At 43.7% G+C, this 288,358-nt stretch overlaps 3 protein-coding genes and 4 non-coding genes across 11 annotated transcripts; all 7 read left to right on the top strand.

Annotated features, from left to right (window-relative positions):
- The first annotated feature begins 9,861 nt into the window (after positions 1 to 9,861).
- On the top strand, positions 9,862 to 20,777 carry LOC144490863 (uncharacterized). Its single transcript, XM_078208557.1, has 10 exons — positions 9,862 to 9,953; positions 11,021 to 11,085; positions 11,923 to 11,954; positions 12,551 to 12,602; positions 12,821 to 12,952; positions 13,389 to 13,444; positions 13,721 to 13,763; positions 18,068 to 18,912; positions 19,172 to 19,331; positions 19,423 to 20,777. The coding sequence occupies exons 8-10, from the start codon at positions 18,664 to 18,666 to the stop codon at positions 20,463 to 20,465; spliced, it is 1,452 nt and encodes a 483-aa protein (XP_078064683.1). The 5' UTR covers positions 9,862 to 9,953; positions 11,021 to 11,085; positions 11,923 to 11,954; positions 12,551 to 12,602; positions 12,821 to 12,952; positions 13,389 to 13,444; positions 13,721 to 13,763; positions 18,068 to 18,663; the 3' UTR covers positions 20,466 to 20,777.
- Positions 11,773 to 11,841, top strand: LOC144491970 (small nucleolar RNA SNORD49). The gene has a single exon (XR_013497538.1). It is a non-coding gene; the product is annotated as a small nucleolar RNA SNORD49 (small nucleolar RNA).
- On the top strand, positions 12,675 to 12,748 carry LOC144491977 (small nucleolar RNA SNORD65). Its single transcript, XR_013497544.1, has one exon. It is a non-coding gene; the product is annotated as a small nucleolar RNA SNORD65 (small nucleolar RNA).
- LOC144491978 (small nucleolar RNA SNORD65) lies at positions 13,248 to 13,319 on the top strand. The gene has a single exon (XR_013497545.1). It is a non-coding gene; the product is annotated as a small nucleolar RNA SNORD65 (small nucleolar RNA).
- LOC144491969 (small nucleolar RNA SNORD49) lies at positions 13,574 to 13,647 on the top strand. The gene has a single exon (XR_013497537.1). It is a non-coding gene; the product is annotated as a small nucleolar RNA SNORD49 (small nucleolar RNA).
- Positions 20,778 to 30,260: 9,483 nt separating the features above from the next.
- On the top strand, positions 30,261 to 112,781 carry LOC144490830 (ephexin-1-like). 4 transcript variants are annotated; one of them, XM_078208542.1, is made up of 18 exons: positions 30,261 to 30,396; positions 30,535 to 30,677; positions 40,071 to 40,354; positions 58,659 to 58,812; positions 67,025 to 67,369; positions 70,372 to 70,400; positions 78,541 to 78,821; positions 82,804 to 82,964; positions 83,841 to 83,993; positions 87,760 to 87,889; positions 88,982 to 89,056; positions 91,984 to 92,073; positions 92,540 to 92,703; positions 98,329 to 98,487; positions 99,988 to 100,067; positions 101,464 to 101,514; positions 103,465 to 103,569; positions 110,517 to 112,781. In XM_078208542.1, the coding sequence occupies exons 2-18, from the start codon at positions 30,667 to 30,669 to the stop codon at positions 110,714 to 110,716; spliced, it is 2,472 nt and encodes an 823-aa protein (XP_078064668.1). In that variant the 5' UTR covers positions 30,261 to 30,396; positions 30,535 to 30,666; the 3' UTR covers positions 110,717 to 112,781. The 4 variants fall into 4 exon arrangements, with proteins under 4 accessions (XP_078064668.1, XP_078064655.1, XP_078064674.1 ...); XM_078208529.1 differs by having other exon boundaries at positions 70,372 to 70,466; XM_078208548.1 differs by lacking the exon at positions 30,535 to 30,677 and having other exon boundaries at positions 70,372 to 70,466.
- Positions 112,782 to 142,903: 30,122 nt separating this feature from the next.
- Positions 142,904 to 285,673, top strand: efhd1 (EF-hand domain family, member D1). Of its 2 annotated transcripts, XM_078208512.1 has the most exons (4): positions 142,904 to 143,280; positions 245,927 to 246,074; positions 275,924 to 276,058; positions 282,045 to 285,673. In XM_078208512.1, exons 1-4 carry the CDS (start codon positions 142,982 to 142,984, stop codon positions 282,174 to 282,176), a joined length of 714 nt encoding a protein of 237 aa, XP_078064638.1. In that variant the 5' UTR covers positions 142,904 to 142,981; the 3' UTR covers positions 282,177 to 285,673. The 2 variants fall into 2 exon arrangements, with proteins under 2 accessions (XP_078064638.1, XP_078064645.1); XM_078208519.1 differs by lacking the exon at positions 275,924 to 276,058 and having other exon boundaries at positions 142,931 to 143,280.
- The last annotated feature ends 2,685 nt before the right edge of the window (positions 285,674 to 288,358 follow it).

Here is a 288,358-nt window from a genome sequence, read left to right as displayed (position 1 = left end):
CAATGTCCAAGCTTCTGAGATTCTGCTGAGGTAGTCAAATCAGGCATGGGTAAAGGCCCTCACTGGCCCTCAGATTCTTGGACCTAAGGATGAAAAATAAATAACCCAACCAGATGATGTGTGAATGGTTATGTGGTTGGTTTTGTGGTTGGATGTTGCATGGCTAAAGGGTCAGGTCTAGCTGTAATGTACCTTGTGATCAACATAAGGGCTCACACAAGAAAGGCCAATTGTGCATCGTATCAGAGGGCAGCTAGCACTGTGAAACTGTATCAGAGCACGATTCATATCCTTCAGTCGAGGGCAGGAGGTAATTAGCGACAGGGAAATAAATGGATTTGTGGGATGGAGTCTACACTGTCAATCCACAACATGCCATGGGGGCGGCAGTGGTTAGCACTGCTGCTTCACAGCACCAGGGTCCTGGGTTCGATTCCCTGTCTGTGTGGAGTTTGCATGTTCTCCCCATGTCTGTGTGGGTTTCGTCCAGGTGCTCCGGTTTCCTCCCACATTCTGAAAGATGTGCTGGTTAGGTGCATTGACCTGAACAGGCGCCGGAGTGTGACAACTGGGGGAATTTCACAGTAACTTCATTGCAGTGTTAATGTAAGCCTTACTTGTGACTAATAAATAAACGTTTTACTTTTTTTCTCTAATCACACTGTGCACCATTGAGCAGCACGGAACAGAAATGAAGCATATCCTCAAAAGGATGAAAAATAAACTGAAAGACTGGTTATTTAAAACTGTACTTAGGTAGGTCCTCTAGCAACTGTAAAGCTAAAGAGTAAAGAAAGAAAATAAAATATTAAATCACAGAAACTACTTATTGTTAAATATCTTGAGACTTAAAGAGCCAAATTTCTTTGTGATTGTTCTTGATAATACTTTTGATTCAACAGATACTGAAAATAAACAGACCATGGCTGAGTTAAATCATATACTTTTCACCAAAGCTGTGGTCTCTCAGTTTTAACGTAGTCCACCATATTCATTACATTGTACATAATTCAATTCTATTAGCTTTAGGCTTACAATATACAGTTCTCTATATGTAATCTACAGCAATAGGGCTGACCCTTAACTACCTTCTTAAATGGCCACTCAGTCTAACGGCAATTAGAGACCTTCCCAGTGACTTCCAGATCCTATGACTGAATAAAAAAATACAACTTTTGTTCCCCTATCAAAGGGGTCAACAGAAACATGCGTAATAAAAGCCAATAAGCACACTCCATATCCTCTTGACAAAGTGTTCTAGTACCTGTGGGGCAACACTCAGTGAACTGTGTCATCTGTTTGATGTATTCAATGCTTGATGTCAAACACACTCACAGTAAGGACACTACCAGTTTTATTTTGAATATTTAACTTGATTTTACCTGTTGAACAGAATGTGTAAAAAATTTGATGAAGTCAGCATTGTAACTGAAAATAAATGAGATCATTCAAGTTTATGAGTTAATGCATTTGTAGCAATGTTTTATTTGAAATAATGTATTGGAAAGGCACTAATACTGCTTTATATGTACTAATATGTTGTGTGTTCGTAATGCAGAGCATGTAATACTGCTCCCACTCCACCCAACAGACAATTCTCCATCTACTGAATTCCCAACCTCAGCTTGTTAGCTCTGTTCATTAATAATAACTTGCATTCCTGAAGCACTTTTAATTTAGTAAAATGTCTCAGGGTGCTTCTCAGGAGCATTATCAACAAAAATTTGATACCAAGCCACACAAGGACATATTCGGGCAGATTACCAAATGCTTGGTCAAAGAGGTAGTTTTTTAAGAAGGATCTTGAAGGAGACAGTTTCATCTTTTGATTATTTCAGCATCCAGTGTGTTTGCCAAGATTCAAAATATCCTGCAGTGAATGTTGTAGATGGGGCACATTGCTACCATTATGTGTTGGTGGTGGAGGGAGTGAATGTTTGTGGATGTGGTGCCAAACAAGTAGGCTGCTTTGTCCTGGGCGGTGTCAAACTTCTCAAGTGTTATTGGAGCTAAGAGTATCCCATCACACTCCTGACTGTGCCTTGTGACAGGCTTTAGGGAGTCAGGTGAGTTACTTGCTGCAGAATTCCTAGCCCCTGACCTGCTCTTGTAACCACAGCATTTATATGGCTAGTCCAGTTCTGTTTCTGATCGATGATAACCCCCTCCCCCATGATGTTGATCGTGGGAGATTCAGTGATGGCAATGCCATTGAATGTCAAAGGACAATGGTTAGATTCTCTCTTGTTGGTCATTGGGTCACTGCTTGGCACTTGTTCTACTTCTTTGGAATGGAGGAAGTATCTTTAAAAAGAAAGGGGGATGTTGCACTATGCCTTCAGGAGATAGCTGCATTACATCACTAGAAGGGAAGAGTGTCGTGCAATCTTGACTTGGTTTAATTTTGCTTTCGAGTGGAGCACACACTAGCTTTACTGTCTTCAATCTTTATACCTATGTGAAATTGTTCTCATGTGCCTAGTCTAAATAAATGCACCCACAGCATGTTTACCCAATCCGTTATGAGGAATTGGTGCCTATTATGTTATTATAATAACATGACAATCACAGGCCAACAGATGTTGAAGAGTAGAACAGATCGACAAATGTAACAATGTATGTGGTACTCGGTTGCACACATAGGGGGTGATTCTCCCATCCCAACGCGCATGTTTTTTGGCGTGTCAGGATGGGAGAATCGTGTGTCGGCCATTTTGCGGGATTAGCGCATGCATTCCCGACGCTTGCGCATCTCCCACAATTGGAGAGCAGGCGCAGTCGGGACCGCGCTGAAAACTGGCGGGAAGATAAGTAAGTGATTTAAATGTTTTAAATATATATTTTAAATGTGATTATCGGCCCGGCATGGAATTCTCCGGGACTGATAGCAACTCCCACCCTGCCAGGCGTATTTCACTCTGATGGGGTTTAGAGTAGCTCCCCACTTGCGGAGAACTAGCGGGAGACCCCACCAGAGTAAAGAGGGGGCAATCGGGCCCCCCAGGGGATCGGGCGGGGGGGGGGCGATTGCCCCATGGGCAAGAGCACCCTGGCAATGCCAGCCTGTGCCTAGTGGCACTGCCCAAGGGATAAAGTGCCCATGCCCAGGAGGCACCTTGGCACTGTTCACCGGGCATTGAGCAGTGCCAAGGGGGCGGGGCCTGGTGTGGGTCCTATGTGGGTGGGTCCAAGGGCCGGAGCCTATTGTGGGCATGGCTTATGGGGCAATCAGTGGGGGGGTCCTGCTGCCACTCTGCACTAGGATCAGTTGGGGCTGGAGGGAGGCCAGCAATCGGGACGGGTGGGGGGGGGGAGGTGTGGTCTGCCGATGGGGCGGGGGGGGGGGAGGGGTGAGGGGGGGGGGGGGGATGAAAACGACTGCCTCCTGGGGACTGGTCTGCCAGGGGATCTGCCTCCCGGGGAGGGGGTCAGTGGGTGAGGGGGGGGGTGTCTGCCGGGGTGGGATGATCGCCACTGCTGGGTGGAGGGGGGGGGACTGGACATCGGGACGCTCCGGGACAGGGGGGATAGGTCAGGGCTGGCCCGGGAGTGCTTGTGGGCGGCTGTGATCAGGCTGTGGGGGGGGGGGGGGGGGGGGGGGCAATACTGCGGAGGTCCCAGGCTGGCCAGCGATTAAGCTGGCCAGCAAACGGGAGACTGACATATCGGGGCCACTGCACATGCACCAAGACCCGGAGTTGTCAGACTCAGGCGTGAATAGGCCCCGCACCCTGAGTTTTTAATGAGATCCACGATTGTGACTTCTGCATTGCACAGAGCATGGCGATTCAGGTCTGAAGTTGAACTGAAAAGACAGTCAGGATTTAGACAAGTTTTCTCGCTAATTCAGCACTTTCGGGAGAATCGCCCCCATAATTTCAATAAAAGAATATGCAGCAAAAATAGAGTTAATATTTTAGGCCAGCCATAGGCTAATTGGCCTTGCTACAGGGGTGAAAATTATTTTGAAATTGTAAAGGTCCAGAACTATTGGTACTAATGATCAGATCAATTTTGTCACATGTCTTTTCCAGTGTTGATGTGGGTATGGCGGATCTCACATGGTATAGGGCCAATTTTGTCATTTAGAAACTAGCTCTAACTGTTGGCTGGTACATTTGGAAGTGACAAGTGCTCACTTTTCCAATTTTCCCCCAAACCCACTCATTCCATCAGGTCCCAGTTGTAGCTTCTCATTGCTGCCAGAGGGCAGAGTGGTAAAATTCCTAAGCTGACACTAATGCTTTTTCATCCTACCACTGGAAGTGCTGCTTCCAAATCTGGATGAAGCTTTGTAAAACTGCTGTTTTGGTAATGACAGCATGTAAATATGTGTGACTTCCTGTATGCTATCTATGTTTAGCAGATTTCATTCTATTTCAGAACAAAGAACAGTACAGGAACAGGCACTTTGGTCCACCAAGCCAACATGACGCGTTTCTAAAGACCTTTTGCCTCTACGTGGTCCTGAATGAGCACGCCACTACAGTAACTGACTTCATTAGTAAGTGTGTAGAAGACTGTGTGCCAAAGAAACAAATCCATGTGTTCCCCAACTGGAAACCATGGATGAACAGCGATATCCACTGCTTGCTGAAGTCCAGGTCTGAGGTGTTCAAGTCAGGCGATACTGACCTTTACAAGAAAGCCAAATATGATCTAAGGAGATCCATCAAAGATGCCAAAAGACACTATCGGACCAAGCTAGAGTCCCAGGCTAGCCACACCGACCCCCGCCAACTATGGCAAGGTCTGCAAGACATAACAGGCTACAAAATGAAGGCATGTAAAATCGCCGGCTCCAACGCACCCCTCCCTGATGAGCTCAATGCATTCTATGCCCGTTTTGAGCAAGAAGTCAGCGAGAGCATGCCCTCCACCTTGGAAGCCCTGGATGAACTTGTATCTGGGATCAACATTGCAGATGTCAGAGCAGCTTTCTTGAAGGTCAACCCACGGAAAGCGACTGGCTCGGATGGGCTACCCAGACGTGCACTCAGATCCTGCGCAGATCAGCTGGCGGAGGTATTCACAGAAATCTTCAACCTATCTTTACAACAATCTGAGGTCCCTATCTGCTTCAAGAAGACGACTATCATCCAGGTACCTAAGAAAAGCCAAGCAGCGTGCCTTAATGACTGTCGGCCGGTGGCTCTGACATCCATCATTATGAAGTGCTTCGAAAGGTTAGTCATGGCATGAATCAATTCCAGCTTCTCGGACTACCTGGATCCACTACAGTTTGCCTACCACCGCAACAGGTCCACAGCAGACACCATTTCCCCGGCCCTGCACTCAACCCTGGAACACCTAGGACACCTATGTCAGACTCCTATTTATTGACTACAGCTCAGCCTTCAACACTATTATTCCCACGAAACTGATCTCCAAACTTTGTGATCTGGGCCTCGGACCTCCCTCTGCAACTGGATCCTGACCTTCCTAACTCACAGACCACAATCAGTAAGAATAGGCAACAACACCTCCTCCACGATCATCCTCAACACCGGTGCACCACAAGGCTGTGTTTTCAGCCCCCTACTATATTCCTTATACTTCTATGATTGTGCGGCCAAATTCCCCTCCAATTCGATTTTCAAGTTTGTTGACGACACCACCGTAGTGGGTTGGATCGCAAACAATGACGAGACAGAGAACAGGAGTGAGATAGAGAATCTGGTGAACTGGTACGGCAACAATAATCTCTCTCCCAATGTCAACAGAACGAAAGAGATTGTCATCGACTTCAGGAAGCGTAAAGGATCACATGCCCCTGTCTACATCAATGGGGACGAAGTAGAAAGGGTCGAGAGCTTCAAGTTTTTAGGTGTCGAGATCACCAACAACCTGTCCTGGTCCCCCCATGCTGACACTATAGTTAAGAAAGCCACCAATGCCTCTACTTTCTCAGAAGACTAAGGAAATTTGGCATGTCAGCTACGACTCTCACCAACTTTTACAGATGCATCATAGAAAGCATTCTTTCTGGTTGTATCACAGCTTGGTATGGCTCCTGCTCTGCTCAAGACCATAAGGAACTACAAAAGGACGTGAATGTAGCCCAATCAATCATGCAAACCAGCCTCCCATCCATTGACTCTGTCTACACTTCCCGCTGCCTCGGCAAAGCAGCCAGCATAATTAAGGACCCCATGCACCCCGGACATTCTCTTTTCCACCTTCTTCCTTCGGGAAAAAGATACAAAAGTCTGAGGTCATGTACCAACCGACTCAAGAACCGCTTCTTCCCTGCTGCTGTCAGACTTTTGAATGGACCTATCTTGCATTGAGTTGATCTTTCTCTGCACCCTAGCTATGACTGCAACACTACATTTTGCACTCTCTTGTTTCCTTCCCTATGAACGGTATGTTTTGTCTGCATAGCGCGCAAGAAACAATACTTTTCATTGTATGTTAATATGTGACAATAATAAATCAAATCAAATCAAATCCTTCTCCCTCTATTCCCTGCATATTCATGTAAGAAAGGGAACAGCTTATATTTTCAATAAGAGGATGGATTGATCATTTCAGGTTAGTCATTCATTATTTGGGTGTAGGTCTGGTGTAATGTGATTGCTTTCCTCACAGTATGAAAGCCCAATAGTCATCAAAACTATGGTGTCGCAGAATTAAAGTTTTCTCAGACAAAACCTTAGTGAGATGGAACATCATTTTTAGCTCTGGTTTTAACCTATCTGCAGCATAAAACCGAGCAAGGTAAAATGGTGTCTGATTCAAACATTCTCACTCCACCATTAGGTCAAAATTTGACCCCTTATTGTAAGATACCTTCGAAAGTGCATTGTAGATCATTGGGCGGAAGTCTCTCATTTTGAGACTAAGTGCTATGGTGGGTGCAGGAACATGCAGGAAAATATGACAAACCTTCCAGCCCTAACCTCATTAATTATGTTCCCGGGTGCTTTACACCGTATTCAGTGGCGGGGTAGGCCTGGACGGCATGTAGTTCACCGCATGTTCAGGTACTATATTGAAAAGGCGCCCAACATCACTGACCTATTATTGAAGAAAGATAATGGACCATCTGAAAATGAAGATAAATGTCTTAATAGATCTGAGGCTGGAAGATAACCGCCCCGCCCCCCAACCCACTGCTGTGGCATTCCAGGGCTCAGCATTGCAAGCGAGCTCCATCCCAAACTCCGGATGCAGCCCCAGTTCAGATGTGTCCGACATCTGTGCGCCACATTGTACAAACATGTTTCACGCTGGCACGTTTTTCTGCTGGCATCGTGGAGAACCTGCTGGGCGGATGGTTGGGCCTTCATTTGCTTTCCATTAATTTTTGAGAAAATTCCACCCCCTTATTTGGAATGATTGGGTTCAAGCACTTTGTATCCACACGGTGTTAGGGGACAGCTTAATGTTTAGAGATCAATATCATTAAAAGGGACAAGGTGAGGAAAACTCAGAATAAAGTTGATGTTAAATTTAAAATCAGGATAAAGAGGGTCACTCAGATCCTGCTCCCTCTGACTGGGATCCTGCTCACCCCTTCCTTCATAAACCAGCATTTGTTGATACAAGTGTCCAAAGGCTGGTCTGGGAACTGCTGGGATTCCTGACACTGGCACTGTGCCACCAGCATCTTCTCCTTCTTTAATTTCTTGGCCACTCTGGGGATCAATAGCAGCGCGGCTTCAGGGGGAGCTGCCGCTACTGACATGAGGGAGATGGTGGCAGTGGCGGCGGACAGGCGTGGGTCCAGAACCAGAGTGAGGGCATAGGCCTCAGTTGACACCACAGCTTTGGGCAGCCTGGCAGGAGGTACCACCTTGGCCACTTTGGTTTTGTCTTTCTTCTTCTTCTCGTCTCTTTTGGCAAACAAATCATCAAGGCTCTTGTCATCCCACTCGGCTATGCTGGGCTGGGCTGAAGCCGGACACTCATGGTTTGGTGACTCAGGGACACAGGGCAGCACAGAGGGCACCGAGAGCCGGCCAGAGCCGCCTGAAGTAAGCTGGACAGGGGTATGGAAACCAGGGACAGCATGGGCAATGGATGGTCCATACCATTTTGCCACCTGGGTTGCTGGAATTGCCCATCTGAAAAATCTCACTGGGAGGTTGCGACATCCACACCTACCCATTTGTTGCCAGTACACACCGTGAATTGATTGGGGATTGAGTAAAACGCAACTCTAATCGAGTTCTGCACTCTAAGGGGACACGACCAATCAGAATCCGATATTGTTCAGCATTACCTGCTGGTAGGCTCATTTGTATTTCTTGAGCCTATTAGCAAATGCAGATCTATTAGGCTCTGATTGGTGCCCCCACATCCACTGGCCAGCACAGGGCCCTTCCTATTGGTGGGGCCTCTGCCTACCATGTGTTTCATTGTACGTTCATCCCTGTTCCAATGTACACTTGACTGGTTGCTCACATTCTACCTTCAGTAAATTTGAGATAATCCAAATCTCTGTTGCCTGTGTCTTAACCAACAGCAAGTTCCTTTCACCTATTACACCTTTGCCGGCTGACCTACATTGATTCCTAGTCAAGCAATATCTTGCCTTAAACATTCTCACCTAAATCCACTGTTGGAGCTTGTGGGACATCATGAAGTATTTATTATTTTGTTGGAAACGTTTTTTTGTTCTTAAAAGTAAATTGGCAAGTGTGTAGGCAACGTTTCCACAAAATCTTTGCATTCAAAAAGTTCAAGCAATGTCTTGATTTAGACATTTATCATCGGTTTTCAGATTCCTGACCTCCCCCCTCCCTATTTCTGTAACCTCCTCCAACTTAACAACTCTGCTAGTACCCAGAGGAAACCCACACCAACATGGGGAGATAAAGGCAAAATACTGCTGATGCTGGAATCTGAAACTAAAACAGAAAATGCAGGTCTGACAGCATCTATGGAGAATTCAACCAACATTTCAAGTCTGGATGACCCTTCATCAGAGCTGAAGGCAAAGATCAGATAAGATTTATAGACATGGAAACTCCAGTCACCCAAGGCCAGAATCAAACCCAGGTTCCCGGCACTGTGAGGCTGCAGTGCCAACCACTGCATTCCTACTTGTAAAAGGGTCAAGAAGGAAAGGACACAGATTTAAAGTGGTTTGCAAAAGAAGTAAATATGATGCAAGAAAAAAATAGTGGTTGGGTCTGGAATGGACTGCCTGGAATTGTGATGATGTGGAGATGACAGTGTTGGACTGAGGTGAGCACAGTAAGAAGTCTCTCAACACCAGGTTAAAATCCAACAGGTTTATTTGGAATCACGAGCCTTCAGAGTACTGCTCCTTCATCAGGTGAGTCCCTGATGAAGCAGTGCTCCAAAAGCTCATGACACCAAATAAACCTCTTGGACTTTAACCTGCTGTTGGGACACTTCTTACTGTGGAATTGTGATGGAAGCAAGTTCAATTCAAGCATTGCAGAGGGCATTAGATGATTACTTGTGCAGGGATACAGAAGAAAGGCAGGGTCACTAGGTCTTGATGGGCATTTGGTGCAAAAACAGAAAATGCTGGAAAATCTCAGCAATTTGGCTCTATTCTCTCTCCACCGTCGCATCTTTCTGTTCCCGGTTGCAACACCCGCTTGTTGCTACTTATTTGCTGCGCCGCCTATTCCCTGTTTTTGCCCCCAGGACAATACCGCGCGCGCCCAATTTAAACAAGACGGAAGTGACGTTTTTGACAGGCTCATTCATAAATCGACACTGAAAATCGAAGCGCAGGACAATATTCCCCATTTTATTGTGTTTTAAATTAAATCTTCATCGCCGGCATGTTCTCCGTTGCTGATTTTCGAGTCAATTTAAGGATTTGATGTGACGTCACGGAGCCGGCCTGGCCCGGCTATAAAAGGGGGAGCGGCCGGAGCTCGCGCTCTCTCTGAAGGCGGCGCTGGCAGCGAGCGGGCATTTGGCGTTCGCTGCTCGCACCGATGGCAGTTCCGGCTGTCTCCACGATGGTAATTCAGCGCAAGATGGCTGGTTTTGCAGGCTATTTGTCAGCGTGCAGATCGAGCGTTTTCTATTTAAATACTGTTACAGAGCCGATTCCGAGCTGTGGGGAGCCAGGGGTGGGGGAGGGGGTGACGGTTTCTCCGGGTGTTAAGAGCTTGCGTGTCACCCGTCGGTGCTGAAACCCGCGCCTGAGTATCATTCCCCCCCATCCCCATGGTACGGCGCCTGCGTGTTACCGTCCGTGCCGGTACCTGCGCCTGTGTGTCGAACTCAGGCGCAGGTACCTCTTTTCCACCCCCGCCCCGTGTTGGCACCTGCGTCTGTGCGTCTCCCCACCTCCATGTGCCCGTACCCGCGCCTGTGTGTCCAGTGAACCCCCGCCCCCCCATGTGCCGATAAGCGCGCCGTTCCGTCGGTGGAAGCTGACCTCCCTCCCAACCCACTGCGTCTTGTTCCGAGTTGCTGTAATCGTTCCTTTACTACCCGGGCCGTCGAGAGCCAATTCGGTGCCTGCGACGCCTGAACTTGGGGTTCCCGCAGCTGCACGTGTTTCAGCGCCGATAAAATGGCGGCCGATGGGGGGAGGGGGGGCTTATGTTCATGTTGAGTGTGCGGCTTTACCTCCCCACCCAGCCCATCGGCAGTACTCGCCGCCCATTATGCTAACAAACTGTGGGAACATCCCAGTGTATATCTGGGCAAAGTGTGGGATATGATGATGTAGCTGCAGCGCTTAACATGCTCCTTCTTTTACATTAAGGGTGGAGAGTTTAAAGTAGGTGCCCCAGTGATTTACTTAATATAAAATATGCTTCCTCAGATTATTTTGAGAACTGACGGAGCGCCTGAATTTATATTCGAGTTCCTGGGGCCTTTGCTTAACTTCAGATGTGAATGGTAATATTTGTCTGGAGTTAACTATTTTACAGTGATCTGTGGAAATTATTCACCAAGATTATGTTGTGAATGGTGCGAATAGTTGGAAGTATCTGAATTGATGAATATTGTAGTGATGCTTTCTGATCACTTGTCCTTTTTTAATGTGAAAACTAAACACATTTTTTAAATGCAGGTATGGATTTTCGCATCTGAAGTGGGATTGAGGTTGAATCTGCGCTACACTATTTGCTTTAACAGGTCAGTTTGGATGTCTTGTGGGGTTTACAGTTGAGTAAATTGAATGTGCTTAATGCATAGCCTCTTCCCTTCCTATCACAGCTTATTTTTAAACATATATTTAACAATTGGGCATTTGGCTATTGTACAGAGAAAAAGCTGTTTTAGCTGTGCGCCTGGTTTTTTGGCATGCATTAAATTTTTGCAGGAGAGCCTTGCCTTTCCTGGGGCAGCATGGTGGAACAGCGGTTAGCACTGCTGCATCACCGCGTCAGGGACTTGAATTCGATTCCCGTCTTGGGTCCCTGTCTGTGGAGTTTGTGTTCTCCCCATGTGCATGGGTTTCCTCCGGGTGCTCTGGTTTTCCTCCCATGGTCAAAAGATGTGTGGGTTAGGTGGATTGGCCGTGCTAAATTGCCCCTTAATATCAGGGGCACTAGCTAGGGTAAATGCATGGGGTTGTGGGGATAGGGTCTAGGTGGGATTGTGTTCAGTGCAGATTCGATGGGTTGAATGGCCTCTTTCACTGTAGGGATTCTATGCTCTGGTGATTGGAGGGGGCTATGTCTTAATATTATGTGGCACTCAATAAAATTTGGGTACCAAAGCATAATATAGTACTTAATTTTGTTTGGCCCTTTTAACAGATTTGTCACTTGTCGCCATTTTGAATTTGAATTTTAAGTGTAGATATTGTATTTACCCATTTTGAATGATGAAACTGAATAGGAAGTGCCGTCTGATTCGAGAACTGATGATCCTGTTCTAATTCTGATTAAATGACGCTGGGTTTCTTTTGAATTTCTTTAAAAATGTGAGTTGGGTTGGGAACTTATTTAATATTGTTTTCTTTTTCAGTAATTGATATTTCTGATGGAACATATTAATTGGTGAGTTTAATCAAACACTACCAACTTATACTAACATCTAGACTAAGCATCCAAAAAATTGACCGTGGTTATTTGTCTTTACCATCCAATTGGCAATGTTCAGCACGATGGTGTGGTTCAAACTGCACAGCCATTTGGGCATTTGCTTCAGGTCACCATGGACTATGGCATGTTGCCCTTGAGTTTAGATGCTGTTTACCTATTTTGGTTCAAAAGATTCTCTTAGAAGATTGAAATTGTTTAGCACTTCCTGTGTTGCAACACTGGGTCCTTGTTCTATTGGCTTGGCAAAATGCCTGCTTGCAGGTTTTCCCATACCGCCATATCTGAACCACGTGTTGTGTATCTAACACTGAAGCTTGCAACTAGTTTGGTCATGTACCCTGCAACAAATTTGTTTGAGTAATTTAGAAATTATAAATAGCCATTTACATTTGAAGCTACATGTCTAATCGGTGGCAAATATTTTGTGAAAGGACTGTAGATTGTAATGTAAATTGTCATGGTTGAAGAAACCAGATTGGAAAGTGTTGAGCAGCAGTTGGTTTTTTTTGTGCAAATACTGATGTCTTTTTAATTGTTCTCTTTCAATATAGGTGCCATTGTCACATCTGAGGAATGGGACCTGGTTAGATTCTACGCAGACAGGTCAGTTTGAGTCCTTGTTCATAAGATCCAGGATACAGTCTCAGAGCTTTTGTTGAGCATCTGATATGACATGCATGATGAAACCAAACTCAAAATAGCTGGAATTACCGTCAGATTGGAAAGTGTTGAGAAATGGTTTTCTGATCATGTCATGATCTTTTGTAAAATTCATAAATGTGGTGTCTTTGTGCTAACTTTTGTTTTCCCTTTGAAAACAGCAGAGATTTTCACGAAGCCTATAGTGCTATCGTTAGGATGCAAGCGCCCATTGTAATTTAAGATGGCTAAGGAGTTCTAGCATTGAACTAACCCAGAAATGGTGTAACTGCCTCATCTTGTCACTGCTGAAGGTAGGTCTTTGTGTGCGAATTGACTTGAGTTAGATACATGACATGTGATTTAGATATGGTGGTATGGGAAAACCTGAGAGCAGTACTTTGCATTTTTGAGTCAGTTAATAACACTGCTAAAATCATGGTTCTTTGAAAGCTTTGGTCACCTGTCCCAATAGCTCCTTGTGGGATTTGGTACCAGATTTTTTTGATCACTCCTGCAACAGCTTTGGAGCATTTTACTATGTTAGACATGCCATATAATTGCAAGCTCTGAAGTAAATTTTTATTACTTGTAGCAATTTTAGACTGTGGATGATGAAACTTACTCAAATAGCTGGAATTACCGTCAGATTGAACAGTGCTGAGTAATGATTCTCTGATCACAGTACTAGACTCCTGCAGTAAATACACTAAAATGTATGGTTTTTAAACTCACTTCTCTTGTCTTTAGATGGCGATGTTTACCACACTGGGTGCTTAGCTGTATCCTTGAAGGATCTTTGGCAGGTGAGCTTTAACAAGTCAAATTCCAGAGGAGACCAACTTGGTCTAAGTTTAGCTAACAATTGAATTGTTGTAAGTTGTTTGCAATTTTTCATAGCCAGATTGGTGTTCAAAATTTCACTAGATCCATCTCTGAATGATGATAAATACAAATAGGAAGTGCCGTCGGATGCGAGAACTGATGATACACTATTTCAATTCTGACTCGGATGGAAATGAGTGCTGCCTTTTATTTTCAAAATGATTATGCCTTCTGAATACTGCTTTGCTCTCTTTCAGCAATTAGCTTTGATGAATTCTTGGAATATTGCTCATTAAAAGGGTGAGTATAATGAATATATTGGGGTGGGTGTAACATTGGCTATCAGTAATGACGGGAGCATCATAGTTCCTCCCTTATATTCATAGAATCCTTCAGTGCCAAAGGTGGCCATTCAGCCCATTGAGTCTGCACTGATCAATCCCACCCAGGCCCTATCCCCATAACCCCATACATTTACCCTAGCTAGTCCCCCTGACACTTGGAGGCAATTAGCATGACCAATCCACCCAACCTGCACCTCTTTGAACTGTGGGAGGAAACCTGTGCACACATGGGGAGAATGTGCAAACTCGACAGTGACCTGACCTAGGAATCAAAGCAGGGTCCCTGGTGCGGCTGCTGTTAATGACTTCTGGAATAGCCTAGCACGTCTCAGTTGTACTTAACTGCTGCAAAAGTGTTATTGGACAGGCTTGATAAAGGTTTATTGGTATTGTTAAATGGGTGATGGATTTTTGTACACCTATTGATAGCTAGGACACTATTAATAGTGTTGAATGTAAACTAAGTCAATAAACCTTCGAAGAAAGCTGCTGTGTCTTAGTTTTAACTTCAACTGTCATGGATTCAATTAATACATACCTGGCATCAACCACAGCACCAGAAATGAATGGAGCAATGTGAGCACTGTCAATTCGGGTGAACTATATCAGACTAGTCAAGCAACAGTGACTTGCTCCAGATCATACTTTATAGACATCTCAGATACCACCATCCCCAGATATGCCCTGTCCCAGCAGCAGGGTGATACCAGAAGAGTGTACAGTCAGAAGGGTGTTGACTCGGGGCTCCATGACGTTTCATGGCATTAGGTCAAACATGGGGCATGTGAAACTTGCGGTGACAAAGTCCTGCCTTCCATCACATTGTGCAGCACTAATCTGTAACCTTGGTTTGGCATTGCCCCAATCTATTTGCCATCAAACCATGGTCAACCCAAGCTCAATGAGAATTTCAGTGGCATTGCCAAGTATAGCTAGACATAAGGTGTCAAAGTTACAACACAAGACTATCCATGCCAAATAGTGAAAGTGGAATGGTTTGAAAAGAGCTAAGCCAACCAGCAGATCAGACCGTATCATGTTGTGAATGGTGGTGGGCAATTAAAACCACTAACTGGAGAAAATGATTCCATAAGTATTCTCATCCTCAATGATGGGGAGCCCAGCACATGAGGGCAGAGATAGAACAGTACAGCACAGAACAGGCCCTTCGGCCCATGATGTTGTGCCGAGCTTTATCTGAAATGAGGTTCAGATGAGGCTGAAAAGTACAGCCATCTTCAGACAAGTACTGGGAGGATAATCCTTCAGTCTCTTGCTAAGCTCCTGGCATGTGATGTCGTCTTCAGTGAATTTGGCTTTCTCCATGTACTATCGAGGAATGGCTGAAAACGCTATTGCAAAAGGTGATGGGTCCTGTTAATATGCCAGCAATCAGACAGACTTCTGAACTAGACATAACCTTAACCAAGTTCCAGGGCAGCAACAACACTGGCATCTACACGGCAATGTGGAAAATTGCCCTGTTCACTAAAAACAAATCCAACCTGATGAAGGATCAATGCTCCGAAAGCTCGTGCTACCAAATAAATGTGTTGGACTTTAACCTGGTGTTGAGACTTACTGAGACTACCCTAGTCCAACGCCAGGATCTCCACATCAAATCCAACCTAGCCATAGTATACTCTCAATCATCAGCAAAGTGATGGAAGGTGTCATTGGCACTAATGACTGTAACCTGCTCACTGATCGGTTTAGGTACTTAAGGGGCCTATTCAACTCCTGTCTGTTAAAGCTTTGATCCAAATGTGAACAAAAGGACTGAATTCTAGAAGTGAGGTGATTGACTGCTCTTGGCATTGAGGCAGAATTTGAGCAACTGGGATCTAGGAGACCTTGCCAAACTGGTGTCAATAGGAAATGGAGAAAACCCTGCACTAATTGGGAATTGTACCTAGCACAAAGCAGGATGGTGTGGTTGATGCCTGTCCAATCATCTGCCCTGCAATATTGCTCCTACAAGAGTTCCTCTCTCGACCCATGCTGCACAATGTTTAACTATGGAATGTCAAACAGGCAGACTTGAAGGTCCTTTATCTGATGGCATACAGCATTAGCAACAAGGTAGATTGGCACACGTGATCTGTTTACCAGTGTAGACATGTGGCATTGGGGTGACCAAGACTGGGGGCTGAATATTTGAATATTCAACATTTGGGAAAGGACAAAAAGTTAATGGATGAAGTAGTGCTGATGAGGGATGAGTTGGTACATGAGGATCTTGGATTGGAAGGCGATGTAGAATATGGGCAGAGCTAAAATCATTCAGGTGGGGCTTGTTTATCGGCCATTAAAGTGGTGCCATGATGTAGAAGGAAATTTGAGGTGTATCAAGGGTGTCGCAAAATAAAGGACTTCAATCTGTATGGAGATTGGATTTACCCAATGTGTCTTAATGCTATGGAAGTTAAAGCATATAAGGTGGTTTCCTAGAGTATTATGGTGAATAGCTAACTAGGGAACAGGCATTGGGGGGGGAAATGACTAATTAATCTTTGAACATTCTTTGGGACAATGTAGTCCCAGTGCACAGTGGTTAGCACTGTTGCATCACAGCACCCGTTCAATTCCTAGCTTGGGTCACTGAAATCTGCACGTTCTTCCCATGTCTGTGTGGGTTTCCTCCAAGTGCTCTGGTTTCCTCCCACAATCCAAAAGACGTGCTGGTTAGGTGAATTGACCATGCTAAATTCTCCCTCAGTGTACCTGAATAGGCACAAGTGTGACTCAGGGATTTTCAGTGACTCCATTGCAGTGTTAATGTAAGCCTAATTGTGACTAATAACAATTTACTTTTGTCTGAAGTAGAGTTTTAAACTGAAATGTGTGGGGCAAGTTGGCTGAAAGTAAACAGTATGACAGGCAATGGCTAATATTTAAAAGAATTGATAATGACTTGCACCAATTTGCATTTTGAGGCCTAAAAACCCAACAGTAATGATTGTAGAAGGCAGAGGCATATATAGTTAGCAAAACCAAGCCTGAGGAGTGGGAGGTTTTTGGAATGTGGCAACAGGGTCAAGAAGATGAAATAGATTGTTTCTTGCTGGTTGACTGTGGGGTCCATTTGAGGTAGAGAAGGAACATTTGAGAAGAACATTGCAGAGCAGCTAACCAGGTTCATCTTCAGAGGATAATATGGAACTGGGACTGAAATTGGTATAACATACCAATTTGTTTAACTAGGTCCTTCCTTTACACCCATTCTACCAAGAGTATCTTGCCCATGCTGTCTTTCCTCTCCTATCTCTGTAGAGCACACTTTTACCATGGCTAATCCACACACTGGGTGCAAACTTCAGACATTCACCTAAGGCTAGAATTGAACCTGGTTCCGCAGTGCTGCCTCACGTAGGAAACCATACCATCAATTCTTCCTTGGCTGCAATTTTTGAGTCCAAACAACCTCTTGTAAATACCTGCAAAGGCCAAGCCATGTAGGACTGATGAGGAATTGTTTTAATCATGTGGGAGTGAATCTTAAGAATTCTCTACATCAGAGGACTGGAAGCATAGTCATTGAGTGTTCAAGTCGAGCATTGATAGATTTCTAAATGCTAATGACATCGAAGGGGTAGGGGATATATGGCACTTAACTTATCAGCCATGATCTACAATGGTGAGCATGACTCACCTGAAGAAGGGGCTTAGAGCTTCGAAAGCTTGTGTGGCTTTTGCTACCAAATAAACCTGTTGGACTTTAACCTGGTGTTGTTAAACTTCTTACTACAATGGTGATGCAGACATGAATGGCCTACCCCATGATCCTCTTCTAAACTGGCTAAGTGCTGCACCAACACAAGTTTTAGTCAGGCCATAGTTGGCATCACATCCACTACTTTAAACATTCACTTTGCTTGTGCCATGCACTGCATTGGCTGTAGAATGTGTACCATCTACAGAATACACAACTCAACAAAAAACTGCCCCATTTCACCCAAGGCCAGGGACAGCAGTCCTTCCCCTTCAAGCAACATGCCATCTGGCTGTTGCTGGGTCAGAATCCTCAAATTCCCCCTCTATAATAGCACAATGGGTGTTCAGGTAAGTGGCCTAACCAGTGATGCACACATCCTGTGTGAACATATAAAAAATGATGCGATGGTTAACCTACCCAAAGCACTGTGATTTGGTTCAAAAGTGGGAGTAGTCTTGTTTCCTTGGAACAAGCCAAAATAAGTGTTACTAATGGAATGCATTGAAGGGTGTGGTTTTCTTAACAATCTTCTGCTTTCTTTACAGTGCAAACCAAGAGCTGGTGAAAATACAATCATTGCTGATGGATATAAATAACTTGGCCTTTTTCTTGCGGAGTTTCTGACAAACATTAAATCCACTGTTCTCGTCCAATGAGGTTTCTTTATAACGTTGACTTTGTCTCCCTTGTTTATAAAGTGTTGTTAGCTAGCAGCAAGCTCGACTTGTAATGTTTTGTGTCCATTTGCCATGTATTAGAATACTTTATGCTATTGCCTACTGTAATGTTTCTGCATTGTAATTCTATACCTGTATGATGGAAGAACAGTTTACTGAAGACTTGTGAACAAATTAATAAAAGCATTTTGTGAACTATTTTGATGCACACAGACCACACCTGTAAATGAAACTTGTATCTTTATTCCAACAATCCTTTATCCTGTTCCCCGTGTTAGTGTTCTGCTGCTATCCATACCTATCCCTTTCATTGCTCTCATTACCGTACTCCCCAATACAACACCATTTCCCCCCTCTGCTGGCTCCTCTCCTATAAATGGGCAAGTGCATGGACAGATTTTAAAAGACCAGCTAATTAATAAATAGTCTGAAAAACACTTATTTACTTGCTTACAGAGGAGAAGATGGCAGTCCAAAAAGCAGATGAGAGGAAGAAATGTCATAACTTTAGTGATGAAGACCTCGACACACTTCTCAATGAGGTGGAGGCAAAGCGTCACAGGCTTCTTGGTTATGATAGGCGCAGGGCACCAAGAAAAGTTAGCATCTTGGCATGGAAGGAGGTTGCAGAGACTGTGACTGCTAACAGTATCATTCCACGGACTGCAGAGCAATGTCGCAAGAAATTGAATGATTTAACGCGATCTGCCAGGGTTTGTAAAGCTCATGGATTTTATTTTTCATTTGGGATTTACAGTTATGAAGTGACAGCCTTGTGGTTTTGTGGGTGGGTTTAGGGTGATAAGTGGTTGTAAAATTTAGTTGCTATTAGGACAGGGCTTGTAAAAGATCCATTATCTGCAACCACAGTGAAAAGGTGACATTACTTGGTGAATGTTAACTGCAAAAGTTAAATCAAAGGTAACAAAATAGAACTGAAGTAAAATTTATTTTGCATGTCTGTTTAAACAGATTAAGATGGCTCATAATGCCCGGGAGCGTTTGTTGACCAGGGATGGTGGTGTGGCGTTTCTGAAGGATCTTAATGAATATGAAGAGAGGGCCAGGCAGCTGGTGGGAGTCAGTAATAGTTCAGTGTCTGGTAGTCAAGCAGACATTGGAATGGGGCGAGGTGAGTGTTGCCAGCTGAATGTTTAAACCACATATGTACATTTGGGCTTCTGTGATATGACATGAACCTGCATGAATGTTTTCTTTGACAGGAGCACAGCCACCTTTGGATGTACCGTCTGGAGATGGCAGTGAGTGGGTAGCTGCAGCCAACATTGTTGAAAGGTCTGTGGATGATACTGAGCCACGGGTCAAAGAGGAGGAAAGTGTGACAGTAATTGAACTAAAAGAGGAGGTGGAGTGGCATTCAGATGAACAGGAAGCTGTGCATCCTGGCTGGGAGGGCAAGCCAAGTGGTACTGTTACTCCTGTCTCCACATTACACCTACAGGATGCTGATGTTGGAGGGTTGCAATCCTGGGACAATATTCAGATCGCCACCTCTCCATCTGGTCCCTCCTGCTCGGAGCGAGGCACAGATAGAGGTCATCCTGGCATCCATGAAGCTGATGCCGTGGGGATATTGGGGGGATGTGTGATAGACAGATCCGAAATGTCGAGTAGTGAGGGACCTCCAACAGTTCAAGCAGATCCATCATCTTCAGTGACACGTGGACCACATCAGCCCCATATTGAGACTTCAGTAGAAGAGGTGGAAGAGGTCTTTGCTGCAGGACTGCGGGATATATTAGTGGCACAACATGACAGACAGCTAGATGCTCTGGACTTGATCAGACAGGAGATGACAGGTCTTTGTCAGGAGGTGAGGGAGTTGAAGACAGGTCTTTGTCAGGAGGTGAGAGATTTGAAGACAAGTCTTTGCCATGAGGTGAGGGAGTTGAAGACAAGTCTTTGTCAGCAGCTGGCACTTTCTATTCAAAAACTTACTGATGCATTGACGGCTACAAAACAAATCCAGCATTATCAGGATGCTGCAAGTGAGCTTAACCAGATGCCAATACAAACACCAGAGATGTGTGCAGGTGGTATAGCAGTAACACAAATGGCTACAGTAGAACCATTCCTGATGGGTCCAAGTACAGAAGCTGTGCAGGCCCATGAGCCAGCAGCTACACCTCTAATGGATGCAACGTCTGGGCAGCAGCATCCCAACAATGAGCTATCTGTTGCTGGACATGTCATTGGAACAAGAGGGGTCCGGTCACGGGTACGGGGGAGGCGCCGGAGGCATTAGAGTTTCAGCTCTTACTGAGAGGACTTTCTGATTTGTGACAGTGATCATCAGCCACAGATGACTGCAAATTTTGTTTTGAGAAAATGTTTCTTATTTATTGAATTGTATTTATAATTTACTGTGTTCTATTTATATTTTTATGCATTAATTAAGTCATTCTAAACTATACAGTTTTAACAGGAAGCATTTTAATAACCAATCAACACAAGTCTTGCACTAAGCAGCTGAAGTTGACATTGTGCAGCCATAACTACCTCAGATGTTCAGCAATGAGTCTTCGCTGCAAAAATAAAATATCACTTGATTTACTTTACATCTGCACTGTTCTTTTGCCTAATATCCTGGGATGATGTTGACAGAGGAATTTTGCCACTTGATATCTAGATGCATTATTTCTTTTGAGTTTCCTTGGGCAGCAGTTAGGGCTTCCTCCAGGACATACAGGTATGGTTTCAACATCTCTTGTTTGGATGCTGTCAGCAATTTCTGGCACAATCTTGTCTGCAGGGTGGAGGCTCAGATTTTCCTGCAGGGAAAGTTGTGCAATAGGAATCAAAACATAACATTTTAAAGGTTACTTCAATCTTGCTGAAGTGTAATGTCTGAAATATTCTATGATGTGGAGATGCCGGCATTGGACTGGGATAAGCACAGTAAGAAGTCTCACAACACCAGGTTAAAGTCCAACAGGTTTATTTGGCAGCACAAGCTTTCGGAGCGCTGCTCCTTGAGCAGGTGAGTGAGGACTTGTGTTCACCAACAGGGCATACACAGCCACAAACTCAATTTACAAGATAATGGTTGGAATGCGAGTCTTTACAGATAATCAAGTCTTAAAGATACAAACAATGTGAGTGGAGAGAGGGCCAAGCACAAGTTAAAGTGTGTATTGTCTCCAACCCAAGTCAGTTAGTGAGATTTTGCAAGCCCAGGCAAGTCGTGGGGATTACAGATAGTGTGACATGAACCCAAGATCCCATTTGAGGCCGTCCTCATGTGCGGAACTTGTCTATCAGTCTCTGCGCAGCAACTCTGCGTTGTGTGTCGTGAAGGCCGCCTTGGTGAACGCTTACCTGAAGATCAGAGGCTGAATGCCCATGACTGCTGAAATGTTCCCTGACTGGAAGGGAACACTCCTGCCTGGTGATTGTCAAGTGGTGTTCATTAATCCATTGTTGTAACATCTGCATGGTCTCCCCAAAGTACCATGCCTCGGGACATCCTTTCCTGTAGCGTATCAGGTAGACAATGTTGGCCGAGTCGCAAGAGTATGTACTGTGTACCTGGTGGATGGTGTTCTCATATGAGATGATGGCATCCGTGTCGCTGATCCGGCACATCTTGCAGAGGTTGCTGTGGCAGGGTCGTGTGGTCTCGTGGTCACTGTTCTCCTGAAGGCTGGGTAGTTTGCTGCAGACAATGGTCTGTTTGAGGTTGTGCGGCTGTTTGAAGGCAAGAAGTGGGGGCGTGGGGATGGCCTTGGCAAGATGTCTGTCTTCATCGATGACATGTTGAAGGCTCCGGAGAAGATGTCGTTGCTTGTCAGCTCCGGGGAAGTACTGGAAGATGAAGAGTACTCTGTCCGCCGTGTCCCGTGTTTGTCTTCTGAGGAGGTCGGTGCGGTTTTTCGTTGTGGCACGTCGAAACTGTCGATCGATGTGTCGAGCACCATATCCTGTTCTTATGAGGGCGTCTTTCAGTATCTGTAGGTGTCTGTTGCGAACCTCCTCATCTCAGCACATCCTTGTATACGGAGGGCTTGTCCATAGGGGGTGGCTTCTTTAATGTGTTTAGGGTGGAAGCTGAAGAAGTGGAGCATTGTGAGATTATCCGTTGGCTTGCGGTACAGTGAAGTGCTGAGGTGACCGTCCTTGAAGGAGATGCGTGTGTCCAAGAATGCAACCGATTCCGGAGAGTAGTCCATGGTGAGTCTGATGGTGGGATGGAACTTGTTGATGTCAACATATAGTTGTTTCAATGATTGTTCGACTTGAGTCCAAAGGAAGAAAATGTCATCAATGTATCTAGTGTATAACGTCGGTTGAAGGTCCTGTGCGGTGAAGAGGTCTTGTTCAAACCTGTGCATTAAGATGTTGGCATATTGAGGTGCGAATTTGGTCCCCATGGCTGTTCCGTGCGTAGCCTTCATTGAGGGCATCCTGAAACCCATTGTACGAAGAACCCCCAGCTTCTGGCGCGACACTACAGACTTCCTACAAAAACTCAGCACACATGGAGCAGTTGAACCAGGAACACTCCTCGTCACAATGGATGTCTCGGCACTCTACACCAGCATCCCCCATGACGACAGCATTGCTGCAACTGCCTCAGTACTCAATGCTGACAACTGCCAATCTCCGGATGCAATTCTACAACTCATCCGCTTCATCCTGGACCACAACATCTTCACCTTCAACAGCCAGTTCTTCATCCAGACACACGGAACAGCCATGGGGACCAAATTCGCACCTCAATATGCCAACATCTTAATGCACAGGTTTGAACAAGACCTCTTCGCCGCACCGGACCTTCAACCGACGCTATACACTGGATACGTTGATGATATTTTCTTCCTTTGGACTCATGGCGAACAATAACAATCATTGAAACAACTCTATGATGACATCAACAAGTTCCATCCCACCATCAGACTCACCATGGACTATTCTCCGGAAACGGTTGCATTCTTGGACACACGCATCTCCATCAAGGATGGTCACCTCAGCACTTCACTGTACCGCAAGCCCACAGATAACCTCATGATGCTCCACTTTTCCAGCTTCCACCCTAAACACGTTAAAGGAGCCATCCTCTACGGACAAGCCCTCCGTATACACAGGATCTGCTCAGATGAGGAGGATCGCAACAGACGCTGGAAGACGCCCTCATAAGAACAGGATATGGCGCTCGACTCATCGATTGACAGTTCCGATGTGCCACAGCGAAAAACCACACCGACCTCCTCAGAAGACTAACACAGGACACGGTGGACAGAGTACCCTTCGTCGTCCAGTACTTCCCCGGAGCAGAGAAGCTACGACATCTTCTCCGGAGCCTTCAACATGTCATCGATGAAGACAGACATCTTGCCAAGGTCATCCCCACACCCCCACTTCTTGCCTTCAAACAACCGCACAACCTCAAACAGACCATTGTCTGCAGCAAACTACTCAGCCTTCAGAAGAACAGTGACCACGAGACCACACAACCCTGTCACAGCAACCTCTGCAAGATGTGCCGGATCAGCGACACGGATGCCGTCATCTCACGTGAGAACCCATCTACCAGGTACACGGTACACACTCTTGCAACTCGGCCAACGTTGTCTACATGATACGCTGTAGGAAAGGATGTCCTGAGGCATGGTACATTGGGGAGACCATGCAGACGCTACGACGACGGATGAATGAACACCGCTCGACAATCACCAGGCAGGAATGTTCCCTTCCAGTCGGGGAACACTTCAGCAGTCACGGGTATTCAGCCTCTAATCTTCGGGTAAGCGTTCTCCAAGGCGGCCTTCACGACACACGACAACGCAGAATCGCTGAGCGGAAACTGATAGCCAAGTTCCGCACACATGAGGACGCCCTCAACTGGGATCTTGGGTTCACGTCACACTATCTGTAACCCCCACGACTTGCCTGGGCTTGCAAAATCTCACTAACTGTCCTGGCTAGAGACAATACACATCTCTTTAACTTGTGCTTGGCCCTCTCTCTCCACTCACATTGTCTGTACCTTTAAGACTTGATTATCTGTAAAGACTCGCATTCCAACCATTATCTTGTAAATTGAGTTTGTGTCTGTATATGCCCTGTTTGTGAACACAGTCTTTACTCACCTGATGAAGGAGCAGCACTCCGAAAGCTTGTGCTGCCAAATAAACCTGTTGGACTTTAACCTGGTGTTGTGAGATTTCTTATTGAAATATTCTATACAGACACTTCGCCCAGATTATCACATTTACTCAAGTGCCTTTACTTTGAGACAGATCAAGGACTATGGTTCAAACTTAGCTTTATTAAAAACACTTACAGGTTAAAGAAACAATCTTGCACAATAGATTAAGTTAACTTTCCCCAAAGCAGGCTAATTGCCTGAGAAATGGATACTACCCGATTGGGCTGTTTGGATGTAATTTACTGAGCTCACGATGACAGATGAACTCTGGGTCCTCTTGGTGGATCTCACATGCTGTCTTGTATTGTCCCGAGTCATAGTAGGTTTGGTGGACTCTTCACTAGAGTTTGTCTTGAAAATGGATGTTTTCATCCTTCCCTTTCCTTCTTCGAATGTTCCCTGGCTTTCGGGCAATGGGGTGATAAGGAAGTCTGGTGGAAACTAGGAAATACACAATCACAATGTCTTCTGGTTGAATACCTCCTGATGGGTTTCAGGCCATAATGACTTTTCCATTGTAAAGTTGAGCCTCTCTATTCAACATGTAAGAGGTCTGGATTCTGGTTTTGAGTCATGATGACTTCCCTATTGTTAAAGTGAAGTACCCTGTTGGATATGCGAGACAGTTCAGGTATGTGTCCCTGTTGGCTTTTGACTTGTGATAACCTTGTCGAAGCAGTTTTTAGTTATATATATGTAAATTGGTCAATTTTATGTTGGGCCTAATTTCGTAGACTGTTGTCCATTTGACCACACAAAAGAAACAAAAAAGTTATCAACTTATAAGCTGTATTCATTTAAGATATTTCAAAGGGGATTTCGATCTTGTTTTTAAAAGGTTACGAGAACCAAAATTTTAAGATGTCTGAGCCATTCTAAAAAGTCACGCTGAACAAATAAAATTCAATGTTTAATTCCTGTTCCTTCCCGTTTCAATTCTGGTGCTTTTCTGGAATGATATATCTGTTACTGAGCAGGCTGTGTGCCTGTTAAACCAGCTTTCAAAAAAACTGAAGTCAGCTGTTGCTTGTGGGGAATCTGTGTCCTTGCCGCTTTAAAGAGCAGGTTGATGGGAACATCAACTCTGGTTCAGCCAGAGCGTGTTGGTGCACAGCATTTTTGGTGCAAGAATGTTGGCATGTTAGAAGTTGGTGTTCTGATCAATGCAAATGTCTCTGCAGAATCCTGCCCTGTAAGCCAACTTAATTATTCAACCAAACAATGTCTCCTAGCCTATTGGCCACAGTGTTTTCCTCTACATGTATCACCAGCTATTCCTACTCTTTACCTGCTCAGCTGGTGCTGGCGAAAGAAGAAAAAGAACAAGGTTTTACTGTCACTTGACTCTGCCCAGACTTGTCAGGCACCTACCCACTCAAGGCAAATATTGTGATAAGAATTGCCATTTCCGCTGAAGTAAGTTACAATGGTTTATGGCACATTAGGCATGCCAGGGAGGCAGTGGAACAGTGATATTGTTGCTTGACTAATAACCCAGAGACCCAGGGTACTGTTGTGGGGCCCTGGGTTCGAATGGTGCAATTTTAAAAACCATGATGATTATGAAACCATTGTCAGTTATCATAAAAACCCAGCTGGTTCACTGCTAATGTCCTTTAAGGAAAGAAACCTGCCATCCTTACCTTATCTGGCTACATGTGATTCCAGACCCACAGCTGGTTGGCTCATAAATGCCCTCTGAAATGGCCTAGCCAGCTCAGTTGTATTCAACCTCTACAAGTGGAACAAAAAGGAATGAAACCAGATGGATCACCCAGCATCGACTTAGGCACAGGAAATGACAGTGGCAAAGTCAGCCCTGTCGACCCTACGAAGTCTTCATTAACTTGCACAGACAAGTCAGGTCGCAGTCTGATGTAGTCATATGGAATCATGCCCTACAGATAATGTTCCAGACATCACTATTCCTGGGTATGCCCTGTGTCACCAGCAGAGCAGACCCAATAGAGGTGGTGGTGCAGTGGTATCCTGTCGAGAGGGAGCTGTCATGGGAGTCCTCAACATCGAGTCTGGACCCCCATGGAGTCTCGTAGCACCAGATCAAACATGGGCAAGAAAACCTGTTGATTACCATGTACCATCCCACTTCAGCTGACATCTATGTTGATCGCCACTTAGAGGAAGCACTGAGGATGGTAAGAGTGCAGAATGTAATGTGGGTGGGTGAACTTCAATGTACATGACCAAGAGTGGCTCAGTAACACCACCGTAGACAGCTGGCCAGGCCCTAAGGGACATAGCTGCTAGACTGGGATTGTGGCAGGTGGTGAGGGAACCAACAAGAGGGAAAAACAAACTTGACCTGATCTGCTGGTTGCAGATGCATCTGTCCCACGGTATTAGGAGTGACCACCACACAGTCCTGGAGATGGAAGTCCTGTCTTCACATTGAGGATACCCTCCATCTTGTTTTGCGGCACTACCACTGTGCTAAATGGAATAGACTGAACAAATTTAGCAGCTCCAAATTGGGCATCCATGTGATACTGTGGGCCATCAGCAAAATTGTATTCAACCACAATCTGTAACCTCGTGACTCAGCATATCCCCCCACTCTACCATCAGCACCAAGTCAGGGGATTAACACTAGTTCAATGAAGAGTGCAGGGGTGCATGCCAGGAGCAACACCAGGCATAGCTTAAAATGAGGCGGCAACCTGCCAAAGCTACAACACAGGACCATTCAAAATCCTGGAACTCCCTCCCGAATGACATTGTGGGTATATCTACACCTCAGGGACTGCATCATTCAAGAAGGTAGCTCACCACCACCTTCTGAAGGGCAGGTAGGGATGGGCAATAAATGCTGGTCTAGCCAGCGATGCCCACATCCAATAAATCAATTTTTAAAGTGCATCTTAGAGAAAGAAATTCAATAAACTCTTTGCACCTTAATTTTACTATAACTAATCCTTACTATTTGCTGTTTAAAAAGTTCGGCTGAATTCAGGTATATTGGCAGATTTAATTGTCTTTTGGTTTGCATTGTATTACTTTGTATTTTTAACCATCCACTGCTTATAACGGCCAAATTGCATTAATACCAACAATCCTACTATGATGGGTATGAACTCTATATAACACATTAGCATGTCATAGGATGATTGGACCAAAATTTATACTTGTAAGAGTAATGATACTGTTTTATATAAATTGTAGAACATTATCAGGCTTTGGGAACAGATGTAAAATGTGAATATTGAGATTCTGGGAAAAATTGGGTTTTACTTTGTCTCGTATTCTCTCTTTATTTTTCTTTCTGTGCACAATTTGACATTGAATTATCCATCTTCAGTTCATCCGCTCTCTCTGTTTTCCCTGAGCTTATTTCTCAATTCTTAAATCACAGTATTTAACTAACTAGCCTTTTTAATTGTCCCATCACTCAGGTTCCAGGTGCATTGTTCCTCTCATTGTACTGTTAATCAGCTGACATTTTTGTGAGCAAACTTTTGTTGAAGTATGCAAAGGAACATTTCTAACTAATGACAAACACTGCTCCAGAAAATTTGTGGCCCAATATATTTTGAAGTGTTGACATTGTTTTGTAGATGTATAACTAACAAATCACACATATATCAAGGGCCACAAAACACCTGAAAAATGAATAATCAGATAACTGCTTTTTTTCAAGTACCATTTTATCTTCTAGTCGCCAAATAACTGGTGTGTTGACTATTGCAGCAATGCTCTCAAGGCTCAAGTGACAAAGAGTGAGCTATGCATTCAAGTCTGTGTTTCAGCTCGTATCCACCTCATTTTGCCTCAAATGTGTGAGTTACCAACTGAGACAAGTGAATTGGAGCAATAGTGAGGATGTGTGTTTAAAACAATCTTGACATTAATGGGCCTGTGCACATTAAGAGGAGGAAATTAGATTAAAATCACACTCATGAAATTCAGAAATTTTATCCTCAGGAGATACGAGAAGCAAAATATTCACATGCCCACCCACTTCACTGTCTCTGACGTTCTCAATGGTGTGTGTGCATGATTTACACCTAACAAAAAGTAAAAGGTAGATTCTTTCCCACCTGTTGTCAGTTTCTATCCACTTATGGAATGCTTTTTCAATTAAAGAACTGCAAAATCCCAGCACTTGTATCTATAGGTAAATGGTAATGGTGGAGGAGTGATAATAAAATTGTGAGACATTTCCTGACGAAATTATATTTTTGTTATTTCTTCCATTTGCCATTTTGATCTCATGCAGGTTACACTATTTTCCCCTTGCTTTGATATGCTTGGAATCTTATTAAAATGACTTGAGCTTATTGCTCTCGGTTTAATCTGTGCCGCTGTCATTATTCGTGACGCCAGCCATTCTGGATTTACAGCATTAGATCGACATGTTTAGATGAATGTGGTTGCACCTGCCACATTGTTCTCCTCTGTTTGGAGTTTCATTTTGTATTTCCATTTCTCCAACTCATCATTGCAAATAGCCTATTAGAATAATCTTTTACATTTTCTGTCCTTAATGTTGAAAGCAGACTGAATGTTTTCCATGTTATTATTCCTCAGCTTTGTATGTTTTTAAGCCATTCTTTTCTTTGCAATTTACACTTCCATGATGCTGTTGTGCATGGCTTTGAATTTATGAAGTGTAACATGTAGCTTGAAGGCGATTTTATTTTTTAACTCTACCATTACCACTAACTTACCTGTGAGTGAATTTTCATGGAGAGACATAGCTAGAGTTCTTAGATGGGAGTGATGGTTTTTATTGATTTTAGTTTGAAGGAGGACAGTTCTGATCCTCCAGTCTCCAAACCTGAAGATCCTGACACTTAGATTCAAGTGCAGTCGCACTTTGCCACATGAGTTTTAATGAATTCTATGAGGAAAAAAAACTAATGTTGTGTGAGATCACACTTCAGCAGCCATTGAAATATTTTCATAATAAGTCTTTAATGTGATTTGATAAATAATTCTATGTATGAGCATGGACCTTGGTGTATTGATCAGTGACAAAATGAAAGTGTTTAATTTGTTCGTGTGACATGAAACCAAACATAATCAAACAAACTATATAAATCTGATGACTGATAGCATAGCAAGAACTTTACAATTGGTGCAATGTCCTGGGATATTATGATATCTTAGTTAACGGTTAACAAGGCGGGAAAACATAAAAAGGTTGGGAAAAATAAAACTGAAAGTAAGAAGTTTTGTCTAAAATAAGCCCCTAAAATCAATGTGCATGTTTGCCAATGCTTTGCTCAGGGCTATTTTGAAGCATGTGTAATGTGGAAGATTGAGTTAGACACCTGGTCCACTTTTCCATGACTGAAATGATGCATAAAACTACAGGCGTACAATTAGAGAAAACTGGTGCGGATACCAGTATGCAGCTTTTGGCATTAAGCTTTCCATAACAGTTTCTGATAAGAAAGAGTGTATAATCTAACTGATTATTTTCATATCACACTTTTGATATGTGGACCAGCAAATAGAACAATAGCACGCTGCATTATGGGTATCTACATTTCTTTAAAGGTCAAACTTCCCAGCTGGCATTTACACATTTTGTCGTCATGGAGACAGCTATTTTTGTAGATATTGGCAGTATCAGCACCTAAAATGGAACAGGGCTCAACATGCAGATTGCATGGGAAGATGCCACAGATTTAAACCCTCAAAAACAGATTATTCCTATAATGCTCAAATTTAAATCATTTTGCCCTTTGCATTATTTTTTTTCTTCCACCTGCTGCACGTGGTGCAAGTTAGAATTTTATTGCCTTTGAGTTGCTATTTAAGTAACTCAACGGGTTAATGCGTTAACAGTACAAAGCAAACAAATCATTCTGGACTTTAGTATTCAGAGGAGTGACATCAGTGTACAGAGCAATTGCTGAACCCCGGAAATGCTAAAACAGCAAAGGTCTACCTGGAAATATCTCTATTACAGTCACTACTTAAGTTGAAATAAAACGGTTGTTTGTGCGAATATCTTCCCTATGGAAAGAGTGACTTGATGAGAGTAAGCAGAAGTTCAAAAAATGTAAGTTTCTAAATGGTTTAATATTTTAAAAGGTCAAAATGCCTTTTACCGTCAATTTCGGAGAATAATCTGCTTTACACAATGTTAAGACTGATGAAGTTTTCACTTTTTTCTGAATTTTAATTCAAACTCATGCAGGAGGTCTGCAAACTACTGCATGGCAACTGACTACGGGATGGAAATATAACGATGTTTTAAATATTCTATTTGCTTTGGAAGAACGCAAAACTTAAAAGCAAGTAAATGAAATGGCGGCTAAGCAGTGCTTGAATGTATGACAGGTAGAGATTATAAATTACTACTTTTGCTTGCTCTACTGCGTAGGAACGTATGAATGGGTGTAAACCATTCAAAACCTTGAACTTGTTGAACCATTTAATTAGATCATGGCTGATGTGTATTTTAACTACATCTTAGTTCGGCAACCCTCAATATCCTTGGTTCGGCAACCCTTAATATCCTTTTTCAGCTGGGAACAGACTGACTGAAAAATCCAAGTTGCCAGTCACAGGTTCAGCATGATACTGAGTTTCACAGTCAGGGTAACCAACCATTTCTGGGACTGACCAGTAATTTCTAGATCATGCCTTCTTGGGATGGGTCTTGTCCAGTAATTTATCTGTCACTCTTTCTCTTGTGCTTGCCAGCAAACCCATGACTTGTGCTTGGGACTTATCAGTGGGGTTCTGCAGAGATCTTCAACTGAGCTTGTGCCAGGTCACCTGGCCTAGGCATGGGGTGGGAGGTGGGGGGATTGGAGAAGTCACTCTCCCCTGCCCTTGCCACTCTCTGGGCTCTGGGGCTCACCACTCTCTGGAGTTTGTCTTCCATTTTTGTCAGTTCACTGCAGCAGAGTTTCTATGGTCATCTTCCAGAATTCTCACTGAAACCAATTCCTCCAGCATCACAAACATGATAATCTGAAGTCAGCTCCACTGGTCTGGACACTGAGGGTGATCTTGCAAAAAAAATTCTAAGTCCAGAACTAGCATGTAAACAGGAGAGTTTCTCATTCGTTTTTTTGGGCGAGTCCAAATCTGCTATCTTATGCACCTAGAGCAAAGAAAGTTCTTAAAATCTGTTTCTCACCTGTAGGGGACAGGATGGGGCTTACGTTGCCTGAATGTTGACTGAGAGCAGCAGAGGGTGCCATTGTACATGCGCAGGTTCCTTTGCTCTAAAGAAGGCACCCCCCCGCCGCTCCCCCAGGTACCACTGGGGCCCATGGCCTATCACGACACCCCCCAGCCAGACCAATTGCCCCCCAGACTCCCCACACAGACTGTTTCCCCCCCTCCACCAATCACAACTGCAGAGTGGCAGAGGACCCCTCCCTTTCCCACTGATCACAACTGAGCGGTCCCGCCCCCCCCCCCCCCCCGCCCCCGCCCCAATACCGATCGGCCTGCCCCTGTTCTGGCTTCGCCCCCCAGTAGACCTGTCCTCCTCAGGTCCCACCCCTTGGCACTGCCCAGTGCCCTCTGGTCAGTGCCAGGGTGCCTGATGGGCAGTGCCAGGGTGCCAGGCTGGCATTGCGCAAGGGGCACCACCTCCTTGCCCCAAACCTCCGAGGGGGGCCTCAATGGCCTCCGGTTCGACTGGTGAGACCATCACATCTGGTCCCCATTACCGTGGAGCAGCTGTAATTATCGCTGGAGCGAAACTCTCCCAGCAAGGCCACACAGGCAAGTGAGCCCAGACGATAGCATCCCAGGCTCGCTCATCACATGGAAATTACATTTAAATGAGATTTACACAATGTATTCAGCCTTGAGGCTGGAATTGGGCATGAGGCTGACCTTGCCAGATCTCCGGTGCCAGGAAGAGGCACGAAATTGGGTGCGAACCTGATTTCTCGGCTCTCACTCGATCTTACTGGCTCGCCCCACCCATTGGCCAGCAGGGCACAATCATAAGATCGCCCCCTCTGCATCTGCATGCCAAATAATCAGCTGCAGAAGCAGATCCTCTTTTCCCAATTGATGAATGACACCTGATCTCAAAGAGGATAGAAAAAACATTTTAAGAAGATTCTGAAGGCCTCATTGAAGAAAATAGGGAAACATTAATGTTGGTGGCTGGGAGCAACTTGCCACAAATTGTACCATCTGGTGACACCTGATCCAATAAGCTGCAACACAGTCCAGAGCTTTTGGCACTGGCAACTGAAGATGTGGCTGTCAACATTGGGATATTCAAGAGGCCAGAATTAGAGAAGTGCAAATATCTAGGAAGGTCTAGGAGGAGATTATAGAGATAGAGAGGCATGAGAAGATGAGGATGAGTATTTTAAAATCAAGGCTCTGCTTGACTGGGTGCTAGCGTAGGGCAGTGAGCATAGAATGCTAGGTGAAAGGAGCTTCTTGTGAGTTAAGACATAGGCACCAAGTTCACAGAGGGTAGAATGTGGAAGTGTATTGGAACAATCAAGTCCAGAGGTGAGCAGCTGAGCGAAGGTGGAAAATGCTAGGATTTTCTACGGCAGGCTTTCCAGCAGTGGAGGCAGGTCACTATTCCTCACCAAAGTCAATGGTGCTCGCCAGCTGCCGCACCCGGTGCGTCCTGATGGAACCCGCTGCGCGGGGGGGGCGAGGGGGGATTGCTTCTGCAGGACGGGAAGATCAAGCCAACAAGAAGGGCTGGAAAATTCCCCCCCAATGTCTTCGTAATGGTATGATTATGAAGTAATCTCAGGATCGAACGTGACATCAAGATTGCTGGCCTCCTGGCTTAAAATTAGACTGTTGCCACACAGAGAAATGCAGTCAGTAGCTCAGGAATGGAGTTTGGAGAGGGGTCTGAAAACAACGACTTCAGTCTTCCCTGTATTGAATTGGAAGGAATTTATGTTCATCCAGTACCTAAGCAACCTTGATAGTTTAGCAACAGTGGAGGAGCAGGGTGTTACTAGTGTACATGTGAAAACTGACACTATGCTTTTGAGCGATGTTACTGAGGGCAGGTTGTAGATTTTTTTCTCTCTATTCATTCATGGAATGTGGATTTATTGCCCATCCCTAATTGCTCTCAGATGGCTTTTAAGAGTCAACCACATTGCTGTGGACCTGGAGTCATATGTAGGTCAGACTAGATAAGGACAACTGATTTCTTTCCCTAATCAGTGATGAACAAGATGGGTTTTACAACAATGGTTTCATGGTCACCATTAAACTTTTAATTCAGATTTTTATGGAATTCAAATTTCACCATCTGTCATGGCGGGATTCGAACCTGGGTACTCTGGGTCTCTGGATTACTAGTGCAGTGACAATACACCGCAATCCACCGCCTTCCCTAGATGAGAAATAGGAGGGATACAAAGATTGAACCTCGAGGGACTTCAAAGTTAATGACGCAGGAGCAGTAAGAGAAGCCATTGCAAGTGATGCTCTGGCTACAATTAGATAAGATAAAAATGGAACTAGGATAGAACAGTTACCCCCACCTCCATTTTACCTATCTGGACAATACTGGAGAAGCATTGTGTGGTCAACCATGCCAAAGGCTGAAAACAGGTTGAGAAAGACGAGGAGGAAATATCTACCTCTGTTACAGTCACATAGGATGTAATGTGTGACCTTGATAGCTGCTTCAGTACTGCAACAGGCGTGGAAACCTGATTGGAGGGATTCAAACAGGAAAGATTGGAATGAATTCAGAAGGTGAATATGTGCTCAAGAACTTTGAAGAGGAAAGTGAGGTTTAAAGGATGATGAGGTTAATTTTTTTTTATTTGATTTATTATTGTCACATGTATTAGTATACAGTGAAAAGTATTGTTTCTTGCATGCTATACAGACAAAACATGCCGTTCAAAGAGAAGGAGACGAGAGAGTGCAGAATGTAGCATTACAGTCATAACTAGGGTGCAGAGAAAGATCAACTTAATGCAAGGTAGGTCCATTCAAAAGTCTGATGGCAGCAGGGAAGAAGCTGTTCTTGTGTCGGTTGGTATGTGACCTCAGACTTTTGTATCTTTTTCCCGACGGAAGAAGGTGGAAGAGAGAATGTCCAGGCTATGTGGAGTCCTTAATTATGCTGGCTACTTTGCCGAGGCAATGGGAAGTGTAGGCAGAGTCAATGGATGGGAGGCTAGTTTGCAAGATGAATTGGGCTACATTCATGATCTTTTGTAGTTTCTTGCAGTCTTGGGCAGCACAGGAGTCATACCAAGCTGTAGTACAACCAGAAAGAATGCTTTCTATGGTGCATCTGTAAAAGTTGGTGAGAGTCATGACTGACATGCCAAATTTTTGAGAGGAATGAGGATTGATGACTTAAAGGAGAGATGGACAACACCTGAAGAGAGAGAACCATTAACAATGTCAGCTAACACGTGTAATGGAGGGGAAGTAGAGTGATCAGCAGTTTAGCAAGACTCAATAGTGTGTTAAGTGGTCCAGCCAAATCTGGTGGTGGATGACTAAACTGGTTGTCCGCCATTCCTTTCAAGTGTGCATTCCATGGATTAAGAGAGCAGTGATGAGGGGAGTACAGATGGAATGGACAGGATGAGGGAGAGTAATGGTCTTATTGAGGACGAAGGCATCAAAGTTAGAGGGAAGGTACAGTTGAGCAAATTAGTTGCTGCAGAAATGTCGTAATGAACAGAGGGCCAGAGATTAGACTGCTGAAATTTTGAAAGTGTAGGTGTAAGTGAACTGCGGGATAGTTTCTTACAGAGATGGGTCGAGGAGGTAGGGTTAGGATGTGGCAGGAGAGTTGGTAGTGAGTGATACAAGGAAATGATCAGAGATGGCCTCATTTGATATGATTTCATAAAATCATAGAATCCCCACAGTGCAGTCGAAGGCCTTTCAGCCCCTCGGGCTTACACAACAACAATCCCACCCAGGCCCTACCCCCTAAACTTCACGTATTTACCTGATTCCCCTGACATTAAGGGGCAATTTAACATGGCCAATCCACCTAATTTGCACATCTTTGGACTGTGGGAGGAAACTGAAGCACCTAGAAGAAACCCATGCGGACACGAGGAGAATGTGCAAAGAATGATAAGTTATTCAGTGCAGAGGCAGAGGGAGGAAAGTAGTGAGAACATTTTTATTGTACTTGGGAGGACTGTAGAAGATGATTTTGAAAAAAGGGTGAGATGGATGGGCAAAGGTTAGATGGTCAAAGGAGGAGAAAGTACCACAGGAGTCAACGGTTAGGCCAAGGTGTGATCTTGTGATGAGTGTTACACTGCCATTGTGCCAGTCATGATGCAATGAGTGGGAGAAATAACCAAGGGTGGAGGCTTCCTTAAGTGTCAAGATCCCATCACGCCTTCAGCCAACTTTTCAGTTAAGGCTATGATATCAATGCAATCATCTGCATTAAGTTCATGGGTGGAAAAGGGCTTGTTTACAAGTCCAAAGATGTGTGGGTTAGGTGGATTGGCCATACTAAATTGCCCCTTAGTGTCAGGGAGACTAGCTATGGTAAATGCATGGGGTTATGGAGATAGGGCCTGGGGGGGATTGTGGTCGGTGCAGTGCTCGATGGGCACTTTAGAATTCTATGAATGGAATTCTGGGAGGAGATGGTTCAAGGGGTATCAAAAGCTAATCTTCTGACATTGGTCCATCGGGTTAGCAGTGAGAGGGGTGAAGGCAAGAAGAGAACTGGTAAGGTTAGCCCATGCAAGTGTACTGGATGGCAAGGTTGATGGGAGAATAGGATTGGACAAATGGACTTGCTGCTTATAATGAGCCAGCGCCAAATGTGTCAGTGAGGCCATTGGAGAATGCCAAGTAATACACAAAGTGAAGCTATGGGCTTGTCTTACAGAGAGTCAAGCTTGGGGTGGCAGTAAGAGAGCAGGAAGGAGAGTAGAAAGATACGTAAAAAGTTAGCACAGTGCAAAAAATGTTTTCAGTTTGCCTAGTGGCTCAACTCATTGAAGGAAAGAAAGGCCTGCATTTATTTGACACATTTTATAACCTCAGGATGTCCCACTGTGTTTTACAACCAATTGAATACTTTTGATGTATACTCACTGTCGTAATGTAGGAACCACGACAGGCCCATTTGTGCACAGCAAGCTTCCAAAAACAGTAATATGATAATGATGTTGACTGAGGGGTAAATATTGCCCGGGACAGAGAATATCTCCCCTGCTCTTCTTTGAAATAGTGCCATGGGAATTTTTACATCCACTTGAAAGGGCAGATGTGACTCCAGTTTAACATTTCATCTGGAAGACTGCATCACTCTTAAGTGTCAGTTTTATTATTAGTTTCAGGAGATGTCTGTCACAACGGAGGTGCTGTGACTGTACTAGCAAATTAGCCGAGGTGTCATCCAAAGCCTAAATTAGAGTAAATCCAGAAAAATAGATTTTAATTGACTCAATTCACATTAAGACACATTTGAAACTGAAATATGGTCAGTAGACTGCAACACCATGCATCTATAGGGGTTCTGTAGCTCTGTGCACTCTGCCTATACCCTTCTTCCACTCTACTTCACTCTGCCCTTTAAAAAGATTCTTAAAATTCTTTGACCAAACATTTGGTCTTCTGACCTAATATCTCCTAATGTGGCTCGATGTCATATATTATAACATCCCTGTGAAACACCTTGAAATGTTTTATTACACTAAAGGTTCTATATCAATGTAACTTGTCAGTTAAGCTGGTTAACATGTCAATTTGTTTGAAAAGGAGATGTTAAAAAGCCATGAAAATGAGCAGGAGTTTGGGACTGGGTACGGGGTAGGTGATTTTCAGTACCTTAAAGTTCATATCCTCATCACTAGTTTCATTCCCCTTCACTATACCATCATCCAATGAACTAGATTGTTCGCAACCTTAGTATCATTGGTACCGTATCAGCATTCTGCATGGACTGCTCCCTCCATGCATCCTGTTCCACTTTACCATCATGCCCAACTCCCTATCCCTTTCCCACAGCACCTTCCCTTGTAATTGCAGAAGGTGCAACAGCTGCCCCTTTATCTCCATCTTCCTCACCATTCAAGGCTCCAAATACTTATTTCAGGTTAAGGAGCATTTCACTTGTACTTCCTTCAATTTGGTCTATTGTATTTGCTGTTCCTAATGTGGTCTCTTGGGGAGACTAAATGCAAACTGGGTGACCTCTTTGTGGAACACATTTATTGAGCCCGCAAGCATGACCTTGACCTTCGTGTTGCTTGCCATTTTAATTCAGCACCTTGCTCTCATACCCACCTGTCTATCCTTGGCCTGCTGCAACGCTCCAGGGAAGCCCAAGCAAGCTGGAGGAGCAGCAAGACATCTTCCGGTTGGGCATGTTGCAGCCCTTCGGATTCAACGTTGAATTTAACAACTTTAGATTGTGACCTTTCTCCTCCTTTTAAACTCTTTTAAAAAAATATCCCATATATGTATTACTTCTATGCAACATCCCCACACCCTAAACCAGGCTATCTGTCTTTGTTCTTAAAGTTGCTACTTTTTGTTGCAGTCTCTCACAGCTACACTTTAATCTCTAACATATTTCCCATCCCTTCAATTCTGATGACGAGCCAAAAGGACTCGAAACATTAATTCTGCTTTCTCTCCTTACATATGCTGCCAGACCTGCTGGGTTTTCCCAGTATCCTCTTGTTTCAGATTCCATCATCCACAATATTTTGTTTATTTTACCTCAATATCGCATTGGATTTTGAGTTGAGCTCCTGACCGCCAAATCCTTTTGCTTCCACCTTTGCAATATTCACTACTTCAATAACTGAAATCCTCTTACCTATGCCTTTCTCCACTCCAGACTCAACTGTCCTCATTTCATCTCACAACGCCAGGGATCCTGGTTCAATTCCTGTGCGACTGTGCGAAGTTTGCACCTTCTCTTTGTCTGTGTGGGTTTCCTCTGAGTGCTCCGGTTTTCTCCCACAGTTCTAAAATTTGCAGGTTAGGTTGATTGGCCACGGCAAATTGTCCCTTAGTGTCCCAAGGTGTGTAGGTTAGGAGAATTAGCATGGTATAGATTTGGGGTTACGAGGGTAGGGCCTGGGTGAGAGTAGGTGCAGGCTCGATGGGCCGAATGGTCTCCTCTGCATTGTAGGCATTTTATGATTGCCCCCTGCTCAATGGAAACAAGACTGTTAAAATGAAACCTCTCATTTATTCCCTCTAAACCTGCTTTCTTCCCACTGCTTCTGGATGTTAACCTGTTTTTTTGAGCAGGTGAGCAAGACATCTACAGGAAGAAAGCAGAGTCCCACTTCAGAATGTACCTGATATTAAATTTTAGTTAGTGGCATAAGCGATTGAGCCGTAATGGCTTCCATATCAGGTGGGGATCAGAGCCAGACGAGGTAAATTTGGCAAGTGCAATTTTAAGGAAGTTATCATAAGGGAGTCTTGAACCTCTCACCCCTGGGCGACAACCGTCCACCACAATTGTGGCCAAAGCACCAGTGTCCCCAGCTACTTTGGCTTATGGACACTGGAGAGACTCCCCATTAATACTGGGGTCTATTACTCCAATGTAATCCTGACCATCCTTCAGATCTTCTGTAAATTGCAGCTGATCCAAAATCTGCTGCCTGTATTCTGTCCACCGTCAAGATGCATTTTCCCAATATTCCTGGCCTCATTGACCCACATTTCACTCTTCAAATATGAAAAGCTTCATCCCATTTTGTAACTTCTTCTATTTTGTAACTTTCTTCCCAAAAATTGACCCTTGCATCCTTAACTTCCAATTTCTTTGAACCTGGCCTCATGAATCCTTCTTCTTTAACCCATCTAAGCCCATACCAAGGCACGTGTTTGCTGTGATTTCTGTCTGCCCATACACAAATGGGAAAATTTGGCCCTCTGTTTTATCTTGGATGATAAATATCATCAAAATCATAAATACAAACCCTGATGTTTCATCTGTCCAGCTTGTGGGGTAGATGCAGGCTTTCAGTGTTTCACATTACTTCTTTCTTGCAACTTTGAATTCTCAGAATGAAAAGAAAGCTTTGGAAATGATGGATGGAACAGTAGGATTGAGGGGGAAACGGAGTTGGTGTGTAAAAAGCAGTAATAGTGCTTCATAGCCTGTAAGGAAACAGATATCCCATTATGCTGAAATTAGGTAAATCAGTTGTACAGCTTCTCTCCATCCCATCATACAGATCTCCATGGAAGTACTGAATTAAAAGATGATCATACTGTAAAATATGTACGTTTGAACTCCCTTTCTGTATCTTTTCATTCATTTATCTGATGATCCATAATGAAGTATGGTGAAGGTGTATTAATTTGTGGTACTTTAGCTGTCCATCTTAAACCCTGAATTGAAATAAATGGAGACTCTGGTATTGCATATATACAGATTGGCAAGTAAAAATGGCATGCACAAAGGGAAGTTTTCTTAAAGGGACAGGCTAACTTACATAATCATCTGTTATTTCAGAATTTTAACTGAATTAGACCAAAACAAATAGAACCGGATTTCTTATTTGGTTTGGAACTCATCCCCACCTACTGTACCCTCCTTTAGTAACAGTGCTATTAGTTGTCATGGTAACGAAGATGAATTCATGCCTGGTTACTGACAATATTTCGATAGCTCTTTCTGAAATCTCTTCATTTATCTGAGATGAACTAACTACGGTACAGCTGTCCTTGGAGTAAAAGATTCAGGGACACTGGATTATAAATATAATCTTACATTTCTTTCCACTTACCAAGAGGTGCCCTGTATGGATTCAACAGGAATAACAGAGCAAACAGGAACCAATGTGAAGGGATGATAACAAGCTGTAAAAGCAGTGTGAAGCAGATTGGTGCAGTGAAAATGGATGATGCTCCCGGTGATAAGAGGGAACTTGATCTCACTCAACATGATGCTGACGATTCCGAGCGAGAAGGAAAGAAACACGTACCCATTCGCAGGAATTCTTTATTTTATCGATCTATGAGGAGGAAGCGACACACCAAGGGTCAGTCTGAACCAGCACCAAGGCAATCAGATGGTAAGTTACTGTGATCTACAATTAAAATCAATAGAATGTGCAGGGTCACAGAACGGTCATGTCACTTCACTTTAGAAAAGTGAATCGTAATGATTTCCATGTTTTTATGGCTGATAACAAAACTGTTTTATTTTAAATCCCCTTGGTTTTCTCCCCTTCTCTCCTGACTAAGGTTGGGATGAAAATTCATGGGGACCAGATTGCCTTCTGCTTTCTTGTTCAATTGCTCATTAGTCACACATAAGTGTGCCAGTGAGTGCCAGCAGGTTATTCAATTATGGAGGGCACCACGTGTGACATTTGAACCTGATCTCACTGGGCACCCACATGCAAACAGATTTCTTTAAATGGCAATGAAGAGTGGGAACCCTGCCAAGCTCAAGGGAGATATGACCAATCAACTATTGCCCCAGCTGGGATTATCCGACCCTACTGACCAAGGATCAAATCCGGGATCCCTTCTTGGTTTATGCTGCACAGAATTGTTTCTTTGCCAGTGGAGCAATTGGTGGAGTCTCAAATACTTGAGGCACCAATGAACATTGTGCAGTCAGGCCACATGTTATGAAACAAATTGTACTGCACTGTTATCCATCAGTCTGTCTTGTTGTTTATATCGTTAAAGAGGCAGTCTCTCGGCAATTGGTGACGGATAATAATAGAGCAATCACCATTATTTTTGTTGTGAAAAATTCCTATGCAAGTTTCATGATGTAAGTATGCATCGTGAAAGTATTTGTAACATTACGTTGCAACATTTAGTAAAAAGAATATTTTTTTTCATAATCACTGTGCCCCCTTAAGAATAATTAATGATCTGAAGAGCTCTTTGCTCACGGTGGAATTCTGCAAGCACATAGAGCTGGCAGTCAGCTTGTCTAGGCAACATCTCCACAGCTTTTCATTCAGAATACAGAGTTCAGGCCCACCGTGTTACTCAGGTAGGAGAATGGTTTTCATTTGCGTTACAAACAAAAATATTTCTGCTTAGAATATTTTAAACAATTCAGCTCTTAGGATGTTTTTTTGTTCAAAGTTATTCTCATGTTAGGAGTCTGATCTCTAATATGAAAAATGCTACAATACAGCAAAAGATATTTTTTTAAAGGTGCAAATAAACACACATTGATAAACACTGGCGTGGTTGAGCCAAATGGCCTATTTCTGTGCCTATGTAATTCAAGGTTATATACAGAATAGTAACTGAAAGGAGGGATTTATACAAATGTGGCCCGGTGAATAGCAATCAAATTTCACTCGAATTATTGGCTGTCTAACACATCCTTACTGAGCTGACTATTCTCCATTTGTGAATGTGAAGGCAGGCAGTTCATCTACGTGATGCATCACAGTCATGTAATCCCAATTGACAAGCAAGCACTTTAAAAAAGGGACAATCGATAACATCATAAGTGTGAACCCAAGCTGGTTTTATTCCTTCTCTAGTTTGGGGTAACTACAGGTGAGGTCAGCTCACAGAGCAAAGATCAGATAACTCAACAGAGACCAAGATCAATTCTGGGACATCCGTGGTCTATAACAAGGTCGCAACATATGGTACAATTACTTACTGAAAAATGTGTAATCCCCTGTGTTATACAGGATTGGATTGCCATTTTCCAAAGGCTTATGTAATGGAGATCATTCTAGAAATAATGGAGGCAATCTTGAACCTGCACTTTCCATCCACGGGATTGGTGGCAGGGGCTCAAAATCCGGCGGAAATCACAAATCTCGCCGGCAAGATAGCGATTTACGATTTTTGTTGTCCCTCGCCGACAACATAATCAGATTCCTGTCCAGAATGGGCGAGAACATTATTTACATTAATTTAAATAAATTTGGATGTAATTAAGCACCCCCCTCTTGCCAGATATTCCCTCTTCACTAAATTTTGGTATGTCGGTGAGGTTTACCCAGACGCGAACCTATCATGGGGATCCCCCTGGGGGGCGTAAGGTTGAGTATAGCCCCTCGGGGAGAGGGTCATGGCCAGGCAGTGCTCTGGCACTGTCCCCTGACATTGCCCTGGCACTGGTTGGCACTGCCAGGTTGGTACAGTGCCAACCTGGCAGTGCCCACCTGTGCCAGGGGGTTAGTGCCAGGGGCGGACCCCAGTGAGAGCCTCATTGCGGGGGTGGGGGGGGAACATGTGTGTGTATTGGGGGAGTGAGAGGGAGATGCTGGTAATGACTGTTGGTTGGGGGGGGGTGGAGGGGAGAGAGATTGGGAGATGTCAGCGGTGACTATTGGGGGGGGGGGGGGGGGGGTGTGATGATCAGGGTGGTAGTGCGTTGGAGAGGACCCTGAGACCTCCATAGTGGGGTTGGGCCGAGGTTATTTCTTGGTCTGATTGGGGCGCTCTTTAAAAAGAGCATTCCGATCTCAGTGCAGCCGGCCTTACCAGTGTGTTTAGGCTCCACCCCTTAAAATGATGGCATGAAACACGTCATCCTTTTTTTTAAACAAGCTGTCGTAAGATCTGGAGAGAAAACCTGCTTTCAGTTAGATCCTGACACTTTGCCATTTTTTGGTAAAATTCTACCCATTTTATTTTAAAATGTAGACATCCACAAATCATTGGAACCCAATGTTGGATTATAGCTTTGAAATCTGTCATAACTTTCCTTTTTAACTTGCATGTCTCCCATGGAATACTATGTGGCTAACCAAGGATGCATTGGATTAATGTTGGTGGTAAAGCGATTGATGAAAAGATAAAGTTTAAAGTTTATTTATTAGTGTCACAAATAGGCCTACATTAACACTGCAATGAAGTTAATGTGAAAATCCTCTCGTTGCCACACTCCGGCACCTGTTTGGGTACACTGAGGGAGAATTTAGCATGGCCAATGCACCTAACCAGCACGTCTTTCGGATTGTGGGAGGAAACTGGAGCACCCAGTGGAAACCCACGCAGACACAGGAAGAACGTGCAAACTCCACACAGATCCAAGCCAGGAATCGAACCCGGGTCCCTGGCGCTGTGAGGCAGCAGTGCTAACCACTGCGCCGCTGTACATCATAGGTAGATTTTTAAAATGTAGTAATTACACATAATGTTTAAATAATAAAATTCTATTTAATATTTAAATAGGAACAACTCAGTCACTTAAATGATAAAAGTAAATAAATAAGTTGTAAAAAATTCAGTAAACTATTATATGTCTGAGAGGATCCCACAATGCCGTAGGTGGGTTCATTTGAAATGGTGAGATACAACGGTGATTATATAAATAAAAAGACTAAATAAAAGGGAAGACCACAGGAAAAGCAACAATTTTTTAAAAAGAAAACAAAAGGACTCTTGATAGACGAAAGGACTATTTTTATTAGGCTATTGCAACTCAATAAAGATTTCTTTTGAACTTCTTGTTGCAATAAATTGAAGAAAGAATGTTTGGAACATTTATCAAAGCATTTTCAACACTTCTTATTGCTGTACATTGTATGTTCAGAAGATCTCATGAGGAGGTTCTGAGCCTTGTTGTTTTTTTATTCTTTCATGGGATGTGTGTTGCTGGCTGGACCAAAGTTCAAGTATTGGTTATGTGTTATTGGTCTGTCATTAATTTCTCTAATATTCTCTGCAATACCCTGGTACACAATTGAAAGCACAAACCCAATGAATTGGTTTTCACTGGGTGAATTGCAAAACTAACAAGCTCAAGAGGAACTCCCATTGTTTCTGTGTTGAATCACTGCTAAGTATGCCTCATTGAAAGGAGTGGCCTTATAAAACAAATCATAAAAGTTTCAGTTTGAACTCCCAACCCCACTCCCATGTACATTATTAGAGGACTGAAACATTTTTATTAGGTTATTGCAACTCAATAAAGATTTGAACTTTTTGTTGCAATAAATTGAAGAAAGAATGTTTGGAACATTTATCAAAGCATTTTCAACACTTCTTATTGTTGTACATTGTATGTTCAGAAGGTCCCATGAGGAGGTTCTGGGCTTGTTTTTTTTTATTCTTTCATGGGATGTGCGTTGCTGGCTGGGCCAGCATTTTTTGCCCATCCCTAATTGCCCTTGAGCTGAGTGGCTTGCATGGTCATTTCAAGGAGCATTTAAGAGTCAACCACATTACTGTGGATCTGGAGTCACATGTAGGCTGGACTAGGTAAGGATGAGATTTTATTTTCTGAAGGGCATTAGTGAACGAGATGGATTTTTATGACGATCAACAATGGTTTCATGGTCATCGCCAGAATTTTTAATTCCTGATTTTGATTTCCTGAATTCAAATTTCACCATCTGGGGATTTGAACCTCAGTCCCCAAAGCCCCCTAGGTCTCTAGATTACTAGTCCAGTGACAATATCACTACGCAACCATCTCCCCATTGATTGAACATTAACTATTTGTTGGTAACGCATATATATGTACATGTATACAAGGAATAATGCAAGCTGTGAACTAACTCTATGCTTGCTAATATACAGGACTCTGTCCAGTGCACACTACCTCTATTTTCAAGTCATGTGTTTCTTTACATCACACTGGTGAGTGATACTGTTTCCCACTCCCACATTAATCCTTGCTATGCCGTGTACCCTCATAGCATACCTTTCCCAAAGTCTTTCCCCAACATATTCACATTACAATCATGTTACCGCATCTCAGCAACAGCTCACCCCAAGTCTCTGAGTTTATAAATTCAGATAATCTGGAGGCTTGACTATTCTTCCAGATCTCATTCTAGTTACATTCAGAGGAGAGGTAGCTCTGTTAATTTGGGTAACCTTTGTTAATTTGGTGTTTGAGTTGGAGTCTATGTTTCTGGCACTTGCTTGTCTTCTTGTGATATGTTTTTCCTTCTATTTGGAGTGGAACTTCTCTTTGTTAACTCCCCAGCTGCTCTGCTTTGGGACCATTGATTTGTCCTGTTATTTCCAGAGGGAGTGTTCAGTCGTTCATTCATGGTAAGAACCCAGTTTTTCTTCTTCCATGCAGTCTGCCATGATTTTTGTGTGAGTCGAAGTTATCCCCTCAGGAACATGTCATTTGAATGTTCCTCATCAGTTGGCTCACCTTGCAGATTGACTTTATCGTGACACTGCATTTTACTGTGTGTCTTTGTGCCCCACTGAGGTGTGCTCTGGTGAGTTGATGGTCACGAATTCCTTGTTCCAGCACCATCTTGCAGCTTTATGCGTTGGCTGGAGGGAGCAGTATTTGTGCCATAGTGTTTACAAATAATGTGACAGCAACCTTTGGAGTCTGGGCTTGGGGCTCCTTCTTTTGTTGCTGGTCATTTTCCTTTGTGTCTTCCACTTGAGATACAGTGGTAATTATCTGTAGGTTTGCTTGGTCTGACTAGGTGGTTGCAGTTGGAACACTGCACTGAAATTGCAGTTGCCTGTGGGGTTGTTTGGATGACCACGTTAGCAGTGTGGAACCAATCTCTTGTAGTCAGTTTGGATATTGCCTTTCTTGATCCGGAGTCATTCTGACCCTTTGTTGCTTACCAGTTGGACAGTGGGATTGCTCTGTACCATGGCTTGCTTTGCCATGTAAAATGGCTCTGTGCTGTGGATAGATTTCAGACTGTCTATTTGGATGGCCTATTCTCGAGTCAGATCTTTCTTGGCCTGTAGTATGTCTGAAAGGGCATCATCAGCCACTCTGACAACAATTCTGGCCCTTATGAGTTCTGGCTTAAGAGTGCAGTAGTCACAATCTTCAGTCAATATGATAATTCATTTATAAAAGAGTCAGCCAGATCTCCAGGCTGTCGGGCACATTTGTTGAATTTCACTGTCTCTACAATTTTAAATGCTGTGTAGGTTTTAAAGATGGTACATAGAACAGTACAGCACAGAACAGGCCCTTCGGCCCACGAGGTTGTGCCGAGCTGTACATCGTTACCACAGTAACCATTTTTTCCAAAGTGTTTTCCAGTGCTTGTCACATTTTGATGAGCTCCTGTAGTGATGGTGGTCTTGGCATTTTTGGGTTCAGTTTTTTGCAACCATTTGCTAAATCTACAATTTGAGGCCTTTCCTGTGATATCAGAGGATTTTCAGAGATTTTGCTGAGGTTTGTAAAGCTTCCACTTCAGTTTTGTTCTTACACCGAGCTCGGCAGTGATGTGGTATTGTGTCGATTCTGAATCCGGGCTAGCTGCGGTGCTTTTGGAAACAGACTGGCCTAATTCTTTAACAGTACTGAAGCTTTTTAAACTCAGCCTGTTTTGGAATTGAATTTTTTTTGTCCACCCCCACTAGGTCCTTTGACTCTGCATTCTGTGAGCATTCACAATAGACTTCCACAAGATCTTATGGAATCCTCAGCTGCAAAATGGAGTATTTTCTTCTGCCTTTCTGCTTTCAATTCTGCAATGGAGCTTCCTTTAAGGAAATATCCCTCTGTTTCTTCACTTTGGCACTTTCAGTCAGGTCAGAATGCGGCTCCTTTAGTTTTCCAGCATTTGAATTTCTGCTCCAGCCTCTCTGAGGTTCTGAGTTTTTCCAAGAGATGCCACCATGTTGTATGTTCAATGGGTTTCACAAAGAGAGTCTCTGAGTCTTGTTTGGCTAAACATCAACTATTTATTGTTAACATATCACAATGTACATATATACAGGGTATATAGCCCCAGCTATGAGCTAACTCCATGCTTACTTCTAGACAGGTCCCTGTGCCATCCACATCTATCTCTAGTCTCAGGCCATATGTTTGTTTACATCACACTGTAGGTGATGCTGTTTCCCAGTCCCACTTTAACCTTTGCTATACCAAACACCTTTATACCACATTTATTTTTCATATAACATCAATTTTGGATGAAAGAATTGGTACGGAAAATACTCTCTATCAATGGTGCAGCACTGAACCTTAGAGCAATAAATTTTAGTCTTAGTTGTGTTCTTTGAGTGTTGATAAATTGAAAGAGATGTTTCAATCTTTTTTTACTTGTACAGGAAGCAAAGAAATTGCATAGATTCATGACTCACTAGAAATAAAATTAACTTTGAGGCTGATTGGTTATTGCTGCAGCAAGCTGGAGGTGGACTTAAATTGTGAGGAATGTGATAATAATAGGAAGGCAGCCTAAGCTCCTGCAAACAAATAATCTTTGGATCAATAAAGAAAAATGCAAATAGGAAATGCATTTCTGCAGCATACATTTGGCAAAAGGCACATATATTTCAAAAAGAGGCACTCTCTCCCAGCAATAAAAGAGATGTTCATTCGAATTAAATCTGAATAATTATTTTCCTTTTTCTCCCATTCTCTCCCATCACTTATTTTCCAACATGCCACAAATGAACGCAATCGTTCCTTGCTGGGATGCATTTCCACCCTCGCAGTCACCATCAGTATTTGATTTGATTCATTATTGTCACATGTATTAGCATACAGTGAAAAGTATTATTTCCTGCGTGCTATACAAACAGACATACTGTTCATCGAGAAGGAAATGAGAGAGTGCAGAATGTGGTGTTACAGTCATAGCTAGGGTTCAGAGAAAGATCAACTTAATGCAAGGTAGGTCCATTGTCTGAAGGCAGCAGGGAAGAAGCTGTTCTTGAGCCAGTTGGTACGTGACCTCAGACTTCGTATCTTTTTCCCGACAGAAGAAGGTGGAAGAGAGAATGTCCGGGGTGCAGGTCCTTAATTATGCTGGCTGCTTTACCAAGGCAGCGGGAAGTGCATACAGAGTCAATGGATGGGAGGCTGGTTTGCGTGATGGATTGGACTACATTCATGACCTTTTGCTTGAATATCCACTTTTAACATATGAATCTTGACAGTGACTGTCAGGAGGCTATTTGACTATGGAGATGCAATCTGTTCAGGCTCAGCCCTGCATTACCTGACCTCTGCACATGTGCAAAAGTGGGATGTTTGCAGCTTTCTATAAATTATGCAGACGCTAAGTAAAGACAGTCTATAGAGAGACTTAGCTGCAGTAGGTCAGAAGATTGCTCAGATTTTAAGAACCAGCAATGAATGACTAAAGAAAAGATAAAGAGGGATAAAGTTGAGAGAAAGTCAGTTAGTAATATCAAAACAGTGAGAGTTTCTACAAGTAATAAATATGAAAAGAGTAACTAAAGCTAGTGTTCCTCCTCCACAGAATGCCATAGGCTGGAATTTTCCAGCCCTTTCTACAGCAGGGTTTCTCTCTGTAGAGGTGGCATGCCATTGACAGGATCTTCCAGTCCTGCCAAAGTCTATGGCATTTTACATGGTTTGCCTATCCCACTGCCAGGGAACCCACAGCAAGGACCGACTTCAGCAGGACCGGAAGATCCGGACAATCCTGCCCTGAGTCTGGGGAATTGATCATGGAAAATAAGGAAATGGCAGAGGTATTGAATAGGTATTCTGTGTCTGTCCTCACTGTAGAAGATTGAGGAAACTGTCCAGAAATATTTGGAAATCAAAAGGTAAATGAGAAGAAACGTAAAACAATCACCATGAACAGACTTTCCCCGCTGAAATTGGTAGGTGGGGGGGATGACTATAATTTTTTAGATGGCCTTCCCACTGTTTTCATGCCCATTCCAACCTCTCTGCAATCTAACACTTAGGCTAGGTTAGCCCACCTGTCCTTGCATCAGTTGAGAGCTGTAAGTGGCCAATTATTGAGCCGTTTCCCAACCTGCCTCAATGTTGAGGAGCAGGGGGATGCCTGAAAATGAATTTTGTTTCAGCCTCAGGTGGGAAGTGGTGGGTGGGGTGGGTTGGAGGTGGGGGAGGGGATTGGGGGTGAGGGTGGGCGATGTCTTGGTGGTGGCCTCCATCAGTAGTCTCCTCTTAACATTGGCTGCCCCCTCAAAAGGTGCAGGCTCCCTCCCCTCCACCACAGCCTTTCTACCAACACCCACGCACCTTCTCCCTGATCCCCTTCCCACCCTAAGATCTCCATACTTAACTTGTCCTGCACTCCCAGGACATAGACTCCAGGGATAGTATGCAGTCCCAGTCTTTCCATTGCTGCTTTTGCCACTGCAGAGACTAGAGAGCTTTCAGAAATCCTGCCTCCAGCCACCTAACACTTGTTGGAGCATTAAGTCAGTGTGAGGCAGGCAGTATTGACGGGAGGTGGGAAGGGAAATTCCGCTATCCTAAAAATCCTGGTCCATCACTCGGGAAAAGGTAGTGAGAAAACTATTAGACCTAAAGGCTGACAAACCCCAAGGATCAAAATGCCTGCATCATATGGTCTGAAAAGAATTTGCTGCATTGATTGTAGATACATTAATTACAATCTTCCAAAATTCCTTAGATTCTGGAAGGTATCTAATGGATTGGAAAATAGGTGATGTAGCATTTTTATTCAAGAAAGGAGGGAGACAGAAAACAGGAAACTACAGGCCAGTGTTCTCCACTGCTCCAGCTGCCTTGCCTAGGTCCTGCACCACTGTCTCAGCTGGGTCCTGCACTGCTGGTCCTGCTGTCTTGCCTGGGCCCCCACCACTGCTCCAGCTGCTTCACCTGGACCCCACACCACTGCTCCAGCAGCCTCACTTGGGCCCCGCACCACTGCTCCAGCAGCCTCACTTGGGCCCTGCAGCACTGCTCCAGCTATCTCACTTGGGCCCCGCACCACTGCTCCAGCAGCCTCACTTGGGCCCTGCAGCACTGCTCCGGCTATCTCACCTGGACCCCACACCACTGCTCCAGCAGCCTCACTTGGGCCCCACACCACTGCTCCAGCAGCCTCACTTGGGCCCCACACCACTGCTCCAGCTATCTCACTTGGGCCCCACACCACTGCTCCAGCTATCTCACACTCTGGGCCCTGAAACCTACCTTCACATACTTTGCTGCTTGTCCAATCACAAGCTGGTTTTTCTCTGATTTGCTGCTGATTGCTCACTAATGAGCTTATCAGCAGCAAATGCAGGAAGGATCAGCCTATGATTGGATCTGAGCAGCTTTGCAGCATTTTCCAATGCCCAGGCTTGGTGGGTCACAATGATTTTACAAATCTACTTGAATTCAAAGGTGCTGGAGTGGCACAGCTGCCAATGACATCAAGATAGGTAAGAAAGTAAGTTGTCAACATGAGGTGAAGAGTCTGCTAAGGGATACAGTCAGGTTAAGTGAGTAGACAAAAAATTTTCAGATTAAGTATAATGTGGGAAAATGTGAGTTTGTCTACTTTAGCAGGAAGAATGGATTAGCATCATTCTATTTAAATAGAGAGACATTGCAGATCTCAGTAGTATCGAGGCATCTAGGTATCCTGAAACATGAATCACAAAAAGTTAGTATGCAGGTACAGCAAGTGATTAGGAAGGTAAATGGAATTGTAAAGGGAATGGAATATAAAAGCAAAGAAGGTTTACTGCAGCTGTCAGGAAAGTGGACTTGACAACCAGATCAGCCATGATCTTATTGAATGGAGAAGGTTGGAAGGGTTTAATGCTTCTAAGTCCTATTTTCCTATGTTCCAATATATATTTTTCATGGCAGGACGGTGTCTATATGAGGGATATAGATTCATGACAGATTTATACAATATCAGAGCCTTTATTCATTATCTATCGATAGAAATTGGATTGAGAAAGTAAATTCAAATGCAAAAGTCAAGTCTTGGAAGACTGAGGTCAGCAGTCTGCCAAATGGAAAAAAAAAATCAATATTACCTTCAATCTAATCAAGATCAACTTATGTCAAGCACCAATTAAATGAAAGACTAAATAAATTTATGCAAATTGAAAGACTCAGCTGCAACTACATACAAAGTATGGAAACATGGGGAAAAGTAATCTATTCAAGTGCCTTGTAGAGCATGAGAAATTTTCTGAAAAGATGGATGAGAAGCAAAAATTCTACTGTAAAGAATCAGAAACAGAAAAAGAAATATTTTTTTTTTACTGACACTGATCTATAATATTGAGAACAAAAAGCAAGATCAAGCTGCCAAGAACTTCCATATCTGATACAGTGCTGAGACCGGAGCTTTGGAAATAAAACAGGAAGCTCATTAAAAGCCACACTTAAGAAGATGAAATTAAATCATGAGGCTGCACTGCTACAGAATTGTGAGTATAGAGCTAAGGTTAAAAGCTTCAATAGAATGGAAATGCACACGTGATATTGAACAGCAGAATGAAGTAAAGGGAGCCAGAATGCGAGGTAGAATCAGGCCTGAGGAAATGACGGAATGGTATAAGAACAGAACTGTTTGGATGTGGCTAAGTAGAAAACATCAGGAGAATTTTCTAAGTTTCTGAAATGGGATTATATTGTGTCCCCCAAGAAGCCTGAGTGGCACTAATTTTGGAATGTAAATGTTAAAGTACTAGTTGTGATACAAATTAAGGTTTGATTCCTTGTTGATCAAATAAGAGTTTTATTGCGTTTCGGAGATTTTTTTCGATATCAATTTTACAATCCAAGCTATCCTTAAGGTGACCTTCAGAAATAATTTAGCAATTGCTGCATTATCAGATGAATATGCTTGATAATATATTACAAGCCTATTTATATAGAGCAGAACATCTAAAGTTAACACCAGTACCTGTATTTATATAGCATACAGTTTCTGTGGTTTGCTCTGGTACATTAGTTCCAGGTTTTAGTACAACATTCAGGAGTCTGAATTTTGAAGTCACTAAATTGAAATTCTCCCATCACGATGCGCACATTTTTTGTCGGGTGGGAGATGCGCATGGTGGCCATTCCACAGATTCCCCGCATGCATCTCCCAATTGGAAAAAAATGGCGCTGCCGGGACTGCGCTGAAAACTGTCGTGCCGCTGATTTGCATCACTTACCATAGTTTAGCATGCCATTATCAGGATCGACACGGCAAGCTCCGCCCATGTTTGTGTCTCCCACCTCTTTGGTGTGATGTCACTTTGGTGCAAATCAATGTAGGTATATAAAAGTCTCAACCTGGCATGGCAGCCTTGAACTGGCGTGAGGAGGTAAGTGCTACTAGCGGAGTGTGGGGGATGTTGCAGGCAGACCCTGGAGCTGCTTAGTGGGCTTCCTCCTGCTGCCTTCAAGTGCTGGCCCGTGGACCAGTGATATCTGGGGTGGGGCCCATGAAGGAGTCCTGCTCAGCCTTCCCCTCCATGACAGCGCTGTAACTCAGTGTGGGAGGCTCCCTCAGAGAATCCTGCTCAGCCTTTCCCCTCCAGGGCACTGTGCAGTGGCATTGTCTTGCTGCGGGGTGTGGCCAGGGACTCCACTGGCTGCTGTGGTTCAGGGGCGGGGAGAGGAGTGCACCTGACCAGATGAAGCAGCTGCTGCTCCAGGCCGGGTACAGAGGTTCAGACATAAGCTGCATGGAATCTGCTGTCACTGGGCACCCACCTGGTGCTGATTTGCAGTCTGTCCCTGCCTTGTGACACAGACCAGCAACACATGCTTGTAACGGATGCTGCAGTTGCACACACAACAGTGGCTCAAGGATGCGCAGTGCCCACGGCTGCACACCGACCTGCATAACCTGTGCCAGCATTTGTCATGATGGGAATCATGCAACCTAATTGGGCCACGCATGGCACCATGGATTATGTGGTGTTGCCAGCACCCACAAGTGGGGGTACTGGCCCAAGTGAGGGCCAGTAATGATAATAATTTGTCATTCTATGCTCTTTCCAAGTCCCACTGTGCAGATGGATCTTGGCCTGATTGATTTGGAGCTGGCCATTATGGTGGAGGAGCAGGCGGCTCAGGAGGTGGCGGGTGTGGAGAGACCACTGCAAGAGCAGCCACCACCAGTCCCTCAGGAAGTAGGGCAGGGGGCTGCCACTGAGAGCCAGGAGGTGGGTGGGCAGCCTCCTGAGAGGGTGCACAGAAGGCGGAGGGTGCCGAGGCCAAGGAGGTACAGGCCCCGCAATTCATTTGAGGCCCTGTCAGAGGAATAAAGAACAAAGAACAATACAGCACAGGAACAGGCCCTTCGGCCCTCCAAGCCCACGCCGCTCCCTGGTCCAAACTAGACCATTCTTTTGTGTCCCTCCATTCCTACTCCGTTCATGTGGCTATCTAGATAAGTCTTAAACGTTCCCAGTGTGTCCGCCTCCACCACCTTGCCCGGCAGCGCATTCCAGGCCCCCACCACCCTCTGTGTAAAATACGTCCTTCTGATATCTGTGTTAAACCTCCCCCCGGCCTCATCTTGAACCTATGATCCCTCGTCAACGTAACCACCAACCTGGGAAAAAGCTTCCCACCGTTCACCCTATCTATGCCTTTCATAATTTTATACACCTCAATTAGGTCACCCCTCATCCTCCGTCTTTCCAGTGAGAACAACCCCAGTTTACCCAATCTCTCCTCATAACAAAGCCCCTCCATACCAGGCAACATCCTGGTAAACCTCCTCTGCACTCTCTCTAAAGCCTCCACGACCTTCTGGTAGTGTGGCGACCAGAACTGGATGCAGTATTCCAAATGCGGCCGAACCACCGTTCTATACAACTGCAACATCAGACCCCAACTTTTATACTCTATGCCCCATCTTATAAAGGCAAGCATGCCATATGCCTTATTCACTACCTTCTCCACCTGTGACGTCACCTTCAAGGATCTGTGGACTTGCACACCCAGGTCCTCTGCGTATCTACACCCTTTATGGTTCTGCCATTTATCGTATAGCTCCCCCCTACATTAGTTCTACCAAAATGCATCACTTCGCATTTATCTGGATTGAACTCCATCTGCCATTTCTTTGCCCAAATTTCCAGCCTATCTATGTCCTTTTGGAGAGGAGATGTGCCGTCGCTGGCTGCGGCTCTCCAAGACCACAGTACGGCACTTTTGTGAGGTGCTCGCACACCTGGCACCTCGGGAGAGGCGGCCACCCGCTCCCTGTGGATGTTAACGTGACAGCTGCCCTGAAGTTTTACGCCTCCGGCTCATTTCAGGCCCCCAGTGGCGACCTAGTTGGGATCTTCCAGGCCTCCGTGCACAGGTGTGTGCGGCAGGTCACAGATGCCCTGTATGCCCGGGCAGGGAGGTACATAAACTTCGATGTGGGCCGTGCACGGCAGGCGGCCTGGGCTCTAGGCTTCGCTGCTACAATGTCCAGGGAGCAGTGGAGGAGACACACATCACCTTGCGGGCCCCACATGCAGGACTTCAGCAATTTGTGAACAGGAAGGGGTTCCACTCCCTGAACGTTCAAATTGTCTGTGACCATCTCAGGCAGGTCTATGCATGCCACCCAGGGAGTGTCCATGACAGCTTTGTCCTCAGGCAGTCGGATATCCCTGGGCTCTTTGAAGACCAGCCCAGGCTCCCGGGATGGCTACTGAGTGACAAAGGTTACCCGCTAAGGTCATGGCTGATGATGCTGCGGGGAGGCCCGAGACCGAGGAGGAGACCCACTGCAACGAGGCCCATGCAGCCACCTGGGCCATCGCAGAGCGATGGGTCGGCCTGTTTAAAATGTGGTTCCGCTGCTTGGACCGCTCTGGGAGGGCCCTCCAGTATGACCCTGTGCATGCTTCACGCGTCATCATAGTTTGCTGCATTCTGCACAACATTGCAGCGGGAAGACCAGCTGGAGCAGGAGGAGGAGGAAGAGCAGCGAGAGGGCGAGGTGGACGTCCTGCCATATGAGGAGCCGGAGGAAAGAGGGTGGGTGGCGATGACAGGTGTCTGGCAGGGAAGGGCAGCGAAGGACGCCTTGATTGCAGCCCGCTTCACCTAGCTGGTGCTGTACAGTGAGGGGGCTGCAACCACCACACCCCAGGAGCAAGTGCACCCCTCTGAACCGACCTGGGCCCTCAAACCACCACATCACCCTTCCCCAGCCTCTCTCATCCCACCATCCTATCCTCCAGAAACGTCCGAACCTATTAATGTGCCTGGGCTGGCAATGATTGCAAGTCTTGGATGAAGGCTGGAGGATGATAACGGCTCACTGTTGTGCACATTGGGATCCTGCCCCTGGTGCCACTCAAGTCTGACTCCTACCTGTACTCCGAATGCACGCTGCCACCCTGACCCACGTAGCTGTAAGGGTTGGAGACACTTTTTTTGACCAATCGGGAGGGGGGTGGGGGCACTTGCACCAAGGAAGGGTCTGGTGGATGTTGGGGAAGGTAGAGCAGGCACTCTGAAACATGTGGCTGAGTCTCCAAGGCACAACGGACAGGGCCTCTATGCATGGGAATGGGGACCACTCAGCTCTGTGGGGGGAGCGGGTGTGGGGGAGTGAACTACAACTTTCTAACTTTGTGCTGTCTACTGTTTCTTCTCGGTGCTACCCCAAGATGCACATTGGAGGTGTCCAGCTATGATGCACGCCCCGTTGCCTGTGATGCCCTTTGCGCACTTCCCCTGGTCGCTGGGACCTGGAGGGCCCCGGCTGACTTGCGGATGGCACTGTTTCGGGGCCCCCTGTTATTCTCGCTGACCCTGAGATGCCTCGGTGTGAGGAAGTGGGAATTGGAAAATCTCAGGACATCCGGGATCTCCTGCGTGGGCTCGAACCCTTCCTCCTCCCTTGAGGAGCCCAGAAGCCCCGGGAATACTCCATGGGATACCAGGGTAGCTGGACTGAACTTCAGAAGCTTCGGCGTCTCCTGGCTCTGCCAGTCCGGAGGCCCAGATGTGATCCCTCAGCCCTAGCCCTCTGAGACTGGGCTACATTGTCAAGGCTCACAACCACGGCCTGCTGTGTCTCCAGAATTCCAGCGAGAGTCCCAGCCATGGCCAGCAGTGTCTCCCATATGCCCCCGACACCCATCGAACACTGTGCCTCCTGGATGCCAGCAACACACTCGCCCATGGCCGGCTGTATCTCCAGGATGGCCTGGACCCTGTCACCCCTGAGCCAGACTTTCCACTAGTCGCCACCCTTGCAGTGTTGGCCTGGTTTGCGCGCTGTGTCGGCACCACCTCCTCCAACAGCACTCTTGGACTCCCCAAATAGTCTTGCAGTCGCAGCATGGTTGTTGACAGCCCTTCCACAACTCCCCGGGTTTCTTGAAGCATCTCCATCTGCGTTGGGGTGAACGAACCCCGGCATCTGGCTTGGAGACAGCTGAATCCTGGCCTCCAGCAGATCTCCGTATGCCCGAGCCCTCGGATGTGCCCGCCTCGTCCTGATGTGCATCAGTGTCTGTGATGTGCTCACCAGTAAGTGACCCAAGAGGTACCCACCGTGGTGATAGTCTCTGTGTTGGTGGGTTGTGTGGTACATGCCGGTGCCACTTCAGTGGTGTTGTCCTTGGAGGATTCTTCAAAGCCTCCCTCTGAGGTGTCATCCAGGGGGGTCGTGGGCAGTTTGCTCCAGAGCAGCAGGGGCGGTGCCAACACCCGAAAGGCTGGGTTCCTCTGGGTCCAGAGCTGCAATAAAGAACACACATTAGAGGAAGTGAGGCAAAACATTCTATGCAGCATCGCACTTACTTCTAGGTTGAGGGCTACGCTTCTACTCACTTGCATGCTGGACGCCAACATGGCTATCCGCCACCATTCGGGATGACCCATCTTCCCCTGCCAGCTCCATGGCACGCATTTCAACGCTGGTCAGCTGCCGCAGTTTCCCGCTGGTTATGTGGGAACAGGAGGTGGATAGCAGGCATTAATATATTGAAGTGCATGGCGTGCAACGCGTGCCTGTATCTCGGCATCGTGCTGGCAGTTTCAGGGAAAACCATCACCACTGAAGGGTGCTCATTGTGGGGTGAGGGGAAGGGATTAGATTCTGTTCCTGGGGGAAGGGTAACTTGTTGCATGCCCTTCAGCTGTCTAAGCATGGTTTGAGATTCGTGCCAACCATGTGCAGGGTTCCAAGTGCGATGCTCACTCACCCTTGCTGATCGAAGAAGGTCGTACAGTTTTTTGCGACACTGCCGGCCAAACTGCGGTGTCAGGCTCTTGGCATTCACCGCTTCTGCCACCTCCTCCCACAATGCCGTGACAGCTGCACCCCTTTGGTTAGGGCCCTGGCCAGGGGAGATCCGGTCACACTTCTCCTCCATGGCATCAAGCAGATGCTCCTGGTCGGCCTCAGCGAATCTGGGTGCTGCTTTCCTCGAAGACATCTTGGTGGTGTGACTGGCTGTGTGTCCGTTCCTGCAGCTTCTATACAGCTCTGGCTTCTGAGGGGAGTGCAGGTGCAGTGACTTTGGTCAGTCAAGGGCCAGTTGGCAACAAATCCTTGTGAGAAATTTTGAAGGCTGCTTTCAATTGAGTGTCATGCATCCCTCAAGGTGCTGATTGGCTGCCATTCAATAGGCTGCTGTGTCCATCGGGGAGCAATACTCAGGGCTCCTAATCGATAAGCTGCTGTATCCAGAGGGAGTGCAATACTCAAGGCTCCCATTCAAGAGACGGAATGCTCGCAAGCTGGGAGTGTGCATGTCAGCACAACGCAAGTTCCCTGCAGGGCAGCAGTGAGGTCAGTGTGTTCAAGGGATGGAGGGGTGGGGTACCCGCATTATCCGGATCCATGGGGGCATGGGGTGAGTGGGCAGCCATGTCTGTGTGTGGGGGGGGGGGGGGGGGGGGTCAGTGATGTCTGTATGGGGAAGGGGGGAAGCGCTGAGGCCAACAATGTCTGTGGTGGTTGGATGGCAGTGATTTGAATGCTGTGAGGTCTTTTCAGCGCCCTCCCAGAGATGTGTGCATGCACGGCTTCCAGCTCATTGCGCCGATTTCATGCTCTTTGGCGTGAATAGGCCCCGCCCCCAAACGTTTAATGATATTCACAATTGTGACCTCTGCATTGCACAGAGAGGGGAGATTTGGGTCTGAAGTTGTATTGAAAAAATAGTCGTGACCTAGACCAGTTGACTCGCCAAGTCAGCACTTTTGGGAGATTTGCCCCTGTAAAGTTTCATTGGTTAGCGTGAAATTGAGTTCATTTTTTCATGTGTGAATACATAAAATGATGGCTTCTCACCATCATTACTACTAACTATAACACAATAATCACATTTTGTCGTGGGTGTGTCTTTCTGCTTTCAGAAAGGGGCACAGGTGAACACATTCAAAAAGTGTTACAACAATTTCAAGCTACATGTTAAACTGCGTCAATAGACTTGGCACCATAATTTAACAAAATCTTTGTTTTCTAATATCCATTGGAAGTATATATTTGTATGTTGATTATTTTCTGGTTGGAGCCTAGCAAACATTACAAAGTTACTAAAATTGTCCAAATCTAACCCATTGTAAATATGAAATAATACTTTTCACTCAAAATTTATTTTGTCATAATACAAAGTATATAAGCTCCTATTGTGGATGCCCTGATTTAAAGTGTATTTATAATATTACAGAAAATTAGTTATAGGTTTAATAGGTTAGTCTTGTGTTGTTGGAACCTGAGTAAGAAGTTATCTATGTTTAACTTTTTTTTTGCTTAGGAGGCTGCAAGACCATGAGAAGTGATGGCCTCCAGGAAAGACCAAATGATCTAGGGCGTGCTCTTAATTCTTCCAATTCATTACCTTACTGGAAAATTCCCACCGTGAACCCACAGTATATGCAGAGATCTCCACTATTCAACAACAACCTGAGGTAAGAACATGAATAGACACCCACCTTGTTGGAACTGTGTATGGTGAAAGTGCAGGCAATTTATGATGTACTTTTGACTTGGTTCATCAAAATGTTGCAACTGATTCTGTTTTTCCAAAAGATCTTCCAACATAAGGGTTCTGATTTTAATTCAAAGGGTATATCAGGCAGGCAGCAGCAAACTGACTTCATCTTGGCAGCATGAAACATGGGCCTTCTCACATACCTCCAGTCAGTTTCCCACCAATACGGAAGCAACATTTGGCTAGTAGGCAGGAGCGAAATTGGCAGAGAATGAAGGAGCTGTTCCCAAGGCAATTTTAAATCGAACACAAGCGCTATACAGAAGAAATTGCAGTAACTTCATGAAACATGTGATGATGCCGTCAGTGTTTTGTATGAAGACTAATTGTCATGAGATCCTGGCCAGGATTCTCCGATGTTGCCACTGCTGCCACAGGAGCTAAGAATTTGACACTCAGCCCAATTTCCATTTACAGCAGCGAGACCGGAGAATCCTAGCTGCGGGCAAGATCGGAGAATTCTGGCCCTGGTCACACATTCATGAGGTGGATACTGTTTTGTGGAGGGTGGATTGATATAAGAAGTAAAGATGATCCTAGCCAGTAGACATGAGGAATAATAATACATTTTGAAAAGTTTTGTGCTCTCTAAGGTGAATGCAACTTGTCCTGTTTTAGATGCCAATGAAAGCATTTAGCACAGCCAGAATAGGTGCAGCTCAGTGGAACACACTGTTATAGACCAGTGGGACAATATTCATTTTCCATTTCTAATATTCTGTGACTCTGCATGCGGTTGCCAAGTTGTAACAAATTAGGGACAGTTTTTGTACCACAGGCCCACACCTATTAGAATTTGGATTCAGACTGTCCAAATTCATTTTACGTGGAATTGCACAGAATTATGCCATTCCATGCAAACAGTCTATGCTGATGTTTAGTCCCACTCACTCATCCCCATTTTTCTTCACCTAACTATATCAACCCTCTAATTGCTCTACTTCGTGTTTATCTAGTTTCCTCTTGTGCATCAGTTCTGGCCTTTACTAATCGCTATGGAGATGAGTTCCATATTTGACCACTTACTGGGTAAAAAAGTTACTTCTGAATTCATTTCTTTATTTCTTGACTATTGATGTCCTCCACTCTTCCTCAGAAGTGAAATTTTTCAACAATTTGAAGACTTCTATAAGGTCATCCCTCAGTCTTCTCTTTTCAGGAAAAGAGAGCCAGCCTGTTCTTCCTTTCTTGATAGTTATAGCCTCACACTTCTGGTATCACCTTAGCAAATCGTATATGCACACACTCTCCAGTGCCTCTATATTATTTTTATAATGAGATCACCAGAACTTTAAACAGTACTCTCAAGTGTAGCCTAACCAAAGCTAAATCAAGTTTAGTATAAGCTCTCTACTTTTCACTTCAATCCCTCTAGAAATAAATCCTAGTGTTTGCTTTGTCTTTATAATAACTCCAGGAGTCGACTGTAAAGGAGCTGTGCTTTATTGCACAAAATAAAATAAAACAAAACCCCAGGCCTCTGGTGAACACAAGTAAGTCCCAATCGGGGCAATGCAATATGGACCCACTTAGGGGTCTGCTTTATACAGGGCTCAGTATACGAGCTCCATTTGTTGAGTTAATTACCAAGCCCCAGGGAGCTCGTATTCAACGAGTCCTACAGGAAGGTCAATCAGTGATTCCCCATGCAAGTCCTGGGGGTTACCACAGTCTTTTTTATGGCTTCATTGATCTATATTGCTATTTTTAGAGATTTGTGTATTTATATTTCTATATCCCTTTGCTCCTCTACCCTATTTAGATCATTATTTTCCAATTATAATGTGACCTCTTTATTTTTCTTACTAAAATGTATAACGTCACATTCAGCTGTGTTGAAATTAATTTGCTAATTATACACCCATTTGCAAGTTTATTAATGTCTTCTTGTAATCTGTTGCAGTCCTCAATATCAACTATTCCCCTCTATTCAATGCCATCTGTAAATTTAGAAATTGTATTTTTGATTTCAAAGTCTACATTATTAATATAAATTAGCAACAACAGTGGTCTGAGTACTGATCCTTGTTGGACCATACTTCCCATCTTTTGCCACACTGAGTTGTTAAGCTCTATTCCTACTCTCTGCTTTCTGCCTTGTAGTCTAGCTATCCGTCCACTGTACTGCTTGCTCCCAACTCCAAATGCTGTGCCCTTATTTGTTGGTCTATTAAATAGTACTTTATTAAAAGCCTTTTGGAAACCCTCAGAAATCACATCTACTCCACTACATTTTGTTCACTGTCTCTTCTACCTCTGATAGCCTTGTCCTTTTGAAATACCTACTGACTGTTCATGTTGCATTTTTCATTGCTATATCTTTTTATATTTCCTCCTCTAGTAGGGATTCAATATCTTTCCTGGGGTTCTACCATCAATGTTCAACAGACTGGTCTGTAATTTCCTCAGCATGTCCTAACTTCCTGCCTAAAGATAGCTTCTACCAGTCCTCTGGCAGTACACCTCTTTATATTAACAGTGGCTCTGCTATCTCCACCCTAGATTCTTCTAAGATGCACAGCTGAAACCTGTCCAATTTTATTCTCTTTACGTTTGGTGAATTTATTTCATGGCCTGGATTATGTGGTGGTATAGAATCCCTACTGAATCTATGTCTTCATCTGTGGGGAAAAAATAGAGCCAATTTTTAAAAATACTTTTCCAATTCAATCAAATCAAGTCCAATTCAGAGTCTCAACAAGTTGAGACATTTCCGATCCAAGCTGACAAGACAGGGTATGCAACCCCTGTCTTGGGCCTGATCTACATGAGCCAAGCTGATTGGAGTAGGCGCAGGTCTTCCTCCTCCAAGGCTTGATCTCATTTGCATCTTAGCCAAAAGGCCGAGATGCCGCTTTAAAAAATTGCTTCATATGAAAATAGAGCCAATGTTTCAAGTCCCAATGACCCTTCATCAGACCAGAGAATCCCGGCAGCCTAACCCTAACCCCCAACCCTAAGTGTTGTTGTATCATTTTAAATGTCACCTTGTAATGTCATGTTCTCTTGCCATTTCCCTGGTTAAAAAATGAAGGAAAATAATTATTTAATATTTTGGTCTTTTCAGTATTGCTGTATGTGATCTTATCCTGGCCGCCTCTTCGTGGCCATATTTTCATTCTGACTTAATCACCTCTTTTCATTCATGTGGTTAATGTTTTACTATTTTGTTCTACGTTCCTTGATTTTATTTATTTAGCAAATGCAAATACCTAAGCCAAGCAGTATTTTTTTGGCTCTGCTGTGTTGAACACAGATAAGCTTCCTCTGAGTTTGTGGATTAACACTCTTCTATGATGTGGCACATAATTTGCTCTCTCCCACAGGCACATGGGGTCTGGCACTAATGCCCCATCTGTGGAGGTTGGCCAAGCAGCAACCATGGCCAGTCCTGAATCTGTTGAAGGTGGACCACTCATTCCTTGGAAGGTTGGAACCAGGCAGCTGTTGGGTTGGATTTGAAACCAGTTACTTGTTTGTCATGTCCAGTGATTCCCAGTCATTTGTCCAGGTGGAATTTGCATTGAAGTCCCATCTGGGAGGGGTTTTTCCAGATTGGCCTTCTTGATGGGAGTTGTACCTTGGGTGGGCTGAATAGATCAGCATGAAGTGGCAGGTGGGCATTATGAACTTTTTCTATCATTTTAGTGGGTTGTTGCAAGTTGGCAGATATGTGGTGGAGTGATATTTGCCAGGACAGGGAGCCAAGGGAGTGGTGTTGAGAGTAGTGTTCCAGTAAAGAAACGCATGGTGATGATCTTTACAAAACAGGGGTGCAGTATTCTGCAACTGAATATGAGAATGCGAGTGCTGAGGTGTGGAGGGTGGTGTTGCAGCACCCCACATTGAACCGGCTTGTTTAGCAATCAAGTTGTTTCTGGGCTTGACCTTGGCTGCAGTTGTTTTTACGTCTTCCCAGAAGGTCATTGGCCCTCTAAGGCCAATCTGAGGTACGTTGGAGTTGGGCGCTGCTTTAACTTGTGACCATTCATTTGAATGTTGAACTCTTTATTAGCTTTTGAATTGTGAAGATGGAATAAGCAGGACACTGTTTTTGCCGGGCTTGGCTTGAATCACCATGTATTGCATTACTGATCAAGTTTTTACAAGTTCTCACCTAGGGTCTGGTCCAAGGTCTCGAAGTCAGGGATTTGAGTTGCGAGGCAGATGTAATCGGAATATATAAATTTTTGGAAGATCATTTGTGTACAGGTTGAACTGGGTTGGAGCCAGTATGGAGCCTTGGGGGAGTCTATTGGTTTGTCTTTTCCATTTACTTTTTGCCTGTCCAAGGTGAACTCTGAACCTTCGATTGTTCAACAGTGTTCCGATACTTTTCGTCATCCAGCGGGAGAGGACTCGCGTCAGATTCAGGGGGATGTCAGTCTGCCAAACGGTAATGTAGGTGGCTGTGAGGTCGAGGGACACAGCACCTGTCTTTAAATTTTTCTGAAAGCCGTTTTCAATGTAAGTGGTTAGGGCCAAAACCTGTGCCCCGGTATTGAGGACCTTGCGGAAACCAACTTTGTCAATGCTAAGGACTTCTTCTACGATTGGGGATATGTGCTGAATAATGAGGCATTCAGGGATTTTGTATGGCCGAGTGAATTGGACAGTAGCTAGCTGCAAGCGTGGGGTCTTTTCTGGGCTTTGGTATCACGATGATTTGCTGTCTGTCATTTCTTTGGTCATAAATTCCAACATCATTCCATTGTGTAAAACCAATGTGTTCCTTGATGATTAAATTTCATGGTTCCGCTTTGATTTCCTGATTTTTTTTTTTTAACTTTGCTCCTAATCTCTTTATCCGGTCAATGGTGTACATGGATAGAAATAATGAGTGGAGGGAATTGTTGGAAAGAACTTCAACCGGGTATCTTTAGGTGTACACCAAATGGAGAACAGAAAACATAGCAAAATACTGGAAATCCAAAATAAAAACAGAAAATGCTGGGAATGTTCAGTAGGTCAAGAAGCATCTGTGCAGAGAGGAACAGAAAAATTAGTGTCATAAGGGCAAGAAAACAGGAGTCATCCACGCCAGTCTTTTCAGCATGATCCGGATCGCAATCTTTCAGGAGTACTTTTCCTGGACAGCTGGGAGCTTTGCAATGGTAAGGGGATGGAGCCTGTTAAAAGCCATCTCGCAGGGCGCCCTGATCTGCCAGTGAACTGGGAGACTTTCTCTCGCCCACCATGGACATCGCACACCCCTCACCCTCTTCATCAGCATCATGTGCTACCCCTACATCGACGTGGTTCGCCAGTGTCTGAGTGTCAGGGCCCTCCCTCTGGGGCCCCTGGCAGACCCACAACATGCCCCCCTCCCCCATCGTCATGACACCCTTCACAATTCACCCTTGCACAATGCCCTGCATCACCACCGCCCCCTCCCCTCCCCCTGTCCCCCCAATGCATAGGCACCCATCATGGTGCACAGGCCCCCCAGTGCATGGGCACCCCTCATAGCCCCCCACCAACTTATCCCCCCCATCATTGCCCCCATGCAATCCCCACCCCCACTCAATCCCCACCCCCACTAGGGACTCGCCTCCTTGGCCCCCTCCCAGGCACACTTATGGTGGAGACAAGAATGATTTTCACTGGTGTGATGTCTTGCTAGTGAGGTGGGAAGCATCCAGGAAGGGGGAAACAGCTGCGCTGAACTCCCTAATTCATTTGCGGGACATGGGTATTGCTGGCTGGCCAGCATTTATTGCCCATCCCTCCTTGCCCTTGAGAAGGTGAGGTGGTCGGGTGAGGTGCCTTCTTGAATCATTGCAGTCCACGCACTAATTGCCACCTCAATGTCGTCCACAATGCCATTAGGGAGGGAATTTTAGGATTTTGACCCAGTGACTATGAAGGAGCAACAATATATTTCCAATCAGGATAGTGAGTGGCTTGGAGAGGAACTTGCAGGTGTGGTGTTTCCATCTATCTGCTGCCCTTGCCTTTCTAGATAGAAGTGGTTATGGGTTTGGAAGGTGCTGTCTAAAGATCTTTGGTGAATTGCTGCAGTGCATCTTGTAGATAGTACACACTGCTGCTACTGAGTGTTGGTGGAGTAGAGAGTGGATGTTTGTGGATGTGGTGCCAATCAAGCGGGCTGCTTTGTTCTGGACGGTGTCAAGCTTCTTGAGAGTTGTTGGAGCTGCACCCATCCAGGCAAGTGGGGAGTATTCCATCACACTCCTGATTTGTGCCTTGTAGATGGTGGACAGGATTTGGGGAGTCAGATAGTGAGTTGCTCGCTGCAGTATTCCTAACCTCTGACCAGCTCTTGTAGCCACTGTTTTTACGTGGTGAGTCCAGTGAGTTTGTGGTCAATGGTAACCCCAAGGATGTTGACAGTGGGGGATTCAGTGATGGTGACACCATTAAATGTCAAGGGGCAGTGGCTAAAGTGTCTCTTATTAGTGATTGTTATTGTCTGGCATTTGTGTGGCACGAATGTTACTTGTCAGCCTAAGCCTGGATATTGCCCAAATCTTGTTGCATTTGAACATGGAGAAATGGAAATCCAGGCAATCTGATGCTTCAAGCTGTTCTTGCCAATAAAAAGGGGCCAGGAAGATAATAATTCTGTGTGCACCTGGCGTGAATCAGATTATTGGGCTCTCGCACTATTTTCCTGCCTTGCCATGCTGATCAACGGGCTTGGTGAGGTGGTAAGATCATGCCCAACATTTCAGGTTGATGACCTTACTTTGGTGATTTTATATTTCAAATTACCTTGCTTCTCTAACCTTTGCAAATTCTTATGAGAGGTTGTTAATTGAAATATTAACTCAAGTTCTTTCTTCATGGTTGCTGCTTGGCTTACTGAGTATCTCCAATATTTCTGTTTTTATTACAAAACATTGAGATGTCAGCAGCAATTGCCATGTCAGAAAAAAGTTTATTTTTACATCAGACACAAACGGGAGGTGGATTCAATTCTTTCTGCCAATTCCAAGAATGATTAAGGCTGTTAAAACTGCTTGTTGTATTATTGAGTCCACTGGTAGTGTCATCAGGTTAATACCAGTTAAATACCCTGGCTATTCTTTGTCCTGCATTTTAGCTCCAGCTGCAGATTCCATGCTTATATATTACAGTCTTCTGGTTCAATCTTGACTTGTTATTCAAGAGTTTATTTTTCCCTGAACTCATCATAGAAACCCTACAGTACAGAAAGAGGCCATTCGGCCCATCGAGTCTGCACCGACCACAATCCCACCCAGGCCCTACTCCCATATCCCGACATATTTACCTACTAATCCCTCTAACCTATGCATCTCAGAACACTAAGGGCAATTTTTAGCATGGCCAATCAACCTAACCCGCACATCTTTGGACTGTGGGAGGAAACCGGAGCACCCGGAGGAAACCCACGCAGACACGAGGAGAATGTGCAAACTCCACACAGACAGTGACCCAAGCTGGGAATCGAACCCAGGTCCCTGGAGCTGTGAAGCAGCAGTGCTAACCACTGTGCTACCGTGCCGCCCTACCACTGTGCTACCGTGCCGCCCTCTCTGAGAGAATAGAAAAGTGGGGTCTCTCACTGCTTCACCTTGAAGGAATTAAGCTGTAAGAACACAATGTTTGTGCTGTATTTTTTCTATGTTCTATTCTAACACCAACCAAATTGGCCGCCACTTCTTCAAACACTCAGAAGATACCACATGAATAGAGTTATCACAGAAATAGATGAGGTTGTTTTATGGTCATTGGGAGATGATAAATTGCTCAATGTCCCCCAATACTTTTAAGCAATGATAAGGATTGGGTGCTCATTAACACACCAGTACATTTATTCATCTCAGTGTTTTCTCTTAAAATCTGTGAAAATTACATTTGTTTCAAAACATTCCACTTAAATTTAACTCGTTCTCATATAGTGAAAGAATAAAAACTGTGATTTAGGCAGTGACGTGCTATTTTTAGCAATAACCTGAATGTTGTGAGACATATTCAGCTGTCTGTTGATGGTTATATGGCAAGGACTCCAAAGATGATAAAATGAACCCCTCTTGGTTTGTTCTAAATTTGAATATGGTAACCAAATATTTTCTGTATTTTACACATTGAATGATTGTTACTATTAAAATAATAATACGCCATTGTGTTGTGAATGGTTGCAGGTCATCAGTACCAAAGAACCTTGGATTTAGCCATTGGATTGCTGGTGATGCGACAATGTTGCCCAGTTACCATGGGTCTTTGCCAGTTTTGGAACTGCATGAGGTACAAAAAGAAAATCATGCACAAAGACCTTATGACAATGAAAATTGTCCATTGACATCGAATCCTGAAAATCTCCTAAAGAAAGCCAACAGCTCCATTCCAACTCAGGGTAAAGTCACTGGTACAGAGACTCTAGCCAATGACCTTGGATGCTGTACTCTCAGAGAAGAAACTCAGACCCTTGAAAACACAGGTCTAAAGCTAATTTCATTAATGAATGCTCCAGAAGACAGCTCAAACAGGTAAGATATAGCTGAGAAACCAATAAATAATGCAGTATTTTGGAAGTATACAACAGAATGAGACTAGCATAATAAAGCATAGTCACTTTTCAGGGGCCTGGAAACAAATCCAGTTAAAGAATGTAAGTTTTATGAGCCCTAAATGAAATTTAGTCAAGCAGGTTCAATTCAATTTCTATTGAACATGAAACGCTGGCACAGAACTGTAAATAATCGTGAAAACTCACCCATTCTAACAATTTTGTCTTGAAAATGACAACCTCACTTATGAAAATGCCATAAGGATGACTGGTAAGGTAAACAGAAATCCCACATTAAGGTGCAGAATTAAACTTTACATCTGATCTGTGATGTGGAATCACATTTTGCTTGTGAACGTTTAAATAGAAATAGATGAAACAATCCTTTCATCTCCAGAAGCTGAGAGTTGACTTTAAAAGGTAGATTCCCTGATTGAGTATTTCTGGCATTGGGAGCAGGTACTGTCAAGAAATCAATAATTTTAATGGATAGAAAGCAGGACTGGCAGGCTCAGGATGTCCTGACCAGGACCCAGTGAATGTCACTCTTTGCTGCCAATGCCCAAGTAGAAATGATCCTTCTAGATGTCTCTGTCTGGTGATGCACATGAGTGAAACAGGTATGAATTGTCCCCATCCAGTTCCCATGTAAACATAGATTTGTAACATCAGGTGGCATAGTGGCCCAGTGGTTAGCACTGTTGCCATACAGCAAGTTTGATTCCAGCCTTGGGTGACTGTCTGTCTGTGTAGAGTTGGTACGTTCTCCCCGTGTCTTGCATGGGTTTCCTCCAGGTGCTCCAGTTTCCGCCCACAGTCCAAAGATGAGTAGGTTAGGTGGATTAGCCATGGTAAGTGCATGAGGTTATGGGGATAGGGTGGAGGGGAAGGCTTGGGTGGGATGCCCTTTCAGAGAGTCCATGCAGACATGCTGAGCCAAATGGCCTTTCTTTGCACTGTAGGGATTCTATTTTATAATAGAAAATAATGATATCAAATTGGAAATCTCACCAAATAGGCTGCAAGAAAAGTTAGTTTAGGAAACTGAAAATTGCATGTTGGTGCTTTAGATGTACCCTTACGAGATCAGGGTTAAAGAATTTCAAAAGGATGATGCAAAATCTGATTTGAAGGGAATTATTGCAAATTCTGGGTCAATTAGTAAAGTTTACTCTGTTAAAACAAGCATAGTGGCACAGTGGTCAGCACTGTTGCCTCACAGCACCAGGGACCTGGGTTCAGTTCCGGCCTTGGGTGATTGTCTATGTGGAGTTTGCACATTCTCCCCGTGTCTTCATCAGTTTCCTCCTACAGTCCAAAGTGCAGGTTAGGTGGATTGGCCACATTAAATGCTCTTTTGGAGAGTTGCTGCAGACTCAATAGGCTGAATGTAGGATTCTATGATTCTTTGATTTGATTAATTATAGTCTCATGTATTAGTATACAGTGAAAAGTATTGTTTCTTGCGTGCTATATATACAAAGCATACCGTACATAGAGAAGGAAAGGGGAGAGTGCAGGATGTAGTGTTACAATCATAGTTAATGTAGTGAAAGATCAACTGAATGAGAGGTAGGTCCATTCAAAAGTCTGATGGCAGCAGGGAAGAAGCTGTTCTTGAGTTGGTTGGTATGTGACCTCAGACTTTTGTATCATTTTCTCAACGGAAGAAGGTGGAAGAGTGTATGTCCGGAGTGCGTGGGGTCCTTAATTATGCTGATGGCTTTTCCAAGGCAGTGGGGAGTGTAGACAGGTTCAATGGATGGGAGGCAGGTTTGAGTGATGGACTGGGCTTTGTTCGTGACCCTTTATAGTTTCTTGCGGTCTTGAATAGAACAGGAGCTATACAAGCTGTGATACAACTAGAAAGAATGTTTTCTATGGTGCATCTGTAAAAATTGATGAGAGTTGTAGCAGTCATGCCAAATTTCCTTAGTCTTCTGAGAAGGTACAGGCGTTGGTGGGTTTTCTTAACTATAGTGTTGGCATGGAAGGAACAGAACAGGTTGTTGGTGATCTGGACACCTAAAAACTTGAAGCTCTCGACCATTTCTACTTTGTCCCCGTTGATGTAGACAGGAGCATGTTCTCCTCTACGCTTCCTGAAGTTGATGACAATCTCCTTCGTTTTGTTGACATTTGAGGGAGAGATTATTGTTGTTGATTCTATGGTAGCTTGGACATTTCATTTCTGTTCCAATGCTACAATGTTGGTTGCAAACAGAAAATAATTGATCCAAGCTACACATGGTGACACAGTCGTTAGCACTGCTGCCTCACAGCGCCGGGGACCTGGTTTTGATTCCCGGCTTGAATCACTGTCTGTGTGGAGTTTGCACATTTTCCCTCGGTTTCCTCCGGGTTCTCCAGTTTCCTCCCACAGTCCAAAGATGTGTGGGTTAGGTGGATTGGCCATGCTAAATTCTCCCTCCCGAACAGGCGCCTGAGTGTGGCGACTAGGGGATTTTCACAGTAACTTCATTGCAGTGTTAATGTAAGCCTACTTGTGACTAATAAATAAACTTTTTAACATGTAAACGCCCAATATATAGAAAATATCAGATGGATGAGTGTAAATTATACACATGAATGCAGGTCCAAATTCATTTGGTTCATGCATACTTTCAGAAAAAGTGAGAAATACCACACAAATCTAATTCATCCCTCAGCATGGTATTTACTTTTTGCCTCTGTTTGTGGGCATTAACCAGTTGGGGGAGGTCTATGCATAATTGAAAAATACATTGATAACAAGCATGAGGGTGATATTAGGAGTGCCATAAAGTCAGTGGAAGAGAATGAAGGACACTAAGTACTAGAGGGGAAAATAAATAGAAAACAAATCTACACGTACAAGCTGGTGATGGGTAAATAATATTTGTTCAATGTAGGGAAGTGAAAGACTTCATAAGTATATTATTTTTATTCCAATGAAAACTATGCTATGTAACTCATTGATTATCTCTTTCTGTACCATTTTAGATTTCTTCTAGCAAGCTCACAGCAAAATGGTAATTCTCCAGCAAATGCTTCCATAACCAGATTTAAGAATGTGTGGCATTTCATTGAAAACATAGGTACTTTCCTATGAATGATCAATGTCTTTGAAAATTTCAAACCATTGCATTTCTAATATGATTTAAAGAGAGTACTTTGTCATTAGTATCCTCTCTAAAATGTAAAGGTTCAAAATTATGATGAACCTGAACATCCCATTTGTTGTTTTTTTTTTGTCTCGTTGCTGTTGATTTTATAATGTGCATGTTTGTGAAACAGTGGGTGCTGGCTTGGGGGAGTTACTGAGCCTGACAACATGTGGGAGGTGAATTAACATTAGTACATAGCTATTAATCCAAGGTGCTTCAGAAATTTGTTTTTGCATGCCACTTCATCCTTTTTTTACATTACTTGGCTTGGTAACTGCATCAAGGCAACATCATAGGCAAAATATTATTTCCATAAATATATCTAGACACGAGGCAGAAAGAAGAGCCACAAAAATGCTAAAATCAGTGGTAATTTTTGATCGTCAAATGTGATCACAAAAAAGCAGATTATTTGATCATTACCTAATTTATGTTTATGGAATCTTGCTGCACAGAAAATGGTAGCTGCATTTCCAAAAGTGACTACATGTCAAAAGCACTTCAATGGGTGCTGAGTATTTTGGGATGACCTGAGATTGGGAAAGATGCTATTTAAATGCCAAGTCTTTTCTTTGTTTTGATAAGCTGGCTGTATCTCCCAGCTCAACTGTTAAACCTGCAGTTTAAGTGCTGTTGCTCTGGTGCAGAATACACAATCTGTTTTGCATGTGGTTTTTTGCTACTCTAGATAAGGAAGGGAAGGATTACTTTTTATATATAGTGGGCCAGATTTTACAGTTGTAGCAATGGCAAAGCTATCAGCATTCGCTCGCATTACTCTGTGAAACTGACAGCAACCTCTCTCGTCTGCTCCTGCACAACTAAATGCTGAAATCTGGAAATTACTGTCAGTGATACCCTGCTCCTCCACAGGTTGTGCTTCACAGGTGCAGCACAGAAATCAGTGACTTGACATAAACTTCAATATTTTATGTACTATTCTTGCTGCAGAATCCTTGTTGAATGAGCGTAACTGCGTTTTAATGGCATACAACGTCATAATTACACCTGAACAACTTTTCTGGGCTTGAAAAACTAATTATATAAGTTTGGAGTGTAATTCCCTCCATTCTGTGATAAAAATTCCATGGGCGTATAAAGTAATATTTAAAAAGCATTCTATGATATTTCCACTTATGTCTTAATCTTATATATCCCAAAGCTATTTCTAAAATCATTTTAAAAAGTGAATATTAATCAGTGCTGTTCACTTCTTGGATTGCTGTCTGTGAGAATTCTTCAATCTGAGGTTTCTTAGGCTGATTGTTGACTTCACTGTTCATGGATGTCAGAGATCTTCTATAGCTGGTGCCAGATTTAAATTGACGTCATGACTGGGCAACTTGCTAGATCTTTGTGATCAACACTTTGAAAGTCAACCTGAGCACTGTCCCTTCACCATTGACTGCAACATGCTGGCAATTGGGCAGTGCAGTATGACAAGCAACAGAGAGGAATCGGGGACAATAGTAACAAAGGAAGTTACCTCTTGGTCTCTGGTGTTTGCTGGAATACAAAGGGTGGAATTTCACGAGAATGATTCTAAGGGGGCAATTTTACCATCGCGTTGCGCCCATTTCTGGGCGTGATGCAGTGATAAAGTCGGGATTAAAGCGTGATTGGCATGGTTTTTGGGGCCACCGCCATTTTACAAGCGCCAGATTTCCAGCGCAATCAGCCTCTTGCCAGAAATGAGGGTAAACTCATTTAAATTTATTGGAATGTTGTTTTACATCTGCTTAGCAAGCCCGGCGCTCAATCGTTCGGGCTCGCACCACCCCCCCCCCCCCCCCCCCCCACCCCTCCCTTTATGACCTCGCCTGGAAAGGTTCACACTGGCGAGGAATAGTCATGTTCACCATGAACGGGGAGCAGTCAACTTGGTCTTGTTGGCGGAACCATTGAGGCCACCCAGGGAGGCTGAGGGCAAGGGGGCTTCCCCTTTGGGCAGTGCCAGACTGGCAGGGCCACCCTGGCACCTGGACAATGCCAGTTTGGCACCTGGACAATGCCCAGTAGGCACCTGGGCATTGCCTGTTGGGGTGGGGCTAATGGAGGGATGGGGCCAGTGGGGGCAGGGCCACTGAGGGAGGGACTAATATGGGAGAGGGGGCCCACTGCCACTCTGCAGGGATCGGTGGGGGGAGGGAGGGAGAGGAGGCCCACAGCCACTCTGCAATGGTCAGTGGAGGGGGAGGAAGGGAGATGGGGCCCGCTGCCACTCTGCAACGCTCGGTGGGGGAAGGGCAGCGGGTCTGTGATCGGTGGGGGAGGGGGATCCGAGATCGGTCTGGGAGGTGGGAGTGTCAGCGGGGGCTATACCTTGAGCCGTGGGCCCCTGTGATTGTGTGGGGGATGGGGGTAGCTGTTTCAGGCCATCTGCATTGGCAGGGGCCTAACAGCTCTCTCTTTTCTGTCAGACCACTGCTCCTGCTAATGCACATGTGCAGCATCAGAGGCCTGCACATGCGCACTACCTCCCTCTGCAGGGTTTTGGGCACATTAAGCCCCGCCTACAGGCTTCTGCAGCGAGCAATAGACTTACTCAAAGTTTTGCAGGCAGAGTGCATATAGGGGGGTGCTGAAAACACGCCCAGAAGATGGATCTGAAACTCTCCCAGTTTAAAGTCCGCCCAGCACTTAGGGGGTGATTTTATCATTTTTTTCGAAGTGTCCAGGTAATGTGAAAACAGGAGAGTTCCTGATCCATTTTTCAGTGAGTTTTCTCGTCGAATCTTATGCACTCAGTCTTTGAAAATAAGGGCTTGACCATTTCTAGTTGCTAGAGGGGCAGGGCCTAATTCACCAGAGAGCCTGCAGCTCCGATCGGAGCGACAAACTGCGCATGGGCAGAAAAAGCTAAAAATAAAGTAGCTCTCCTGACAGAACAGTCCCGGGCCAGATATAGCCTCTCCCGCCACCCACAGAGATCAGAACCCCCCCCACCCCCCCAACATTACTCACCCCATTACCCCACCCCCTGTGACTCACCCAACTGCCTGCAGTTGGTCTGACCTAACAAGGGAGAGCTTCATAAAAAAACCCAATGATGGACAGACAGGCAGGCAGTGCAGGAAGAAATGGCCTCCGGGAAGACAGCTCCCCGTTTTTCTGATGCTGATCTGGCCAGGATTCTGGAGGCGGTGGAGGCAAGGTGGGACACCCTCTTCCCCTGAGCGGGATGCTTTCCTAGGGTGAGGAATGGAAACGCAACCTAGGAGGCAGTGGCAGCATGAGTGAGTGCTAGGGTGCTGGCCAGGAGAACTGGGAAACAGTGCTGAAAGAAACTGAATGACCTCATCCAGACAGCAAGGGTGAGTGTTTAACCTTATCTGGCATCTTCCCCCTAAATCACCCCCAAATCCACCTCCCCCACCCCAGCACGGTACATGCTACCAGCCTGTCCCTGACCCCCAAACACCTCACTCCCCCCCCCCCGCCCCGCCCCCCCCCAAGAGTATCACAACCCTTGCCCTCTGAGGGCCACCCCCTGATCCCTGAAGGACTCGTGCCATCAGATTTTACATGACTCCTTCTGTCCCCACAAGAGAAGGATGTCCATAATCACCGGGAGAGGGCAAAGACAGATTCGGGTCCTCACCTGCTTTGAGGAAAAGGCACTGAAGCTTGCGGGAGAGGAGGGGATGCAGACCATTAGTGACAGCATGGTCAAGCTGGAGCATAGAAGTGAGCATCTGCCAATCCTCCACTCATTGGAGATATCGAAAATAAGTTGCATGCAGCCCAGATTCCTCTCCCTCCCTGCACTTAACCTTGTGTCCTGTGTTGCAGAAAGGGACCTCCAAATGCCTGAGCCATCTGCATTGCGCCCCGCCCTGCCATTCCCCCCGATCCTGCCCCTGACAATTCGGAGGACTCCTTGGAGGAGGCCAATGAATGGATCTCCGAGGCCGGCACCAGTTTTGCATCAGCTCCCACCTCACTGTTCACCATCCCAGGGGACTCTCACATTGTTGGATCAAGTTAGTGGCGAGGCACCTGGGTCACTCTTTGGTGTGCACGACACATCTGCCAATGTACATTGGGTGGAGGAGGGAATGTCCGAGGCCTGTGGCATGCAGGGGCCTGCCGGAGATGAGGACTCGGCTGACCCCAGGCTACATGCTGGGCCTCTGTGATCACTTCTCCCTCAGCTGCTTGAGATGCAGCAACAGAGCCAGGGAATGCAGGAGGGTCTGACAGCAACACTGGACTGACTGCGAGGTTGTTAGGAGGAGTCCCAAAGCTCCAGGCAGGCCAGATATTGCCTGTCTTGCGTGATTCCCAAGCAAACAATGCAATGGTGGCGTCTGAGGTGAAAAGCCTGGGGCAGGAAAACCTCACCATGAGTGGCAGGGTCCAAGCGATGGCCGAGTCCTAACAGGGCACCGCAGAGTCCTAGAGGGCCATGGCTGAGTCACAGCAGGCCACAGCTGAGGGCTTCAACAGGTAGCCCCTGACTCAGAGGGCCATCGCAGAGGGCTCGGCCACCATGGCAAGAATGCAGGTGGTCCTCCAGGACTGGCAGGGCAGCGGGGTGAAGAGGGTGTCATGGATATGTCCCAGACACCTGCAGAGGATGATCACCAAGGGCAGCTGGCCACTTCCACCTCTGAGACACTGAGATATAGTGGTAGGCCACGTAAAGTTAAGATGTTGTAGCAGCACTAAGATGGCTTGGGTGAAGAGCAACCCTAGTTAGATAGAATATTTAGGCACTTTAAAGTCTACATTCACATGTTTTTATATTGTCACTTATTTTGAAGGCACTTTTATTGGCATCAATAAGTATTATTTCACCTCACACCTGTGACTAATTTGTCTCTGATTAGCCTCTAACAGGAATGTACTTACCCTGATGGTCACCGGAGGGACCCTGCACATTGATGTCAGGGGGGAGGCCCCTCAGCACACTGTTACTGTGAAAATCAAGGCGCTCAAATAATTCACTGGCTACAGCATCTGCCATCATATCCCCAGAACACAAGAGAGATTCCCTACCGCCGCACCCCCCCCCCCTCCCCCACACCCCACCCGCCCCAAAGCCCTGCTGATAGGAAAAGTTTAGCTGGTACACTGAGCCTGTTTCCAATGTTGCAATTGAGCATTATTATCCCCAACATCCCCCACAACTATCAGAGGTATGTAAGCTCTTGGAAAAGTCAAACATAGATACAAGAATGAGGGCAGTGCAGTTGATGTTGTCTACATGGACTTTAGCAAGGCCTTTGACAAGGTACCACATGGTAGGTTGTTGCATAAAGTTAAATCTCACGGGATCCAGGGTGAGGTATCTAAATGGATACAAAATTGGCTTCGTGACAGAACCAGAGGGTGGTTGTAGAGAGTTGTTTTTCAAACTGGAGGCCTGTGACCAGTGGTGTGCCTCAGGGATCAGTGCTGGGCTCTCTGTTATTTGTCATTTATATTAATGATTTGGATGAGAATATAGGGGGCATGGTTAGTAAGTTTGCAGATGACACCAAGATTGGTGGCATGGTGGACAGTGAGGACGGTTATCTCCAATTGCAGCGGGATCTTGATCAATTGGGCCAGTGGGCTGACGAATGGCAAATGGACTTTAATTTAGACAAATGCAACGTAATGCATTTTGGTAGATTGAACCAGGGCAGGACTTACTCGGTTAATGGTAGGGTGTTGGGGAGAGTTACAGAACAAAGAGATCTAGGGGTACATGTTCATAGCTCCTTGAAAGTGGAGTCACAGGTGGACAGAGTGGTGAAGAAGGCATTCGGCATGCTTGGTTTCATCGGTCAGAACTTTGAATAAAGAAGTTGGAACGTCTTGTTGATGTTGTACAAGACATTGGTAAGGCCACACTTGGAATATTGTGTGCAATTCTGGTCACCCTATTATAGAAAGGATATTATTAAACTAGAAAGAGTGCAGAAAAGATTTACTAGGATGCTACCGGGATTTGATGGATTGAGTTATAAGGAGAGGCTGAATAGACTGGGATTTTTTTCTCTGGAGCGTAGGAGGCTGAGGGGTGACCTTATAGAAGTCTATAAAATAATGAGGGGTATAGATCAGCTAGATAGTCAATATCTTTTCCCAAAGGTAGGGGAGTCTAAAACTAGAGGGCATAGGTTTAAGGTGAGAAGGGAGAGATACAAAAGTGTCCAGAGGGGCAATTTTTTCACAGAGTGATGAGTGTCTGGAACAAGCTGCCAGAGGTAGTAGTAGAGGCGGGTACAATTTTATCTTTTAAAAAGCATTTAGATAGTTACATGGGTACGATGGGTATAGAGGGATATGGGCCAAATGCGGGCAATTGGGATTAGTTTAGGGGTTTTAAAAAAAAAAGGGCGGCATGGACAAGTTGGGCCGAAGGGCCTGTTTCCATGCTGTAAACCTCTCTGACTCTGTGACTCTATAAGAATAGCGAGGTCAGTTCATAGGGATTAAAAATCTGGGAAATTATTTTCTGATCTCTGGTGATCAAAATATGTACCAAGAAACCAGTGAGACCATGAGACATAACACCCAATACCCCATCTACCTTTTGTATTTTGTGGTTTCAGCCAGAGATAATAAATGGTTCTGCTCACCAAACTAATAACTAGTTACATATTAAGGTTCTTTATATTAGAAATGATGCTGTCCGGGAGAGAATTCCTCAGCTCTTCTTAAACCAAGTCTGAGTTTCCTGTGCAGCTTTTGCATTGAAAGTAATGGTTTCAATGTCTTGAGAACAAATCCACTGCAGCAAAATAACAATAACCATAATGCCATTAACTTACTGAAATGACACAAGATGCATCACTGGATCAAAGAATATCAAATAAAATTTGACACGCAAAACAATTTCAGGGGAAATGGCCAAAATATTGATCAAAGATTTAGGTTTTAAGGAAAGATTTAAAGGACAAATGTGACTTTTGAGAGGTTTGGGAAGGGAATTCATGCCATGCACTTTGTTTTGTTGTTTTAACATACAACTAACTATGCCGTACAACAATTTATACTTCCGACCATTGTCGTTTAATTCTGTCACAACAGCTTAGATTTTCACTTTCCTTCCCAACTAAGAAACCGAAAAATAAAGTTTGAAACTGATAGATTTTAATGTAAGTTCAAATGAGTACATTTTCACTCCCGGCCCAAGAACAGTGTGGGGACATTTCCCAGATCTGCAAACCTGAACCTGATGAAAGTGTTCCAGAAGCTGGGATTTTTATTCCCGGGTGGCAGGATTCTCTGGGAGCTGGACCGGATAACCCCAGAATGAGTAAAGAAGCTGTCAGGTGTGGAGACGAGTTGGCTGGAAGGTCTGAGAATTTTTGGCTTCTCTTTAATTTTGGAAGCTACTTGCTTGGCCTTTCCTTTCTCCTTTGTTGAATAGTTCAGTGAATCTGTGTCATACTCAGCTGAAAGAGTGGATGACCTGCTTCCCAGTGTTTGCTAATGAGTCAATGAAGTTGAGTGCTGGAAATCACAAATAACTGATCTCAGTGACTGTTTGATTTCTCTCCCTTGTGGGAACTATCTGACTAGCCATTGATTCCATTCTTATGCTGTCATAGGTTAATGGATAATTGTTCAATCATATGAAGGTCAGAAGTTTGACACCACATTATGTCCACTACATCATTCTAGATAGGTTTTTAATGTTTAAAAGTAGTCTTCACTGTGCTTTTTGTGGAATTATTTTGCTGTAAGAAAATACAATCTTTGGAAACCATCAGATTTGTATGGCAAGGATATGCTACTAATGAATGCTTCTCTGTGTTTTATGTTGGACTATGGAGCAGGATGTTGATTGTACCACAGGCTAGCTTTATTCCTACTGAAACGTTCATTATAATCATTAGTAGATAAAGCAAAAGGAATCACAGGCTAATAATGTAGGTCTAACAATTCTCCTGCTGTTTCTCCTGATCTGATAAACAGTCATGAACCCCAAGTCACATCACATGCAGTGCTTGCATGGCTTAGCTAATCTGATTCATCAGCTGAAATGTACTAACTTGTATGATTCTAGAACTTCTGTACCAGGAATATCGGGAAAAGAGCACATTTCAAGAAATCGAGACAAGACGGTTGCAGGATTGCACTGAAAAGAACACAGCTGAGTTCACAAATGAAGCCAAGCCTCAGGAAGTAAAGACTGACGCCAACACACCCACTCAAGTGATATCACAGCCAGTCAAACTCAGTCCAAGGACAAATAACCTGGGCATTAAATTATGGCAGAACTTAGAAAAAGTGCAAAACAGCACAGTGTTGAGTACTCTCAGTCGTAAGGAAATTAAACTCCAGGAGGTAAGGCAGGAATAAAGGCAAGGCCTATGTGTAGTTTTACATTCCAATGCATCATTCATTCAAAAAGCATTTGATTGTTCAAAACGGCCATCACTCATTCTACAAACTGTTTCCATCAGTTAGTCACCACTTTTAGTCACACAAAATTGCATGAGTCAATGAATAAAATTAGCCATTTAAAATGTTTCTTTTGGCAATTCAACATTAGGTTTCAGTGAACACACTGAGTCTCATAAATCAAAGAGACTACATTGGAATATGGTGACTGGAGGGTGAGGCTATTGTTATATCTGAGATGATAAAGAGCAAAGTACAGTACAGCACAGGAACGGGCTCTTTGGCCCACCAAGCCTGCGCCGATCACGTTTACCTATCTAAACCAATCGCTTATATCCCTCTATTCCTCATTTGTTCATATGCCTATCAAGATAAGTCTTAAATGTGACTAACATAACTGCCTCAACCACCTCACTTGGCAGCACATTCCAGGTCCCCACCACCCTCTGTGTAAAAAAAAAACTTCCCCCGCACATCTCCACTGAAGCTTTGCCCTCTTATCTTGAACTTGTGCCTCTTTGTAATTGTCATTTCTGCCCTGGGAAAACAGCTTCCATCTGCTCACCCTATCTATACCTCTCATCATTTTATAAACTTCTACCAGGTTGACCCTCAGCCTCCACCTTTCCAGGGAGAACAATCCCAGTTTGTTCAATCTCGCCTCATAGCTAATACCCTCCATACCAGGCAACATCCTGGTAAACCTGTTCTGCACTCTCTCCAAAGCCTCCACGTCCTTCTGGTAGAGTGGTGACCAGAATTGGACACAGTATTCCAAATGTGGTCCAACCAACGATTTATACAACTGTAACATAATTTGCCAACTTTTATACTCTATGCCCCATCCGATGAAGGCAAGCATGCCATATGCTTTCTTCATCACCTTTTCCACCTGTGACGTCACTTTTAAGTATCTGTGGACCTGTACTCCCAGATTTCTGTGTGTCTATGCTCCTAATTGTTCTGCCATTTATTTCATAGCTCCCACCTGAATTAGATCTACCAAAATGCATCACCTCGCATTTGTCCAGATTAAATTCCATCTGCCATTTCTCCATCCAATTTTCCAGTCTATCTATATCCTGCTGTATTCTCTGACAATCTTCATCACTATCCGCAACTCTGCCAATCTTAGTTTCATCCGCAAACTTGCTAATCAGACCAGCTACATTTTCTTCCAAGTCATTTATATATATATATATATATATATATATATTACAAACAGCAGAGGTCCCAGCACTGATCCCTGTGGAACACCACTAGTTACAGACTTCCATTCAGAAAAACACCACTTCCACCGCTACCCTCTGTCTTCTATGGTCAAGCCAGTTCTGAATCCATCTAGCTAGTTCACCCCTGATCCCGTGGGATTTAATCTGAACTGGTTCAAAGATCTAAACTGGAGATCTAAACTGATTAAATTCAGGGACTGGAGTGAACTTGTAATTCAATATGATTCAATTTTGGTCAGAAAAATATCAAGGCAACTTACCTAAATGGAATGACACTTCAGAGTGCTTTGGTACAGAGGGATCTGGGTGTCCTCTTGCATGAAACACATAAAACTAGTGTGCAGGTACAGCAGGTAATAAGGAAGGCAAATTGAATTTTGCTATTTATTGCTAAAGGAATAGGATATAAAAGTAGGGGAGTGTTGCAACCATACAAGGCACGAATGAGACCATACCTAGAGTACTGTACATACATACTCGAGGAAGGATGTAGTTGCATTGGAGTTGCAGTTCAGAGGAGGTTCTCCAGATTGATTCCAGAGCTGAGGGGTTTATCTTATGAAGTAAGATTGAGCAGTTTGGAAGAATGAGAGGAGACCTAATTGAGGAATATAAGGTGCTTAAAGGGGATTGATTGGGTAGACATAGAGAGGATGTTTCCTCTTGTGGGGAAATCTAGAACAAGAAGTCATAGTTTTAGGATAAGGGATAGCAGATTTAAAACAGAGGTGAGGAGAATCTGTGGAATTCACCACCTCAGAACGCGGTGAATGCTGGGACATTGAGGGGGCGATTTTACCACCTCGTCCCGCAGGCCGATGGGCGGGGCGAGCTGGTAAGATCACAAGAGAGCCGAGAAATGATTTCTCACCTCTCGCGATCTTACTGGCACTGGATATCCAGCGAGATCAGCCTCGCGCAGGCTGATTGTAATATTTAAATTCAATTTAAAATATTACAAGTGAGCCCGGATGCTATTGTGCCTTTAGATCTGGAGAGAAAACCAACGCATTTCTTTGGAGAGAAACACGCCATGTTTTTTTTTTGCCGGAACCAACCCTCTGCCATTTTTTGGTAAGATTTCATCCCTTATATTCTTATCTCCTTATATATCAAGATTGTCTGTAAACAGTGGAAATAGGCTGGGTTTAGTTCAATTCCTATTTTGTTTTGTTATATTCGTGGAATTTGCTATGGGGAATTTTAAGTTTATTTATTTAAGTTGTTTTGAAACCCTAACATAACCAGTCATTCACCACTTTAATACTGGTCTTATTTTAAAAATACAAATAAATTATAATTACTGTTATTAAACTAATTTTTAAATTTATTTAAGTATAGTGCATTCTCACTTCAGTTTGTCAGCTAACTGAGGAGAGAAATTTCTGCAGTTTCCTGTTTGCAATGAAATTACATTCTTTTATGTATGAGTTTGTAATCTTGATATAAATAGGCACTGGTGAAAATTATCCTTCATTGTGAAGGCAGAGAAGAATAATCAAAGAATATCGTTCTGTGAAGGTCTTGTCACTCGGTAGGTAGCAGAGAAGAATAATCAAAGAATATTGTTCTGTGAAGGTCTTGTCACTCGGTAGGTAGCACCCCTGCCTCCGACACAGCTCTGGATTTCAATCCCATTCTAGGACATGGAAGGAGTGTTCGTGACACGGTTCAAACGGATTGATAATCAGCTTTCTAACCCTTCCAACATTTTCCCACTGTTGACCAAAGGGGAAAAATGTTTATGCGAAGATACCAAGCCAGTATAGCTCTATAGAGATTTGATTACACTGTCCATTTAAAGGGATTTGTAAAGATTTGACACTTAGTGATGCAGTAAAAAAAATGTAAAATATGTGACAATAATTGAAAGTGGTTTCCTCAAAGGAATGAAATATAAAGTAAGACATGTGTTACATGCCTGTCAACTGTTCACTTTTTACGTAAGTAGTCAATATTTACAGTTGGTATGGACGTGTTCACCTTTGCTGGGGAAATTCAAGAGAAATTTAAACTTTCCATCCTGTACTGAGGTCACCAGATAAATCAACATAAACTCGGGTGTAATGGTTCCACTTCTCTCCCAGTTCATCCCCGCCTTTACCAAGAGCTCTGGATCATTCCTCAGCAGATTGAACTCTTGTTGTTATTATTGTGAGATTGGAAGTTCCCAGCCATAGAGTGCAGTGTATTAGAATCTCCAAACAAAGCTGCAACATTTGGGAGGCGTTAGGAGTGGCAGTGAAGGCAAATTAGGAGAAGATAAGAGTATTTTCACTCACTGAAGGGAGGGGGAAAGACGGGGGTGCTTTTTGAGATCGGGACAGCAGCAGAGAAGAAAATATTTCTTTGTAAACTGAAGGCAGAAGAAAATTACTTCTGTGGAATCTTACTGCTTACAATGTTCCACTATATAAATGATAGAATTTAGTGTACTCTCCGCTCTGACCATTATTGTTCAATAAGATGAATGTTCTTATCCATTACACTACTGAGACTCTACAGGATCCAGACAAACATTAAATGTGGCATCTCATAGTGTTTGCTCAGTGAAAAAATTTAAAAATACATTAATGTGTGCAAGATCTAAGAGTTAAAAGGAAAGTAACATTAAAAATTGATCTTGTATATTAATCCCACATGTCTTAAGGATATAAAGATATGAATTTTATCACTCAACAATTTTTCATCAGGCAATGTTTGAACTCGTCACCTCTGAGGCTTCTTACAACAAGAGTCTGGAGATCCTTGTTTTCCACTTCATGAAATCTGAGCAGCTTAGTGAAGCACTCAGTCCCACAGAGAAACATCATATTTTCTCAAACATCCTTGAGATCAAAGCAGCCAGTGAAAGGTAAGCCAAGGAACATCAAACCTGCTAAATGTACAGCAAGCTACAGATAATTGTAATGTCTTGAAGTGCCATTGATTTCACATTTTGGAAAACTTCCATCATGCTTGGATTGTCTTTTTAAACAGTTGATCCTATTTGACACTTGAGAATTACACCCTGATACTATTTTGAAGAAAAGCAAGGAAATTCTCTCTGTTGTGACCTGATATTAATCCATCAAGCACCGTTACTAAAACAGATGATCTGGCGATGATCAAATTGCTGTTTGTGGGATCTTGCTGTGCATAAATTAGCTGCTGTATTTGCAACATTTCAACATTGATTGCACTTCAAAAACATTTACTTTGGCTGTAGAGCACTTTGGGATGTTCTGAGGTCGTGAAAGGTGCGAAATAAATGCAAATTTTGTGTCACTCCATCTGGCTGCCCAGTGATGTGTTTTCCGTCAACTGAGGCAGCTTGCCATTGGCCGCTGGCAGGATAGTCGAGTCCCGCTGATGTCTATAGCATTTTGCGTGCCTTGTCTATCCCGCTGCTGGGGAACCTGTCGTAGGAGGTCACCTTCAGCGGGACAGAAGATCCCGCCAGAAGGAAGGGCTGGAAAATCCCACCCATAATCTTACTGGTGTACCTCAGTTTCTTTTTGTGCTTTTCATGTAGCGAGTTTGTAGCAGATGCTACTGCCAGAAGAGTTCAACATGAATCTGTCCACAGGCTTCCCCAACCTGCTGTTCTAAAGTATCAAGTGTGAGCATAACCAAAAGGCACCTGTAAAGGTGCAGTTCTCTGCCTATATATCCCTTATCAGTGCACTCTGATGGATCATTTTATTATCAGTTATCAAACTTTACTGAGTACATGACCTTTTACTTTCAGATTCTTTCGGGACCTGGAGCACCGTATAGAAGAAGACATTGTTATTTCCGATGTCTGTGATATTGTGTATGAGCACACTGTCAACCACTTCAATGTCTACATCCCATATGTTACAAACCAGAGCTACCAGGAGGCTGCCTATCGACGAGCAATGTATGCTTCATTGATGTTTCTGAACAGGAGGGTGGAACAATCTTTGTTAGTGTGTGCATGTACGGCTGTGCACGTGTCTGAGTAAATGTGCCACTGAGCTTAATATAGATGCAGTATCTCACTTACATGCATAAATTTTGTTGGTGTTAGTTTTGTGGTGACAGACACTTTTGAGTTTCAAAGAAACATAATTTTTCTAAACACCCAGCAGATCAGGATCTGTGGAGAGAAAAGTGAAGTTACCATTTCAGGTTTTATGAACCTTCAACAGAACTGGTTCTGATAAAAGGATATAAAACCTGAAAGATTAACCTGACCTTTAGAACATAGAACAGTACAGCACAGAACAGGCCCTTCGGCCCACGATGTTGTGCCGAGCTTTATCTGAAACCAAGATCAAGCTATCCCACTCCCTATCATCCTGGTGTGCTCCATGTGCCTATCCAATAACTGCTTAAATGTTCCTAAAGTGTCTGACTCCACTATCACTGCAGGTAGTCCATTCCACACCCCAACCACTCTCTGCGTAAAGATACATCCTACATGGATGTTAGCTATGGCTCAGTTGGTAGCACTCCTGCCTCTAAGTAACAAAGTTCTGGGTTCAGGTCCCACTCCAGGACTTGAGCATAGAAATCAAGGCTGACACTCCAATGTAGTATGGGGAAACCATTAGAAGTGCTGTCTTTTCAATGAGATATTAAATTGAAGCCTCATCTGCCCTCTTCGTTGGGTATAGAAGATCCCATGGCACTATTTCAAAGAACAGTAGGGATGGTACCTCTGGTGTCTTGGCTGATATTTACCCTTCAATCCACATCACAAACAAAAATTAGTTGGTCAGGTCATTATCACATTTGTGGGAGTTTGTTATGTGCAAATTGACAACTGCATTTCCTACATTATAAGAACGATTCCATTACAAAAGTACTTCATTAACTATGAAGCACATTGAAATGGCCAGTAATTGTGAAAAGTACTATATAGCTACAAGTCTTTCTGTTATTTTTACAACCTGACCTGCTGAGTGTTTCTAGCATTTACCGTTTTTTAATTCAAATTTCCAACATCCACAGTGTTTTGCTTCTGATTTTCTTGAATTGCTTGAACTGACATTTCCCATTCCTGTTGCAAACGATGGCATATCTGACAAGTCAAGAATGATGCTTAACATTGGGAGAATATTGCTGATGATGGAGAGTTGTCTGGAATTGGCACTTTGACATTTCCATTTCCCATCAAAGGTTTCAAACCATTTTTTATTCATTCATGCATGTTAATGTCATTGACAACCCCAGCATTTATTGTCAAATGCTAATTGTTCCTGAGAAGGTGTTAGTGAGCTGCCTTCTTGAACTCCTTCACGCCATGTGGTGTAAGTATTCCCGCAGGGTTTCTGAATAGGATGCTTCAGGATTTTGACCCAGTCCAGATGAAGGAACGGTAATACATTGTCAAGTCAGGATGGTGTGTGATTTGGAGGGAACTTGCAAGCAATGGTGTTCCCATATGCTGGCTGCCCATGTCCTTCTAGAGGCCCTGGGTTTGGGAAGTGCTATCAAAGAAGTTTTGGCAAGTTGCTGCAGTGCATCCTGTAGATTACACACACTGCATCCATGATACATCTTTGGTGGAGAGAGTGATTGTTTGAGATAGCGGACGTGGGTGGCTTTGTCATGGGTGGTGGTGTGCTTCACCGAATCTATTGACACTGCACATATCCAGGTTTTGGAAAGTTAGGAGGTGAATCACCTGCCACTGAATTCCCACTCTGACCTGCTTTTGTAGTCACAGGCTGGAATTTTCCAGCCATTCACACCCTACCACCGCTGCAAGCAAGGACGGAGAATTTGGCGCTCAGCCAAATCTCTGTTCACTGCAGCAGGACCAGAGAATCCTGCTGGCATGAGATGCTGCAAAATTTCAGCCACAATATTTAAGTGGCTGGTTCTATTCAGTTTCTGGTCAATGGATACCTCCAAGGTGTGAATAGTGGATGATTCAGTCATAGTAATACCATTGAATGTTACGGGGGAGGTGGTTAGACTCTGTCTTGTTGGAGATGGTTATTGCTTGGCATGATTGTTACTTGTCACTTGAAGACTCAAGCCTGTATATTGTCCAGGTTTTGCTGCATGCAAAATTTTGAGAAATTTTGAATGGAACAGAACACTGTGCAATTATTAATGAACAGCTTTACTTCTGATCTTATGAAGGAAAGAAAGTGAATTAATAAGAAGCTGAATAGATGTGGTTGGGCCCAGGACATTACACTGCGGAACAACTGCAACAATGCCCTGAGGCTGAAACGATTGACCTCCAACAACTATCTTCCTTTTTAGCTAAGCATGACTCCAACTCTCCACTGGAGAGTTTACCCATTGATTCCCATTCACTTCAGTTTTGCTCGGGTTCCTTAAAGCTACATTCAATCAAATGCTGCCTTGATGTCAAGAACAGTCATGCCTACCACATCTCTGGAATTCAGTTATTTTGTCCATATTTGAACATAGGTTGTAATGGGTAGGAGTGGGGTGGTCCTGGCGGAACCTAAGCTAAGTATAAGTGAGCAGGTTATTGATGAGTAGGTGTCATTGAATAGGACAGTTGATAACACCTTCCATTGCTTTGCTGATGATTGACAGTAGACTGATGGATCTATAATTGGGCAAAGTGGATTTGTCCTGCTCTTTGAGAGCAGGACATATCTGTGTAATTTCTCATTTTGTTTGTTAGATACTGTAATGACTTAATTGAGACCGATGAGGTTGGCCTCTTGGAGTATGAGCTCCCTGATTTAGGTAATGATTGCCTATCAGGAAGTTTCACCTGTATATAAATATGGGAGTGTCAGGTCCATTGGCACTTCAGATTCTGACTTTGTACCTAAAGCACTCTAGGAGCGGAATCGAGTTTGTAAATAACGGGAATCTGGAGAAGGGACACTGGCCTCTATGTAGTTATTTCAGATACCAATGTTGTAGCTGCTCTGGGACAGCTTGGCTAGAGGCATGGTTAGTTCTAGAGCACAAGCCTTCAGCACAACAGCCAGGATGTTGTGAAGATCCATATAGCCTTTGTTGTATCCAGAATGTTCAGTGTTTCTTGCCATCAGGTGTAGTGAACTGAACTGGCTGAAGAAGGGTTTTTGTGATGATGGTGAGCTCAGGCAGAGGCCATGATAAATCATCCGCTTGTCACTTGCACTGAAGATCAATGTAAATGCTTCAGCTTCGATTTTTGCACTTACACGCTGCGTTCTGCCATTATTGAGCAGTAAGAAATAATCAAACTCATTCTTTGCTCAATCTGTCCATGGACAATTTAGTTTTGAAAATGTTGTAGGTCATGGAAGTGCCTCTTCTCTTTAAATTGCAAATTGGTTCTTGCAAGTGGTGAGCTCGTCTATCTGAGGTTTTGTCTACAGTACATGACCTGCTCTGGCTCCAGTACCTTCATCAACTCTTAAAACACTGCGATCATTGTTTTTTTTAATGTAAGGATGCTGGTCTGAAGAACTCCAGAATTCTCAGTGATACCTCCTGATTTCTAGCAATTCACACAGGTACAAAAAATATCAGGATGACTGGGGCAATGTCATATTCTGGACAATATTCAGAAATAGTTTTGAGTACATATTAAGGAAAGATCCTGAGATTTTAAGGAATAATGAGAGAAAGAATGTAAATATTATGCTGAATTTCAAATATGAGTTTCTTTAACATTTTGAAGAACTGTTGCCCTAACTTTGAATTCTTCTTCAAAGGGAAAATAACCTCCAGTTCCGTAACGTGATGGCCGAGCTCGAAAAAGATCCCAAGTGTAGAGGACTACCTTTCCCATCTTTTCTTATCCTGCCATTTCAAAGGATAACACGATTAAAACTGCTAGTACAGGTACCAGAGATCATTATGGATATCAGACAGATTACATTTTTCAGGCAAACATTTCAGCGTCTGTTAACATTATGAACATTAGTAATCATTATTTTATACAATGAAGGTGATTGTGTGATGCGGTGGGACATTCCACCAAATTCCTGGACTGACCAAGTCCATCCATGTTTCCATACTAGCCAGTAGAAAGTAGTTCCTTGCTTTAAAGAAAAGACCTATTAAGTGGTACTAAAGTATAAATATTACTCAACAGTTGGTGTAATATTCACTCTGAATTTGGTTAACTTGATCTTTTTTCACAAGGACTCAAATAAATGTAAAATATGAAGATTTTGCAGCTTGGGTTTTTTTTGAGTGCATCACACAAGATGAAAAAAATTCACTGTGCACAAGAACGTGGAAGCTTCAGAACTATACAAAAGTGTTTTTACTTGTTGTGTAATTGAAGTGGTGGCATTGTGGTATTGTCACTGGGCTAGTAATGCAGGGTAATGCTCTGGGCACCTGAGTCCAAATCCCACCATGGCAGATGGTGAAACTTGAATTTAATTTTTAAAAATCTGCAATTAAGAATCTACTGATGATCATGAAACTATTGGCAATTGTTGTAAAAACCCATCTGGTTCACGAATGTTCTTTTAGGGAAGGAAATCTGTCATCCTTACCTTGTCTGGCCTACCTGTGACTCCAGATTCACAGCAGTGTGGTTGACTTTCAAATGCCCTCGGGGATGGGCAATAAATGCAGGGTCAGCTAGGGACACCCACATTCCATGTACAAATAAAAAAGCAGCCCAGAACTTTATTCCCAATTCAGTCCTCAAGGCTGCTGATCACTTTACAATCTCAAATCTTGGTGGAATCAACCTCATCCTTTTATGTCAGATGGAATGCTGTGTCGTGGGCAATCGGCCCCACTGGAAGGGAATGCAAATATGTAGGCTCTCTGTTATTTCATTTCCTCCCAGCTGAGAGCTGATATTTGATGTAGCATAGGATCAAGAAAGGTGCAAGGCTAGCAAACAGATATCTTTTTTGTCCATAATATGAGAGCTAAGTAGCTTATGCCTCTGAATTCAATTTTGTTGGACAGAATATCTTGAAAACAGCAGAAGAAGAGTCAAAGAGGGAAAGCACAGCTGTGAAGGCACATAAAGAACTGGAAAAGGTACAAGAGCAACATTTCCTTTTTCCTTTAGCCTTCCTTTTTCACTCTTTACCAGTCATTTTGGCTTTGGACAAGAGTACAGACATCTGATGGTGGCTTGGTACACAGTGCTCCTGACCAAAGAGGTCAACCTTCACTTTCTCATTTATTGCCTTTTGCATTTTTTTAATGTCTTCCACGCAAGTATTTCTAACTCTTGATTTCTGTATTATGGTATATGCATGTGTGGTATTGCGATACACACTACTAAGCCCTCACAAAGGACTGGGACATTACACATGGGTAGATTTTCAATCAGCCCTCCATCTGTCCATGATATTTTCACTAAAAGAAAAGAGTTTACTTAGCAAATTTAAGACAATGGCCGGCATGTTACGATCGTTCATGCCGGTGGGATTTTCCCATCCCGATACAGTGAACGGAGATTTGGCTGGGCGCCAAATTTTCCAACCTCGCTGCGGCAGGAGCGTGGCATGAACGCCGGTAAGGTTGCACATAGTGACTTTTACAACTTCACGTGGGTGATCAGTCCGTAGAAGCGTAACCCTCTCTGGCTCCTTCTTTGACAGTAATTCTTGTGGAATTCCGCCTTGGGAGTCTGGCTCCTTCTTTGACAATTTCCTTGGAACTCGGCCTCGGGAATCTTCAGTACTTGGCTGGCAAGGAAGACCTTCAGAGCCTCTACTTTTATCCCCAAAGTGACCAATGCCTCACGTCAGATTTGGGCAGATGTTGGAAACAGGAGGAAGTTTTAGTCTGTGTGAATCTCAATCTTCATTCAGAGAGAGAGAGGAGCAGCAACAGCAGCAGCTTTGGTGGGCAGTAAGGAGCAGGTTAAAAAGCCCATTGTCTGACTGGAGAAGTTGGACAATTAGAATCCTGAACATTAATTTGTTGACCCTGTCTGATTTTTCACAGGCAGCTTTAATTACAATTAAATTAAGGGAATCGACTTCCTATCCATGTTTGGACTTGGTGTTGTCAGCTCTTGGGTGGGTGATAGTTGAGGAAGTTGGGAGGAAAGGAGTTGGGGGCACAGAAAATTGCATGCAAACAACCTTCCAAGGGCAATCCATAAATTTAAAAGGCAAACTTTGAATGGAAATGGCCACATAGGAAGATAACACTGATAATGGCTGGAATTCTCTGATGTCTGATGTCCCGCCACCACTGCCAGCAAGCATTTGGCACGCAGCCAAATCTCCATTCGCAGTAGCGGAACCAGAGAATCCCAGCCATGGGCAAGGTTGGGGAATTCCGACCAATATCTTTAATGTGTATTTTAGCATGTGCAGAAGTTGTCTGGGGGTCAGAAATGCCTAGCAATTAATGGCTGCTACATTAAATTGTACAGACAGGTGAAAACATGTCTATTGTCTTAATTTTCTGATCTCCTGCACAAATGGTTCAGATGAACTGAAAATTTACCCTCACAGCACACTGTTGGGATACCTTATTGAGACGCTTATCCCACACAAAAATGGGATTAAGTACACTTAAAGTGGAAACCATTCTGTGCGTTTTCATTCTACACGTAGGGGCGATCTTCCCATTGCGCCCTGTTGGCCGATGGGCAGGGCAAGCCAATAGGATCACAAGAGAGCCAAGAAACCGATTTCCCGCCTCTCGCGATCTTACCGGCACTGGATATCCGGCGTGATCAGCCTCGCACTGAAAAGGACACATGGCTGATTATAATCTATAAATACATTTTAAATTTAATTAGAATGGAATTAGCTAGCCTGAGATGAAATCGTCTGGGTTCACTCGCCTCTGTGGCCTTGCCAAGGAAGGTTTTCTCTGGTGAGGATCATGTATGGTCCCCTACCGACGGGGACCAGATGTGATGGCCTCGCTGGCAGAACCGGTGCGATTGAGGCCCCAAAGGAGGTTGGGGGAATTGGGGGGGTGCTCCTTGGGCAGTGCCAGCCTGACATCCTGGCAGTGCCAGCCTGGCATCCTGGTAGTACCCACTGGGCAGCCTGCCACTGCCAGCCTGGCACCCTGGCAGTGTCCACGGGACACCAAGCAGTGCCAAGGGGGTGAGCCATGAGTGGGACAGGGCTAACTGAGGGAGAAGCGGGGCTAGATGGGAGTGCCATTCGGTAGGACTGCTGCCATTCTGCATTAGCGATCGGTGGGAGGTAGGGGGACAGCTGCTGCGCACTCTGCAACAGTGATTGGTGGGGGAGGCTGGTGGTTTTGGCCAGAAGAGTCCAGGCAGGGGGGGTTGTGATCGGTCCGGTCTGGGTAGGGGGTGATCGCGATCATTCCAGGCGGTGGTGGGGGGGACGCAATTGGCCATGGAGCCCCGCGGATTCCCGCGATAGCGGGGGGAGGTGGGGGTGCTGGTCCATGGAGGCTGGCTATAGCAGCAGTGACAGGTCTCTGTGCTCTCAGAGAGATTTAGGCCCCATCCCGCTCCCCCTGTTGGCGGATTTCAAGTTTTGACAAGTTTTTTTGCCAGAGTCAGATAAGATTTGATTTTTAAGTCACCCATAAAGCAGCGTGAATTTCTCCCATTTTCACACTTGTTCGAGACTTAGTTTGTTTTTGGTAAGGTCACCCCCCTCCCCCCACTAAGTCTATGAAACAGTCACTGATTCATTTTAATTACTTGGAGGTCCAGCCCTTTACTGAGCTTCCAAGAAAAATGCATCTACTGAAACTAAGATGCTGTTAACCTCCATTCTGGTTGTAGTATCCGCCAATTTAAACTCCTCAATTTAATATATGGTTCCTCTATAAAGTAGCCTTACAGAAACATCCTTTTACACACAGTTACAGATTAAATTAATCTTTCAGGGAGATAGAACAAACAAAGAATTAAGTGACACAGGGCATCAGCAGCTTGGTATTGTCCAAATATAATCATGTAAAGATGTACTGATTGTAAGAATCTGTCTAGTAATTTCTTCTTGTTGAAGGTTATCAAAGAATGTAGTGAACGTGTGAAGAAAATGGGTAGAACTGAGCAGCTGATTAACTTTGAGAAGAAACTGGAGTTCAAAGTCAAGGTATGAATGGAAAAATAGATTCTTGTCCATATAAGAATAAATAACTATGTATAAGACAGTGTACATAACCTTCAGAGAACTTTTCAGAACAGAATGTAATGATTGAGATTGAGATAATGAGCTGAGATTTTCCAGCATTTTCTCTTCTTTGGTTTCAGATTCCAGCATCCGCAGTAATTTGTTTGTGTAATGAATGAATTGGAGGAAGAAGATTTTTTTAAAAATAGAATTATATATAAGACAGATTATAAAATTGTTCTTTATGCTGTATGAAAGAAATAATAAAATGTATGTTACTGTATATTTTTTAAGGAATTCCCTCATTGTAACAGCATAGGCTGGTGAGGAACACTCCCTTCCACTTAATCAATATCATTAAGCATTTTCGACCAGTAACCTTGGAGAGATGTACAGACAATCTTCATTTTACTATTACTAAAGAAACCAATACCTGTATTCTCCCCAGGCTGTGCCAATTATCTCCCAGTCTCGCTGGCTGCTGAAAGAAGGTGAACTGGAGCAAATGTCAGGACAGAAAGCAACACGAACCTTTAGGAAGAAGAAACTGTTCAAGCCAGTCTACCTGATTCTGTTCAATGATCTTTTCCTAATAACCAAGAAACATTCCTAGTGAGTCATTGCAAAAAGCATCAAAGCTATTGGTAACGTGGAGCAAACTAAATTCAAGTATTGTGTGGTTTCCTGTAATATAGCTTTTAGGCTTGTACCTGCCATACGAGGTTTATTCCTTGAAGAATTGTAGCTTTTGTCCAGTAGCACTGGTTCATAGTGTGTAAATTTTTAAATCTGATTTTCTGCATTATCAAGAATTTCTAGTTTCTGAAGGGAGATGCATTGGAAAGGTATTGCCACAAAATATATGTGTGAGTGTACAATGATTTGTTTACAAGGTCTATTTTCGGATAGTTTCAAAGGGAGAACCTAGATAGAAAAGCTTTCACTAGGGATTTGGATGTTTGGTGGATTTGAAACTGGCCATTCACCCCTGGGGCATGGATTCAATTTGAGCCTAAATTGATGTCTCTTCTGCCTGTTAGCTACAACAGTCTTATGTCAAATGAATTTTTGATAGTCTCAATTTAATTCCTAGTAGACTTGACCCGACAGCACAAAACAGTCACAAATTCATCACTAACTAACAATCTCATTCAAAGATCAGAGGATGATTGATTTGGGAACTAAATAGATGCAATGCTGATCAGAAGAGAATGTTCTTCTGATGCATTTTCCTGGGACACATTAGAGACAGCTTCACTCTATGGGGGGTGATTCTCCCAAAAAAATTCTAAGTGCTGAATTGGCGGGAAAATTGGTTTAATTCACGATTGTTTTTTCAGTACAACTACAGACCCGAATCTCCCCACTCTGTGCAATGCAGAGGTCACAATCGTGAATCTCATTAAAAGCTCGGGGGGCGGGGCCTATTCACGCCAAAGAGCCTGAAATCGGCGGGATGAGTGGGAACTCGCTCTCTGGAAGATCGCTGAAAAGACCTCCCAGCATCGGGATCACTGCCCTCCAACCCCCATAGACATCACTGGCCTCATCGCTTCCCCCCCCCCCCCCCCAAATACAGTCAATGCTGTCCACATCGCTGCCCCGCTCTCATGCAGATGTCGCTGGACAGCACCCCCCACACACAGACATGGTTGCCCACTCACCCCATGCCCCCACAAATCTTTATAACGCAGGTACCCCATCCCTCCATCCCTTGAACATACTGACCTCACTGCTGCCCTGCAGAGAACTTGCACTGTGCTGCCATACACACCCCCAGCTTGTGATCATTCCCTCTATTGAATGGAAGCCCTAAGTACTGCATCCCCACTGGACACAGCAGCTTATTGATTAGGAGCCCTGAGTATTGCCCCCCGCCCCCCACCTCCCCTGGACACAGCAGATTATTGAGTGGCAACCAATCAACACCTTGAGGGACGCATGACACTCGATTGAAAGCAGCCTTCAAAATTTCTCTCAAGGATTTGTTGCCAACTGGTCCTTGACTAGCCAAAGTCACTGCACCTGCACTCTCCTAATAAGCCAGAGCTGTATATAAGCTACAAGAATGGGCACATGGACACACAGCCAGTCACGCCACGAAGATGTCTTTGAGGAAACCTGCCCCAAAATTCACCAAGGCCAACCAGGACCATCTGCTTGATGCTGAGGAGAAGAGGCACCAGCGGATCTTCCCCAATCAGGGCCCTCACCCAAGGGGTGCATTCGCCACGGCATTGTGGGAGGAGGTGGCAGAAGCGGTGAATGCCAGGAGCCTGACACCTCGGTCTGGCCGGCAGTGCAAAAAGAAACTACGACCTTCTTCGAGCAGCAAGGGTGAGTGAGCATCCAACTTGGAACCCCGCACATGGTTGGCACGGATCTCAAACCTTAGACACCTGAAGGGCTTGCAACAAAGCCCCCTTCCCCCACCCCTTCCCCTCACCCCTCAACAAGCATCCTTTAGTGGTGAACCTTTTACCTGAAACTGCCAGCACAACGTCCAAGACATAGGCACACATTGCACACCACACACTTCAATATATTAATGTTTGCTATCCACCTTATGTTCCCACAGGAGAAAAGCATGCACAACCACCGCAAGAGGCACAAACTGGTGGTGGTGTGCCTGACTTGCAGAGCTGATGAGCTTCAATCAGTGTGCCATGGAGCTGGCAGGGGGTGATGGGTCATCCAGAATGGTGACGGACAGCCAGGTCGGCATTCAGCATGCAAGTGAGCCTCAGTGTAGCCCTCAACCTAGGTTCTCCTCGAAGGAAGTGCGATGCTGCGCAGAATGATTTACCTCCCTCCCCCTAATTTGTGTTTTTTATTGCAGCTCTGGACCCAGACACACCTGGCCCTTTGGGTGTTAGCGTCCCCCCTGCTGCTCTGGAGCAAACTCCCCACAACCCCCTGGAGGACACCTCGGAGGGAGGCTTTGAAGAATCTTCCAAATACAGCACCAGTGAAGCGGCACCGGCATGTACCACACAACCCACCAACACAGAGACTATCACCACAGTGGGTATTTTTAGTGTTGAGGCTTCTGGATCACGAACTGGTGAGCACATCACAGATACTGATGCACATTGGGTGGAGGCGGGCACATCCGAGGGCTCGGGCACACGGAGGTCTGCCGGAGGCAAGGATTCAGCTGTCCGCAAGCCAGATGCTGGGCCTTGGGGTACGTTCATCCCAAGTCTGGTGAAGATTTATCAGCAAACTCGGAGTTGTGGAATTGCTGGCAGCAACCATGCTGTGACTGCAAGGCTGTTGAGGGGAGTCAAACAGAGTGCTGTTGCAGGAGGTGGTGCTGACCCAGCGTGTGAACCAGGCCAGCACTGCAAGGGTGGCGACCGCAGTGGAAAGTCTGGCTCAGGGGTCTGTCCTCATGAGTGACAGGGTCCAGGCCACCCTGGAGACACAGTGGGCCACGGCAAGGGTGTTGCCGGCATCCAGGAGGCACAGCATTCGATGACCATGGGTGTCGGACGCATGTGGGAGACATGCCCATGGCTGGGACTCTCGCTGGCATTCTGGAGACACAGCAGGCCGTGGCTGTGAGCCTCGACAACTTAGCCCAGGCTCAGAAAGCTACTGCTGAGGGGCTCCAGAGCCTGGCTCGCTCACAGAATGTTGCAGCGGAGGGGCTCCAGAGTTTGGTCCAGTCTCAGAAGGCCAGGGCTGAGAGATCACACAACATGAGGCAGATGCATCTAGGCCTCCAGGAATGGCAGAGCCAGGTGACACCGGAGCTTCTGGAGCTCAATCCAGCTACCCTGGCGTCCCATGGAGTGCCCCCGGTGCCTCTGGACACCCCAAGAGAGGAGGAATGGCTCGAGCCCATGCCGGGGCCTTCCACCCAGGAGATCCCGAACATCCCGAGACCTTCCTCACACCGGAGCATCTCAGGGCTAGCTAGATGAACAGAATGGCACTGAAGCAGTGCCATCCGCAAGTTAGCCGAGGCCCTCGCCGACCACCATGGGGACATCCGCCAAAGGCAATGTGGCATGCATCACAGCTGGACACCTCCACCTCCGATGTGCATCCTGGAGTAGCACCTCGAAGAAGCAGTAGGCCACACAAAGTTAGGAAGATGTAGTTCACTAAGAGGGCACGGGTGAAGGTCATCAGTAGTCAGGGTTTATTCATCACTAACGTTAAGAGCACAATAAACTTTTATTTGCACCTCACAATTGTGGCTAATGTATCTCTGTGCCTAATGTGTCTCCCCCCCCGCCACCCCCCCCCCCCCCCCCCCCGCCCCGCACAGAGCTGATTGGTCCCCATTGCCATGCATAGAGGCGCTGTCTGTTGTGCCTTGCGAGACTCAGCCACATGTTTCAGAGAGCCTGCCCTACCTTCCCCAACATCCACCAGACCTTTGGTTCCATTCTCTTCCCCCCCTTCCCCCCCGCCCCCCCCCCCCCCCCCCCACCCCCCATCCCGATTGCCCCACAAACGTGTCCCCAACCCTTACTGCTACACGGTGTGCATTCGGAGTACAGGTCGGAGTCAGACTTGAGTGGCACCAGGGGCAAGATCCCAGTCTGCACAACAGTGAGTCGTCATCATCCTCCAGCCTTCAACCAAGACTCGCAACCATTGCCAGCCCAGGCACATTAGCAGGTTTGGATGTTTCTGGGGGATAGGGTGGTGGGATGAGAGAGGCTGGGGAAGGGTGATGTGGTGGTTTGAGGGCCCAGGTCGGTTTGGAGGGGGAATAGCAGCTGCACTTGCTCCTGGGATGTGGTGGATGTGTGTTGGTTGCAGCCCCCTCACTGCACAGCACCAGCTAGGTGAAGGGGCTGCGATTAAGGTGTTCCTTGCTGCCTTTCCCTGCCAGACACTTGCCATCGCCACCCACCATCTTTCCTCTGGCTCCTCATATGGCAGGACGTCCATCTCGTCCCCTCGCCACTCCTCCTCCTTCTCCTCTTCCTCCTCCTGCTCCAGCTGGTCTCCCCGCTGCTGGGCGATGTTGTGCAGAATGCAGCAAATGATGATTATGCGTGAAGCACGCACAGGGTCATACTGGAGGGCCCCCCCAGAGCGGTCCAAGCAGTGGAACCACATTTTAAGCAGGCTGATGCACCACTCTACTATGGACCGGGTGGCTGCATGAGCCTTGTTGTAGCGGGTCTCTGTCTCTGTCTCGGGCCTCCGCACAGGCTCCCTATACACTTGGCATCCCAGGACTCCTATAGGGTCCCTCCCCCACAGTGTTCTGAGCAAATTGATGCCCCCAACCCAAATATCACTGGTTCAACGCCCAGCACTTGAAGACAACCAGGGGGGAGCCCACCAAGCAATCCCAGAGCCTGCCCGCAACATCCCCCGCACTCCGCTCGCTTCAGGTCCACAGCACTTGCTTCACCACGCCACTTCAAGGCTGCCACGCCAGGTTGAGACCTTTACGTACCTACTCTGATTCGCGCCAAAATGACATCTCGCAAAGAGGTGGGAGGCGCTAACGTGGGCGGAGGTTGCAGTGTCGATCCCAATGCTAAGGTATGGAAAGTAATGCAAATCAGCGGTAGGCCGGTTTTCCGCATAGTCCCGGCGATGCCATTTTTTTTCCGGTTGGGAGATGCGTGCAGGTCGTACACACTCGCGGAGTCCCGTGAAATGGCTGACACGCGCATCTCCCAACCTGACGCGCCAAAAAATTAGCATCTTGTGATGGGAGAATTGGGCCCTATATCTTGTGTTTGATATTTGACCTGTGAGTGGTTGGTGCTATATCTGGCTGCCTGAAAAGGGGAAACCTTCCATTGTCTAATGTTATATCCCTCGTCTTGATGAACACACATTCAAGATATCCCTTAAAAATACTGTTCTTATAATAATCGCAGTGTACACACTTCATTGCCACCACTCACTGAACCTCTACATAGCTCCTGCATAATATCAGCTATGGTAAAAATAAAATTAATTTAATTAAAATGATACATTTTCCATTTCTGTGCTCTAAAGAGTGTAACATTCAACCTAAAGTATCTCTAGTAGTACTAAAGAAAGTTTATTTGTGTTATCAGTGAAATATCTTACAATGGAATATTATTCAGGCCTCTCACACATGTCACTAAGGAATGGAAAATGATTGTCTTGTGCTAATAATTCTAGAATTGTTCTTTAAATCAGAGATGCTTTACAGGACAAGTCCTGCAGAAATTCTTCCCCAGACTATTCAGTATGGTTCTTCACTGTGGTGTTTTTTTTTTCTTCTAGTGGTGACAGATATGAAGTGTTTGACTATGCACTTCGAGGCCTCCTTCGGGTCCAAGAGCTAGAGGACCAGGGTCAGGCACTTGCAAATATATTCATGCTACGACTCTTGGAGAACAACAATGATCGAGAGGTCCAATATATGCTGAAAGCAAAGTCACTGTAAGTATCTCAACAGAGCTGTGCAAGAAATATGAATTGAAATTTTCTGGATATGTAAATCAAGTTTTGCAAATTTCTAGGGAATCCTTCCAATCCTACCTCATAACTTAGGGATAAAATTAATTTCATCTCCCACGCACGCACCCACCCCCCCCCCCCCCCAGCCCCTAAACCAGAGAACCAGGTGAAGTCTGTTAACATCAGGGAGAATAGGCAAGCTAATGTTTTGGACAAGGACTTTAGTCTAAATAGCCCTGACAAAGAATCACCTGTCTGTATTTCCAACATTTTTCACCTGATCTCGAGTTGTTGGCATATATGTAATTTTTCATTTTTTAAAATCTCTGCTACGAGGTACTCTAATTATCGGCCAACTAATAAGGCCTATAAAGCCGTGTATTAATGGTGCTGGGCTGTGGATCATGCTACCTCCGAGGTTGATCATCCCTTCACCATATCAGAATGTGCAGCTAAGATTCTTTAACACTTCTGCCTGTGGGATGCAACAACCATCTGGCAAAATTAATTTCTCCATATAATTTTTCCTCCCTATTTACTTATTTGCGAACGCGATAAATATCTCTGAGAACAGCAGGGCTGGCTTTCATCTCACTTAATCTTGAAAGGAATCATGGCAAAAATAAATCAGCAGACAGTTGTTCAGTAAAAGGTTATGCAAATTATATTCTAATAATACACAAGATGGAAGATCTTTGAAAGCTTTTGCTGTTAAAACCCTTCACAAATCTGTTTGATTTGAAATCCCAGTGGACCCAACATTTCTGCTATCAGAATCAGTCACCTTGTTGAGCAGTGCAATAGTGAATGTACCACGGTTCACCCAATATTTTTAACTATAAGATTTGTGACACTAATGGCTGTGGATTTATGTATCTCTTGTAACTATAACAATTAAATGAACTGCTGTCTGGAGTTAAGTCCAAGAGCATATTATTCAGAATTGAGCCAATTTATCATTAAAAAAAATAGAATAATTATATTTGTTATATTGCGCAATTGATTATTCTCCTATCACAGCGAATATCTTATGTTCCCAATGCTCAAATTAACTTGACAACAATTTACCAAGAAGCAAATGGAAATAATTTTGAGTGAACAGTATTGCTTCTTCTTCACGTTTTCCAACAATTACTAGAAATGGCAGAAATTCGGTTCAAATAATCAAATTCACAGGGTAAATATGCCTACTGTTTGACAATTTGGTTATCGGCTAAAATTTTACCATCACTGAGTGCCACTTTATTATAAAATGATGTTGATACTGAAGTGTCTCTTGGAAATATAATGGGCCAAACAAAGCATGATTCTCAGTCCATTGCTGAAGGGGTTTTATGGATAGAATTGCAAAGCTTCTCTGCAGTTCTGAGATGTATAGAAAAGTATAACAGCTTATATTTCCTCTGAGATCTCCTCTGTGCCTTCCTGTTTTCTTCATGATTTATTTCACTGATTTTAATGGCCCACAAATCTACTTTGCAGGAGTGATAAAAAACGCTGGGTTCACTCACTTGCTCCAAACCGAAGAACAAAGTATGTTTCTCCCAGCTCACTGCATTGGGGTAAGGCTTTATGTTTTCATTTAGTCCTACCCAGGTATCTAACCAACCTTTTGATTTAGATGTGTTTTTTTCTCTCCCATTGCTTATGCAATATTCCATGAGCAGGCAAGAGTGGAATCCTGCTTCTGAGATCCATCTGTAACCAACCAAAAGTAGAAGCGGCTTTACCCTGCACCAGAATTGTATTATATCAAACACAGAGCTAGATGGCAGAAATGGAAACTGTTAATTTCCATTAATGCATAAGAAATAAGGTCAAAGAAAATGACTGTTAGATTAATCATTATTGTTCAGTGTAAATGTTTAATTTTTGACTGCATACCTTGCCCGAAGGTACAAGTAGGGAACACTGGATGTGGGGTTGCAATGCAATGGCATTACTTCTGTTGGGCAGCATGTAGTTTACTTATCTGAATTATTGTAGCATTCAACGTGCTTTGAGAAGCTGCATGCCTGATCCGGGGGAGCACTCTGTTTCTCTCCACAGGTGCTGTCAGACCTGCTGAGTTTATCCAGCATTTTCTGTTTTTATTTTATTCTCGTCAAGGACCTGTTCAATGCCACAAGAATTTAAATGACCTCACAAATTTGGGGTCAGCTAATGCATCTTAAAATGCTGTATCCCATAAACTGCACTAGCTTCACACACTGCTCACTGATCAACAATCTTTACCATTCAGAGCTTCAATTCACCCTAACACACATAGCAATGCTGCAAGCATCACGCTAGCATTTCACAGCTTGCATTCATGATAGTCACATCATCCAAACACTCACTGACTCACTTCCCTCTCTGTAGCAGGGCAAAGTGACTCATGTCCATGTCCTGACCCCTGGCCATTTTTGGGTTGGACATTACTGAAGCTATGACCCGTGGTGGGTCTGAAATCATTGAATGTGACAGTGTCATCATACTTAATCCTCTTTTTCACATCGCCCTCATTGCACAATTTCTTCTGATTTACAAGCTGCAGCTGGTACAAACATGCACCTCATTTTCCCTTACACTCCTCCTCCCCTCTCCACACCCCTGCAGCCCCTCACCAACACTGCACCCTTGTGCCTTTCTCCTTTTTGAAACCCAAGAACTGCAACCTGGCTAGACAGTGGTGGAAGAGCAGGAAGAAAGTGATGACAGTGCTGGCATCAAATCAGTGTTACACACTGACTGGCAACCTGCCTACTCTATTTAATTCCGGTGGATGCTCCCTACACTCATGCTGAAGAGATGCAGTCACACTTGCAGAACCATCTCAAATACTGACACTGTGCCTACCTTAGAAACCTACACATAGTGAGACACTGGGTGCAGGCGAACTGTAGCTGGGGTGGGGAGCAATGGTAGGGCAGTAAACCACTCATAATTGGATAATATTGCATACGAGTTCTGTTGCAGAGGCTTCAGATAAGGACTTCCCAGTGGGGAAAACCCATAGAAAACTGATGGGTATGTACACGGAAATGAGGAGCAAGGAGAAATCCAATACAAACTTGGCACAGGGCTTTCTGTGGAATTTGAAGCCCACCTTCACAGCATGGAAGTAGCACATGAGAGCACTTGTGCATCTATCCAGCATGTAACGACTAGCATTGCAAGTTCCACTGCAGCACTAGCAGAAATTACCCATTGAATGGCTGCCGTAATAGAAGGTCAAACAGAAGTCATGCCAGATGAGCTTGTTGTCCTGCAGGCACAGACTGCTGCCACCATAGCTACGGATATCAGCTTTTGAAAAACTTACAGTATTTCATAGCAGCCCAGTAATTTGTTATCCAACATATTGTTAGGATTGCTGAGGTGAGCCCCCAGGAGAGTGGCAATAGTACTATGGTACATAGCTAGCTGCCCTGTTTGGGATCACAGCATTTCTCCTTTCATAACTGACACTATGCTAGTGCTGTTGCCTGTCAGCCAGCCCAGACTGCTGCCGCCCATGCAAAGGTTATACAGTCTGAAGCCGGGCCTTCAAGGCCCAGAGCTGCTTGGGGTTGTCCTGCAAGACTGTCTGCTGTTTCAATCTCTGAAGATCAGTTTCCTTCCATCAGGCATGCTGCAGTCACTGAGACAGAACTACATAGGAGTACTAGGACAGACATCGGCGCAAAGAAGACCTGCATTGAGGGAATGCACAAGGATGATTAGTTGACTTAAGGCATGGTTTGATTCATAAATTTGGCTTGGAATGTGATTTTGTGGTAGCTTTTCTCTCACTGTTGCGGCCAGGACAACACTGTGATGGTCAGCAACAAAGAGAATGTACCCTGTGGGACTTAACAAATGGGGGATTGAGGTTGCGGTTATTGGAATCGCAGTCAGATGAGTCAATCATGGCCAACCTGGTCAGAAATGGATTTGCTAGTTGCTTCCTTTTTTTCTTCCTCCTTGTTCTACTCTCAGCTGCTGACCATGTAGCTGTGCCCTCATGGTGGCCAGGTTAGATGATGAGCTGTTGCAAATATCACCTCTTCCAGCGTGGAAGGAGCCCATGCATAAACGTTCAAGGTCACAAGTCACCTTCAAAACCACTACCAACATTGTCCTTGCTCTGTTCTAAAACTGCAGCTGTGACTGCAGCAAGATTTCAGTGAGAAATGTTAGCAAAGTGCAAACATTTGAAATGCTGTTCCTCAGTGAGGTTCAGGTAGGGGAATTGCTTTGTTAACTCACTGGGTAGATAATATCCTAACAGTCCTTCTCCCTCTTCCAGCAACTCTCTGCACCCAAGTCTGGGACTAAATGGTTTGTACAGATTTTTTAAAGTCAGGACAATGTCCTAAAACATGAGCTGTATCACCCTGTAGACTCTAGAAGTCTGGAAGTCATCAATTACTTCTAAAATTGCAGCAAAAGCCACAGGAATTTCTGTCAACAACTAACCTGAAAATATTGATAATCTCCCTGAGGGAAATAACAGTTTAAATCAATATTCTTATTTCCCCGTTTTACTGTTTTCCTTGAAATTGTGCTGTTGTAGTTTCCTTTGCACTGTTGAACATATATTCAGCTGTGCAAGTTTAAGAAATAGCTTTATTTAAAGCACTGAGCTCCAAAATGACAGCACTGGCATCAAATCAGCATTACACACTGATTGACAATTTGCCTATCTGCTTATTTCTGGTAGACACTCCCTATGCACATGCTAATGCCCTCAACAAAATGGCATCTAGCACAGCTGGCACCAAAAGTGTGCATATGCCACAGATGCCATTTTGGAAGCAAAACCATATCTATAGCAATGAAAAGCTAGTCACAATGGAATCAAATTTCCAGCCAAATATGTGAATGAAAAGAGGCTTCTGAGGAATGTTCAGAGGCAGGCTATATGTCCAGTTGTAGATAATCAAAGCATTGCCATTGTTCCTTACAATCTCACTTATGTTCTGTGGTCTCTACTAGATTGTCCCCAGGTACAATGTGTCCAGAGATACACTGCACAGGAACCTGATGAACTCTCTTTGGAAGCTGCTGACATCCTCAATGTTGTGGAATGGACAATAGATGGTAAATATCATTTTCTATTACAAAATACAGTTGCAAATTCATAAATTAAATAAGTAACCATCTTGACCTTGTATTGGACTATCAACTCACTAACATTTTTGGTTTTATTCCAGTTCCTATAGTGATAGATTCTCTTTGTTTAATACTGCAGCCCACAAGGGGAGCATAATGAACAATTGGTAGTACACATTAGTTGGATGTTGAGTGAAACACGACAGTGGCAAATAGCAACAAAACACACAGATTGCATGAGAGGAAAGAACTTTTTGTTACCACTTAATTTGCATGGTGCCCAGAGAATATTCTTGTAATGAATAATATTGCACACTGAAACATTGAACTAGAGTAGCAGCTTCCAGCGGTGGTTCAGTTGGTAGCTCTCTGAATCAGAAGGTTGTGGGTTCAAGTCTCCTCCGTGACTTGAATGCTAAAAGCAAGGCTGGCATCCCAGTGTGGTACTGAGGGAGTGATGTACTGTCAATGTCACAGGCACTGCCTATTAGATGAAATGTTAAAATGGGGCCCCAATTGCCCTCTCAGGTGGATATAAAAGGTCCTAAGGTATTATTTCATGGGTGTTGTCCTTGGTGACCTGGCCAATATTTATTTCGCAATCAGCACCACCAGAAATAAAATCAGATTATCTGATTCATCCTATCTTCATCACTTTGGCTCTTGTGGGAGGTTACTATTTGCATATTGGCTCCCACATTCCCCACATTGCAACAGCGACTACACTTCAAATTACTTTATTGGCTGTAAAGCGTTCATTGACTTTGAGACATCCAGTGGTCATGAAACGTGCTTTATAAACACAAGTGTTCCTTTTTGACAATCAGGGAGTAGTTGTCAATCAGTAAATGAGGACACTTGTGCTGAAGAAATGGTGAAGAAAGAGAGGTGTATTATATGACAAGTTCCTGAATCAGATCCTGACGGATGGTGCAAATGGCTGGCAATTGTGTGTCATCACCAGCAACTTCAGCATCAGCCTTCCATTGTCTTCACTCTGAGGGCACACTTTCTCTGAGAGCTCCATGTTTCTTCCATTTTGCACAGCATGTATGTGCAGACTGTAGTGTAAACCATGACAGCTGGCCTCTAATTTAGGAAATCCCGAATGTTTGAAATAATTTTTTATATTCGTTTGGCAGGAGAAGCTGTTATTGTTTGATGGTGAGATCAACAATCCATCCAACCGCTTCAGCTGCCACATCATGAATGGTTGTGTTGATATGGGAATAAGCCAGTGCAGACTCAATGGGCTGAATGGTCTCCTTCTGCACTGTAAAGATTCTCTGATTCAATGATATCAGGAATTAATCTTTCAGGACAGAAGTTCAGTACATGGGTGACAGTCTAACTTGGATGCCCACAGTCACAGTTTGATCTATTCCTCACATTCCATGTGTGAAGCTAATGGCCACATCTTTCCTGGACCAACCTCATTTTATTGCTGTCCATGATTTTCCTTGAAAGATTGACACCTGGGACTTCATTACTTATCAGTTACCAGTTTACAGTTGATGATCTTTGCAGTCAACCGGGGGTGTTCTATTGAGAGTGTTGTCAGTTTGTAGGGTGTGGAGTGTGTACCACTAGGGCCTGCAGGATTTCAGATGAGTGCATTGAGTTGTTTAAGGTCCCGTGTCAATGGGAGTGCTTAGTTAGCTGTCACCTGATGGTGTTCTTTGAGAAGGATGCTTTCTTGCTGACATCAGGAGGTCCAATATGTGTTAACACAGGAAGCTGCTCAACCTGTGTTCGCCTCAACATTCCAGAAATACTTCTCCTGGCTTCCTGGAGGTGGATATCTAGTATGTTTGTGTGGCAGCTCCTGGGCCAGGTTGAGCAATGGTACTTTGCTATTGGGTAGACCACAGTGAATGAAGCAGTGATAGTGTGTTGGCTCTGATGCCCCAGGTAATACCCGTAGGTTTCTGTATGAGATTCACTCTCGTTTTGACCTTGGTTCTGGTGTTCTGGTGGTGTTGCCAGTAGATAATGTCAGTCGTGATTGATATAGGTATTTTGGTGTTGGGTCATGATTGAGTGGTCAGATTCAGAACTAAAGATTAAATTCATCCCTAGTCTTTGAGTTGTTCAGGTGGAAGGCCAAAAAGGAACTCTTGGCAGTATTTGATCAAAGTCAGCTTGCAGAGAACATAGATCTTCAGTGAGTGTTTTCTCATTGTCCTGAAGCTCCTTTTTTCCTGGAAAACCATGGCCAAATCATCAGCATTTGTGAAGAGCTGTGATTTTGTGGGAGAGTGTTCACGGGTTTATACGTTGAAGAGAGCCGGGATGAGGACTGAACCCTGTGGGAGTTTGTTGTTCGTTGTGTGTGGGCAGCTGGTTTGACCTCCCAAGTTGCAGACCAAACTGTCAGTCTCTAATCATGGAGTTGATTAGTTGCAGTATTTTTACAGCAAATAATTTTGGAGAGTGAATTAACTTGCCTATTGGGGGGCATTGCTGCTTCCAGGGTTGGGGTAAAATGAACTCCAAGATACTATATATTGAGAGAAGGTGCTGGGATGGTAGCTGCATGGATTGTTAAGTGACTTTACTTGCTTGGCAATGGCAACTACCTTGGATTGGCATCTGATGTTTGGAATGGTGCCCTTGCTGTGGATGTTGGGAAACAGCTTAGCTAGCCTCTTCCTTTCCTGTAATCTGATGTTCTTTAGGAATTCTGGGATGAATCTGATCGACTCCCACTGCTTTGCCTGACTTGGCTGATGTCAGACTGCTGTCCATTTGTCATAATCCAGGACTGAAGTCAGTCTTATTCATCAAGGGGCCAAGATCTCACTCAAACAATGGACAAATAGTGGATTCTCTTAAAATAATTGTGTTAAGATTGCTGCCAGAAAAGTAGACACAACCCAGTGTAAATGGTCACAGACCAGCCACAATCAAGGAGAAGCCTTTACTTCCTGGGGCTGCAGGTTGGGCAAGATTATTGATGGACATTGCCTGAAGCAGCCGGGAAGGGGGTGCAGCAAATATGAGTTCAGGGTTACACATAATTTTACATTAATGGGCAGTATTCTGCTTACACTGGGAATTGTCCATAAGTGCTATTCCAACATATAACACAGCTATCAATGTCTCCTTGGTAAATATGCAAACACAAGAATGTGTGCCTTTCCATTGTATTGAATTGGCAGGGCAACAACAATGTATATTTATATAGCACGTTTTATACAATAAATGTCCCATGCTGATTCACAGAGGTATTATGAAACAAACTGAGCTTGTACTCACTGGAATTGAGAAGAATGAGAGCGGATCTCATAGAAACATAAAATCCTGATGGGACTGGACAGGCTAGATGCGGGAAGAATGTTCCCGATGTTGGGGAGGTCCTGAACTAGGGGGTCACATTCTAAGAATAAGGGGTAAGCTATTCAGGACTGAGATGAGGAAGAACTTCTTCATTCAGAGTTGTGAACCTGTGGAATTCTCTACCACAGAAAGCTGTTGGGCCAATTCATTAGATACGTTCAAGAGGGAACTGAAAATGGCCCTTGCAGCTAAAGGGATAAAGGGGAATGGAAAGAATGGGAGTGGGATACTGAAAGTGCATGATCGGCCATGATCATATTGAATGGTGGTGCAGACTCAAAGGGCTGAATGGCCTACCCCTGCACCTATTTTCTACATTTTTATGTTTCTGTGCTAATAGAACATTGAGCCATATAAAGGGATAAAAGGAAGATGACCAAAAGCATGGTCAAACAGGTACGATTTAAGGAGTGCCTCAAAGGAGGAAAGCTGTATAGAGAGGCAGATGGGTTTAGAGAGTGAATTCAGGAGCCTCCAGAATTTAGAAGAATGAGAGGTAATCTCAATGAAATGTACAAAATTCTTACTGAGCTCGACACGGTAGATGCAGGAAGGATGTTTCCCCTGGCTGAGGAGGAGGACATGGGGCAGTGGGGTCCATGACCAGGGGACACAGTCTCAGAACAAGAGGCAGGCCATTTAGGACTGAGGTGAGGAAGAATGTCTTCACTCAATGGGTGGTAAATCTTTGGAATTCTATATCCCAGGGGGATGTGGAGGTTCAGTCATTGAGTATGTTCAAGACGGAGATCAATAGATTTCTAGATAATAAAGATATGGTAAAGTGTAGGAAAATGACATTGAGATAGAAGATAAGCCATCGAATGGTAGAGCATGCTCAAGGGGCTGAATGGCCTACTCCTGTTCCTATTTTCTATGTTTCTTCGAGTCAAGGCAGTTGAAAGGACAGCCACCAAATGGTGGAGCGAATAAATTTAAGGATGCCCAAGGAGTCAGAATTAGATGAGCGTAGATATCTTGGAGACTGTTGGGGCTGTGGGGGATTATAGAAGTGACGAGGGGTGAGGTCATGGATTGATTTGAAAACAAGGAAGGGAATTTTAAATTTGTTGTTTGACTGGGAACTAATGTAAGTCAGTGAACACAAGGGTGATGGGGGAACAGAATGATGTGCAAGTTAGGACATGGGCAGCAGATTTTTTTGGATGACCTCAAGTAGACAGAGCATGGGAGGTTGACCAGGATGTGTGCTACAATAGTCTCCAGTGGAATTAATAAAGGCATGAGTGAGGGCCTCAGCAGAAGATAAGCTGAGGCAAGGGAGGATTTGGGCAATATTGTGGAGAGAATAAGAGTAAAGGTGGAAAGAAGTAGGCTCCAAGGCGGTGTTACTTTCTTTTTCTTCCTTACTTTCATGTAAGGAACAATAGGAAAAAAATCCCATAGGCATACCTTTAGCCCAAAAGAATAAGAACCAGATCATTAAAAATCTGACATAAAAAATCCTTTCACACACAGCAGGACTGAATTGGGCCATATAGTACCTGTTTTTCAGCCATTACGTGATGACCTAAGGCCTAAAATGTTGGGCAGAAAGCAAGCGCAGATCAGCTAAGGAGAAACAGTAGTGCCCTTCACTCAAGTCTGAAACAGACATCAAAAAAATGCATATGTAAATAAGGGGCCTAATGCCTGTTTCAGGTAACCACTCCGGTACTACTTTGTACCAATCAGCCCCAATATCCAATGAATCTTGAATTAGTTAATTCCCAGATGGGAAAAGTGTCATGACAATGAAATAAATTAGGTTGGAAAGTTCTGAAAATAGGAAACAACCAAAAGATATTGCAATAGTGAGATTTAATAATATAACTTATGAAGTCTTGGCTTAAAATCAGGTCAAGTGGGGTTTGGCAGCATTCTTAGATTCAAAATCCTCCCCATTTTGTAAAAGAAAAGTTGAAATAAAATGCATCCAATTGTTTCATATTCACAGTCAGTATTTTGAAGGTTTGGCCTGCATTCCTGTGTTTGATGGAAATCATTGGAGACCTCTTTTGTGAAAGACAATTGTACTTCATCCCTGGGTGGGATCAAACCACCATTCTTTCGATTAACAGCCGATTGCACTACATAGTCTATATATCAGAAATCATTGTGGAGTAGTCTCCTATTTGCTGAATGCTGCTTCTACCAATAATTGAAGTGATTTAGCTCTTGCTTAATAAAAGTGGGAATTGTTGCAACATGTGCCATTTCTCATCCAGTGTGGAATCCCTGTTAGTGAGGAATTGATGATAATAAAGGGAAGAATGGTGATCAATACAATGGAGAAGCTTTTGGCTAATGAAGAGGAAAGAACAATGGATAGATGTGATACATGGGGGAAGAGGAATGATGTTGGCTGTGACATTTTCTGGTGGAGGAGGAGGGAGAATGGTGCCGCATAAAGGAAAGTGTCGACATAAACTGGTTTGGGGCAAAGTGGCGGAGGTGGGGTGGAGGAGTAGGGGAAGGCTACCATTGTGAATTTGGAGTGAAGAATATCAGTCATATCTGGTAGGGTGGGAAGGACAGTTGTCGTGTAAAGTGAGGGAGGAAAGGAAGTCGAAATGTGGGATGCAAGGAGTGTAGTGTTGATCTTAATTGGAAACAAAGATACATTTCAAGTTAAAATGAAAGGTGGGGGCAGAATGAATGACTGTATGAAGTAGGATTGGGTTTAGAAAAGAAACCTGTTTCCCCATAGGGTCAGCAGCTGATATGGTGCAATCTCTCTATGAATCAGATATGGTGGTGTTTTGGAAATCTACCCTGTGCTAATCCAAGTTGAAATAGCTTTTTTTATAATACAGTAAATTGGGCCCAAAGTCTTTCTCAGTATATGTAAAGTTGAAATGTTTCCCTGTATTACCATTACCTTCAATGAGTAAATTATTAACAAGTGACGCACTTGGGGACTGTGCGTGTGGAGTTTGCACATTCTCCTCGTGTCTGCGTGGGTTTCCTCCGGGTGCTCCGATTTCCTCCCACAGTCCAAAGATGTGCGGATTAGGTTGATTGGTCATGCTAAAAAAAAAATTGCCCCTTAGAGTCCTGAGATGCGTAGGTTTGAGGGATTGGCGGGTAAATATGTAGGGATATGGGGGTAGGGTCTGGGTGGGATTGTGGTCAGTGCAGACTCGATGGGCCGAATGGCCTCCTTCTGCACTGTAGGGTTTCTATGGTTTCTATGGATACTGTGGTCCAACAGGTCTGGAAATGTTGCTGAATACCTGGATGTACATGCATTTGTCTCAGATTGCTTCCTCCAATATCTTAATAGGTTACTTGTTATTTAGATTTATAAGGGGCAAATTTTATTCAAATATGGTGTACCATAAAGAGATTAGTTTTTAATCTGCTCCTGATTTGAATGGACTATAAGTGATTGATGGTGACAGCAGATACCAGAAGTGAAAAAGACCATATTGTCCAAGAGTTCCGCTTAATAAAAAACACAAACATTTATTAAAATGTCATCTTTTTTAAAAAAAAAGTCTAGTCAAAATGTTTTCGAAAAGTGTGTAATTTATTGGGAGTTGATAAATTGGGTGAGTAGAATTTAATAATTAAGAGTAACTTTTGTCTTTCAGGCTGGATATTAGGAGACCGTTTGCACGACGGAGAGAAAGGTTGGTTTCCCTGCATGATGGTTGAGGAAATCAAAAATCCACAAACGCGAGCTCAGAACAGAAAAGAATGTTACCGGATCTATAAGGCAGAGGAATGCCATGGAAGTAAGAACAAGGAAGGAAGAAAATTTACCAACAGAAATGTGATTCATCAGCGGTGATAGAATCTTGTTATTTTGTCCTGCTTGCACTTTTGACAGATTGTGAAACTCTCATCATTCTGCATGGCCGTGTTAACAGTGAAATTTCACTAGAAAACTGGGAATTGTCAACAGTTTTTATTTAATTCACAGAATGTTGCAACATTTTTAAAGGTTATTTCATCTGCACAGTAAAAGCATGACTGAAGTGAATGTTTTCCATCAGCAGAATGCAGTAACTAAATACATTGGAGGGAGATTATTCAGACTTTTTTTTTAACTAAACAAAAGTTAATTCCAGCTAAAATACATTGGCAGCTATGTAGATAAAAAGTATACTTGAATCAGGGTAAATCCTGCTGCACTTGGATTATGTTTGAATGGGAAAAGTTCAAAGGATGAATTGTAACATGAAAAGCTACAAATAAGATCTCTACCCTTGAAGAATCCATGAAGATTTACATTCCATACTGTAGCTAATTGCTGTAAGTCTCCAGATAAATGATGGGGATCATTTGTGAAGATGCAGTAATGTCTACTGCACCTGTGCTGCAGTTTTCTTGAACAAGCTCACACAACCTCACGTAACTAGTCAAATATTTTTATTACGTGATGATCAAGATGTCCAGAAGGAGTTTAAATAAAAAAAATACAGTTCTGTGGAATTGAACCAGCAATAGTTCAGTTCCTGATCTTAAAACCAGGGATTATTATTTGGCATGTTACCTCCTAAATACTTTTTGCTACGCCCAGTGTACCATTTCTTGGTTACAAGAACACAGAAAAGACGCCGACTACCCACGTGAAGGATGACATCTGAAAACTAAGGGAAATATCTAAAATAAATATGCAAAGGTAGGTAGGGAAGGTAGCTACAAGATAATAAAGATTATTAATTTGGATTCAGAATAAATCCAGTTGCTTGAACACTTTGATAATAGGCTTTTCAAGATGAACAATGAAGGAAACTGATATCAAAGATTTACTTTTATTAACCTGTAATTTGAACTAATGACCCATCTCAGTTGATGAGCTTTGGGAGTTTTTCTATCAAACTATTATATGGGTCACTTAGTTACAATGGAGTTATCCACTTCGAGGAAGAGGAAAGGCATTGTTTTCAGCCCATACCACAATTTCTGTTTCCTCACCGCCAATTCCATTCCACCTCCCTGAGCACTGTCAGGCTAAACCAGATTGTTCACAACCTTCCAAACAGATCCCATAACCTCTCTGTTACAAAGACTGCCTAATTCCATCCCTATAACATTTCCTGCCTCCCCCCAGCCTTAACCCATCAGTTGTTGAAACCCTCATCATACTTTTATCTCCAAACTCAACTATTCCAAAACAAAAATCTTGAGAAATCTCCATCCTAATCCAAAAGTCTGCAGCCCTTTTTTACCCATCCCGAGTCCCACTCACCCATTACCTCGAATGTACAGAAATTCAAACGCCCGAATTTGATCCTCAAACTTACCGACAGTTGATTTGCTTTTCCTTTTTTGTAACAACTGGTTGTATCAGTGAAACAGTCCATTAAGAAAAGGGACAGTTCAATACATTTGTCAGTAAGTTGAAGGTTTATTTGGGATTTAAAATCTTTACAGCATTAACTGTGTCATCTGAATTTTGCTCGCAGTAACTTAGGTTGGAGATGTACTTTAGCTCTTAATTGTGTCAAAGTTATCAGCTGCATGGTAGTGTTATAGATATTTAGGGCAGATTTTCCGCTGGGCTTTAATAATGGCCTGGGCGCATACAGGATTATCCACTCATCGACATTCTGTCTCACAAATGTGGACTTTATATGTAGTGCTATCACTGGCTGAGCTTTGAGAGAGTTTAATTGTGCAATTGACCAGGAGGTTCTGAATTAAGAAAAATTTACATATATAAATATTGTGATTATGAGTTAGTCATCAAGCAGCTATTAAATATTCATGAAGCATATCAAAGAATGCTGAATGAAAGAACAGAAGTTAATGTTTTGCATTGTAAAACAGTTTCAACAATTTGTGAAGAGTGTCATCCACCATGTGTTCCTTCATATTACCCAACGGGGAATTTCTGTAATCTTATAAAGAGAACAATTAAAATCACGTTATAATTGAATCCAGTGTCATTTTTGTGGTTTTATGTCTATCAGATAAGTAATTAAGTGTGTTTATTTGATCTACGGTTCCTGAGGGACTTTATTATGTTTCGCAGGTAACCTGCAGTTGATATGCGGATTCATGAGCTTAATTTGAATGAAGTCACCACTATCAATCGGCAGGATCTTTATTGTAAAGTTGGGCTAGAACACATTCTACTACATCTCATTAATTTTCAAAAGCTAGGATGGGGTGCGAGAATTTTGAAGATGTGAATATTTATAGAGACACCACCCGTGTCTTAGAGGTTCATTTAAAAGTATTGTTTTGAACATTGTGAAAGATAATTAAAACAGATCTGGAAAACTGTCAGGTTCTCAACATTCTCAGTGGCTGAGGGGAGTTCCATCAGACACTGAGAGGTACCGAGAAGCAAAGGATACTGGGAGTTGGCCTGGATGTTGGCATCATACATCAGTGAGGCTCAATCTCAGATGTGACATGAAAATAGCAGCAGCTCCAGATGGGAGATTGGCCAAGAGTGAATATGCTTTCTAAATCTAGTTTTACGCAAGATGTATACTTTTTCATTTTGAATCTAGAACCAACATATAGTATAAGCACAACCCACCAATATAAGTTGTTTAAAATTAATGGGAAACCTGGGGCAGAATTTTATGCTCCTCCTCCAGTAGGTTTTTTTTTGAAGGAAGAGAACAACATGAATTTAAAGAACAGGATTGCTTCTGGCTTCCTGCCCACCCCGACCTCACAATGATTGTACTTTGGGGTGGGCAAGGGTGTTAGATAGGAAGACCGCCTTTGTCCCAGTTGATGTCCTTAAGTGACCAATTATTGACCATTTATGGGTTGTTTCCCACCCAGCCTCAATTTTCAGGCCGCAGGAGGATTGCCCTTGAACGGCGGAAGCCTGAAAATCAACAGTTACATCTCGGATGGGAAGGGTTTGGCCTGGAGTCATGTGCTGGATTAAATAGTTGGAAGGGGAAAGTCAAGGCTCTGTGAACAGCCCCGACACGGGCCTGTAGTCTTGGAGCACTGCAGGAAGGTACAAGGGCAATTTCAGGATCTGTGAATACACAGGAGACTGAGGTCTGGAAATAGGAAGGGGGTTAGAGCTGGGATTTGTGACCACTAGTTTGGAGTTGGGATATATTCCTGATTATGGATCTGTAATCACAGAGCAATCTGGGAAGGCCTGAGCTTGAAGTACTTCAGTGAGTCTGCCACTGAAAGAAATACTCGGGATTTAAAGGGCTCGCAGCAGTGAAAAACCTGGAATTTTGGAGCATTTGCAAGGTCTGGGAAGTCTTCAGGGGGCTGATATTCGGCGTTCTCAGTAGTGTTTGGTTATCTCAGTAATGAAAGCTCTGTGATCTATCACCATGGGAGAGGTGGGATCTGGGCGTAATCAGGAATCCTAAGAACACTGGAGAGGAGGGATTTAAATATCTCAGCTGGAGAGTATGGGTGGGGTTTGGAAGCACTTAGCCCAGAGATTCCCATTCCTTCCTAAGAGCAGGACAGAACTGGTTTGCTGAAAGCAGGCAGTGGCTGTGAGCAGGAGGAAAAGCCTGCATGAGTGTGAAGGAGTGCATTTGCAGAGGCCTGAACTCTGCAGGAAGGCATTGAGATCAAACATTCCCCAAGGCCAAGCTGAAGGATGCAGGGTGTGGGAATGAAGAATAAAAGAGAGACTGAGACCCCTGAGTGTAATCAAACAGCTGTGTGGAGGAAAGGTATCTGAATCATTGGTTATTGGAATAGGTGAGCTTTTTGATAAGATTAGTGAATATTTTTCATAAATTTTATGTATTTGCTTATTTTGACTTTAGGCTTATGTTGTAGCCACATGCAAAGATATGAGAAGTGTGGTGATATACCAAATTAGTCAATCACCCTATTATATTCTAATAGCAGCTTTAGTGTTTAATAGCACTGTATAGTTGGCTACTCCCTTCGTAATGAACTGGTATATGCAGAATATTAAGTTCCCAAATTCTCACAATCAGATCCAACTCTACCTCAACACCAGTGCCTCTGATTTGTCACACTGCCTGCCTCACATCCAGTGGATTAGGATAAATCCCTGCCAGTTAAATATTGGGAAGATCAAAACCATTTATTTCCTCCCTTCCTGACCATTGGCTGAAGTTGAAGCAGATTGTTTACAGCCTTGGTGTCCTATTTAACTCTGAGCTGAGCTTCCAGCCCCATATCCTCTCCATCACCAAGGCCACCTCGATAATCATCACATCTATCTCTCCCACAATTTATCTGATACTGGAACCTTCATCCTCACTTTTGTTACATCCTAATTTGACTATTTAAATGCTCTCCTGACTTGCCTCCTACTTATATGCTGCATAAATTTCAGCACAACCAATATTCAACCCCTTAGAACGATAGAAAATTACAGCTCAGAAACAGGCCTTTTGGCCCCTCTTGTCTGTGCTGAACCATTTTTTGCCTAGTCCCACTGACCTGCACTTGGACCATATCCCTCCACACCCCTCTCATCCATGAACCCGTCCATGTTTTTCTTAAATGTTAAAAGTGACCCCGCATTTACCACTTTATCCGGCAGCTCATTCCACACTCCCACCACTCTCTGCGTGAAGAAGCCCCCCCCCTAATATTTCCTTTAAACTTTTCTCCTTTCACCCTTAACCCATGCCCTCTGGTCTTTTTCTCCCCTAGCCTCAGCGGAAAAAGCCTGCTTGCATTCACTCTATCTATACCCATCAAAATCTTATACACCTCTATCAAATCTCCCCTCAATCTTCTATGCTCCAGGGAATAAAGTCCCAACTTTTTCAATCTCTCTTTGTAACTCAGCTTCTCAAGTCCCGGCAACATCCTTGCGAATCTTCTCTGCACTCTTTCAACCTTATTTACATCCTTCCTGTAACTAGGTGACCAAAACTGTACACAATACTCCAAATTTGGCCTCACCAATGCCTTATACAACCTTACCATAATACTCCAACTTTTATATTCGATACTCCGATTTATAAAGGCCAATGTACCATAGAACATAGAACAGTACAGCACAGAACAGGCCCTTCGGCCCACGATGTTGTGCCGACCTTCATCTGAAACCAAGATCAAGCTATCCCACTCCCTACCATCCTGGTGTGCTCCATGTGCCTATCCAATAACCGCTTAAATGATCCTAAAGTGTCTGACTCCACTATCACTGCAGGCAGTCCATTCCACACCCCAACCACTCTCTGCGTGAAGAACCTACCTCTGATATCCTTCCTATATCTCCCACCATGAACCCTATAGTTATGCCCCCTTGTAATAGCTCCATCCACCCGAGGAAATAGTCTTTGAGCTCCAAGGCACTTGTTGTGGCACATCCCAGTCGGGCTCCGCCTCCTGGGAAAGGCACTCTTTACGACCCTATCCACCTGTGACGTCACTTTTAGGGAATTCTGTATCTGTATTCCCAGATCCCTCTGTTCAACTGCACTCTTCAGAGTCCTACCATTTACCCTGTACGTTCTACTTTGGTTTGTCCTTCCAAAGTGCAATATCTCACACTTGTCTGTGATAAATTCCATTTGCCATTTTTCAGCCCATTTTTCTAGTTGGTCCAAATCCCTCTGCAAGCTTTGAAAACCTTCCTCACTGTCCACTGCACCTCCAATCTTTGTATCGTCAGCAAACTTGCTGATCCAATTGTGGTGAACCATCGTTGGTTCCCACTGGATAGTGCTGAGCCAGGGGCTGGCCAGGACTACAAGGATGTACATATGTTACTGTTGGATTGTGCTATTGTTGCTGTTGGGTTAGGGTGGGGTTGTTACACCTTTGTACTGTAGTATTGTGGCACATCCCAGTCGGGCTCCGCCTCCTGGGAGAGGTATAAGAGTCCCTGCTCTGGCCGGGACCCCTTCAGTCTGGGATAGTGTAAATAAGTTCTGATAGCCTTCATGTCTAATCCAATTTACTACCTCCCCATGTATACCTAGCGACTGAGCCTTCCTAACTAACCTCCCATGAGGGACCTTGTCAAAGGCCTTGCTGAAATTCAAGTAGACAACATCCACCGCCTTCCCTTCATCCACTTTCCTGGTAACCTCCTCGAAAAACTCTAATAGATTGGTCAAACATGACCTAACAAGCACAAAGCCATGTTGACTCTCCCTAATAAGTCCCTGTCTATCCAAATATTTGTAGATTCTATCCCTTATCACACCTTCCAATAACTTGCCCACCACCGACGTCAAACTTACTGGCCTATAATTTCCCGGATTTCTTTTGGAACCTTTTTTAAACAACGGAATAACATGAGCCACCCTCCAATCATCCGGCACCTCCCCCGTGAATACTGACATTTTAAATATGTCTGCCAGGGCCCCTGCAAGTTCAACACTAGCTTCCCTCAAGGTCCGTGGGAATACCCTGTCCGGTCCTGGGGATTTATCCACTCTGATTTGCCTCAAGACAGCGAGCACCTCCTCCCCTTTAATCTGTAATTCTAATTTTTCACCCATCACCCCTGTGGTCATGGATGTAAATCAGCTCCAGTTCAGCAACTCCTTGAATATAAATCTTTTTACCCTGGTATTCAAATTGCTTCATGGTCTCACCCTTGTGATTGCTAACTTCCTGCAGCCATGTAATCCTCCAGGATTATAATATTCCTTTAATTATGGCCATTTGTGCAGCCCTATTATCCTTCATTCCACCACTGATGTGCTTTCCCCCACCCACCCCCATCTGAAGAGTGAGCGGGGAAGGAAGCCTTCCTGTTCACACCAGCCCTGCAGCCATTGAAGTGTTAATTGGCTGGAAACGCACCTTGCCTCTTTACTTACATGGGAGTCCCACCTCAGAGAACAGCTTGCCAATCTGATCACTCAGTAGCTCTGTAGTCTCATCAGCACCAGTGGCAGCAGTGGCCAGGTCTGGGACTACAAGCCCGGATTATAAATTCCGGTGTCCACAGCAAATGTGACAGGTTACATGGCTGGTAGGAGAGGTGAGGCCTGGAGTTGGGGAGAGAGGTGAGGGTCTTTTTGAAGAGGCCAGAGGGGAGGGAGCATCCATGGAGAAATATATGTAAAGGGGCACCTCGAGGGAGACCCCCCCCGGAGGCCAGAGCAGGGTGATCTTCCCGGTTTCCCCCTTTGACCTTGAACTCCTCTTGCCAACCTCAAAATTGAAACTGGGTGGGAAGCAACCCACAAGTGGCTAATCATTGGCTGCTTAAGGATCCCAATTGGGGTAAGGTTGGGGAGTCAGACCACCTCTAGGCTTCACCTGGTTTCATACATCAAATTGTACACAGGTCAGGGGAAGGCCATCTGGAGAATATTATGAACTCCCCTCTTACAAACCCACTGACAGAGAACTATTAAGTTCTGCCTCTAGAATATCCTCCCTCGAACCTTGCTGCTTCTCCACCTCTCTCTGCTCCGTGAGACATTCCTTAAATTCTTCCTTCTTGACCAAACGTTTGGTCATCTGTCCTATATCTCTATGTGGCTTAGTGTCAATATGTACAAACATATGAATTAGGAGCAGGAGAAGGCTGTTCAGCCCCTTGAGCCTGCTCGACCATTCAATAAGATCTGACCTGATTGTAACCTCCACTCCACATTCCCACCTACCCTGATCATATTTCACCCTCTTGCTTATCAGGATTCTATCTAGCTCTGCCTTAAAAATATTCAAAGACTGCTTCCACCATCTTTTGAAGAAGAGTCCCAGAGATTCATAACCCTCAGAGAGAAAAACAATCTCTCCTCATTTCTGTCTTAAATGATCAACTCCTCATTTTTAAACAGTGACCCAAATGTCTGATTTTGCACTTATGAATGGATTTGGAAACTCTTTTTGTCCAACCAAATAGACAAAATCAAATTAACTTAGGGACAACTCAAAAGGGGCGGCTCCCTAATGAATGGACTTGGGACCTTTTACTAAATTAAAGGTGGTATATAAGCGCAGGTTGGTGTTGATCCTGTTCGCAGTCAATGCTGGGTTGTGTGAGTTCAGCTGGGTGGAAGAGGCATTACAGTTGATCCCAGACACTTGGGATGGGAAATAAAGCAGCATTAGTTCCCTCTCTTGATCAGTGAACCATGTAGACATCAGGTAAAGACTATACCATCCACACATCTCATGGGAAGTTATTTATATTGGGAAAATGGTGCTGATCATTTATCAGTACAGTGTAAGCCAATTACACAAACCTAATAATTTCATTGTCTATTTTGGAAAGTTCAGTAATTACTTATCCTGCACTTAACAATTGAGAAAGTTGTGCTGATTCTGAAGCCAGCTCCTGAATTGTTTGCACCTCTTTGACCCCGTGGTATTGCACATGGCTATGATTCCTTCTGTTGTTGAATAGTTTATGATGCTCATTGTTTAAGCTCGCACTTGTGCAATGCCCACCAGGGGGACGGGGTAGGATGGGGGAGGGAATACTGCAAAGGGCAGCTGCCGCTTGTGGAATTAGACCCAGTAGGAATTTGTGCCTTCAGGAAATAAGGGGAGAAAGTTGGAAATAATTTGGATGCGAGGGGATGGGCAAAAAATCTAGATGAATCCTGCCCTTCCAAAAAATTGTTCCCCATTCGGATTGATCACAAAAGAGTAAACATTTATATTCATGTTTTAGGAATGTTCTTGCCTACTGGGAAATCACAATGAAACCATCCTTGTAGCCACCAGTAGAGGGCAACAGAACATCAACACAAATGTCCCTAAGTATTGTTCATGCAGTTGCAGTAAAATCTAACAGTTACATGCATATTCTTTATACAGCTTCCGTGTTTTTAATGGAAATATCACTCTTCTTGCCAAATACAGATGTGACAACTTAATTCAACTAAATTTGTACAACCCCAAAGTAAATTTGCCAGATCATAAATAATTTTTGGTTAAGATCCTTCCTAACACATAAGAAGAATTCATGTCAGGTTTGATGAGGGATGATGGTTAAACACCAATTTCAGAAACTGGTCATTGTTAGACTGAATTTAGCAAAATTAAAACAGAAGCAAAGTTTTCAGAATGTTTTCTTATGTGAGGAGTAAAAGAATGACCAGGGTGAGGTTAGGGCCGGTCAAGGACAGTAGTGGGAACTTGTGTATGGAGTCAGTAGAGATGGGAGAGGTGATGAATGAATACTTTTCTTCAGTGTTCACCAAGGAGAGGGGCCAAGTTTTTGAGGAAGAGGTGTTACAGGCTAATAGGCTGGAAGAAGTAGATGTTCGGAGGGAGGATGTACTAGCAGTTTTGAATAAACTGAAGGTCGATAAGTCCCCTGGGCCTGATGAAATATATCCTAGGATTCTTTGGGAGGCAAGGGATGAGATTGCAGAGCCTTTGGCTTTGATCTTTGGGTCCTCACTGTCCACGGGGATGGTGCCAGAGGACTGGAGAGTGGCGAATGTTGTTCCTCTGTTTAAGAAAGGGAATAGAAATGACCCTGGTAATTATAGACCAGTTAGTCTTACTTCGGTGGTTGGTAAGTTGATGGAAAAGGTCCTTAGGGATGGGATTTACGAACATTTAGAAAGATGCGGATTAATCCGGGATAGTCAGCACGGATTCGTGAAGGGCAAGTCGTGCCTCACAAATTTGATTGAATTTTTTGAGGAGGTAAAAGTGTGTTGATGAAGGTAGGGCAGTTGATGTCATATACATGGATTTTTGTAAGGCGTTTGATAAGGTCCCCCATGGTCAGCTTACGATGAAAGTAAGGAGGTGTGGGATAGAGGGAAAGTTGGCCGATTGGATAGGTAACTGGCTATCTGACTTGCACAATTTCACAAGCTGTACTGTCTGGAGACAATACACATCTCTTTAACCTGTGTTGAATGCTCCCTCCACCCACATTGTCTGTACATTTAAGACCTGACTGGCTGTAGAGATTTGCATTTTAATCAGTATTCTGTAATTTGATTTCTGTGTCTGTGCCCTGTTTGAGAACAGAGACCACTCCATCTGACGAAGGAGCATTGCTCCGAAAGCTTATGGTATTTGCTACCAAATAAACCTGTTGGACTTTAACCTGGTGTTGTGAGACTTCTATCTGATCGAAGACAGAGGGTGGTGGTGGATGGAAAATGTTCGGACTGGAGGCAGGTTGCTAGCGGAGTGCCACAGGGATCAGTGCTTGGCCCTCTGCTCTTTGTGATTTTTATTAATGACTTAGAGGAGGGGGGCTGAAGGGTGGATCAGTAAATTTGCTGATGACACCAAGATTGGTGGAGTAGTGGATGAGGTGGAGGGCTGTTGTAGGCTGCAAAGAGACATAGATAGGATGCAAAGTTGGGCTGAAAAATGGCAGATGGCGTTTAACCCTGATAAATGTGAGGTGATTCATTTTGGTAGGACTAATTTAAATGTGGATTACAGGGTCAAAGGTAGGGTTCTGAAGACTGTGGAGGAACAGAGAGATTTTGGGGTCCATATCCACAGATCTCTGAAGGTTGCCACTCAAGTGGATAGAGCTGTGAAGAAGGCCTAAAGTGTGTTAGCTTTTATTAACAGGGGGTTGGAGTTTAAGAGCCGTGGGGTTATGCTGCAACTGTACAGGACCTTGGTGAGACCACATTTGGAATATTGTGTGAAGTTCTGGTCACCTCACTATAAGAAGGATGTGGAAGCGCTGGAAAGAGTGCAAAGGAGATTTACCAGGATGCTGCCTGGTTTGGAGGGTAGGTCTTATGAGGAAAGGTTGAGGGAGCTAGGGCTGTTCTCTCTGGAATGGAGGAGGTTGAGGGGAGACTTAATAGAGGTTTATAAAATGATGAAGGGGATAGATAGAGTGAACGTTCAAAGACTATTTCCTCGGGTGGATGGAGCTATTACAAGGGGGCATAACTATAGGGTTCATGGTGGGAGATATAGGAACGATGTCAGAGGTAGGTTCTTTACTCAGAGAGTGGTGGAGGTGTGGAATGGACTGCCTGCAGTGATATTGGAGTCAGACACTTTAGGAACATTTAAGCGGTTATTGGATAGGCACATGGAGCACACCAGGATGATAGGGAGTGGGATAGCTTGATCTTGGTTTCAGATAAAGCTCGGCACAACATTGTGGGCCGAAGGGCCTGTTCTGTGCTGTACTGTTCTATGTTCTATGTTTTCCTCTTCAGTATTCAGAGGGCATCAACAATGGCTCCCCTGTAACTTAGCTGATACATCAGTGAGCATTGGAGCAACCAGATCAGGTGTCACAGTTCCCCCTGTAAAGCAATAAAGAGCTGGCATTTATATGATGCCTTTTAATGACACCAGGATATCCCAAAGTGCTACACAGCCACTGAAGTATTTTTGAAGCAGTATTACTGTTGTGGGTGGTATGATGGCACAGTGGTTAGCATTGCTGCCTCACAGCTCCAGGGACCTTGGTTCAATTCCAGCCTCGGGTCACTGTCTGTGTGGAGTTTGATGTGGAGATGCTGGCGTTGGACTGGGGTAAACACAGTCAGGAGTCTAACAACACCAGGTTAAAGTCCAATTCCCACTCACCTGACGAAGGAGCAGCGCTCCGAAAGCTAGTGGCGTTTGCTACCAAATAAACCTGTTGGACTTTAACCTGGTGTTGTTAGACTCCTTACTGTGTGGAGTTTGCACATTCTCCCCATGTCTGCATAGGTTTCCTCTGAGTGCTCCAGCAGGTTAGATGGATTGGCCATGCCAAACTGTCCCTTAATGTCCCAAGATGTGTAGGTTAGATGGATTGGCCATGGAAAATATGTGGGGTTAGGGAGTTAGGATGGGGAGAGTGCCTCAGTACGATACTCTGTCAGAGGGTCTGTACAGACTCGATGGGTTGAATGGCCTCTTCTGCACTGTAGGAATTCTATGATTTAATTTCTATAGCTCGTGGGGCTAAAGCGATCAAGGGATATGGGAGGAGGGCGGAATCAGGATATTGAATTTGATGATCAGCCATGATCTAAATAGAACATAGAACATAGAACATAGAACAGTACAGCACAGAACAGGCCCTTCGGCCCACGATGTTGTGCCGACCTTCATCTGAAACCAAGATCAAGCTATCCCACTCCCTACCATCCTGGTGTGCTCCATGTGCCTATCCAATAACCGCTTAAATGTTCCTAAAGTGTCTGACTCCACTATCACTGCAGGCAGTCCATTCCTCACCCCAACCACTCTCTGCGTGAAGAACCTACCTCTGATATCCTTCCTATATCTCCCACCATGAACCCTATAGTTATGCCCCCTTGTAATAGCTCCATCCACCCGAGGAAATAGTCTTTGAACGTTCACTCGATCTATCCCCTTCATCATTTTATAAACCTCTATTAAGTCTCCCCTCAATCTCCTCCGCTCCAGAGAGAACAGCCCCAGCTCCCTCAACCTTTCCTCATAAGACCGACACTCCAAACCAGGCAGCATCCTGGTAAATCTCCTCTGCACTCTCTCCAGCGCTTCCACATCCTTCTTATAGTGAGGTGACCAGAACTGCACGCAATATTCCAAATGCGGTCTCACCAAGGTCCTGTACAGTTGCAGCATAACCCCACGGCTCTTAAACTCCAACCCCCTGTTAATAAAAGCTAACACACTATATGCCTTCTTCACAGCTCTATCCACTTGAGTGGCAACCTTTAGAGATCTGTGGATATGGACCCCAAGATCTCTCTGTTCCTCCACAGTCTTCAGAACCCTACCTTTGACCCTGTAATCCACATTTAAATTAGTCCGACCAAAATGAATCACCTCACATTTATCAGGGTTAAACTCCATTTGCCATTTTTCAGCCCAGCTTTGCATCCTATCTATGTCTCTTTGCAGCCTACAACACCCCTCCACCTCATCCACTACTCCACCAATCTTGGTGTCATCAGCAAATTTACTGATCCACCCTTCAGCCTCCTCCTCTAAGTCATTAATAAAAATCACAAAGAGCAGAGGACCAAGCACCAATCCCTGCGGCACTCCGCTAGCAACCTGCCTCCAGTCCGAAAATTTTCCATCCACCACCACCCTCTGTCTTCGATCAGATAGCCAGTTACCTATCCAATCGGCCAACTTTCCCTCTATCCCACACCTCCTTACTTTCATCATAAGCCGACCATGGGGGACCTTATCAAACGCCTTACTAAAATCCATGTATATGACATCAACCGCCCTACCATCATCAACACACCTAGTTACCTCCTCAAAAAATTCTATCAAATTTGTGAGGCACGATTTGCCCTTCACAAATCCGTGCTGACTATCCCGGATTAATCCGCATCTTTCTAAATGGTCGTAAATCCCATCCCTAAGGACCTTTTCCATCAATTTACCAACCACCGAAGTCAGACTAACCGGTCTATAATTACCAGGGTCATTTCTATTCCCTTTCTTAAACAGAGGAACAACATTTGCCACTCTCCAGTCCTCTGGCACCATCCCCGTGGACAGCGAGGACCCAAAGATCAAAGCCAAAGGCTCTGCAATCTCATCCCTCGCCTCCCAAAGAATCCTAGGATACATTTCATCAGGCCCAGGGGACTTATCGACCTTCAGTTTATTCAAAACTGCCAATACATCCTCCCTCCGAACATCTATTTCCTCCAGCCTATTAGCCTGTAACACCTTCTCTTCCTCAAAAACATGGCCCCTCTCCTTGGTGAACACTGAAGAAAAGTATTCATTCATCACCTCGCCTATCTCTACTGATTCCATACACAAGTTCCCACCACTGTCCTTGACCGGCCCTAACCTCACCCTGGTCATTCTTTTATTCCTCACATAAGAGTAAAAAGCCTTGGGGTTTTCCTTGATCCGACCCGCCAAGGACTTCTCATGTCCCCTCCTAGCTCTCCTCAGCCTCTTTTTCAGCTCGTTCCTTGCTAACTTGTAACCCTCAGTCGAGCCATTTGAACCTTGATTCCTCATCCCTACATAAGCTTCCCTCTTCCTTTTCACAAGACATTCCACCTCTTTTGTGAACCACGGTTCCCTCACTCGGCCATTTCCTCCCTGCCTGACAGGGACATACCTATCAAGGACACCCAGTATTTGTTCCTTGAAAAAGTTCCACTTTTCATCAGTGCCTTTCCCTGACAGTTTCTGTTCCCATCTTATGCCCCCTAATTCTTGCCTAATCGCATCATAATTACCTCTCCCCCAATTGTAAGCCTTGCCCTGCCGTCCGGCCCTATCCCTCTCCATTGCAATAACAAAAGACACCGAATTGTGGTCACTATCTCCAAATTGCTCTCCCACAACCAAATCTAACACTTGGCCTGGTTCATTTCCCAGTACCAAATCCAATGTGGCCTCACCACTTGTCGGCCTATCCACATATTGTGTCAGGAAACCCTCCTGCACACACTGCACAAAAAGTGCCCCATCCAAACTATTTGACCTACAAAGGTTCCAATCAATATTTGGAAAGTTAAAGTCCCCCATGACAACTACCCTGTGACCCCCACACGTATCCATAATCTGCTTAGCAATTTCTTCCTCCACATCTCTATTACTATTTGGGGGCCTATAGTAAACTCCTAACAACGTGACCGCTCCTTTCCTGTTTCTAACTGCAGCCCATATTACCTCAGTGTGCATATCCCCCTCAAAGTGCTTTTCCGCAGCCGTTAAACTATCCTTGATTAACAATGCTACTCCTCCACCTCTTTTACCAGCTTCCCTACACTTACTGAAACATCTATACCCCGGAACGTCCAACAACCATTCCTGTCCTTGTTCTACCCACGTCTCCGTAATGGCTACAACATCGTAGTCCCAAGTAGCAATCCATGCCCCAAGTTCATCCACCTTGTTCCGGATGCTCCTTGCATTGAAGTAGACACACTTCAACCCACCTTCCTGTCTACCGGTACCCACCCTTGACCTTGATACCTTCCCCAATACCTCACCACCCTCAACACTGACTTCCGGACTACAACTCCTTTTCCCACTCCCCTGACAAATTAGTTTAAATCCCCCTGAAGAGCCGTAGCAAATTTCCCTCCCAGGATATTGGTGCCCCTCTGGTTCAGGTGCACCCCGTCCTGTTTGTAGAGGTCCCACCTTCCCCAGAACGTGTTCCAATCATCCACGTATCTGAAACCCTCCCTCCTGCACCATCCCTGCAACCACATGTTTAAGTGCACTCTCTCCCTGTTCCTCAACTCGCTATCACGTGGCACCGGTAGCGTACCAGAGATGACCACATGTTTTGTCTTTGCTCTCAGCTTCCAGCCCAGCTCCCGAAATTCCTGTTTTAAATCCCCGTCCCCTCTCCTACCTATGTCGTTGGTACCAATGTGTACCACGACTTGTGACTGTTTCCCCTCCCCCTTAAGAATCCGGAAAACACGGTCCGAGACGTCACGGACCCTGGCATCCGGTAGGCAACAAACCATCCTCGAGTCTCTTTTGCTGCCACAGAACCTCCTATCTATCCCTCTAACTAACGAGTCCCCAATAACTATTGCCCTCCCGCTCTCCTCCTTACCCTCCTGAGCCACAGGGACGGACTCAGTGCCGGAGATCCTCTCACTGCGGCTCACCACTGGTATGTCGTCCCCCTCAACCGTATCCAAAGCGGAATACTTATTGCTAAGGGGAACGACCACAGGGGATCCCTGCACCGACTGCTTCTTCCCAGCCCCTCTCACCGTCACCCATCTATTTTCATTTCGCGGAGTAACTGTATCCCTGAAGCTTCTGTCTATGGCCATCTCTGCATCCCTAATGATCCTAAGTTCCTCCAACTCCAGTTCCCTTACACGGTTTTGGAGGAGCTGCAGATGGATGCACTTCTCACAGGTATAATCAGCAGGGACACTGACGTCGTCCCTCACCTCGAACATAGTGCAAGAGGAACATTGCACTGCCTTCACACCCATCCTCTCTAGATACCTTGCCAGTACCAGGTAGAAACAGCAAAAAATGAATTAACTCACCCCTGCTCGCCCAAGCCCTGTGAGCCAAAGCCCTACAGCTTTCACTCTGCCTCCTGCTCACTCTGCTGCCCGCTAACGACGCTGCCCGCTCAAAAGTGCGGCCTACTTTTAAACCCTCCAAAAACCTTCCCAGACTCCTGCTGGGCCCACTTCCTGTTTTTAAAAAAAAAACCTCCGATTTTTTTACACAAATTTAACTTAAAATAAATAAATAAATGTAGTGAACACACCAACTGCCTTCTCCTCAGCCTGGTCCTGTGGAACAATGAATGGTGTTGCAGGCTCAAAGGGCCGAATGGCCTACTCCTGCTTCTATTTCCATGTTTCTATATAATGTATAAAATGAGATAGCAAATTAGCACACAGCGAGATGGCTCAAAGAGCAATTAAATACTTTAATTGACTGAGGAATGAATATTAGCCAGAACACCAGGAGAAGTCTACTGCTTTATTTTGAATAGTGCCATGGGATTTGTTACATCCATCTGAGAGGGCAGAAGTGAGATCAGTTTGATGTTCTTACTTGAAAGACAGGCAGCCTAGATTATGTGCTCAAGTCTCTGGAATGTGTCTTAAGACTCAGAGCCGCAAGTGCTCCTGCTGAGCCAAGGCGCTGACAGTGGTAATCCACTAACACTTACTGTCAATGCTGTCAGTGGAACAATGCCTCAGCACTGACAGGTTTTCAGGAGAGAGATGGATAAAAGTTATGGAGAAATTCTGAGACACAAAATTAGAATACAAACTCGCTTCAAAGTATGGTACGGATTGTGTCTGAACAAAGAAAAATCAGGTTCCATTCTCGAGATTGACTATGTGGTCCTAAGTGCTTAACATGGTAATATTACCATTGAAGAGCAGATCTTGGAGGTGCTCAGGTTACTGACGTGCTGTACAACCAGATTATAACCTGCTTCATGTCTGTAGAGAAAATCAGCTCTATAATAATTAACTTATATGATAGGCCTGATTTTTACCATCGTGTTGTGCCCATTTTCAGGTGCGAAAACTTGGTAAAGTCGAGTGTGAGGCGAGTAACGCAATCCACGCCTGTCTCTGCACCAGTTCCCCCTTTACCAAGACTTGAAAATGGCCACGATCAGGACCGTGTCCGAAACGGGCACGATGGCCATTTAAATGCATTTGTGTGATGACTTCAGTCAGGCAAACAAGGTTGGACTGCTGGAGTATGAACTCCCTGATTGAGTCCTTGATGTCCGAGGGCACTGTTAATACCTTCCATGCCCGCTGGGCACCGCAGGGACTGGGTGTATTGTTGACCCCTATAATCACATTTTAATTTGATGTTTTAAGTTTCCTTTCCGCTTTGCCTTTTGTTTCGGGTGGTTCCCCTCCTTTTAGGGAGCTGCCCTTTTTGAGTTGTCCTTAAGTTAGTTTGATTTCATTTATTTGGTTCAACAGGAAAAGAGTTCCCTAATTGAGTGCTAATTAATGGACCAATCAGAGAGCCTCATGTTCCCTATTTAAAGCAGGTATGTCAGTCTCTCTGCCTGCTGTAGCATGGAGCACACTGGGAGCACTCTGTTGTGTAGTGTATGTTGTAAATAAAGAAACTTTTGGTGATGGGACCTTCGCCTCCATGGAGTTATTACAGTGGTGATGAGGAAAAAAAGAGTGACCTGAAGGAACTTGCTTAACCACCATACATTGAGGGTAAGCCAATGCTGGATAAACATGTTGCTGTTCGGGAAGTTGAACTCTTTTGACCCTGCAGTGGAAGTCTGGGCCCAATATGTGGAACAGATGAAGCACTTCTTCAGGGCTAATGACATAGCCTCAGATGAAAAGCAACAAGTTATTCTGCTGACTGCTTGTGGACCAGCACTTTTGCTGTTATGCGCAGTTTAACTTTCCCGGAGGCACCGGACACAATATCCTTCCAGGAGTTGACGGACTTAGTAAAAGAATATTACGACCCTATGCCATGTCTGATCCTGCGAAGGTATCAGTTTTACTCGGCATTCCGAGAGATGGGGGAGTCAACCACTAATTTCCTGACAAGATTAAGGTGATTGGCAGAGGCTTGTGAATTCGGCGTGATATTAAATGAGATGCTCTGAGACCAATCGGTGTGTGGAATAAATGATATGGCCATACAGAAACGTCTGTAAACAGGCATTACAACTGGCTTTGTCTTTAGAAAAAGTGGCAAGCAGAGCGCATGAGCTGCAGGGTATTCTGATGGAGGTAGATGCCAACACCAGTGCAACTGGGTTAGGGGACGACCACTACAGGGCAGGCTACTACAAAGCTGCCCTCAGGAAGGATTCGGATACAAGGGAGCCCAGGTCCACCTACAGAACTGCACCTAAACAAGGCTGGATTAAGTCTAGAGCGACAGCAGTCCCTGCAAAGCCCCACCCAACACGACAGTGCAATGGTTGCTAGTGTCAGGAGACACTGAAGAAAAGCAAGATTCCAAAACTGACATTTCCAAAAAGAACACATAGGCTGAGGGACAGGAGAATGCACACCCTGGAAGCTACATCTACTTCTGACGAGGAACAGCTACTTTGCGTAGTGATCAGAACCCATCAAATTGTCAGTGAGACTGAACAGACGTCCAATATTAATGGAGGTCAACACAGGTGGAAACAGTGTTTAACAGGATACGCACTGGACTCTAACCCTTAGCCCTGACCAAGATATCGGCAAGGCTGAGTGCATATACGAGGGAGCCACTGAAAGTGATGGGTACAACCCATGTGCCAGTTGCTTATGGAAAACAACTGGTTAGGCTACCTGGTGCTAACAGGGGAATTGGAAAGACCGGTCCAGACATAGCTATTGGAGCAGAAGAAAGATCACTGTGGAAGACGGGATACTAAGGGGAACACAGGTCATAGTCCCAAGTCAGGGCCGTCGGGCCATACTGGCTGAACTACACCATGGGCAGCCCGGAGTGTCCAAAACGAAGATGCTGGCCAGGAGCTACGTCTGGTGGCCAGATCTGGATGCCGACATAGCGCAATTGGTGGGACAGTGCCAGAAGTGCCAACAGGGTCGGAAGGCGCAACGGTCAGCACCACTGCACCCATGAGAATGGTCAGGTAGACCATGGTCGCGGCTCCATGTCGATTTTATGGGGTCCATGTTTTTGGTAATAATAGATGCCCATTCCAAATGGTTGGACGTCTATAAACTAAACTCGGCAAACACAACGGCAACTGTTGAGAAACTGAGCACCTCGTTTGCAATGCATGGGATCCCAGAGGTATTAGTTTCTGACAATGGATCAGTTTTCACCAGCCTAGAGTTCACAAAATTCATGAAATCAAATGGGATTCGGCACATCAGGATGGCACCATACCACCCAGCGTCAAATGGGCTGGCGGAGAGAGCAGTCCAGACCTTAAAAGCCGGGTTGAAAAAGCAGCCAGTGGTGTCATTATAGATTAAACTCTCGCGCTGGCTATTTGACTATAGGACAACTCCACATGCCACCACGGGAATCGCTCCAGCAGAGTTACTGATGGGCAGACGACTCCGCACCAGACTGAGCCTGTTATTTCCAAACTTGGGAGGGAAGGTGGAAAGATGTGAAGAAGCCCAATGTAGGGGCCACGACAACGCTCACCAAGAGAGGCACTTTGATTCCGGTGAGAAAATCTGGGTAAGAAATGACACAAATGGACCTGCATTTGGGCTTCAGCAACGTGCGTCACAATTTAGCTATAATATAACTAATAACAAAATTGCACCTAAAAATGTACTGTACATATTAGAAAAATAAAGATACAGTCGAGTCCAAGACAGGACTGGTATCCTACTGAGTACGCATGGGCGAGACAGTGGTAAAGAAATACCTGGACCAGGTCCGTGCCTCAAACGCACCGCCTGTTCCTGAGCCGAGTTGGCCCTTCAGTCTGAGGGACAAGCAGAGTCCTCCTCGACAGGCCAGCACCGTCTCTCCAGCACCCCTGGTGGGAACCTCAGAGTCCGAGATAGACACGGTACAAAGCTTCAGCAGTCCCCCTACCGCCAGAAGTGGAGGAGGAACCAGCCCTCCGGCATTCGCTGCAGAAGAGACGGGCGCCCAACAAATACACCCCGCCAATGTCAGAGGCCGAGTTGGAGGGTCGAGACCCGGCGCTCAAAAGGAGGAAAAGGCCTTTGAGGAAATCAAACCGAGAGGATTCCTCGGACTTTGGGGAGGAGGAGTGTGATGACTTCAGTCAGGCAAATGAGGTTGGCCTGCGAGAGTATGAACTCCTGATTGATGGACCAATCAGGGAGCCTCATGTTCCCTATTTAAAGCAGGCGTGTCAGTCTCTCTGCCTACTGTAGCAGGAAGAACACAGGGAGCACTCTGTTGTGTAGTATATCTTGTAAATAAAGAAACTTTTGATGACGGGACCTTCGCTTCCGTGGAGCTATTACAATTTGCATGTATTTAAATTGAATTAATGGGCTGCACGCCCAACTTTACCAGCACTTCCCCCTTTACCACCGTGTTCGCCCATTCAGAATCGCTGTGAAACAGGTATGCTCCACAAAAGTCCGATTCGGACGCTCCAGTTAATGAGGAGTTCAGTGCCAAGTGTCGACGGCTCTCCGCTTGAGATCAGTCGGGGGGAGGAAGGGTGGATCACTCTGCCTGAGATTAGTGGGGGGGGAACGGGGGTCACTGCTACTCTGACTGAGCTAGTGTGGGGGGAGAAGGGGTGTCTGCTGCCACTCTGCCTAAGATTGGTGGGGGGAAGGGGGTAGGGGGCCCTGATGGGGTAGGGGGGATAAGGGAATCAGTAATGTTGTGGGGGTGGGACAATGCCTAAGGGGGCCAGGGGGAGGCATTAGCCCCGGCCCGGGAGGGATTTGGCAGGGGAGACGCATTCTATCATTTTTTTTCTGCGCATGCACAGTTGGAGGTGCCAATCGGAGCTGCAGGATTTTGGACACATTAAACCCCGCCCACAGGCTTCTACAGCGCGATTCGGACTTGCTGATATTTTTTCAGGCAGAGTGCGTATGGGGGCGCATGAGAATGGGTCTAAAAGTCGGATCTGAAACACTCCCAGTTTCAAGTCTGCCCAGCACTTAGAATCAAAATGGTAAAATAGGGCCCAGTGTATCAGATATTCAGAAAGATTATAGACTTCTATGCAGTGCCGGATTTAGGCATAAGCTAAACAAACTACAGCTTAGGGCCTCACAATCCGCAGGGGCCTCACAAAATTTCAGAAGGTTTACAATGAAGAGAACATTTAAGAGCGGATACCAGAAAAGAAAAAGAAAGCACCAGCTTGAAGAGCAACTCAAAAAATTACCAAAATTACCAAAATCTATGAGAGATCAAGCCAGCCAAATGATAAATATGTAATCAGTAAATGCATTCATTTGAAAATAATTTGTATTTTTCACTTTAAATACCTTGCTATTAAATAATTAAAAGGCATAATTATGTTTTCAATTTTTTGTGGCGACCCAAGGTCCTGTTTTGGTACGCACCTTTGTGAGACCTTTTGGTGTAACTTTTTAACAAGGGGCCTCCAAGCTTTATATAGCTTAGGGCCTCACCAAGTCTAAATCCGGCACTGCTTCTACGGTTTAAGAATCCTTTGAGTTCAAAGTGTTGTCTGACTCGTGAAATGTCACAGACTAGAAAACACTGTTCTATTTTACCTAAGAAATATTTGGTGACTTTTTAAATTTTGCTTCTATTTCTTTACAGTGGCAGAATGATGAACGTGGATGAGCACATTCTATGAAGTTGATGTGTAATGATGTCCATATTGAAGCTCTAGAATTGCAATGTAATCACGGCAAGCTTATTAACTGATTGCCACACATGAACATATATCAACATAGATAATATATAAAGTGCAGAAAAAATTGCATATGTAGGAGTGAATATGAGAACTCAATATTACCAATGGATTCACAAGAGATTGGACTGTGAACACTTCAATGACAGTTGATCCAGGTGATATTATTTTCAATGTAATAACTCGAATGCATACACATTCTTTTGAAAATGCTTGACACCGTGCTTGAAATTTAATTTGCAGTGGATTATTCAGTGTGATTGCTTCGTGACGTTCAATTTCATTGCATGATTATATCCTTTCACCCAACTAATATTTATTGTTTGTTTAAGCTTGGAATAAAAATCCAATACTCTGATCTTCCAATATAATAATATTCACAAACAAAAGTAAACAGAATATAACATTAAATGGCAGCAGTTCATTAAAAGGGATTTTATGAGCGTAGAAGACTGATATTTTATATTAATTTGATCCCACTGTTATTTTTAGGTTAGAATGGAGTCACTATAGTCAGCAGAATGTAATATCACAGGAGTCAATCTTTTGAATCCTTTGTCATTTATACACTCAGTGCTGGAATGCCTTAGGTAACATGCAGCAGGAAAACTTACACTTCTTAAGATGTTCACCTGCAGTTAAGCCCCACCCTAGTACGTTGGGTAAAATCTATAATGCCTCACTACCAAGATGCCACTTGTCCTTAGAACCATAGACCATAGAAAATTACAGCTCAGAAACAGACCTTTTGGCCCTTCTTGTCTGTGCCGAACCATTTTATGCCTAGTCCCACTGACCTGCACTTGGACCATATCCCTCCACACCCCTCTCATCCATGAACCCGTCCAAGTTTTTCTTAAATGTTAAAAGTGACCCCGCATTTACCACTTTATCCGGCAGCTCATTCCACACTCCCACCACTCTCTGCATGAAGAAGCCCCCCCTAATATTCCCTTTAAACTTTTCTCCTTTCACCCTTAACCCATGCCCTCTGGTTTTTTTCTCCCCTAGCCTCAGCGGAAAAAGCCTGCTTGCATTCACTCTATCTATACCCATCAAAATCTTATACACCTCTATCAAATCTCCCCTCAATCTTCTACGCTCCAGGGAATAAAGTCCCAACCTATTCAATCTCTCTCTGTAACTCAGCTTCTCAAGTCCCAGCAACATCCTTGTGAACCTTCTCTGCACTCTTTCAACCTTATTTACATCCTTCCTGTAACTAGGTGACCAAAACTGTACACAATACTCCAAATTCGGCCTCACCAATGCCTTATATAACCTTACCATAACACTCCAACTTTTATACTCGATACTCCGATTTATAAAGGCCAATGTACCAAAGGCACTCTTTCCGACCCTATCCACCTGCGACGTCACTTTTAGGGAATTCTGTACCTGTATTCCCAGATCCCTCTGTTCAACTGCACTCTTCAGAGTCCTACCATTTACCCTGTATGTTCTTCTTTGGTTTGTCCTTCCAAAGTGCAATATCTCACACTTGTCTGCGTTAAATTCCATTTGCCATTTTTCAGCCCATTTTTCTAGTTGGTCCAAATCCCTCTGCAAGCTTTGAAAACCTTCCTCACTGTCCACTACACCTCCAATCTTTGTATCATCAGCAAACTTGCTGATCCAATTTACCACATTATCATCCAGATCATTGATATAGATGACAAACAACAATGGACCCAACACTGATCCCTGCGGCACACCACTAGTCACAGGCCTCCACTCAGAGAAGCAATCCTCCACAACCACTCTCTGGCTTCTTCCATTGAGCCAGTGTCTTATCCAATTTACTACCTCCCCATGTATACCTAGCGACTGAACCTTCCTAACTAACCTCCCATGAGGGACCTTGTCAAAGGTCCTTGTGTATCATCATAATAGTTTGTGTATTAAATGGCAGACTGTTCATCCACTATTCAATATTTGACAATCTGTACTTTCCTGCAGCTAAACATTGGGCAAAACAGCATAAAATCTATATCCTTACTATTGATTCACTATTCCATCCCAGTCACTGTTTCTGGCTGAGCTACGCTGATAGAACCCTTGATGTCTGTATCAATCACAAATAGAGTTTGAAATACCTGATGGGGCAGCATGGTAGCACAGTGGTTAGCACTGCTGCCTCACAGCGCCAGGGACCTGGGTTCGATTCCCGGCTTGGGTCACTGTCTGTGTGGAGTTTGCATGTTCTCCCCGTGTCTGTGTGGGTTTCCTCCGGTTTCCTCCCACAGTCTGAAAGACATGCTGGTTAGATACATTGACCTGAACAGGTGCCGGAGTGTGGCAACTAGGGGAATTTCACAGTAACTTCATTGCAGTGTTAATGTAAGCCTTACTTGTAACTAATAAATAAACTTTCCTTTATTTTACCTCATCCTGTCTCGCAAAAACACCTTCTACCTGCATCAAATTTTCCACTTTTGTCCCCACTTCAGCCTATCCAAATCTGAAACACCCATCCAGAGTTTCGTCATCTCCAGATTTGATTATTCCAAAGATCTCCCTGCTGTCTCTAATCCTCCATCTTCCATAAACTTTACTTCATTCCAAATTGCTGCTGCCCATTTCTTACCTTACACCAGCTTTTCTATTTCACTTGTCTTCCGAGTCCTTATGTTGGTTCCTGGTTCCCCTGCACTTCAAATTTATAATCCCTTTGGGTCTCAAGTGTGAGAAATCCCAACCTAAATCCCTTGGCCTCTCCAACTTCCAACTATTAAGCTTTGGAATGAAAGTAGTCATATTTAAGAAAGTTGAAAGGACTAAATGGTCAAAAAGTGGTATTTGGTGCTGGAAAGACCACAGGCATTTATCTATCCATATCTTTGTTAACTCTACACTTGATTAAGGCATGCCTCGCCAGTCTTTTTGATTTGATTTGATTTATTATTGTCACATGTATTGGCATACAGTGAAAAGTATTGTTTCTTGTGCGCTATACAGACAAAACATACCGTTCATAGAGAAGGAAACAAGAGAGTGCAGAATGTAGTGTTACAGTCATAGCTAGGGTGTAGAGAAAGATTAACTTAATGCAAGGTAGGTCCATTCAAAAGTCTGATGGCACCAGGGAAGAAGCTGTTCTTGAGTCAGTTGGTACGTGACCTCAGATTTTTGTATCTTTTTCCCGACGGAAAAAGGTGGAAAAGAGAATATCAGGGGTGCGTGGGGTCCTTAATTATGCTGGCTGCTTTGCCGAGGCAGCGGGAAGTGTAGACAGAGTCAATGGATGGGAGGCTGGTTTGCGTGATGTATTGGGCTACATTCACGACTTTTTGTAGTTTCTTGCGGTCTTGGGCAGAGCACGAGCCATACCAAGCTGTGATACAACCAGAAAGAATGCTTTCTATGGTGCATTTGTAAAAGTTGGAGAGACTCGTAGCTGACATGCCAAATTTCCTCAGTCTTCTGAGAAAGTAGAGGCATAGGTGGGCTTTCTTAACTATAGTGTCAGCACTGGGGTTCCAGGACAGGTTGTTGGTGATCTGGACACTTAAAAACTTGATGCTTTTGACCATTTCTACTTTGTCCCATTGATAGGGGCATGCTCTCCACTAGGCTTCCTGAAGTCTATGACAATCTCTTTCATTTTTTTGACATTGAGGGAGAGATTATTGTATTCGCACCAGTTCACCAGATTCTCTATCTCATTCCTGCACTCTGTCTCGTCATTGTTTGAGATCCGATCCATTACGGTGGTGTCATCAGCAAACTTGAAAATCGAATTGGAGAGGAATTTGGCCACACAGTCATAGGTGTATAAGGAGTATAGTAGGGGGCTGAGGACACAGTCTTATGGGGCACTGGTATTGAGGATAAACATGGAGGAGGTGTTGTTGCCTATCCTTACTGATTGTGGTTTGTGAGTTAGGAAGTTCAGGATCCAGTCACAGAGGGAGGAGCCGAGGCCCAGGCCACGGAGTTTGGAGATGAGTTTTGTGGGAATAATGGTGTTGAAGGCTGAGCTGTAGTCAATAAGTAGGAGTCTGACATAGGTGTCTTTGTTATCTAGGTGTTCCAGGGTTCAGTGCAGAGCCAGGGAGATGGCATCTGCTGTGGGCCTGTTGCATTGATAGACAAACTATAGTGGATCCAGGTAGTCCGGGAGGTTGTAATTGATTCGTGCCATGACTAACCTTTCGAAGCACTTCATAATGATGGATGTTAAGGCCTCCGGACGATAGTCATTAAGACACAGTGCTTCGCTTTTCTTTGGTACTGGGATGATGGTCATCATCTTGAAGCAGATAGGGACCTCAGATTGTTGTAAAGATAGGTTGAAGATGTCTGCGAATACCTCCGCCAGTTGATCCTTGCAGGATCTGAGTCCTTGTCCAGGTATCCCATCTGAGCCAGTCGCTTTCTGTAGGTTGTCCTTCGAGATGACTGCTCTGATATCTGCAACGGTGAACTCAGATACAGGTTCATCTGAGGCTTCCAGGCTGGAGGGCATGCTCTCGCTGACCTCTTGCTCACAACGGGCGTAGAATGCATTGAGCTCATCGGGGAGGGGTGCGTTGGAGCCGGCGATTTTACATTCCTTCAAGTAGCCTGTTATATCTTGCAGATCTTGCCATGGTCGGCGGGGGTCCACGTGACTAGCCTGGGACTCTAACTTGGTCCGGTATTGTCTTTTGGCATCTTTGATGGATCTCCTTAGATCATCTCCCATCTTCTGCTCTCCATAAAACTCTGCACATATCCTAATTTTCACTATGTTCGGTCTGCCTATTACTCCTGTGTTCACTGACCTATGTTGGTCCCTGGTTGAGCAATGCCTCAATCATACAATTCTCTTCCTTGATTTCAAATCCCTCCATGGCCTTACTCCACCCTATCTCTGTAACCACTTCTGACATGTTTGTACTCCTTCAATTCTGGCCTTCCAATTATTATTTGTCCATCATTAGCAGCCATTCCTCCAGCTGCCAAGACCCTGGTCTCTTGACTTCCCTCCCTAAACCGATCCATCTGTCTCTCTTTCCTCCATTAAGACATCCATTAAAATCTATTTTACATCTGATCCAATGCCTTCCTGTGCAGCTCTGTGTCAAAGTTTGTTTGATAATGCACCTTTGAAACTCCTGGAGAGGGTTTACAATGATATAACTGCTATATGAATACAAAAAGAGAAAATGCTGGAAAATCTCAGCAGGTCTGACAGCATTTGTGGAGAGAGAATACAGCGAATGGCCAGAATCTTACCACCATTCACGTCGGCAGAATTTTCCCATCCCCCTGCAGTGAACGGAGATTTGGCTGGCTGCCAAATTCTCCAACTTCGCTGCAGTGGGAGCATGACATAAATGGCAGGTAAGATCACGGCCAACGTTGTTTCAGATTCCAGTATCTGCAGTGTTTTGCCTTTATCTATATAAATACAAATTGTTGCTATCATGGCCTGATGTACTTTCACAACTTATCTTAGAAAGATTTTGGGGCAAAAGATAAAAAGATTACTGCAATAGCATATGAGTTAATGCACTTTACAACCAAATGCTAGTGGGACAAGTGACGGGGAAGAGCGGGGACAGGGGGGAGGGGGGATGGAATTATTGCCCCAGTAATTAGCTGTCTTTCCCAAAGGATCTAAATCGAATAATGTATAGGTCAAAAGTTTGGGACACAGTAGTGTCAAAATTAAGGTCAATGTGAAATAGATTCATTATAACGTTTTGTTTTTGCCTTTATCGGTTACTGGAACAAATCTCTTACTATGACCATTCTAACAGATTACCAATTCCTGGAATACTAACTCAAAGCTTTCAATATGCAGCTTCACGCATGCATTAAAATCTGTGAAATAGATTGCAGGGCTAATTCTGCAATGTTGTCCTGACAGCAGAGAATTGTACTCAGGGGCAGCATGGGCTGGAGAATTGGAGTGGAGTTTTTTTTAATTCATTCGTGGGACATGGGCATCGCTGGCTGGCCAGCATTTATTGCCCATCCCTAGTTGCACTTGAGAAGGTGGTGGTAAGCTGCCTTCTTGAATTGCCGATGGTAGTCCTGATGTGGAGATGCCGGCGTTGGACTGGGGTAAACACAGTAAGAGTTTTAACAACACCAGGTTAAAGTCCAACAGGTTTATTTGGTAGCAAATGCCATTAGCTTTCAGAGCGCTGCCCCTTCGTCAGATGGAGTGGATATCTGCTCTCAAACAGGGCATACAGAGACACAAAATCAAGTTACAGAATACTGATTAAAATGTGAATCTCTACAGCCAATCAGGTCTTAAAGATACAGACAATGTGAGTGGAGGGAGCATTAAGCACAGGTTAAAGAGATGTGTATTAACCAAGTTCCGCACACATGAGGACGGCCTAAACCGGGATGTTGGGTTTATGTCACACTATCAGTAACCCCCACAACTTGCCTCCTGGACTTGCAGAATCTCACTGGCTGTCCTGTCTGGAGACAATACACATCTCTTTAACCTGTGCTTAATGCTCCCTCCACTCACATTGCCTGTATCTTTAAGACCTGGTTGGCTGTAGAGATTCACATTTTAATCAGAATTCTGTAACTTGATTTTGTGTCTCTGTATGCCCTGTTTGAGAGCAGATATCCACTGCAGCGCTCCGAAAGCTAATGGCATTTGCTATCAAATAAACCTGTTGGACTTTAACCTGGTGTTGTTAAAACTCTTACTGTGTTCTTGAATCGCTGCAGTCCATGTTCTGTGGGTTGACCCACAATGCCGTTAGGGAGGGAATTCCAGGATTTTGACCCAGCAACTGCGAAGGAACGGCGATATATTTCCAAGTCAGGATGATGAGTGACTTGGAGGGGAACTTGCAGGTGGCGGTGTTCCCAGTTATCTGCTGCCCTTGTCTTTCTAGATGGAAGTGGTTGTGGGTTTGGAAGGTGCTGTCTAAGGATCTTTGGTGAATTGCTGCAGTGCATCTTGTAGATAGTACACATTGCTGCTACTGAGCGTCGGTGGTGGAGGGATTGAATGTTTGTGGATGTGGTGCCAATCAAGTGGGCTGCTTTGTCCTGGATGGGGTCAAGCTTCTTGAGTGTTGTTGCAGCTGCACCCATCCAGGCAAGTGGGGAGTATTCCATCACACTCCTGGCTTGTGCCTTGTAGATGGTGGATAGGTTCTGGGGAGTCAGGAGGTGAGTTACTCGCCGCAGGATTCCTAGCCTCTAACCCAATATCCCAGTCCATGCAACATGTGTGCTCTTGTCTCTCTACTGGGATCATACTGGTTGTCAAGCCTCCAGAACTGGCCAGAAATCTCCAAGAATTGAAGATCAATCTCCAGGAACATGGCTGTGTGCAACACCAGTTGAAAAATCATGGAGGCATTAAAAAAAGATTTTTTTTTGGTCATTTACCTTTGAACATTTCTTCTTTACTAGATAGTACAATATTTAAAATGGAGGAAATGGCTGCCAGCTGACAGTCAAGCATCATCCAATTAGTTAATGAGTTTTTGTTTTGCTTTCCAATTGGTTAAGGAAGGTAACATGTTGTAAGGATGACTGTGTTAGCCAACTAATGGCTGGAGTGTGGGGAAGGTCATGTGAGGAAATCTTAATCACAGTTGGCAACCCTAATCATGAGTGAATGGAAAACAATACTGGCATTTTTATAAAACCGATGACCTTTCATGTTTCATCGCTGCATGTACACTGGAATACTTGAAATGCAATGACTCTTGTTCTGTAATCAACATAGCAGCCATTTTATAAACAGGAATGTCCCACAGGAGGGAGATAAATGGTGGATTGATTCTTTTTATGGGGAAGGTTCAGAAAAGGGTGTCTTTAGACATGCTGTTTGTCTGGTGGTGTAGAAATTTTAATGTCCATCTGAATCCAGCAAGCTAGTCTCAGTTTAATGTTGTATTTAAAGAACATGGCTGTGACAATACAACACTCCCTACATATGACTGATATTATTATTCAAGTTGTTAAATGGGTCTTAATCCCAGAATTGTCTGTTTCAGAGGCAGGAGTACTAACCAATGGTGCCAGATAAATAATCAAAGTAAAGCATGCATGGGGCTTACAATGCAATTTCTTGGAAATGGATGATGAAAACTTGTGGCAAAGGTTGCTTCAGACATAAAGACGTTGAATATTCTTAATGCCATTTTCTAGAATCACGAAACAAGTATTACATGTCAAAAACTATCTCCTACAAATTATCTTCAATTTCAGCTACACCTTACCACATTTATCACTGAGGTCACCGTCAGCTGATGTTAACTACGGCTCAGTTAGTAGCAGGGAAAGTTAAGGTTCTAGTCCCATTCCAGGACTGAGGTGCAGAACGTAGGGCTGACAGTCCAGTGCAGCACTGAGAGAGTTGCTGTCTTTCTGATGAGACGTTGGCCCAGTTTTTGTGGCTACTGAAGCTGCCCATTTTCAGCTGGGACTGGATGAAGTAGAAATGGGCAGTGCACCCTCCAGTGTAAGTTCAGTGAGCACAGAAGAACCCAAGCCCAAGGAAGGAGACACACCATCCTTCCTCCCCCCACCCCACTTTTTTTTTTACAGCTTTCATATTCAGATAAGTTTTTAAAGGTCTCAAGTCTTTTACTGAAGTGTGCGGGTGAGTGAAATGATGAGTGAGCCCATGAGTAAATGAAAGGGTGAGTGGGTAGATGTGTGAATGAGTGGGTGAGTGAGTGGGTGGGTGGATGAGTGAGTGAGTGGGCAGTCTATTGGCTGGGTGGTTGGCTCAGGTGGGTAGTCTGGACTGGATGCGATGTTGGGTCGGGTGGGCAGTAAGGTTGGGTAGAGTAGTCAGGTCTGGAGGGTGGGGAGGAGAGAGAGAGTTGGATCAGGTTGGGCTAGTGGAGTAGTTGGGTCCAGGCTGGAGAGAGGGGTGATTGGAAGGGGCAGGAGTAGAAGGGGGTTCAGTTACACTGACTAATTACTGAGTTCAGCCAAGTATTTATCAGTGTAACATTTCCAGGATTTTTATGCAATGTGTCAGGGCCAAGTCTCTGACACTGAGCTCAGGAACAGAGACATTAGCAGAGGGCCCTGGGCAGCACAAATCAGCCCATCAGAACTTTAAACTTCCCAGGCAATTCCAATGTATGTGTGTGTGTGTACCAGGATTTACGCAGGGTCCCTCGCTGCTCAAATCAGACTTAAGTTCAGGCTTTACTAACCTGAATGTTGGAAGATTTGGGCCATTAAAATGAGGCCCTATTTACCCTGTCAGATAGATGTAAATGATACTTTGACATTATTAGAAAGAGCAGGGACGCTGTCCCTGGTGTCTTGGTCAATAGCTGTCAACATCACCAATACAGATGATCTGCTCATTGTCATTTTACTGTTTGTGGGAACTTGCTGTGTCCAAATTGACTGCAGCGTTTCCTACATTACAACAGTGACTCGCCTTCAGAAGTACTCTATTGGTTGTAAGGTGCTTTGGGGAGGTCTGTGATTGTGAAAGATGCTGTATAAAAGCAAAATGAAGTGGGGCATTCGGAAATTTTGGAGTCAAGCAATAGATTCATCTACCCAAAGATGTGCTCACTCTGAACTACTCATCACCAAGGAAGGCTCTAACAATACTTGAATTATTGGTAGAGGAGAGTTTTACTACTTTATAGATCATTGTAACGTCACTTCTGTTCTACTTCCAGATTCTAGGAGAGGGATAGTCACTTACTGAATCTAACTGATGGGACTGTTCACTCCTGCTGTCTGCCTCTCTTTCCCAGTTGTCTAGGCTCGGGTAGCCCTGTGAAGGAGAACACACGGACTTTCCTTCCGCCTCTCAATGTCCCTGGCACCTCTCCTACCATCTCTTGAAACGGCTCGCTGTCAAGTCTTGTTTGATGACACTCCCATGAAGTGGGCAATTCTGTTACATTGAAGACCCTGTAATGCAAGCTAGTTACTGTTGTTGTTCCCGGGATCTTGCCGTGTGAACATTTTGATTGCGCATTTGCCTACAAATTGCAACAATTATTACACTTGGAAAGTATGTGAAGTTCTTTGGGATGTTTCCGAAACCCAGTAAAATAGAAAATGAACACTTTGCTACTGTGTAATCGTTCTCTGGTTTGGGAACAGAACATTATTAACATTAAAAGTACTCTCCAGTGAGTTTTATGATGTAGGTTCAATGCTTACATTTAAATAAAGTTTATTAGTCACATGTAAGGCTTACATTAACACTGACATGAAGTTACTGTGAAATTCCCCTAGTGTGCCTTTTTCAGCGTCCTGTAATCAGAATGAAATCGCAAAATATTTCATCTCCAATCCCATCTCATAAATTAACATTTTCCTGCTGATTGGTTTGTTGGGGGAGACAGACCAGCCTTTCCATTGGTTTTAGGGAGCTATCAGTCAGACTGGTTCCTCCTTCCTCCAGTTATAAAGCTGGAGGGGGGGAGTGGGCGGCTCGGAGTTTTGTTAAGTAAGTTACACGCTTTGTTGCTGTGGTAAGTCACAGGGCGCCTTGTCAAACTCTCACGTGGAGGCATGGCATCTGAGGAGCTGGCCAAGAAGCTGCAGCGCCGACTGATGCTGGAGATGTCCACAGAGGATGCGAGCGACGAGACGGCAGCAAACAGCAATTATATGGACACGGGGCTGGGAGAGCCAGAGGAGAAACCGGTAACAAGTAACGCGGACACCGAGCTCTCCGCTAAACTCACCCGGAGACTGGGTATCAATGAAGGGACTACGGAGCCCAAGCAGGCGAAAGTGTTTAACCCTTACACAGAGTTTAAAGAGTTCACCAGGAAACAGATCAAGGACATGGAAAAGATGTTCAAGCTGTGAGTATGGGTAGCCGTGCGGATTTACAATTCACTTCCACGCCTTTGAAGGTTCAGGATGGTTTAAAAAAAACTCAATTTTTATTTAATTTCAATTAAAACTCCCGATTGGTCATGGGCAGGAGAGGAGGGGGGGATTACTGATTTATTTATTCCATGGGCTGTTCAAATTCTTGCACCTTTCTTTTTCAATGAATGTCTAGTGTTGCCAGTCTTTGAGATGTTCCCAGTGGTTAATTGAAGGTGTTTAAACGCAAAACTGAATTTCAGAAAATGCAGTGAAATGATAGCGCCGCTAAATTCAGCTCTAACTGGATGCGAAAGCTCCGATAGTAAAGTTTCGATGCGACTGCACTGGGCAACCCAGCCCCCCAGTTAGTTGTGTCTGAATGCCTTCAGAGGGGTCCGGGGAAGTTGGAGGAATAATACGGGTACCAGCCATACAGATTGTGATGAGGAAGCACTGTCCTGCCCTTTCATAAGGGACTGGGACATGAAACACGCAGATTTATTTTTCTCGCCTACATTACTGGGTTCTCCGGCTGAGACTATACTTTTACCAAATGTGTGCTACATGTTCTAGTGATTTTTAACCGAATAAGCTACATTTCTAATCCAGGTTCTGCCAGTTTAGTTACAAGTCGCTCGCTGCAGTGAGAATGGTTTCATGGTGAGTGATGCAGAACTGAAATGTGCCCTGGGCAGTGGACAGGAGCTCAAATTCCCTGTAAATTGCGGGTGGATGGAGGATGGGTTGCCTTCATCCTGTGACATTTTTAATGGCTCTAACTCAGAGGTGTAATATGTGGCGGCGGCTCTCCTCCTCTCATCCACTGATCAAATTAGTCATGATATCCTGGTCTGCTTATTTGCACTTTAGACCTTACGCTGGACACAGCTAGTCTGACCTCCTGTTTGCCATTGTCCATGCAGACTCGGTGTTGGTGTTAATCATCGCAACGTGTACATTCCCCAGGGGGTTTTATTAACGTGCCTATTCACTCAGCCCCTTTATTCCAGTTTGAGCAAGGCACTGGCGGCAAGTACAAAAGGACAAGGTCATTAAAAGTCTCCATTCACCGAGTTTCTTTAAGATCTGGCCTGAGGGGTCTTGACAGGGTGGATGTGGAGAAGATGTTTCCTCTTGTGGAGAACCAAGAACTAGGGGTAACTTTAAAAATAAGGGGTCACTCGCTCAAGACATGAGGGGCACAATCTTTAGTGAGCAAGGTGTGAACTGGTCTCGCAGCAAACTATCTTCCCTGCCTGGTTTTGCCAGCATGCTTAAGAGTGTGATTGTGATTTAAATATTAATGACATTAACGTGTCCGGCATGACTGTTTCTGACATCCTGAACATTTCCCCCTCACTGATGAGATTCACTCATGGTCCCCACCCAATGGAGACCAGACGGTCATGCCTTGGGGGGGGGGGGGGGGGGGGAGAGGGAAAGAGAGAGGGAGACCATTGAAGCTCCTGGGTGGTTGGGGGCATGGCTGGGCAGTGCCCATTAGACATTGCCAACCTGATGCCTACTGGGCACCATGGCAGTGCCAAGGGGATGGCCCTGAGTGGGGGTGGGCCCATGGTGGGTTGATTGGCAATGGGGGGATGTGCGGGGTGAGGTTCAATGGGGGGACATGTGTGGTGGGATTATTGGCAGCCAGAGGTGTGCATGACTGGAATGACAGGGTGATTGGCAAATGGGGTGGCTGCAGAGGGAGTCATGATGAGTGACTCATCAGGAACCCATGTTGCCATGGGGGAGTTACGCTGCTGATGATTTCGGGGGGGAGGGATGACAGGAGATCTCCCAGTACGGTGGGAGATCGGGGAGTCAGTGCAATGGCGCTCTGAGCTGTCGGCAGCCAATAAGCTTGGGCTCTGCTCCCCCCCCCCCCCACCCCAAACCGGCATGAAACTCTTGACTGCCAAAAAAAAATTGACAGTGTGGGAAGATTGCACAGGTAGCTCGCTGAAAAAACCTGAGTATGTTGTGATGTAAATTGTGACATTCTGCCTTAGTATAAACAATATTTCCAACTCTTGCCACAACACACATGTCTCTCTTCATACAAGAATGGGTAAGATCAGATTTAATATGTTTAAAACAAGCAGATGTTTACATAAACAAAACTGACCATTGGATGGCAAGGTTGGTACCTGAGGGAAGAGACTTAAGATCGTTGGCAAATGAACCAGAGGGGACATTAGAGAAAGGAGTGGTTAAGTTTGGGAGGGTAGATACAGATTCACTAGTATCCTTGAAAAGAGAATTGGATGTATGTTTGGAGGAGAAAAAAAATGTGGTAGGGATATAGGGAAAATGTGTAACTAACTAGATCACTGCTGGAAAGAAGCTGTGTCGACCTGATGACCCAAATAAAGCTATACTGTTCCATTTCTATTTCCAAAGTGTTTTGCAGTCAAATGGAAATGATTGTATAGTGGTGATATTACTAAAAGTTAAAGTTTATTTATTAGTCACAAGTAGGCTTACATTACTAGTAATGCTGTGGAATTTAAATGCAATTAATTAAATCTGGAATTAATAAACATGTAACTATTTACTTAACATAAAATGCGACTAGTTCACTAATATCCATTTTTCAAGGAAAGAAAAATGATATTCTGGTGCTGTCTGACCTATATATGACTCCAGACACATAATGATGTGGACTGTCAATGCCCTCCTGAAATGGTCCAGCACGCCACTAATCTTGTATTTTCAAAAAGTTAATATCATCTACTTAATGGCAATAAATGCTGCCCTTGTCAGTGATGTCCACGTCCCAAGAATGAATTTAAACCAAGTGGCTATCTTTGTACTGGGCCAGACGCTCTGACTGAATTTTTCAGAAATGCTTGTCGCAATAACTTTTTTGTGGGTGGGGAAGGGAGGAAAGGCGATTTGATTTGTTTGCTCAAATTTAAACCTCCAGTAATCTTCTTGTCTCTTTTTAATGGAATAGTTGAAATTCCAGTTCAGGAGAAAATCTTTCTAATTTGAATCCAATCGTGCATCCAAGTGGAACAGTCGTACAACTGGCAAATGTGTAGCCAGTAGATAAACTAAAATATACACGCATGTGGGTCGCCTGCATCTAGTCTGCCCTGAAACATTAGCAACCTGTTCATTCTGTATGCTGGTATGGTACTGTTATTATGTATTGACGTTTGGCATTGATGCCAGGAAGTGGTATAGTGAAATTGATTACACATCTTGTGATTCTTGATTAACTATGCATAGGGAATTCACATTATTTCAGTATATTGTACAAATGACTGGTGCTGTATTATTAATTACTGGCAGGAATAAGCAATTTGTGCAGGTCTCATTGTTTTTGTGGCCATTGTCATCAAATCATAGCTTGGTCTGTTCTCCACTACACTGGAACTTTCTTGTCCTGCTTCCCTCTTTCTTCTGGCTCAAAATCTTAATTTCTACCATCCTGCCTTGTAAGTTTATCACCACATTGAGGACACCTCTACTTCTACACTGAACAACTCCACCTTGGATTTTTGTCTTCTTTGAAATATAGGAGCAATAATTTCAGGGAATCCTGGATGTCTAGGACAATTCGGGACTGGATGAGGAAGACGAGAAAGGCTTTTTGCAAGTCCAAAAAGAGCACTTAAGCTGCAGCCCTAGAGGAATATAGGAAGTGCAAGAGGAAACTTAAGAAAGCAATTAGAAGAGGAAAAAGGACTTGTGAACAAGGTTAGGGAGAATCCTAAGATGTATTTTAGAAATACATTAAAGGGAGGTGGTTAACCAGGGAAAGAGTAGAGCCCTTTAGAAACCAAGGGACAATCTGTGTGTGAAGCCGCAGGATATTGGAATGGTGTTAAATGAATACTTCTCTTTGGTCTTCACTCTGGTTTAGGAGAATGTAGGTACAGAATTTGGGAAGAGGGACTGAGGAAGTTGCATGGTTTGACACAGGAAGTCGTAGAGATGAATTCGGAACTTACAAACCGGTGAGTCTCGTGTCCGTGGTAGGGAAACTGTTGGCGAAAATTCTGAAGGAGAGGATTAAGATTCACTTGGAAGGGCATACGTTAATTAGGGATAGTCAGCATAGCTTTGTTAGAGGGAGGTCATACCTAACAAAGTTGTTAGAATTCTTTGAAAATGTGATTGAAGTGTGTGGATGAGGGAAGTTCAGTTGATGTAGTTTATAAGTGGATCATATCAAAGCTTTTGACCAGGTCCCACATGGGAGATTGGGAGATTGAGAAGGTTAAATCACATGGGATTCAGGGAAACTTAGTGAGATGGATCAGAAACTGGTTTAGTAAAAGAACTTGAAGGGCAATAGTAGAAGGCTGTTCGAGTGACTGGATGCCAACGTCCAGTGGTATGTCATAAGAATCAGTACTGGGAGCCTTCCTGTTTGTTTTATACATAACTGATATAGATAAAAAGGTGGGCGGGGGAGGGCGGGGGGGAATGTTGAGCAAATTTGCAGACAACACCAAGATTGGTAGGGTGGTTAATAGTGAAGAAGATGGTTGTAGGTTACAGGATGGGTTGGTCAGATGGGTGGAGCAATGGCAGATGTTATTTAACCCTGATAAGTGCGAGGTGGTGCACTTTGGCAGAAGAAACAAGATGAAGGGATGAATGGCAGGGCACAGGGAAGCTCAAACACAGGTAATTATTCATCGATCCCTGAAGTTGGCAGAGCATATGAATAGGATAGTGAAGAAGGCATATGCATGTAAGAGCAATAAGGTAATGTTGGAGTTGTACAGAGCATTAGTTAGGCCACAGCTGGAGTACTGTGTGCAGCTCTGGTCACCTTGGTATAGGAAGGATGTGATAGCACTAGAGGAGATACAGAGGAGGTTCACCAGGATGTTGCCTGGGTTGAAGCACTTGAGCTATAAGTAGAGACTAGATAAATTTGGATAGTTTTCTTGAGAGCAGTGAATGCTAAGGGGTGGGAGGACATAATTGAGGTGTATATAATTATAAGGGGTATGGACAGGGTGAGTAGGGAGCAGCTATTCCCTTGGTTGAGAGGTCAATCATGAGGGGACATGGTTTTGGGGTGAGAGGCAGGACATTGAGGGAATTTGAGAAAAACTTTCACTGTGATGAGAATCTGGACTGCACTGTCTGGGAAGATGGTCAAGGCTGAAAACCTTACAACCTTTAAAAAATTATTTGGACGAGCACTTGAAATATCCCAACATTCAAGGATGTGGGACAAGTGCAGGAAAATGGGATTAGCACACCTTTTCTGGTAGATATTGTTGGCGCAGACTCAATGGGCCAAAGGCCCTTTTCTGCATTGTATGACTCTATTTCTGTTCTCCATGTCCACCATTCACTCAGTCATGTTTTTCCATGCCATCTCCCATGGCCATTACCACTAAAAGCTAATCAGATCATGCTTCGTATCTCATCATCCACTTCCCTTAACCCTGAAAGAAAAACTCCTAAATCATTTACAAATGCACTTTTAAAATCTCATTTATGGCTTTTTTGCCCACCATTTGTGCAGCCAGTCTTTGCTCCAGCATTGTCACATGTCCACCTTGATGCCTTTTTCGTTGAGAACATACACAATTGTGGCTTTTCTTCAGTACTATCAACAGTCATCCTAAACCCTGCTCTTGCACAAGTAAGAGGAACATACGGCTGGGTCACTTCAGGTTGAGGCAATCCATTCAAGTCTCTGTTTTTCACTTCCACTCATTTCATTGAAATTATTTTTTTTTGTGTGGAGAAGCTGACCATTGTAACTGTTTAATTTCTCTTCAATCGTATCCTTCCCTCCATTTCAAAACTGTTGTGATCATCAAAGAAAAACATATTCCTGTAAGGGCAGTAATTTGCAACTATCTTTTTTTCTTCCATTTTTAAATCTGTTTTAGCTGACTAACTGACGGTATTTATCATTCTTTAGATTCAGTCTTGGACATATGGGAACTAATTAGCTTCTCAATTCGTGGCTTCTTTTGTTCTTACAATCTTTGTTTGAATCTCAATGATCAGGTTATGCCCCCACCTTGGAACTGAGCAGCCTTGGCCAAAGTCACACTGAACATTTTCCATGGTTGTGATTGACTGCATTATCCTTCTGTGACCTCTCTGCAGTCTTTGACATGATCCTTTCCTACATTGTTCAGCTCAGTGGGACTGCCATGTTTGGTTCCACTCTTACTATTTCCATTGTAACCAGAGCAGCATCATCAATGCCTTTCTTCTGCATTGCTCATCCAGTGTTAAGATCTGTTCTTGCCCCTGCCTCTTCCTCATCTACAAGCCACGCCTTGAGGATATCACCTGCTGACATGGCATTGGCTGCCACATGCATGCAGAAGACACTGAGCTGTGTCCCTCTGCTACCTCTTTGACTCCTCAACTGCCCCAACCGGTCTTGTGATTGGTAAGGGGATCGAAGGTTACAGGGAAAAGGCGGGAGAATGGGATTGAGAAACACATCAGCTGTGATAGAATAGTGGAGCAAACTCGATGGGCTGAAAGGCCTAATTCTGCTCCTATATCTTCTAGTCTTGTCTCCAATGAGAACACCACCACAATTTCTTTGAATAATTTCAAGAGTTGATAACATAAATAGCTCTGACGTTATTGCAATTTTGAAAGTTGTCCTGCCTTTAATGTTATTTCATTCATAGAACATAGAACAGTACAGCACAGAACAGGCCCTTCGGCCCATGATGTTGTGCCGAAAACTTGTAAAAGTTAAAGTTTTTAATAAAAAGTTTATTTATTAGTCACAAGTAAGGCTTGCATTAACACTGCAATGAAGTTACTGTGAAATTCCCCTAGTCGCCACAGTCTGGCACCTGTTCGGGTCAATGCACCTAAGCAGCACATCTTTCAGAATGAGAGAGGAAACTGGAGCACCCGGAGGAAACCCACACAGACACTGGGAGAACGCGCAGACTCCAAGCCGGGAATCGAACTCGGGTCCCTGGAGCAGTGCTAACCACTGCTACTGTGCCGCCCCACAGTGTAATGATAGTTGTGAAGCTTTTGTGCAACTTAGTTGTCATTCAAGATGTCGTTTTGCATCATAAAATTTCTTGTCTGAACCTTGTTTGCAGTTGAAATCAGTGGCCTATCTAGATGTACTGTATTGTTTTGAGCTTTACGACATCACAGCTGCTGAATTGCAAGCTTGTCACCAAATTGTAATAGTGAATTGAAAGTGTGTACTTTTGTAACAAGACTTAACATTGCTTATTACTGAAGCAATGGGCATACATAGGTTGGTAAACTTCAAGTACGAAGGAGCAGGGATTCTTTTCCTCAAGAAATTAAAATTTTTCCGATTTTATTTGTCCACAGCTTTCCTATTGGAGGGATAATAACTGCTGCTGAGATTTTCTTTCAAGGAAGACCCCAGCTCTTGTGTTTAGCACATGATGAAACACACTCCTGTATCTAGTTCCCAGCACCCTCTAAGCATTCTTTCTATAGACAAGAAAGTCCAGTTTGAAGGTGAATTGTTTCCATTTATGAGACCTCTTTGTGCCCGTGTCGCAATGTCCTTGTGCTTAAAATGCATTGGGTAAGCTATAAATATCACACAAAGCCCTTCAGTTTTGAAACAAGTTGCACTCACTACTTGCATTCACTCCATCCACTGTAATCTCTGAAACACTCCCAGGATGTATTTAATGTATGTAATGTCCAAATGACTAAAAGGATCAATGTAATTATATACTTTGAAATCTTTATTGTATAGATGAGTAAGCTAGCAAATTAATAATTAAAGATTGAAATGAACTGTTGTGCCGTACAAAACTTTTTGCAATCAATACTGCAACAATATTTTAAAGCCTATTTTCAATTACTGCATAAAATTTTCATCTTATTTCTGCTTGCTTGTTTCACCCAGCATTTGCTGATTAGATCAGCAATTTATTGTCAATGGGATTTTAAAAATGAGCATTTTATTTCTGAAATGAGCCACTCTCCAGCGTTTGTTTTATTTTCCTAATGTGCAATGCAAAAATAGCTGAATCAAAACAAATGAAATAATAAATTTGTAATGTGCTGATCTTTACAAGTTATGGAACTTGAGTTGTACAAATCCCCCAGCTCTCGCGATTTTTGCCTGCGCTAAGTATTCAGCTGATTCCATTGGCCCGCAGCAATTTACTTGTAACCTATATGCAAATGGAGAAAATATTGAAAGTTTACTGCAACCAAAACTGGGATGTCCTTTATTATGCAAATATTTCGCATTTAAAATATGGTAGATTTCTCTGGAAATTACCTAGAAATGTTGTTTTTGCTAAAATGAGAAGTATTAGCTTTGTTTATTGAAGTCAAGACATGTTGCCATATCAGGTGATAGTAAATAATTAAACTTGTGCTTTAAAATTGTCTTTATTGAAAACTACCATTATACAATATGGTTGGTAATGAGACTTGCTTAGAAGGCACAGAAGTTCTGTTCTTGATTATACACATTAATCCTATGTATATCCAAATTGGTTATAAATATGATTTCCAACTTGAGATTCAACAAATCTTCTGCTGCCTATCTTGTGACACCCCAAGCATGTTTGATTGCTTCCTTTAGGATTTTGTATTGAAATTGGAAGCCATGTTGATTCATCTTGTGTTGTACATATTCACTGGGGAAAGGGCTAATGTATAGCAAGATCTTCGGAAAAGAATGAGGAAGGAGAAGTTCAAAATGCAGTTCTGGTTTGTAGGTTGATAGTGTGGACATCCAAGTTGCCAATATTGAACCTCTCACCTTAGATTCACGGTGTTTCCATTTTGTTGTCTCTTCCTTGCTCCCCAAAATCTATCTAAACATCTGTTGGATCTGTAAAGTTGCATCTAAAATACTGTGGGATACAACTACGTACCAAGCCCCATCCAGTGGGGTTTTTAGATCTCTATCCTCCATGAGTGGGGATGTGCTTCTTAGGAATTTAAAATAAAATATTTAGAGTTATCCAAGCAGTGCTCTCCCATTATTTCTGAATGTTTTTTGTGGACAGGGTGCAGCATAACCTGTGAGATTTAAGAGAAGGGAAAACTTTTTTTTGCAAAAAATGCAACTTGAGATCCTCTATTTCATTTGTCAAATTTATTTTATCTAAGTATTTTAATGGTGGTTAGCTCAGCACCATTTCCCCTCCCTTTATCAGGAGCATCTGAAGATCATAGAACATTTCAACCAGACCAAAGTCAAATTTACCGCAGGGAAAGACTATAATTGAAGGAGGATCTAGCTCTCATTTCCAAGTTTATCAATAGTACCTGGAACACTGCCCAGTAAATCCTGAAATAGATTTCTGTATCTGAGCTACAATATTGACCAACTGTAATGAGTACATTCTCCAATATATTAACATCTGGAAGTAACATTTTTACAGACAGCCAATCATTACCATAGTGCTGGGGGGGGAATTCTCCAGTCTAGGAATCCGGATGCCCTGCTGAATGGAGTGTCAACCAAAAATTGGGATTCCTGCATCGGGGCCCTGCTTTAGGGCAAGTTTTTGCCCCCACTTGCATTGGATATAAGCACATAAGAGTAATTTGTCTAAGTCCATGCAAGTATTTATGTTCCACTCAAACCTCTTCCCATCTTTTCTCCACTAAATCTACCATTGTAATCATCTATCCTTTTCTCCTTCATTTGTGACTAGTTTCCCGTTAAATGCTGTTAACTTTAATCACTCCCTGTGATAGTGATTTCCATATTCTTGCCACCCTTTGGCTGTGACTAACTTGTAAGTCTCTACATTTCTCCTGTGCCTCAATTATTTTTATAATATGGAGGCCAGAGCTTCACATAGTACTCTGTAGCATGGTCTACCCTAGGTTTGATTCCCTAGTTATCAATTATTCTAATCCTGTATTGTAAAAGCCTAGTGCATCATTTGTTTTGCTTTCTTTATGGTCTTGCTAATCTGTGGTGCAAATGATTAATGTAATTGAGATCGATATGCTTCTGTATCCTAGACTTGCACCTTGCAAGTAATAAATGACCACCCTGTTCTTCCTACCAAAACATACTATATCACAATTTTGAGTTGGATCTCATTCAATCAGCATGTTAATATTTTGGATCCAAATTACATCATCCAACATTTTTTTTGCATCATAATTTCTAATCTGAGCCTGGGGGTTGGATACTGGATTAGAAAGTGTCCATTGCAGGCTTCTCCATATTTGTGGGGGACAAAACACTCCTTCGCTAAAACCCACTAACCTTGACTCATCACTCCTGGGTCTGGTGCACAGACAGTCAAATTCTCAGCAGTGAAACCTACCTTTGACCACTTGCAGGTCTGAGTTTCGTAGGTGGTGGGCTGGATTAGAAATGGGGCCATTGGAATGAGTAGAGTCTGAGTGTGGATGTGGGCTGGGCAGAAGGGCTGTCTGTGTGCATTAGTACTTCAAATTATTTTAGGAATGAGTAAAACAAAATCAGTCCTTGCCACCTCATGTCCCCATCCCACGTAGCCCTTTATAGCCCCCATGCAGACTCAACCCACCACTCTGTCCATAGCCCTTCCTTGCCAACTCTCCTGGTATCCCTTGACAGATCATTGACTGCTCTGACAGTTCAAATCCATTTATGTACATTTTGAGCGCACGTGTGTTTGTTTTTAACAATCCCAAAGGGTGCTTTACCTCTAAGTGTTGTGGGACCATATGCAATGATGCCTTGTTTCGCCTCATCAAATGGGTACCCTGATTATCCAAGCAAATCCACCAAGTTCAGACTTCCTCTTAACCTGGTATAATCTGCACTGGCCTACCAAAATCCCACTTCAGTGGGTGCAACTGGCTATTTAAATGACCAGGTACCTCCATAAACTGTACATGTGAATCTTAGCCCGACTTAAATCCTGTGACCCTGCAAAAGTAGGAGATGCTGTATTCAGGGATGGAATTTTGAATTTCTAGCAAAGGGTCTTTGTCATGGAAATGTGGACCTATATTTGCATTCGTTAAACTAATTAAAGCCTTATAACAAACATTTCATTCAACTGCAGAATCGCTTGTCACAACAAACTTCTTGTCCCACATTAGAGTCTACAATCACTTGTCAGTTAAACTGGGAGATGACAGAACTACTGTGATAAGATTTTGGTTGTCAAATCAGTCATGCAGCATAAATCCTGAAATGAAAGCCTCTCGGGCTTATGTCAACAGACAGAAGAAATAGCAAGTAATTTTTTTTAAAAATAGTCCAGGCATTTCTTACAAGTATTTAAAGGGCAGAACTTTTAAAATACTTTTTGACAAGTCCTCTTGGCATTTTTGATAGGTCTTTTGATGATTCCAGTAAGCTTGACAGTAGTGGGTTTATGAACTTTTAACAATCTCCATGAAAGGTGTCCTGGGACCAGTCTAATGTCTTGCCTCTCCAAAGGTTACCCTGACTGTCCAAACATCCACCAAATTCAGACATGTTCATGCCAGGTCTCATCTACACAGTTAAGGTTCACACCAAGGCTACCAAACTTCCACTTCACTGGAGGCAGCTGGTGATTTTAAACGGCCAGATGTCTTTGTAAAACATGTGCCAAATGTGTTCCACCCTGCAAAAAGTGGAAGTACTGTGTTCTGGGGCAGGAGTTGCAATTTTTAGGCTGTTCTGCTATTTCCTGAGTGACTGGGAGGCTCTCCATCATGGTAACAATCTGGGTCTGTGTTTTTGATTACAAAGTCCAAATCTTTAATGTAAATTGTGAAAATTAGTAGTCGCAGCACTGATCCTTGTAGAATACAACTTCCCTTCTGCCATTCTGAATAACTTCCCTTTACTCCCACTCTTTGCTTTCTGTTTCAAAGCCAGCTGGCAATCCATTCTGCCACTAACTCCACTTTCTAATTCACTAGTTTATTATGGATTATTTTTTTGAAGGCGCTTTGACAATCCACATAAATAACCTCTATTTATTATCTTATGTTACCACTTCAAATTTTTGTGTTTGAAATTCATGCTGCCCATTTGTTATTATATTTCTTATTTCCAGTTTACTATTTTTTTTATAACCACTTATTTTAAGCTGGATGTAATTCCCTGGACATGTCCTGTCCCCTTTTCTTAAATATAGTAATTACATTCGGAATCTGCCAGTCTTCTGGCACTACATCTTTTTCTGAATGAATTATTAAATGAGTGGTAATGCCATTTCTTTCCTAAATTCCTTTAAAATACATGGATGTAACCATCTGGGTTTGTTTAACTTAATCAATGTATCCAATTTTAAATGCACTTATCCAATTTCTCACCATGTTTCCATGCTCCGTCTTTCTGGTAAATGCTGAAGGGGAAAGAAATGTTTAATATTTGTCACCTGTAGTATTATTCAGTTAGCCCTTTTATAAATTACCATGTCTTTACACTATTTTGCTATTTTGTTTTATATTCTTTGATAACTTAATTTCATTGTTCCTCTTTGCTTTCCTGATTGATACTCGATATTTACACTCTCTCATCCTGCACTCTGCCATCTATGTACTTCATGAATGCTTCTTTTCTAACCCTTAATTGTTCCCTTCTGTTTTGATTCATCTATGGAATCTTTGCCAGTGCGAAGTTTGCTCTTTTCACTGAATATATTTTTTCCTGCATACCATTTTCAATGTTTCCCAGTGTTCCACATTGTTGTTTGGTAATATAATTGCTCTCTTTGCTTTTCCAGTTCATTTCAACCCCTCCAATCCACTTTCTCCAAACTATTTTTTTTTCTCAAACTATATCCTTCTTTATCATGTTACTCTAAGGGGGTGGGGACGGGGGTGAATGAGCATGTAATTCTGTGCTGCCAGTCACAATGCCAATTTATTGTTAAGATCCCACTCCTTTGGCTATTTTGGAAGAAAGCCAGATCTAGGGGAATGGCGATCCCACAATTGATGGGTAGTTGGTTAAGGTCATTAAAAGACCAAAGAACAAAGAACAATACAGCACAGGAACAGGCCCTTCGGCCCTCCAAGCCCGCGCCGCTCCCCGGTCCAGGATTGAATCCTGAATCCAGGATCCCCACCCAATTTTCCAGCCTATCTACATACCAATATCCTATCCACCGAGCTGTCCCTCACAGCTACGATGCTTTGTTCATTACAACCTATTAACTTACCCCCACCCCCCCATTCCAGACCATGTGATCTCCAGGGAGAGGCGAAAACCCAGAGTGAAAAACCCCAGGGCCAATATGGGGAAAAGAAATCTGGGAAATTCCTCTCCGACCCCCTGAGGCGATCGAAACGAGTCCAGGAGATCACAATGGCCCTGATCACAAAATGCTTCCCAACCCTAGTCATTTCCACTTCCACGAACACCATATGAATTCCCTGCCCCCGAGACAGGTTCCCAACTATCCGCAGTCTCACTCTGTACTGGCACCAGCAAGATGATCATAGAATGAAGCCTTGAAACGAGAAACCAGGAACAATTAGCCCGCGCCGCTCCCTGGTCCAAACTAGACCACTCTTTTGTATCCCTCCATTCCCACTCCGTTCATATAGCTGTCTAGATAAGTCTTAAACGTTCCCAGTGTGTCCGCCTCCACCACCTTGCCCGGCAACCCATTCCAGGCCCCCACGACCCTCTGTGTGAAATATGTCCTTCTGATATCTGTGTTAAACCTCCCCCCCTTCACCTTGAACCTATGACCCCTCGTGAACGTCACCACCGACCCGGGGAAAAGCTTCCCACCGTTCACCCTATCTATGCCTTTCATAATTTTATACACCTCTATTAAGTCTCCCCTCATCCTCCGTCTTTCCAAGGAGAACAACCCCAGTTTCCCCAATCTCTCCTCATAACCAAGCCCCTCCATACCAGGCAACATCCTGGTAAACCTCCTCTGTACTCTCTCCAAAGCCTCCACGTCCTTCTGGTAGTGTGGCGACCAGAACTGGACGCAGTATTCCAAATGCGGCCGAACCAACGTTCTATACATCTGCAACATCAGACCCCAACTTTTATACTCTATGCCCCGTCCTATAAAGGCAAGCATGCCATATGCCTTCTTCACCACCTTCTCCACCTGTGACGTCACCTTCAAAGATCTGTGGACTTGCACACCCAGGTCCCTCTGCGTCTCTACACCCTTTATGGTTCTTCCATTTATCGTGTAGCTCCTCCCTACATTATTCCCACCAAAATGCATCACTTCGCATTTATCAGGATTGAACTCCATCTGCCATTTCCTTGCCCAAATTTCCAGCCTATCTATATCCTTCTGTAGCCTCTGACAATGTTCCTCACTATCTGCAAGTCCTGCCAGTTTTGTGTCGTCCGCAAACTTACTGATCACCCCAGTTACTCCTTCTTCCAGATCATTTATATAAATCACAAACAGCAGAGGTCCCAATACAGAGCCCTGCGGTACACCACTAGTCACAGGCCTCCAGCCGGAAAAAGACCCTTCCACTACCACCCTCTGTCTTCTATGACCAAGCCAGTTCTCCACCCATCTAGCCACCTCCCCCTTTATCCCATGGGATCCAACCTTTTTCACTAGCCTACCATGAGGGACTTTGTCAAATGCTTTACTAAAGTCCATATAGACAACATCCACGGCCCTTCCTTCGTCAACCATTTTGGTCACTTCTTCAAAAAACACCACCAGGTTCGTGAGGCATGACCTCCCTCTCACAAAACCATGTTGACTATCGTTAATGAGTTTATTCCTTTCTAAATGCGCATACATCCTATCTTTAAGAATCTTCTCCAACAACTTCCCCACCACGGACGTCAAGCTCACCGGCCTATAATTACCCGGGTTATCCTTCCTACCCTTCTTAACTAACGGGACCACATTGGCTATCCTCCAATCCTCTGGGACCTCACCTGTGTCCAGTGACGAGACAAAGATTTGCGTCAGAGGCCCAACGATTTCACCTCTCGTCTCCCTGAGCAGCCTTGGATAGATTCCATCAGGCCCTGGGGATTTGTCAGTCTTTATATTCTCTAACAAACCTAACACTTCCTCCTTTGTAATGGAGATTTTCTCCAACGGTTCAACACTCCCCTCCGAGACACTCCCAGTCAACACATCCCTCTCCTTAGTGAATACCGACGCAAAGTATTCATTTAGGATCTCCCCAGTTTAAGGCCATAGAATCAGAGGAATTTTTCACTCAGTCTGCGATGCCCTCACCCCCTTCATATCATCGGGAACACAGCAGCTACCTGGAAGCATACCTGGGTGGTGGGTGCGCAAGGCAGTGCTCCTTGATTGAGGCCCCACCCTGCCTTCCTGTGAGAAGTTTCCCCTCCATAATGGTGGCCTGCTAACTTTTTTTGCTTTAGGCAGTACCTCAAGATGGAAACACCCTCTTTCCCTTTTCTGCGACAGCAGACTACAGGTTATTCCAAGCTCATTGGTCTCCTTGGCCCTCCAGCTTTGAGAGCCTGCCAAATATACCCTCCAGCCACTAATTGATTAATCGAATCAAAATCCATGTCAGGTGACTGTCCCCAACCGTATGAGTCACAACCCACATTTGATCCTGATGTCAGGTTCCTGGCCTAAAATGCAAAATTGTAAAATCCTGCTCTTATCTTTCGCCAACAACTGCTACTGACTACTATTGCTCTTTCTTCCTTGAACCTAAAGGTTTGCTAAATTGCTGACAAACTGGTAGCAATGTGATGGAGGAGGATTTCTTGGAATGTATAAGGGATAGTTTTCTTGACCAATATGTCGAAGAACCAACTAGAGAACAGGCCATCCGAGACTCGGTATTGTGTAATGAGAGGAATAATTAGCAACCTTGTAATCTAAGATCCTTTGGGGAAGGATGACCATAATATGGCAGAATTGTTCATTTAAGATGGAGAGTGACAATGTTAAGTCTGAGACTACGGTCCTGAACTTAAGGAAAGCTAATTTTGATGGTATGAGACATGCATTGGCTAGGATAAGCTGGCAAAAGATACTTGAGGAATTGGCAGACATTTTAAAGAGCACATGGATGAACCTTGACGACTGTATATCCCTGTCTGGCATAAGAGTAAAACAGGGAAGGTAACTCGATCATGGTTAACACGGGAAAAGCGTGATCATGTTAAAGCAAAAGAGAAGGCATACAAATTGGCCAGAAAAAGCAGCCAACCTGTGGACTGGGAGAAATTTAATTCAGCAGAGGAGGACAAAGGGTTTAATTCGGTAGGGACAAATAGAATACAAGAGTAAGCTTGCAGAAAACATAAAACTAACTGCAAAAGGTTCTATAGATATATGGAAAAAAAAACATTGGTGAAGACAAATGTAGGTCCCTTACAGTTAGAATCAGGTGAATTCATAATGGGCAACAAAGAGATGGCAGACCAGCTGAACAAATACTTTGGATCTGCCTTCACTAAGAAGGACACAAATAACCTTCCAGAAATACTAGGACAGAGGGCCTGGCATGAAGGCAAAACTGAAGGAAATCCTTATTAGTCAGGAAATTATATTGGGGAAATTGCTGGGATTAAAACTCTAACGTCTCCAGGGCCTGATCCTCTGCATCCCATAGTACTCAAGGAAGTGACCCTAGAATTGTAGGCACATTGGTGGCCAATTTCCAGCCTTCTATAGACTCTGGAAGAGTTCCAGTGGATTGGAGGGTAGCTACTATAACCCCACTTTTTAAAAAAGGAAGGAGAGAGAAAACGGGGAATTATTGATCGGTTAGCCTGACATTGGTGGTGGGGAAAATGCTTGAGTCAATTATTAAGGATGTAATAACTGAGCATTTGGAAAGCAGTGACAGGATCGGTCCAGGTCGGCATGGATTCACTAAAGGGAAATCATGCTTGACAAATCTTCTGGAATTTTGAGGATGCAACCAGTGGATGTTGTGTATCTGGACTTTCAAAAGGCTTTAGACAATGTCCCACACAAGAGATTAGTGAGCAAAATTAAAGCTCATGCTTTTTGGGGGTAATGTATTGACGTGGATAGAGTACTGGTTGGCAGATAGGAAACAAAGAGTGAGAATAAACGGGTCCTTTTCAGAGTGGCAGGCAGTGACTAGTGGGGTACCGCAGGGTTCAGTACTGGGACCCCAGCTATTCACAATATACATTAATGATTTGGACGAAGGAATTGAATGCAAAATCTCAATTTGCAGACGGCACGAAGCTGGATGGCAGTGTATGCTGTGAGGAGGATGCCAAGACACTGCAGGGTGACTTGGACAGGCTGGCTGAGTGGGCAACTACTTGGCAAATGCAATATAATGTGGATAGATGTGAGGTTTTTAACAAAAGCCGGAAGGAAGATTATTATCTGAATGGCGGCAGTTTGGGGAAACGGGAAGTGCAATGTGACCTTGGTGTAATGGTGGAACAGTTGCTGAAGGTTGGCATGCAGGTGGTGAGCAAAGCTAATGGCATGCTGACCTTCATAGCAAGAGGATTTGAGTATAGAAGTCGGGATGTCTTGCTGCAGTTAGAGGGCCTTGGTGAGACCACACCTGGAGTATTGTGTGCAGTTTTTGTTTCCCAGCCTGAGGAATGATATTCTTACCATTTGAGGGAGTCCAGTGAAGGTTCACCAGACTGATTCCCAGAATGGCAGGACTGATATATGAAGAAAGACTGGATCGACTGAGATTGGAGTCACTGGAATTTGGAAGGATGAAATCATCATAGAAATCATTGAAACCCTACAGTGCAGAAGGAGGCCATTCGGCCCATCGAGTCTGCACCGACCACAATCCCACCCAGGCCCTACCCCCACATATTTTACCCACTAATCCCTCTAACCTACGCATCCCAGGACTCTAAGGGGCAATTTTTTAAACCTGGCCAATCAACCTAAGCCGCACATCTTTGGACTGAGAGGTGATCTCATGGAAACATAAAATCCTGATGGGACTGGACAGGCTAGATGCAGGAAGAATGTTGAGGGAGCCCAAAACTAGGGGGTCACAGTCTAAGAATAAGGGGTAAGCCATTCAGGACTGAGATGAGTTGTGAACCTGTAGAATTCTCTACCACAAAACTGTTGGGGCCTTTTTGTTAGAAATGTGCAAGAGAGCTGGACGTGGCTCTTGTGGCTAAAGGGATCAAGGGGTATGGAGATAGAGTGAGATACTGAGTATATGATCATATTCGATGGTGGTACAGGCTCACAGGACCGAATGGCCTACTCCACCTATTTTCTAAGTTTCTAAAAGCACAAATGAAAATTTATTGTAACTGTGCAATTTGCTACAGTTACAATAAATAGTCTCAGCTTGTGAAATTTGAAGTATGATCCATTTTGCTTGTCAGTTTTCACATTGGGCTGGAATCATTAGCATTCCCTGGCCCAGCTGCGCTTTGCCTTTCCTGCACCTCACCCACTCGGCACATCTTGTACTCGAGTTCCTGTTTTTTCACCAAATTGAAATGTAAGCCGCCATTGTCTAATGTAGCATTTTAGTGATACACATTTACCTTGAATTTTAAAATGGTATTGACAGGAAATTCTGATTAAATGGGCTTCATTTAATATTGAGGTAAATTTCTTGCCTCTGGTGGAAGTTTCCTTATTTTTAAATGCCTTGGGCATTTAAAATAATTGGTGTATTTTTTTCCTACCTCTGTTCCTGTGCCAATACAACCCACTCCCTTGGATTTATCTAACCATTTTTAAAAATACAAATTGCACAGCAAATCTGCTTGTTCCAAGTACAATAGGCAGGGTGCCATTTGATTCATTTTTAAAATTTCTGAAGGAATGACGCCAGTGACTTTAATTTAGTTCTACTCTGTTCCTTCTGGTTAGAAATCTAACTAGAAATAAAAAGGCAACACATAACCAGAGGTGCATTTGTCTCTCTTCTTTCACAAAGAAACTGTTTTGGTTTCCTGCTGTGACTGGTTGTGGAACTAATGTGGCGGAACCTTTTTTTTGGGCCTTGGGGATCTGCCATGGCAAATTTCATTTCGGTGAATGCACAAATTGGAACTCCGATTTGTTTCAAAAATCACAGCTTCTGGGCCGGATGGAATTGTGATATGGGCAAAATTCAACCAAAGTTGGAACTCTTCACAATAGTCACCCAGCGTGACCTCATTCGCCACCTGTGATTCAGTTTTTAATACAAGCTTGCAACGCATTGTTCTGTGTGGGTGATAGTCAGGACTAGCTGTAGATCCCCTTGTTAACTATCTGCTAGTATTTCCAGTTCATTCTCCCAAGTTTGTTCACTTAAAATTGTATATTTAGCTCCTTTTGTTTTAATCATCAACAAAATGATGCTTTTTGGGAAAGGAGATAAAAATTGTAATTTTTTTGTTGATGCTCATAAACTGATTTGTTTCACTATTATTGAAGTCCATTATTTCATTGCTTTAGAATTTCATTGTGTTTATAGATGTCCAGCCTGGAATTTGGGTATGGGTAAAAAAAAGTTAGGATTCTGTATAAAGTTAGCAAGCCTATTATAAGAACATACTAATTCACCCATCAAGTCTACCCTGCCATTCAATGAGATCATGACTGATCTGAAATAATAATCCTCAACTCCACTTTCCTGCCTTATCCCCTTTAAACCTTGATTCCCATACTGATTAAAAATCTATCTCGGCCTTGAACATACCTAACGACCCATCCTCCACAGCCGTCTTGTGGTAAAGAATTCCACAGATTCACTACCCTCTGAGAGAATAACTTTCTCCTCATCTGTCTTAAATGGGTGACCCCTTTCTCTGAAATTATGCCCTGTGGTCCTACACACTTCTCACAAGACGAAACAACCTCTCGCATCTATCCCTGAGAATCCTATGTCAAAGCACTATTTAGACCAGGACACAGAATATGCAGGGACAGCAGATAATAGGGAAGGCAAATGGAATGTTGAGCTTCATTTCAAAGGGAATATTGTATAAAAACAGGAAAGTCTTGCTAAAACTATACAAGGCACTAGTTAGACCACACCTAGAATACTTTGAACAGTTTTGGTCCCCTTATACAAAGAAAGATATATTGGCATAGGAGACAGTCCAGAGATGATTCACTCGGTTTATCCTGGGTATGGAGGAATTTTCTTGAGGAGACTTTGAGTAGTTTGGGTCTGTACTCATTCTTTTAGACTCCAGTGAGTACAGACCCAAACTACTCAAAGTCTCCTCCATACCCAGGATTAAACCGACAGTCCATCCCCAATAGTTTCCCTAATACTTTTTTCTAGTGATATTTATTGTATTTATTTCCTACCCATTTTTTCCTGTTTTTATGGAATAAGTTTGTCAGCTTTTATGGAACTTCTTGTAAGTGAATCCTAAGATGGGTAAGTGACTTTGTTTGGTAACCTGCTTTACCATACAATTCTCTGTATGCACTTCTAATTGTAATATTCTTATTGAATTTTACACTATCATACCATCGTTAAAATGATGGATGAGGCACCCAGGCAAGTTTTTCAGATTATAATTAACTTTTAATAAGTTTGACATGCTAAGAATACATTTGCACAAAATATAAAATTTCATAAGTCATATCTGAATTCCTTTCGAACCTTTGTTTTGAAAATCCAAGTCCTGCTTATCGGCAGAATCAACTGAATTTTTCATTCACTACTTTCAATTTAGATGTAATAAAGTCTAGTGCCTTCGCCAATTCACCCTCCCAGCTGTTTTTTGCCAGAAAATGCAAAAATAGCTGAGTTGAAAGAATAATTGTGGGCACCAAGCTGTCAAAGCATAAATTTCAGATTTGTTTTGGCTAGGAAAGGAATGTGTAAAAAAAAAATACAAGTCAAGAGATAAAGGGGGAAATTTTTCAAAATCGGAGACGGGTTGCCGTTCACTGGGAGTGGGATTTTCTAGTCCCGTCACTGTCAATGGGATTTCCCATTGGAGCCACCCCATGCCATCAGGAAACTCACGGGCTGGGATGTGCTACCGACAGGACCAGAGTATCCCACTGGCGTGAATGGCTGGAGAATCCTGCCCAGGGTATTGTATTGCTACTTTGTTTTGAGGTATTTGTCAAATGACAAGAAGCACTCATATTTTTAAGGCATTATAATCCAACATAGGATGCGTAATATGAGTTAGGAGCAGGTGTAGGCCACTCAGCTCTTTGACCCTGCTCCACCATTCAATAAGGTCATGCTCGATCTGACTGTAACCCCAGTCCCATATTCCTGCCTCCCCTGATAACCTTTCACCCATTTGTTAATCAAGAATCTATCTAGCTCTGTATTGTCAGACAATACAGCAGGATATAGATAGGCTGGAAAATTGGGCAGAGAAATGGCAGATGGCATTTAGTCCAGACAAATGCGAAGTGATGCATTTTGGAAGAACTAATGTAGGGGGGAGTTGTACAATAAATGGCAGAGCCATCAAGAGTATAGAAACACAGAGGGACCTAGGTGTGCAAGTGCACAAATCCTTGAAGGTGGCAGCACAGGTGGAGAAGGTGGTGAAGAAGGCATATGGTATGCTTGCCTTTATAGGACGGGGTATAGAGTATAAAAGCTGGAGTCTGATGTTGCAGCTGTATAGAATGCTGGTTAGGCCACATTTGGAGTACTGCGTCCAGTTCTGGTCGCCGCACTACCAGAAGGAAGTGGAGGCTTTAGAGAGTGCAGAGAAGGTTTACCAGGGTGTTGCCTGGGTGTTTGTCTTAGCTATGAGGAGAGATTGGGTAAACTGGGCTTGTTCTCCCTGGAAAGACAGAGAATGAGGGGAGACCTAATAGAGGTGTACAAAATTATGAAGGGTATAGATAGAGTGAACAGTGGGAAGCTTTTTCTCAGGTCGGAAGTGACGATCACGAGGGGTCACGGGCTCAAGGTGAGAGGGGCGAGGTATAACTCGGATATCAGAGCGATGTTTTTTAGAGTGGTGGGGGCCTGGAATGCGCTTTCAAGTAGGGTGGTGGAGGCAGACACACTGGCATCGTTTAAGACTTACCTGGATAGTCACATGAGCATTCTGGGAATGGAGGGATACAAACGAATGGTCTAGTTGGACCAATGAGCGGCACAGGCTTGGAGGGACGAAGGGCCTGTTTCCTGTGCTGTACTGTTCTTTGTTCTTTACCTTAAAACTATTCAAAGATCCTGCTTCCTCCCCCTTGAGGTAGAGTTTGAGATACTTGACCGTCTTGAGAAAGAAATTCAGTCTTAAATGAGTGACTCCTTGTTCTTGATTAGCCCACATTAAATTTTTAAAGCTGAATTGCAAGATTTTCTGTTGTTCAATCTTGCATTGTCCTGCATTGGGTCAACTTGTAGTAATGAGTTTCCTACTCTGCATTTCAACATGATCTATTTATTGCTCCTTGCATGTTAACATAATGTTACCACAGTCTGACCTGAACTCAGCTCACGACATCTAGTTCAGCCATTTATCTTCCATGCTTTTTCTGTAAGTGAAATCTGTCAAGTCCTCATGTGACTGAACGAGATTCAGAGTTTAGCTATTAAAACAAGCCCACCATTGTCCATACTTCCTCAGGAAGGAGAAGAGTGTGGTACGTTGGTGTTGTAACTCAATGCTATCAACAGCCATCACAATTCAAATCCTCTTGAGGTTCTGAAATATCAAGTCGCACAGGTATTTTGATCTGGTAAAATTATTCACCGGGGATAGAGATGTGTCCTAGATTTCTGAGTTACTCAAGTGCTGCAGTCAAAATATTTTGGATACGGTGACCTGATTGAAAACCAATGCTGTGTAATTAATTTAGTACTTAACTAGAACAAGTTGTCCTTGACATGTAACTGAGTTTGTTATCTAATATTCAGTTTTACTCTAGCAAATGGTTAGATTAAATACCAGCATTTGAATACTGTCCTTTCACCTGTGACCTGAATTAGAATGCACCTTTGGGCTGGATGAAGAGGTCAAAGTAACATGGGAGAATCTTAATCTTGTTCCATGTGCTATGTCTGTGTTTCCACATTCCTATTCCGCTTTTAGTTGAAGGTGGAATATCCTATTTGAAGTGGTCATCTTTATTAAAAGGGCTTTTATTGAACTTTGCAACATTTCCATATTTTCTTGACTTGCAATGCCATTTGCTGTTTGCAGACCCTTGCATTGAAAATCTTGAATAATACTGCAACTGAGTTGATGGAATCTTTCCTTTCCCAAACACAGCAGGATTCTGGTGGTGACATGTAGAAAGATGCCATCTGCATAAATGGTTATATGCTGCAGTACCTGACCTCCTTGCCATGAGTGGAGCAGTGAAATGTCTATGGCCTGGATTTTGCAACCATGGAGAGCCCCTTCATCACGAAAGGTTGAAGAGGCCCAAATCCAAAATTCCTGCATCCAGTACCTGCCATTTTTGGGACAGAAATGAACCTGGTTTGGCAACAGTCCATACAAATCACCAGCTGCCTCCATTCTTGTACGATTTTGGTGAGAGGTGTTGAAACCCAACCTGCACAGATTAGACCTGGTATGAGCTGGTCTGACCTATGTTGACAAGTAAGGAATTAATTTGACTATGGCACTAGGACGTCAATGGAGAGAGGTCAATTGCCCTTGGGATTTCTGAAAGTAGGCAGGAATGTACGTTAGAAAACGTATAAATTAATTTGAGCTGCGATGCTCATTGGCGCTGTCAAAATAACTATCAAACATGTCAATATGAATTGTGAAGGCATTTGAAACTTCTGCCCTGTAACTCTTTGAAAAATCTCTCTGGGAATGATTTTTGAAAAGAAAATAATTGTTTGCTATTTCACTCTGACAAGCCTCAGGGCCACTATTACTGAGTGCTGCATGACTGGTTTCACAATCTCCATCACAGTAGGCTGCCTGCCAGTTCACAACTTAATCAACCGCTCAAGCAATGATGGACCCTTTGAAACTATGAATTCCAACACTTGTTATACAAGAGATTAAACACTTGAATTAATTGTTTGTTCTCCGGGATAATGCAGCTGAATATGTACATTTTTTTTGAGTTGTGAAATAAAGTCTGCAATAGACAGTTGGAACATTTATTATTTAATGTCGTCATGGCTACTAGGATCTGTCCATGGTTTCTGGATAAGTTGGCATGGTAAGCATCAGGGCAAAAGATGGTAGGGGCATGGCTTGTCACAAGTTGAGACAAAAATGGCATTGGGCCAAATGTTAACTAGGAGGGTATGAGGTGCTGTGTTGGCATGCATAGAAAGTGAGATTTGGAGGGTAGTTTTGTGTTTTTAATCTTACAAAAACATTCAATACAGTGCTTTCTGCTCAGCCCACATCCACAACCAGCAGCCTCCGCGTATATTCCAGGTTGTCCAACACAACTCCCAGGGAATACTGTTATCTCTGAATGAAAATCTCACCTTCTGGGCCACTTACTCCTGGATTAGGTTTACAGTGCTGGGAATTGTCCCAACTCTGTGCCCTAGCCCTGAAGTGAAAATCCAGACTTGCATTCTGCCTAGTACCTTGTTTGATGGATAAGGCAACCTTTGTAGCTGACCAAATAGTTGCAATTAGAAAGAAGCTCTCTAAGATGAGAATGTTTCATTGTCTTTCTCTTTCTGCATCTTTTCATTCCCCTTCCTTAACAACCTTAAGTAATTTTCAAGCTTTAATAGCTCTGGTTCTAATTGTTTAGTTTTTTTTGCATTTTCAATGGTATTTTTCAAGAAAGCTTGAAGCAATTCTCTTGAAATGCATCTTTAAAATATTTCATCAGCATTTGGAGGAATGTGTAAATTTAGTAACCTTGCCATTATGGAAAAGTTGTGGTTATGTGTTGGGTCAGAGTTTTAAGGGTAAAGATCAAGTGTTGACAAAGTAGAAAGGGACTTTTTGCACGATTAATGAGTCTAGAACAAGTCATAGCCCGAAATTTTAAGATTTAGATAGAGACCAGGAGAAACCTTTTTGAAAACGAGAGTTCTGTGAAATCGGAAACCATGTTCTGGATGTTTGTCAGGTGATGGAGGCTGGAATGGATCAGGAATGACAAACATGGATTTTCTACATTAATTGCAAATTTGCAATGCCTGCCTGACTCCTCGCTATTTTTGTAAGGCCTTGGACTGTGACCCTGCATACCTCTTCTAAGGTAAAAGTTGCCATTGTGATTCTAAGTGAATATTTGAATTTTCTCTTGTCCCTCCTCTGGGCCATACATTATCTGTATGTGAAGGTTTTGGAAGATTTTGTATTAAACAAAATCTTATTAAAGAGTTTGACTTGGGGAAAAGCCTGTTGAGGAGTCATGTTTACACAACAATAAATGTCACTAGGTGCTGTATTGTGATATAGATATATTTTGACTGCATGATTCAGCATAGCATTCTGTCCTGAAAAGATAAATTGACTCTGACCTTGACCAACATTTGTGGTGAGATACATGAGTATTTTTCCATTTGCGAAATGCTCCTATACATTCAACATTGAAGAACGCCACAATTATGATATCTAGAGTAATGATCTGAAGTATTTGAATGCTCAAAGCTATATAAATTAAAAGCAAAAACCTTCACTCGGAGAAGCAGCCAGTTGCTCCTTGGCTGCTTTGATTAACAGGACATCTGTTGTAGCTTAGAAATAAAACAGGCCATTGAGTTTTCAGTTTCACAGGACTCCTTTATTTGTCTTTCCAAGGGTTTGTTGTTACCACTGAGTCCATTATGAATGCTTGGCTGGCTTTCAAAAGCGTGAGAACCACTTGTCTCCACAGGAGCTATGTTCACAAATTGAACAGTTTTCAGGGGTTGTTAAAGGATTATCCATCCTTTGTGGCAAATAAATGTTTGTTTCTACAACAGATTAACCACTTAAGAGCATTTGATTTTTTTTTGAATGGCTTTTATCAATCAGAATCTTTAGCCAGAAGTACATCTGAATGATTTATTAGAGTGCTAGAAGTTTTAAATTTGTTAATTTCAAGGGAATCCACATTGGGCAGGGCTTAGGATATTCAGTGTGTGGCTGGAGATGGGAATGGAGTTGGGAGAAGGCTTAAAGCCTAAGAATGACGTTGGGAGCTGGGACAGTGTTCCCAAGGAGTATGAGGGGGCATGGAGGGGTGAGGTTTAGGGAGCTGTACTGATATTCCAGAGGAGATTAAGTGGGCGAAGGGGTGGTGGTGAGTGAGGTTAATGGAGCATAGGAACTATGTTGGGGATTGGGCTGATGCCTCTGAGAACTGAGGTGGGCTTTCTGACCAGGCTACCTCCAAACCCACACTCCAACCACATTGCATTGTGGCTTGAGCTTTCCCACCCACATCTTCAGAGACAAATGTATGGTGGGAATGGAGTTCGGAGATGGGCTTAGCTTTTGGAAGTAGGGGATTTTTAAGAAAATGAAAATATAGCAAATGACACTGGAACAAGCAGATGGATTAGGTCTGATGGTCAACAAACATCAACATGCGCTAGTTGGGCGAAACAACCTGAATGAGTTGTAATGTATGTAGCTGTGTATGGTGACATATGGTTAGTATTGTAATTGATTTTTGGTTAAGGGCATCATTTAGACCCAAGTGTCAGGGTTTAAGCAGTGGTTTTCTATTGTAACGTATCACTTCAGGACTATATATTGCTTTGCAAAATTTGTGGATTACATGGTGCAGGTTAAACATTGCACCATTGTTTTGTGACCATTAGATTTGGGATCTAATTAATCTCGTTTTAGAGCAGATTGTGATTGTTTACGCCGTAAATCTTGTCACTGTGCTGCTGCCAACATGACCTAGTTACGAGTTTCAAGTGACTTGGCTCTTTGTACTTCAGAGTAGCCAGCTGGGCAGCAGTGGTACGAGATGTTGGTTCACTGGAATGTTTCCACAGTAGTAAAATCAATACAACCCCGCACAAGTTTGACATTGTGCATATCAATATTACAAGTAGCAGCAAGGTCCTGGCACAGCTGGTTCCGCTTGCTGAGCAGTTGAAAGGAAGATTTTTGTTATCTATATAGCTCGGATGTTTTAAATTCATTGATAGCAGAAACATTGCTAGCTTTTAGGCCAATTTGGTTCCAATTCCATTTAAAAGTAATGCCTCTCACCCCCTTTGAACCATAGAAATTTAAAAGCACTTATTTTCACTATTTCAGATGCTATCTGATAGTTTATCTATAAAATTTCTGGAAATGCGCCATCTGAAAAACCTTTAACTGAAATTGTAAACTTCTGTCTCAATTAGCAAATCTTTAGGCACTCCATAACTTGTAAACAGTGCTGACTCTGCCATCATGGTTCGATTAATGTGGTGAATAAAAGATTGCTATCTGAACATCGGTACTTAAATTGTGTTTCCGTTTCGTGATGCTTGCTTTTTGAATCTGAAATGTAAAATTTTAAACCTGACAAAATCATGATTGATTTTAATGAAATCGTGCCTGAAGTCCACACCGGAATCTTAATTGTTTTCTCCCTTAGCTCAAATTCAGGTTTCTAAATGTTTTCTGGAATGGGAATGTAGATGTGCAGAGATAATCCAAGTAGCCAGCTGCCCACAGCTCAGATGCTCTATTACTAATCAGTTGGTAGCAGAATGTAGCTTTCGTTGGCATTCATTCAATCATTTTTGAAGTGGTGGGGATGGAATTATCCAGTCCCACCCACTGGTGAGATCTTCCAATCCTGCTGAAGTCAACCCCTCACGATGGGTTTCTTGCTGGCAGGGCAATTGACTCAAAAACCCATAGATTCAGCAGGACTGGAAGATCTTGCCAGTGGCCAATAGATTTGCTGCATGCGCTGTGTGGTGGTTTGGGGGGGGGGTGGGGGGGGGAATCCTGGCTAAATTGCACATTGGCTCCTAGGATGATTTCTTGAGCTCTATTATTGGATGATAGCCATGCTTGGTAGCCCCAGGAGCTCCGTATTTTTAACCCTTTATCTTCCCTCTGTGCTACATCTTACTCAAGGATGAGTTTGAATTGAATATATCTCAGAAATATGCTCATCTTGCCTGTCTTAACTGTGTTAACAATCATTTTGTAAATGTTATGTGGTCGTAGATTTTGCCCTTGATGTTAGTTGTTGATTAGGTTATCAGAGATTTGATCTAATATGTAGCTGTAATTATCATATTACACATTAGCGGTTGAATACAATAAAAGTTTAAAATAACTTCCTTATAGATTATTGGATGCCTGTGTTATGTTGCATTAATGGATCTGAACCTGTAAACGATCCCTTTGTCCCCACATGAAGCCACATCTCAATTATGATCAGGGGTCCAAATATCCAGTAAATTGCTTCTCTGGCCTGTTATTACTGTGCTTTCCACTATTCTGAAGTTTAATTATAGGAATGGAATTTTGAATCTGCGGGTTGCCTACACTGACTCAGTAGTAAGGTCTCTTGTACAATTTTCTTCTCATTTTGGGCAAAGAGGTCAACATTTTGTTTGTGGATATAAATGCCATTCTCTTCTCTTCCAGCCAGTTGGGATGGCTGCACGTTGCCTGATTAGAATTGCAAGTCTTGCAAGAGATCTCCGCACTTGCAGGCATGGGCAAAACTGCTGTACAAACATCTAGGGTTTTGATTTTTGAAAACCAAAATATTCAAAAAGCAGGTAGAGGACCATTCCACTCTAAAAGATAGTTAAGAAAATCTACTGCCCAGGATGTACAACTGAATTTGTAAATCCACTTTGATCCTGAGTTTCCACTTGGGTGTGAAACCTTGGGGGCGATTCTCCCAGCCCGCTGCGCTGCTTTTGTAGTGCAGCGGGCCTCGAGACTAGTGGAGGCCATTTCGCGGGCTCCCCACTGGGCACCGCGGCCTCCGTGTCTCCAGCAGCCAGGTTTCCATCGTGGAGCTGCATAATTTATTTAAATTAGTATCTCCATGCAATTTGAATATCATTTATTGGCCCGAGACTGAAGCCTCCAGGCCCGTTAGCCTCTTACCCCCCAACTAGGCCAGGGGTATTTCACTCCAGGGGGGTTTACAATAGCTCCCCACCTATGGGCAGCTGGTGGCCTGACCTTGCTGGGGGAGGGGGGGGCATGCCCCCTAGGCATTGCCACTTTGGCCTGGGCACCATGGCACTGGGCATCAGGCAATGCCTTGGCGGGGGGGGGGGGGGGGGGGGGGGGGGAGGGGGGGGGAGGCGGGGGGGGTGCTTCCACTGCCAATCTGCATTTGGGCTGAGTGACAGAGGAGGGACGCCAGTGATGTGGGGAGGGTGGCGATTGGGAGTTGGGGGGGATCATCAAGGCAGGGTGGAGGGGTCAAGGCTGGCTTAGACATGTTTTGGGGAGGGGGGTGGTCAGAGGGCCAGTGTGAGGTTACGGGGATCACTGGCCAGCAATCAGGAGGTTGCCACTGCACATACGCCTATCCTGGCGCTGACAGATCAGCGCATGCGCAGTGGTCCGCTCAGCGCTATGCTGCCGGCCTCTCCAGCGCGTATAGGCCCCACCCACTGAATTTCAGTGTGATTCACACCAGTGCACTCTGCAGTGCAGAATGGGGGAAAAAAACAGTGTGATTTACTCCAGTTTTTACATGAATTCAACACTTAGAATTTTTTGGGGAGAATCGCCCCCTTTATTTGTCCTAAACATCCCCAAGAATTTCACCATTAGCAAAATCTGGCCTTGATTCCAGGTTTATACCACCATGCCAAGCTGTCTGCACAGAGCTTCTGTGTAAGTGGATCTTAAAATTAACTACTGCATAAAGGAAAAGGCTGGGGTTTTCATGGAATCCCAACTGGTGGATGGCCTGTGGATCCAGAAGTTGTGCTCCCATATCTGGCAGAAGTCATTTTTGCTAGGGTGGTGATGAGGGAAATGGGGGCTGGATGTGACTCCCAAATATGGCAAATGTGAACTTGGCAGGACTGGTGCTGAGTTCAAACAAACCCCATTTTTGCTGCAACAAGGGTCTTGCCCCACAACATGCGAGTTACGCATCTTTAGAGTTGTCATAAGTGGACCTGCAGGGCAGATAGGTATGGAGATTGTCAAATTATTTAAATGGTCAGCAATTTAAAAACTGAAAACTAACAGCCTGCCTGTGGCTGAGATTGGAAAAATATGTTCCAACAATTTCAATAGCTGTTAGAACATAGAACATAGAAGAGCAACAGCACAAACAGGCCTTTCGGCCCACAAGTTGCGTCGAACATGTCCTTACCTACTAGGCTTACCTATAACCCTCTATCTTACTAACTTCCATGAACTTATCCAAAAGTCTCAAGACCCTATTGAATCCACCTCCACCACCACTACTGGCAGCCAGTTCCACGCACCCACCACCCTCTGAGTGAAAAACTTACCCCTAACATCTCCTCTGTACCTACTCCCCAGCATCCTAAACCTGTGACCTCTTGTGGCAACCATTTCAGCCCTGGGTAAAAGCCTCTGAGAATCCACTCTATCAATACCTCTCAACATCTTGTACACCAGGTCACCTCTCATCCATCGCTTCTCCAAGGAGAATAGACCTAGCTCTCTCAACCTATCCTCATAAGGCATGCTCACCAACCCAGGCAACATCCTTGTAAATCTCCTCTGCACCCTTTCTATGGCTTCCACATCCTTTCTGTAATGAGGCGACCAGAACTGGGCACAGTACTCCAGGTGGGGTCTGACCAGGGTCCTATACAGCTGCAGCATTATCTCCCGATTTCTAAACTCAGTTCCTCTGTTGATGAAGGCCAGTATTCCATATGCCTTCTTAATCGCAGCCTCTACCTGTGACGCTGCTTTGAGCGTCCTATGAACCCGGACCCCAAGATCCTTCTGATCTCCCACACTGCCAAGTGTCTTACCCTTTAATCTTATATTCTTCCATCCTATTCGACCTGCCAAAATGAACCACCACACACTTATCTGGGTTGAAGTCCATCTGCCACTTCTCCGCCCAGTCTTGCATCTTATCTATGTCTCGTTGCAACTGTTGACATCCCGCTACACTATCCACAACACCACCAACCTTTGTGTCATCAGCAAACTTGCCAACCCATTCTTCCACTTCCTCATCAAGGTAATTTATACAAATCACAAAGAGCAAGGGTCCCAGAACAGATCCCTGGGGCACTCTACTGGTGACTGTCCTCCATGCTGAAAAAGACCCATCTACAACCACTCTTTGCCTTCTGTGAGCAAGCCAGTTCTGAATCCACAAGGCAATGTCCCCTTGTATCCCATGCCCCTTCACTTTCTCAATAAGCCTTGCATGGGGCATCTTATCAAACGCCTTGCTGAAATCCATATAAACTACATCTACCGCTCTTCCCTTGTCTGTGTCTAGTTACATCTTCAAAAAATTCAATTAGGCTCGTAAGGCATGATCTGCCTCGGACAAAGCCGTGCTGGCTATTTCTGATCATACTATTCCTCTCCAGATGTTCATAAATAATGCCTCTCAGGATCTTCTCCATCAACTTACCAAACACTGAGGTTAGACTCGCTGGTCTATAATTTCCCGGGCTATTTCTTCTCCCTTTCTTGAATAACGGAACCACATCCGCAATCCTCTGGAACCTCTCCCTTCTCCATTGATGACGCAAAGATCATCGCCAGAGGCTCAGCAATCTCTTCCCTCGCCTCCCACAGGAACCTGGGGTACATCCCATCTGGTCCTGGCGATTTATCTATCTTGATGCTTTTCAAAAGCTCCAACACATCCTCTTATCTAATGTCCACATGTTCAATCTTCTCAGTCCACTGCAAGTCTGCACTGCAACTACCAAGATCCTTTTCCACTGAATACTGAAGTAAAGTATTCATTGAGTACCTCTGCTATTTCTACCGGTTCTATACAGACTTTCCCACTGTCACATTTGATAGGTCCTACTCCTTCACATCTTATCTTCTTGCTCTTAACATACCTGTAGAATGCCTTGGGGTTTTCCTTTATCCTGTCTGCCAAGGCCTTCTCATGACCCCTTCTTGCTCTTCTAATTTCCCTCAAGTTTCTTCCTACTAGTTGTATACTCTTCTTGATTTCTAACATTACCTAGCTCCCTGAACCTTTTGTAGGCTTTTCTTTTCTTCTTGACTAAATTCATTACAGCTTTCATGCACCATGGTTCCTGTAACCTACCATAACTCCCCTGTCTCATTGGAACGTTGCTGTGCAGAGCTCCAAACAAATTTTCCTTAAATTTGCCATATTTCTTCTGTACATTTCCCTGAGACAACCTCCTTCCAAATTATGCCTCTAATTTCCTGCCTAATAGCCTCATCATTGCCCTTACTCCAGCTGTTGTTGACATAACCCCAAGTGCTTTTATCATAACATTATTAATACTTGACTGCTTTCCCTAGTCTATCAGTATCATAGGGTTGTAAGTTCAGTTTGATAATTTCAAGAGGTTATTAAATGATTAACTGGCTTTGTGGCGTTATGAATACAACTGTTTTGATAAGGCATTAAATACTTGAGGGGATTTAAATCTATTGAATGGGAGTGTTTTTTTGTGTTGGAGTAAGGTGTATTTAGAATTTTATTTCAATTTAGTAAGGCTCCTGAGGTCTGACCATGGTGAATATTGGTTGAGTTGCCATAAATGTGTAAGGGAACTTGGTGGAGAATGGGAGTTGGCATGAACTGGCACTAAGTTGGTATGGGGCTATCAGGATCCATGTGTGTGGAGTTATGGGTTGCTAATGAGGCATGGGGTGGAGGTTAAGGGTGTGAGGTGTAGATTAGAGGGGTTTAAGATAGAAGAAAATAGCTGGGACAAAGTCCTATAGAGCTGAGGTGGGCCTTTTAAACAGCTCTCCTTGGCATTTGGCCACCCCAGCGGCTGCCTCCAACCTGCGTCTGGGGGTAGAAGGCCTAACTCAATCACACCACGTGGGGTCTTTTCTTCCTGAGACGAGGTAGGACACTTCCTAACTCCCACCACCAGACTTGGGAGCAAAAATGACTGACTGTTAGCCTTAGTCATGTGTTTAATCAAACACCATGTTCCAATTTAGTAACTTTATTTATATTGGAGGAACAAATTTTCGGAAATGGCTTAAAATATTTACTGTTATTAAATGTTCAGTTGCTGGTTTCCCAGAATGAGTAATGACCTCATTACACAAGTGGAATGTGAGAGTTGGTATTATGTTTGTGTAACAAAATATAGAGCTGAGTTGTGTGATATTCATGATTTTATAATTGCCTTTTTGTCTGTAGACTGCAATAATTCAGTGTGACAGACCATAAACTTGTAACCAATGGGTAGGTGGATCATCAGACCCAGGAAATCTATCTTCAGACCACTTTAAAAAAAAAATTCTGCAAGAAAGATTGTTATTTATATAGTGCAACAGGCAATCACAGCAGCCAGTTTGCACATAGCAAGGTCCCACAAAGAACCATCTGATATCTGCTTTAATGGTGTTACTCAAGGGGGATGAATGTTGGCCAGGACATCAGGAAACCTTCCTGTTTTTCAAATCATGCCATGGTACCTTTGTTTTTATAGCCACCTCGGAGCTACGCCAGTCTTGGTTTAATATTTCATCTCTCCAAAAAAAGCACTTCTGTATTACATTTGAAGTACCAGCCAAGGTTATATTCTCCAGTTCTTTTGGATGAGACTTGAACAAATGGTCTTCTGATAGGGAAGCATGAGCACTGCCACTGCTCCAAGGCTACTCCTAAATACCTCTGCATATTGACTTCTATAACCTTGATGTAATACTGCAAATGGATAGCTTTCCTCATTTGTCAATATTCTGAATATTATTTGGCAGCATTTTAACACTGTCCTTTTCAATCATACTGCCTTTCCTTTAAAATTTCTTATTTATTGCTGAAATATGAGACAAACATCTCAATATGCTAGTTTAATTTTCTGTTCTATGTCGACATTAGTTACCATAAAAGAATTGGATAAGCACCAGTGAGGTACCCAGATTTAGAAATTAACTTTATTTTTATTTAAAAGTGACCACTTTGGGTCTATCTGGCTAGCTTCCATGGTAGATAAAGTAACAAAAATATTCTAGAGTCATAGTGAGAGTAACTTGATAGCCATAACCTAATGAGAAATGGTTAACACTCGTGTTACTGTGTGAAGTGCATGGCACAACAATTCTTGATTACTTTGCATTTAAAACCGTGGAGTTCTCTAATGTAGGGCTGAATCCTAACTCAAAAAATGGGTGGATTCTCAGGTTAAAGCACAAAATCTGTCACCAAAATGGAACCCGCCCACTTTGCTTTTAATAGAGGAAGAGCCAGGTGCTTGGATGAAGTGGGTCAGTTATTTGAATATTAGGCTGCCTACTTTTATTTGAAATCATTCTATTTTTAACTACAGGTTAACTCCAGTGTTTGTGGGGTTTGGAAAATTATATTAAGGGAAGTAAGGAGCCACCATGAGGTTGTGTATTTTACAGCACTGTTTGTGAGCAAGGAAGAATTGTAGTTGACCTCCAGGCCCAACAAGCTAACCCAGTTGGACACATTCCCCAATAAACCAGGCTGCTCTGATGAACTTCAGCCCTGTGCAGCAAGCTTCCTACCCAAAAGGCCACCAGCATGTCCTGCCTGTGGCAATAACCTCAATTAAAGGAGCCCTGAAGTTAACTTTTATAGGACATGTGAGAAACTCGTTCTTTTGGGTTTCACAGCCTCTCAACAGCATCAGCACACCCCTGCACAGAACTCCCCTCCAGACTAAAATGCAGGCCATACTTTTGAGGCCTGGATTTTTGCAAGAATGAAAAACCCCTCCATTACAAAATGGCTCAGGAGGTCTCTCTACCAGACACTGCACCAACCAGTTTTGTGGGGTTGGGAATGGGACCAGGTCGAGATTTGCACATGTATATTTCACAAGGTCAGCTGCCTCCAGTTATGTCTGAATTCCACTAGGCTAGAGGTGGGAAACTTGGCATGTGCAGATTAGACTTGTTAGGACCAAGCTTAAACTTTGCAGAGTCTTTTGGAGAGGTTGGGTACCCCTTTGGATTTGGTCCTAGGACACCGTGAGGGAGGTAAGCTACCTTTTCGGGGTGGTCAAGAAATCTATGTGGAGGGCTTTTAAGAAAAAAAAAATCATTGCTTGCTATTTCACTTTTGATATAAGCCTGAGGGCTTTCATTATTGGATGACTGCTGCAATTCTGATTTCACAGCCTTCTATTATCAAAGTGGGATGTCTGCCATTTCAGTTTAACAGCTGCAAATGATTAGAGATTCTTTGAAGTGGGACTAAGAATTCCAATATTTGTTTTTATAAGGGAGGAATGTGAATGATCTTTTAAATACTCTGCAGTAGACACTTGGGAGTCATCATGAGGTCTGCCTGTTGTAGATCGCTGGGGGGGCATGAGTTGGCATGATGGGGCCTGGGGAACGGTGTGTGAGAAGGCTGTTTCCCTTACTTAAAAAAAGGCGTCCAGTGCTGAGGCAGGCTTTTCACCCAGTGCCCCTCTGCACTTAGCACCTCCACATTCATCCTGGGGTCACCCACCTTGATTTGCATTTTCACTGGCCCTGCCCCAGACCCCAGAAATCTGCCTTTCTGCAGCACTTCCTATTGGGCCAGGTTTGTAAAGCTGTGAATTATCTTGACTCGACACTCTTGAGCTGGGAGTGAAGATTCTGGCCTGATTCTCTAACTCCAAAATTCAGAAGTATCAGCTCAAAGTCACTAAAATCCGGTGCAGCATTATGGGGCTGAGTGAGAGTTTGATTTCCAAGTTGGGAAACAAGAGCACTGGAGATGTCTTAAAAGATTTAGTAAAATCAAAGGACACAATTTAGAAACTGCAGTAGGATTCAATTGTTTGCGCTAATGAACGAGCTTGCAGATGGTGCTTTACAACTTAATAAATTTAAATTTGTACATGGGGTAAAATATAATTTTATTGGTGTTTCCCCTACAATTACTTTAAAGCTTAAAAATTATGTTGGGTGGAGCAAGAGTAATAATACAACACGGAATCTGAAACTTGATGAAACTTGGGATGGGAGTAACTGTGGACTCCATGTTGAGACATTTTGCAAAATGCTAATATCAATAACTAAAAGTTGCAAGTCCACCACGATGCACAAATTAGACTACACTTGAAGCATTGTGCATTTCTGGTTGCCAGAAATTGCCAGCATTGGATCAAGTGCAAAGAACCAACAGCAAGCATGGGAATGAGCAATAAGTTAAATTCCAAGAGACTGCTGAAGGATGGCTTGTTGAGGTATATAGAATGCTAAATGGGTTAGTTAAATCCAGCACGTTGTTTGAACTAGGGTAGAACATGGGTTTGATGTGCAAACTAAAAGTAAAATTAAATTAATCAAAGTATGATGGGCTCCTGGTATAATCTGCTAGGCAGGATATTTTGAAATGTGGCTGAGTGCCAAATTTTGCGTTCTAGCTGGCAGTGGCCAAGAGGCATGCGAACCTGGAGAATTCTGGCCGTTAGGTTTTAGGGGACATTGAAAATATGGTTGAACTGGGATATTCAAGGGATGATTTTGGTTGGTCAAATGTCTTGATGCTTGCTAAAAGGAATGTTGAGTTTAATCTTGATTCTCTGGAACTTCTCAATGTACTTTTTTCAGTTGCTTAATATGGAGACGGGTAGGTGCAAATCTGATCGTCAGAATTAATGTTCAATATTAAGTGGGGTGAAATGAAGTAAGTCATTATTGTTTCATTTGCTAGATGAGGCATGAACATTTTTCTGTTAATGTTCATTTATTAGTGTCACAAGTAGGCTTACATTAACACTGCAATGAAGTTGCTGTGAAAATCCCCTAGTTGCCACACTCTGGCAGCTGTTTGGGTACTGAGGGAGAACTTGGCATGGCCAATGCACCTAACCAGCATGTGTTTCAGACTGTGGGAGGAAACCCACGCAGACACGGCGAACTTGCAGACTCTGCACAGACAGTGACCCAAGTCGGGAATTGAACCTGAGTTCCTGACGCTGTGAGGCAAAAATGCTAAACCCCACCCCCGGCAAATGGAAATTTATGCAATTTCTGTCCATAACTGTCAATATCAGCTACCAATCCATGCTTTAAGTTGGCCTGCACTCCACTAATTTCAGCGCAGTTTGAGATGTACTATAACAATGACACTTTGATCTCTGTGGAGCTGGCCTTGCCAGCTCTTATCAGACCCTACCCTGCAACCCACAACTCCAAATTCTCTGTGCACTGAGTGTCGGAAAATCAGGAGTGAAAACTTGGCTGTGCATCTGGAGATATGCATGCCAGCTTTCAGCCTGAAACCGACACCCTGACAAATTTTGGGACATTTCCACCCCATGGGTGGGATTTTCCAGTTCCACTGATGATAACTCCCTTGCTGCCATCGGTGCGAACAGTGGGAAACCCTGTTAGCACAGGACCAGAAGATCCTGCTGCTGGCCAATAGCGGACTGCTTGTGTCAGTGCAAAACATATTGTGTGGGGTATGGAAAATCTGGCCTCGTGTTCAGCAGCAGGAAGGATCATCCACCAGTTCTATTGAAAAGGATCATCAACTACTTTCATGTTAATTGGTTGATTTCTGCTGGCTGTTTCTGCAATTGTATAAGTATTTGGTAGTTTCCAGAGTTGTTTATCTTGTTAAAGTCTAGAGAGAATGTTGCGCAGGTGCAGTAGAACATTGGCCCTGACTCCAGGAGTCTACACAAACCAGATGTCCCCAGACATGGATACAGTAATTTGCAACCCTCTTGGATCCAAGCATGAGAGCAGGACAAGCTGCTAGAAGAGGGAGAGGGGCTCTCAGCATGAGGTTATATCCACCAAGATGTCCAGGGAGTAATTCTCCTACCTGAATCTTAACATGGAACAGTATGACAAGAGGCCTGTACTTCAGTAAGGACATTCTCACTGACATCTACAACCTCCAACAGAGGACAGTTTTTATCCAGTGATTGTGAAGGTGAGCATGGTTATGGATATTCTCCTGGCTCCTTCTAGGCTATTGATATTATAATATCTCCCACTTTGGCATCCTTTGCTACATAACTGATGTCGCTGAGATTCTGAATTCCAGGAGACCTGAATATACTTCCATCTATCCGGCTAGAGTGAGCTTTGCAAGAATTGCTGATTTCTGTGGTGCAAGATTCTACTAACTGCATGCATGCCTCTTTTCTGATATGACATTTCAGCTCGATACTGAAATTACAAGGATTTCATGTCCTCGACATCCAGCTAGTGTACAATCAGAATGCAATAAATTGCGCAGATCAATGTCTGGTATCCTAGCAACTGTCATGATGCCTTCAATCTGCAGCACACCATCATTTAAACCACCTCAACCAACCAGAAGGTTATCTGCTGACCCCATGGTTCATGGTTTGCAATACATACACATAGTTAACAATGCATATAATAAAAGCCAAGCTGACACTTGATAAGCCATTGACCAGACCACTGGGTGCTTGGACAATGCTGCTGTCTTCAGGATTGGTCTGGAGTACTGCAGTACTTGATAGTGTATATTAAGGTTTGTCTGGTCTGCTGCATGCTGTGAAATCTGGCCATTATTAGGGCAAAGGTGAGGAGGAAGAAAGGGACAGAGGCCACCAACACTGCCATTAAAGCCAGGTTGTCTATGACCCCTCCAACTGGTGAATCAGTAAAAACAACCACAATTTCCCAATCACCAATGGTCTCACAGCTTGCTTTCTCTCGACACCATCCACTGCTTGTAAATCAGAAGAGCTTGTGGGATGAAGTAGTGAGATGTGAGGCAGAGGAGGATGGATATGAGGATACCATCGTCGTCTATGTCTTAAGCCCTGCTGATGGCCACTTCAGTGATGGTGAGCATGGTCTGCTCTATGGAAGTAAGAATTGCAGCCATGCCTGTCTTCTGTCAGTTATGTGCTGTAGCCTCTGGTTAGGCAGCATCTTCTTCTGCAAGAGAAGTGAGTTTGGTGCAATCTGTTTCACTGTGGCTAACATGGGCTGGTTAGTTGGCAGTGTGAAGTGTACAGCACTGCTCAGTGTGGGAGGTGAAGCTATGAATGTTAGTGACGAGCCATGAGAAATTGATAGATTGTTGGTAGGTGAGTGATGGAGGTGTGGTGCATTCAGCAGTGAGATGCAAATAGTGCAACGCATGGGAAATGAGATTTGGGAATGAATTTGACCACTCAGTCAGCACAGTTTGTCAACGGGGTCTTTTGATAGCATTCCCCTCAGCCAGTACATAAAATAAGTTCATAGTTTTGAACATTCACTAGAAACTAGAAAAATAGTTATTCACACCAAGCAGCAGCATCAGAGAATCTTAAAGTATACTCTCCAGCCTGTTTGTAATAATTCCTGTTCACCAGTTGGATAAACAAGTACAACATTTGTTTACGTGTAACTATAACACAGGCTTGCAGCCTCCATGGCTGCCAGTCAGCTTCCAAGAAGGTTCTAGGTGATTTCCCCACCCTGCTCCTTAATTGTTCTCGACTCTGCAGATGGATCCTTAAAGGGACAGCCACCACACTGTTGAACCATAGTTCTGCTTTCCTTTCCCTCACTTGCTTTTACAATAATTTCCAGCACCTGCTCTAGCCAGAATACACTTCCACTTTAAGAGGTGCAGTCTGGCTTTACGTATGGCAGGCTAACTTCAAATGGGACTACAAACTTGTGCCTTCTGCTGTGGTGAGCAGTAATCAGCAGTATGTTTTACACTGGCCGTAAGTCACTACCCTGTAAATCAGCAGGCAGCACAAAGCCAGCTGACTGCATCAGGAAGTAATGGTTAATTATGCAACACAATACCTGCATCCATTTTTGTGCCCCATCTAATTTTGTAGCTCTTGTCTTCCTGTCAACTGGCTTTTCCTGCCTAGCTTTCTACCCTCAACAAACTTGGATATGTTACACTTGTTTCCTTCATCCAAGTCAGTAATGTGGATTGTAAATTGCTGAGGCCGCAGCCCAGGCCCATTCTTGTTGCATCCCAGTAATATCAGTGCCCAACCTGAAAATTACCCATTTAATTCTACTGTTTTCTACAGTTTAGTCAATCCTTAATCCATGTTAATATGTTATCCCTAACTCTTTGAACATTTATCTTCTGTGACCACCTTTTCACTCGGCATTCCACATGAAAATGTTTTTTTGGAAATGCGAGTATGCTATATCCACTGGTTCCTTTGACTCTGCTAGTTACATCCTGAAGGAACGCCAGTTATTTTTTTGACCAAGACTGGTCGCATTGCCTAAGTGTCTTGTTGTCACTTCTCTATTGGATTTCAGCATTTTCCAGATGACTGTCAGGATAACTGGCCTGGAGCTCTCTGCTTTTTGCACTTCTCTCTCCTTAACTAACACTGTCACCATGTGCAATCACCCCATCCACTGGGACCATCCTGAATCAGGAGAATTTTGGACAATCTCAACCAGTGCATCCACTCTCTCTACAGCTGCCTGTTTTAGAATCTAGGAAGTAAACCACCAAGTCCAGGGGATATATTTGTCCGCTTTATTATCAGTGAATATTTTCCAGGCTTTTCTAAAATGTCAAGTATCCTAGAATATTTCGGTCCCAACCTTGGTAACCATGCATCTGTCTTTAATGATTATTAGATCAACCCCATCAATCTTTGTCCCATTAATTTATTTATCTTGTCAGATACAGCTTGTAATTTTAACTGAACTATTTTTCCTTGATTTGAACTTGCCCACTGTAATATTACCAATAAACTCTGTCCCTTCCTGTCACACGCACACTGCTCTATGACCTTCACTTTTCTGCTTTTAGATTTATAAATTTCCCTTCACCTGAATCATTCCATCCCCATCCTTCTGGTATTTTTCAGATTGATGCTCCACCTCCAGCCCTAGTTGTTTGATTCACCATGACACTGATCTCAGTTTAAGTGGAGCCTGTCCTGATACTCCAGTTCAGCACTGGTACCAGTGCCCCTTGAATCAAAATTTGTCTCTCTCCTCGCTCGTTGAACCACACATTCAAATCTCTGACCTATGTTTCTCTATCCATTTGTGCATGGATCAGGGAGTAATCCAGAAAGTGTTGCCTCTTTTTTTTGCTTATTAATTTGGACACAAGTCCCTCAAACTCTCTATGCAGAACATCAATTCCTATTTTTTTTAGTTCAATGTATACCATGCCAACCTGTGCTACAAGTTTTTTTTCCCCCCCAATCACCAAGGGGGTATTCTTAATGTAGGCACTCTGGAAGCAGCACAGCCATTGGGAATCTGGTAATGGCTGCAGAGAACAATATCTAACTTTTGACCACATAGTCCACTGTCACATTCCTTCTTACTCTGCCAACTTGAATGGACTCCTGTGCCATGGCCAAGCCACCCATCCTCCCTGCAGTCTTTGCTTTTATCCATATAGGTGGCAAGTACTTTGTATCTGGGCAACATCAATATCTGAGGCTCCCCCTTCACTGTATTCTTGGTCCCCTGTATGACTGCCAGTCACATCCAGCTCTCCCAGACCACTGACCAAATCAAAATGATTGCCTAACCTGAGGGGTGTGATTTCCTCTTGGATCAAAGTGAAAAGAAAGAAACTTCCATTTATAGAGTACTTCTCCCAACCACTGGAAGTTTCAAATTGCTTTGTGGAATATTATTTGAAGAGTGCGCACTGTTGTAATGTAGAAAACATGGCAGCCAAACTCCCTCAAATCTATTTAGACCTGAGATTACAACAGCCCCATCCTTGTCAGCAGTTGGATAGTCATTAGACATGAGACCTTAGGCTCTTGGGTCTAACTCTGACGTTATCAAACCTGCTGACAAGGGTGGTGCTATTGTCGTCTGGTGTACTGATGTCTACTGTGCAGAGGCTGAGTGTCAACTCTCAGACACTTTCTCCAACCTGCTATTCGACCATGGACCCACCACTGAACATCAAGCTGATATTTCCAGGACTGTCGCTAATCTCATTGCCTCTGGAGATCTATCCACCTTTATAATCCCCCATCCTGATTCTACCTACTTCCCAAATTCCATGAACAGGACTGTCATGGTAGACCCATCATTTCAGCCTGCTTTTGCTCCACTGAACTTATTTCCTCCTATTGTGACTTTTCCCCTTTCCCCTTATCCAATCTCTTTCCACCAATATTTGATTCTTCTGACATCCTACATTTCAACAATTTCCTAATTGCTTCCTTTTCACCACTGAATGTCTAGTCCCTCTACACCTCCATCCTCCACCAGCTGAGGGTTCTCAGCTTCTTCCTTGAGCAATGGCCTGAACAATCCCCATCCACCCTCCTCATGGCTGAGTTTGTTCTCTCACGGAACAATTTTTCTAACCTGTCTCTCTTGCTCCAAACAAAAGGTGTGGCTATGGATACACACCTGGGCCCTATTTAATCCTGTTTTTTTGGGGGATATATGGAACATTCTTTGTTCCAGTCCTGTTTAGGCCCCTTCCTACAACTCTTTTCCTGTACATTGACTGTATTGGTTTTGTTTCCTGCTCCTGTCTAAAACTTGAAAAAAATTATCCATTTGCTTTTAATTTCAACCATTCTCTCTCTTTCGGCCTATCTCTATCTCCATTTCTGTGGGCAGACAGTTTACTTACATTCATTGATTCATTACATTCATTACAAATCCACTGACTCCCACATTCGCCTTGACTACATCTCCTCACTCCTTGCTTCCTTGAAGAATTCCATTCCATTCTCCCAGTTTCTCTGACTCCATGGCATCTGTTCTGATGCTACCTTTCACAAAGCTGCTTCTAACATTGTTTTCCTCAACAAGAGAGATCTCCCTTCCGACCACTGGTTGTCGGGGCCCTTAACCAAGTCTAACCCATTTTCCACATTTCTGCTGGATCATCCTCCGTCATTTCCACCACCTCACGCATGATGCCATCATTAAATGAATCTTCTCCTTCCATGTCCACATTTTGGAAGAACTGTTTGCTCTGACACGCTGGTCCACTTCTCTATTGCACCCAAAATCGCTTCTCCTTCCTACACAATCATAACAGCTGTCCCATTACCTCCACTCCTCACTGCCCAAAGCCCCAGACACTCCTTCCAGTAGCCTAACTGTACAGTCTGCTCTACACTGGGGAGACCAAATGGGGACTGGATGACTACTTTGTGGAACACTTCACACAGTTCGCAAGCATGACTCTTGATGTTCCAGTCACTTGCCATTTTAGTCCTTGGTCTGCTGCAATGTTCCAATGAAGCCCTATGCAAGCTGGAGGAACAGTACCTCATTTTCCAATTGAGTATTTTACAGTGGTTAGCACGGCTGCCTCACAGCACCAAGGACCCAGGTTCAATTCTGAGCTTGGGTCACTGCTTGTGCGGAGTCTGCATGTTCCCCCCCCATGTCAGCGTGGGTTTGCTCTGGTTTCCTCTCACAGTACGAAAGACAGGCTGGTTAGATGCATTGGCCATGCTAAATTCTTCCACTGTACCTGAACAGGTGCTGGAGTGTGGTGACGAGGGGATTTTCACAGTAACTTTATTGCAGTAAGCCTACTTGTGACACTAATAAACAAAGTCCACACAGATAAAGTTTATTTGTGGAATTTGCATAGTCTCCTCGCATCTGTTTCCTCTGGGCACTTTGGTTTCCTCCCACACTCCAAAGGTATGCAGGTTAGGTAGATTAGCCATGGTAAATGTGTGGGATTGCAGGGAGAGGTGGGGCTGTGGGATGCTCCTTTGCAGACTTGGTGGGCTGAATGGCCTCCTTCTGCACTGTAGGAATTTTATGATAAACAGACCAAGCTCTGTCCTCCATATTGTTTCCTCCCCAGCCCCTCCAGGTACAATCTGTCTTGTTCTTCATGTTTTTACTTTCAGACAGGAGCTGACCTTTATTCTGCTATTAAAACTGATGTGGAGATGCTGGCGTTGGACTGGGGTAAACACAGTAAGATGCCTAACAACACCAGGTTAAAGTCCAACAGGTTTATTTGGTAGCAAAAATTTGCTACCAAATAAACCTGTTGGACTTTAACCTGGTGTTGTTAGACTTCTTACTAGATTAAAATTGACTCCAGACCAATGCTTTGTTTCTTTACAACCACCTTTTATCATTTTTGGTATTTAACCTCCCCTGCCCACTAGCCTATCCTTGACTTTCCCTTTTGTTCCACCTGACCCACCCCAATATCTCCCTTCCACATTTTCCAACAGCATTTATCCACAATTTGGATTTTGCTCAACGGTAAACATAGCATTGCACAAGGGAGAGGAAGAGATATCTGGATTCTTGTCAGCTGTGGTACGTTGAACATTGAGGTTATGAGGAATGGAGAGGAGTACTTCAGTGTATGTGTAATGAGGGAGTGGTAGGGTACATGTGGTGATAAGTATGCACTTGCACAAATTGGGAGTCCAACTGCTCTTTTGGTTACTAACCCATTTATCAGTATGCTTTGAGTGTTCACTTTTGAACTTTGAAACTGCTGAGTAAAACTGTGTAGTTAGCATAATAAATGCTGTGGCACTAGCATTCCAGATTAATGAAACTTGATGGATATGCACAGTGAGGATGTTCCACTTTGACTCTCTCTTTGACAGCAAGCAAGGAATGCATTGTTTTCTCTTTTAATAATCCCTGTTTGCAGTAGGTTTGCCAATTTGTATTTCTAACTGCAAATCCGAATTAGGCTGTGTTTCAAACTGAGAAATGACTATAAATTGTACAGGATTTATTAAAATGGAAGTTGAACTTCTGTGGTGTTGCCATCTAATTTTCTTAAAGCTGCTCTGGCCAACAGACTAATAAAACAAGGGCACTATTCAAAAATCTCTCTCTCCCTCCGGTTTAACCAGAGATATGCATGATCTCCCATGACATGAGCTAAATTAAATTGTTTCCCATTCTTGCAGCTTCTGATATCGAAGTTAATACTTGTGGTCGGACATGTATTCCAGCACACTGGCTGATGTAGAGTTCTACATACCAATTATTTATAGTTGAAATACATCAGAATTTAACATGGAAGCTTTTAATGAGGCATATTCTGAGAAATCCCAAGCTTGGATTGATTTTTAAAGTTTAAAAAAAAATTTGCAGGATGTGGGCATTGCTGGCAAGTTCAGCATTTATTATTCATTCCCAATGGCCTTTGCGAAGATGGTGGCGCACCACCTTGAACGCTGCAGCAGGGACCCACAATAGTTAGGAAGGGAGTTCCAGGATTTTCTCACACTAACAGGTGAAGGGATGGCAATATAGTTCTGAGTCAGGATGGTTTAGAGGAGAACTTGCAGGTGATGGTGTTCTCGAGCGTCTATTGCCATTGTCCTTCAGGTGGTAGAGATTGTGGGGTTGGAAGGTGCTGTTGAAGGAGGCTTGGTGGGTTGCTGCAGTACATCTTGTATATTGTACTTTGTGCATCACCGGTGGAAGGAGTGAATGCTTATTTTGGCGAATGAGGTGTTGACCAAGAAGCTTGTCCTGGATGGTGTTGAATTTTTTCAGTGTTGTTGGAACTGCACTGATCCAGGCAAGTGGAGAGTGTTCCATCACAATCCTGACTTGTGCCTCTGGAGAAGACCAACAGGATTTGGGGAGTCATGAAGTGAGTTACTTGCCACAGCCTCTGACCTGCTTCTCTAGCTACAGTATTTATATTGCTGGTCCAGTTCTAAGTGGGTTAATGGCTGGTCCATTTTATAAGTAGGTTAATAACCCCCTCTTACTTTACCCTATATTCTGTCAGTGGTTAGTGCAGCTGGACCACAAATCTACTGTCATAGTTATCTTTTTAAATAAAGCCTGTAAGTGTGTACATCATACGTAATTCCATAACACAGCAGTTTATTGATTTCTGTTCATGTGATTTAGAACTCTATACTAGCTGACGGTATTTATCGTTCTTTAGATTCAGTCTTGGACATATGGGAACTAAGATCCTAACTTTGCGATATTTAGAGCTGTCAAATTTAACACAATGAGTACTGTGCTCCTAATGATGGAAATAGTCTGAATTATTAAGACCAAGACTGTTCATAGATCCATTGTGGTGGGGGAGGGGGAAGAGTCTCTGGCCTCCCCGTGGCATGTTTCTCATGGTAGGAGATGGCACACTGTTCACGAGTGGCAGGATCTTCTGGTCCTACCACTGTCATCATGGTTTCCCACTGCACCCCAGACTGCTGGGAAACTTGCAGCAAGGGTGCGCTGCCGGCAGGCACAACATCCTGCTGGTGTGAACAATGAAAATTTCAGCCGCAGATTCCAAATTGAGGCCACTGTTTTAGGTCCATCATGTCTTCCGTACCTGAATGTTTTCAGTCTATTGTAGCTGTTCACGTGATATCAGCCAAGATTTAGTCCTTCACATTGAATTATTAAATTAGTTTGCAAACGAACATGTGGTGCCACTGAACATCAATGTAATGTAGTCTACCGTTAAGACCTTCCCTCAACCTTTCGCCATTCTACTAATGTATAGCTTGTGTTTTACTGGATTCTGCACTAGAACTAGATTTACTTCATTAACTAAACATGAGGTGTTGTCCCCTTACTAGTAGGGAGCCTGCTTGATGTACTGTGCAAACTGAACACTGCTGGGGTTATGATATTGAGTGAGAACAGGAGCAGACGTTCAGCCCCATGAGGATGATCCTGCCTTCTCAATTAGACCATGGCTGACCTGTATCCAAACCCTCTACAAAAATCTATGTCTCAGTTTTAAGCAACAGTTCTTGCATTCACAGCCTTTGGGCAATAGTTCCAGATTTCCCCTACTAATTTTGTTTTTGGGGAGGTGGGGCCAATACTTCCTGAATTGACTTCTGAATGCCCTGGTTCTGAGATTAAACCACCAGAGGCTCCTCTGTATCTCCCCTATAAAATACTTTTATCATTTTACTGATCTTTATTGGATTGCCCCTCAACCTTCCAAACTTGGAGTAGAAGCCAAGTGTGTACAATCTGGCCTCACAATCCTTCATCCCATTATTTTGATCTGTGCTGTAACCTCTTCAGGGCTTTTCCTGCAGTACATTGCTCAAAACTGAACCAGGAATGATGGGTCCTCCCTTGAAGTTTTTATTTTCTAATTGAAATGTATCTATTCGGTGCATTCTTAAACCCCTTTTAAATGTCAATCACTGCATTTCTATTGACCAATCCCTTAAACCAGTTTGCCAGTTCACTTTAGCTCGCTGTGCTTTTAAGCCCCCATAATTGCCATTATTTTAATTTAAAACTAGTCGGACCCACCCATAGCTCTCGCGCGCTCTCTCTCTCTCTCTCTCAAATTCACATCATTGGCTTGGCTGTGTTGCCACTGACTTCACTTGCTACTTTGGATACAGGTCAGCCATGGTCTAATTGAGAAGGCAGGATCATCCTCACGGGGTTGAATGTCTGCTCCTGTTCTCACTCAATATCATAACCCCAGCGGGTTTTCAGTTTGCACAGTCCATCAAGCAGGCTCCCTGCTAGTAGGGGGACAGCACCTCGTGTCAAGCAAATCTAGTTCCAGTGTAGAATCCAGTAAAATACAAGCTACACGTTGGTAGAATGGTGAAAGGTTGAAGGAAGACCTTAACAGTGGAGTGCATTACATTGATGTTTTGTGTGGGAGGTTCTCTGTGTATCTGCAAACTCTAAAAATATAGGTCAAAAAATGTTGCTAATTGGTGCAACTGATGCTCTGATTAAAGAAATATTAGCCGGGATTTTATTCGAACCCAACCTATTTTCCTGATGGGTGACAATTAAACATGAGGATTCTCCGCAGCAGCTTCACTCTGTCCCCACTCCTTTCACAATCCAACAGCAGAGCATTCACTGCAAATGGTTAACAAGCTGAGTTAAAGTTTGTGTCAGGTAGGCTTACATTAACACTGCAATAAAGTTACTGTGAAAATTCACTAGTCGCCACACCCCGGCGCCTGTTCGGGTACACTGAGGGAGAATTTAGCATGATCAATGGACCTAACCAGTATGTCTTTCGGACTGTGGGAGGAAACCCATGCAGACTGTGTAAATAGTGACCCAAGCCTGGAATCAAACCTGGGTCCCTGGCGCTGTGAGGTGGTGGTGTTAACCACTGTGCTGCCCATTGTGGGTGGAACTTTGAAGTGAAGAAAATGTACAACTTTATTTTTCAGGTGGCTACCTGGTAGTAGCTTTTCCTGCTGCATTTTGTGCACTAACATTTCTATTGGATAGAATAGTGGAGAGAATTCTAACCTACGACGTACTCAATCTGCTGGCTACCTGTTCTGTCAAAGAAAATTATGGTGATTGCAAATATCTGCATGATTTTTGTGATCTGTATTTAAAAACTGGGCCTGAGAAATCAATCAACAGCTGACTGGAATTTGCTGTATGTGTAAATGATATGGACTTGGTGAATTGAAAAAGAAAAGCAAATTCTTAATGTCTGCTTATCTTTCTGCAAGCAATGGGATTATTCAGCTATGTCACACATTGATCTATGGGCTTGGATAACACTTTTGACAGAAACCTGGAGATACTTGTTCCAGAAATGGGTCACGTGGCAGTGCTCTTGGGTTATTTTCCGACAACAGAATAATTGAAGTGACAACTTAACCTTTATTATAGAGCAGTTTGCAATGCAGCACAGACACCGTTTCACATCAACTACCTTGGTGGCAGAGATTTTTAACTGAACATTCTGGGAGGAAAGTGCTCATCAATATTTAGTTTAATGGTAATTCGGTTAGCTAATTTGAAGTTTAATGTTGAAAAGAGATGCTGAAATTTTATTTTGGAATGATAAAAGCTGACAACTTGCCTATGGATAGAATAAATCATCAGTTGACTGATGTCTGGTGGTCTGGCAAAGTGGGGAGATATCAAGTGGTGATTCTCAGTTTCTCACTGCAAAATGCGAAAGGATTTTAAATTTGAACCAAGTAGATTATTATTTTTGAGAAAAATCGAATGGGCAAGTACTTCCAATGTGGTGTTTCCACCTCTAATATCCTCCAGTTCATTCCATAATTAAAAATCTAAATCTTGGTCATTTTTAGTGAAGGCTTGTTGAACTGGATTAAGCATTGAGTTCCAACAGAGTTGTCACGAACGTGTGCCATATTTTCCAGCCCATCCCATTTCAATTAGCTGGTAAAGCATTCCAAAGTAATATTCTTTAGCTCCTCATTTGTAATACTCATTATCATCACAATGATGACATAGGTTCAGAAACTTGGAAAATACTTGAAGCCTCTCATATCTCTCACACAGGTCAGTAGCTTAGTTATAAACCCTGACTTTCCTACTAAAATGGTTTGAAGTGTAGGAGTGATGATCAAATCTTTTGTGACCATACAGTTTTTAGTTTATTTATTAGTGTCACAAGTAGGATTGCACTGACACTGCAATGAAGTTACTGTGAAAATCATCTAGTCGCCACACTCCGGCACCTGTTCGGGTACACTGAGGGAGAATTTAGCATGGCCAATGCACCTAACCAGCATGCCTTTCAGACTGTGGGAGGAAACCAGAGCACCCGAAGGAAACCCACACAGACATGAATGTGCAAACTCCACAGTGACCCAAGCCGAGAATCAAACCCACATCCCAGGCACTGAGAAAGCAGTGCTAACCACTGTACCACCGTGCCACTAAAGGAAGGCCATCATTGTTGCGCATGTTTATTGTGAACTGTGTGCCAGTATAATTTCATTCCATATCACATGCAATGACCCTTTGAAATATTTCCAGGCACCCACCACTTTACTACTTGAACCTATTCCTTTCTTACCCAGCCCGAGGCCTGGGTGGAAAATAGCACTTTATTTTATTTAGCTATGAAGTGTTCTCATTTCAATAAAACCTTTTTTTTCCCTCACTTTCTTTGTATGTGTTTGCCGGTAAACCGGCGCACACACCCAACCAAATAATCAATAACATTACCCTTTGATTTCCAATCATTAGGCCCCAGTGCCAGTGAAATAGACCAGGCCAAGAAACAGTTTGCTACTTTAAACAACAAAGGTACATTTGCCTTCCTCATTTCCTATCTAAAATAGAGATTAAGTTTTTAAAATATTTTTGCATTTGACTCACTCATAAATTGATGCTGTCTATTATGAACAAAGGTAATTAGTAATCACTAGATCAGAGAATTGAAGATTACTTTTTCTTTTGCATTTACAGGGTCTTGAATGAGGCCATCCAGCTTTAAATGTGTAGCTCAGAGTCCTGTCTGTTTAGTCCTTTGGATTTGGTGACAGAATAGGGTGTCAATTGTTAGTGCTGGCTTCTGTTTCAGTTTGTTGTTTTCTGTTCTGGATATTGGAGCTAAATTCATCAGCCCCCAAAAATGTTGGGGTAATGATGCAGAATTAACCTGCTCCCATTCAGTGTGAAGCAGGAAACATGCCAAATTCACGCTGCCTGCTGATTAACATGATTACAGCTTGCGGCCAGCACTAACAATACTGTTGAGTGGCTGCACGCCTCAGCAGGGGCCCAAAATTGTGAAAGGCGAGAACTACTTAAAGCCAGACTGTATCTCTTAAAGGGGCACATGCATCTTAGCTGCGTATGTGCTGGGAGTCCTTTTTCCTGCTGATTCAGATCTGGGGAACATTGCTAGTGCAACATTGAAGACCACTGATTCCCAAGACCTTTAGACTGTTTTGGAGGCTTTGGTGAAGGGAGTGGGAAGAAGGAGATGCCTTATATCTGCAGGGGGTGGGGTGGATGGCCTAGAAATCTCTTTAAATTTGTGGTTGGAAAGCCATGGGAGCAGATCACCATACAAGTAAATGTCAGGAGTCAAATCCAGCAGCAATGCATCCAAGTTTGCAAGGAGTTTAGCAAGGTTGCATAAAGGTCTGTGAACATTATTTTCAAATGCCATATCCCATCAGCTGTGGCACAATGATTAGTACTGCTGTCTCACAGTGCCAGGGACCTGAGTTCGAGTCCTGGCATGGGTCACTGGCTGTGCAGAGTATGCACGTTCTGTGTCTGCGTGGGTTTCCTCCCACAATCCGAAAGATATGCTGGTTAGATGCATAAACAGGTTCCGGAGTGTGGCGACTAGGAGATTTTCACAGTAACTTCATTGCAGTGTGAATGAAAGCCTACTTGTGACACTAATAAATAAACATTTAATAGACTCCCACACAATATACCAGACTCCCATCACTCATCTGCCAAACATGTCTATTAATCACAAGTCGTACCTGACCTTCATCTCCTCCTCCCACATGCAGAACCTGCAAGCCTCACATTCACCTCTCTCATACCTTGCACACACTGCCAGTTCATCCGCAATGGCAGCCGGACTGGAGAGACACTCTGATATCATACTTGTCACCTTGTCCTGCGAGAGAGGCAACACAAATGGAGGCAGCAGGAGGCCCTGAGGAGGAGATGGGGATGGCCATTGCTGAATCCCTGGCCAGTGGGGGACTGAAACCATCAAATGATTATCCTCTCCCTCATCCCACATTCCCTTCTGGTTTAGAAGCTGCAGATGATGTAAACATGCACTTCCTTTCCCCCCCGACCCTTCCCTGTGCCTTACTCTTTTTTGCCTTTCTCTATTCAGGTACTCACTGTAACATGGCCAGGCAGTGGAGGAGCAACAAGTAGACAATGATGATGAAGACACTCAGTCACAAATTTTAACACCAGCTCTGTGTACTGCAGGGCTTGTTGCAACTGACCCAGACAGCAGAATTGTGATTTCAGCACCAACTGGGAAGAGTCATCTTAAAATAGTTGGAGTTTGGCTATTCTGGTTGAAGTTAATCAGCTTGGATTCTGACCATGTGTATAATTTGGATGTTGATATAGAGACCAGATCGACACATTGAGGTACTGGGCTCCAGCCAGGGCTGGAGCAACAATCGTGCAGGTTCCAGCTCATCAGAGCAGGAGGTCATGCAGTAGTTCTGCTGTAGAGGACTGAGCACTTCAATGGGTAGTCTACAGGAGAACACTGAGCTTGTGTAATGAAATGTGTTGGGAAGCCTGCAGACATGTGAAAGATAATAGAGTTCAGTAACTTGGCACTGGGTTTGTGTAGAGGTCTGTGTCCATCCATTCCAGAATGGAAGTGATGGTCAAGGCCAACAGCACACTTGTGGATCCAGCCATGATGCAGCATCTGATGAGCAATGCTGGTGGAAGCTGAAACAATGAAGTAGCGTGTCAAAGCTCAGGCTGCTTCCACCATAGCTGGGATTTGGTGTTCAAAAAGGGACTTGTGGAGTGTTACACCAATAGAACAGTCAGTCCTACAGACCATTAGGATTGTTAAGATACTGCCAGAGTGGCAGTGGATCCATGTTGCATAGAGCTGCTGTTCCCTCTTGGAGTGTTTTGTCTTCCCACACTGCCATTACCCTTTCAGTTACCCACCAGCCTGTCCAGAATGCTGTCTCAAATGCTGGTGGTGTGGTCCAGAGCCACTGGTGGTGCTGTACAAGATCATCTGCATTCTCCCCTACAAAGTCAGCAGCCTTCCTACAGTATTGCTGCAACCATTGGGGTAGTACTATGTAGGAGCTCTAGGACAGAAAGGCACTAAAGGTATGCACAAGGGTATTTGCTTGATTTTATTGGTACATTATTTAAATTACTAGCATTGCAGTTTTTGAATTCATGAACAACTTGGCCAGAAAGTGTTTGTCTAAGTTGCCTCCTCTTACTTGCTGCTCTTGTTCCCCAGCTGTTCTCCAGTCCAAAGATGTGCGTTAGGTGGATTGGCCATGGTAAATTGTCCCTTAGTGTCAGGGGGATTAGCAGGGTAAATACATGGGCTTATAGGGATAGGGCCTGGGTGGGATCGTTATCAGTGCAGGCTCGATGGGCTGAATGGCCTCTTTGTCCTGTAGGGATTCTGTGTTGGTAAGCACTGTCCCCTCATAATGCCTAAATTATGTAGCATGCAGCAAACCACCACAAATTTTAACACCAGCTCTGTGTACTGCAGGGCTTGTTGCAACTGACCCAGACAGCAGAATTGTGATTTCAGCACCAACTGGGAAGAGTCATCATAAAATAGTTGGAGTTTGGCTATTCTGGTTGAAGTTAAGAGAATTTTGCAGGTTTCTGAAAGCTCTATAGCTCTCAAAATGCCAAGACTGTCTACGCTTGAGTATGTTTGATTGCTAACTATATTTGAAGTGTTTTTTGGAGTCTAAGAAGAATGTTGCTTATTTGGAACTGAAATAGTGATAAGTTAGAAATTGAAGTTGTTTCTTTTTTATATATCAATTGTTAATCGTTTAAACTATTGCCTTTTTTAGTGTTATATTTGAACTGTTATGAATAAAGCTTGCTTTGATAAAAGATCCATAATTTATTAGAGGAACTACTCCTGGAGCAAATCATCCTTTCCTCACATTTATGCCAATATATATTTTAAAAAATATTGGGGTCTAGTCTGTCTTTAAATTATCACAATGTTTGGGTCCAGGGCCACTAACAGTATAAACACAAACAAGTGGAAATGAGTGTATCTAAAACTGGAGTTCATGTAAACATCAACTGAGACACCAATGTCAGTATTTTTGTATTTTTTGTTTCATTTCACTTGAGTGTCAGTCAGGTGGGACTGAGTAATACAGGGTGCCAAGGTCCCCGCACCCTGGCTAAATGGGTGGGAGTCTCCCTGGGGAAGAACAACTGCCCTGTAATCATTTAATGGCAATTTTGTCATGAATAGGCTGGAGCCAGAGTTTCCACTCCTCCAGGATAGGGTGTCACCTCAGCAATCTGAGGTCAGCAGCTCTGTGTACCAGAAGTGCCAGCAGGGGCAGTTGCCTATTTAAGGGCCTTGGTTCACTAGCAGGGAGGGCACCCAACACCACCCTGCAGCTGGTATAATTGATGGGGTCAGGGGTGTTTTGGCAGTGGGCAGGTTATCCCCTGGATTTAATATGCCCCCCGCCCTGCCTTCAGACCCATTGGCAACGGAGTTATAAATCAAGGCTGCTGTGCCAGTAAATATATAGAACAGATTCCAATTTGGAGTCACAGACTGGCTTCAGCATTAACTTACAGATGCTTAATTGGAAGGGCAGGGCAGACCAAGGGCTTTCTTTTAAATGAACTGAACATGGGTTTGCGAACAGAGCTAAATACTGCACCATTTCTGCTAACTGCGTCACCTTCTTTTGGTTTGGATACAGAAGTGTCCAAGGTCATTCTCAATGTATTCTGTTTGTTTTGAACTGGGCATCAGCACATTAAGTTACAGCACAAAGCAGCAACATAGATTCCAATTCTTTTCCGTCAATTCCTCATAATCTGAAGGACGACTTGTCTTTTTTTAAAGAACTTAAAAAGTAGTGAATTCTCTAACTTGAATTGACCAAAGTGGGAATTTAATACTTTAAAAATGTAACTAAGTAGGAATTGCGTGAAGAGCAGATTGAATTTCCCACTTGTTCCAGCTGTCTGGATACGTCTCGTGCTCAAACAGAGAAAGGAACAAATGCCCAGATTTGCTTTGCTTTGCACTGTAGCAGCTGGTTGGAGAGAGAAGCCCTGGAGTAGCTCATTTGTTTGCGCCTCGAGACTGGCGCATGGGGTGTCTTTATGTGGAGGAAAAAATAGTTTGCAAAGTTGCCAACTTCAAGCTTTATCGTGTTATTATGTTGGTTTGAATTAGATTGAAAGGGCTGCTTATGTCTTTGTGATAAAGTTGGCTACTAAATGCAAATGTATGCTGATTGGAGTGCAAACTCATGATCGCACACATTAACATGCAATGTAGAAAGCTGACTATTAATCTTTACTGTGAGAATGAAGAAATGTAATTTCCTTTAACAATGGCATGTAAAGGCTATGACTGTAATTGTTGAACTCTTCCCAGCTATAACAGAGCCAAGGGTCCTGAGTGGTCAATAAGTTTACCAAGAGGACAGATGAGCCATGTGGACTGGTTTTGTGGTTTATGCTAGGAATATATGTGTGGGAGCCTCTGGTCAGAAAAAGACTGATTTTCATTATGTTTGCCTTGCTTTCATCATGATTTTAGTTCACTTGGTGATGCCAAGAGTACACCCAGCTTCTAAAAATCCTTACCTGAACAAGACTTTGATTCCTACGAGAGATAGTCGAAAAAGTGGCAATAGGGAGGGAGTAAAAGAAGGCCTTGGAGCTCTATCAACCAGTTAAATTAAGTTTATTGTGAAATGAAAGTAGTCAGCACTATGAATATCAGGAAAAGGGTGGAAATATTTCTGGTTTCCTGATGCTAGTTGCCATACAAATTAGTCTTGAACAGAAACATGAAAATGGTCTATTGTTAAGATTGCATGATGAATGTTCTGTGAAAGGGTCTCCCATTGAAAATGTGACTAAAATTGTGAAAGGGTTTTAATTGTCCTGTGTGACACTGGCAGTTAGGAAATGAGGCCTAGTCTTTCCTGTTTATTATCAGCAAACAGACTAAATACAGGTGCATCTCAATGATCCCCTTGAACTAAATATTTTGTGCTCACACTTGACAACTTCATAGAAATATGCATATTGCTGGTAGGCTGTGTGAAGTTTGTATGTCAAAATAACAACCTAAGTGTACAGAGCCATGGTGCTAAATTTTAACTTGCTCAAAACCCATTAATTTTATTAGTTACACCTATGGAATTCAAACACAAATCAACTGGAATTTAAAACCTGGCATATTTCTAACTCTAGTTCACCTATTAAGGCTGCATCATAATATAATGTCTTTCTATAAGACTTTGGATCTCCCTACTAGCAATAAGTACTTGTAACTAGGCTAGGCGCTTCTAATTTGGCCGGTGTTCAAGGAGAAGAGGGTGTGACTGTAACCAAGGCAAATATGGGGAGCCAGAAGGCAGCAACTGAAAAGACTCAGCCCCTGCAATTGTCTGACAGGTTTGAGGTTATTGCAGCTAGTGTGGAAAAGAGTAGGGAGTACAGAGTGGACGAGCAAATTGAACAGTGGTTGAGGGAGCCATTCAAATTGGGGCAATAAAAAGGAATATAGTTGAGGATACTGTAGTTAAGCGATGTATACTGTCCTTTGGAGCTAAAAGTATGCTTCCTGAAGGTTGTGTTGCCTGCCCAGTGTCAAGGTTAAGGACGTCTCCTCTAGAGGGGCATAGGAGGGAAAGGATCCAGTTGTTATGTCGCACATGGGTATCAGTGACCTAGGGAGGACTAGGAAAGAGGTTCTTTTGAGGGGGTATGAAGAGCTAAATTTAAAAAGCAGAAGCACAAAAGTTTAGACCTTTGGATTGCTAACTTTACCGTGAGAAAACTGGAAGAGGTTTTTTGATTTGAATGCATGGCTCAAAAATTGCAGTGGGAGAAATGGCCTTCAATTCATGGAGTACTGGCCTCGGCACTGGGGAAAGAGGAAACTACACCTGAACTGGACTTCCAGTATTGTGGCAAGTTGTATATCTAGGGCCTGAGAGGAAATAGTGGGAAGGTTCACATGAAGGGAGATTTGGAAAGTTCGAGGATGGACAAGTTAGGGTACTGATACTGCTAATGGTAACCAAAATGTGACCGCAAGGGGCATGCTATATATGCATATACCAGCAAATGTGGTCGGTGTAGGGATAGATGGCTTTTAACCCAGGGGGAGGAGAGTTCAGGTGTAGGAGATACAGAAACCCAAAGATAAAAGTTGAGGCACTAGGAAAGTGTATTGATGTGGGTAACTGAGTAAGATTGGAAGGGACAGAGTTTAACAGTACTAGTGTATCAGAGTAAGGTCCATGCAGGGCATAGTGATTTTTAAAAAAAATGTTGAAGTCACTTTATCTGAATGTGCAATGCATCCACCATATAACAGATGACTAGTGGCACAAATAGAGATCGGTGGGAGAGATCTTCCCAGCCTGCTGTGCTGCCTGAGTAATGATGTGGAAATGCCAGCGTTGGACTGGGGTAAACACAGTAAGGAGTCTAAGGTCTCTGTGCCCTGTTTGAGAGCAGATTTCCACTCCATCTGACGAAGGAGCAGCGCTCTGAAAGCTAGTGGCGTTTGCTACCAAATAAACCTGTTGGACTTTAACCTGGTGTTGTTAGACTCCTTACTCTGCCTAAGTAGCCCAGTGGGAGGGCTAAAACCAAATTTGCACCAGCATCAAACAGGTTGTGACTTTCCCGGGCCATTTCTTATGGCACAATCCATGTCGCACTGGGAAAAAGCGTGAGGCTGATTTACCAAATTAAAATTCACATTTCCACCTATTTAGAGAGCCCGGAACTCAATTCTCCAGGTTCCACTGCCGCGGGAGGTTCCCATCAACGGGGATTAAAGCTGGGGACCAGGTGTGATGGCCTTGCTGGTGGGGGGGGCAGAGGCCATTGAGGACCCCTCCCGGGAGGTTGGGGGGCAGGGGGATTCCCCTTAGGCAGTGCTGGGGGGTGGGTTGGGCTGATGGGTGAGGGTCTGCTGCGCATTCTGCCAAGCAATTGGTGGGGGAGGCCATCAAGGGGGGGCTCTCGGGCAGGATTAGGCCCCCCTCACTATGGCATGAATTCCCCCAGTGGACACTGATGCACTGGGTGCCGGAAATTCACCTGATTAAGTGCACCCAAAAAAGGGTCGGAAAATTTCAAATTTTCTGGCCCATTGGGCACCTAGTTTTTTGGGAAAATTGCCCCCCAGTGTTTTAGATCTAATCGTCTTCATGCTTACAAGATTAGAAAATAAATATTTTGGAGTACACAACATTTTGGAAAGACAGGTACAATAGAAAAGGTGGTGTAGTCTTGATGAGAACATTTGTGAGAAAGGATCTTGCGTCAGGAAATCAGGAAGTAGAATCACTATACATGGGGATTAAAAATAGCACTGTTCAGGAACTGCTGATTGGATAGTTTACAGTCCCACTAACAGTGGTTATACTGTTGGAAAGCTTGTAACAAAATCAATATAATTTGAGCATTTTAAATACATAAAGGTTTTGTATCTTGATGCACAAAGCATTCAGAATAAGGTAGATGAACTGACAATGCAAATCAAGGTAAATGGATATGATCTCATAGCCATTCCAGAGACATGGTTAAAAGGAGATCAAAACTGGAAACTTGACATTCAGGGTTATTTGATCTTTCGGAAAGACATGAGGGAAAGAAAAGTTGATGGGGTAGCACTGCTAATAAGAGATGAAATGAGGACAGTTGTGAAAAATGGATGTAAAGTCCATTTGGGTGAAGGTTTAAAAAACAGCAAGGGAAAGAAGATATTGGTGGTAGTAGTAGTGTTTAGATCCCCCAAACAGTATCCAAATGTATGAAAGGTTATAAATCAATAAATAGAAGCATCTAAAAAGAATAGAACAATACTATAGTCTTGTTGATTGGTTTAATCAAGTTGGAAAGGGTAGTTATGCAAACAAATTCATAGAACACATTAGTTTCCTGGAGCAATATGTTATGGAACTAACCAGGGAACAGGCTAACTTGGATCTGATAATGGATAATGAAGCAGGTTTAATAAATTACCTCCTAGTAAGATTCCCTGGGAAGTAGTGATCATAACGTGATAACATTTATTATTCATTTTGAGTGAGAAACTTGGATTGGTAATAACTGTTTAACTTGAATAAAGGGAATTACAATAAAATGAGGATAGCTAGCCAAAGTGGACTGGGTGCACGAAACACAGTGAGCACATGGGTGCAGCAGCTAATCAGGAAGACTAATGGAATTTTGGCCCTTATTTCAGGGCGGGTAGGGGTATAAGAGGGCAGTTTTGCTGCAACCGAATAAGCTACTGGAGTACTGTGAGCAATTTTTGTCCCTTATTTATGGAAGGTATTATTTCATTGAAGGCAGTTCAAAGAAGGTTCATTAGGATAATCCCTGGTATGGAGGGAAAGTCTTGAGGAAAGGATTAAACAAGTTAGGATTGAAATTTCGAAGAATGAGATGACCACATTGAAACACAGTCTGCCAAGTCCCTTAAGAATCCTAACTGCTAAGGGGATGTTTCCCCTCATGGGAGAGTCTAGGACCAGAGGGCATAATTTTAGAATTAAGGGGTGCCAATTTAAGACTGAGCTGCCAAGGAATTTCCTTTCTCTTGGAGGATTGAGTTTTTGGAACTCCTTGCCACAGAGCTGTGTGGGTAGAGTCCTTATGTATGTTGAAGGCTGAGATAGATTTTTGACCAGAATGGGAATCGAGTTACAAGGAAATGGCAGGAAAGTGGACGTGAGTAATGTCTGATCATGTGGAGCAGGCTCATGGGACCGGACGTCTTGTCTTCTATACCATATTGGTCCAATTTGAGTGTTTTTTTTTATGACAGTTTCCTGGGGCAATATGTTGTGGAACCAACTAGGGATTAAGCTACTTTAGATCTCATAGAAAGAGGTTTACAGCATGGAAACAGGCCCTTCGGCCCAACTTGTCCACACTGCCTAGTTTTTACCATTAAGCTATTTCCAATTGCCCATGTTTGTCCCATATCCCTCTATACCAATCTCACCCATGTAACTGTCTAAATGCCTTTTAAAAAATAGTTGTACCCACCTCTGATACTACCTCTGGCAGCTCATTCCAGACACCCACCACCTTCTGAAAAAACTGCTCCTCTGGACCCTTTTGTATCTCTGCCCTCTAGTTTTAGAGTCCCCTACCTTTGAGGCCTTGCCAATGTCTTGTACTACTTCAATAAGACATCCCCAACACCTGTATTCAGTGTTCTGACCAATGAAACCAAGCATGCCAAATGCCGCCTTCAACACCCTGTCCACCTGTGACTCCACTTTCGAGGAGCTTTGAACTTGTACCTCGATCTCTCTCTTTAACTCTCCCCAATGCCCTACCATTAACTGAGTAAGTCCTATCCTGGTTCGATCTACCAGATGCTGGTGTTGGACTGGGGTAAACACAGTAAGAAGTCTCACAACACCAGATTAACGTCCAACAGGTTTATTTGGTAGCAAATGCCACTAGCTTTCAGAGCACTGCTCCTTCGTCAGGTAAGTGGGAGTTCTGTTCACAAACAGGGCATTTAAAGACACAAACTCAAACTCAATTTACAAAATGTTTTACAAAATAGTAAAATCATTATTTTGTAAATTGAGTTTGTGTCTTTGTATGCCCTGCTTGTGAACAGAACTCCCACTTACCTGATGAAGGAGCAGCGCCCTGGAAGCTAGTGGCATTTGCTACCAAATAAACCTGTTGGACTTTAATCTGATGTTGTGAGACTTCTTACTGTGCACACCATGGGTTGCAGGCTTCCAGTTTCAAAACAACACTCTACAATCACCCTCTTTTATTCGCCTTCTATCGTCAAGCCAATTTTGTATCCAATTGGTTACCTCACCCTGGATGCTGTGAGATTTAACTTGTGCAACAACCTACCATGCAGTACCTTGTCAAAGGCCATGCTAAAATCCATGTAGACAACATCGACTCCACTGCCCTGATCTACCTTCTTGGTTACCCCTTCAAAAACTCAATCAAATTCGAGAGACATGATTTTCCATGGCTGTCGATGATATCTAGCATTGTTTAATGAGGCTATGTCATAGCAAAAGATCAATGGGAAATAGTGAACATAATACAAACGAATTTCAAAACGACACACTCCAGTCTCAAACCAGAATCTTAAACTGTAGCAAAGGGAATGACATAGCTAAGAGGGAAGAGGTTGATTTGGTAAATAGATTATGTATGGTGGTAAATAAAAAGTGGGAAACCTAAAAAGAAGCAATTCAAAAATATATTCCATTGCTGAGTTTTTATTTTTCAATGAAGACCCTCTGTAACTAAGTAGGCTAAATATAGCATTAGATTAAAAGGAAGAGGCTTGGGTTGATAGAACAAGTCTGAGTATTGGGAGTGTTTTGGAAACCAACAAAGGGCCACCAAAAGGAAGAAAATGAAATGAGATTAAACTAGCCAGGAACATTTAAAAACAGCTTTGGAAGATGTTTACAACGTGTTTAAAGGAGGAGAGTAGCTAAAGTAATGTTTGTTCCTTAGAAGCAGAGACAGGAGAAATTATCATGAAATGACAGCAAAATTGTTTGTCTTAATGGAAGATGAAAGTTACAGATATGAATGGTAATCTTGGAGCTAATTATAAGGAGATTAAAGCAATATATCAGTGGAGAAACTCAGTACTAAAATCTGACATGTCCAGGACTTGTTGGCCTTTGTTGCAGGGTACTCAATGAGAGAGCTTCAGAGATAGTGGGCACACTGAATATAATTTGCCAAAATACTCCATTCTGGAATGGTCCCAGCAAATTAGAAAATGTAACATCACTGTTAGGATTCTTTAAAGATAATTTTTATCTGGACACCTGGAAGCTAAACCTGGATTTTCTTTTTAAGTAATAAGTTCATCTTTGGACTGGGAGCCAGTTCCAAGAAATCACCTGACCACTTGATGGAGGTCTTTTTGCTTCTGTGCACTGCAATTAATTTTGACATTGGCGGAGAGAACTGGTTTAAGGGAAATGGCTGCGGATTTACTGAAATCATGTTAGAGTTGAATTTTTATGTTTTGAACTTGTTTTTTTGAATTTAGTTGGGACTGAACTGCGAAAGTGATAAGGACCTTGTATTCTCCCTGCCGTGCCTGAAATAGTTAACAGTATCCAGCTAGGAATCTTCATCTCAACGCAACTTGCTTGTCTTTGGAAACCTGAGAGGCTGAGGCGAGAAGGATTAATCTGGCACTGGTTTCCATCATTCTGAGTCTCTGGTGGGATGCTCCAGGCCTCTATTGGGAGCAACGATCTGTCTTCACACAAGGGTGTACCAGATCGACAGCATTGAAACCCTTAAACTTTATTCTTGATGGCCATTCTTCAATTATTCATCTCTGCAAAGACCTTATCTGTTTGTCCTTTTTTTGGGTGTTCTGGGATATTGTGAAAGGGATAGTTAAATTTTCAGATTACAGTTGTGTTAACCAGTTCTGGCAAAAAAAAATGCTTTATAATAAATCAATCATTCTGAGCTTGACAGAAAGCTGGTTGAAGTCTTTTATTCCAGACCTCTCAGCAGTGAATGTGAATGATTAGCCATTTTGCTGAGTGAATTAAACTTTTGAACTAATGGTGCAACCTGTGGAATAGTGAGGCAAGGTCAATTATTTACGTGCAACACTATTCAAGCAGGGAAGGAGAGAGAAATCTGGGAACCACGGGTCAGTCTTAACAATATATTGAAAGCATGGTATGATTATAACAAGTCAACATGGCCTTACGCAAGGGAAATCTTGTTTGGCAAATCTTTTTGGAATTGTAACTAGGAAGGTAGATAAAGGGAAACCTGTTGATGTAGTATACTTGGATTTCCAAATAGCATTCAGTTTAAGGTGACAAACAAAATGTCATACACAAAATAACAATGCTGATATATCACCCAACTCCATGAGCTCTTGGAGGATTGGTTAATGGACAGGAAACAAAGTAGGGATAGATGGGGCATTTTCAAGTTGACAGGCTTTGAATTGTGGAGTGCTGCAATGATCAGTGTCGAGTTGCAGCTATTTCAATCTATATTAATGTCTTGAACAAAGAGACACACATCTAATTTTGCTAATGTTACAGAGCTAGGTAGGAATGCAAGCTGTGAAGATGACACTGGCTGTGAAGAGATAAAGATAGATTTAAGTGAGTGGGCAACAAGGTGGAATATAAGTGTCAGGTTATTCACTTTGGTCATAAAAATAGAAAAGCAGAATTTAAGGTGCAAAACTGTAAATGTTAACGCTCAGGGACCCGAGTCTGCTTGTGCAAGGAATACACAGTTAGCATGATGTACAGCAAGCAGGTCTCGAAGGACCAGGCCAGCAGCTGCATGGGAACACAAACTGCAACTACCCATCCAAGCCTGACTTGGATCTGTATTGTCATTCCTTCACTGTCACTGGTACCTAGACCATTATGGACTGCAGTAGTTCAAGGTCAAATAGGGATGGACAGCAAAAACTGTTGGCTTAGCCAGTGACAGCCCACGCCCTTTGAAAGAATAAAAGAAGCAAATGGGAAGTAAGTGGCATCATGACCTTTATTAAAAGGTGATTGGAGTACAAAAATAAAAATTTTGCTACATTTGTAAGGGGCTTTAAGACCACATCTGGAGTTCTGTATGCAATTTAGTACCGACAAGATAGGGAAGGATATAATTGCATTTGAAGCCGCGTAACAGAGGATCATGAGATTGGTCCTTGGAATGAGAGGCTTGTCATACGAGGAGACGCTGGGTAAATTGGGCAAATATTCTTTGGAATTTAGAAGAATGAGGTGATCTCATTGAAATATAAAAGATTCTGAAGGGGCTTGACAGGGTCGATACTGAGTGGAATTCTCTGGTCCTGCCATCAGTTGGTTTTGTGGTGCACAGGAGTGGAATGTTCAGAGACCAAAAATCAGTTCTGGTGGAAAATTAATTTGGAATTTTGCCCTCCTCACTTTCACGACAGGTAGGGTTTCCTGCTGATCCAGGTTGGAAATGTGAAACACTACTCACCAGAATCACAGGGCAGAATTTTCCCTTCACACCCGCCACGGGAATCGTAGCGGGCGGGATGCAGAACATGCAAAGTCTGACCTCGGGTGGGGATTTTCCAGACTTGGGGGCAAGCACGGCCAGAAAATCCCGCCCATAGTGTGCCACACCAGCGGAAAATTAGACTAGTCTAAATCACGATCCGATAAAAGTGGCGCGCTGCTGTCCACTTTCTGCTTTGCTCGTGAGTTTGTGATGAGTGCAACATTCAAAGTCGACCTGCAGCAGTACTGCTCTAGGTTCTCAGCAACACTAGTGTCATGTGACTATGTTGGGGATGAGAGATTGGTCTGCTCATGGTGGGTGCTTCCATACTCGGGACACCACTGGATGCTGGGGCTTTCAGGCAGGACTGCACTCGGAGAACAGCATTGAGCTTCAAGTTTTTAGGTGTCCAGATCATCATCAACCTGTCCTGATCTCTTCCCCACCCCCCCCCCCCCCACCCCCACCTCTCCCCAATCCCAAATGTGGGTGCTATAGTTTAGAAAGCCCATCAATGCCTCTACTTTCTCAGACTAAGGAAAGTTGGCATGTCAGCTACAACTCTCACCAACTTTTACAGATACATTCTTTCTGGTTGTATCACAGCTTGGTATGGCTCCTGCTCTGCCCAAGACCACAAGAAATTACAAAAGGTTGTGAATGTAGCCCAAACCATCACGCAAACCAGCCTCCCATCCATTGACTCTGTCTACACTTCCCACTGCCTCGGCAAAGCAGCCAGAATAATTAAGGACCCCATGCACCCTGGACATTCTCTCTTCCACCTCCTTCCATCGGGAAAAAGATACAAACGTCTGAGGTCATGTACCAACTGACTCAAGAACAGCTTTTTCCATGCTGCCATCAGACTTTTGAATGGACCTACCCTGCATTAAGTTGATCTTTCTCTACACCCTAGCTATGACTGTAACATTACATTCTGCACTGTCATTTCCTTATGGTATGCTTTGTCTGTATCGTGCGCAAGAAAAATACTTTTGACTGTATACTAATACATGTGACAATCAAATCATTGTGACTCGGAGATGGCAGGACATTGGTGGTTGGGAAAGGATGACAGACATGTTATGATGGGGTTGAAGGTGGATGAAGGAGAATTGGGAATGATGGAGTCGAGGACGATGGTAGGCAGAATGGAGACACAGGGTGGGGAAGCAAGAGCCTGACATGGTAAACCTAAATACAGGAGGGAATGGAGCTGCATGAATGGGGAGGGGGTGAGTCCCTCTTCCCTGGGGACTAAACTTTGCACCCCAGAGGCTTCTCCTTCACTCCATGTTTTAAAATACTTGTTGCAAACGTTGCCACAATAAGGCACGTGGATGCATTTGCACAACACTTCCAAATGACAAGTTCGTTCTCATGAACAGCAACTGAATTTACAAAGGTGGATGACGTGTAGTGATCGAACACCCATGAGTATGGGTTGTGAATCTTTGACATTTTATGCCCCAGAGGATTATGAATGCACCATTATTAAATATACTTAAAATCAACTTTTGGTCTTGGGGAATTGAGGGATATTGGGAGTAGATGAGAGTTTGCAATTGATACTCAAGATCAGTCATGTTCCTGTTGAATGACTTGAGTAAGCTCAATGAGCATAATTAAATTTACAGCTACAGCAAATTGCCAAATGGCTTTATGGCATAGAAATCATGATGCAAATGTTTACCAACATCTCATAAATATTACAACATTATTGTAGAGCATGCTGAATGGCATGCTCTCCAAATCCAGTGTACTTGTCTTTAATTATCAGTAGTTAAGAAGCATTTGCTTTATTTCCATTACTTTTGTGCCCCATTATGGAAGGGTGGTGGTTGGGACGGGGGTTTGTGGGAGGGATTCTCTGGCTGCGTATGCCCCAAGACCAGAGTTTCCCACCCGAGCTCAATGGACCTTTGGTCCATCGAATTTTCTGTTTGCTGCAGGCGAGACGGGAGAATTTTGGCCTATATGTGTTCTCATGAAAGTAAGCATCAACCAAATACATAGAAAAAGATTGCTACTTTTAAAAATTCATTCATGGGACATGAGCGTCACTGGCTGGCCAGCATTTATTGCCCAACCCTAGTTGCCTAAAGGCAGGTGAGAGTCAACCACATTGCAGTGGCTCTGGAATCACAAGTGGGCCAGACCAGGCAAGGATGGCAGATTTCCTTCCTAAAGAACCAGATGGGTTTTTCCGACAATTGGCAATGGTTTCATGGTCATCAGCAGATTCTTAATTCCAGATTTTTAAAATTGAATTCAAATTCCACCATCTGCCGTGGTGGGATTCGAACAGCAGAATGAAATGCAGTATTTAGCCAGTAAGAGTAGTTGCATATCTCCTCAGTAGATCGCTACTTCACTATGGAAAAAAATTAGTCGCTGTCGGGTTTGCATGAAGAACCCACAACATAGAAAGTTTTGCTTCTTCAATTCTATTCAAAATGGCCTCTTGTGTTTTAGTTCAGGAAAGATCCTACTCTGCAAGTGCATCATTGAAAACATTATGGTAGATTTCTGTAAACATTACATATTTTAGGATGGCACAGTGGTTAGCACTGCTGCCTCACAGCGCTAGGGTTCGATTCCCGGCTTGGGTCTATGCAGAGTTTGCATGTTCTCCCCGTGCCTGCATGGCTTTCCTCCAGGTACTCCGGTTTCCTCCCACAGTCTAAAAGAGGTGCTGGTTAGGTGCATTGGCCATGTTAAATTCTCCCTCTGTGTACCCGAACAGGTGCTGGAATGTGGCGACTCGGGGAATTTCAGAAACTTCATTGCAATAACAATGAAAGCCTTACTTGTGACTAAAATAAACTTTTTCACCAAAAGGTGATTGAATGCATCACATTAAGGAAGGTTGCTCTAGCAAAGTCCCCCCGGTGTCCTCCATGTTAAAGACCATTTATGTAATATGTTGACTTTTTAAAAATAAAAATCCCACATTGGTTGGTCACAGTTTCTATAGAATTGAGTTAATCACTAGCTCGGACATCCTTGCATTCATGTAAAAAGACGATATGCAAAACTGTACCTACAACTGTAACATCAAAAGGATCTTTAAACAAATTGTCGGCAACAGGAGCAATAACAGCAAGTTGTATGTTATAGTTCAATTTTTTAAAATCAAAGCAACTAAAATAGCACCCACTGGTTTCTATTCTAAGTTGATCTTACTGACAGAGGTTCTGAGAATATATAATTTCTTGTGAATGTTTGCTTCAACTTTTCTAGCACAAGATGTCTGGAATGTGTTTACAGATTCTCGTATTATCTGCTGGTATGTGCAGCTGTATTTCTCATTTTACAGCTGGAATCTTTGGATGTGATTTGTAAGCAGCTCTAAGCGAGTGCTGTCTAACTTTGTCCTTTTTTTGGATTTCACCCTTAAATAGTTTGCCTTGCCAGTGAACATTTCCCTGAATGTGATTGAATGCATCTTGAACGCCTTAAAATTTAGTTCATTAGGCCAAAGAATGCATCAATTGGAGAAGACTGCGACAGGTGACCTAATGTGTTTATGACAAAGATATGGGGCTAGATTCTCTAACCTTGCCCGCGGCTGGGATTGTCCAGTCCTGCTGCAGTGAATGGAGATTTGGCTGAGTACCAAAATCCCCATTCCCGCTGAGTGGGGCGTGAATAGTCAGAGAATTCCAGCCATGTATACAGTTTGCTCGTATTCAGACTTGCATTAAGTTTTTGGTGATGCACATTCTGAAGAAATTTGGCAAAGAACTTCACTGAAGGACTGATGACTTATGGGAAGCTGGATTCAAGACTTGTTTTTCTTTCTCATGCCAATTTGATCTGTACGCTAGATTTCACTTGTGCCAATACTTGTCCAGTTGAGGAATTTGCATCGTGACTACAGGTTGGCCCCTGACCCAAGTCTGAAATCATCTTCTTTTGGCAAAGGACAGCTACTGCAAACCATTTCTTAAAATGTAGATTGATCAGTAGAATAGATCTGTACACTGGTCAGTTGCAAAACCATGCTTTATATTGTGCTTCCTGGCTGATGACTGAATTTACTGTTAAGAGTCTTGATTAATATCCCAACAATTCAGGAAAGTCAGGGGGCAGAGTTGAATATGGTTGCCATCACAAAGGAGAAAGTGCTAGAGAAACTAAAAGGTCTGAAAATTGATAAATCTCCGGGCCCAGATGGGCTACATCCTAGAGTTCTAAAGGAGATAGCTGAAGAAATAGTGGAGGCGTTAGTTATGATCTTTCAAAAGTCACTGGAGTCAGGGAAAGTCCCAGAGGATTGGAAAATCGCTGTTGTAACCCCACTGTTCAAGAAGGGAACAAGAAAAAAGATGGAAAATTATAGGCCAATTAGCCTAACCTCAGTTGTTGGCAAAATTCTAGAATCCATCGTTAAGGATGAGATTTCTAAATTCTTGGAAGTGCAGGGTCGGATTAAGACAAGTCAGCATGGATTTAGTAAGGGGAGGTCGTGCCTGACAAACCTGTTAGAGTTCTTTGAAGAGATAACAAATAGGTTAGACCAAGGAGAGCCAATGGATGTTATCTATCTTGACTTCCAAAAGGCCTTTGACAAGGTGCCTCACGGGAGACTGCTGAGTAAAATAAGGGCCCATGGTATTCGAGGCAAGGTACTAACATGGATTGACGATTGGCTGTCAGACAGAAGGCAGAGAGTTGGGATAAAAGGTTCTTTCTCAGAATGGCAACCGGTGACAAGTGGTGTCCCGCAGGGTTCAGTGTTGGGGCCACAGCTGTTCTCTTTATATATTAACGATCTAGATGACGGGACTGGGAGCATTCTGGCCAAGTTTGCCGATGATACAAAGATAGGTGGAGGGGCAGGTAGTATTGAGGAGGTGGGGAGGCTGCAGAAAGATTTAGACAGTTTAGGAGAGTGGTCCAAGAAGTGGCTGATGAAATTCAACGTGGGCAAGTGCGAGGTTGTACACTTTGGAAAAAAGAATAGAGGCATGGACTATTTTCTAAACGGTGACAAAATTCATAATGCTAAAGTGCAAAGGGACTTGGGAGTCCTAGTCCAGGATTCTCTAAAGGTAAACTTGCAGGTTGAGTCCGTAATTAAGAAAGCAAATGTAATGTCATTTATCTCAAGAGGCTTGGAATACAAAAGCAGGGATGTACTTCTGAGGCTTTATAAAGCACTGGTTAGGCCCCATTTGGAGTACTGTGAGCAATTTTGGGCCCCACACCTCAGGAAGGACATACTGGCACTGGAGCGGGTCCAGCGGAGATTCACACGGATGATCCCAGGAATGGTAGGCCTGACATACGATGAACGTCTGAGGATCGTGGGATTATATTCATTGGAGTTTAGGAGGTTGAGGGGAGATCTGATAGAAACTTACAAGATAATGAACGGCTTAGATAGGATGGACGTAGGGAAGTTGTTTCCATTAACAGGGGAGACTAGGACGCGGGGGCACAGCCTTAGAATAAAAGGGAGTCACTTTAGAACAGAGATGAGGAGAAATTTCTTCAGCCAGAGAGTGGTGGGTCTGTGGAATTCATTGCCACAGAGGGCTGTGGAGGCCGAGACGTTGAGCGTCTTCAAGACAGAAATTGATAAATTCTTGATTTCTCGAGGAATTAAGGGCTATGGGGAGAGAGCGGGTAAATGGAGTTGAAATCAACCATGATTGAATGGTGGAGTGGACTCGATGGGCCGAATGGCCTTACTTCCGCTCCTATGTCTTATGGTCTTATGGTCTTAAATAACTATGACTTGTCTATTCCAGGGATGGAATCCATGCTGAGATGAAACCACTTGTGGAATTTACACATCTTTCCTGTGTGCTTACCAAAACTCAAAATCCGTGGAAATGCCAGATCACTGTTCTGAGCTCGAGAGTTGCTTAGAAATCAGTTTATCATAAGCAGGTGTGAACAGCAATTGTATAGCAATGGCGTAAAACCTTGAATCGTTTGTGTGTGACCTATTGAGGTTTGATCATATAGTCGCATGATTGAAACTGACTTTAGATATCAAATTTTAGTACTCCAAAGAATCCAGGAGAAACAAGCCAGTCTAGTCTGGAAGTGAACGGAAAGATCACCGAATGCTGTCTTTTAATCTCTTTTGTGTTCATGTTGTTTTCCTTCCCTTTCCATCTAGCCCCTCCCTCCTAGGATCAGCTGCATCCAGAAGGGATAAATTAATCATCATCTTTTAATGGCCTCAATACAACAGCCTCCGGGATCACTGAGCCAGCCTGGAACCATCCAAATCATCAATCTACAATACCCATATTTTTTTTTTAGAACAATTATAAGACTTTTAAAAAGCCTGATTAATCTCTCCCTTTACTCTAACCTATTGGTGCATGACCTTTGTGCATGAAACTTGAAGCTTTGTTTTTGTATTTTTATTTTGGCTGGGTTAAGTACTATGAACAAACTCCTCTTTGTAAAAAAAAAGTAAGGAAACCTGTCTGTCTTTTACAGTCACAGTAAGAAGTTTAACAACACCAGGTTAAAGTCTAACAGGTTTATTTGGTAGCAAAAGCCACACAAGCTTTCGGAGCTCCAAGCCCCTTCTTAAACAGTCACAGAATGACTGCAAACCAACAGTTGCAATCAAACAAGGAGTGGGAAAAGAGCCACCTGATTGTAACACTGAATATATATACCAAATATTGATATGCTGAGGATTATGCACTTTTTTTAGATGGACCATTAATCTAGGACTTTTGATGAGTTAAAATTTTTGCTGCACTTTACTGCTTATTTTATTAAGAAAAGCTATACACAATTCATTAGAGTAATAATATTTTCTACAGATCCAAAATGAGCCACACTCACCCTTCTAAAGTTGGCAAACCAGACAGCATTTTGAATAAGTCTTTATCACGGGTGCTGGGAGCATGTGCCAGAAGAATTCAGAGTAGGTTCTGACACAAGTCAGTGTAACAATGATTTGATTCTAGCAGTGCCATTTTGACCTTAACACTCTAACTAATGCCCTCTCAAGCACGCACAGCTGAATGTTCATTCAGTAGCAGGAAGGACACATCACTATATAAAATATTGCCTTTTAAGGCAATTTTTAAAATTTGGGTCATGGGATGTGGGCATCACTGTCTGGACCAGCATTTATTGCCCATCCCTGAGGTAAGGATGGCAGATTTTTCTCCCTAAAGAGCATCAGTGAGTGAGATGGGTTTTTACGACAATCGGCAATCGTTTTTTTAAAATTCCAATTTAGAGTTCAAATTTCACCATCTGCTATGGTAGGATTCGAAACTGGGTCCCCATGAACTATTCCTAGACCAGCGACCAAACCACTACGCCACTGCCTCCCCTTAAATTTCTTATTTTATCAGGTTTGTACCATGTTTAGAAGTGCTTGGAGATTTCTCCTGCTACTGAAAGTTGCTAAGGTCTACAGGGAGTGACATGGCATGTGGTGAAATCCTTAATTTTCAATTCAAGGGCTGTGCTCCGACTGTAAGCAAAATACTGTGGATGCTGGAAATCAGAAATAAATACAGAAAATTAAGTCTGCTAGCATGTGTGGAGAGAGAAAGCTACACGTTTGGTGTCTATAAACATCTAGTCACAGGTTTTGGTATTTCTATTCTCTTTGGCCTGCAGTGTGACTGGGAGTTTGAGCAGAGGATGACGAGTTATTTAAGGTGGGAAGGAAGGGCTGCTAGCAAAAGGCCATATCCTCTTGGTGTTTAATCTCTCAATTTCACTTTCTTTTCCATATCATTTAACATATCTATATCCCTTTTGCAGACTGTGTCCTCCCTTCAACTTGCCTCCGATCCAACTTGCCTTTGTATTGTCAACATATTTGCGAAGGTGAGGTAAAGCTATGAACCTCAAGTTTTAGTGGTGGCTAATAGCATGTTGGTAGGCGAGCTAAGGGGATGATGTGGTGAATTGATCAGTTTGTGAGGCCAGTTGTTCAGCTGCAAAGATGATCATTTAAATACACATTAGTTGACCTTGACTAAGCTTCACATTCGCACCTCCCAGCTACACTTCTGGTGGTGACAATGATGGCTATCTGTTCTCACTGCCTTTGATGTCCACCTGGAAGGAATCCTAGCTAGTCCACAGTGGAGGACCCCTCCTGTGCCAAGGCCTTCAATGCTGTGTGAAAGCCTGGAACATCTTTTCTGCTATGCTCCGCTTTTTTAAAAATCCTTTCCAGGACAAATTTGACCCTAGAATGATTTCTAGTACCTGCTCCAGTAGAAATGCATCTCTACTAGTGCTAGTCTCTTGTTTGTTTTATGCTCCTCTGCTCAGGCATGTAGCAATTCAACAATACATTTAGCACCAGCTGCCTACTGTAATGAGTAGACAACACCAAGTTTGCACGTTACCTGCATTGGAATAACCGCCCTTTATTCCTTATCGTATATTGTGATCTCCATGCCAGTTTGAGGGTTTTGTCCCCAATCTGTTTCAAATTGTTTAAGTATCAGATTTTGCTAACTATTAACATATAATGCAGAAACATATTTCTGGGAAAGAAAGGATTTGACATCAAATCTCTATGGGAGATTTAGATGTCTTGCCCAGTCAAGAAATGTCATTATGAGCTTTCAGACAATACTTCTAAAATTGGGGGGACACAATCTGTTAAAATAGCTGCCACAAATCATGTGGCATTTGGACTACAGACGCTGTCAAATTGCTGGTGAATACCTAATTAAATATGAACAAGGTGAGGGTAGCTCACAGCCATTTGTGGAATTCATATATCTCATTATTTAAGGATGGCAACACCTAAAGACCATGGAATTTCCAGACTATTTGGCTTCATATTTTATCCTGTACAAAGGGAAAAATCAAAACTCAATGACATTATCAACTTTCCATTCTAGCACAATGGCCTTTTCAAACCAGAGTGGGTGGTCTTCATGAGTGTTAGTCAGCGATCATGTGATTGAAACTGGTTTTGGAGATAGCCCCGTTATTACAGCAGGACCCAGTAGATTCATCAGCCAGCCTGAGAACCAGACTCTGAAAATAGCTGCAAGCAACCAAAGCACTTAACCTGTTCCAGTTTAAAAGTTCACTTGAGAACCATCTTCTTAAATATTCAAGTATAAGAAACCTTCCAACCTGCAATGAGCCGTTTGCTTTACAAGACATTCTCTTCAACTTTAAATCATTCAACTCCATTCAAGAAACCTTAGGCTTGCCGTGTGGAGACTGGAAATCATCAATCAGACCAAAATAACTGTGCGCGTGTGTGTGAGCAGGTGACGAGTAGTGTACTGGCTCTTCTCTATTCGGCCGCCTCCATTTGGTCACAAAATAACGTTTAAATTCCTTTTCCAAATGCAAATATTTTGTTTCCCTCTCTATGCAGTGAACAATAAGGTATCAAAAGTTAGAGTCCAAACAAAAAAATTAAAAGAATTTATGATTAGAAGTCAGTTGCTTGTTTTGGAGACATAGATTGTTAAACAGTGGCTGATTGAAGTTATCTAGTTTCTTTAAAACGGGTAGATTTAGAAGATCTTGGGTATGTTGATTTCTAGAACTGGGTGCTGTGAATATTTCCAGGGAGGGAGCTATCTCTTCAGCCCCTCTTTTCTGAAGTCTTTTGCTAAAATCTCTCTGGTGTCTGCCTTGGCTTGGTAACACCCAGTTCTTAAAGTCTTGCTCATTGTATAAGGAATTCGATCACCATGTGATTGTGGGTGGCACAGCGTTAGCATTGCTGCCTCACAGCTCCAGAGACCTAGGTTCAATTCTGGCCTTGGGTGATTGTGTAGAGTTTGGATGTTTTCTCTGTGTCTGCATGAGTTTCCTTTCAGGTGCTGTAGTTTCCTCCCCACAGTCCAAAGGTGTGCAGGTTAGGTGTATTGACCATGCTAAATTGCCTCTTAGTGTCAGGGGGATTAGAGGTTAAATGGGATTACTGAGATAGGGCACGGGTGGGATTGTTGTTGGTGCAGGCTCAATAGGCCAAATGGCCGCCTCCTGCACTGCAGGAATTCTATGATTCATGCCTGCTGCAGCCATTACTGTAGAACAAGTAATCACGTTTTAACTTTTCATCTCCGAATTCTTTGACACATGTCCAGATCGTAGAAACCAACAGGAGATGGGGTTCTTTCATCCTTCATGTCAGTTTGAGCACCTATTCGTTGTATATCCTGGCTGGCTAACAGTCAGGATATAAAACCATTGTCTTAATAGGATTACAGTGATTAAAGTCCAGCACTTTGCATTTTAATAACTTCCTTCGTGTTGGTTTCAATGACTCTTCATACTTGCTTGTTGGGAGTGGGGTGGGATGGATCTTTGCTTTTTTTCTCCTTCACCTTGGAAAATGGATGCAATTTTGAAGCAGTTTGTAATATCTCATTTCAAATTATAATTTTGCTTGAATGCTTTTTAAAAATTTATATTATAAAAGATAAATAGCTATGATTTAATGACTGAGAAGATATAACTCTTATTTTAAACTCGTGACAGCTTGCTGCTGAACTATTTAATTGGAATACACACTCCCGAGAGTAAGAAAAGGCACACTTACTTTCCATACAAAATAGACTGATTATAGGTAATTAAGAGTAAATACATTCTGTTCATGACCAGGAACGGTGACCAACATTTGGAGAAGGTTTCAAAGTGGAGTTCAGGCTGATCGTTATAAAGAATAAAAACTTTGATATCTATTTGTAATATTTTATCAACTCATTTTAGAAGAGGCACTGGTTCTTTGGACTTTCTCCTTTTCCTTTTTTTGCACAGCTCAATATTTTAGGAGTCTAAAATGTCAAAGTAAATCAAATAATCAGTCCTTGGAAGTGACTGGGGATCCGAAGTTTTAAAATGGGTCATTTAAAATCTTTAACTTATTGTGACACAAGCCAGTCTTTTTGGACACGACTTCCATTCTGAAAGCACGCTGATCTCCAAATAATTTGGAGACTATCAAACTTGGAGTGTTGGAATTATTTTCTGTCATAGACTTGGCTTTTCCATCTGGGAGGAGCCATATGAGGACAGAGTTTAAGGGAAGGTTTGTTTTTAATTAACAAAGTGACCCACTTAAACCTTAAAATGCTTCTGTGATGGATCGTCATCATTCAGTTAATAAAATGTAATCTGCATCTCCTATATTTGATACACTTGCACATGTTTTACCATTGATAGCATTATTTAGTTAAAAGTTTTTTGTATGTTGATATTTGTCAATGTAAATGGGAGCCAAAATTAGATCTCAAGTATCTTGTGCCAACATTGATGAACTGCCTATTTGCAGGGATTTAGCAAGAGCTGGAGTGCTGGGTGGTGTTTTAATCTATAAAGATCCCCTGCATTCTATATATTTTTATACCATATGCATGTACAACTACAGCATTTGAGGTCTTTTTGAGTAATACAATGTTTGAGTATTCATTTTTGCCTTGTCCCTGTATTGGAATTTTTTCAACAACTTAATGGGAGTGTCCATTTTTCAAGATAAGACTACACCTATTCCATAAGACATCAGTCTTTACGAAGTGTTTAGGTGATTATATAAGCCTGCTTGAATTTATATTTAGGCACTGAATATAATATGGTTTAAATTTGTATTTGGCTTAAACTAGCATTTTCATACCACTCAGATTCTACATGTCAATTTTTTACCAACTGTTTTTATAGGCATGAAATGTAAGAACACTGAACACATTTACAACTCTTGTTTACTGTGAAGTTGAATGTATTTGTTTGAGTTATTGTTTTTTTTAAATTCAGTAATCAAAATATTCCATCCTGGCATAGTACAAAACACCACAGAAGGAGAATGTACAATCCATTAAATCCACAACACCTTTAAATTGTACCATGTAGTTTCTATTGTCGCTCATTCTTCCGACCAACATTTATCACCTCCCTTTTTTGCATTGAGTTTCATCGCCGTGTGTCTGCACCTTCCCAACAGCCCGTTTGTGTCCTCTAAGTGTTAGAATCTTCCTCACTGATGACATGAGATTTTTAAAGTGGAGTGATCTGCAAATTCTGAAATTGTGCCAAGCCCAAGTCATGGATATCAAAGAGAGCAGTGGTCTGACCATTGAACCATAAGAAACCTCTAACTAATTCTATGCTGAATAATATCCATTTAGCATCACCATTTTTTAATTGCTTAACCAATTTGGTATGAAAAGCCCTTTGAAAATCCACGTTGACGATATCAATTGCACTGCCCTCAATCTTATCTGTTCGTCTATATGGATATCAGTAAGGCATTTGACAAAGTCCTACATGGCAGGTTGGTTAAAAAGGTCAAGGCTCATGGGATACAAGGAGAAGTGGCTAGATGGGTGGAGAACTGGCTTGGCCATAGGAGACAGAGGGTAGTGGTCAAAGGGTCTTTTTCCGGCTGGAGGTCTGTGACCAGTGGTGTTCCGCAGGGCTCTGTACTGGGACCTCTGCTATTTGTGATATATATAAATGATTTTGGAAGAAGGTGTAACTGGTGTCATCAGCAAGTTTGCGGATGACACGAAGATGGCTGGACTTGCGGATAGCGATGAGCATTGTCGGGCAATACAGCAAGATATAGATAGGCTGGAAAATTGGGCAGAAAGGTGGCAGATGGAATTTAATCCAGATAAATGCGAAGTGATGCATTTTGGAAGAACTAATGTAGGGAGGAGTTAGACAATAAATGGCAGAGCCATCAAGAGTATAGAAACACAGAGGTACCTAGGTGTGCAAGTCCACAAATCCTTGAAGGTGGCAACACAGATGGAGAAGGTGGTGAAGAAGGCATATGGTATGCTTGCCTTTATAGGATGGGGTATAGAGTATAAAAGCTGGAGTCTGATGATGCAGCTGTATAGAACGCTGGTTAGGCCACATTTGGAGTACTGCGTCCAGTTCTGGTCGCCGCACTACCAGAAGGACGTGGAGGCGTTGGAGAGTGCAGAGAAAGTTTACCAGGATGTTGCCTGGTATGGAGGGTCTTAGCTATGAGGAGAGATTGGGTAAACTGGGGTTGTTCTCCCTGGAAAGACGGAGAATGAGGGGAGATCTAATAGAGGTGTACAAGATTCTGAAGGGGATAGATAGGGTGAACGGTGGGAAGCTTTTTCCCAGATCAGAAGTGACGATCACGAGGGGTCACGGGCTCAAGGTGAGAAGGGGGGGAAGTATAACTCGGATATTAGAGGGATGTTTTTTACACGGAGGGTGGTGGGGGCCTGGAATGCGCTGCCAAGTAGGTGGAGGCAGACATGCTGACATCGTTTAAGACTTACCTGGATAGTCACATGAGCAGCCTGGGAATGGAGGGATACAAATGATTGGTCTAGTTGGACCAAGGAGCGGCACAGGCTTGGAGGGCTAAAGGGCCTGTTTCCTGTGCTGTACTGTTCTTTGTTCTTTATTCTGTTTGCCCATCAAAAAGCTTACTCCAGTTAGTCAAATGCAATTGTCCTTTTAAAGCTGTGCTAGTTCTTATTTGGTCTTTTAATTTTCTCCCAAATTATTATTTCTAACAGATTTGCCATTGCTTGTGTTAAACTGATTGCTCTCTAATTGCAAGGTTTACCCTTGGCCCCTTTTGATCAAGGGCAAAACATTTGCAAGCCTCTGGCCGCACCCCTCTATCTGAAGAGGATAAATGATTCATAACCACTAATGTTGTGCCTTTGAGGATTCATTTAATCACTCCTTGGCATAAACTGTTGTGGTTACTAAGACTGGGTGGAGTAAGCTGATGGATCTACATCAGTAACAAAATACACCCAAATAATGTCTGCCCACTGGTTGTCGACTTGATGCATTGCATTGAGAGATTTTGGCTATGCATGACCAAGACTATTGTATGATCTGCCAAAGGTTGATATTCTGTTGGAGTTGTTCCATCACATGTTCTGAGCCAAGTGCTCTTTGTTATCTTTCCATAACTTGACCAGTGCTACAATTGCTCAATGGTACCTTTCTTGTATGTTTGTGTTCCACTTCCAAGACTCCAGCATGTTATCTGGACTAATACTTCAGCACTGAAATATCTTTCAGATGAGACATTAAAGCAAATATCCTATCACCTTAGTTTGGACACAAGCTATCCCCATAGTAATTTTTGGAATAGAACCCAGGAGTTCTGTGTCCTGGCCAACATTATTCCTGTAACCACAACAATGGCTTTTTTAAAACAATCATTTACTTCCTTACTGTTTTTGGAATTGCTGTGTGCAAATTGCCAGCAGTGTTTCCTACATTACAAGTGACTCCATCTTTTGCACTGATGTGCTGGGCTCCCCCATTATTGAAGATGGAATTGTGTGGAGCCTCCTCCAGTGAGTTTAATTGTCCACCATCTACAACTGGATGTGAGAGGACTACAGAGCTTAGTTCCCCTCTGGTTATGGCATCGCTTTGCTTTGTCTGTCACTTGCTGCTTGTGCTGTTTGACATGCATGTGGTCCTGTGTTGTAGCTTTATCAGGCTGACATCTCATTTTTAGGTGTGCCTGGAACTGCACCTGGCATGCTCTCCTGCAATCTGCTTTGAACCAGGGTTGATCCCATGGTAATGGTAGAGTGGGGAATGTGCTGAGGCATGAGGTTACAGGTTGGATTGAATACAATTCTGCTGTTACTGATGGCCCACAGTGCCTCATAGTTACCCAGTCTTGAGTTGCTAGACCTGTTCGAAGTCTATGCCACTTAACACAATGGTAGTGTCAAACAATGTAACAAAGGTATCCTCAATGTGAATTCAGGACTTTGTCTCCACAAGAGCTGGTCACTCCTACTGATACTGTCATGTCAGATACATCTGTGGCAGCAGGTTGGTGAGGATAAGGTCAAGTAGGATTTTTCCTTTTGTTGGTTTCATCACTATCAGTTGCAGACCCAGTCTAGCAGCTATGTCCTTCAGGACTCGGTCAGCACAGTCTGTACTGGGCCAATCTTGTGATGGACACTGAAGTCCCCCACCCAGAATTTATTCTGTACCCTTGCCACCTTCAATGCTTTCTCCAATGGTGTTCAACATGGAGGAGTACTGATTCATCAGCTGAGGGGGAACTGTATATGATGATCAACAGGAAGTTTCCTTGTCCATGTTTGACCTGATGCCATTTGGTCTAGAGCCAATGTTGGCGACTGCCATGGCCTACTTTTCTTTTAAGAAAAGTAAGATGGATTATGAGAGTAAACTGGCTCAGAATATGAAAACAGATAGCAAATGTTTCTACAAATATATAAAACAAGAGTGGCTAAAGTAAATATTGATCCTTTACAGGATGAGAAGGAAGATGTAATAACTGGAAAAGTGGAAATGGCTGAGGTATTGAACAGGTATTTTGTCAGTCTTCACAGTGGAAGACATAAATAACATGCCAAAAATTGATGACAGGAAGGCTATGGCAGGTGAGGAACTAGAAACTATCATTATCACTAAAGAGGTAGTGTTGGACAAGTTAATGGGGCTAAAGATAGACAAGTCTCCTGGCCCTGATGGAATGCATCCCAGGGTACTAAAAGAGATGGCGGGGGAAATAGCAAATGCACTAGTGGTAATTTACTAAAATTCACTGGATTCTGGGGTGGTTCCTGCAGATCGGGAAACAGCAAATGTGACGCCACTTTTTTTAAAAAAAAGAGGTAGACAAAAGGTGGGTAACTATAGCCGGTTAGCTTAACTTTTGTAGTAGGGAAAATGCTTGAATCTATCATCAAGGAAGAAATAGTGACATCTGGATATAAATTGTCCCATTGGGAAGATGCAGCACGGGTTCATGAAGGGCTAGTCACATTTGATTAATTTGGTGGAATTCTGAAAACATTACGCGCGCAGTGGACAATGAGGAACCTGTGGATGTGGTGTATCTGGATTTCGAGAAGGCCTTTGACAAGGTGCTGCATCAAAGGCTGCTGCATAAAATAAAGGGGGTAAATGGAATGTTGTCCTTCATTGCTAGAGGGATGGAGTTTAAAAACAGTGAGTTATGTTGCAGTTGTATAAGATAAAGGGTGCATGGTGTTACGAGTAATGTATTAGCATGGATAGAGGATTGGTTAACCAACAAAGCAAAGAGTGGAGGTAAATGGGTGTTTTTCTAGTTGGCGATCAGTAACTAGTGGTGTGCCTCAGATCAGTGTTGGGACCGCAATTGTTTACGATTTACATAGATGATTTGGAGTTGGGGACCAAATGTAGTGTGTCAAAATTCGCAGATGACACTAAGATGAGTGGCAGAGCAAAGTGTGCAGAGGATGCTGAAAGTCTGCAAAGGGATATAGATAGTCTAAGTGAGTGGGCAAGGGTCTGGCAGATGAGTGCAATGTTGGTTATGTTGCAGTGGTCTAAGGTGCTGGTGAGGCCACACCTGGAGTACTGTGTACAGTTTTGGTCTTGCCTGAGAAGACATACTGGCACTGGAGGACGTGCAGAGGAGATTCACAAGGCTGATTCCAGAGTTGAGAGGGTTGGCTTATGAGGAGAGACTGAGTAGACTGGGGCTATACTCATTGGAATTCAGAAGAATGAAGGGAGATCTTATAGAAACATATTATGAAGGGAATAGATAAGATAGAAGCAGCGAAGTTGTTTCCACTGGCAGGTGAAACTAGAACTAGGGGGCATAGCCTCAAAATAAGGGGGAGCAGATTTAGGACTGAGTTGAGGAGGAACTTCTTCACACAAAGGGTTGTGAATCCTGGAATTCCCTGGCCAGTGAAGCAGTTGAGGCTACCTCACTGAATGTTTTTAAGGCAAGGATAGATACATTTTTGAACAGTAAAGGAATTAAAGATTATGGTGAGCGGGTGGATAAGTGGAGCTGAGTCCACAAAGATCAGCCGTGATCTTATTGAATAGCAGAGCAGGCTCGAAGGGCCGGATGGCCTACTCCTCCCAGTTCTTATGTTTAATTAGTGATGGACTTGCAGAGACAAAAAAAAACAGGTAAAATATTGCATGTTTCCAGCATGTAAAGCCTTTTTATGTCCATTTTAAGACAGGTTCACTACATTTATAAACTCAGTGGCCTTAGTTTTAACCCAGCATTCCTGCTCCATTAAATTTAAAATGCAGAAATCAGGCCACAAATGAAGCTCCAGCTGAAGGCGGATGGGAGTCTTCATTAACACATCAAAGCTGTGGCCTGATGGCATCATTGGCAATGTGACTTGCATTTAATAGTAAATAAAGGAGACTCTTGACCTGTGGGATTTCCAACAGCTGGTCTGGATTCGACGCTACCTACTCCAAGGTGTGAACTTTTAACATGTGGATCAGGAGTGCTGCCTGAAAGGCTCCCAGCATGCCTTTGGTGTCTCAATCCAGATGCTGGGAACTGTCCCTAAGAATCCTTGGTAGAAGCCTTTTGCTACTAGTGCTGCCCCAACTTCGGAAATGGGTGTTATGGCACGGAAAGACACCACTTGGCCCATCGTGTCTGCCCCAGCTCTCCAAATGAACATTGTGATTTAGTGCCATTCCCCTGTATCTTCCCTGTACCTTGCACTTTGTTTCTATTCGACTAATCGCCGAATGCCTCGATTGAATTTGCCTCCACCACACTTCCAGACAGTGCATTCCATTAGGTGAAAGATGTTTTTTTCCTCATCTTATAGGAGAATGGGATGAGAAAAATATCAGCCATGATTGAACGGCAGAGCAGACTTGATGGGCCGAATGGCCTGATTCTGTTCCTATGTCTTATGATCACATTTTCTCCTTTTGTAAATCACTTTAAATTGGTGCCGCCTTATTAACAATCCTTTTACAAGCAGGAACAATTTCTCTGTTTACTCTGTCCAGACCCCTTGTGATTTTGAACATCTATCAAGTCTTCTCTTAGTCTTCCTCTCTCCAAGGAGAACAGTCCCAACCTCTCCAATCTATCCTCATAACTGAAGGTTCTCATTTCTGCAACCATTCTTGCAAACCTTTCAGCACTCCAATGTGTTGACATCCTTTCAATGGTGTGGCACCCAGAACTGTACACAATACTCCAGCTGAGGTCTAACTAGTGTCTTGCAATAGTTCAGCATAACTTCCTTGCTCTCATAGTCTATGTCCCAATTAATAAAGCCTAAGGATACCATGTTTTATTAATTGAACCCCACCTTTAGTAATCCATGCATCTTTACACCCTGACCTCTGTTTCTGCACACCCTGAAGAATTTTACCCCTTTATTTTATATTTGTATTTCTCTTGCTTCTCAACTGTATTTTCTGCCTGTGACTTGTCATAAGCACACTCTTTCTTTCTTGTCTTAATTTCTATCCTTTTCAACTTGCTTGCCAAGTTGTCTATTTGGCATGTTGTCCAGGATGGGGAGGCCCTGCTACTGAGATCAGCATGGTCTCCAGTCTTACTGGGATCTTCCATTCTTGTCAACTTCCCGACAATCTCCTTGCCCCCAACCCCTGTTAATAACTGGGCCAATACAGCCAGTTCAGACAGGCGTTCAGAATATTGCTATCAAATTTTACCTCCAACCTGACTTTAACGTCCAGAATGAAATGGCCCGACAGCACTCAACCATTTGTGAATTTTTAAAAATGCATCATCTGCAGGGAATAGTGTAAGAAACGTAGCAACTGCTGAATAAATAAACTACAGCTGGAGTTCATTTCTGTGAATATGGTGAATCTATTGAAGCCAAAGCATTTCTTTGGTTGGATCCAACTTTGCTGATGCTTCTTGGAACAAAAACTCCAGATATCAGAACTCTTGAAGTGATGGGAGCAAAAATAAAGCAAAATACTTTTGAAAAATGCTACATCTGACGTAGGAAAGAAGTAAATTCTTTTTTATCTGTGTGGAATTTATGCTGTTCCAAATGACGGATATCTTTTGGAGCCTGTGGCCTTTTTAATTACTTGATAAATATGGGTGCCACTGGCTAGGCTAGTATTTATTGCCCATCCCTAATTGCCCTTTAGTGATGTGGTGGGGGGGAAGAGAAGGGGGAGAATATGGAGAGACAAAAATGTAACAAAATTGAGGCTCATGGAAGGTCAGTGCCTAACTCGAAAAAATTAGTTTGAGGATAGAAAACAGCAAAATTGTGGTAAATGGTTATTTTTCAGACTACAGGTTGGTAGACAGCAATATTCCCTAAGATCAATGCTAGGACCACTCCTTTATTTTGCTATATGTGAATGACCCGCATCTGGGAATACAAAGTAGAATTTCAAAATTTGCCAATATTGGAGGCGAAGAGTGAGGATTATATGAATGTTCTGCAGCATGACGTCAATGCAGAAATAGAAAGATGCAATCCTCCTTCTTAGGCAGTCCTATGGAATTGAGGATGACTTGCTTCCATCCCAGTTCAGTAGATCGAGATTGCTGATAAGTCTAATTCATGATAGAAACATAGAAAATAGGAGCAGATATAGGCCTTTTGGCCTTTTGAACCTGTTCCACTGTTAATATGATCATGGCTGACCTATCTCGAGGCCACACTCGCATGCTCTCTCCATACCCCTTGACACCTTTTAGAGTCTAGAAATCTATTTCCTCCTCAATTATATTCCATGACTTGGCCTCCACGGCCTTCTGTGGTGGGGAATTAAACAGGTTCACCACCCTCTGAGTGAAGAGGATTCTCTTCTTCAGTCCTAAATGGCCTACTCCATATCCTGATACTATAATCACTTGTTCTCGATGCCCCAGCCAGAGGAAACAACATCCCTGCGTGGATGTCTTTCCACCTCTCAGACCTCTTAATTGGATCTCCCTTTCTAATTTCCAGTGAATACAGCTCAGTTGACCCAATTTCTCCTCATCTGACAATCTTGCCATTCCAGGAATCAGTGTTGTGAACCTTCACTGTATTCCCTCCATGGCTAGTATATCCTTTCTTGATACCAAAACTGTACACAATGCTCCAGGTGCTACCACCAAGGCCCTACACAGCTGCACAAAGACATATTTGTTCCACTGCTCGAGTCATAGAAATCATAGAAACCCTACAGTGCAGAAGGAGGCCATTCGGCCCATCGAGTCTGCACCAACCACAATCACACCCAGGCCCTACCCCCACATAGTTACCCGCTAATGCCTCTAACCTACGCATCTTAGGATTCTAAGGGGCAATTTGTTTTTAACCTGGCGAATCAACCTAACCCACACATCTTTGGACTGTGGGAGGAAACCGGAGCACCCGGAGGAAACCCACGCAGACACGAGGAGAATGTGCAAACTCCACACAGACAGTGACCCGAGCCGGGAATCGAACCTGGGACCCTGGAGCTGTGAAGCAGCAGTGCTAATCACTGTGCTACCATGCCGTCCTCTTGCAATGAAGACTCACATACCATTTGCCTTCCTAACTGTTTGTTTTCAGTTTCTGATGTATGAGGACACCCAGGTCTCTTTGTACATCAACATTTCCCAATTTATCACCATTTAAGTAAAGCGCTGCCATTCTACTTCTCTGTTCAAAGTGGATAATTTCACATTTATCCACATTATCCTGCATTTGCCATGTATTTGTTCATTAACTCCAATTTGTCTATATCACCTTGAAGCCTTTTAACATCCTCCTCACCACTCGCGTTCCCACCAAGTTTGTGTGATTGTGGCAAACTTGGAAATATTAGATTTGGTTCCTTCATCCAAATCATAGCTCGGGCCCAAGCACTGATCCCTGCAGGACCTCACTAGTCCCCGGCTGCCACTTCAAAAGATACCCATTTATTCCTATTTGTTTTCTGTCAGCTAACTGATACTCAATCCATGCCAATCCCACGTGCTTTAATTTTGTACGTGAACCTCTTACATGGGACTTCATCAAAAGCTTTCTGAAAATCCAAACACAACACATCCACTGATTCACCCTCGTCTATTCTACCAGTTATGTTCTCAAAACATTCCAGTAGGTTTTTCCAAAATGATTTCCCTTTCATAAATCTATGTTGGCTTTATCCAATCCCGTTGGTGTTTTCTCGGTTCGCTGTTATTGCACATTTTGCAATAAACTCTTAACATTTTCCCTACCTATGTCAGGTTAACTGGTTTGTAATTCCCTGCTTTCTCTCTCCCTCCTTTTTTAAATAGTGAGGTTACATTTACCACCTCCAATCTGACACTGCTCCAGAATCTATAGAATTTTGGAAGATGACAACCAATGCATCCATTATTTCCATGGCCACCTCCTTCATTACCCTGGGATGTAGATTATCAAGCTCAGGGGACTTATTGGCTCCAAGTCCCATTAATTTCTCCCGCACTTTTTAAAGCAATACTAACTTACCTGCCTCACTGTGCATGCTATCCATAAAGATTTCATGCTTGCGGATGTTCCACGGTGACTCCAGTTGCAGCTCAAATATGGATTTTGAGTAGCTGCAGCTGGAGAGACATCTTGCACATGTGGTCACTGGATGCTGGAAGTGCCCCTGATGTCCCACATCGCACAAGAAGAGCAGACTACATGGCCGAGCTGGTCTGCCATGACTTTATTACGCCCCTCCTAACATTTACGTGTGGTTCCCCCCCACCCCCTACCCAGTGACCAAACTGCTGTCCCTCAACTGAATCTAGCCTCTGGAAACCTCTTTAAGCCAGTTATTAATTAACTAGTTGCAGCTGTAAGCATAGCCTGTATCAGCCCTGTTTTAAAATTGGACAAAAATTCCCCATCTTCAACCCAAAGAGCAACTTTGCTAAATTAAAGAGACTAGACTTCAGATACAAATCAACCCTTAAATTCGCAGTGACCAAACTCCAACTTTAGCACAGTGCTGCAGTCTAAAGGTACACTCTGCCCCATCGTGCGCTTGGATTGTCGGGTAAATGAATTGTCATCATAGAATCCCTACAGTGCAAAAGAGGCCATTTGGCCCATCACGTCTGCACCAACTTTGCGTATCTTACCCAGGCCCCCTTCCCCATTATATCCCTGTAACCTCTCACATTTACCTTGGCTAATCCATCTAACCAATACATATTGGGACACTAAGGGACAATTTAGCATGGCCAAACCACCTAACCTGCACATCTTTGGATTGTGGGAGGAAACTGGAGAACCCAGAGGAAACTTACGCAGACACAGGGAGAACATGCAAACTCCACACAGTCACCGAGGCCGGAATTAAACCCGGGTCCCTGGTGCTGTGAGGCAACAGTGCTAACCACTGTGCCACCATGCGGCACTGGGAGGTTTCACACCTTGATTTCACTATTCATGTTCCTAACTCTGGTATAAAGGTTTCACAGAATGGATATTCTGATCTATGTGGCACTGATGCCAGGCAGTCGTATATTGGGTACTGTGGGGAGCAGATGGGTAGCCCAGAGGGGTGAGTTGCCTCCCTGATGACTCACTATGTACATACTGTAAATATTGTAAATAAACTAATTTGTCAGTAGATCTCCTGATGTTCCTGCGGTTCCTCCTTGCTAGAATCCAGACCCACAACATGGTAGCAGGAGAGATGGCTCTAATTTAGGCTGTTACTGGTGCCACGTGATGAATACCCACCGTTCAAGATGACAACAGTTCAGCTTTGCCAAGATGCTTTGTTGAACATCTCAGCAACAGACTCACTGTACGCCAGCAAAGTCCCTTGATTTGTGCAGCGCTTTGCCAAATGAATCTTCTCAATCCTTGGTCATAAGCCAAGGATTCCCATGAGTCAATGGGGGTGTTTGTACCATTCAGGGATGCATTGAGAACATCACTAAAGCAATATAGGTTTATTAGCACAAGATCTAAAGTGTGCAGGAATTGAGGGGCCTAGAATTGCAAATGATGAGGCCTCGACCTGGTGAAGCTACAACATCAGGCTACTTGTGTGTCAAACAATGGAAGCAGCACGACATTCCAGCAATCATATTGAAAACTTGTGCTCCAGAGCTAACCATGCCACAATTCAAGCTGTTCCAGTCCAGCTACAACATTGGCATCTACCCAACAATGTGGAAATGGCCCAGGTTTGCCCTGTCCACAATAGGCAGAACACATCCAACCCAGCCAATCACTGCCCCATCAGTCTACTCTCTATCATCAGCAAAGTGATGGAAGTGTCATCGACAGTGCTAACAAGCAACAATTACTCAGCAATCAGCAGCTCACTGATGCTCAGTTTGGGCTCCTCCAGGGACACTCAGCTCCTGACCTCATTACAGTTTTGGTTTAAAAATTGGACGAAAGAGCTGAACTCGAGGTGACATCAAGGCAGCATTTGACTGAGTATGGTATCCAGGAACCCTAGAAAACTGAGAATTAAGGGGAAAATCCGCCACTGGTTAGTCATACCTGGCACAAAAAGATGGTTGTGGTGGTTGGAGATCAGTCATCTCGGTTCTGGGATATCACTGCAGGAGTTGAGGTTGTGTCCTAGGTCCAACCACCCTGAGCTGCTTTGTCAATGACCTTCCCTCCAGCAGAAGGGCAGAAGTGGGGAGGTTCACAGGTGACAGCACAATGTTCAATACCATTTTAGCCTCCTGAAGCAGTTCATGTCCTTCTGAAGCAGTTCCGGTCCATATGCAGCAAGACCTGAACAATATTCAGGCTTGGGCTGATAAATGGCAAGCAACATTCATACTACACAAATGCCAGGGAATGGCCGTTTCCATCAAGAGAATCTAACCATCTCCTGACATTCAATGGCATTTCCCTCACTTATCAACATCTTGGGGTTACCATTGTGCAGAAACTGAACTGAACCAGTCATATAAACACTGTGGCTGTAAGAGCAGGTCTGAAACTGGGAGTCCTGTGGCAGGTAACTCATCTCCTGATTCCCAATCTACAAGACACAAGTCAGGAGTGATACCCGCTGCTTGCCTAGATGAGTGCAACTCCATCAACATTCAAGAAGCCTGACGCCATTCGAAACAAAGTAGCCTGCTTGATTGGCACCCCATCACCCACAATAAAGATTTACACTCTGCTATAGACATACAATGACAGCAATGTGTACCAAGGTTCTACAGGATGAACTGTGCAACTCACCAAGAGTCCTTCAACACCACCTTCCAGCTTGTGACCTCTACCACGTAGAAGGATGAGCCGCAGATGCATTGGAGCAGTACCACCTGCGAGTTCCCTTCAAAGTCACTCACTATCCTGACTTAGAACTCTAATGCCATTCCTTCATTGCACGAACCAGTCTGAGCTTCCACGACAGCACTCGGACATTGAGTGGCATCAACATGTGCTGCAGTGGAAACCAAAGATTACATTATGGTTGATCTAGAAGGATTTTTCTTGAGTTTGCCACCACTTTTACAGTGGAACAAATGGCTTTTCACAGATCCCTTGCACCAACAGCATACCAGATCCCCCCCCCCCCCCCATTTTCCTTGATGCCAGGCTTGTCTATACACTAAGCATTGATTGTACATGTCCCTGAGCCTTTCTTTATACATTGCTCCATTGAAGTACTCTTTGTGTGATGTCACCCTTCAGCAAGCTGGCACCCACATTAGCCTTCCTCCCTGCTCTGCCTGCGTACCACTCGTACCCATGTCTCACCATGGATGGATCCCACCTGTAAACTATCCTCCAGAATATGTATAGTGTGGGTATCTGTTCTTGGCTGCTAGTGTGAGATCAAGTGATGGTGTTTATCAATCTCTTGTTCATCTTGCAGTTCAAACTTCTTTCTCACTTCCTGGCCAGGTGGCAGATTTTGGGTATGTGTTAGCAGAAAGGCACACAGTCAGGGTTGCAATCGGGGAATATGGTGTGGGGGGAAGCAAGATGCAGGGAAGTGGGACATGAGAAGGATTGCTTAGGAACAAACCATCAGCTTTGGTGGTTTCAGTGTTGTCACTGCCATGGCCACTCTAATATTGGCTCACTTAATCTCCTCCATCTGGGTGAGGGCACGCAGTCATGCCTGCCCCACTGGTTTGGTGGTCTTTCTGCGGTTGCCTGCCAACCTGTCCCGGACCATGGAAGGAAATGTCTGAGTGTAGTGAAATCTGCTGGATGAAGTGTCTGCCATGGTTAAATAGTTGGCAGTGTGTGCAAGGTCGGAGATGTGGAGTGATGGTGAGGTACAGCTTTGACTGGGATGGATGAACAATGATTGATTAGATTATTGGTGGGTGAGTGAAGGGGTGGTGTGCAGAGTCCGTGGGTGGGATTTTCCATGCAACCTGTCGCATGTTTCATGGTGTCGGAATGGCCAACATTGGCCAGCAGCAGGATCTTCTGGTCCCACCACTGGCAATGGCGTTTCCTTTTGAATACACCCCTCACTGCCATGAAACCCATGGTGGGGGTGTGCTATCGGCAGGACCAGAAGATCACGCTGGCGTGAATGAATGAAGTTCCGGCCAGTGTGTGACTAATGCTTCAATTGTACGATCATGGCATTTGAGGATGCATTCACTGACCTTGACCACTCTTGAGGTCATTGAACCTTTTTTTTTGCACTGCATCCAAGTCCTTGGGCTATACACCTGGCATTAACAGCAACTGCTTTCTGTCTGGAGGGCTTTGGGCAGAGGATGCTCTCCTCCTCTGACACCATGGCCTCCAGTGCTGCAAAAGAGAAGCTCGCAGCACACCCTCTCCATTATTGTGCTATATTTACACATCCTTATCCCAACCACTTTTAGCACTTGCTACATCCAGAATGCACTTGCACTTTAAGTGGTGCAGGCACATCCCCAGACACACAGGCTTACCTTAAGTTGTGGTAGCCTTGCACAAGCTTTGTCCTCTGTTGAGGAGTACAGCCATTCAATTGCACATTTAGTGCTGGGCTACAAATATGTAGCATTATAATTAGCACACAGCATAACACTGTATTGGAAAGAATGGGTGCAATTTAATCACGTCATGATCCCCCATGTCCATTTTCAAACCTTATCCAAATTTTTTTCTAGGTTTGGCACTGAGCGGCACAGTGGTTAGCACTGCTGTCTCACAGCACCAGGGACCCGGTTTCAATTCCCAGCTCGGGTTACTGAATGTGCAGAGTCTGCACCTTCTCTCCGTGTCTGTGTGGGTTTCCTCCGGGTGCTCCGGTTTCCTCCTACAGTCCGAAAGGCATGCTGGTTAGGTGCATTGGCCACACTAAATTCTCCCTCTGTAACCGGACAGGTGCTAGAGTGTGGCGACTAGGGGATTTTCACAGTAACTTCATTGCAGTGTTAATGTAAGCCTACTTGCGATGCTAGTAAATAAACTTTATATATGAAACGTCATGGTGCATGCTGCTGAATGCACACATGGCCTAGGTATCTGTAAAGTGTGCAATGTAATCTTTGTAATCTCGCTCCATGCTGCACTCTCCACTGCCAACATGATGATTCTCCAGTTATATCTGAAGTTAATTCATGTGGATTTCTTTGGTTTAGCACATTTTTGCCTCATGAGTTAACTTATAACAGACTGCACCATTCTCAGGCAAATTCGAAGTTTCTTGCTCTCTTAGTAATTAAAGTAACCTTATTTATAAATTTGGAAAAAAAAACTCATGAGCTTGCAAGAATTTCTTTCTGGTTGCTAAAGTGGTCACATTTTAATTGTCATTTCTCCTTGGAAATGCTTGTGGCTTCTTTCCAAAACAAAACTCTCATCTCTCTCTCATGCAGAAAACTGCTCGGAAATGTAAAAATAAACCCTCATCAGCAAAAGTTTTTTTTTGTGTTACAGCTGAATTAGGAGAGACTGAGGGAGAACATCAGCACCTGTTCCAAAAAGGGAGCAGGAACGAGTTTAAACTTTGGCATCCTTTTTCTGGTCTCTTTATCCAATGGTTTAACCAGAATGACAAAATTCCGTGTACCTTTTACCATCAGACACTTGAATCACCACGGTTAGCACAAATCATTATGCACTGCATCGTTGTAAAGAAATTGGGAGTACAAAGCAATGTCTGTTTTTTTTTGGACCCTTAAACGATCTTTGAAAGCCATGAATCTTGGCGTATTGAAGTAGGTGGGGGAATGTAATAGTAAAGGGCTTAGATGGATAAAACGTTCTTTGATTTTTGTTAGCATTTGCTACCACTTTCTGCTAATGGCAGATAAAGCAGCTGCATTGTTCTAACTGAATTCCACTTAGATTACAGCGAGAAAGCTGACGACAGTATGTGGGAATGGAGGAGCAGAAATGCTGAGCGCAGTTGCGCGCATTACTTTAGATGCAGGTCGTTTTTTGTAGAGGAGCCAGTTGCTTCCCTGCCTGGGCCCCTCGCGAGACATGAAAGAATCTATTTATAAATGTCAGAGCTGGAGTGAAAACCTTGAGTATGAATGAAGAATGTGTAATGTGTGTAATGTTTTAATCCTTTTCTCAGCCTGTGAATAAATCTTTACTTTTATACTTCTGTCCAGCAGCACATATGAATTGATTAACCCCCTCAGCATCTTAGTATTTTCTGCAGGGTTACAAGAATGAAAATATCTGCACAGCAACTTAGGTTGTGTCCCTGAGAATATAGTGCAACAATTCAATCACACAACGTAATAGATTATCTGAATTGAGCACTTTGGCCCCTTACCATTGCACTAAAATAAATAAATTACTCATGCTTTCAATGCATCAAATTAAAAATTGTTATTTTCTGATTTGTTTGGTTTCCAGACTGCCAACTATTATGAGGAAGGACACTAGGCCATAATGAAAGTGCATCTTTTTAAGAAATAGTGATTCACAGAATCCTTTAAATGCAATTGGGGTGCCCCCGTGAGATGAAGAACTCATGGAACTGTTTTGAACAGTGTGTGTACTGGATAAATTACACCCGAGGAACGAAGTATGGATGGGAATTGTCTCACTCCTGTTCTACTTCAAGCGGGGTTGTTGCATCAAACTAGTGTACCAGGAACTTCATTTGGAAACTGGGGACTTCAGTCAGATATTAGTCATTTTGCTGCACTGCTCCCAATCCCTATGTGCTCATTGCATTGGGTGGAATTCTCCCAACGCCCCACCCCCATGATGGGTGTTTGGTGATGGGTGGGCGCGGAGAATCTGGCAAGAAGCTAAAGGTTGGAAACCCACGGTGAAACTACATTACAATTCTCCCAATGATAGGTTAATGGCGGGTCAGTCTTCCTGCTGGCAGGTGGCGCAAACTCTTATTTGCATTCGTTCGCATCTTGTAAATGCTCATTTAAAACAGTTGCCCTCCAGTGTCCCATTACATCTTCAAGTCTTGCATCTTGCCAGTGGGAAATCATGTTGGCATCAAACCTGATTGATAAAGAGTGGGCGTGCGCGAGGCGGTCCTCTGTTCATTCGAGACTTCTGGGTGAGTGCAACAACCTTCTGCCATAGTGCTGCTCTGCTCCTGACGCACTGTTCACTACTCTGCTGGGCAGAGTGGTCCCTGCCCTTCATCTCCATGCCAAGCTGGTCTTCATGGACAGCACTGTGTTGCTGCAGTCCTGGATCCTTTTGTGTCACCACCTCAGTTCAGTGCTGCATCTGCCTTGGTTCAGTACAGCGCTTCGGGTTGGGGAGTACAGGGGTCTTCTCCACCTCCAGTGCTTCATACCAGTGTTGGACAGCACTGTGCCATGGGGCTCATGCAGCCACCACAACAAACGTCTGCAGTTTGAACAGAGGTGGGGAAAGGGAGAGTGACGAGTTGAAGGTGAGAAGGGCTGCAAGGAGAGATGATTTGGGCGAGGGGCAATAAGGTGGATAATGAAGACCAACACTGAAAGACGGAGGGAAACTGGACCCCAACAAGGCTGCATTAAAAGCTCAAGGGTCAGAAAATCACTTACTGGAAGGGGATGGGTGAAGACTCTAAGGGTAAAATTTTAAAGACTTAAAGAATTTTTTTAAAACTGAGGTTGGTTGGGTAGAGGTCCTTAAGTGATCATTAAGTGGCTATTTAAAGGCCTTAATAGAGGGAAGGCAGGGTGGGTTTCCAATCTAAACCCTGCCTGTCCAACTATGAAAGTGCATCTGGGTTTGGGTTCATGGGATCCTGGGAGGAGAAGCCTGTTCATGTAATAACCTTCCCCCCAACCTTAGAACCAACTTTGGGGGGAGCATAACATTCTGTCCCAGAGTCTGAGCAAAGGTCTAAGTGGGATATGGGCATCTCGCCCCACAGGTGATGGGCTTGTTTGGGGGGCAGTGGGGGGGGGAAAGAGGTGGTGGTGGTGTGCTGGACTGGTGTTTAAATACAGCAACAGGGCCCTTGAACCCTGCAGCTGACTGCAAACAAATCAGCTGCCAGCCCGCTAGGAGAGTTGGAGGGGAAATCGTCTATGCATAATTAACAAGATTCCAAGTGCAGAATCTGGCGTGGAATCCTCCCATTCTAGTTGGCAGGAGAGGAGCTGCCGAATCCGCCCACCACTGTTCTTAATCTCAAAATGGGAGAATTCCGACCATTGTGTTTAATTATTTTTAAATTGTGGCAGGAATTCTCCATTGGATGGTATGGGAGCACAACAGTTGTGTAGTTTCTTACCTATGTCACCATTGGAGTGAATTCTCTGCCATTATACACTCTTTACTAGAGATCTGACAACATTTGCCTCTTGGTCCATTAAATAATTTGCTCGCATTATTGTTATGTCCCATCTATGATGCATACTTCAAGTCACTGGGCAATACAGAGTCAGTCTACCTTCAAAACTCTTTGCAAGAATTGTGTTTCCAGATTTGTGCTGTTACTTATGACCACCCTCTGACCCAAAGACTTTGACCTTTAACCGAGGAGAATGAAAGAAGAATGAAAAAGGTCAGCAGCTGAAATTTCAACACATGCCGTGTACACTCAACATACTTAAATTCAGCAGCTTATAAAACAGCTGAGAAAAGGAAGAAAAAGATTGACAAACGCCTACATGCTGGGCAGAAATAATGGCACGTGAGATTTTACAGCTTTACAGATTTTTTTAAGAATTCCACAATAAGGCTAAAAAGGATCCTACTATTTTTGATATGACTGAAGCCCTTTCAAGGACCAGGAAATAACTGGTTTATCACCAGTCCTTGGCCTGTTCTCACTTATGAATAGGCACTGATCAGCATTTAAAAATAACTTGAGAATCTAGGAGACTGGCAAAGTTCCAGGAATAAGCAACAAAGGTTATAAATAACTAAATATTCCTCATTCAAAATGCTAAATGAATAAAAGCAAACAATTATTAGAACTGGTCTGATCAGTCTAATCACGTTTGTTACGAAGATGTATAACACTGGGACCAGTATCCTATTCTGTATATTTTAGTGTACATTTAGTGTATAAAGCTACAATTGACGTGTAAGCTATAAGCTTCAAAGCACTGGTTAACCTTGTAGCACCAAAGCTTCAAATTGAAGTGACTGGGAGAGAGGAGGTTAACTCACAAATAGAGAAAGCCTGTCGAAAATGTGAGAGGGAGGATAGGCAGGTGATAGAGAAGGGAAGTGCTCAGACTGAAGGTTTGAGATGTGTCTATTTTAACGCAAGGAGTGTTGTGAACAAAGTGGATGAACTTAGAGCGTGGATCACTACTTGGAAATATGATGTGGTGGCCATTACAGAGACTTGGATGACTCGGGGACAGGACTAGTTACTTCAAGTGCCGGGTTTCAGAAGGGACAGGGAGGGAGGCAAAAGAGGTGGGGGAGTGGCACTGTTGATCAGAGATAATGTCACGGCTGCAGAAAAGATGGACACCGTGGAGGGATTGTCTACGGAGTCTCTGTGAGTGGAGGTTAGGAACAGGAAGGGGTTAATAACTTTACTGGGTGTTTTCTATAGGCTGTCCAATAGTAACAGGGATATTGAGGAGCAGATAGGGAAACAGATCCTGGAAAGGTGTAATAATAGAGTTGTGATGGGAGATTTTAATTTCCCAAATATTGATTGGAATCTCCCTAGAGTAAGGGGTGTAGATGGGGAGGAGTTTGTTAGGTGTGTTCAGAAGGGTTTCTTGACACAGTATGTAGATAAGTCTACAAGAGGAGAGGCTGTACTTGATTTGGTATTGGGAAATGAACCTGGGCAGGTGTCAGATCTCTGTGGGAGAGCATTTTGGAGATAGTGATCATAATTCTATCTCCTTTACAATAGCATTGGAGAGATCAGGATCAGACAAGTTAGAAAAGTGTTTAATTGGAGTAAGGGGAATTATGAGGCTATCAGGCAGGAAATTGGAGGCTTAAATTGGAAAGAGGTTTTCTCAGGGAAATGTACGGAAGAAATGTGGCAAATTTTCAGGGAATATTTGTCTGGAGTTCTGCATAGCAACGTTCCAATGAGACAGGGAAGTTATGGTAGGTTACAGGAACCGTGGTGTACAAAGGTTGTAATGAATCTAGTCAAGAAGAAAAGAAAAGCTTACAAAAGGTTCAGGGAGCTAGGTAATGTTAGAAATCTTGAAGAGTATACGGCTAATAGGAAGGATCTTAAGAAGGAAATTAGGAGAGCCAGAAGGGGTCATGAGAAGGCCTTGGCAGGCAGGATTAAGGAAAATCCCAAGGCATTCTACAAGTATGTGAAGAGCATCGAGGATAAGACGTGAAAGAATAGGACCTATCAAGTGTGACGGTGGGAAAGTTTGTATGGAACCGGAAGAAATAGCAGAGGTACTTAATTAATATTTTACTTCAGTATTCACTATGGAAAAGGATCTTGGTGGTTGTAGTGCAGTCTTGCAGCGGACTGAAAAGCTTGAGCATGTAGATATTAAGAAAGAGGATGTGTTGGAGCTTTTGAAAAGCATCAAGTTAGATAAGTCGCCGGGACCGGATGAGATGTACCCCAGGCTACTGTGGGAGGCAAGGGAGGAGATTGCTGAGCCTCTGGCGATGATCTTTGCATCATCACTGGAGACGGGAGAGGTTCCGGAGGATTGGAGGATTGTGGATGTTGTTCCTTTATTCAAGAAAGGGAGTAGAGATAGCCCTGGAAATTATAGACCAGTGAGTCTAACCTCCGTGGTTGGTAAGTTGATGGAGAAGATCCTGAGAGGCAGGATTTATGAACATTTGGAGAGGTATAATATGATTAAGAATAGTCAGCATGGCTTTGTCAAAGGCAGATCATGCCTTACGAGCTTGATTGAAGTTTTTGAGGATGTGACTAAACACATTGATGAAGGAAGAGCAGTAGATGTAGTGTATATATGGACTTCAGCAAGGCATTTGATAAGGTGCCCCATGCAAGGCTTATTGAGAAAGGGAGGGGGCATGGGATCCAAGAGGACATTGCTTTGTGGATCCAGAACTGGCTTGCCCACAGAAGGCAAAGAGTGGTTATAGATGGGTCATATTCTGCATGGAGGTTGGTCACCAGTGGAGTGCCCCCGGGATCTGTTCTGGGACCCTTACTCTTTGTGATTTTTATAAATGACCTGGATGAGGAGGTGGAGGGATGGGTTGGTAAGTTTGCTGATGACACAAAAGTTGGAGGTGTTGTGGATAGTGTGGAGGGATGTCAGAAGTTGCAGCAAGACATTGATAGGATGCAAGACTGGGCGGAGAAGTGGCAGATGGAGTTCAACCCAGATAAGTGTGAGGTGGTTCATTTTGGCAGGTCAAATAGGATGGCGGAATATAATAATGGTAGGACTCTTGGCAGAGTGGAAGATCAGAAGGATCTTGGGTTCTGAGTTCATAGGACGCTCAAAGCAGCTGTGCAGGTTGAGGCTGTGGTTAAGAAGGTGTATGGTGTACTGGCCTTCATCAATCGAGGAATTGAGTTTAGGAGTCGTGAGATAATGTTGCAGGTACTAATGTACTATATAAGACCCTGGTCAGACCCCACTTGGAGTACTGTGCTCAGTTCTGGTCGCCTCATTACAGGAAGGATGTGGAAGACATAGAAAGGGTACAGAGGAGATTTACAAGGATGTTGCCTGGGTTGGGGAGCATGCCTTATGAGGATAGGTTGAGTGAGCTAGGTCTTTTCTCCTTGGAGAGACGAAGGATGAGGGGTGACCTGATAGAGGTGTATAAGATGTTGAGAGGTATTGATCGAGTGAATAGTCAGAGGCTTTTTCCGAGGGCTGAAATGGTTGCCACAAGAGGACACAGGTTTAAGGTGCTGGGGAGTAGGTACAGAGGAGATGTCAGGGGTAAGTTTTTCACTCAGAGGGTGGTGGGTGCGTGGAATCGGCTGCCAGCAACGGTGGTGGAGGTGGATTCGATAGAGTCTTTTAAAAGACTTTTAGATAAGTACATGGAACTTGGTAAGATAGAGGGTTATAGGTAAGCCTAGTAATCGCTAAACATAGAACATAGAACATTACAGCGCAGCACAGGCCCTTCGGCCCTCGATGTTGCGCCGACCAGTGGAACCAATCTAAAGCCCCTCTAATCTACACTATTCCAATATCATCCATATGTTTATCCAATAACCATTTGAATGCTCTTAATGTTGACGAGTCCACTACTGCTGCAGGCAGGGCATTCCACGCCCTTACTACTCTCTGAGTAAAGAACCTACCTCTAACATCTGTCCTATATCTCGCACCCCTCAATTTAAAGCTATGTCCCCTCATGCTAGCCATCACCATCTGAGGAAAAAGGCTCTCACTATCCACCCTATCTAATCCTCTGATCATCTTGTATGCCTCTATTAAGTCACCTCTTAACCACCTTCTCTCTAACGAAAACAACCTCAAGCCCCTCAGCCTTTCCTCATACAATTTTCCCACCATACCAGGCAACATCCTGGTAAATCTCCTCTGCACCCTTTCCAACACTTCCACATCTTTCTTATAATGCGGCGACCAGAACTGTACGCAATACCCCAAATGCGGCCGCACCAGAGTTTTGTACAGTTGCAGCATGACCTCCTGGCTCTGAAACTCAATCCCTCTACCAATAAAAGCTAACACACTGTACGCCTTCTTAACAACCCTATCAACCTGGGTGCCAACTTTCAGGGATCTATGCACATGGACACCCAGATCCCTCTGTTCATCCACACTACCAAGTATCTTACCATTAGCCCAGTACTCTGTATTCCTGTTACTCCTTCCAAAGTGAATCACCTCACACTTTTCCGCATTAAACTCCATTTGCCACCTCTCAGCCCAGCTCTGCAGCTTATCTATGTCCCTCTGTAACCTGCCACTTCCCTCCGCACTGTCTACAACTCCTCCGACTTTAGTGTCATCCGCAAATTTACTAATCCATCCTTCCACGCCCCCCTCAGGTCATTAATAAAAATGACAAACAGCAGTGGCCCCAAAACAGATCCTTGCGGTACACCACTAGTAACTGAACTCCAGGATGAATATTTCCCATCAAATGCCACCCTCTGTTTTCTTCCAGCTAGCCAATTCCTGATCCAAACCACTAAATCACCCTCAATCCCATGTGTCCGTATTTTCTGCAAAAGCTTACCATGGGGAACCTTATCAAACGCTTTGCTGAAATCCATATACACCACACCAACCACTTTACCCTCATCCACCTCTTTGGTCACCTTCTCAAAGAACTCAATAAGGTTTGTGAGGCACGACCTACCCTTCACAAAACCGTGCTGACTATCCCTAATCAAATTATTCCTTTCTAGGTGATTATAAATCCTATCTCTTATAATCCTTTCCAATACTTTGCCCACAACAGAAGTAAGGCTCACCGGTCTATAATTACCAGGGTTGTCCCTACTCCCCTTCTTGAACAAAGGGACAACATTTGCTATCCTCCAGTCTTCTGGCACTGTTCCTGTAGACAATGACGACACAAAGATCAAAGCCAAAGGCTCTGCAATCTCCTCTCTAGCCTCCCAGAGAATCCTAGGATAAATCCCATCCGGCCCAGGGGACTTATCTATTTTTACCCTTTCCAGAATTGCTAACACCTCCTCCTTATGAACCTCAATCCCATCCAGTCCAACAGCCTGCATCTCAGTACTCCCCTCGACAACACTGTCCCTCTCCAGTGTGAATACCGACGAAAAATTTTCATTTAGTGCCTCTCCTATCTCTTCAGACTCCACGCACAACTTCCCACTACTGTCCTTAACTGGCCCTAATCTTACCCTAGTCATTCTTTTACTCCTGACATACCTATAGAAAGCTTTAGGGTTTTCCTTGATCCTACCTGCCAAAGACTTCTCATGTCCCCTCCTGGCTCTTCTTAACTCTTTCTTTAAGTCCTTCCTGGATAACTTGTAACTCTCAAGTGCCCTAACTGAGCCTTCACGTCTCATCTTAACATAAGTCTCCTTCTTCCTCTTCACAAGAGATTCAACCTCCTTAGTAAACCACGGTTCCTTCACACGTCTGCTTCCTCCCTGCCTGACAGGTCCATATTTATCAAGGACGCGTAGTAGCTGTTCCTTGAACAAGTTCCACATTACAATTGTGCCCATCCCCTGCACTTTCCTTCCCCAACCTATGCCAGCTAAATCTCGCCTAATCGCATCATAATTTCCTTTCCCCCAGCTATAACTCTTGCCCTTTGGTATATACCTCTCCTTTTCCATTGCTAAGGTAAACGTAATCGAATTGTGGTCACTGTCACCAAAGTGCTCACCTACCTCCAAATCTATCACCTGAGGTAGGGACATGTTCGGCACAACTTTGTGGGCTGAAGGGCCTGTATTCTGCTGTAGTTTTTCTATGTTTCTATGCCCCTTGTGGACAAAAGGACATGCACTATAAATGACACTTGAGCACCGACAGAGCCAGAGCAAAGTGATACTAGTTCTCCAAGTTATCTTGACAATGATGGATATGTACTGATTCATAAAATATAGGAGCAGAATTAGGCCATTTGATCTATCGAGTCCACTCTGCCATTCAATCATGGCTGATATGCTGCTCATCCCCATTTCCCTGCCTTCCCCCATAACCTTTCAACCCATTACCAATTTAAAAATCCATCCAACTCCTTTTAGGGTAGCGAATTCCACAGATTCACACCCTTTGGGAATAGTTTCTCCTCAACTCTGTTTTAAATTTGCTACCCCTTTATCCTAAGACTATGACCTCTCATCCTAGAATGCCCTACCAGCGGAAGCATCTGCTCCACCTCTACTTTAGCCATACCTTTTATCTCTTCTTGACTACCTCAACTTGATCCCCCCTCATTCTTCTAAATTCCAGAGAGTTTGGGCCTAAATTGTTCAATCTCTCTTCATACGACAAACCCCTCATCTCGAGTCAATTTTCTGAACCACCTCTGAATTGCTTCCAATGCCACTACACCTTTCCTCAAATACGGGGACCAAAACTGTGCACAATACTCCAGGTGTGGTCTCACCAATGCCTTGTATAGTTGCAACAAAACTTCCTTGTCTTTTATATTCTATTCCCTTAGCTATAAATCCCAACATTCCATTTGTTTTCTTTATTATCTGCTGTACCTGCATGCTAGTTTTCTGTGACTCATGAACGAGGACACCCAGATCCCTCTGCATCAGAGCACCCCAAAGTCTCTCCCCATTTAGATAATAAGTCGCCTTTCCATTTTTGCGACCCAAATGCATGACTTCACACTTATCCACGTTAAACTCCATCAGCCACATTTTGGCCCACCCTCCTAACGATCTATATCTATTTGTAGGGTTCTTATTTCCTCATTGCGACTTACTGTCCTGCCTATTTTTGTGATCCAAGGTGATGATCAACCAACAATTTTGAGATACCAGGCACTGACATAGAATGGAACAAAAGGTTACCTATTGGTCTGAATTTTTCTGTATTTAAGATTTTGCATTTAACAAAATCTCCAACAACCGTTAAACCCTGAATGGAATGTGATGCAACACTCGTAATCATTAATCATCAGTGCCAAGGGGATTGGATGCTCGTGATTTGCACTTCCGCCATTAATGGGTACCTGTGCTGGAATTGATGAGACTTTGTGATGAGTTTACTTTGTCTCTACCAAACACACACACAACAACTTCACACCTTTTTAATGGTGAGTCTAACAATAAAATGCCATTTCCATGAAGCCAATGGCGACTTGAAGCAACTATTAGATAGTTTGAGTTTAACTGTGCAGCTTCCCTTTATTTGAAATTGCTGAACCATACATGCCTAAATAATAGCAGTGTCTATTTTGACAGGAAAGACTGAGCCAATGTTTCCACCAAAGTAGGAGCTAAACAATTTGTACCAGTTACCCCACCACCACCACCCACCCCCACCACCACCACCCACCCCCACCCCCATCACCACCACCCCCACCCCCACCCCTCACCCCCACCCCGAGAGAGGAAACCGGAGCACCCGGAGGAAACTCGCGCATACACTGGGAGAATGCTGGAATCAAAACCGGGTTCCTGGTACTGTGAGGCAGCAGTGCTAACCGCTGTGCTACCATGCTGCTCCAAGAAGAGCAATGAATTGCTGTTGTAATGTTTGGCATGTGGTTAATTTCACTTGTGACGACCTGTCTCAGTAGTGGGTTATTCAATTTTAAACAAAGTTATGACATTAGTAAGACTGACTTTATAAAAGACTGAAGCTGTTATTTCTTTGTACGCTAAACCTGCCTTCATATAATACTAGTTTAGTTCACTTCTGTTCCACCTTAGTGTTGTTGCATCATCCTAATGCGCCAGGAACTTTTATTGGAAAGCTATGGCCTTTAATCATTGACAATTTGAATAAAGAGTGAATGTATTTGACAAAATTACTAATTTCCTTTCCTGATCAGATTGACTAGTAAGAAAAGAAATTCCTCTCACCCACACTGACAACATTGTTAGGTTAATGCCTGAGTCCAGTGCCTAAAAGGTTAATAATGTGCAATCAACTGAATTGTTAGCTAAACATGTGGAACTTCTGCTTCCTTGCTCCTCATTTTTTTTTTGAAGGTTAATTAATGTTGCTGTTAATGAACATTTGCTGTGCTAACTATCATCTTCAATATAATCTTTTCCTGAACAGGCATGCTGTTTTTGATTCATTTTTCTATATTATTTCACAAATTTTCTATTGACATTATTGCTTTGATATAAATTGTTATCTTGGTAGGTGATGCACATTTGTTGCTAACTGAAATGCATTCTTTCAGAAAATTTACAGGGAAATTGATTTTGCATGTTGCATATGGAATATTGGGAAATTTAGAGCCATCTGACTATTTGCCCTATTGAGTAGAAATGGAGAATTAACGTCTGTTACTCGATCCAAACACAATTAGTCCTAATTCACCCATTCAAACTATTGGCTGGTTTAACCAAAAATCATTTTATTTGTAAATATTCATTGGCTCCATTGCTCTTAAATCTTATTCATATTATCACTTACCAATCTAGATGGGGAAAAGTATGTGTGTGATCTTCTAATCAGCAAAACTGTTCTGAAGTTCAACAATCTTGCTCTGTAATTGACGTTGTGGGAGCTTGCTATATGCAAATTGGCTGCCCATTTCCTCTGTTACAGCAATCACTATTCATTAGCTCTAAAGCACCTTGGGACATTCAGTGGTCAGGAAAGACGCTATCAAAATGCTGTCGGTTTTTAAATTCATTCTTGGGACATGGGCGTCGCTGACTGGCCGGCATTTATTGCCCATCTGTCTGAGGGCAGTTGAGAATCAACTACTTTGCTGTGGCTCGGGAGTCCCATGTAGGCCAGATCAAGTAAGGACAGAAGATTTCCTTCCCTCAAGAACATTAGTGAACCAGATGGGTTTTTACAACAATCGACATCAGTAGATTCTTCATTCCATTTTGTTTTAATTTGAATTCAAATTCCACCATCTGTCGCAACAGGATTTGAACCCAGGTCCTCAGAACACTAGCAGAGTTTCTGAATTAATAGTCTAGCGATAATACTACTAGGCCATTGCCTCTGTCTCCTTGCTAGAGCAATCCACAAATTAATCTCACTGCCATTCTCTCTCGCCAGATTTTTGTAGTTTTCTTTTTGCTTCAAATATTTCTTAATTTTTCTTTAAGATCCAGTGGTCTCTAATTCAGCTATTCACTGTGGCAAATTATCCTATGCTCCAACAATCCTGTGTAAATAAATTTCTCCTCCTTTCCCTTATCGGTTTTTTAATTATACTTTTATCACTCCAAGCAATAGAATAAATGAAGTGAAAAGGGAAAGATAAAACTATTCATAATTTTAATATCTTGAATCGCCACCACTTTCTTATCTGTAATGGAACTTGCTCCGGTATCTCAAGTCTTTCCTCATAATGCTAGTTTATCATCTTTTCATTACTTACTTTCTCTTATTAAAATGCTTGTTAGAGGTCTGTAATTATTCAGTATCTTGTTCTGTTTGTAAGCATCTTCGATAAATGTTAATTCCTGTAGTGATTTTGTTTTTACAGTTTAAGACTGCAATGGATGGGTAAGCAAGTATCTGTGGTATAGTTCAGTAATTGCTTGAAATCAAATTCAATTAGGAACTTGGCAGTACTGAAATAGCAGATAATTTGGTTTGATGTATGTTCTAATTTTTCTCCATCTCTTTTCATATCTCTCTTCTCTTTCTTGTCTTCACCCATCCTCCTCCCAACCCAAACATGAGGGTGCCTTATAACTAACTCATTGTTTTCTGTAACCATCTGCAGCTATGACTCTGGAAAAGATGGCTTCATTGACTTAATGGAACTAAAGTTGATGATGGAGAAACTCGGAGCCCCTCAGACTCACATTGGCCTGAAGAAAATGATCAAAGAAGTGGATGAGGATTTTGATGGGAAGTTGAATTTCAGGGAGGTGAGAATGAGATATATAAATCGATGTGACAGGTTTGTTTTCCACAAATGCAACTTGAGTCATTGCCACAATGTATAATGAGCATTTGCTCTGCAAAAGTGCATTAGTATTTCATCGAAATGCATGTTCAGTCCATTCATAGCAGTATACTGTTGGTTTTTTTTAACCTTCCCTCCCTGCCTTGCAAACTAGTCCAGACAATTTGATGTGGAAACAAGTGTTATTAGCTTTAAGAGGAAAATTCATACAGGGAGATCCAGGTTCTCAAAATAGTGGCTTCTGTGGATTTGAGAGGGGAAATTATATGTTTTGGGGTAGGGCCACAGTACAGAGTGGAGTTGGGGTGGAGGGGATGGTGTTGGTGGGGCAGGGTCGGGAAACATGTCCAATGTTATTAACAAGACTGATGGGAAAGTTTTCTCTTGGTATTCTTTAAATAATGAAGATGTGTTGTAATCCAAACAGAATATGTAGAAAAATATATTTCCAATGTGCCTTAAGAATCCAAAATTCAACTGTACTACATTTCTCCAAGAAGATTACAACCACCGCACACTATTCGGATTATAAATATAGAATTGCTTGCATTCCAATTAAGGTACTAAAAATTCTTCAAATACTAGATATGAGTCTGATTGGAGCCGCAGTAGTCATTGATTTTAGCAGAGCTTGCAAAATACTTCTTAGTTTCATCAAATATTATTGAAGTGACATCATTTCTTGCGACATGAAGGGCTCTGTTCCTGATGTCTTCACAGTCCCAAATTAAAGCAAAAATGTACAGCAAGTACATCAGTCAACAATGTTAAAGCTCAATCAGCCTAGGAAAAGGATCAATAGTACGAATATTTTTTAAGCGTGAATTCTATTTGATGCGGTGACCACATCCCTAGCCGGCTAGAGAGCTCAAGCTATTGCTATACCTCATTGTAATGCCATCCTCTTTCCACTAATTCTGAAACTACATAGACAAAGTAAGAAGTTACAAACAGCACCATGATTGAAATTTCTGCATAAATATTTGCCATGGAAGACTTTAATAGACTGTAATACAGTGACTTCAAAACAGTATTGATGCCCTTTTATACTGTCTGCCTACAATATGTTAAAGCCGATAAATGCAAAGTCTGAGACTTCCAATGATTTGAGTATTAAATGTGTGCTTTTAAAGCAGCTCATACAGACAACTCTTCTGCTACCCTACGTTGTCAGTATAAATGATCAGCATTTATTTGTATGGGTTTTGGGCCTGAATTATTGATGCAAATCAACTAATATTGGATTGTGGTTAGATTTTTAAAATGTCTAAATTGTAAATTCTAGCCCCCTTGCTTGGTGCTCTGGCCGGTCTTGTATCTTTTCAGGATAATGACAGGCTGATGTGGAGGAATTTTAATGCAATCTGTGCTATTTTCCCTGAGGCTAGACTGATAACTTACAAGTGGTTAAAAGACTGAGGTCTCCTGAGTTGGCTATGAGGTATTTTGTTTGGGAGGTGGGGTGGGGAGGGTTCTATTATTATCTGACCAACCTAAGAAAAATAAATTAGTGAATTGTGTGTGTCAATGGCCTTTTCTCATCGTAGGGTAGTTAATTGGATTGAGTATCAGAACAAAGTAGGCTGAATTTAATGAGGATAATATTGAAAGTTGGTCATCTTGACTAATTAATTCATTATGTATTTCATCTGCTGTTTATCATCAATTATATTAATGTTAAATGGTCCATCTGCAAGCTAACTTTTAAGCTGCTTCAGCATTGTAACTTGCCTTGACATACCTGCATATATCCCTCCCTCCTGCCTTCCAACAGTAATTTGTTAATTACAGTACACAGTGCAGCAAATGGCCCAGCAGATCTGTGATGACTTGTATTCTGTTACTTTTCCCCAATGTTGTCTAATTGGCATTTTCAAAGTCAGTAGCAAATGCCAAATTGATAATTAGTTATAATAAAATAAAGGAACACGAGAACAAAATTCTCAATGTTTGTTTATTATGGCACAGTGATTAGCACTGCTGCCTCACAGCACCAGGCATCCAGGTTCAATTCCGGCCTTGGGTGATTGTGTGGAGTTTGTATGTTCTCCCCGTATCTGCAAGTGTTTCCTCCAGGTGCTCTGGTTTCCTCCCACAATCCAAAGATGTGCAAGTTAGGTAATTGGGCATGCTAAATTGCTCCTGAGTGTCCCAAGATGTGTAGGTTAGGGAGATTAATGGGGTAAATATCTAAGGTTCCCGAGATAGGGCCTGGGTAAGATGCTCTGTTGTAGAGTTATGCACACTTGATGGGCTAAATGGCCTCCTTCTGCACTGCAGGGATTCTATGAAGGATTCTAAGAACAAACTCATGCTAGGTTTCGTAGCTGTATTGCCATGTGGCCTTAATAAAAAATGAGTTTGCCTTTGCCAGAAAGCCTTTCTAAATGTGGCCTTAGTGGAAAATGTAGCTCGCAGTCAAGAACAGTGAAAGATGCTGATATATATCAGATTTAACTTGATATCGGATTCTGCATTATATTCTAAGTAGCGTTGTTTTTCTTGCATTTCACCCATTTCCTGATTCTTGGACGCGATTTGGATTGCTGACTTTACCAGAATAGCCCAGAGTCTCCAGAAATTAAACAGCGATCATCTGGGCATTGCTATGAGCAATCCAGGGGAAAAGTCATAGGGCATTAAAATGATTTTTGCTTTACCTTTTTGAGAAGTTCATTTTTTAAAATGATAAATGACAAGCATCGAGAGACAAAGTGGAAGTGGGTGAAGTTTGAGTGGTGGGAAAATCTGCTTGACAGTCAACTACCATCCTATTTAACTCTGTTTGTTTTGCAATTGACAAGGGAAGGCAGGAGTCAACATATGGAAGCAGAACAGCAGCAGTGTGGAGATGGGGGTCATGTGATGTTTTTTAAAAAAAACACTCCCATTATACATTGAACCAGAGCTGGCAGCCTTAGATGCAATATTTGTAGATCATGCATGGCCAGAGCACACCGAGATATGGTTTGGAATGAGCCTCAAGACTATCTATCCCTGTACATAGTTGTATATAGAAAATAAATAAAAGGCGCACTCAGGAATCCGGAGAAAGCATTGACTTTTCATAAATGACCTGTATTGTTTGGCTGATAGTTGAGTGCGGGTGAACCCACCCGAGACTTCATTGTGGAGGGTGTGCTTGATGAAACTTTATCTGATATTTCTGCAGTCCAAGGGGGCTCTAACATTGTCCAAGGCAGTTCAATTAGGTGAGACAGGCTGAACTCCAGAAGCAGAACTAAGATTTAATCCTATGTGACAGTGATGCTTTGTGGGGTCAGACAACTGATTCAGTCCAGTTTGTGAACAATAGAGGTACCAGCGCCCTCAGTAAAAAGCCAACCCAGAATGAAGAGAAAGTGGCCACCGCTGCTTCCATTACTGTGCAAGATAACTCCATTGGTTCAAAGATTGTCCTGCCATGAATGCAGTGTCATTCCTGCAGGAGAAGGGGCCATTTTTAAAGCAGTATACCACAAAATAAATCTTTCAACTCCAGTTCAAAGTAGAAGGTACTGGCAAACATGACATGCATTTCCTGGGCAAGATCACAAAGTCCAAGGGGAATTTGTGGAGCACAGATATTATCAGTCAATGGCCACAAGACAAATTTTAAATTAGACACTGGAGCAGGAGTGTCACTCCTTTCCAATATAGTACATTGGCTGACCCATGTGTTTCCCCACCTACCTACCATTCGGTTCTACAGGCCTGAGGCCATTCCACTGATGGCATAAGGGCAGCTGACTGCTATGTTCTGATGTAATGAAAAAGAACTCTGTACCCTATTCATCCTCAATTTCTCTCAAGCAGAGAGGCTTGTATAGAGTTGCAGACCCTTTATTCACCTGCTGTATTCCAAGTCGAAACATGGTGTGAGCCAGTCTCCCTGGAAAACACTCCACACCTGCAGCCACAGGAGGAATGTCTAGAAATTGCACACCTCTTTGAAGAGAGGGTGAATGAATAGAGAGATGACCAGAATGCACTGAGGAAGAGGTGACCAGGATACCAATCCACCTGATTATTCTGAAGGGCCTGGCATTAACATAGAACAACTTGATGCAGGAACTGAAGGGTCTGAAGACAAACCAACAGAAGCTCTTGGAACGCTCACTGAAACAATTGGAGAAAATAAATTTGACTGAGGAAAAACCTGATCTCCAAACTGAAGACAAAGTAACAGTTGAAGTACCACCTACTGATCTTGCACACATCTCAGATGTACAGGGAAGAGAAGTAATGGAACAACAGCCTAATCAGGTAGAACACCACCCAGCAACACAAACTGAGGTGAAATCCAGCTCTCTTCCAGATATTGATTTGATTGCTGAAGTTCCTGAGCTGCCAAGGCCTTATGAAGGGAAGAAACATACAGGTGTGAGGGAAGAGTATATGAGTCCCGACATTACCAACAAAAGAACTATCAACCCTACTTGAGAATATTCTCCATTTTTCTTTTTGTCCATCGGATTCATTCACAGGGCCAAGAATCACCAAATGTGCGTAGGCAACAGATACTTTTGCCAGACAGTGGACTTGATGCATTGGAAGACTGCAGACCTCCTACAGCTGGACAAACACCAGGAGAAGCTGGGGGGTGCGGGGGAAGAGTAATGACTAATGAACATACAAAAATAATAGACAGGAAAAGGCCAAATCGTCCATCTAGCTTCATACAGTAGTGACACATTTGGGCATTACTTTGAGATTCCTTACCTGACAAGTAATGTGTAGTCTGACTTGTATTATTAGGAGCTGCCTCTTGTATGATGTGACCTTTGCCTCAGGAAGAAAGCAGTTCCACTCTTTCATGAAGGTAAAGATTTAATCAGCACTCGCCACACAAATTAACAATTTATGGGTGTACTATTCTTTGGGGAAAGAATAATTGCTTCACATTTGTCCTTGTCCAACTTGTATAGGTTCTTTTGCCTTCCCTTAATGTTAAATCCATGGGCCAGATTTTCATCATGGAAACAGGAATTGAGATTGGATGTTTCCCGACCACTATTTTGAAATGCCTTCTCAGTATGTCTGGTTATATTTGAACTTTAAAAAATGGTCACAGATACCAAGACCACCATTGTGGAGGACAGCCATGGCCAGGTAGGTAGGGGGAGAAGGGGTTGAGGTGGGGGGGGGTAGGTAGGAATCTTCCTGGAATGCTGGCTTCCTGGTCTACTGCTAACTGGCTGGCTCCAGGCAGTGACTGCAACACTGGACATCGAGGAGCCAGCTGACTGACTAGAAAATTCCAGTTGGCCTCCTCTCACCCATGACCCTTATTTGGCTTGTTACTGAGCTGGACTAGCTAGCTGCCTTTTGTGGATGGGTAACTGTTCCAGTTTACTTGTGGCCTTCCCCCAAAATGTTTTCTGGGTGGAATGATGCTGGCATACCAGACAACAACGTGAAACATTTCACTGTCAACCTGAGGTTGTTGGACTCAAACTTCCTTTTACTGCCTTTTGGGGATTTATTTTTTTGTCTTGCCTGTGTTTTAAATTGGCACTTGGAATTACACACAGCCCACCATGACCTCCAGGAACAGTTGTATAAATAAATAGTACAACACAATCCTCGTGCCGACTGGGAATGAAATGCAGCCGTGTGTTTTTCTTTCTCTCTCTTACTAATTGCAAAACCACCACCATGAAAAAAATAATTTGCATTTTTATAGTACTGTTCATGACCTTGAGCTGTCTCACAGATGTCACAGCTAAACGATTACTTTTTTGAAGTGTTTTGGAGCAACATGATCAGATCACCTACTCTGATAAGGTTAACTAAGGCACCAGTATCGTGGAGTATTTTACACATCTTTTAGAATATTAATGGTTTGCAGTTCAATGTTGCATCTGCAAAATGAAGGGTGGAATTTTCCACTTCTGCCAGCAATGGAAATCGAGGCGTGAGCTCTGAGGGCGGTGTACAAAATTTGGAAAATGATGGCAAAAGCCGGTTTCCCACCAGTGGGAAACTCCTTTGGATTTCTTCTCTCGAATTTGATTAACGGTTGGATTTCCTGCTCATCTCTGTTGGGAAACATCTTTACATTAATTTGCATCTCATGAACACTCATCCTGGCTTGGGTCACTATCCGTGCGGAGTCTGCACGTTCTCCCCGTGTTTGCGTGGTTTTCCTCCGGTTTCCTCCCACAGTCCGAAAGACATGCAGGTTGGGTGCATTGGCCATGTTACATTTTCCCTCAGGTGCCAGAATGTGATGACAATGGGATTTTCACAGTAACTTCATTGCAATGTTAATGTAAGCCTACTTATGACACTAATGATAAACTTGAACTTAAAAGGCTAACTTGCTGGAATTACAACCCCCTTTCAAATTAAGCACCTTACCAACGGACAACTAGAACGGATTTTCTGTTCCCGCAATGTGTGGGATTTTCTGTCCCACCCATTGCTGGAACAGAAATTCCAGTCCAAAGTCAATGGACCTTTGGCTGGTCTGCCAAACTTTCCATCCTGCCCATGACGATTCCTGCCTCAGATGGGATGGAAAATCCCAGCCTGTATATAATTGCCATACACCTGGTAAACTTCACTTCGTTAGTGACTTTTGGGTATGAAGATGCTGCTTTTGCCTAACTTAATGTTGCTGCGAGATTTCTGGTGCTTTTTACGCAAGCTGCACCAAGGCTGGACACGGAGAGCAAGACCAATGGGTAGGAGGAAGGTGGAGACGAGATCGGGGCCTGGAATGGTGCAAGGGATGTGGTGTTGGAATGTGGAAGGAAAGGAGGAAGCTGGAGGCAGAACCATGGTGTGGAAAGGGGACAGAGGGGAGAACAGGAATACCCACATGCATAATGATGGGATCAAGGGTAACTGGGGAGGCTGGATAGTAATAGGAGGAATGGAAATTAGGAGGCGATGACTGGGGAGGAGGATGGGAGGAACTTGGTCAGTGATAGGTAGGTTGGAAGTTTTGTTGCACTCCAGAAGATTAGGAGCACCATATTTGCCTTTTCTGATGATGCAGTTAGAAAAATGAGCTTGAATAAAACAATATGGGAGGGGTCTTGAGGCGCATATGAGAAATTCATGTCTACTAGTTTAGGCCAATTGATGGGATGGCTATTAATTATCTGCTTGAGACACAGAAAACAAGGTTCAACTGAATACTGATTTTGAGGGTTAAATGCCCATTGAAGGAGACTTCCTTTACTAATGTGCACATTCCTGACATAAACCATTAGGTTTTGGGGTTACATTTGAATTAGTCTGGCCGTCTGCCCCTGAAGAAGATGTATAAAATGGGAAGGAGGATCATCAAGCAAGAGCCACAGCTGCTGGCCAGAAGCTACATGCACACTACAAACCTCAATATTCTCATTTTAATGGTCATGGTTTACAAGCATGACAACAGTACAATGCTACAACAAAAGCAAAATGCTGGAAAATCTCTGCAGGTTGGACAGCATCCGTGGAGAGAGAATTGTGCCCAGGTTACAAGTCTGGATGGCCCTTCATCAGAGCTCATGACAAAGAAAATAGAATGAGATTTATATTGGGGGGGGGGGGGAAGGGGCACGGTGTAATTGACAAAGATGTCATAGACAAAAAGACAAAGGGAATGCAAATGATGGTAATAAAGGCTGAGAATGGTGGTAGTAGCAGCCCATAGGAGATCGGAATGTGTCTCATAGTACAAGGCTCATCTAGTATCTCAACTAATGGAGGCAAGTTGACAATTGCCTGACTAAGGGTTAGAGCACATGGACGTATTCACCCTGATAAAGACCCTCTTTGTGAATGTGCTGTCATGTCAGATGGGGATGTTCAGTCACTCACCTGTGGACCTCCAGGATGTGTTTCACCTGCAAGGGGTGGCCAAGGGATGTCATGTCTAAACTGAGGGCAGGCAAAGGGCTTCACATTAGCTTCCTCGCTTGGAGATGAAGGGAGAGCATTCCAGGTGAAAGTGCAATGCTGTCTCAAAACTATTCACCCACAGATACAAGGAGGACTAGAGATTGCAGGCTATCAGCAATGCTGCCATCTTAATAGCTTTGATGCGTGTGAGGAGAAAGAGGGCCTCTTGCCATTTGGCACAGCTCAGGAAAGAGCATCACCCTGAATAACAAGAGCTAGTGAAGCCCTTGCAAGACTCAGCTGCTGACAAAGAGGGATTAAATGCACAAGAAATTTGCCCCAACCCTAGGGTCTACAGAAGACGTGCTCATACGTGGAAATGAGTGAAAGACAATGCCCCAGACACTGTTGCTTGACTAGGGAAGTGGTAGCTAATATTTGCTGCATTCTCCATGAGGATCTCACACTGCATGGTGCGAGATGGTGCCAGATGTACTGGGAGGCCATCCAGTACATGTTACTCTTGAGTTTACCGCCACACTTGTTTGCCAGCAGCTCCTTCCAGCACTGGGAACCTCTGGAATCTCACAATCAGTGACACACAAATGCACCTGGAATGTGACCGATGCCCTTTTGAATAAATGATGTGGAGATGCTGCTGTTGGACAGGGGGTGGGCACAGTAAGAAGTCTCAACACCCGGTTAAAGTCCAACAGATTTATTTGGAATCACGAGCTTTCGGAGCGCTGCTCTTTCATCAGGTGAGTCACCTGAGGAAGAAGCAGTGTTCCAAAAGCTCGTGATTCCAAATAAGTTTGTTGGACTTTAATCTGGTGTCGTGAGACTTCTTACTTTTGAATAAAGCTCGTCATTACATGCAGTTCCACATGAATATTGCATCAACCCTCTCTCCATGCGGATATATTAACTCCAACACCATGAGCTTTCCTTGTGTGCAGTAACCTTTTATGTGACGCCTTATTGAATGCCTTTCGGAAATCCAGATACCCCACATTTTCTGATTTCCCTTTATCCATGCTGATTGTTATATCCTCCAAGAACTCTGGACAAACTTGACATTTATTAACCAGGTATTATATGGCAGTGGTTTTTCAAGTATCAAGCTAGATTATACACTGCTCTCTCAGAATGGGAATTGAACAGATGGTCTTCTGACTTGGAGTGCTACCATTTTAGCAAAGGCTGGTGCCTGATGTAGGATCTATGTAGATTGCAGCCCTCTGGGGTTTTTTTTTGTGAATTGAAATACATACCACATGCGCACGTGTACACTGCTTATAGATCATAGTGTTCATGTATTGCTAAAGCAGAGTAGGCTTTAGTACACATCTTGACCATATCTTCTGGTCATGCTGCCAGTTCTGTTGCACTTTAATTTTCAAAAACATACTGCAAATGATTATCATCCAGCCCACTTCCTTGTCCTGGGGTGTCTTCAGATATATCCTCTTGGAACCCACCTCAGGAAGCTCCAGACTCTTGTTCATTCGGCTACTTACTTATTTCACTCCGCTGGAGGTTGTTTGAGTGGTTTATTCAAAGCATTTGTTTTCAATCTCCTGTGGGAAATCGTTTGCCTGGAAAATTTGTGCGAGACACATGTTTCCACTGAACTAAATGTTAAGCTGGATGGAGAAGACGCTTTTCCCAATTCAGAGTGTGGTAATTGCAAATTCATTCATTATAAACCAGTTTATAATTTCACTGTAACCGTTTTTCTAGGATACATGAAACCACCAACTCTTCTTGATTGGGATGGGCAGAAAAGAAGTTTGTGCAACTTGGGTTTTTATTTATTTGATGGCTTCCATCTATTCTTTCCTGATTTATAAATGTGCTACTCATCAACTGCATTGGGAGCTTTTCAGAATGGAGCATTTGTGAAATATATTCTGGAAGTTGTTATTTTTGTTTTGAGCACTAAAATCAGGGTGCAGTTTGAATTTATTTAAGGAACTTAAGTTTATTTATTAATGTCATAAGTAGGCTTACATTAACACTGCAATGAAGTTAGTGTGAAAATCCCCTGGTCGTCACACTCTGGCATCTGTTTGGGTACACTGAGGGAGAATTTAGCATGGCCCATGCACCTAACCGGCACGTCTTTTGGATTGTGGGAGGAAACCGTGTCACCTGGAGGAAAGCCACAGGGAGAACATGCAGACTCCACACAGACAGTGACCCAAGCCAGGAATCGAACTTGGATCCCTGGCGCTGAGGCAGCAGTGCTAACCACTGCCATGTCTATAGATAGCATTACCCTAAACTAAATATTATTAGTTGTTCAATTCTAGCAGTATGGATATAAAATTACGCAATTTTTAATTATTTTAAAAAATATATTTCGAGCTAATCTTTTTTCTTCAGATAGACAGATATTAAACCACTTGGGTGTGGAACTCACTTTGTGAAAACCCTTTCGTTAGCAATACTAGCAAAATGTATCTTTAACAAGTTGCAGAACAACAGCATATGTAGCAGCTGAAGCTGTCCACAATGATTCATTTTGAAACAGATGTATATTAACCCTTGGGACAAGGGCTGCTTGGTCTTGATTTAATATCAAAGAAATGCAGTGAGCAATCGTGCTGTTACCATTCGCTCTCCGTTGAACTAAAGGAAATGAGCCACCATTTTATTTGTAATTAATTCACACGGGAGCGTACTTAATCATTGCATCAACTGGCATCAAATTAGTTAGCCATGGAGCAACATGGAAATTTTGAGCGGTGGTGACCACTTGCTTAAATGATTTGTAATAATCCAAGGAGAAAACTAAAAATGTCTGAGCTAATATGGCATGAGTAACCCAAAATTACAGATGTTGAGGGCGATTCTCCCAAAGAAATATTAAGTCCCCAATCCGTGTAAAAACAGGAGTAAATCCTGCTGGGTTTTTTTCAGCGGGAGTTTCAAAATGAATCTCCCACACTATGCATTGCAGACTGCCTCAGTGTGAATCACGCTGAAATTCGGTGGGCGAGGCCTATTCCCACTGGAGAGGCCGGCAGCATGCGCCGATCTGTCAGTGCTGTACTGCCAGTCTCCCGATCACTGGCCAGCCCCCGCAATTCCCCTAGCACTGGTCCTCCCATATCCCACAACCCGAACACATCCAGGCCAGCCTCAACCCCGCCCCCCAGCCCACCTCTATGTTCTCTCCCTGCCCCCAAGCAGGCTGACCCCTCTCAATGGCCTCCCTCCATCTACCACTCAGCCCAAATGCAAAGTGGCAGTGGGACCCCCCACCGATCACCCTCCCTCCCCCAATTAAGTCCTGCCCCTCGGGCAGTGCCAAGATGGCAATTCCTAGGGGGGAAACCTCCAGCACCCGATCATCTGGGGAGCCTTGATTGCTCCCCCTTCATTCCAACGGGATTGGGCCTCCAGCTCCCCGTTAGTGGGGAGCTACTGTAAACCACTCCAGGAGGGGGAAGTGAGATGTTAGTTGGCCCAGAGTTTTCAGACCCAAGCCCGCTAATCATATTAAAAACCCATTTACAACCTCATTAACATAAGTTATTCAGCCGACAGGGCTGGAAATCCAGCTGCTGGAGACGTGTGAAGGCCGTGGCGCCCAACGGGGAGCCTGCGGAATGACCTCTGCTAGAGTCCCCTGGCCTGTAGTGCTACAGGAATGAGAGAATCACCCCTGTTGACTCTTTTCTTTCCCTTTGTAGACCTTTTTAGTTCCAGAGTAAGTCTATTGCAGACTATCCTGTCTATCTGCTGGTGCATTTTAGAGACAACCTTTGCTAAAGCAAAAGATCAGTCCATGTTACGTCTTTTCCTGCCTATTGTACAAGTGAGAGAGTTCCAGCTTTTGTTGTAATGCCAGGAATGAGCAAATTCATGCGTCAAGAAATGCATTGTTCAGGATTTAACTGCTCGTTTGGCATTTGTGTCTTGGTCACCAAGGGCTGAACTTTGACAGTTGGACTTGCTCAGAGTGGGGGAGGCTCGCAGCAGGGACAAGAAATCTGTTATCAACGGGGGCATTCTTTAATGAAGATTGGAATAGGTCCAGTTGAGTTACTTCCAGTTACCAATTGAGCTGCACCCAGTTGACCAGTTCCCAATTGGCCAGCTGAATTGTTTCCTGTCGAATCGTCAAGCTGTTTTCGGTTGTGACCAGTTAACCTGGTTAAATTTACTGGGCTTTGGTAATCGACTCTTCTGAAATAATTGGACACTTCGATTGTGGGACCAAGTAGGGGGTGGCCATTGGTGACCATGAGAGCAGTGTGCTTGTGCATGCACATGTGTTCTGTTGAGAGGTGTGGGGGTTATTCCAATTGAGGGTAGGGGTTACAACGTACGTTGTTGAGCCCCTCTGCTGGCGGGCTTATTCAATTGCAGTGCCAGTTGAATCGCTCAAACTCACCCTGGAAACTGAGGATCAGTCTCCACAGGCTGTCCAAGAAAATGTAGGACAAAAGACTTAAGAGAGCAGTCAATGGACGATCCCTTAAAATATGAGGCAACTAGTCACCCCGCAATGAAGTATTCAAAACTTACAAAACGGAAAATCTAGGAAACGATTCACTTCTTTCACATAAATATCGCTAATAAATGAAAAAAAAACATAACAATAACGTATGGTGAACCATACCGTAACTGGACTGCGCTGTAAGTTCCAAATTTTATTCTGATGCATAAAAGCACAAAACGTCTGAAGCAAAAACTACATCAACAGTGCAGGAACCAAGCAATAAACGTAGTGAAAATGCAGCCGTTAATCAAAATACTGAACTTGGGCATTATTTATATTTAACATTTAATGGTTCATTGAATTTTTGTTTCTTAAGGTCTGCAATCTCTTCAGATATTCATTTTTTTTTCCAAACTCTTTCGTGAAAGCCTCCTCCCCGTTCTGGAGGTAGCAAGTGAAACATTCTGTAAAGTAAAAGAAAAGGTTTAAGCTTGAAATTGGTTGGGGGCTTCTAACACAGTTGACAGGGGATCTCCAAGCAAACTTCCTGCTGTGAGAAATTGCCTCTTCTATGCTGCCTTCAATTAACCAGCCTGCCAGTTCATCAGGCCCATAGATGCCAACAGCTAAAGACTTGACAAATGTCTCCTTTTGCTGTGTGCCTCATTCTACATTCCCTCTGGTATCTCAATATTACCTTGCAGCTTTACCTGTAAGTAAAGTCAGGGACTTGCTGAGTATCCTACATGGAGAATTGTGTCATAATATTGACACAGATCAACTACAGGCTCCACGTGAGGTTATTCAAACATTCAGTCTCAATGAATGTCAAATCATGAGTGATGGCCGCAAGTTTAACATTGCCCTTGCCATCATAATAATCCATCACTTTCTGCTGAAATCGACATAGAATTTACATTTGATCATTAAAGAATTATTACCCTACCATCAATTGCAGTGTTTTACTGCACACGGCCTCTTCATGATGGCCCAGTGATATTATCGCTAGACTATTAATCCAGAAACTCAGTTACTGTTCTGGGGACCTGGGTTCGAATCCTGCCACGGCAGATGGTGAAATTTGAATTCAATAAGAAAAGAATCTGGAAATTAGAATTTACTGATGACCATGAAACCATTGTCGGAAAAACCCGTCTGCTACACTAATGTCCTTTAGGTAAGGAAATCTGCCGTCCATCGAGTGGCACGGTAGCACAGTGGTTAGCACGTGACTTCAGAGCCACAGCAATGCAGTTGACTCTCAACTGCCCTCGGGCAACAAAGGATGGGCAATAAATGCTGGCCAGCCAGTGACGCCCATGTCCCACAAATGAATTTAGAAAAAAACATAGGGGGCTTGCTGATTCTTGGGTGGTGCTGGGAGTGGAAGCACCTCCAACACACCTTCCTTGTGTACTGTGGCTGGTGTGTCACCTCACCCAGCAACATGATAAATTTTCATCATTCATTTGGGTGGCATGATGGCACAGTGGTTAGCCTCACAGTGCCAGGGACCTGGGTTCAATTCCAGTCTAGTGTCACGGTCTGTGCGGAGTCTGCACATTCTCCCCGTGTCTGCGTGGGTTTCCTCCGGGTGCTCTGGTTTCCTTCCACAGTCCAAAGATGTGCAGGTTAGGTTAATTGGCCATGCTAAATTGTCCCTAGTGTCAATTAGCAAGGTAAATATGTGGAGTTACGGGAATAGAGCTTGGGTGGGATTGTATCTGTGCAGACTCGATGGACCGAATGGCCTCCTTCTGCACTGTAGGGATTCTATGATTCTAAGAGGTTACTCAGTAAAATACATACCTTCACCATGCACTGTAGGGATTCTATAATATATCAGAGTCAGGAGGCCATTGCAAAATGCAATTCACTCTATCACCTATTTGCAACTAGACAAAGTCACAAAGAGATGTACTATGTAACATTAAAATAACAGTTGTATCACACCTATTTTCCTCCTGTAGGTTGTGGTTCATAGCCTCCAGCTGCTTTTTCTTGGACGAGAAGGGCCTTTTTGTATGAAATACTCCTTGCAACCATTCTCTCTTCCCTTGTTGCTCTCGAACCTTTGAGGGCAGACACCTCCTTAATTCTGCCAGACAGAAGTCATATTTGAAATAATCCAGCTTTGATTTGAGATCTCATTAACCCTTCACAATTAGCGAGAAGAAATTTACCTTGTCTGAATCTTCAAGTGCCCTCTAAGTCTTTTGCAAGTGCAGGGCAGGAGGGTGGGATGGTCCGGGTCATTATATCAGGCAGAGTTTACAGCTACAAGATCCACAATTCTTGCCCCTATTGATGAAAACAAAGTGTCCTTATATCTTTAAAATCTAACTGTGAGCATGAAGATGAGCTTAAACCGAGGAATCCACTTTCGACTCGACCTCTTGTATTCCACTGCTGTTTGAGATTCATTGCACCATCCAGAGACTAATGATCAGTTGCTAATGTGATGCTGCACTTCTTGATGGCTGTACTCTTGATGAAATACATTAACTCAAAACTCAGACAAGCATTGAAGAATTAAGTGAAAAAGGAAGTCTTCCTGTGAAAACAGAGCAAATATTTTGTGTGTTTAATAAAGAAGCGATGTTAAAATGTCTCCACAGCCTCAGACCTGTCTCCAGTAAAGATGCCAGACCCTGTCCCCTCCTCAGAGAAAATTCAAAATAAATAGGTTTTCCCTCCTTCACCCAGAATGCAAGACATTCTGCGTGTGTGTGCGTGTGCGTGTGCGCGTGCGCGTGCGCGCGTGCGTGTGCGTGGTCTCGCCCATTCTTTGGTCATGTTTCTGCCTTCACTAGCTCTGGGCACTTCGAAGCCACCCTCACTGGTAATGGCTGTCCCTCGCTCACTTACTGGTGATGGCTGCTTCCACTCTCCCTGGTACTCAATGCCTTCCTCCCGTTGCTGCTGTCACTGACCTCCGTACTCGCCCTCCAGGGTACCCAATGCCTCCCTCTTTCTGCTTGCCGACCTTCTCTCGATCACCAAATCACTTGCTGGGCTCACCGGCTTTCTCCTCTCAGGAGCTGCTCTTCCATGCCAAGCATTCAGGAGGTGCAGTGGGGTGGATGGTGAGCTGTCCAACAAAAGATTGCAAGGTCGGGAAGCAGTAGGAGGGAGAGGGAGATGTCAAATGCTGGGGCAGGTAGGAGTGGCCATAATCAGTGAGCAGGAACAGATGGCCCACAGCAAATTTGGGCAGCAAGGTGATATGTTCATTTCCTGTATTAGTATGTTACTCTGAGTTTTGTTTCACTTATCTGTCACTTTTTCAACACATGCTTGTTGTCCACACTGGTTTTATCATTGTCTAATAACCCCTGTCAGAAGTGGATGATGTGAGGTTATTGCCTAATCACATTCGAGAGGTTGTAAGAACACCAGCACCCAATGATTGCCCATGTATCATTGTAACTGAGGTGCTTCTAATGGCAATGGTTAATCTGATCAAATTTTCTTTTCAGGGGGTAAGATTTCAAGGATGGTGAGGGATTGGCGTTTGCCATCCTGAGAGTCAGCGCATAACACGCAACTCTTGACTCTCAAACTCCCACTGCCATTTAACGCTCAATTGAAACCGCTACAGTGGCCAGAAGTACTACTGCAGTGCCCTGCCTGGAACTAAGCCCTGGGACTGCTGGAAAGGTAATCCCAGGGGTCCTGGGATGAGAGGATAGAGGACACCCTAGGGCATCAGGTGGGGTCGATTGCAGTGTCAGGGGTTGGCCAAGGGGCCATCAGTGTGTGGCGCAACGAACCCATCTAACCCATGCTGCCCGATAGGGGGGAAAAGTGTTTTTTCACTTTCCCATCCTATCCACACCCGCTCCTGCCAGCCTAAAAATTGAGGCTGGGCTGGATAAGACCATAAGGGGCCACTTAAAGAGCCACAATAGGTCGAAGGATGGGATTTCTGCCCGTCCAAGCGTGAAATTGCATCTTGGTTTCTGTGAGTGGGTTCCTGGGGCAACTCCTATCAATTCAATTGTACGAATCATTGAAGCAGCTATATGGTGACTGGTTCTACTCAATTTCAACTGGTTACAGTTTGCTTGTCAACTAGTTTCGGTAAGGTTCCAATGATTACAGTTGAAGTCAACCAGGCAAATGGAACCACAACTGGTTTCGTACATAGAAACATACATTGAAAATAGAAGCAGCAATAGGCAATTCAACCCTTTAAGCCTGCTCTGACATTCAATATAATCATGGCTGATCATCAAATTTAACATCCTCATCGCGGCGTCCCCCCCATATCCATTGATCGTATTAGCCCAAGAGCTATAGCTAATTCACTCATGAAATCACACACCATTTTGATCTCAACTACTTTCTGTGGTAGTGAATTTGTTATAATCCAGGTCAAAGTGTTTTATGAAGTCAGCCTAGATCATAAGTTTTGCACCTTGAATTTTGGTACATAAGATATTTGGCTCCGGGTATGATTCAAATGACCTACTAGGAGCTTTTAACAAACAAAGTTTGTCTAAGAATACAATTAACAAACAAAAAGAGGGTTAACAAGAACTTTTACCAATTACAAACAAGAGAAAAACAATCATGGTATTGAATAAACCGTAACCGCTCGATATACTGTTCCAACACAACATTCTTCCCAGCACACCACCACCCCCACCCCGATTTTGGTTCAGCACAGAAAATAAGAATGCTCCTGTGATTTTTCAGCTCTGCAACGCCTGCTGTGAATTAATCCTTTTGGATGGAGAATTGAAACTCTGGCATCTCGGTTCTTGAACTCCCAGCACCTCGAAGTAGAGATGGTGCTACTCCTTGCCTCTCGCCAGCAAACCACCAACAGCAAAATTGTCACTGCAGAAAATTAAGAAAGACTACTTCCAACTCGCCAGCAGAATTTCAAATACCAGGGGGGCGACACACACAGACTGCTTTTCAGTCTGGAGACCAACAGATTCTAAGTAGCCAGCAACCAAAATTGAAAGTAAAGAACACTTTTCTCACTGACCTATCAATCATTCATCTCCCCCCCCCCCCCCCCCCCCCGCAACTAGTCAAATGGGTCGTAAAACTCCAGGACATCACCTTAGGCCCAGATTAAAACTAAACAAAAAGCCTATTATATGACACTAACAACAATAAAAGATGCCACAACAGACTTCATGATGCCAATAACAAAAAAAAAACAGGGCTGCTTTAAAAACTGCAGAAAACATGATTTAAAATACTTTTAATTGCACAGCAGCATCACAAATTCCACAGATTCACCACTCTCTGGGTGAAGAAATTTCTCCTCCACCAAGTCCTAAAAGGTTTATCCCTTATCCTCAAACAATGACCCCAATTCTGGACTCCTCCTCCATAGGGAATATTCTTTCTGAATCTACCCAGTCTAACCCTATTAGAATTTTAAAAGTTTCTATGAGATCCCCCTCACTTTTCTAAACTCCAATGAATATATTCCTGACTGACTTAGTACCTCCTCATGTGACAGTCCTGCCATCCCAGGAATCAGCCTGGTAAACCTTCACTATACTCCCTCTCGAGCAAGAACATCTGTCCTCGAATAAGGACACCAGAACTGCACACAATATCCCAGGTGTGGCCTCACCAGTGCTCTACACCATTGCAGTATAACATTGCTATTCCTATACTCAAATTGCCTCGCTATGAAGGCCAACATACCATTTGTTATGGGAAACAGTGATATCCCTCAGTTATTCCACTTGTATGTAGATGAGAGTGGCACAGTGGTTAGCATTGCTGCCTCATAGCACCAGGGACGTGGGTTTGATTCTCGGCTTAGGTCTCTGTCTGTGCAGAGTCTGCATGTTCTCCCCGTGTCTGCGTGGGTTTCCTCCAGGTGCTCCGGTTTCCTCCCACAATCCAAAAGACGTGCCGGTTCGCTGCATTGACAATGCTAAATTCTCCCTCAGTGTATCTGAACAGGTGCAGGAGTGTGACGACTAGGGGATTTTCACAGTAACTTCATTGCAGTGTTAATGTAAGCCTACTTGTGACACTAATAAATAAACTAATGAACCAGTAATTAGATCAACTCATTCCTGACAAATTCTAATGTCCTCGATAAAGACAACTGGACAAGAGGGGAAACCAACTGGTTCCCAGTTACAGTCGCCAGGTGCATTATTTCAGCTACATTCAATTAGAACAAGTTGTGACCTGTTCATTCAGGTAAATGCCAGTTGTGTCCAGTTGGTATTCCTGGCTTACTCCAATTGATTTTTATCCAGGTCAGAAACCCAGGAGTTTAAGGGGTAGACTTTTATAGCATTAGCATCCCACTACTGGATTTGCTGACCAATTGCAGCCATAATCACCTGACTGTTGAAGCCTCTATTTAATGGAACCCTGATGAGCAATGGAATGGAGTCATTCTACAACTGACAATACGAAACAGCAATCCGAGTTTTGGAGTCGTCACAAGGGAAGGCTGCTCCACACCCCACCCTGAGCCCCCACTACCCACCCCACCCCCAGTTCTGAGGCTACTCTTGAAATGATGCAGGGTATCAGGACCAGCAGAGAACTTTTTTTCTCAGTGGATGTGAGCCTGCCTCAGAAAGTCACTGAGGGCGTGAGCATGAGGAGAGCCAGCCCTTGTTTACAGAATCCTACAGTGCAGAAGGAGGCCATTCGGCCCATCAAGTTGATATCAAAAAGGAGGTGGTATTAGGTATCTTGAGTATTAGAGTACATAAACCCCCAGGGCCTGATGGAATCTATCCCAGAATGCTGAGGGAGGCAAGGGCGGAAATTGCTGGGGCCTCATTGGCTACAGGTGAAGTTCCAGAAGAGTGGAGAATAGCCAATGTTGTTCCATTGTTTAAGAAGGGCAGCAGGAATAATCCAGAAAATTATAGACTAGTGAACCTTACGTCAGTGGTAGGGAAATTATTGGAAAAGATTCTTGGCGACAGTAAATGCTAGAACCCTTCGGAGTATTGACCGGAAGAGAGATCCGGGCGTACATGTCCCCCAATCACTGAAAGTGGCAATGCAGGTGGATAAGGTAGTCAAGAAAGCATACAGCATGCTTGCCTTCATCGGTTGGGACATTGAGTATAAAAATTGGCAGGTCATGCTGCAGCTGTACAGAACCTTGGGCCTCATTCAGAATATTGTGTACAATTCTGGTCGCCACACTACCAGAAGGATGTGGATGCTTTGGAGAGGGTACAGAAGAGGTTTACCAGGATGTTGCCTGGTCTGGAGGGCATTAGCTAGGAGGAGAGATTGGATAAACTCGGTTTGTTCTCACTGGAACGATGGAGGTTGAGGATGACTTGATAGAGGTTTACAAGATTGAGTGGCATGGACAGAGTGGATAGTCAGATGCTCTTTCCTAGGGTAGAAAAGTCAAGTACTAGGGGACATAGGTTTAAGATGCTTGAGGAAAAGTTTAGAGGAGATGTGTGAGGCAAGGTTTTACACAGGGTGGTGAATGTCTGGAATGCGCTGCCTGGGGAGGTAGTGGGAGCAGGTACAATAGCGGGATTTAAGGGGCAACTCGACGAATACATGAATCGAACGAGAATGGAAGACTACGGACTCCGTAAGTGCATACGGTTCAAATTCAGGCAGGCATCATGATCGGCGCAGACTTGGAGGGCCGAAGGGCCTGTTCCTTGCTGTACGTTTCTTTGTTGTTTGAGACTGCACCAACTACAAACTTAGCCAGGCCCTATCCCCATAACCCCATGCATTTACCCTACTAATCCCCCTGACACTAAGGGGCAATTTATCATGGCCAATCTACCTAACCCGCACATCTTTAGAATGTGGGAGGAAACCAGAGCACCCGGAGGAAACCCACGCAGACACGGGGAGAATGTGCAAACTCCATACAGGCAGTGACCCAAGCTGGGAATCAAACCTGAGTCCCTGGTGCTGTGAAGCAGCAGTGCTGCCCTCCTGCTGCAAGAGGTTCAGTTACCTCATCAGGGAAAGAAAGGTGAGTGATTAAGTACCAGCCCTCGATCCTTACTTCTCCAGCTTCCTCAAACCAGCACACATTGCAGTTCCGCCCATTCCGCTCTTTTGAGACAACATCCCACATCTACAAAATCACCACTTAGACCTACACTCACAATATTGCCATCTCACACCCATCCCTCACGGTCACCTTCCACAAATGCTGACGTTCATCCTCTCAACAAATTCCACTTCTCCCATTCATCATTCTCTTTTTCTCTCCTTGTAGGAGAGGACAGTGTAGAATACCAGGGAGAGGCGGAGAACCAGACTGGGGCCTCTGGCTCTCCAGTAAAGGCTATTAGACCACTGCCAAGGACAGTACGGTGAAGATGAACAGAGTCTCTGAGTGCATGGCAATGTGGTGACAGAATTACATATCATGTGGCACTCAACACTCACTCTTGTTGACTTGATGTCAACAGCTACTGAAATATGATGATCTATATGATGTTGGCTTTGAACTCGTTTCACCTTGTCAGTTCTAATTCATGACGTTCATCTTCCCCAGGTCCTTCACACATCACAGAAACTGGTGCTGAGGAGGAGGAAGACACTTTAGAATAGGTTGTATACTCAGATGAAACACTGTCACATGACCATCTGTACCTGCCCCTACCCCTCCACCCCACCCCAACAGCTCAGATACACACCCCTCGGTGGTCATTACAATATCAATGCTGAATCACACATCACCTCGGAACATAAGAAATAGGGGTAGGAGTAAGCCAGTCAGTGAGATAATTGCAGGCAAAAACAGAAAATGCTGGAACATCTGTGGAGAGAAGAGAGAGCTAACCTCTCCATCTGGATGCTAGACTCGAAACATTAACTCTGCTCTGTCTCCACGGATTCTGTCAGAACTACTGAGATGTTCCAGCATTTTCCATTTTTGTTTGTGTTTCCGATTCCAGCATCTGTAGTTATTTGCTTTCAAAATAATTGCACATCTGATTGTTGCGCCAACTCCACCTTCCTGCCTGCCCCACATAATCCTGACTCCATCGTAGATCAAAGACCTGTCTAAGTCAGCCTTTAATATATTCAATGGCACCTGTACCTGTGGAAATCCAACTAGAACATCAAATTCAAGGACGCTCCCTTGCTGACTGGATTCCTCAGTAACAACGTGGCAGCCCCGGCAAACCTGATATCTGTCACCTGGGAGGCACATTTGTTAGAAGTCTCACAACACCAGATTAAAGTCCAACAGGTTTATTTGGTAGCAAAAGCCACTAGCTTTCGGAGCGCTGCTCCTTCATCAGGTGAGTGGGATTTCAGATGATCTTGGAGATCCTCTCCACTTGGAGCTGGCAGTTTGCGGTGTCGATGGTAGCCATGATGTGGAGATGCCGGCGTTGGACTGGGGTAAACACAGTAAGAAGTCTCATAACACCAGGTTAAAGTCCAACAGGTGCAGGCATCGCCACATCATGGCTATCATCGACACCGCAAACTGCCGGCTCCAAGTGGAGAAGATCTCCAAGATGATCTGAAATCCCATTCACCTGATGAAGGAGCAGCGCTCCGAAAGCTAGTGGCTTTTGCTACCAAATAAACCTGTAGGACTTTAACTTGGTGTTGTGAGACTTCGAAACATAGAAACATAGAAAAACTACAGCACAAAACAGGCCCTTCGGCCCCACAACTTGTGCCGAACATATCCCTACCTTTTAGACCTACCTATAACCCTCCATCCTATTAAGTTCCATGTACTCATCCAGGAGTCTCTTAAAAGACCCTATTGAGTTTGCCTCCGCCACCACTGACTGTGTTTACCCCAGTCTTCTTACTCTGTTTACCCCAGTCCAACGCCGGCATCTCCACATCATGGCACATTTGTTCACAGCAGATTGAGCAGTTCTACAGAAGACACCCGCAAATCCCTGGATTGAGCTGGAGGCATAGAAACTTAAAGGAAATTTAGACTTTGATTATTACTGATTATGCGTGCCCACCTGGTAAACTTGGCAAGCGGCTACAAATATCAGCAATGGCCTGACATGAGAGTCCAAGCCTCCTGAAGCATCATGCTCAATCAATCCAGAAAGGTAGCCCTGTGACTGGGTATTATCTTTTGCAAGCTGGAGCTCTGTGTCCACCTCTCTGTGTCCTGTGAAGCAGCAGGTAGTTGAGGGGAAGGCTTGTTGCTCCTGCTACTGTTGGTGCTGTTTTTGCTCCTCTTGTTGCTCAGAAAAGATGGAAGGTAGAGCTGCATAGATTGCTCCTCTGTTGATCTGCTGACCGCAGAGAAGAAATGATTCCGCAGTCTTGGAACACACACCCTCCGAACAAGTCCTATGAGCAAAAGCCTTGCAAAGAAGCAGCGCTCATCCCTCTGTTTTCCTGCTAGTCACTAGCTCAGACCTGTCTATTCCCACTGTCCTATCACCTTGTTCAACAGGCGAGCTCCAGCAGAACCCACGCACTGACATTGAAAACCAGAATCCATCTCTAAACACACAGGCAAAATAATGCAAGTGTTTGAAATTGAAAATGAACGTAGGAAATGCTGGAAATAATCACTAAGTCTGGTGGCAACTGTGAAGAGGGAAATGGAATGAATGAGGAAAATTTTTCTAAACTATCATGGAGGCAGACACTGAGGCGGAGTCTGCAATTTTCCTGTTGTTGGCCGGCTTGCTGATTTGCCCACATATTCCTGTCTTTGCAGCATTTTCAGAAATGCCAGTATAGGTGGTGTGGGGGTAAGGTATGGGGTGACCGTTACTTGCCCACAAGAAGCAGACAGAAAATTTACCCCCTCAATTGGACTGTTAACACAAGTTTTACACACTTGCCTTTCGCATGTGCCTTGAATTTTCCAATCGCTACTTTGACCCCATGTTGAGGCCAAATCCCTGCTGATGATCAGCAGACCAAAGTACCAGTGTTCGGGTTCTATTCCCAGCTTGGGTCAGTGTCTGTGTGGAGTTTGCACATCCTCCCCATGTCTGCATGGGTTTCCTTCAGGTGTTCCGGTTTCCTCACATAGTCCAAAGACGTGCTGGTTAGGTGCATTGGCCATGCTAAATTCTCCCTCAGTATATCTGAACAGGTGCCAGAGTGTGGCAACTTGGGGATTTTCACAGTAACTTCATTGCAGTGTTAATGTAAGCCTACTTGTGACACTAATAAATAAAGTTAAGAAACCTAAACTATATTCCTACTACCTGAGTAAGAAATATCTACAATTCTCCATGTCATTGTAGTGAAATGGACATCCTGATACTTCAGGGAATATGTGGGTATTTCTGCGTATCTCATGAACACTGATTCCAGTAAATTTGCAATGGCTTGACCTTGATAGATCTGATCAGCAATAATGTTCTGTGGGAGTACGCAAAAGTAACTGTATATTCTTATGTAAAACTGCACAGTTGGAGAAGTAGCTTTCGAAATGAAGTGTATAATGTGGCTATGACTTTGATAGGATGTAATATAATATGGTTAGTTCCTGTTTTGACTTTTTTTAATTGGATAGTCCAAAAGTAATTAGTAATTTGTAAAAAGGACTTGTTGACAAACAGTGTGGAATTTATATTTCGTAACTGAAGGGTGTGACATTTTCACTTGTGCTTGCTTCAACAGCTTTCACACTTGTGCCTGCTATTAAGCTTTTCAGCAGACTAGCTGGGGCTCATAACAGTTGCTGTGCAAACCAGTAGTTTATTTTAAAAGCAGGTCAGCTGCATAGTTTGTAGAGCTGTAGAATTAAAGAAAACTCAGGAAAGAGGAGAGAGAGCTATGTAAAAGAGGTTCAGAGATCGGGTCAGGTGAAATGGCAGGTTGATCAGTAAAGCAATGTAAACCTGTTAAACAATGCTGTTTTATTCTTTCGTGGGATTTGAACATCGCTGGCTGGGCCAGAATTTCTCACCCATCATTTATTGCCCTTGAAAAGGGAGCCGCCACCTTGAACTACTGAAGTCCATGTGGTGTAGGTACACCCGCAGCACTGTTAGGGAAGGAGTTCCAGGATTCCAGTGAAGGAATGGTGAGTTTGTTCCAAGTCGAGAGGTTTGTGGCCTGGAGGGAAACTTGCAGGTGATAATATACTAATGTGTTTACCACCCTCTTCTTTCTGGATGGTAGAAGTTCCGGGTTTGGAAGGTGCTCTCAAAGGAGATTTGCCTCATTGATAGAAAGTTGCCACTAATACAGAGGGAGAGCAGAGGGTTCCATTCTTGGCAACCTATTGTGTTATCTTGGTTACAGTTTATTTATAGAGAGAAGTGTAAGCAGCAAAATATTATGGTTCCCCGGCTCTTCTTTCATTACTGAATTTATTAGGGTGGGGTGGTGAATGAGGAGAGGGGTTGACAAGCATCCAACTTTAATGTGCTCTGTAATTAGTCAGGGCTGCAGTCAGTTGTGTGCTGCTGAGAATTTCACCTCTGCCACTGCTCCCTCATCTCTCTCTCTCTTTCTCTTTACTGCCTCTTCCAAATTCTAACAAGATATTGGTCACTACCTTCAGCTTTGATAGACAAGTCGTTGTATTTGCCATTTTGGAGACAAAGTGTTAACAGAAATTATGCAACTCAGTAAGTAATATGCCATACTATACTCTAAGTCAGTGGTGGGCAACCTGGGGGGCTACCTGCAGCCCACAAGACATTTTATTGACTGGCAGGGTTGCCACATTCTGTTGATTTCTGTCCATGTAGTTTTTTTTTTCTACCGGTATGACTGAAGTGATAGGCACATAAAGCAAGGGCAAGTAAATTGAGTGCATGCTGATTACACAGAACATTGACCGCGAGAGCCATGTGCTCTCTCCACATCCAATGTCTAAATATTTATTGTGTTTTTACCATCTGAAGTTGTTCGTTCTATTAATATATAAATGATTTTGGGGCGGCACGGTAGCACAGTGGTTAGCACTGCTGCTTCACAGCTCCAGGGGCCTGCGTTCGATTCCCGGCTTGGGTCACTGTCTGTGTGGAGTTTGCACATTCTCCTCGTGTCTGCGTGGGTTTCCTCCGGGTGCTCCGGTTTCCTCCCACAGTCCAAAGATGTGTGGGTTAGGTTGATTGGCCCGGTTAAAAATTGCCCCTTCGAGTCCTAAAATGCATAGGTTGGGGTAAGGCCTGGGTGGGATTGTGGTCGGTGCAGACTCAATGGGCCGAATGGCCTCCTTCTGCACTGTAGGGTTTCTATGATTTAACATTTTTTATAACTCTCTGTGAAATATTCAGCATGCATTAAATGTATTTAATCTTATTCATGGTTCGTGAACAAGCCCAGTTTCAATCTTGGGGCCCATTGAGATGGAGGGCAGCCTCCTCACTAGCTTAGGTTGCCCAGCACTGCTCTAAGTTGACCTCTCAAATAAGGAGTAACCCATTTGAGGGCTTTGCAACATTGGACATGTGACTAGGAATAAAGATATTGTTCTGAATTAGTTAACTTGTCAGGGAGTATTATAAACATCAGATGGATATATTTTTAAAAATCAAACCCTAATCTGGTTCACAGTTTTTTGGTACCGGCTTTTCCTTTGTATTTGGGTCTGTTGCTGATCTGTTTGTATTTGCTCGTTGAATTGAACTTCTTTTGAACTGGGTCAGCCGCACATCAGTTCATAGCATTCTCGCTTCAGAGTCAAAGATTGTGGGTTCAGTGCACAAAAACCTATGCCAGCGCACTAGTGCAGGACTGAGTGAGTGTGTGCTGTTGGAGGTGCCAAGATTCAAATCAGATGTTTAAACCAGCTGTTCTTAGGTGCACCTAAAAGGCACTCTTTTGAAGAAGAGCAGGGTAGTTATCACTGCTGTCCTCAGTATTCATCCCCCCATCAACATCACAAAAGTAATTAATACATTGCTGTTTGTGGGACTGTGCTATGCTCCAGTTGGCTGCTGCATTTCCTATATGACCCCAGTAACTACACTTCAAAAGTACCTCACTGGCTTCATAGTGCTTTGGGATGTCCAGAGGTTGTGGAAAGGCAATACATAAATTTAAATCTTTCTTTCTTGCTTTTGATATGCATAGTACAATAGGTTGGGGTGGGCATTAAAATTAGTCTAATGTAGTTGAGACACAAGTTGGTTTGGCTGTAAATCTGATATAAAAGAGAGCATATGTTTATCTGCCGTGACAGCAGAAAGGTATTTAATATTTTGCTGGGCCCATACTTTTTTCAATGAGATAGAGCTGCTAATCAGAATTAGCTGAGGTATTTTCAAATCTGTAGTCTCACAACACTAGGTTAAAGTCCAACAGGTCTATTTGGTAGCACGAGCTTTCGGAGCGCTGCCCCTTCATCACCTTACTGTGCCTACCCCAGTCCAACGCCGGCAACGCCACATCATTTTCAAATCTGAATGACAGCAACTTGGGCCAGAGTCCCTGCAGGAGGTGAGGAAGGAAGTGGGTGGGCCTGAGAATTTGGCTTCAGCACCTACACCCGATGCATTCCTATGGTCGACCTTCCTACCCGGCATCAATCTGAGTCCATTAAGTGGCCAATACTGACTACTTAGGAACCTCTTCCCACCTCCGCCACAAACTTTTCATCTCCAGGCAGGCCTTCCAACATGCAGCCTACGTGACTGGTAAAACTGTGGGCTCCATGCCAGCTGGAGGAGAGGGGGAGTCTCTCGATCTGTACTAATGTGTGCATGATCGAGGGCCACCCCTGCCTTCACTCCCCACACTTATGGACCCACTCCCCATGACCAATACCCATGAAATCCCTCCAGCAGCACTTACATTTTTTCTGGCTGGCTTCATGATTCTGGCGGGCGGGGGGGGGGGGGGGTAGAGGGGGGAGGCACACTGCTGTTCCTGCACCAGCCACCCACTCCATGGCATTGCCAGGTGTAAGAGCTGTCAGTCTCTGGTTGCCCTGCAAGTCGTGGGTGAGGCAGTGTAGGTGTTGTTTTCCAGAGTCCTCAATCTGTCCACTTAACTGTCTAATTGTCAGAAGATATGGTGAGCCTTCCTTCTTAGAATCAGTGCAGGTGTCTGGTCACCTTTTCGGGCAGCGAACAAGACACCTGCTGAGGATGGAAGATTCTACACTGGCATCTCTTGTTGAAAGTATTGGGAGTTCATTGTATAGGTGTTCATTGACTTCCCGCCTTGTCAGATGGGAAGCTGACCGTCTTTTTGGGTGCTGATATTCTTTCCATCTACACTAGAAAGGAGATAGTTGACTGACAGGAGCAATAAAGAGTGTAAATGTTATAGATCATACAGTATTGCTTATTATGTAAACTATTTGAATGATCAGAATGCAATTTATTGGCCTGTTGAGGGAAAATCTTAAAAGCAAAACACAACCAATGTATCACAATTTGAATGACTAGTTTGAAAGCAATGCTGGATTGTGGCAATTAGAAATCAATTAATCATTTACTTGCATGAACGTTAGACTAACTATTTATGTCGGGAGGCCCAGAAATAGGTTTCATACAGCAGGGTCATCCGCTGGTGCCCACCATGGCGGGACTGAAAACCCACCAGAGGCCGGCGCAAACTTAATTTGCATCCCGTAAATGGGATGCACATGAAGGCCCAATGCCCATCATTGGGGACTTGATGTAGTGGCCTCGCCAGTAGGACCGGTGACCATTGAGGCTCTCCGGTGGTCAGGGCACAGGTGATGCCCCTTGGGCAGTGCCATCCTGGTGCCCTGGCACTGCCCAACTGGCACCCTGGCACTGGCAGTGCCAAGAGGTGAAGCCATGATGAAGATGGGACCTAAGGGCAGGCAGATGAGTGGGGGAGCTGTGCACTCTGCAACTGGGGATCGGCTTGGGGCAGCGATCGACTGGGCCAGTTGCGGGGGGTATTGGTGGTGGCAATTGACTGATCCGTGGTGGGGTGATCCGGGTGGGGATTTGGGGTTGATATCCAGGGGCGTGGAGGGGAGAGGTGACTGACAGATCTGCACATGCACAATAATGCCCTCTAGTGTGAGCTGGCTTTCTGGTGAGAATAGACTGTTCGGTCCCACTGCTGGCAGGAATCGGATCATGCATCATTCTTTTCACAAAGTGCCATAAGATTTCATTTGTGACCTTGCTGAAAAAACAGATCTGAAACTCTCCCGTTTTTACACTCATTTGGCACTTGGAATTTTTTTTGGTAAGATCGTCCTACACTGCGCCAATGTGGCAATGACCATACCTGAGTCAAGTGATCATCAAAGTAGAGAAGCCACAGAATAAGGGCTGTGGAATTATCAATACATTGTTTGTTCCATGTGCACAAACCATTTTCTCTGAAGTCTTGAAAGGAAAAGCTCTTTCAGATTTAAATCTAGAAAGTAAAGGTACCAAAGAGCGATTAGCATTTTTCTATGACTGCTAAGTCTTTTAAGTATAACATGCATTTAAAATACTGATTTAATTTTCTCCTATTACTACTATGGTATGATTGTGCTCAGCACAATCAGCTTTAAAGGGTCAATTTGAAATGTGTTATGATTTTTCTATTGAGTTCCGAGTTAGTTTCTTGTGGTGAAACTTTCCTGAGTAATTTGTTTTTCTAACAGTTCCCCAAGTGTCAATGTTGGAACTTCTGAAGCTGACTCGATGAAACTATGAAAGTCATCATTTCAAATGTTACTCATTTTGATTTAAATTCCACAGGAAATGCATATATCACCGTCTGTCCCATGTACAAGTTTCCAGATGTTTGGCACAGAAGCACTACATTTTTTTTTCTGTTTTGGGTTTGGAATAATAATAATACCGTGATTACAACTGTTGCACAACTGAGATACAAACTGTGTTCTCCTTCATCTCATGACCCTTCTTCCCCCCCACCCCCCCCCCCCACCCCTCCTCTTACCTAAAGTAAAGCCATGATTCCAAACAATGTCTTGCTCAAGGGTCATTCCCAAGGATATTGCAGGATGCTGCACCATGAAGTAATGGAACATTGATCTATATCTCCAGGTGGGGGTGGAGTTCCCCACAGTCTTATTTATTTGTGCTGCTGTAGACAGTTCCCAAGAAAAGGTCAGGCTTTTCTCTCAACGGAAGAGAAGAAAAGCTGTGTTTTAATGTGCCCCTTGTTTTTGCTATGTGGATATTGACAGGAATACATTTCCGAGTGGTATTCCCACAGGTTTCCTTTACTGAGGAAAGGAGAATAGTCCTGAATCCCAGTGTGGTCAACGGCCCCAAATGGTGCCCAGCAGTTTGGCCATGGTGAAGGAAATTGGGCAACAAGTTGCCCTTGGCTCTCCCTCAACACCCACGTTGTCGCGGCCGTGTCATGTGAGAGCAGGATTCCGATAAAACCAAAGAAATGAACTCGAGAGCCACAACTTTTCACGTTTGTGTGGGGTTTTTTTTTGTTGATTTTTCTTTGATCTAAACTATGGGAGACTGCGGATTGTTTCATCAAGGTGATCTTGAATTCCAACGAGCGCCCTGTGCTCAATGCTTAATTGCCCACACCTTGGGCACATATAGAAATCATTACACTGAGATTGCTGCTGGGATTTGATCTCGGGGGCAGAGTCGATGAGAGTTCGCTGATTTGCTCAGAGTGCCTGTACTTCTTTCTAGTTTCTTCTGATCTTCCACAAAGCAGCAGCAGGCGAATTAGAGGAAGACAGTGGGTTGATGGCTCTCGCCAGGCTTTCAGAAATTGATGTCTCCAGCGAGGGGGTTCAAGGTGCCAAGCATTTCTTTGAGGCCAAGGTAAAGACTAACTGTCAGACCAAGGTTGAAATGTTTTACAGAACAGAAAGCAACCTGTAAAACTGGAATATTTCTAAATGGTTGGCTGAACAACCAGTTGTCAGGTAATTCTGGGGCTGCCAGAGCTCTCGTTTAAAAGGCTGCGTGTGCTGACCCATGACTGTTTTCCTACTACTGAACTGCTCTAAAGACACTGTGGACGGCACTCATCCAACACTCAGTTGTACTTGGAATGAGTAATTTGATCCAGTCAGTGGCAGCTCAGCTGTAGACTGGCAGAGCTTCAGTATCGGAGGGACTTTACATTGCTGAATTCAGACTAAGTGTGGCACTATAGAGTGTCCATATGAAATATGGTCACACTACTTGTGTCCATTTCTCAGTAGTATAGGTTGGAGTTTTCAAGCATATGAATGTTTTGATTTTAATGCATACCAGGCATAGGGGAGATGGGGGAAAATTGAACTATTTTAAACTTGCAACCCACTGGAACAATTTATCTGAAGTCCTGCCTCAACAATAGTGGAAATACCACTACCGTGGGAAGAAAGGAAAGTGAGTTGTAACTAAACATAGAGTTAATAGGGACCGCTGTGGCTCAGTTGGTAGCCCTCTCCCCTTTAGAAGGTTGTGGATTCAAGCCCCACTCCAGTAAATGGAGTACAAAATCTCGGATAACATTTTGAGGGAGTGCTGCACTGCCACAGGTGCCACCTTTCAGCTGAAATGTTAAACCCCGTCTCCTCTCTTGAATGATTGTTCAAAGATTCCATGACATCATTTCAAAGATGAGTTCTCCCCAGTGCATTGGTCAGAATGTATCCCTCAATCAACTTCACTAAAAGACAAACTATATGGTGATTATCCCATTGCTTTTTGTGGGAGCTTGCTGAGTGTAAAATTGGCTACCACATCAATCCTACTTTACGACAATGACTACGCTTAAAAATGCTTGATTGGCTGTGGAGCATTTTGGGGCATCCTGAGATCATGAAAGGTGCCACATAAAATTTATTTCTATAGCTAAAAGAACCGCATCCAAAGGAAGCCTGTGATGCCTCCTGACCTTTCTCTTTATGGTGGCACAGTGGTTAGCACTGCCTCCTCACAGCGCCAGGGATCCAGGTTCAATTGCAGCCTTGGGTCACTGTCTGCGTGTGGAGTTTGCACATTCTCCGCGTGTCTGCCTGGTTTTCCTCCAGGTGCTCTGGTTTCCTCCCAGTCCAAAGAGGTGCATGTTAGGTTGTTGGCCATGCTAAACTGCCCCTTAGTGTCAGGTAGATTAGCAGGGTAAATACGTGGGGTTACAGGGAAAGGTCCTGGGTGAGATTGTTGTCAGTGCAGGCTCGATGAGCTGAATGGCCTCCATCTGCACTGTAGGGATTCTATGAACTTGCTGCTTTGAAGTACATCACTTGTACCTCCCAGTGTATAGTCTAAATGGTGATGAACTACACGATGGTGCTAGAAACGTCGGTCAGTGAGGTTAAGTGCTGCACATGTGAGATGTGGGAGATCCGTGATGCTTCCAGCATCTTGGATGACTACATCTGCAGGAAGTGCACCCAATTGCAGCTCCTTACAGACTGCATAGATAGGTTGGAGCAGCAGTTGGATGTACTTAAGAGCATGAAGGTGGCGGAAAGCGTCATAGATAGGAGCTTTAGAGACGTCACACCCAAGATGCAGGTAGATAGATGGGTGACCACTCGAAGGGGCAGGCAGTCAGTACAGGAATCCCCTGTGGTCGTCCCCCTCTCGGTAACAAGTATACCGTTTTAGATACTGTTGGGGGTGGATGGCCTATCAGGGGATAACAGCAGCAGCAGCAGCAGCCAGAGCAGTGGCACCACGGCTGGCTCTGTTGTTAAGCAGGGAAGGACAAAGAGGACTAGAGCAATAGTTATAGGGGACTCTATAGTCAGGGATGCAGATAGGCGTTTCTGTGGACATGAAAGAGACTCCAGGATAGTATGTTGCCTCCCTGGTGCCAGGGTCCAGAATGTCTCTGAACAGGCAGAAAGCATTCTGAAGGGAGAGGGTGAACAGCCAGAGGTCGTGGTACATATTGGTACAGTGACATAGGTAGGATGAGTGATGAAGTCCTGCAGCAGCAGTTTAGGGAGAAAAAGCAGGACCTCTAGGGTTGTAATCTCAGGATTACTCCCTGTGTCACATGCCAGTGAGTCTAAACAGCTGGTGTAGAAGGAAGGGTTTGAGATATCTGGACCATTGGGATCTCTTCCGGGGCAGGTGGGACCTGTACAAGAAGGACAGGTTGCATCCAAACTGGAAGGGCATAAATATTCTGGCCGGGAGGTTTGCTAGTGTCACACGGGAGGATTTATACTAGTTTGGCAGGGGGTGCAAACCAAAGCAAAGATGAATTAACTGAAGGGGAACCAGAGAGTAGGGCCAGTAAGACTCAGAGGAAGAGCAGGCCGGCTGGGGTTGCTAATCAAAGAGGGCCTGGTGGACTGAAGTGCATTTATTTCAATGCGAGAAGTGTAACAGGTAAGGCAGATGAACTTAGAGCTTGGATTAGTACTTGGAACTATGGTGTTGTTGCTATTACAGAGACTTGGTTAAGGGAAGGGCAGGATTGGTAGCTTAACGTCCCAGGATACAGATGTTTCAGGCAGGATAGAGGGCGATGTAAAAGGGGTGGGGGAGTTGCACTACTGGTTAAGGAGAATATCACCACTGTACTGCAGGAGGACACCTGGGAGGACTCGTACAGCGAGGCAATATGGTAGAGCTCAGGAATAGGAAGGGTGTCGTCACAATGTCGGTGGTTTACTATAGGCCGCCCAACTGCCAACGGGAGATAGAGGAACAGATATGTAGGCATATTTTGGCAAGGTGTAAAAGTAACAGGATTGTTGTGGTGGGAGATTTGAACTTCCCCTATATTGACTGGTACTCACTTAGCGCTAGGGGCGTGGATGGGGCAGAGTTTGTAAGGAGCATCCAGGAAGGCTCCTTGAAACACTATGTAGATAGTCCAACTAGGGAAGGGGTCATACTGGACCTGGTATTGGGGAATGAGCCCGGCCAGGTAGTCGACGTTTTAGCAGAGGAGCAGTTCGGGAACAGTGACCACAATTCCGTAAGCTTTAAGGTACTGATGCATAAAGATAAGTGTAGTCCTCAAGTTAAGGTGCTAAACTGGGGGAAGGCTAATTACAACAATATTAGGCAGGAACTGAAGAATGTAGAGTGGGGGCAGATGTTTGAGGGGAAATCAATGTTTGGCATGTGGGAGCCTTTCAAGTGCAAGTTGATCGGGTTTCAGTACCCTTTCTGTAAGGATGAAGGGCAAGTATGGGAAGTTTTGGTAACGTTGGACAATGAGAGATATTGTGAGCCTAGTCAAAGACGAAAAGGAAGCATTTGTCAAGGCTAGGAGGCTGGGAACACACGAAGCAAATGTAGAATACAAGGAAAGTAGAAAGAAACTTAAGCAAGGAGTAAGGAGTGCTAAAAGGTGTCATAAAAATTATTGGCCAGCAGGATTAAGGAAAATCACAAGGCTTTTTATACATATATAAAGAGCGAGAGAGTTGGCCCACTCAAGGACAAGGGAGCAAATCTATGTGTGGAGCCAGAGGAAATGGGTGAGGTATTAAATGAGTACTTTGTGTCAGTATTCACCAAAAAGAAGGACTTGGTGGATGATGAGTCTGGGAAAGGGTATGTAGATAGTTTGAGTCTTGTTGAGACCAAAAAGGAAGAGGTATGGGGTTCTTGAGAAACATTAAGGTAGAAGCCCCCAGGGCCTGATGGGATATACCCCAGAATACTGAGAGAAGCAAGGGAGGAAATTGCTGGGACCTTGAGAGAAATCTTTGTATCCTCACTGGCTACAGAGGAGGTCCCAGAGGATTAGAGAATAGCCAATGTTGTTCCTTTGTTTTAGAAGGGTAGCAAGAATAATCCAGGTAATTACAGGCCAGTGAACGTTCCGTCAGTGGTAAGGAAATTATTGGAGAGGATTCTTCGAGACAGAATTTACTCCCACTTGGAAATAAGTGGACATATTAGCGAGAGGCAACATGGTTTTGTGAAGAAGAGGTCGTGTCTCACTAACTTGATCAGTTTTTCGAGGAAGTGACGAAGATGATTGAGGGTAGGGCAGTGGATGTTGTTTACATGGACTTCAGTAAGGCCGTTGACAAGGTCCCTCATGGCAGACTGTTGCAGAAGGTGAAGTCACATGGGATCAGAGGTGAGCTGGCAAGGTGGATACAGAACTGGCTCGGTCATAGACCTCGGTCATAACCTGGTGTTGTTAAACTTCTTACTCGGTCATAGAAAACAGGGTAGCAGTGGAAGGGTGCGTTTCTGATTGGAGGGCTGTGACTAGTAGCGTTCCTCAAGGATCAGTGCTGGGGCCTTTGCTGTTTGTAGTGTATAAAATTATTTGGAGGAAAATGTAACTGGATTGAATGGTAAGTTTGCAGACAACATAAATGTTGGTGGAATTGCGGATAGCGATGAGGACCATCAGAGGATACAGCAGGATATAGATCAGTTGGTGACTTGGGTGGAGAGATGGCAGATGGAGTTTAATCCGGACAAATGTGAGGTAATGCATTTTGGAAGGTCTAATACTGATAGGAAATATACAGTAAATGGCGGAACCCTTAAGAGTATTGATAGGCAGAGGGATCTGTGTACAGGTACACAGGTCACTGAAAGTGGCAATGTAGAGGAGAAGGTTGTCAAGAAGGCATATGGCATGCTTGCCTTCATCTGCCAGGGGACTGAGTTTAAAAATTGGCAAGTCATGTTGGCAAGCCAAGGTTTATAGAGCCTTAGTTAGGCCGCACTTGGAATATAGTGTTCAATTCTGGTCGCCACACTACCAGAAGGATGTGGTGGCTTTGGAGAAGGTACAGAAAAGATTTACCAGGATGTTGCCTGGTGTGGAGGGCATTAGTTATGAGGAGAAGTTGGAGAAGCTTGGTTTGTTCTCACTGGAACGATGGAGGTTGAGGGGCGACCTGATAGAAGTCTACAAGATTATGAGAGGCATGGACAGAGTGGATAGTCAGAAGCTATTTCCCAGGGTGGAAGAGTCAATTACTAGGAGGCATAGGTTTAAGGGGCAAGGTTTAAAGGAGATGTAGAAGGCAAGTTTTTTTTACACAGAGGGTGGTGGGTGCCTGGAACTCGCTGCCGGGGGAGGTAGTGGAAGCAGATACGACAGTGACTTTTAAGGGGCGTCTTGACAAATACATGAATAGGATTGGAATGGAGGGATATGGCCTCCGGAAGGGTAGGGGGTTTTAGTTCAGTCGGGCAGCAAGGTCGGTGCAGGCTTGGAGGGCCGAAAGGCTTGTTCCTGTGCTGTAATTTTCTTTGTTATTTCATGGTGGTGCAAACTTTTGACTTCAACAAAGTTGCCCTCATTTTTCATTAATTGCAATGCATCATCTAATTTTTTTGTTTTATGGGGTCAGTTTCTTGCACACAAGAAGGTGCATGCTTCAGTTATGACTTTTCTATGTGTTCATGGGATGTGGGCATTGCTGGCAAGAGCAGCATTTATTGCCCATCTCTAATTTCCCTTGAGAATATTTTATAACCAACATTAAACAGCAGTTCGACTGGTGATATTTTATCAGCTTACTTGCTGTTGGCGGTTTTGCAATTCCTTTCTTGGTTCAGTTCCATTCTGGTTCATTTACATGTGGCTAGCCAAAGTCTCATTAATTTTAAACTTTCTGAATGCTCCAAATGTGAAGATGGCTAAAGGAAAAGAGGCTGCAGCTTGAGGAATTGGGTGAGATGACTTAACTCTTGGTGCGTTCTCTTCTTTCTCAAGTTATACTGCTAAAATTAATAGCTCAGAGTTGTGCTTTTGTAGAATTTAAGCAGTTGGGGAATAATGCAGAGCTACAGGGAAATGAGGGGGAGATTTAATTGTTTTAAGTAAGTCACAAAGTCCTACTGCCTAAAGTTCACATGCCCTTGTTTTTAGGTCCAGGCTCTGACAACTGGCAGCAAATTTGAAGCTGAAATCAAAGCTGAGAAGGAGCAGCGCAAACGTATGGAAGAAGACCGGAAGCAACGAAGAGCAGCCTTTAAAGAACTGAAGGCAGCATTCATGTAGAAGCTCCTGTGTCCTGTACAGCATAACCACTTGTACAGATTCCTGAAGCCTAGACCTAAATGCTAACAGTTGGACAACTAAAACTTGCACTAAGTGACTGTTTCCCGGGTGCCGTTTCATTTTGATTTAACCAAAAGTTCTAGACTTAAAATTTTTTAGTTGTCTAACTGATTTGACTCCATATACAAAGCCTCTAAATTGCAATCGTGCTATTGGCATGACTAAACTAATCGCTCTGGTTTAGAGGGCTATAGTAGGCTCATCAATTAAGAGGATGTCCGTAATCACCTTCTATCTCCCTATTTATACTGTTAAAATTAACAGCTCAGGAATGTGCTTTTGTAGAATTTAATGCCTCTTAGAAATGCTGCACTAAATTGTACACCATTTGAAGTATTTTTGAATTTATCTTTTGTAGTCTTATTTTTATATATATATATAATCTGCAGTTCTTTTGGGAACAAGTTTAGACCATAGATGCAGAAGTTCACTTTTTTCAATGGTATCCGTGAAAACTGCTTTGTGTGTTTTAAACGATTATTTAATCCAAAGACCAATAATGATTTTAACAATTTAATCTGCAAAACTATAAAAGAATAGATGCTTAAAATGGTGTTAATAATAATTTCAAAATGTTAATATTGTATCAATATTGAATTAAGTCCGCTTAAACATTTTAAATGACTTTTGATAATATTTGGAAATGAGTAATGTGTAGGTTACAAATTGCAATTTTCTCTCAACTTGTATTGAATATCAACTGTACAAATAATGGAAGCCTTGTGAAATAGCAGAGTCTGTGTATGAACCTTCAAAGGCACAGAATAATAAGATGTAAAGTCTTGTTCATGATTGCTCATTCTTGTGATTATCCAGCCTATTGAGTCTTCTAGGAGAGAAGGTGGACTCATTATTATGTGCACCGGCGGTGTGTTTCACACGGTGGGGGTGGGAAGGGCACGTAAATGAAGTGGGCACCCAACTCACCCCCTTTCCATCCACCCCCAAGTTCACCCCCATAATAGAGTGAGGTGGAAGAGTGCCAAAATTGGCCACCCACCTGCCATATTTAAATGAACACTTATGGGTCAATTGGCTTTGTAAATACACCAGTTGAACCTGATTATATGCTGTCCACACCATAAAATGTTTGGCATGGGCAGCAGGGTGAAGCAAGAAGGTTGATTTTTTTTTTTCACCTTGGGTGCTGAAAGGTGGGAAGGAAGGGAAGGGGTTGCTCTTCGGGGCTGTCCTTTGCCAATCCCTTAGGTTCCTTCCGACCTGCTCCCTGCCTTAAATCCACCCCCTCGTCCCCCACTTCCCCTGTCCCTACCTTATTAAATGGTCCCGGTCAAGATCCTGAACTTACCTGCTCCAGGCTCAATGGCCTTGGGGTCCTTTCTTCTCCAGCTGTGCTGGCAGCAGCCATTGCCACCTTACTGGTGCTGCAGGAACTGACTGCAGGGAACTACTGTTCAATCAGATTGGTCAGCAGTTCCAGAGGGTGGGACTTCTACCCCAATGAGGGCCAGATGCCTCATTCTGACCTCAGTAGTCTGCTCCACAGTGCTTTCTGGCTGTCGGGTAGTCTGCCTTCTATTCTGTCTTTGAGGAGCAGCAAGAGGGCGCATGCCATCCACCCCCTTCCCCCTAATTTCAGCCAAGTGAGTCCAGTTGGTTCTCACAGGGGAAGAACTTTCCCAGGCAAGGAAGGGCGCCCTCGTTTGTGTGATGCCTAGGAGATGGTTACAATAACCTGGAAACTGGTTATTTCCCTGGCTGCTCTCTTGGGCACTTGAAGTGCTGTTTGGCATGCCAAATCTACAGAAATGAAAAGGATGGGAATGTGGAACACTTTGGTCGGCCTCAGGTCAAAAATACTCTTATTTCATCCTATGACTTTAAAGTATCCCATGTTTTGATCATATTAACTAATCTGATAAATGACATATCAGTCAGTCTTTTGAATGTCCAGTTAAATATGACTAGAATATGAACTTTTTGCCATTTTATATTTTAAAATTGACATCTACCAGTATATTGGCTTGCCATCTTGTTTGTCTGCATTTCATCTCACAAATGGTTGAGTTGACTTTCATGGTTGAGTTTCTTGTACAGAAAACATTTGGAGCAGAAAATATTATTCTATGCTGCAATAATTTCTGACTCTAATTAATACAAAACTATTTGATGATTATACTGGCTATTTTATGTTCTGTTAAGTGTGATGTTGGTCCAGAATTTTTCAATTCTAATTAAGATTGACCTGTAGATGCTTCAAAAAACATCACAAAATATAATCCAAGAGGAAAACCAATTTAAGTACATTCCTAAATCCAGTGTTGGCATATTTGAATTATGAATGAGTTTCTCAATGGACCAAATGAGTCTGCTTAACATCTGGCCTTGCTGTTACATTTTCTGTATTTGTGCTATGTGGAAAGGACGTTCAGACTTATAACCTGTTGTAGGCATTTTGTTGCCCCTATAACCTTGGAGTCCACAAATAGTGAATGGAAACCTCACAGGTTTTGGTTAACATGTTCAACCAAAAGGCTTTTCTTCAAACGTGGGTCACTTACTTATTTTAGGGGGTTGGGTGGTGGCGGGGGGGGGGGGGGGGGGACACGAAATGGGTGGGAAAGCACTGATTTTGTTTTACTAGGGTATATGATGCACCGATTTTAAACACTATACTGAGGTTTCTATTAGATAGCGAGCACAATGATCACAGGGACCCTGCTCTTACACTGAGATAAAATGAATAAGATGGGAACATATTTGTGGAGAAGTTCAGGTGACTTCAAGGATTTAATAACAGTAATTCCAAAATATTAGAATGCGATGGGTGAAGAAAATTATGCAACGTGCAAATGTTTAACTGCAATTTGCCTAATATTTATAAGCAAACCTTTTTTAAAAATGGACTGACTTGATGGTTTGTATTTTAAAGGACGATTTCTCCCCAGCTCTGCTGCAATACTACTTTGTCTGTGAATCATCATTTTCCCGTGAATGAAACCTGAGTTGTTGAACTTTCGTATGCCCAGGTTTTTACAGCAATGTGAACCTGCTCATCAATTTCACACGATAATCTTACATGATCTCACCCTAGCTGTGCTGTTTAGGAAGTTGCCATTTAAGATGTTGTAACATTTCCACAAGGCAAGATAGGGGAAACTGAGTATAAACGGTCCAGGTACTGAAAGTAAATGGGACAAGGACAGCACGGGATAAGGTTGGTTTTATCAGGACAAAATGGAGAAGAGGTTGTATATTTGAAAGCAGAGTCTAGAAACAGAAATTTTAAATGTGCCACATTAAAGCATTTCCATTCGATATGCTGGAATCTTCAGTGCTGTAATTATTTGGGGGAGGAGCCATCCTTTTAAAAAAAAACTAAGTTTCTAAGTTTTTTAAATGTGTTATATTATACTTGCTGTGTGTTTATGCTATTTAAAATCATATTTTTGGAGTAATAAAATAAATACTAATGGTCTTCCATTGTGAATGTGAACTTTTCTTGATACACTTCCACACATTAGCTTCATGATGTTAGCAGCACTAATCGCCCAAATTCTAATTTATACTTCATAAATTCAAACAGTGCTGTATCTGTGTTTAACCCTGTGATGCAGCTGACTGCAGTTGTGGAGCATATACAATATCGCGATTAAAACCACAAGTGTAATTGAAAGTATAGAAAAGCCAAACTTGCTTCTCTGCACGATAAAGCAGCTTGATAATCTTGTGGACGGCATATTTATCTATTTTTTGCACAAAATGCTAACTGAGGCGTGAAAACCAGTATGTAGCTCAATGCTGGTGCTCCGGTTTCCTCCCACAGGCCAAAGATGTGTGGATTGAGTTGATTGGCCGTGCTAAATTGCCCCTTAAAGTCGGGAATAGCAGGATAAATACATGGGGTTATTGGGGTGGGATTGTTGTTGCTGCGGGCTCGATAGGCTGAATGATGATCTCCTGCACTGTATAAATTCTATGATTACCAGCATTGCTTATCTCCTATCTGAATGACATTTCTGGTCCTCACCACCCTGTCAAGCTAGGTTAAACACTCACCCACAATTCTCTGAGGATATTGATCCCAGTCCTATTTGTACAGGTTCCACCTGTCCCAGAAGCAGTCCCAATGCCTAAAGAATGGTGCCCTTCCTCCTGCACCATTTTTCCATTTATTTGTTCTATCTTCCTATTTCTGTTCTCACTAGCATATGGTACCAGGAGTGATCCTGAGCCCTCACTCTTCCCCCGTACCACTTGATGCCATGACTCTTGTGGTGCTTTTCCATCAAATGAGTTGGGCACTGTGAAGTGGAAGGGCCTGTGCCCTGTGTCCACCTCAGCATCATGAACTCACTTGCAGGGGTAAATTGTAACCCCCAGACCCTAGTATTCCCACCCCTTCACCAGGCCAGTTGTGGGCCTGGAGCCTCTGAAATTGTCTCAGGGCATTCCCTCCCTTTGCAAAGCTAGCCCTGGTCCTGGAACCTTTGAGATGGTACCTCAGCTTTACCCGTGGTCATGTGGGTTGAGACTTTTGTGCTAACCGCAACCCACCCCTGAAATCAATGTGAGCTGCTACCAGATCCTGTGACTGAATTGTGCTCTTGCTGTACAAGGTACAGCACAAGGTAGGTGATTTGTCCTCCAAATGAAGTGAAGGGAATCAGATGCACATCACTTTTGTAATGTTGTGAAAGGTGTCGGCATGCCTACTCTTCCACCTTCTCCCATTCGGAAAAAGATACAAAAGTCTGAGGACACGTACCAACCTACTGGAACAGATTCTTCCCTGCTGCCATCAGATTTTTGAATGGACTTATCTCTTATTAAGTTGATCTTTCTCTGCAACCTAGCAATGACTGTAACACTACATTCTGTACTCTCCTTCCCTATGTACAGTTGGTTTTGTCTGTAGAGAATCATGGAATCCTACTGTGCAGAAGCATTTACTCTAGCTAGCCCCTCTGACACTAAGGGGCAATTAGGCATAGCCAATCCACCCAACCTGCACATCTTTGGACTGTGGGAGAAAACCGGAGCACCCGGAGGAAACCCACCCAACACGAGGAGAATGTGCAAACTCCACACATACAGTGACCCAAGCCGGGATTCGAACCTGGGACCCTGGTGCTGAGTCAGCAGTGCTAATCACTGCTACCGCATATAGCATGCAAGAAACAATACTTTTCACTGTATACCAATACATGTGACAATAAATCAAATCAAAAGGCTCATGGTCCAGCGTGGGGGGGATGATTCTGCTGAGCAGGTATTATAATTATATGCAAATGAATGGACATGAGGCACCAGATCATCAGGGACAGGAATGAGTCACGCCATTGGCAGGAGGAGAGGACAATTGAAAACTAGCCTTAGGATGATATGATTTTCTACTCCTGCTCACCAGGAACAGAAAATCCAGCCAATGTCTCGAATCCAGCCATTCAAAAACTGGAATTGTCCATAAACCAAACATTTTTCTCTCTGGTGCCACTCCTGGAATGGAGTAAGTGTAGGAATCACGAGGCCATTCTCAGGCTGATCCCAGGTGACAGAATCAGCACAATCTGTGCACACACGGGTTCGGAGATCTTTGCATTTGCCAGCCTCTCTCACTCTCCGGACACAAAGCAGCCTGTTACAGAGGCGGGAAAATTCCAATAGTGACAGTCCCTGCAGCTTTCAGGTAAGAGGATCATAAATCAACAGTTTCTCTCTGTCCCAGTTAGTGCAATCAAAGAGAGTGCCCTTTTCCTGCAGAAATCACTTCACTGTAAGATTAATAGATTTTTTTTAAAAATTGCACAATCTAATTTTTAATAACCTTCAATGTTTCTGTCATAATGATTGTGAGGACTAGTGAAATGCAAGCACTGCCCACCCCGTGATCTATTGTTATTTTTGTAACAATGACGAGTACAGAGACAGCCTGAATGAAGGAGTTGGTTTCAGGGAAATCCAAAATCCATCACTGTCTCTGTCCTGAGGTTTCCAGATCTGAGACATTTTACCCGTATTCTTTAAATGGAGAGAAACTGCAGAATGCTATGGAACAGAGGGATCTATTTGTCCTTGTGCATGAATCATAAAATTTGCAAGTACACCAGATAATTAGGTAGGCAAATTGAATGTTGGCCTTTATTGCAAGGGGGCTGGAG

Source organism: Mustelus asterias, chromosome 3 (assembly GCF_964213995.1).
Source record: "Mustelus asterias chromosome 3, sMusAst1.hap1.1, whole genome shotgun sequence".
NCBI classification, from domain to species: domain Eukaryota; kingdom Metazoa; phylum Chordata; class Chondrichthyes; order Carcharhiniformes; family Triakidae; genus Mustelus; species Mustelus asterias.
This window is presented reverse-complemented; position numbering and strand designations above follow the sequence as displayed.

Bases quoted from the DNA above. Each gene is read 5' to 3' on its own strand.
- efhd1 (XM_078208512.1), top strand. From the start codon at position 142,982: ATGGCATCTGAGGAGCTGGCCAAGAAGCTGCAGCGCCGACTGATGCTG. The intron at 143,281-245,926 runs GTGAGTATGGGT...AACCATCTGCAG, and splicing joins ATGGAAAAGATGTTCAAGCT to CTATGACTCTGGAAAAGATG. The intron at 246,075-275,923 runs GTGAGAATGAGA...ACTTCTTTCTAG, and splicing joins GGAAGTTGAATTTCAGGGAG to TTTCTTCTGATCTTCCACAA.
- LOC144490863 (XM_078208557.1), top strand. From the start codon at position 18,664: ATGGCAGTCCAAAAAGCAGATGAGAGGAAGAAATGTCATAACTTTAGT. The intron at 18,913-19,171 runs GTTTGTAAAGCT...CTGTTTAAACAG, and splicing joins ATTTAACGCGATCTGCCAGG to ATTAAGATGGCTCATAATGC. The intron at 19,332-19,422 runs GTGAGTGTTGCC...TTTCTTTGACAG, and splicing joins AGACATTGGAATGGGGCGAG to GAGCACAGCCACCTTTGGAT.
- LOC144490830 (XM_078208529.1), top strand. The intron at 82,965-83,840 runs GTAAGCCAAGGA...TTTTACTTTCAG, and splicing joins ATCAAAGCAGCCAGTGAAAG to ATTCTTTCGGGACCTGGAGC. The intron at 92,704-98,328 runs GTGAGTCATTGC...TTTTTCTTCTAG, and splicing joins ATAACCAAGAAACATTCCTA to TGGTGACAGATATGAAGTGT.